Below are 207,957 nucleotides of genomic sequence, written 5' to 3'. Positions count from 1 at the left end.
GGACAGAATTAGAAGTGAGGTGCGCGGGGGGCGGGCGTCTGGCTTAGCGGCTCAGCTGGCGGCTGGGGCGGCCACGCCTGGGCTCCGCTCCCTGCTCCGGCTCCAGCCTCCTGCTGACGCCCACTCCGGGCGGCTGGGACGGCTCAGGCCCTTAGGTCCCTGCCGCCCACAGGGGAGACGCGGGGAGACTTCTCGGCTCCTGCCTCAGCGGCTCGGCGTCCTCCACCTGCCCCGCTGCTCGGAGCCGGCGGCTCCCGGCCCGGAAGCCGGCGCAGCAGATGCCGCGTGGGCCTGGGTGTGGGTGGGGCCGCGGTTTCCTGGCCCCGCCACATTTTCCACCCCACTTTGATCCTTGCTGCAGGCTCAAGCTCCCAGCCCTGGTGCTTTTGTGAATGGAATGTAACCTGAGAGGGGCAGCCCAGGCCTCCCAGATGGAGACGCTGCCCCCACCCCGGCCGGGACAGGCAAGCCAGGCGGCCCCGCGGCTCCCCGGCGGCCGGGCAAGACGGACGGGGCCAGGTGCGGAAGGTCAAGGCGGCGGCCGAGCCCCAGCAGGCGACACCCGGCCTCGGCCCGCACCCCGGCGCCTCTGTCCTGTCTCCTGGGCTCTGAGCTGACCACCCAGGAGCCGGGCATCCTGCAGTCTCCGCCCCCGGCACTGAGACCCCTCCGCGACGGTCATTCGGAAGCCGACGCTGTGCCCCCAGCGCGGAGCCCCCGCCCTCACGGCCTGGTGGGGAAAGCAGCGGCCCGCGTGTCCGACACTGGACCCCTGCAGCGGCTCGAGGACAAATCAGAGCTGCCCATCTCACAGACAGGAACAGCCAAGGGCCCGGGAGCTGAGGCAGCACACACGGGACACAGCGCCCAGGAGCCCCCACGGGGAAGTCTGCGCAGCCCGGCCGCGGGGGCGGGGCGCCTGCTTCCTGCCGCAGCACCCCCTCGCAGTCCTGAAAGTGACAGGAATCAGGGGACCCCGCCCCCTCCCCAGTGGAGGACACGCAGGCCCAGCGCACGTTGCAGGCTCCCCCTCCCCAGTGGAGGACACGCCGGCCCAGCGCACATCCCAGGCTCCGCAGGGCGTCTGCGCGGCACGGGCTGCCCTGTGGCACCTGGCAGTGCCCTCCCCGTTCCCGGCCTGTGAACAGCGCCCAGCGCAGCAGAGAGGGTCGGGACGGGGCCGCTGGAGGGCAGAGGGGCTGGCTCCGCAGGGAGACCCCCGGAATGGCAGCCCGGGGCTGCAGACTCAGCCCTCGGCAGGCAAGAGCTCCAGGAAGGGGCCCGGGAGGCGAGGAGGCCTGGGACCAGCGCAGGCGGCCCCCCGCACCCTCGGGGCTGGGCTCCGGGTCCCCAGCAGAGCCCGGATCTGGGCTGCTGAATCCTGGAGCCCCCCTACCCAGCGTGGATCCTGGCCCCCTGGTGACGCTGCCGGATCAGCGACAAGAGAAACGTCGTCAGCACGCGCTCGGCACAGGCGTGGTTTCTTTCTCAGACACTTCCATCCGTGGCGGAACCCACGGAGTGCGATTCTGCTCGCTGGCCCCAGGCTTCGGGGCAGAGGGGCGCTGACCAGCGGAAAGCCCCCTCTATCCTGCCCTCCTCCCTGCTGTTTCAATTAATTGACCACGTCACAAAACGTACAGCTAAAACCCTGTAGAACTTACCTGAGAGTCGGAGACACAGCGGGGAGACGGAGTTCCCACCAATGCCTGCAGCGGCCGCAGCTGGGGAACCGACACCCAGTGCTGTTCTCCCACGGGGACCCCAGGCTCTGGAGCCGGAGCCAGGAATCGAACCCAGGAGCGCAGCGCGGGCACGGCACCGCAGCCGGCGGCGTGAGCACAGGCAGAGCGCCCACCCCCGCCGCCGAGTGTGCAGCCCCGTGAATCCTCACACAGCCATGGGGCACAGCCTGCAGGAGTCCAGAGCATTCTCAGGACCCCAGCCCCACCTCCTTAGCAGTCACCACCAGCTCTCCTCCCACCACCATCTCTCCTCCCAGCCCCATCTCTCCTCCCACCACCATCTCTCCTCCCAGCCCCTCGCTACCAATAAACTCGTTTATGTCCGAATTTGCCTATTTTTTTTATTTTTTTACAGGCAGAGTGGACAGTGAGAGAGACAGAGAGAAAGGTCTTCCTTTTGCCGTTGGTTCACCCTCCAATGGCCGCCACGGCTGGCGCACTGCGGCCGGCACACCGCGCTGATCCGATGGCAGGAGCCAGGTGCTTCTCCTGGTCTCCCATGGGGTGCAGGGCCCAAGCACTTGGGCCATCCTCCACTGTACTCCCTGGCCACAGCAGAGAGCTGGCCTGGAAGAGGGGCAACCGGGACAGAATCCGGCGCCCCAACCGGGACTAGAACCAGGTGTGCCGGCGCCGCGAGGCAGAGGATTAGCCTAGTGAGCTGCGGCGCCGGCCATGAATTTACCTATTTTTTAAAGACTTACTTATTTGAGGGGGTCGGCGCTGTGGCGCAGTGGGTTAAAGCCCTGGCCTGCAGTGCGGGCATCCCATATGGGCACTGGTTCTAGTCCCGGCTCCTCCACTTCTGATCCAGCTCTCTGCTGTGGCCTGGGAGAGCAGTAGAAGATGGCCCAGGTCCTTGGGCCCCTGCACCCAACTGGGAGACCTGGAAGAAGCTCCTGGCTCTGGATCGGCGCAGCTCCGGCTGTTGAGGCCATCTGGGGAGTGAACCAGCAGATGGAAGTCCTCTCTGTCTCTACCTCTCTCTGTAACTCTGTATTTCAAATAAATAAAATAATTCTTTAAAAAAAAAAAAGACTTATTTGAAAGAGTTGCAGAGAGAGGTAGAGGTGGTGGAGGGGCTTACATCCACTGGTTCACTCCCCACATGACCACGACGGCTGGAGCAGAGCTGATCCGGAGCCAGGAGCCAGGAGCTTCCAGGTCTCCCAGTGGGTGCAGGGGCCCAAGGACCTGGGCCATCCTCCACTGCTTCCCCAGGTGTATTAGCAGGGAGCTGGACCGGGACTCAAACCGGCACCCATATGGGATACCACGCCACAGGCTGGGGCTTTAACCCACTGTGCACAGTGCAGCCCCAGAATTTGCCTATTCTTACAAAAAAAAAAAAAAAAAAAGATTTATTTGCTTACTTGAAAAGCAGTGACACGGTGAGAGGTCACTCCCCTGCTGCTCACGCCCTGGCCGCGGTCGGGCTGGAGGCTGGGCCAGGAAGTCCGTCCAGGCCTCCCCCGTGGGAGGAAGGGACCGGGCAGTGAGCATCCTCTGCTGGAGCAGGAGTGGAGGAGCCGGGACTCGAACCCGTGCTCCAGTATGGCTGCACCACAGCGCCCGCCCGGGCCTTGCCTGCAGTCGCCAGGCCACGTGGTTACCAGGCCACGTGACTGCACTCACAGGAGCCACGGGTCCTTGTGGACCGCTTCTTCCGCCAGCACGTCCTCCAGGATTGGGCACTCTGGGGCAGCACCTGCCTCCTGTTCACAGCTGAGTAGTACTCCACCACGTGGTGGATCTCACCATGCTGACAGCTGACAGCGTGAGGCACGCCCATCTCCCCCGCTGCCCACTCGGCCGCAGCACCTCACAGAGCCCCCGGCCCCCACGGGGCCCTGGTTTTCCATGGCCACACCAGCCTGGCGCCAGTGGCCGTGCCCACTCCGGATCTCCACAGAGCCTTGCCCGTTCAGGAATGGACGCAGCCTTGTTGAGCCTGGGGTCCCTGCTGGCCGGGCCTGACTCGGGGGAGGGGTGGGCACCAGTCCCTCCGGCCGTGCCCTGCCCTGGGCTGGCCCCGGTGCTCAGCACAGGCCCGGGCCCCCCAGGACAGAGCCTCTGCCTGACTCCGACCCCAGGGAAGCCGCAGAGGCCCAGCACGGCTATGAGCCCCTGGCCGTGGGGTCCGCCGCGGCCCACTGTGGCCCCTTCCTCCTGGCTCCACGTAGTGAGGCTGCTTAAAAAACAAATAAATAAGGCCGGTACCACAGCTCAATAGGCTAATCTTCCGCCTGCAGCGCTGGCACACCGGGTTCTAGTCCCGGTCGGGGCGCCGGATTCTGTCCCGGTTGCCCCTCTTCCAGGCCAGCTCTCTGCTGTGGCCCGGGAGTACAGTGGAGGATGGCCCAAGTGCTTGGGCCCTGCACCCCATGGGAGACCAGGAGAAGCACCTGGCTCCTGCCTTCGGATCAGCATGGTGCGCTGGCCAGAGCGAACCAGCCGTATCAGCCATTGGGGGGTGAACCAACAGAAAAAGGAAGACCTTTCCCTCTCTCTCTCTCTCTCTCTCTCTCTAAATAAGTCTGCCTGTCAAAAAAAAAAAAAAAAAGGCAAATAACTGGGGGCCGGCATTGTGGCGTGGCAGGTCTAACTGCGACCGGCAATGCTGGGCCGGCACGGGTTCGAGTCCCAGCTGCTCCATTTCTGAACCAGCTCCCTGCTGATGCCCCCGGGAAGGCCGCGGAAGCCGGTCCTAGTCCTTGGGCCCCTGTGCCCGCGTGAGAGACCCGAAAAGGCTCCTGGCTCCTGCCTGGCCCGGCCCGGCCACTGCGGCATCTGGGGAAAGAGAGCGCGGATAGAAGTCTGTCTCTGTGACGCTCTCAAATAAATAAAATAAATCTTTTTTTTAACTGAGATGTTTAATGCCTGAGGCTGTTCAGTTTAATATTTATAAAAAATAAATAAATAAAAGCAAAGGCGTGCTGACCACGCCAAATGAGCGGCCGGGGTCGGGGCCCAGCAGGGAGACGCCGCGTGGCAGCCCGGGCTCTGCGGGCACCGGCGCCTCTCCAGCCGCTGGGCCTTTACCCCCCGCCCCGCCTGCCCCCAGGAGGGTCCCTTCCCAGCCCCAGGGCACCCTCCCCTGCAGCCCCCCTTACAGAGACGGCACCGCCCGCTTGGCCTTTCTCGCTCGGGCCACCAGGGGTCTCCGTGTGGCCACCTGGCTTCCTCCCGGGTTTTTCTGCACGTGCTGCGTGCTGGGTGTGTTTCCCAGGGCAGCCTGAGGGTGGGTGGTCCCACGACCTCCCCCCTTCCTGGGCTTGCAGGCATGGGGTCTCCAGAGAAGCCGCCAGGCTTGGGTTACAGGTACAGCTGTGCCTAAGGGGATTCCTGGTGCATGGCCCGTCTGGCCATGAAGTTCCACCTCAGCCGCAGTGGGGCCCAGGGCACGTGGTCTGGGGGTGCCCCCCAGGCAGGGCCTCGTGGCCTCGCACCAGCACGGCTCTCGGGGCCCTGGGCTCTCTCTGGACCCCAGAGTCGTGTCCTGGGCCTGCCCTGGTGAGATCCCCCAAGCTGCAGGCGTCGGCTGGCACACTTCCCCTCCCCCAGCGGAGGCCGGCACGGGACGGGGCGTGGGCAGGGCCGATCCCTCCGGCAGCAGGGGGCGGGCCCCCGCCTGGCCAGATCCTCAGCTCCCTTGGCCGGTGGCCCTGTGGCCGCAGCTCTGCCCCCCTCCCTGGGTGTGTCTCCGCTTCCTCTTCTTATTAGGACAGCAGTCCCTGGAGCCGGCTCCCGTGTGACTCAGCTCGGCTAATCACAGCTGCCCGTGACCTTGTTTCCAAATACGGTCACAGTCCAAGGTCCTGCGTGGACACGCAGTGTTGGGGGCACCGCTCGACCCAGCAGGGAAGGGGACTGAGAAGGTGAGGGGCACGGACCGCCCCGTGACAGCTGGCGCCTGACCCCGTGCGGCACCACGGCGGCCTGTGGGTATGCAGGGAGCCACCTCCTGGGAGGGGGCACAGCGCCCACCCCAAAGACTGGGTTCTGTGTACGCACTGGGCAGGACATCAGGAAACACACAGTGTGTGCAAAGGGACAGGTGGCCAGAGGTCACCGGAGAACCTCGGTGCACAGCATGACGGCCGTGGGGTGAGGGCCAAGCCCACCCCACCCCACAGACCTAGTTTCCCAGCCCCGTTACTCTCAGGATCCTGCTTCACGGCGGGAGAAGACAGAGCCCAGAGAGGTCAGGCGACCCGGCAAAGGTTGCACAGTAGAGCTGGGGTCCGGGCTTGGAACCTGTGTTCAGCTGACCCCAGGCTCCTTGCTTTTATACACACTTACGAAAGCATCTCCTCTGTGAAAGCCCCCAACCCCGCCCAGAGGCAGCGGCGGAGGCCCGAGGCCAGTCACGGCTGACCTCTCGCACGTACGGTGCAGCCGCGGTCAGACGCACAGCCAATCAGTGAGCGCCCCTGCGTGTGCCTGCGTCGTCTGGTTTTGCTCTTTCTTTTCTTGCGTGCCCCCGACCACGTGCCAGGCTGCAGGACCCCTCCCCCACGCACACCCGGGCGTGCACCTGCCAAGGGCCAGGGTCTCCGCTGCTCGGGGCTGGCAGGGAGCAGTGGGTGAAGGGAGGAGCTGAGCGGCCCCAGCAGCCCTGGGACGCCCACAGCGGCCCCTCCCCCGCCCTGAGCCCACCCCCCCCTTCCACACACACACACGGCGGGCGACGGGCTCAGCACCCCTGTCTGGTAGGGAGACAGAAATCCGCCTGTGTGTGCCAAGGGGGCCCGGCCTGGAAGCCGCCCCGGGTTTCATGCTACAAAGTCCCGCCCTCTCCCAGAGCCTTCCCAGTGGTCTCTGCCTTCCCCCACCCAGGGAGGGCTCCCAGGAGAGCCCTCCTGCCCCGCGCCTGGGCTACCCTGGCGGATGGCACTGGGGAGTGGCCTCCCAGCAGGATTCTGACCTGCCGCCCACCAGGCAAGTCCTTTGTCCGGGAGAGGGTGGGGGAAGGAGACGCGGCGGGACCCCACTTGGACGCCCGGGCTGAAGGCAGACGGCTCCCGCCCCGCTGACCGCCCACCTGCCCGTCAGCTGTGCGCTCTTGGTCAAGCTTGGCTGACAGGCTCACTGCATTCTGTCTCACTCCTGAACTCTTTTTCTTTTTAATCTATTTATTTATTGAAAGGCTGAATTACACAAGAGAGGGGAAGACAGAGAGAGAGAGAATCTTCAACCGCTGATTCACTCCTCGGAGGCGGCAATGGTCAGGCGCTCCATCCGGGTCTCCCGCACAGTGCAGGGCCGGAGCGCCTGTGCCGTCCTCCGCGGCTTTCCCAGGCGCATGAGCTGGGAGCCGGACAGGAAGCAGAGCAGCCGTCTCTGCTACACACGGCCCTTCCCACAACGCACCTGAGCCTCACTCCATCACGCCCGAGCTGCCTGCGTGACCACGCGCACGCTGACTCCCTCCCAGGGACCGCCCCCCACAGACGCCCCCCGCTGCCCCGCCACACGCTCAATCAGGAGGCGGCCTGACCCTGGGTGGGCTCGCGGCCGGACGGCGCTGGGCATAAAACCTCGTCCCGGGGCGGGGGGGGGGCAGAATCCCGCGTGGAGGCGCTGTGCCTTCTCCCCACATTCCAGGGAGCCCCAGCCTGTGCCCCCACGAGAACGCGCACCTGCACAGGGTGAGGAGGGCTCTCCGGGACCCCTGCCTGGGCGGCCTGGAGCCCCTGAGCCGGCCGAGGCTGGGTGGCCTCCCTGTCCCGGGAGGCTGGCGCTGGGAGGCATTGCCTGGGCGACTTCCTGCAGCTCCGCCCACACCTGGCTGTCACCTGGCAACCAGGTGGCCGCGTCCCCTGAGCCCAGCCCTGCCAGGCTTCTCCTGGGCCCGGGACCCCTGGGGCCCTGTCCTCGCTCCCGTGACCAGGCCAGCCGCCGCCGCCCGTCACAATGAACCCCGTGCTCTCCAGGTGAGTGCCTGCGCCAGCGTGGCTGGGGCGGAGGGAGGTGGGAGTGGGGTTCCGGGGCCTGGTGCAGCCAAGACCGTGAAGGTTGCGGGGGCTGCTGGGGTGGGGCAGGGGGGAGCAGACTCTCTCCCAACTCCAGCCCCCCCCCCCCAAGGCCCAGGGAGAGCAGCTCAGGTCCAGAGGGGCGTTACCCGCTGCAGCCCGACACTTGGGTTGGAGCCTCTGGCCCCGTGGCCTCCACCTGGCTAACCCCCTTCCCACCTCAGCGGCCGGCCCCACGGCCCCGCCCCACCCGTGCCCGGTGGTCGCAGCCCCTGCTCACTGGGAGGCGAGCTCACTGCAGGGGCCCGGAGCCCCCAGTGTGCATCTTAAGCAGCCGCCAGCCTCGCTCCCGCGGGTTCAGGCTCACAAGCCGGGGGTGGGGGTGGGGCCTGGAGTTTGCACCTGGCTGGCCGTGGGGGTCATGGGGTCCGAGGACTCAGCTGAAGGGGCAGTGGCACATCCCTGCTGAGACGTGAGGCCGGCACTCAGGCCCAGGGCGTGGCTACCGCAAGTGCCACCCCAGTCAGGGTTCGGCAGGAGGAAGACAAAGCTGCGCCGCCGATTCCAGCCTCAGGGGATGAGGGGGGCTGCTCAGGGGACTTGGGTCAGACAGAGAGAGGCAGGGACAGCGACAAAGGCCACGGAGGCGGCGGAGCCCCAGCGTCAGCGGGACCCGGTCTGACCGGGAAGTAGACGGCGACGCGGGCCGTTTGCCCAAGCCCAGGCCACGAGCAGCCTCCGCGCACGGGGACCGTGGTCAGCAGCCGTGACTGGGGAGCGGAGGGAGCATCAGCTGTCCCCCCCCCGCCACACGAGACGGGAGGTCAGGGATGGTGTGGGGGAAACACCACCCTCCCCCGCCACGCATGTCAGAGAGCCCTGCAGGGCAGAGGGAGAGTGTGTGACCCGGTGGGCAGGCACACGGAGCGGCTCCACCGGCGACACAAAAGGCCCTTCAATGGATTCCAAGGACAAAGGCCAGGTGTGCAGCCAAGCCCACGTGTGGCTCCTGCCCGCCATTCCCCACGTACCTGGCGCTGTCCCCAGGGACCAGGCTCAAGCTGCAGTGGCCCCTGTGTGCCCACCCCCATTGGGGGTGTCACTGCCCAGCGCGGCCCCACCTCCCCAGGGACAGCCAGGTCCGCGTGATGGAAGCCACGGTGGCCAACGCCGACAAGTACCTGGGACAGCTCTGCTCGCTGCTGGCCGCCTACACGCGCAAGACAGCGCGGCTGCGCGACAAAGCCGACCAGCTGGTCAAGTGGCTCATTGGCTTCGCCAACACTGAGAGCCCCGAGCTGCGGGCCACCCTGAGGGACTTCGCCGAGGACCTGGCCAAAATACAGGATTACCGGCAGGCCCAGGTGAGCAGTGGCCATGCCAGCGGGACACCCTGAAGGGTCCCCTGTGGTCACGCCACCTACAGGACGACAGCTGTGGTTGGGCAGGGGGCGGGTGGGGCAAAGGGACTCAGGAGACCCCTGGCAGGAGGTGCGTCCCCGGGCCCACCCACCAGGGCCCAGAGAGGGCACAGAGATCCTGAGGACGGCTGGGTGTCGGGGGGAATCGTTAGAAGGCTCCTGGCACGCGCGCCACCCTCTGTGAACTCCAGAGAACGGACGGTCCGGGCACTGGGGAGGCATCAAGTCAGGTGGCCGCAGGGCGACACAGCTGCCGCTCCCCTGGCCACGCAGACCTGGGCAGCTCCCTGCCCACCCGGCATCCTCCTGTCCCAGAGCCAAGGCCGGGAGTCAGCCCGCAGACGGAACGCCAAGGCCCACCAGCAGAGGGCGCTGCCTCCCTGGACCTCTCCACCCCAGAGGTGGCTCCTGGTTTTTAAAAGGCTAGCTTCTCCTCCAGGGACAAAGGACCCCCGTGTGGTGGTCTGCAGGGAGGGAGGGGGCGGTCGCCAGGAGAGCACTCGGGTGGGGGGACCCCAGCCCCTGCAGCAGGGGCAGCCGGCAGGATTTTCAGGGGACCCTGTTCTCAAGGTCCTGGGACACACTGGCTACTCTTGGGTGCCCCACGGTGGCCACACCTGATGGCTCACCAGAAATGCAGATTCCTGGGCCACAGCGCCCCCTGCACCTTCCCAGCTTCACGCCTCGGTGGAGGCAGGGAACAGCCTTGGCGCTGTGGGGGGGTGGGGGGTGGAAGTCCAGTCTGCCCAGCGCTCGCTCCCAGCCCCAGCCTGTTCCCACCAGGAGGCTCAGTTTTCCCAGCATGCACGGCGGGCAGCAGAGGGCAGGGTGAGGGCTGGCCCGTGGAGGGGCTCGGCACGCACTCTGCCCTTCCTCCCTCCCTGGAGACGACCCTCACGGTGCTCGGTGCCAGGCGGGAGACCCCGAGGGGGTACAGGGGTGCTCTTGCTTCACAGGTGAGAGCAAGCCTCCGCCAGGTTCGGCGCTGCACCCCGGTGCTGGGAGGCGGGGCAGCCCCTGTGCCCCGGCTGCGGGCTTGCAACCCTGCAGGCGGAGGGAAGGCGCGCTCCGCTCCCCCGCCCCTCCTCGGGCCTGACTCGCGTGGCAGCTGTGGGGTGCAGGCGGGCACGCCCGGCTGACTCCGCCCGCCCCATGCATGCCCCCAGGTGGAGAGGCTGGAAGCCAAGGTTGTCAACCCCCTGAAGCTCTACGGGGCGCAGATCAAGCAGAGCCGGGTGAGCGCGGGGCGCCAGGGGCCGGGTCTCTCGGGGGGGGGGGATCCTCGGGAACCAGCTCTGTTCTCTTCTTTAGGCGGAGATCAAGAAATTCAAACGTGCCCGAAATCATGAGATCAAACAACTGGAAAAGCTGGAGAAACTGAGGCAGAAGTCACCCTCGGATCTGCAGAAGATCGTATCCACCCCTGAGCCGGGCCTGGGGCTGCGGGGCTGGGGGCTGGGGGCCGCTTGGCACAGGTGCCCCAGGTCTGCTGGGGCCGCCCCCGCGGGGCCACCCGGGAGTAACCCGGTTCCTTAACAGCGCCTCTCCCAGTCCCAGGTGAGTGCCACAGGTCCGGGGCCGGTAAGGAAGGCCCCCCCCCGAGCAGCCAGGTGACTCCCCCGGGCAGAAGCAGGTGTGCCCGGGCCCCCGGCTCGGCATGGGAGAGGCGGGAAGGCCATCGTCGGGGTCAGGAGACCTGGGCTCTGCCCCCTGGGCCACAGCACCCGGCAGCTCAGCCCTCACGGCTCACAGCCCACGTTCCCAGGTGGGCACCCTAGCCACAGCCCTGCTGTCGGGACACGGAGATACAGGGGTGCAGCACCCTCTCCTGCCTTGCCGAGTGGGGCGGTGTCGGCAAGCTGGGGGCAGGGCAGGGCTGGCGAGGACCTGCACGGCTGCCGTACCGGGGTGCAGGGCGCACCTGGGAAGGGCCTGCCTTGGCGCTTCTCCCCAGGGCAGTCCCGGGCGTTGGGGGCTGCCTGGAGGCTTCGCGAGTGCACCTTGGACCCCTGCTGCCATGCGGCCGCCACCCGAGCCTGCCCCCCCCAGCCCCGCCCAGGGCTCCACGAGGGCTCAGCAGGGTGGCGACCCCTCTGGGGAGGAGCCCACTTCCCTGCCCCTCCCAGGGGCTGCCCACTGGGCTCAGCTCGCGCCCCGGCCTCCACCCCAGAGCCAGCGGCGGTGCCCGTCTGCCGTCACGGCCCCACCCCCGACGCCCTGCTCCTGCTGGTGAAGCCCCTGGCCCATTTCCCGGGCACCAGGGGCCCCTCCCGGCTCCAGCTGCAGCAGGGCACACAGCTGAGGTCGGAGGTGGCCAGCACCCGGCCTCGACACGGCCCTCATGGGGGGACGACAGGGGAGCGCCAGACTCCCACAATTCACAGCGCAACAGTGCCGGGGTGGGGGTCGCCGCCCCGAGCCGTGTGGCGTGCAGCCTGACCTGAGCTCCTGCCTGGGACCCCCGGAGCGTCCACGCGGACTGGTGTGGAGCGCACGTCTAGGCCTCTGCCGGGGCGTCCTGGACGCCAGCTCGCTCGCCTGCCTCAGCCCAGCACTCACGCCCAGGTCCCCACTTTGAGGAGGGCCTGAGGCTGGCGCAGGTCACGCAGACAACGCCACAGCCGCCCGAGGGCAGGCTCTGCGCTCAGCTCCCGCACCGTCCGAGTCGCACTCCCGGAGTCCCCCTGCCCCACGTGTGGCACCGGACGTGGACCAGAGGAAGGGGCGACCCTGTGGGCACCAATGAGTCCCCGCAGCCACGCAGCAGAGCCGGTGTCCTGACCGCCCTGGTCTGCGGCCAGGGCCGAGCGAGCTGGCAAGCAGGTCTGTCCAGTCCAGTGCCTGCCCCCACAGCCACACGCAAGGGAGCCGCCCTGGGCGTCCGCCTTGTGAGGCAGGAGAGGTGTCCCGAGCGCGGGACACGGGGTCTCGGGCCTTCTAGAATGGCGGCAAAGGGCCGGAACCCTGGCCGTGACGTGGCCTCCCCGTGTCCCCGGGCCAGGCCGAGAGCAGCCTGCAGAGAGCCTCGGGGGACGCCAGCCGCACCACGCAGCAGCTGCAGGAGGCGGTGGACGGCTTCCAGGGGCAGAAGCTGCGGGACCTCCAGGTCAGGGCGCTGGGCCTGCGCCGGGAAGCCCTGGCTGGCCTGGGGGCTGGGTTTCTGTGTGCGCCTGCGTGTGTGTGTGTGAGCCGTGCCTCGTGGCTCCCGGGACAGTTAATCCTGGCCGCTCAGAGCAGCTGTCCCGACACAGCTGGCTCCCCTGGAAGCCAGCAGTCAGCAGCCCCGGGCACAGCTCCCGAGCGGGACGCCTCGGCAGGCTGCCCCCCGGCCCCCACCCCGCAGGGTGGCCGTCACTTCCCCCTTGCCCTCTCCTGAACAGCAGGCACGGAGCCAGGGACTCCCCCTCCCCCCGCATCACGGACCCCCGGGCCCAGAGCCCCAGCTCTCACGGGGACGCTTCAGGGAATTGGGGTCTCGCGAGACAAGCCCATCACAGGGACCCCCACCCCCACTCGCAATCCGGCCCTCGGCCACTTTCCATGTTGTCACGCATGGTCAGGAGGGCCGTTCCCAAGACAAAGGCCCAAGCCCTTCCCCGGGCTCCGGGAGCCCCAGCCCGGCCCTCCAGCCTTGTCCTGGCCTGCCACTCCAGGCTCAAGCGCACCAGGCCCGGCTCAGCTCAGAGCTCTCTGCCGGGAAGTGCTTCCGGCTGCCCCACCCCCGCTCTCTGCCCCCACCGATGCACTGTGCACTGCGTGTGCCCGTGCACCTTCGCACGCGACGGGTGGAGCGGCCGCACCTGGGGGAACCCGCAGGCCGTTACTAAGTGCCTGACGTGCGCAACCCGCGCAAAACACCCAGCTCTCGGCCTCCAGGTGCGGGGCTGGGGCCGTCAGGAGCGCCCGGTTTAATTAGGTACGGGAAACGCGGGGTTGGGCTAACGAGCGAAGCAGCCACAGCGCCCCAGGAAGCCCTCCGGCTCCTACAGGACGAAGCGCGATGAGGGAATGAGGGCCAGTGCACTGCCTACACAGGAGCACGTGACCGCGACGGTGCCCTGCGTCCCACGAACGTCCCGGGGCAGGGCCGCGGGCTCTTCCCTGCTCCAGCGCGGGCCTCGGAGTCTGGTGCCGCCGGGGCGCCCGGGAGTCTGACGGCGGAGGCCTGTGACCAGGGTTTCTCTTCGCCCCACTGTGCAGAGGAGGAAACTGGGGCTCAGAGGCAGGCATCTCCCCCACGGGCAGCAGGCGGCCCAGCGCTGCCTCCAGCACGGCCGGGGAGGTGGTGGGCCTGGGTCCCAGCACCACTCACCTTCCCTGCTGGGAAGCGGCCTCGGAGTCCAGACTGCAGGCTCCACCCAACAGGGGCTGACGCAAAGCCGGATGCTCCCGGCCCGGGACGCCCCCCCCCCCTGCCCACAGTAGGGCCTCCTCCTGGGGGGGGTGCCTGCCCGGCTTGGGCGCCCTCACGGGTGGACACCTGTGCTCGAGTGAGCAGGGCCCAGGGGACAGCGGCCGGGAGCTGCCACCTCTGGGCAGGCAGAGGGTTGGAGCGCGAGGGCACCTGAGCCCAGGCCCTGCGATTCCACCCCGGATTCCACCCCAGCAGCGAAGGCACAGCCAGCTCCCGGGATAGGCACACGCGCGGGGTCTCCGTGGGCGCGCTGCCCTGTCAGCAGAGGCCAGAGAACCATCGCGGGTCACAGGGCTGGGGAGAGGCCACGCACAGAGACACCGCCAGACGGAAACAGGCAGGCAGGCCCGGGGCCGACTCCTGACTGAAGAACCAAGCCCCAGAGCTGAGCGGGGAGGGCGGGCAGAGTCCACGGAAACGTGTGGCAGTCAGCTCCAGGGGCGGCAGGGCGCGGTCCTGGCTTCGGAGCCCGCCGATGCGTTGCCCGGTTCAGACAAGTCCAGGTGCAACCCCCAGCCGCGGCGCTGACGGCTCTGGGCTCCCCTCCCCGTAGAGGATGCTCCTGGACTTCGTGACGGTGGAGATGGTGTTCCACGCCAAGGCGGTGGAGGTGTACTCGGGCGCCGTGCACACCCTGCAGAGCTACGACGTGCAGCAAGACCTGGAGGTGGGTGGCGTCCGGCTCTGGGCGTGACCGCCGTTGGTGGCACCGCAGTTCCTCCAGCTCCGGGAATCCCTTCCCGCCTCTGCCTTGGCCGCGGGGACAATTTCCGCCCGCTCAGACACTGGAACCCAGCAGGTCCGGGGCTGTTAACCACCGCCCTGCCCCCTGTGTTTCCCCACCGCCAGTCCTGACCCCGGGGTAGACGGGGCTCAGCCGGGCGGTTCTCACGGCCACCTCAGGCCTTTCACGCGGCCGTCGCCGCTTGGCGGCTGGGCTTCCTTGCCCAGTGTGACAGGGACGGCCACGGTATGGCTACAGGACAGGGTCAGGACCTGCAGGTCCCAGTGCGTGGTGACAACGAGGGACCCTCGGGTCCACAGTCCAGGACTTGAGGGTGGGGACCACAGAGCATTCAATGGAGCAGAGAGCACTTCTGAGCGCAAGGCCCTGGGTGACCGCTCGCGCCACACTCACCCGAGCCCACCTCGCCGGGTGCTGGGGGGTCCTCGCGGCGTGCCTCGTGCTGGTTCCACCAGCGAGGGTCCCGAGACACGGGCCCTGCCGCCCAGGGTGAGCCGGTGCGCCTCCTGCCGCCTTCTGAGCGCTGGCCATGGTGGCTGAGACAGCCCGCAGCCGGGAAGGGGGCGCCCCTCCAGCTCCGCACCTCAGGAGGGGACGTGGGGACCGGCCAGGCTCCCGCCACACCCCCGAGGACGGCCGGGCGCTCCTCCGGCTCTGGGTGACTGCGGACAGGACTCTGGGGCTCAGTTTCCCCACCTGTAAAATGGAACGGGTGTGGAAGCGGACACGCAGTGCCTGAGAATCTTCCAGAAGGGGCCTGGGTTCTGCTGCTGCCGGCGCCCCACGTCTTCTGGTGCCACCACCCCGCCCCGTGTCTTCCAGCTGGACCCGCCCACTCTACTCTCCTCTGCAGGATTTCAGAGCCAAGATGTGGGCAGCACACGGGCACTCCGACGGCCGGCCACTCCCCGGCACTGCCCCCTCTCCGTCTCTGCCATGGTCCCGGGCCAGCCAGGTGAGCCGAGGGCCCCGTGAGACAGGCTGTGACCAGGTGCAGCGGCCAGGGCGAGGGCTGCTGGCGACCCCGAGCCTGCCCAGGAGCGCGCAGAGCCGGTGAGCGCAGACCACGGGTCCCGAGCGCCCCCTGGAGGCGACCGGAGGCGTCTCCACTTCCGAGACGGAGGCCCAGGCCCAGGCCCAGGCCCAGGTGCTGTCCGGTGTCCCAGCCCATGGCCCGGTGGGCTTCGGGGTCCGGAAGTTCTCAGGCACGGGCAGGGCCGCAGGGCCGCAGCCTGGCCCTTCCTCTGCAGGGAGCCCGGAGCCCAGCCCCGTGGGGCACAGCCTGGGGGCGCGGGGTGGGGGCTTTCAGGTCAGACCCACGGCTCCTCGCTGCGGGACCCTGGCAAAGGCCCCGGGCCTCCCTGTGCCCTGCCCGGACGCGCGTGACTCTCGTTCCACAGAGGCCTCAGGACAGCACTCGGAGCAAGAGGGAGGAGGCAGCGGCCGGCAAGGCGGACTCGGCGGAGGACAGCCCCGAGGAGGGCCGCGGCTAGAAGAGGGTCCCTCGGCTGTCCATCGGGAGACTGGGCCCAGGCCCCGAGGGCGCACCGACGCCCCTGCCCTCCCAGGGGGCTCTGGGGGGATTCAATAAACGCCACGACGCACCTCTGCTTCCTGCTGCTGGCCCAGGGCCCCCGGGGGCTGACCCCGGGGTGGGGGCGGGGGCCAGCGCTGCCCACCACCAGGTCCCGCGTGTGCCGGATCCCGGCGGCCGGAAGATACCAGGGTGGGGGCAGGCCAGGCCTCTCTGCGCTCTGGCTGTCCTTGGGGTGCCGAGCCGCTCATGGAAGGAGTCCCGTCCCGTGGGGTTAGGATCCGCCGGCGTGAGCGCCTCCCACCTTGTGTAAAGGCCCCATCACCAAGCACCCTTGGGGACCTGACAGGACCACCATGCTGGGGGAGACCTGGGGGCCAGGCCACGCCCTGGGAGTCCCCGATGGCAGCCGAGCGGCGGGCATGGGGGGCCGTGTGCAGCCTGGGCCGCCACCACCTAGGGCCCCGTGCCTGGGGGCGACTCTGTCCTCTCTGTGCCTGGTGCAGCGTCGTGGGCCAAGGCCCTGGGCCGGACCCCACACTGTGCAAGCGTGGGGCGTCTGTCCCGAATGCCACACGCGTGCCACGCGTTAGCAGGCTGGAGTGGGGACGGCGAGGGACCTGGTGCCCCACACAGGGGAAGGGGTGACTGCCCTGCCCCAGCTGCCAGGGCGGGGCTGTGGGCGCAGCAGGGGTCCCTGCCCGCCCCCCAAGTCCCCGCCGGGGACCCCGCAGGCCGGGGGACTCAGCCCCTACTTGGGGCCCTGGCTTTCCCCTCGGGACCGGGAAACGAGCCGCTGCCTCCGGCTCCTGTGGGGCCGGCATCTTCACCGTGACTCTCTTTACCCAAGATGCCTCCTTCCAGGCTGGACGGCCCTCCCAGAGCATCCTGGGTAACAGGTAAGATACAAAGTATCATGGGGCCAGTCTGAGGCCCGGCTGCTCCACTTCCCATCCAGCTCCCTGCTGTGGCCTGGGGAAGCAGTGGAGGATGGACCAAGTGCTTGGGCCCCTGCACCCGCGTGGGAGACCCGGAGGAAGCTCCTGGCTCCCGGCTTCGGATCAGCGCAGCTCCGACTGGGGAGTGAACCAGCAGATGGAAGATCTCTCTCTCCCTCTCTCTGTAACTCTGCCTTTCAAATAAATAAATAAATCTTTTAAAAATAGAGAGGAACGCCCGGTCAGTCCTATTCCATTCCACACATGGTAACGCCATGCACTTTGTCTGTTGTGTCTGTGTCACTGCACACACGTGTGCACACCTGCACACACAAGCCCACCATGAGGAACTGTGGAAAATGGAATTGAAACAAATCTATTTAAAAAAAATACTGGAACTCATGGGTGTGGAGGGTCTTTGTGACGTCTGTGAAATGTGCCTACTTTGAAAAAACTGAGCGGATTTCAAAAAGTTTTTGAACCAAACTAAACTTGGGTTTTAATCCCATTCTCTGCCAGTGTCTTGAAGCCCCTCCCTCCACTGACAAGCGGGGACTCTGACACCCGGCACACAGTAGGTGCTCACTAAACCAGAGCTGCCTGAGTCCAGCTGCCCTGAGCACGGGTGGGACAGTGGCCGAGAGCCGGCCGTGTCGCTGTTTTCTCGGGAAGTTGCAACAGAACCCGACAGTGCCTCCCCTGGGCCCGGGCTGGGGCGGGGGGCGGGGGTCAGTCCTGGAGTCTGCCCCAGACCCAGCCCAGGCTGGGGTCCATCCTGGAGCCGCTGTCCCTGTCCCCTGGAGGGCCCTGGAGCGCCGCTGGCCCTGCTGTGGGCAGACGGACTCAGCACCACCACCAGGGCAAAGCCGGGCCCAGCGCACAAGAACTCCTGAAGGCCCCCTCTGCCCCTCCCACACACAGCGGCCTCTCTTACTGGGCTGGCCACGTGCGTCCTTGGGCCAGGGCTCGGAGCCTCCCGGCCGCCCCGGCTGAGAGGCAGCCCAGGGTGGGGTGGGTCGCCCCCGCAGGCCCCCCAGCGGGCAAGCAGAACTTGAGAAGACCCCTCCCACGGCCTCATGCCTCCGAGAGACCCACAGGCCTGGCCTAGGCGGGCCAGCAGCTGTCGGAGCCCAGGGGACTGAGACGTTCTAGATTCTGCACAAGGTCCTCCTCATGGGTGCGCGCTCTTTTTCCTGAAAGGTGTTGGGTTTGTCTCCCCCTTGTGGCCAGCCGAGGTGTGACATACTTCTTCCCCTGAGTTCAGCACTGCTCTCAGGCCTTGGCCTTAGAACACTGAGCCGCGCCATTGTGACACTGACACGCGAACTGCTGGTGGCGCTGCACTCCACTGGGCGGCTACCACAGAGCACTCGTGACGGTGGCAGGTTGAGCTGCCAGTCGCCCCCGGCCCCCGGGCCAAGGAGAACACACTAAGGAGAGCAGGGTGGGGCCTCTGACAGTCCCAGCTTTGGGGGGGGGGGGGCACGCGTGCCAGCTCAGCCCACAGCATTTCCCAGCGGAAGTCGGCTTCGGTGACCTGGGGGGCCCTTCCCCACCCCTAACCTAAGCCTTGCAGTTCTGCACCAGGAAACAGACCTGGAGGCCACCTAGCTGGTGCCTCACCTCCCGCCAAGGGCGTGCCTGCGGTGCGCCCCGCGCCGGGAAGGGGCACAGCCCCCAGCTGCAGGGATTTGCGGAGAAAAATCCCTGCTCTGGTCAAGGGCAGCTCACAGGAGCTCCGAACCCAGCAGGCTCCGGGACTGACTTTGCTGTGAGTCCGGAGCCCGTGGGGTGAGCCTGGATCTGAGTTCTCCCCAAACTGCAGGGCACAGAAGGGGGTGAGGGGGGAACCCAGGCCCATCTCTCCCCGCCCCCGGCCGCTACTTCCCAAGACCCTGCCCCCGAGAGCATCGTCCCACCCCCTCCCGTGGACACGCCAGTCACCAGACGCAGCTAGGGTCAGGGCCCCCTGACTCGCCTGCCTCTCACTGGCAGACTGGCCAGCCGGGGAACACGGCGAGAGCGTCACCCCAGGCCGGCCCAGGACGCGGATCTGCTCAACCAGGAACGAATGGGGCTGGTCCCCGTGGGGGCGCCGTTCCTGTGGGTCTCTGTTGAGACTGTGACACCTGGGCCCAGGGCTGCACGGGGACCCAGGTGCAGAATGAAGGCTGGGCAGAGCCAGCTGTGGAGGAGGGGCCCGGCCGTGGGCACCCCGGCTGCACGCCCATGATGGGGACGCGACCCCAGCGGGGACAGGCTGGGTGGGCGACCTGTGAGGCTGGCCTCTGACGCCCCGCACTGCAGAGTGGACCAGGAGCACTTCGGGCAACGCCGTGCCCGGTTCCTGCAGAAATCGAGAGCTGTTCTGGGGAGTCGCGTCCGCGAGGCTCAGGACAAGGAACACGTGACGATGGGAACCTGGGTGAGGTGGCTGAGCTGGAGAGAACCGCGTCAGCGGAACAGAATGGCTCAGCGCGCGCGAGGCTGGGAGAGCGCCCGGAGCCACCAGCAGCAGCTTCACCGTGCGGTCCAAGAGGGTGAGGAGACACCACTCAGACCTCTGCCGGCTGGGCCCCCGGGGCGCACCTTCCCCTCGCCCCTCCCTGAGGGCAGGGCGGGGCCGCTGCCTCCCCCTGCACGAGTGCCCTCCCTTCTCCCCTCTGAGCCCAGGGACCCCTTCTTCAGGCTCTTTCCCAGGCTCCTCGTTGTTCCTGGCAAGCACCCTGCGCGCCCCGCCATCTTGAGTTTTAGGGAATTAGATAATAAAGCTGGTCCAGCCACACGGGCCCTCCCTAATCAAGCCAACGAGTTTGCACGGCCCAGGAAGCTCTGGGCTGCCGGTTACGGCCCTCGCCCCGGGTTAAGGTGACAGTTAGACGGAAACCTCTTACAAACTCCTGTGTGTGTGAACTCTGTGTCTGCCCACTAGGAGCTGGGTCAGCAGGTGCTGCCAGGTGGCCTGTGTTTGACAGCCACGGGAAGTGCTCTCCAAGGCGTGAATGGACTCTGGCCTGGCCGGCCTCGGGGAGGGGACTACCGCAGGGACCACTCGGTTCAACCACAGAAGGGGCAGAGGCGGGGTGGGGGTGGCTCCCAGCCCTGCACGGGGCCGCAGCTGGAATACGGAACCGGGTGAACAGAGCTCAGAGCCCGCACCCTCCTCTCGTTCACTTTTGCTAATTTCAAACCTCCACAGCCCACTTTTTTTTTCTTTTAGCAACAAGAAAATGAAAGCCGACTCCATTTCATCGTGGACGTAACTTACGGTGTCAGAGCTCGGCCCTCCCACCGTGGTCTCACACCGCGGCTGCCATCTGAGTACTGACACGGCCGCTCCTACACACCCATCAGCATTAGTGGGCCAGGCTAAGAGACACAGAAAGGCGGCGCATCTTAGCACCTAAGAAAATGCTGTGTCCTCGCCGGGACCCACGCGCCCCACTGGTCAGACACAGAGAGCCCGGAGCAGCTGCTGGCTTTGGGCACCCGCCTGCCGGGACTGCAGACGCCCTTGCTGGAACGCCCTGGCACTGGCTGCACCCGAGTTCCTGGAAGGATGGCCAGGGCTCTCCTACACCGAGCATCGCTGTACGTGCCCAGGTGTGGCAGTCCCCCAGGCCGGGCCCTGGAAGGAGGAGGCAGCACCCAGGAGAACCCTCAGTGGGCACCCCTGCCTCCCCCGGGACACACACGCCCAGTGAAATGTTCACCAGTACAGCAGGAGCTGGCGGGGCAGCCCCCCCCCGCCCCCTGCCCCCCGCCCCCGATCCCGGGGGGGGTGAGGCCTGCAGACACACCGTGTCCAAATTCCTCCTGAGACGGCTCTTTGAAGAGGCCTGTGGCGGCGGGGGTGGAGGGGTGTGTGTGTGTGTGTGTGTGTGTGCATTTCTGAAGTTAACGTGCTGGGAAAAGCCAGACACAAAGCCCGGAGCCTGGAGGGCACCTCAGAACCCAGTTCTTTGCCTCCGGAAATCAGAACTTCTGCCCAAGAATCCTGAGCGCCGTGTAGGAGGGCGCAGCCTGCGGGTCCTGGTCTCAGTGCGTCCATGTCACGCTGACAGCAAACGACACACTGGTCCCAGGTCCAGAAGGGCCAGGAGTGCTGCACGCTGAGGCCCGGGGGCACCGGAGCAGGGAGGGGCCTGCGCACCATTCATTTCTCTAAAATGGACCCCACAGAGACCTGTGCTACTTAGGGCCTGATGATGGGGGGGGTGCCCCAGCTTGCACAACCTGCCCTAACACACAGCAAGCAAACCGCCAACGTCATGCTGAGGGCTTCCCTGGCGGGCAGAATCCAAGGTGCCCACGCGTGAGTGGGGTGCACACACACACAGACACACGTGCATCACGCCATCGCCCGAGCCTGGCCCTGTCTCCCCGGCTGGCAGAGTGTGTCCAGAGGATGCTGTGTTTCATGCTGCCTCTGTCTTATCCCCGCCTCCCCCCCCACCCCACGCGTTCTATGGCTCAGCCAATCCGCATTCCCTGGGCCACGCGGGGAGGCGTCCCAGGACGACCTCGCGGGCACTGATGGGAAGTGACGACCAGGCGTGCATCTCTGCGCTCACAGATGAGACTAATTTAATCCGACGGAACGCTGGCGGAGGTAGTGAGGGAGGCGGGGTGACAGGGAGAGCCCAGGCCCCGCGTCAGGGTCAGGCCCAGACGGCTATGGCAGGAGGCAGAGGGAGCCCAGGCCAGCCAGCGACATGTGCAGGGGGCTCGGGGCTGGGCAGGCTCTGGGCCCGCACGCTGGGTGCGGAGGGTGAGACCTCGGTGCCCACAGCTGGCCTGCCGTGCCTGGCCCAGCGCCAGGAGGGGGGCTGTGGTCTCCGGCACCGACGATGATGAGGGGCACGCCTGCGGGGTCGGAGAGACACACGAAGGCCTGGGCCGCACAGGGCGTGGACACGCGGCCGGGTCCTCCGGGCTGGCGGGCCCCGGCAGCTGCTGCCCCAGCCGCCTGCCCTGAACGAACAGCAGGTGTCTGTCTCAGGAAAGACGGCTCTCCGGTGGCCGCCCCGTGGCTCCCGGCCTGGGACCCTGGCGACTCGGCTTCAGAGGAGGCTGTGGGCTGCAGACGGCCCGCACAGATTCCAGCAAGACCCGCAGCCCACGGCGCCTGCAGGACGCGGCCAGCCCTTGGGGTGGGGTGGGGGGCTTGCTACAGCAGGAGAGTGACGTCTACACAGCGTTCATTCCCTAAAGGAAGGAGGGGTTGCCTCCAGTCCCTGTTTCGGGGAGGGAGAAAGGAAGGGCAGCCGTGAGCCCAGCCCACACGGCTCGGCGGGGAGTGGTCCCTGCTGTCCGCAGACCCCCGGGCCTGCCCCCACGTCCGCACCTCACGCCTGCCTTATCCAGGGTCCTCAGAGGCCTAGGCAGACGCTGCCCTGTGCCCACCCCGCCATGGCCTCCCTCCGCCTCCCCCTCTCGGTCTCATCTCACGAGCCCGGCACGCGGGGTGCAGACGGCCACCTCGGACTTGACCGTACGATCCAAGGGACACCCTGGCACGTGGGTGGGGGCAGATGCAGGCGGACGGGGGCACGGGCGCCGGTTCTTCTAACTGCTAGTGGCAGGGCGGCGAGGAGTGGCTCTGGGCGCTGCTGGTGTCATGCAGGTCATCGAGGGAGACGGCCAGGCGCCGCCCGGGAAGGGGGCGCCGTCCTCTACTCGGCCGCCATCTGCTCAATGTGGTCGCTGAGCAGTTTGTATTGCTCTGGAAGAGAGAGCTGGGTCACTCCCGGGAGAGAGACGCGACAGGCCACGGCCCCTCTCCCCGGGAGCGCTCGGCCGCGCCACGGGCTCCGCGGGAGCCGGCCTCGCTGCGGGCACACGGCCCGTGGGCGTGCGCGAGCACCTGCCTGGAAGCTGTGCCGAGCAGGGCGGCCTCCTGGCCCCTCCAGTAGCCCATGAGGGGCGTGGGGAGCCCCGGGACCAGCCTGGGCCTGGGCTGCACGGGGGCTGTGGGATGGCGAGGTGACGGGACCCCTCACCCTTCCTGCTGAGACAGGGCTGTAGCCACACTGATTCAGTCCAGGGCAGGGAACTCTCGCCCCTCCGGAACCTACGCCTCTGCAGCCCCCTTCTGGAGCAGGACAGAACTCCCCCCCGCCCCCGCCCCCGCCCCCGCCCCCGCCCCCAGTACTGGTCCTTCCAAATAGGCGGGGTATTCAAAAAGTTCGTGGAAAATGTCTGCTATGAAAAAACTCTACGTGGATTTATAAAGTTTTGCAGCAAAATGAGTTCATCGTTTAACTGCTCTCCTCCGTAACCTTTCTGAGGTACCCTGCTTGTATCCGGGTGCCAGGGTCCTGAGACCATGGGGGAGGGAGACACAGTGCAGCAGGGGCCACACAGAAGGGCTGGCTCCAGGGCCGGGCAGGGTGCCGGCGTCAGCAGCAGGGCCGTGGGTTCCCCCAGCCCCACCAGGGCTGACAAGGCGTGGCCGTCACCCTCACCGTCAGTCGGCCTGGGCAGCCTCCCGCCCAGCAAGCCGCCTGGCAGACACAGACTCCAAACGCAGCCCACGCGCTCCCGTGGGGAAAGGGGAGGGGAGCCACCGCGACAGCCGAGCTCACCCTTCTGACTTAAACTGGGCCATCCTTCTGCAGCCGTGGGGTGGGGTGGGGTGGGGTGGAGGGAGGGGTTCCAGGGTGCCCGTACTGGCACCCCCACCGGTCCCCGCCGGCACGACCCCGGCGCCCGGTCTCACCTTCGTCCAGGTTGCCAATCACAGCCTGCTTCTTGAGAAAGTCATTACACAGCTTCTTGTTCAGCCCGAAGGCCAGCATGTTGTGAGTGAAGGTGCTGCAGAGAGACAGCCGACGGTCACCACTCCGGACCCTGGGGACAGGGACCAGGCAGCCGGCCGGGTCCCCCAGGAGGCGCACCTGGGGCCTGCCTCCGCCCGTCAGCCAAAAATGAAATGCCCAGGTCCCCGAGGAGCCAGCCCGCGGCTCTCGAGGGGCCGCGCTGCGCCCCGCTGTCGTGTTAGGAGGCGGGCTGATTAGGAAACAGAATCCAGGCGGAGTGTGGCCGCCTGCGCTTCTGCTCAGCTGTGCCAGGGCCAGGGCCCTCCCCCGCGGCGCCCGTGCTCACCCCAGCTGCCCAAAGGTGATGTTCTCGTTGAAGCGGAGGCTGTCGTCACGCTCCTCCTGGGTCATGTGGCACCACTTCTCCCTGCGGCACAGGAGGGACGGGCGCAGGCTTAGGCAGCACAGTCCCGCCCCTGCCACTCGCCCCTCCCTGCTCTGACCCGCAGGCTCGGCTGGCGCGGCCTGCCCGGCCCAGAGGGGAGCCGTCCGCACTGCAGGGCCACCCGCCACCCTGACGCTGCGCCCGAGGGGCCCCAGACGGAAGCTGTTGACGTCACTATTCCTGCCGTGAAGAGACCAGCGCCAATGCGCTTTACTGCCCTGGGGGCACGGGGCAGCGGCTGCCCCGAGCGTCTGCAGGAACAAGAAGGGCCCGTGCCCTTCCTGCAGTTAAAAACTGGGGTCCCAGGCGCGCCTCCCAGTGGGGAGACGCCCGAGGGGCAGGGGCCTCGCCAGTGTCCAGCACAGTGGGCCGGCGCAGTTTCCGCCGGAGGCTGTGTGCAGAGGGCTGGCCCCGTGCTCCACGGCTTCCTCCCCTCGGCTTCCCACGGCCCTCGGTGCTGCTTCTCCACCGCCTGCCTCCAGACACACAGTCTCCCCGCCGAGCCTCCCAGCCGTGGCCCTGTGGCTGTGGGACCCTCACGAAGCCCGCAAGCCCTGGAAGAAAGCGCTGGCAAGCCTGGGGCAGGCCTGGTCTGCCGTGGCCCGCGCGTGGAGGGGCGCACGGGCTCCTTTTCTGCACAGGGTGGGGAGTCTGTGCTTGGGCGTCTGCAGGCCCCACACCCAGAGGCCTGGGAGCAGCCACAGGAGGAGGCTGCAGGGTCGAAAGCCCTCCTCTCCTCCTCCTCTCCCTGCGGGCCGCGCCCCTTCCCCGCCCCAGCCCTGCACTCCTCCAGTCGCCGGGGCGGTGACAGGCCCCGGCCTGTGCGACTGCCTGGGAAGCTAGCTGCAGGAGCGCCCGTGGACGCGGACACAGAGGAGTTCACGCTAGCCCACGTCCCCTACGAGCAAGCCCTGCACGGACGACCCTGAGATACGGCTGCGAGAAAGATCAGGAGAAGGGAGACCAGAGAGTGTGCAGCAGTGACGTCGGGGTGACGCAGAAGCTGACGGAAGAGAAAGGAAACGGAAGGGCGGGAACTCGTAGCCCCTCTCCACCCTCCTGGCCCCAGCAGCTCAGGGGGCTCACGGGGCTCGCGGGGCCCATGAAGGCCGCTTCCAGCTTCCCCGTGCAGCCGGCTGGATCCCAGACGCCCAGAGCGCATCGTGCCGAGCCGCCCCCTTTCGTCCTGCCTGCTTTCCCCAACACCTTCCAGACTTCGCAGTCATCCATCAGTGCCCTCGCCACCCCGGGCCTGGTGTGCAGTCGTGCCCAACGCCGACCACGCAGGGACAGCGCCCTCGGAGCCTCGCAGCAGAGCAGCCCTGGCCCTGTGGCCCCGAGCGGACGTGGTGACGCCTCCCTCGCTGCGGCTGGCCTCAGAGTGGCCGCTAAAGACAGGTGGAAAGGCCTGTGGCACTCGGCAGGGTACTTCCTTCGGACTAGGCTCAATCCTCGGTCCCACCGGAGGGCGACCCTGCACAGGGGGGTCCTGGATGCGCCCAGGCCCTCGCCGCAAGGGAAACCTGGGATGGAGATGCCTGTTTGGTGAACACGGGTGTCGGCAGCGTCTCGCCGCCAGCAGAGCTCCCAGGAAAACAGAAGTCAGGCTGCGGGCACCAGGCTGCCTGGAGACGGGGCCACGCCCCCACCTACTCCCACCGGAAGCAACGCTAGCCCCTCTTCCTGGTAAGGTGCAGGGCGGGTTGAGGACGTGGCCTGTGCTGGTCAGGCCCCATCTGCCCGCGAGGCCCAGGAGGCCGCGGCCCTCTCAGCTCACTCCAGACAGGACTTCCTCCCCGCGGCACCGGGCCGCTGGGGAGGCTGTGAGCGACACTCCCAGCCCGCCGTGCGCCTGGCCTTCAGGACCCAGAGGCCTCGTCACCTGGGTTTTTCATTAACCAGGAGCCTGCCTTGCACGCGTGTTCCTGTTACGGCCGTCAGCCTGCCCAGGCCACAGGGCTCTCTCCAGCCGTGGGCAGCGCCGTCTAAGGAGCGCCCTGAGCTCGCCACAAAGGGCGTCACGTCAGGGATTCTGCATTGACCAGGCAGGTCTCTTGCTCTAAAAACAGGCAGCAGGTATTCTAACAAGGACACAGCTGAAGCCGGAAGAGCCAGACCCCGCCGTGGGCACAGGAAACAACCGTGCTCTAGGCTTGTCTCCACGGAACCCCCGCCACACGACACAGCTTCTGCCTCACCAGAGTGTGGGACAAGAGACGGCAGCTGCCCTTCCTGCGCGACTCCCCAAACCTGCCAGCCCCAGCACCTCCCAGAGGGCACCACGCGGCAAGTCTCTCCACGCCCACGCTCAACTCCCTTCCGAGCCAGGGCAAAATGCTCGCTGAGGGCGAGGTCCCAGGGTCGGCTCCGGAGGGACTGGAGCCACTGGTGGGGGGAGAGCGTCGCTCGGACCCGCAGCTCCCTCCACCCTGCCCGGGGCGGGGGCGCCTCGCGGTGTCACACTGGCTTTCTGACTGTCTCCAGGAGCTCCGGCCTTGGCACACTCCCACCTGCCCGTGTCCGGTCCTAGTGCTGGGCCTGCCTCCCCGGGACGCCCTCCCCCGGTGCTGTGGAAGGGAACGGAGCCCCGGGGACGCACACACCTCTTCTCCTCCTCCTCTCCAGCATCCCCTCTGCAGCGGCAGCAGAAACAGGTAAACAAAGGCACATGTCAGGTCATGCAAGATATGTGACGGGCAGAGAGAGCACGCAGAGGGGTTATCACAGGCAGGGACAAAGAGGACAGAGAGGATTCCAAGTCAGCGTCTCTCCTAGAGGCTCGAGAGCTCACCCAGAGCACAGCCCGTCCGCCCGGAAGCATCTAAGCACCTGCCGCACGCCTGTCCCCCGGCACGGTCAGATCTGCAGTCCCCCAGGAGACCGCCATCGGTCCCTGCTCCAGGAACCCCGTCTCCCAGGAAACACAGCCGCAGCAGGCTGTGTGGGCCTCAAGCAGGCCCCCTGGGGCCCCGCTAGGTTTCTGCTGCCCCCACAGGGAGGGAGTGCCTCTCGGCTGGCCCCCGGCACCAGCATGTGGCGTCCCCCTGGCAGCCAGCTGCCCTGCCTGCCAGGGGGCGAGGCTGGGGTCTGCCCGGCGTTGAGGACCAGGAAGGCTTTTATCACTGACGCTGAGACCAGAGCTCCAAGACCTTGGAGACTTCAGAGCCACGTGGCCGTGGGGCAAGAAGGGGACGCAGGCCTGGGAGGGGCGCGGGGCGGTGTTGCTGCCCCTTGGCTGCCCAGGCGCTGCACACGGCGGGCAGCCACCTTTCCCGGCTCTGGACAGACAGAGCTGCACGGGGTGTCACCGCCAACTCCCCGAGGCTGCCACGGAGAGGGTCTCGGGAGGGGGCCTTCCGCAGCGCCAGCACCACCCTCAGTGAGCTGAGGGGCACGTCCCACCGCCCAGCCCCCCGTCACGGGGCTCCCAGCGACAAGCAGGGTGGAGGGTGGTCCCGCGGTGGGGCCGGGGGTGGGCGGGCCTGGTGGTCTCACTCAGTGGGAGCTTGCATTTTTAGGAGGGTCAGGCCAACTCATGCCGGAGCCCTGGGACAGACAGCGCTCATGCAGGCTGAGCACCCCCACCCGCGAAGCTGTGCGCGTCCGGGCTTCAGGCAGCTTGCAGGGCGCCGGGGCCGGGAGGGTGGGAGGGAAACGTGTGCACGTAGCTCAGCCGTCTGTGCTCTCCTCTTCAGACACCGGGGGACAGCCTCTCCCCGGGCCTGCGTCCTGAGCAAAACGGGCCGCTCCTGGCTCCTACCTGGTGGTGGGGGACCGCTTTCTCCTCTCGCAGTGGACGGCGTCGAAAAAGGCTGCGTTCCAGAACCTCAGCGTGTGCCTGCGGGACAGACACACACGTGAGGGGAGGGCGGCAGAAACACAGGCCCCGCCCGGGCCCACGTGAGGCACGAAGACGAGGGCTTTCCCACATCCGCCCGAGCCTCCAAGAGCCTCGGAGAGGAAGCGCTGAGGAGAACGAACGCGCGGGTGACTCGGTCCTAAACAGGCTTCCCCGGGCTCTCAGGAGGCAGCGCAGGAAGGGGAGGAGAACTGGGCACGGAAGGCACCGCGGAGGCGGGACGGAGCCAGGATGTCCTGGGTGCGGTGGCCTGGGGGGGCTGGTTCCCCGTGGATGTCCTGGGTGCGGCGGCCCAGGGGGGCTGGTTCCCCGTGGATGTCCTGGGTGCGGCGGCCCGGGGGGCTGGTTCCCCGTGGATGTCCTGGGTGCGGCGGCCCGGGGGGCTGGTTCCCCGTGGATGTCCTGGGTGCGGCGGCCCGGGGGGCTGGTTCCCCGTGGATGTCCTGGGTGCGGCGGCCCAGGGGGGCTGGTTCCCCGTGGATGTCCTGGGTGCGGCGGCCCGGGGGGCTGGTTCCCCGTGGATGTCCTGGGTGCGGCGGCCCAGGGGAGCTGGTTCCCTGTGGATGTCCTGGGTGCAGTGGCCCAGGGGGCTGGTTCCCCGTGGATGTCCTGGGTGCGGCGGCCCGGGGGGCTGGTTCCCTGTGGATGTCCTGGGTGTGGTGGCCCGGGGGGCTGGTTCCCCGTGGATGTCCTGGGTGCGGCGGCCCGGGGGGCTGGTTCCCCGTGGATGTCCTGGGTGTGGCGGCCCGGGGGGCTGGTTCCCCGTGGATGTCCTGGGTGCGGCGGCCCGGGGGGGCTGGTTCCCCGTGGATGTCCTGGGTGCGGCGGCCCAGGGGGGCTGGTTCCCTGTGGATGTCCTGGGTGTGGTGGCCCGGGGGGCTGGTTCTCCGTGGATGTCCTGGGTGCGGCGGCCCGGGGGGCTGGTTCTCCGTGGATGTCCTGGGTGCGGCGGCCCGGGGGGGCTGGTTCCCCGTGGATGTCCTGGGTGCGGCGGCCCAGGGGGGCTGGTTCCCCGTGGATGTCCTGGGTGCGGCGGCCCGGGGGGCTGGTTCCCCGTGGATGTCCTGGGTGCGGCGGCCCAGGGGAGCTGGTTCCCCTTCTCCAAGAGGAAGCGGAGGGTGGGAGGGCCCGCTGTTCCGGGAGGGATGTGCCACGTGCAGAGAACACACACGTGCACAGGGAAATCCGAGTATGCAAAATGCTTCTTCAAGATCAGGGGTCAGAGCCAACGCTGTGCTGTAGCCGGTAAAGCTGCTGCCTGCAGTGCCGGCCTCCCGTATGGGCGTCAGTTCCAGACCCGGCTGCGCCACCTCCCGTCCAGCTCTCCGCCATGGCCTGGGGAAGCAGTGGAGGATGGCCCAAGTCCTTGGGTCCCTACACCCTCATGGGAGACCCAGAGGAAGCTCCTGGCTCCTGACTTTGGATTGATGCAGCTCTGGCCATTGTGCGCCCCAACTGGGGAATGAACCAGTGGATAGAAGACCTCTCTCTCTCTCTCTCTCTCTCCCCCTCCTTCTCTCTGTGTATAACTCTGAATTTCAAATAAATAAATAAATCTTAAAAAAAAAAAAAAAAGATCAGGGGTTGGGGCCGGCGCTGTGCTGTAGCGGGTAAAGCTGCTGCCCGCAGTGCCGGCATCCCCTATGGGCGTCGGTTCGAGACCCAGCTGCTCCACTTCTGATCCCGCTCTCTGCTGTGGCCTGGGAAAGTAGCAGAGGATGACTCAAGTTCTTGGGCTCCTGCACCTGCCTCAGAGACCCAGAGGAAGTTCCTGGTTCCTGGCTTCGGATCATCACAGCACCAGCTATTGCAGCCATTTGAGGAGTGAACCAGTGAAAGAAAGACCTCTCTCTGTGTGTCTCTGCCTCTCTGTAACTCTGCCTTTCAAATAAATAAATAAATCTTTAGGGGAAAAAAAAAAGATCAGGGGTCTGGTGTGGCCCAAACCCAGCTGCCATTTCTGTAAATAGTTTTATCGGAATGAAGTCATGCTCACGTACTGGGGAACTAGCTACAGTGGCTTTTGCTCTGCAGCAGCACAGCACCAGAGCCTGTGCGGCCCCGACGGCGGCCACGGTCGTCACGTGGCCCTTCCCAGAAACGCTTCCGCAGCCCACACCCAGGAGGTGAGATACGGCTAGGCCAGGGACCGGGAGCAGCTAACCCCTGCACACGAGCCACAGGGACTGGCTCCACCTCCCCTCTCTGCTGCCACAGGAACTGGCCACCCAGGCCACTTACATGTCTCCCAGAGCTCCATCCTGAGATGGCCATGCCTGTGACAAGGCCCGGGCTTTGCGATGGGCTATTCTGACCACTGCGAGGCTGTGACTGCGGGGGAGGGGCTGTGCCAGGGCAGCACCGCCCTTGTGATGGTGACGAGAGCCTTCAGAGGCATCAGAGTGACACAGACAGCCGTCCACGGCCGGTGGGGGACAAGGGCCCTCCTGACCTCTGACCGCCCACCACCACCATGGCCTTCATTCATGTATGTGTGTGTATACAACGTGTACATCCAAGAGCTCTATGAGAATTTAATTCACACCCATAAGCCCACCCTCGGAAGCGCACGGCCCAGGGGTCTCTAGCGCAGAGTCGTGCCAGGACCAGCACTGTCTGTTTCCAGCACAGTTCCATCACCCCGTGAAGCAGCCCTGAGACGCTACCCAGCAACTGTCCCCCTCGCTGTCCCGGGGCTCTGCCCGTGCTGGCCACGCCGCAGGACAGAATCACACGGCAGGTGGTCCTTTGCGTCTGACTTCCTCCCCCCGGCACCCTGCTTCTGAGGGCCACCCACCCAGCCTCAGCGTGGCCAGCACTCCATCCCCGCACGGCCGATAACAGCGTGTGGCACGGGCAGACCGCGTTCTGCTTCTCTGTTGCCAGCAGACACTCGAGCTGGCTCTGCCCTTTGGTCGCCATGACCCTGGTGCTCAGGGTGCGTGTGGACGCGTCCTCATCTCTCTGGGGTCTGCACCTAGGTGGACCTGCTGGGCCACCTGCTCCGTGTGGGGGTAACAGGCAGACAGTCCTCCACCGCCGGCCCCCGTCTACGCGCCTCCCAGCAGCGCAGGACAGCTCCAGTGTCCCCGCATCCTTGCCGACACCTGTCAGCACTCGTATTTAGGATCTGGGCCTTCTCACAGCCCCATCTCTGGGCAGCAGCTGCCCGCCAGGGCCGGCGGGGCCTTACCAGATGGGCTGCTGCTTGAGGTGCGTGTACAGGTAGATCTTCTCCCCCTTCATCTCGTCGTCTGGACTGCACACTGTCACTGCAGGGGAGAGCGAGAAGCCGGGGGGCGCGGGCTGTGCATTCGCGGTCAGCACCCCACACGCCCCACCTCCCAGCGGCCACTGCTCCTCACAGCTCAGTGAGACACACAGCTGACCCTACAGCAGCTGCTCTGCCGCCAGCGCCAGCGGCGGGACAGGACGCTCCCGGGGGACAGTTCCCGGCGGCTGCCCCTTCCCAGGAACGCCTGACTTTCCTGGGATTAGCACAGCAGCTCTCCCGTGGGAACTCAGCAGACAACACAGGCCAGCCTAGGAGTCCCCTAAGACGACACCGCCGTGCTCACAGAGGTGAGGAAGGCCCCGGAATGTCTGTGGATGCTGGTCAGCGGTGGGCCTGGCTACAGGACAGGCTACTCACCCGTCTTGGGCAGCTTCTGCTTGGCCTTGTTCTCATCCTCCCTGGAGAGAGAGACCACAGTAAGGACAAACGTGCCCACGCCGCAGTCTCCTTACGTTTCTGGGACGGGACTGTGTGCGCCTGACGCCGTTCTCCCCAGAGGATCTCATGAAAGCGGTGCTGTTTGTCGCCCGCCAGAGGAGACGTGCGGCAGAGGGCCCTGCCCGTCGTCCCCCGAGCACAGAACCGGACGCACTGGCGGAGAGTGAGCTGAGTCACGCCGACGAGACCGGGCTTGGCAGTGCCAGCGGGGACCACGGGGACTGAAGACTCCCTCTCGTGGACGTGGCCCCTCCTTCCGGAAGCCTCGGCTTCGCTGCCCCCGGGCCTAATGTTCCCAGCCCCCAACGGAACTGCTCTCCTCGGAGACGGTGGTGGTCTCCTGGGTCTTTCCTGTTTTTCATTAGCACGGACTCTCACCATGGCTGGAGGAGGAGGAGGAGGGAGGAGAAGGAAGAGGAGGGGGAAGAGGGGAGGAGGAGGGATGGGGAGGAGGGGGAGGGGGAGGAGGAAGAGGAGGAGAGGAGGAGGGGGAGGAGGGGGAGGAAGAGGGATGGGGGAGGGGAGAGGAGGAAGGGGGAGGAGGAGGGGGAAGAGGAGGGGGAGGAGGAAGAAGAGGGGAAGGAGCGGGAGGAAGAGGAAGAGAGAGAGGAAGAAGTGGGGGAGGAAGAGGAGGGGGAGGAGGAGGGGGAGGAGGGGGAAGGAAGGGGGAGGTGGGGGAAAAAGGAGGAAGAGAAGGAGAGGGGGGAGGAAGGGGAGGGGGAGGAGGAAGAAGGTGAGGAGGAGGAAGGGGGAAGAAGGGGAGGAGGGGGAGGAAAGGGAGGAGGAGGAGGAGGAAGTGGAGGGGAGGAGGAGGAAGGGGAGGGAGAGGAGGAAGGCGAGGAGGAGGAAGGGGGAAGAAGGGGAGGAGGGGGAGGAAAGGGAGGAGGAGGAGGAGGAAGTGGAGGGGAGGAGGAGGAAGGGGAGGGGGAGGAGGAGGAAGGGGAGGAGGGGGAAGGGGAGAAGGGGGAAGAGGCGGCCGTGGTGCAGCGTGGGTGTCGTTTCCTTCCTGTCAACTGAACAGTCTCATAGGTTCTTCATCAGTGGAGGGGAAGAGACCCCCCCAGCCTACGGCTGCAGGGCAGGGAACAGGCCAGTGCTCCCGGGGGAGGGGTCGAGCTGGCGGCAGCCGAGAAGGTGGACAGATGCGCCCTCCCTGACACTCCCTGCTCAGCCCAGCCCTTCTTTCCTCCCCCTGCCTGCCTGCCCGCCCCACAGCACAGGGAGACACCCCCGAGGCCGCACTCACTCATTTCTCTTGACCAGGGGTCCCCTCAGCTTGGTCTCCAGGCCCCCGAAAAAGCCCCTGGCGTTCTCGGTGGTGGCCGAGGTGTCCTTGAGCAGCCGCGCGGCGATGTCCTTCTTCTGGGCCAGCCAGCTGTTGGCCGACCTCAGGTACGCGTCAATGCTCCCCGCAGGCTTCTCCCTGGACTCGGCGGGGAGCAGGTGAGCTTTGCCTGGGAGGCGACAAAGAAAGCGAGCGGGAGTGAGAACCGCCGGCCCAGAACAAGCCCCGGGGCCGCAGGTCAGTGCCGGGAGGCAGGGACCCCATCCTCTGTCGCTCAGGACAGAGGGCCCCGTGGGTGCCGGGATGGGACAGAGGGCTTGGCCCTTGACTTGCTGTGTAGGGAAGACTGGGCCGGGAATTGGGAAGGCTGAAAGAGGACGCAGCAGGGAGCCAGGCCTGCAGAACCAGAGAGGCCACAGGAGGCAAGGGAAGCGCACGGGAAGGCGAGGGGAGCTTCCAACAGAAGGGCAGGGGACAGGACAAGCCGGCTCTCCCTGTGACGGGGCCGCCGTGCGGACAGTCCGCAGGCAGCCGGGCGTGGGACGGGGGGACGCGGAAGAGGACGACACCCTGAGGGAGGAGGGGCATGAGCCAAGGCCACACGGGAGCTCCGTGTCCTGGGGCCACCCAGCACCTACCCCAGGCCCTCTACAGGCCAAGGTCCAGTGTCCCTCCTCTATCTGCGGGAGCTGCTCTGTGCATGGCCTGTCTCGGGCAAGCAGGCCACACTGTTCCTTGAGAAGGGGAGCCCCCGGCTGCACGAGGGGCTCCCACCTCACTCGAAGGCAGTCAAGGCAGCCAAGCGACGGCCCGGCATTGAGGGCCTGGTGGACGGCGGCCCAGCCTTGAGTGAAAGCCATCAGAGCAGCTGCTGGCACAGAACAGGGCCCATGGAAGGGATGCGCTACTGGGAACAGGAGACGGTGAAGCGGAGTTGCAGGAGTGGAGCCCACGGGTGAGGGGAGAGGGTGTGAGGGCGGCCTGGCCCTCACCCACACAGAGGCTTCCACTTGCAGTGGCCCCAGTACATGTCTACCATCGCACCCTAGGACCTCCCAGGAGCCCTTGAGCTCCACACTGCCAGAAAGTTCCCGAAGAGACATCACAGCCTCTGCACCAAGAAAAACCCGGACTCGGCACAAGGTTCCTGAGCTCACACCCGGGAGCCGAGTCCAGCTCAGCCTAGACTGCCCACAACCGCCTCCTTCCTTCCTTCTTTCCTTCCTTCCTTCCTTCCTTCCTTCCTTCCTTCCTTCCTCCCTCCCTCCCTCCCTCCCTTCCTTCCTTCCTTCCTTTGACAGGCAGAGTTAGACAGTGAGAGAGACAGAGAGAAAGGTCTTCCTTCTGTTGGTTCACCCCCCAAATGGCCACCACGGCTGGCGCACTGCACCAATCCGAAGCCAGGAGCCAGGTGCTTCTCCTGGTCTCCCATGGGGTGCAGGGCCCAAGCACCTGGGCCATCCTCCACTGCACTCCCTGGCCACAGCAGAGAGCTGGCCTGGAAGAGCAACCAGGACAGAATCTGGTGCCCCAACCGGGACTAGAACCTGGGATGCCGACGCCGCAGGCGGAGGATTAGCCTAGTGAGCCGCGGCACCGGCTAACCACCTCCTTTCGAGGACAAGCCCCATCAGGTTTTGCTGGAACCTACGACTGCCACCTGTCTCCTCCCTGAAACAAGCTGCAAGTTCCTCTCCCTGTATGCCATGGACGCCGTGGACGCTGCGTGTCCCTGTCCCTACTCCCCACAAGCTGTGGGCACTGTGAGCTCCTCTCCCCGCACGCCGTGGACGCTGCGTGTCCCTGTCCCCGCACACCGTGGACGCTGCCTGTCCCTGTCCCCACACACCGTGGACGCTGCCTGTCCCTGTCCCCGCACACCGTGGACCCTGCCTGTCCCTGTCCCCGCACACCGTGGACGCTGCCTGTCCCTGTCCCCGCTCCCCGCACGCCAACCTCCTGACCCACGGCGCAGACCCTGCCTTCCCCTCCCGCGCTAGGAGCCTCACTCCTTGCACATCTCCCCGGCACACTGCCGCCCCGCCGTGCCCTCCAGTAGCCCCCAGTTGTCTCGCGGTCAGGAGCAGGCCCCCGAGGCCACGCCGCAGCCGCTGAGCGGCGCCCGCGCTCACCGAGGTGGTAGTAGGTGAAGCACATCGTCATGAGGTTCTTGGCCGGCCCGAAGTCGTCCATCTGATGGCACCTGAAACGAGAGGCCAGGCTGACCGGCGAGAGCCCCGAACCACCCGAGGCCTCACCGGCACCCAGTAACAAGACGAACCTACCGCACGGTCGTGCCTCCGCAACGCCTCCCTCCCGTGACGCTGCTGCAGCAGAAGCAACGAGACCATCCCCTCGATGCCCCCAGGAAGTCACCCACGGGCCCATGGCCTGGGGCCTGGCCTGATTCCGGCAGTAACGAGTGCAGGGCCGGCAGCCTGGCTGTTCCACTTTAAAGGCAAATGCCGCCACCCAAGAAGCTCAGCTCAGCTCAGCACACAGGAGCCAGGACAGAAGTCGGGCCTGGAGTCTCCGTTCACACCACGGGACCCAGGCCGCATGGCCCTCGCGCTCTCCGAGGCCACTTTAAAAGGCTGTGGAGGAAGGGGCGTTTGGTGCGGCTGTGCAGACTTGGGAGCTCACGTGACAGATGCAGGTGCCAGGGACGGAGCCCCAGCTCTGCCCTCACCCAGCTGCCCATTCAGGTGCACCCGGAGGCAGCAGTCGTGGCTCGGGCAGACGGGGCCCTGCCGCTCCTGTGGGAAACCAGGACTGACTTTGGCTCCTGCCTTCAGCCCCAGCTGTTGCAGGCATCTGGGGAATGGACCAGTGGATGGGACATCTCTGCCTACCTGTCTGGCTGTCTCTGTCTCTACTGTTTAAATACATTAAAATAACCAAAAGTTCTTTAAGTGTGAGGAAAAAGGAAATTAATAATTAAGCTTATTTTGGTGTAAAAACCGCTTGAAACCCACGAATAATTTTCTCATAATAGACATTTTCCACGAGCTTCGTGAGGACTCCTGGTACGGCTCACAAACTCGCAGTCAGTGTGTGGTGCCCACAGTCGGCACGCCCGACGCCCGCCGCCCGCCGCCCGACGCCCTGGGGCAGTTACTTCAGTGTAGGTGCTGCCGCCCGAGCACCGGGGGGCGGGGTAAGAGGGGAGCACGCGGCAGCCTCCCCCTGCACTTCCGCTTCGCGGCCTTCCCAGCCAGGTCCCCTGTCCGCTTCTCCTGGCCGTTTGGTCTTCCCCTTGGGCCACTATGTCCTACAGAGCCAGCAGAAAGGACCTGGCAGTGGATTGAGGAGCATTTTCTAATCTTTTGTTTTAATATACTTTGGAAAATCGAGTCAACATGAAGGACTATTCATAAAACTACACCAGATTAAATGAAAGTAAAAGTTAAAGACACTAATAAATTAAAATTATAAAAGCCACGAACATCAGAAACTAACGTACGAATGGGCATTTTCAGCCCTGGCTGACACCGGCATGGGGGAGTGGTCTGTGAACGGCAGATCTCTCTGTCCCTCATTATTTTCAAATAAAATGAAAATAAATAAATGGATAAAATTTAAAAATTTTCTTTTTTGCCTTGCTTCTACAACCAAATAAAAATATATGTGCTCAGGGCACAGGGTGGGAAGATTCGTACATATTTGGCAGGGCTGGAACCTGAATTTAATTTCCCCCCCTTTTATTTGTTTGAGGAAGAATTCAAATAAAAATTGAGACTGAGTTATGTTAGAGACAGACGAGTGCAAATACGCAGAGGAAGGTCCCAGGAGCCTCCTATGGCCTCCAGCGTCTGGAAACCGGTGCTGACGGCAGGAAAGGATACTGGTAAGACAACGTGAGGGGCAGCCGGGAGCTCCCCCGGCACAGGGCCCCAGAGGGCTCGGGCACACGGGCTGCGTGTCGCCTCTCTCCCTCACCCGCTCTGCAAGCCGGGCCCTGCGGGAAGCATATCCCAGACCTGCGGTGTCCTCACCAGGCGCAGGAGATACAGGGTTCCTCCTCTTTACAGCCTTTTCCCCCCAGACTACACCTCACGTCCAGGGCAAGGAGGCAGGCGGATCACGGGGAAGCAGGGGAATGTGGGCTCAGGAGAGAGCTCCGTTCTGCTGAGCAGGGGCAGGAGAAGCCAAGGAGGGAAATTTACAGGCCTGGAGGATAGAATGGGCACAAGGGTGGCCGTGGGATCAGCCAAGGGGCCAGAGGGCGCACAGGGCCCGGCAGAGCCGCAGAGCGGCGCCCACAGTGGTGGCCGTGGGATCAGCCAAGGGGCCAGAGGGCGCACAGGGCCCGGGCAGAGCCGCAGAGCGGCGCCCACAGTGGTGGCCGTGGGATCAGCCAAGGGGCCAGAGGGCACACAGGGCCTGGCAGAGGCGCAGAGCGGTGCCCCGCCCCCAGTACCCCTCCTCTCCACCCGGCCATGGATGTGGCTCTTGGTCACTCCCGCCAGGGCTTGATGCCTGGCTCCCCCTCCGTTCACCGTCTGCAGGGCCTGTCGCCTGCTCTGCCTGCAGCCCACAGGTGTGGTGCAGCTGACAGCTTAGTGAGTCAGGGGAAGGAGGGGCCTTCATCTGACAGCCCAGCCCGCAGCCTCCCCACCGCCCAGCGGGACGGGCTCCAGCAGGGCCTAATTAGCACTCCCAGGCAGGGTGCACTCCTCCAATCCCATCACGGCAGTGTGCTCGTGGGCCGGCGGCCGCTGGTTTGAAGTGCTCTGCAATAAGAAGCCAAGAGGCCCCGCAGAGGGAGGGAAGCTGCCGGGCGGGGTCCCAGGAGCCCTGACTCACACCCAGCTGCCGCTTCTCTCTAATTTCTCCTCCCGGCCAGCACCACTAACTCGCGGTTTCTCCCGGCTGATGCTGGGCGCGTCAGGGGAGCGGCTGCAAGCTGATGATGCGGTGTGTGTTACCCAGCACGGGGTTACCACAGGGCAGGAAGGGAGGGAAGGACCGGGGAGGACAGGCTGTGAGTGACCGCACCACTTACTCGAACAGCACCACGGCGAAAGACTGCACGAGGCGGTAGAAGGTGGGCTCCGAGACACACTTGGAGTTGCAGCGCTGTCCGGAAAGAGGCAGACACGGCGTTGGGGGGTGGCTTGGGGGCGCGAGGGGCTTCCTGCTCTGCCTGTTTCCAGACAGAGCTACGAGGGGCCCAGGGCGGCTCCCTCCCTCCTCCAGGGCCCCCCAGGGTGGGGTCTCTGTGGGGTCCTGTGCCTGGCAGAGCGCAGGCACCTGCTCCTCCATGCCCTCCCTCAGACACTGCCACCCACGCATGGAAACGCGCGTGGACACGGCCCCAAGGACAATGCCCGCTCTCTCTGGGTTGCGGATGGGTGGCTAAGCAGCTTAATCAGAACTTGCTAATTCTTCGATGAAGAATAAATTACTCGTGATAAAAATACCCAAAACCGAAGAGCGTAAGCCACTCTCTGGGGGCAGACAGAACCTGTGGGGTACGGACAGCATTTAGGTCTTTGCTGAGCCTGGTGAGTACATTTCGCTTGTCTGGCTTTCATCGTCTGGGATGTATCACCTTTTACAGACTGGATGCTGCAGGTTGTCATAAAAACACACACGCATGAAGCCCAGGCGTGTACTGGCCTCTGGAATAACACGAGGCACCACACCAGGTCCCCTCGTTGCCCCACGCTGGGGCATCTGGGGTGAGCCCACCTGGCCCGCTGCATGGCCCACTGCTGGGGTCAGGCCCTCACAACACCGTGGGGCGAACCGTGCCGCTGTTCTGCGCGCCATCTCCCTCGACTGCCTCCCCAGGGTGACTGCGGGGTGGATTCAGGATGTGGGAGTCTGGCCCTACCGCGGATGCTGCCTACGGGGGAGCAGGCCGCTGGCCCTCACCTGGGCGCTCACGTATCGAGCAAACCACTCCCGCCCTTGGCCACTGTCACCGCTGCAGTACTCTCCAAACTTGGCCTTCTCCTCCTGGTCCAAGTCCTCCCTGACAAAAGAGGAGAGGACAAAGATGAGCAAAAGAGCTTTTGACTGTCAGGGACACCAAAGGTGGCTGTGGGGGAAGAGCAAAGAGAAGGAAACAACGCACGTGGCACCCGGCCACGAACGGACGCACGAAGGCCAGCTCGGCCCTGGGCAGCCCCCGGGCGAAGCGGCGTCATCCTGCTTTCCAAGATGAGGGGCCTGGGGTGGGGACGGCGGCGCGGAGCTGAGCTGCTGCTCGGGGCGCTGGCCTCTCAGCCGAGCGCCTGGTACTGCGCCCCCAGCTCTGCTTCTGACCCGGCTTCCTGCTCACACGCATCCTGCTGATGGCCCAGGGGTTGTGTTCCTGCCACCCACAAGGGAACCCGCACGGAGCTCCTGGCGACTGGCTTCAGGCTGACCAGCCCCAGCTGTTACCCTCTCCCCTCCCCCCAAAAAAAAGAAAATGAAAAGAAAGATGAGGAGTCAAGTTCAGACGACCAGAGAGGGCACGAGGGTGATGATGCAAGTCCCCCCAGGCTTCCTGGACCAAAGCCTGTCCTGCCCCCCTTAGTGAGGTCGGAGCTGCGGCAGGGCAGGGACCCTACAAGGCCCTGGTTCTCCAGGTCCTCTGACCCCTACTCCTCTGGATGGTGATGTCCACGTGGAATCCCCTCTGCCACAGCAGGGCACAGGAAGCCAAGAAACGCCACAGGCCTGAGGCCAGCTCCAATCCAGCAGCGGGCCTGGCCATCAACTCGTGTGCCTATCAGAAAGTGAACTGGCTCACAACACTGACCATGTCCCCTTGTGTGGGTGAGGGACAGAGACCAGGGGACCCTCAGCCACAGGGTCACCACCTCCAGGGTGGACACGAAGCTTACATGATCTCAGATCACTTCTGATCTCTGTTGCGAGAGACCACTGTTCTTTCCTGAGTTCAAAGACAAAAGTGAAGCAGAAGGCTGCAGCTCAGTTGGCTTATGCAATTTTCATTTATTTGAGATTTTGTAGAAAACATCTTGGTCTCATTTATTCCAAAGTACCAACACCAGATGAAACAGGCTCCACTGCCAGCCATCTGCAGTGTTTCTGGAATGTTCTTCAAGACGCGTCGACTCAGCTGTCCACGCTCCACACTGCTGACGGCCTGTTGCAAATACAGACGGGCCCTCCCAGCTATCAGCAAACCTCTGGGCTTTTCCCCTTTTCATTAACCATGGAGTGACTGGAGAAAGCGACTGATCTTGGTGTTGGTCAAACAACCGAAGTAGGGCGCCATGCCCACTTCCTCCCAAAATGCATTCAAAGGCAGAGACGCATTATTGGGGAGTCACATATTTGGATGATTGCCCAACCATTCTGGAAACCTGAGGCTGGACTCACATCCAGTGACCTGTACAACCCTGCACGCAGTGAGGTGGGGAGACAGCCCGACGGCGGCCCTTCGCTGACCCACGAGGACACGGAGCCTGGGCCCCCCAGGTGGCCCCTGTGAGAAGCAGAGCCCGATGCGGGAGGGCCCGGCGCTGTGCCGTCTCCCGCCCGATGCGGGAGGGCCTGGCGCTGTGTTAGACTCCCGCCCGACTCAGGAGGGCCCGGCGCTGTGCTGTCTCCTGCCCGATGCGGGAGGGCTGGGCACTGTGCCGTCTCCCGCCCGACGCGGGAGGGCCCGGCGCTGTGTTAGACTCCCGCCCGACACAGGAGGGCCCGGCGCTGTGCCGTCTCCCGCCCGACGCAGGAGGGAGGGCCCGGCGCTGTGCCATCTCCGGCCCGACGCAGGAGGGCTGGGCGCTGTGCCGTCTCCCGCCCGATGCGGGAGGGCCCGGTGCTGTACCGTCTCCCACCTGATGCAGGAGGGCCTGGCGCTGTGTTAGACTCCCGCCCGACACAGGAGGGAGGGCCCGGCGCTGTGCCGTCTCCTGCCCGATGCGGGAGGGCCCGGCGCTGTGCAGTCTCCCGCCCGATGCGGGAGGGCCTGGTGCTGTGTGACTGACTCCCGCCCGACGCGGGAGGGCCCGGCGCTGTGCCGTCTCCCGCCCGCGGCCACTTACCCTCCAGAGAAGATCTTCTCCACGTAGCTGCGCATGAACTCCCTGAGCGCCAGGCTCTCCTCGTCCTGCGCCGACTCGGTGCTCTGGCCGGAGGAGAAGGACTCGTTGGAGGAGGAGCGGCGGTCGTGGTCCCAGGACGGGTGTGAGGGTGACTCGCCCACGTCGTTCTCGCTGTCTGCCGACTCGGTGGTCTCACTCTCGGACGCGCCGTCGCCCAGGGAGCCGTCCCCATCCCGGTCCTGATGCGCTGGAGCCGGCGCCTCCAGGGAACAGGAGGTGGGTGCTTCAGTCCCGAAGTCAATCAGGGCACCCACGGGGACCTCCGCAGCCTCCATGGCTCGGGGCTGGGCTGCGGCTGGCACGGGGGAGGCCTCCCCAGGCGTGGCAGTGGAGCCCACCAGCGCACACGAGTCACCTGGGAGCTGCTGGCTTCCGAGGTGAGTCTCTGGGGCAGCTCTCGGGGCTCTAAGGCATCTGGGACGGAAACACAGACAGCCAGGATCACCACGGGAGACTCAGCCGGTGGGGAAATTCAGCCACCAGAACTCAGGCCTCAGGGAGCCACTCAGGCGACACATCCCCCACAACGCCAGTTTGGGAAGCCTCTGCACCAACATTTTCCTGCGGCTCAGTTTGCTGTTAAACACCTGCTACATGGGAGACAGCTGCTGAGGGTCCCCCCAGAAGACCACGCATTGAAGGTTTGGGCCCCAGGGGCGCTCTACTGGGAGGTGGGCGACAGGGAGGTCCTTAGGTCACCTCGGAAGGCAGCTCAGCTGCGCTCGGGCCCAGCCTCTCTCTGCTTCCCGGCTCGCCAGGAGATCCCCTCTCCAACCCACGTTCCCACCCTCGCCGTCTGCCACTCACTGGGCTCATCCCATCATGGGCGTGAACCTCCAAACCATGTGCTAAACAGAGCAGCTCTCCCCACAAGGTGAGCTGCCTCAGGCATTCGGTCATAGTAAAGAAAGGCTGATGAACAGAGCACTCAATTTATTACATATACGAACAAATACATAAGCGGGATTTCTCCAAGCTCCACCAGCAGACTCTCAAGGCAACACATCTGCTGGCCGCCTCCCAGCTCAGCTCTCAGCCTGAGCCTTGCCCACAGATAAGCAGGTCCCTCGTCGTGGACGGGACACAGAAAACGGCCACAGAGGATCCACCTGTGCACTCACTATCTGTGGGCTCCTCGGCCACGGAAGCTCTGCCCGGCTAAGCGGTTGGCACCTTCGGTCCTTCCACTCGAGACCCAGGCCCTCCCGGCTGCTGGGCGACCCTCTCAGCACGCTTCTCAGTACTGTGGGGGCTCCTGAGCACGATGTTCACCACCTGGCCCTGCCCTCTCCCTGCCCCGCAGCCGCCCGAACAAGGACATCCGCCCTCTGGCGCCTGTGCCTTCCGCTTCCTGGGCTGGGCGCCCCCCTTCCTTCTTCTTCCTCCCCGTTCGCCCCTGGGACTCCATTCAGCCTGAGGTCAGCATTCACTCCTCTGTGCCCCCACCCCCAGGCAGATGCGCGTGGACGGATGTCAGTCTGTCTGTCCACGAGAGCACACGGCTCGTGAGGGGCCATGCGGCAGCACCTGGTGCCCAGCCGAAGCCCTGAACACTTGCTGACGGAGGCACAGACGCGGCTGTGCCCGTGTTTAAAGGTTCACGGGGAAGGTGGAGCTGAGATTAGAACTTGCTGGGTTCCCAGCGCTCGTTCAGGAGCCGCGTCTGTTCTGGAAGCTTCCTTGCCAGCACCAGGCGGCAGAGAGCCAAGCAGGGGGTGAAAGCCACCTTCTGCCCAGCCCCCGAGAGGAGGGCACACGCTCAGCTCAGCTGTTCTCTATCAGACCCAAAGCCCAGGGCGACCCTGCCAGGGTGGGGTGGCGTCAGCTGTTCTCTATCAGACCCAAAGCCCAGGGCGACCCTGCCAGGGTGGGGTGGCGTCAGCTGTTCTCTATCAGACCCAAAGCCCAGGGCGACCCTGCCAGGGTGGGGTGGCGTGATGCGCTGAGCTGGGTGCACCTTCCGCGGACATTTAACTAACGGAGCAGCACCTGCTGCCTCCCACGAGCCTGTTATTCACAAACCAGTGACGGGCCCTCCAGAGTCCCCAGCCTGCGTTCATTCTAAGTACCCTGAGCTGGGAAAAGGGGTTTGCTGCCTCCTGGTCATCGGGGTGGCCATGCACAGGGCCAGTAAGCCCCACAGACCCTGCTTCAGTCCAGAAGAGAAAAGAGAAGCCACGGCTCCCAGGAGCTTCTGTGAGATTGCAACTAAGACCCCTAGGTCCTGGGGCCACCTCGTGCCACGTCAGACTCTCCTCCAAAGAGAAACCACACATGCAGTGACACGTCTGACAACGAAAGTGCAAAACCACTTACACCAGAAGCATGTCTACATGCTGAACTCTTCATGTGACAGAGTTAATCATATGTGTTTTAAGTCAATTGGGAAAAGATCCCAGTTAAAGTAAGAGGGGGAATAAGGGAGGGAGGGGGTTGTCTAAACCGTAAAGCTGTGCGGTTCTGCACGCAGCCCTACAGACCTCTCAGGGCACAGCCTAACAACGTGCACTGGGACTCCACACCCATGAAAACTGGTGGCATAAAGGCCGTCTTCACTGTGAGAATGATCATACTAAATGTCAAAGTCAACATATAGATGGGCTTAAGTGTAAAAGTGATCATATAAACAGCATCAAGTGCCTGGTAATAATAATAGAATTAAAAAGGAAGGAAAGTCCAATATGGGAATCAGTGCACAGAGCAGCTCCTAGAATGACATTCACTGTAAGTAACACTCTGACCTCAGAATCAGCCCTTAAGGCTTCCTGGTCTGGCTGAAAGGCCTGTGAGAGCATTCCAGGCATGGAAAGCCGAGACTCTGTGGCAAAAAAATATCCTACACGGAAGATCTCTGTGAGACCTCAGTGGAAAGAAAGGGTCATCAAAGAGAGATGTACTCTTCCCCGAAGGGAGGAGAGAACATCCACTTTGCTCATGGCCGTGTCCAAATCCCGACGGAGTCTGTGGTCACAAAAGGCTTCCACAGGGCAGCCCATGGCAGGAGCCTCGGGTGATCACTGACATCTTGAATGAGAGCGTCAAGTTAAAGGAACAGAAGTCACCGCACCACTCCCCGTGTAGCACCTCCGTCCTCACTGAGTTGTGCTATGAGAATCGACTGCTCTGGCCTTTGCAACCGTTTGGGGATGGATCAGTGGATGGAAGATTCTCATTCTCTCTCTCTCTCTCGCTCGCTCTCTCTGCCTCTTCCTCTCTATAACTCTGCCTTTCAAATAAATGAATCTTTTAAAAAACAGCAATTTCTTTAATTCTTATTTTCCTCTTCTCTGACTTAGGCATTCAAACATGTAGGATTTATCCTAAAAACAAATCTATCCTAAAAACAAGTTCAAAACATTAAAAAACACTTACATGGAGAAAAATGCTCACAAAGACAGTGTTTAAAATCCCGGTAACCTAAGGGGAGAGATCCAGAATGCAGTGTCACAACCTGAGGCACTGGTAACCAGGGTAGGATGCAGGCAGGCGAGGGCTCAGCACGCAGAGCACCCTGAGGCCACGGCGCTCCCTGCCCGCCGCTGCCCCTCCCCTCCCCTCCCAGGACCGGAAGCCAAGGCACGCAGCTCACTTGGGTAAGTGCTGCCCAAGCGGGCACTGCTCCGTTGACTCTGAGGACGATCAAGGGGAGGCGTGACAAAGGACGGGAAACAGGGAGGACGGCAATGAGGGGTCACCCTCCCCTCTTGCTCATTCTCACAGCAGCACAGCTGGCAGACAGTGGGATTCAGGGGAGACTGCGTGCGAGACCGCTCTCGGAGCCCGGGGCCGTGTCTCTCCCCAGGCGTGGGCACGCAGGGTTAAGCCGAACGCTCACGGCTGTTTCTGACCCGGGCTGACGTGCTCTGAGGCTGGTGCCACGCTCTCATGGCCCATCCAGCTTGGAGAGTCTACTTGAGCCTGAGTCACGCTTTTAGTCCCGAGCGTGTCCTCTGTGGACTTGGCAAGGGGGCGGCACAAAGTGAGAGGAGACAGAGTGGCAGGAGGGGCCGTGCTCTGGGCCACCTGCCTGCCCCTGCCTGGGACCCCTCAGCGGGATCTCTCCTCTCTCTCGGGACAGGGAGACGGCTCACTTGCTCGTGGAGCTAGGACATCGTGGCGCAGTGCCCTGTGTGGAAAGGCCCTGAGAAGGAACCCTCCAGGCAGAACAGGGTGACAGTGACTCCCCCACTCCCGGATCAAAGCTCAGGGGACTTCCTGGCCCAGCTGGAGAACACGGAGGAGGTGGCCCCTGGGAGGTGGCCCGCACTGTCCTCGCTCAGAGCCAGGCCCAGGGGTTCCAGAGAGTCTAGAGTTTTCCAAGGAATGCTGAAATCTGCTGTACGAAATCTTTCGGTTTTTCTAGACTAGCAACTAACTTAAATTTATTTTAAAACATTTTGGGCATCAGAAAACCACATCTGAGGATTGTACCCCAATCCATTCGAACATTCTACATACAAGGCGGCTCCAGGACCGTCCGCAGGTCCCCAGACTCAAAAATCCCAGGAATTTCCAGTAGGAGGCTTGTCAGCCACGGGAGTGCGGATCCTAAACCCACCACCTACAGACGGGAAGCAGCACAAGCCCCCTTGTGGCTCTGAGTGGCAGTTCACGTCCTACATCAATGCAGAATCCCTGCCAAGTTAACCTGTAACTGTCACTGCGCGCCTGCTATGAACCAGCCACTCTGCAGGAGCCCAGATACTGCAGCATGAGCATCTGGTCGTGTGTGTGTGTGTGTGTGTGTGTGTGTGTGACAGAGAGAGAGAGAGACGGGGCGGGGTGAACTAGGGGGCAAGGAGAGAGGAAGGTCAGCTAATAAGATCTGAAAAACAAAACAAAAACACCAGAAGAGGAACTCCGGTGGCACCAAGTGCTGGCTCCAGGGTGACATCCTGGCAGAGCTGAGAGGGGCTTCCGTGCACTGGGAGGTCAAGTCTCAGCTGGGGCCAGGGCAGAGAGAACCGGCCTGAGAGAGCAGGGTCACGAAGGTGCGCATAGCTGTGGGAAGTTCAAGGCTGGAGAGCAGTGCGGAGCCAAGAGGTCGGAGGCAGGAGCCTTGCTGGCCGCAGGGAGCCTGGACTGCAATTCCAAAGCGATGGGGGCCCTAGGAGGACTTCAAGGCCAAGCAGCTTCATGGGGAACGAGGGTGCAGGCCACGGGGGCCCGGGGAGGCGGACCAGCAGCCTACATCTGGAGGGAGATTTCCCAACCTCCTGCCCCAGCCCCCGTCCCAGCCCACGTCCCCCAGCGTTCTTCCACCGCGCGGCCTGCGGCTGCAAGGGGAACTCACGAGATTGCCAGGCCTTGCTGCCGACCACTTCCCCACCGGCCTTTGCTCAAACTCTGATTTCCCCAGCGCCCAGAGCAACCGGGGCTGTGACTTCCCTAGGAGGTCGGCCTTGAGCAATCAGACCAGGGCTCCCTGGCGCAGACTCCGGAATGTCCTGTGACCCTGCCGCTTCCCATAGGCCTCAGGCAAGTCCCTCTTTCGCAGTGTCCGAAAGAACCACCAAAAGTGCTGCCCCTCTGCCAGGAGCAAAGAGCCTGCAGCACCTCACTGCCCGGCACACGTGGGACACAGGCGTCACATGCAGACGCGGCTCACTGGTCTCTCCCCAGCCCAGACGGTGAGGCAGGGCCCACACCCACGCAGAAGTACGAGCACGGACCCACACGCAGGCCTTCCCCTCGTCTTGTCCTCGCCCTGCGTGGCACGGGTGCCTTTCCAGAGAGAGACTGCTGGCCAGAGGGGTGCATGTTACGGAAGCTGGGCAGGACCTGGAAAACTGGCCTTCTGCAAGTCTGTCCTGGGGCGGTGCACACTTGTGGGGTTTGCATCTGACCTTTTATTACGACTCTGAACTCAGAGGCAGCACCAGTTCCCCTCTCTCCTGATGGCAGCCTAGGAAGGGCAGGTGTCTTGTGCAGGGGGAGGAACTGGGACCCCAACGGAGCACCTGTGTCCCTGGGGGGCCTGCACTTTTGTGCCCTCCCTAGCCCCTCTGCCTGACGTCCCAAACAAGGAACACTGGCCTCTTCTTCTTTTTATCTATTTGGAAGGCAGAGTGACCAGAGAGAGGGAGAGGACGAAACAGACAGTGAGAGACAGATTCTCCACCCACTGATCCGCCTTCCAAACAGCGGCAACAGCAGGACTGGGCCAGGCCGAGGCCAGCTCTCCCACATGGATGGCAGGGCCCTCCTGCCGCGCTGCCGGGCACATCAGCAGGAAGCTGGACGGGAAGCGCAGCCGGGACAGGCGAGGAGTGCCGGCATCGTGTGTGGTGGTCGACCTGCTGCATCGCAACGCCGGCCTCCCCTTCCCCACCAGGGACCCAGGCCGGGAAGTCGCTTACATGCGTGTGCCTCCGTTTCCTGTTTCTGAGAACTGTGAGTGTGCAATTTGATGTCCCTGGTCACACAAGATCAGGGAGGTACAGCAGTGTGAGAAACGGGCTGCTACCCCCCCCCCGGGCTCACGGGGGAGCTCGAGGTCCACCCCCTCCCCCCCGGGCTCACGGGGGAGCTCGAGGTCCACTCCACCCACCCCTCCCCCACTGCGCAGCTGCAAGGAGAAACTGACCTGACACTCCCGGGTCCTCCATGGTGTTTTTTGTTTTGTTTTGTTTTGTTTTGTTTTGTTTTGTTTTGTTTTGTTTTGTTTTTTTGACAGGCAGAGTGGACAGTGAGAGAGACAGAGAGAAAGGTCTTCCTTTGCCGTTGGTTCACCCTCCAATGGCCGCCGCGGCCAGCGTGCTGCGGCCAGCGCACCGCGCTGATCCGATGGCAGGAGCCAGGTGCTTCTCCTGGTCTCCCATGGGGTGCAGGGCCCAAGCACCTGGGCCATCCTCCACTGCACTCCCAGGCCACAGCAGAGAGCTGGCCTGGAAGAGGGGCAACCAGGACAGAATCCGGCGCCCCGACCGGGACTAGAACCCGGTGTGCCAGCGCTGCAAGGTGGAGGATTAGCCTAGTGAGCCGCAGCACCGGCACCTCCATGGTTTTCAAGCAGCAAAACACAGAGACAGGGCTGAGCATGGGACACAGCTACTGACGGTGCTGCCTGGCACAACCGCATCCCACGTCGGACCGCCTGGCCCAAGCCCTGGCTGTCCTGCTTCTGACCCAGCTTCCTGCTGATGCACACCCTGGGAGGCAGCAGGTGGCGGCTCAAGTTCTAGTTCCTGTCACCCCCTGGGAGACGGGATGGTGGGCTGGGCTGCTGGCTTCAGGTTCCTGTCACCCCCTGGGAGACGGGATGGTGCGCTGGGCTGCTGGCTTCAGGTTCCTGTCACCCCCTGGGAGACGGGATGGTGTGCTGGGCTGCTGGCTTCAGTGTGGCCCGGCCCTGGCTGTCGAGGGCATTAGGGGAATGAAGCGGCAGACTGACGATTTCTCTGTCTTTTTAGCAGAAATGAGGGGCCGGTGCTGTGGCGTAGTGGGTAGATCCGCCACCTGCAGTGCTGGCATCCCATGTGGGCACACGTTTGAGTCTCAGCTGCTCTACTTTTGATCCAGCTCTCTGCTGTGGCCTGGGAAAGCAGTAGAAGATGGCCCAAGTCCTTAGGCCCCTGCACCCACGTGGGAGACCTGGAAGAAGCTCCTGGCTCCTGGCTTAGGATCGGCTCAGCTCCGGCCATTGCGGCCATCTGGGGAGTGAACCAGCGGATGGAAGACCTCTCTCTGTCTGCCTCTGCCTCTCTGTAGTTCTGCTTTTCAAATTAGTAAATAAAAATAAAAATGAAAGTCAATAAAAATTATATATAAACAGTTAATTCTGAACCACTGTGTCAAGTTGCTTAGGCAGTATTACCACTTTTACTCCTAGTTCAGAGATGAGAAAAGTGGGGCTGGGGGAGGTGGGGTGGGAGCCCCATTCAGCTGACTTTGGGTCTGATGGCATCTTTAGCATCCGAGTCAGACTCGGGCTCCACCCCCTTCTGGAGTCACCTTGGCCAGATGCTGCCTGCAACTGCTGGAGGAGACAGCAAGTCCTCAGGACACGCTGCTCAGCCCGAGGAGCCGCGGTTCCCGAGCTGGTGCCAGGCACCCAGAACACCCGAGCAAACGCTCAGGAACGCACGGGGCAGAGCAGCCGCTGGACAGAGCCGCGGGGAGCGCGGTGCTGCTCGGACTCACTGTTGGGCTGGGCTGGCTTCCTCCCGATGACACGGTGTCACTGGAGTTTCAGCAGGTCAAAAGCGAGGACTGCACGTGTACGTGCGGAGCAGGAAAGGAGGGTGGTCGTGCTGGATCTGCTTCCAAGAATCAAGGAGCTGTGCTGACCCCGGTAGGCACACCTGCCCCATTAAAAATAACTGACCCCAGTAGGCACACCTGCCCCATTAAAAATGACTGACCCCGGTAGGCACACCTGCCCCATTGAAAATGACTGACCCCGGTAGGCACACCTGCCCCACTGAAAATGACTGACCCCGGTAGGCACACCTGCCCCACTGAAAATAACTGACCCCGGTAGGCACACCTGCCCCATTGAAAATAACTGACCCCGGTAGGCACACCTGCCCCATTGAAAATAACTGACCCCGGTAGGCACACCTGCCCCATTAAAAATGACTGGGGGCCGCCTGCAGTGCCATCATCCCCTGTGGGTGCTGGTTCAAGTCCTGGCTGCTCCTCTTCCAATTCAGCTCTCTGCTGTGGCCTAGGAAAGCAGTAGAAGAGGAGACCCAGAAGAAGCTCCTGGCTCCTGGCTTTAGATTGGCCCAGCTCCAGCCATTGTGGCCATTTGGGGAGTGAACCAGTGGATGGAAGACCTCTCTCTGTTTCTGCCTCTCCTTCTCTCTCTATGTAACTCTGACTTTCAAATAAATCTTAAAAAAAAAAAAAAGTAAGTGTGGCCATTTAAAAATAATATATACATTTTTTCTTTTCTTTTGAATTATCTTTTCAGATGGAGTGGTATGGTGAACACTGGTACCCAAGGATGTCCACATCTGAATCCGCAGAGCCTAGGAATACGCTACTGCCCGTGGCACACCCTGGGGGTGACTTATCCTGGATTATCCCAGGCGGGGGTGGTAGGGAGAGGAGGGACAATGTCATTCTAAAATCTTCGTGGGAGGAGGAAAGGGGGCCAGAGGAGATGTGATGACAGAAACGGACATAGGAGTAATGTGGTTTCCAGCTTTGAAGACAGAGGAAGGGGCCATGAGCCAAGGAACGGGGGTGGGTGGCCCCCAGAAGCAGAAAAGCAAAGAGACAGCGTCCTCCGGAGGCACAGCTCCACCAGCTACGCAGGGGGACTCACTGCTGCCACGTGACCTCCAGAACTGTGCGACAGTGAGCACCTGCTGTGTACCACGAGGGAGTCCTCCACCAGCTGGGTGCTGCCCGGCAGACTTAGCGACACACGCAGTCAGCCTGAAGAGCCAGGAAGACACGGCTGAGCCTGAAGGTCTGTGGAGTGTGGGAATCTCTGGCCAGGACGACGGTCCTGAGGCCGACACCCGACAGGGGAGGCAGAAGAGGGCAAGGTGGACCCTTCTCCACCCACACTGACCCTCGCTGAGACTGCACAGCCTGGCACGCAGGCAGCAGCCGGCTCGTGCAGGCTGGTTGGTTTTCATCCCCTTTATTGGGGTGGACGGTGACAAGGCTGGGGAGCAGAGGGGGAAGCCTCCACGGCCACAAGATCACCGCCTCGTGCTGCGTAGCCCCTTCTCATCTTGGTGTGTGCTTTGCCAATGGGCAAATGATGCATAGTTTACAATTTCACTGCTAAAAGAAGCCTGCGTCTAGCTGGGGCCCCTCTGCCGCGGCGCTCACGACCATGCAGGTGGCCCCAGCCGATCAGAGTTCTCTGGGACCCTGAACAGCTCTGCGAGACTCCGGCCTCCGTGTGCGCCTGGTCTGGAGGCCGCAGGCATGCAAAGAGACGCTTGGCTTAGATTTCTGGTGCCCCCGGCTTTCGTGAGATGAATGAGGCAGGTCCATCACAAGGTTGTCACCTGCTCCTGTGCAGCTGTTAAACAGTCACAACAGATGCTGTTCCAGGAGACCACGCCTCCCTGACACAGCGACTGAGAGGGGAGGAAAAGACCAGGAGCCCAAGGCGGACGAGCGACTGCCTCCCTGACACAGCGACTGGGCGGGGGGGGAAGACCAGGAGCCCAAGGCGGACGAGCGACTGCCTCCCTGACACAGCGACTGAGGGGGGGGAGACCAGGAGCCCAAGGCGGACGAGCGACTGCCTCCCTGACACAGCGACTGAGAGGGGAGGAAAAGACCAGAAGCCCAAGGCGGACGAGCGACTGCTTGCCTGCACGTGGAGATAAGGGAACAGAGCACTGTGGGCACAACGGGTGACAAACTGAGTCACCCAGGCTCCACAGGACGCTGGGCACTGTCCCCCAGCACCCAGGTCAGCACCTCAGGCTCTCGGGGTGCTGTTGGGGGGCAGGAGTCAATGCCACCTGCTCCCCACCACGTCTGCCAGGAGTGGGCCTCAGCAGAGCGGTGGCTCTTCCCACAGTCCCTCAGCCTTTGTCAAACACACTCAACCACCCCTCGCGTCCTTCCGGCCTCAGATAAGAAGCCCCGCGGGCAGCCTGGGCTCTGCTGTGTGCAGATGTGCCGGGCCCAGCCAGACCGCAGCCCCTGGCGCAGGCGCTCAGAACCTCTCCCGACCGCTAGTGCACAGTGAGGCCTTTCCCCTGCTTCTCCAGGAGCCAAACAGCTCGGGTCTGAAGCCCCCGGCGAGCTGACCACCACTTGGGCAGGCTGATGAGTGACTTTGCTGGGAACCAGGAAGGGACTTTTGGCTGTTTGGGCTAAGGCCCCTGGCGAGCTGACCACCACTTGGGCGGGCTGATGAGTGACTTCACTGGGAACCAGGAAGGGACTCTTGGCTGTTTGGGCTACGAGGCCATAGAACATGCCAAGTCACAGGACCGTCACTGGTGTCCTTTTAGTCATCAAGTGTTCAGGCAGCTGATGTACCTAAGGCAGGTCAGTGGAGTCAGTAAGAGCACCATCAGTGGGGCGGTGGATGGAGCCTCCCGCAGCCAGGCAGTCGGGGCGACCACAGGCGACGTGGTGCAGTCGGCTAAGCTGCTGCCTGTGAGGCCAGCATCCCACCTGGGGGTGACGGAGCCCCTGAGTGCCGGCCGCCCTGCTGCTGATCCAGGTCCCTGCCAGTGCACCTGGGAAAGCAGCGGAGGAGGACGGCCCACGTGCCTGGCCCCTGCACCCACATGGAGACCCAGACGGAGTTCCAGGACCCTGGCTTGGGCCTGTCCCAGTCCTTTCCAATGTGGCCACTTGGAGGGTGAAACAGGATAAAAGCTCACTCGCTCTCTCTCCTTTAGCCTTTAAAATAAATACACAATAAATCACCTTGAAAAATTAAGGAAAAACATGCTAGATCATAGAATTCTTTTGATTTTGACAAATTCTGCACATAAATCCTTCCAGACACTGAATTAAGAAAAGCATCTGTCCAGAAGGTCCTCACACAATCATGCTGATTACCAGAATGACAAAGTCTCTGTCCGGTTCTGTAACAGACGCAGAGATGTCCTTGAAATGACATCATCACCCGAGGGATACGTCAGGTCAACGAGGCAGGGATTCGGCTGGACGGCACTTACTGCTAGGCAGAGACAGGTCTCTCCAGTCCCGACACACGGCAGGTAGCGCTCCCTAAAAGGGGCCTTGTCTTCAAAGGCCAGACGCCTCAAAGGGTTTGACGAGCACGGACCACAGCCTGTTGAGCCCTGACTTCTCCGAAGGGGGCCCGAGGGGCCAGCAATCGGTGACAACGGCAACAGCGCCCACGCCACAGCCCCTAAGCACGAGGTCTGTACTTCTGCAGTGAGCATTAGGAGCCGGCTCATCTCCCTGGACACAGGGCAGCAGTGCCTCTGGCCTTTGAGGGCCTACTCCCAAGGAGTGCTGCCCAGGGAGACAAAGACCTCCAGGCCTCCGGTGAGGAGGGCGGTGGGGACAGTGTGTGCGCTCACCAGTCACACGTCGCTGTTTCCTGCAGCTGGCTGGAAGAGGCCGCTTCCACCAGGGAGGCCTCCAGCCAGGCTTTGGCAGCGGAGCCCTGACTCCTGCAAGCAAGTCGGCCCGCCCTCCCCTCCCACTGACCGCCCCTCACATGACCCCTCACCCATGTCAGTTCCCTGGGGGTCACGAGCCCTCTCTGCCTCACGGGGGATTCCCAGGGCCTCACATGACGCGGCTCCGGCAGTGCTGATGCTGAGAGCACAGTGCAGGGTTGAAGGCGAGCTCCGCCCAGGCGTTGCTTCTTCACCTGAGTCAGTCTGCAGGGTCAGCTCTGCGCCAGCCCACGCACTCCTACTCACTCCCACGCTTCCTCCGGCTGCCCTGCACGCCGTGCTGGACAAGGGACAAAAGCAGTCTAAGGAAGACTGTCGGGACACGTCGCCGGCCACTTTGCTTTGTAACTGAAAGGAGCAAAGCCACAGATCACTCACTGTCTTGTCGGCCGATGAAATGTACAGGCCTCGCCGCTAAGCCACTCAGCGAGGCCGCAGGAGAGCAGACAGCGCACTCCCCGCCTCGGGGAGGTCACGGTAAAATCCACACGTCAGGGGAAGCCACGCAATAGCCCGAGCAACTCACAAACCAACGAGCTTCCCGCCCGGTGCAGCCAGCCCGCACAGGGCACCACGCGGCAGTGGTTACAGACCCCGTCTCCACGGCCGTGTGCCTCACAGGGGGAGTAAGACAAGTAGCTAAAGACTGTGCCACCGGGCACGGGCCAGCGACAACGGGCTGCAGGAGAGGGTGGCTCAGGGGAGGCCGGGACGATGGGAGAGCCCCAGGGCAGACTTGGTGGAGTGACCCTCAGGTTTGGTGAGCTGCTGGTGAGTAGAGATGAGAGGGAGGCACCTTCGGAGAGGGGTGGGCACCAGAGGACTCACACCCGTCCACTGTGGGCTGTGACCGGCCTTGACGCCCTCTGGCTGCGAACTCGTGCGGCACGACAAGCCACCTCTGCAGTGTGGCTTTGGCAAGTAACTTATTATTTTTTAAAAGACATTATTTATTTACTTGAGAGGTAGAGTTACAGATGGTGAGAGGGAGAGACAGAGAAAGAGGTCTTCCATTCACTGGTTCACCCCTCAAATGGCCGCAACGGCCAGAGCTGGGCAGATCCGAAGCCAGGAGCCAGGAGCTTCCTCTGGGTCTCCCACGTGGGTGGAGGGGCCCAAGGACTTGGGCATCTTCCACTGCTTTCCCAGGCCACAGCAGAGAGCTGGATGGGAGGAGGAGCAGCCAGGACTTGAACCAGCACTTGTATGGATGCCAGCGTCACAGGCGGAGGATTAACCGCTGCGCCACAGCGCTGGCCCCGGCGAGTAACTGAAACGCTCTCTCGTCCAGAACCTGAAACGAAGGCTTCTGAGGCGTCTGAGACTCCGGCGGGCAAGAGGATGAGGGGCAGATGGGCAGACAGGAGCTTTCCTGACACCACTGACCGAGGGCAACGGTGGGAGGCTGGGGAACGGCAGGGGTGCCTGTGGCAATGTGGGGCCCACAGTCAAAAGACCCACCTGTCCAGCACAGTGCAACTCCCAGTTCCCCTGAGTTCATGCTGCGATGACCTGTCAGGTGGACAGGTGAGGTGACAGATGCACGGGAGCAGGCGCCATGGAACAGGCTGACCCTCCACCTGCAGTGCCGCTCCATCTCGGCCCAGCTCCCTACTGAGGCTGGGAGAGCAGCAGAAGATGGACCTAGCGCTTGGGTCCCTGCACCCGCGTGGGGGACCCTGAGGAAGCTCTTGGCTTCTGCTTGCCCCAACCCTGGCTATTGCGGCCATTTGGGGAGTGATCCAGTGGATCGAAGATCTCTCTTTCTCTGTTACTCTGTCTCTTAAATAAATAAATAGTATTTTTAAAAAGATGAAGGCTGCAGCTCTTAGATGGGTCTGGGCTATAAATGAGCTTGGGGTCCATCAATCAGAAACGCAAAGCACAGACCCACACAGCACAGAGAGCGGGCAAAGCAATGAGTCTGACCACCGAGCTAGAGCCCTGTGGGGAAAGGGACTGCAGGCCAGGCAGAGCCGTACGCGCTGCTCCCGCAGAAAGCACACAGGATCACCCCGTAGCCCTGCACAGAGAACCAGCTTCCAGGCAGGCAGGGACGGAACTGGGCGCTTGGCTGTGGCCGAACTAAACCTTAGAGCTGTCGCAGGGGAAGGCTCTGAATCTCAACTTCGCATCTTGGAGAAAACAAGATAACAGCTGGGAGGACCTGAGAACGCAGACCGAAGCCTCGGGTTTAAAGGGGCAGGTTCTGTGCAACAAATCACGGGCGATGTCTCCGCGTCAGGTAAACACCTAGACAGAGGTTCCTAAAGCAAAGGCTCTGTGAGTGCTCGGAACAGGAAGCGGTGAGGGCTGAGGTCAGCAACCGAGGAAGCCAAATTAAGCCGGAGCTGTGTGTGTGTGTGTCTGTGTGTGTGTGTGTGTGTGCGCGCGCCGCAGCCTAGCAGACAAAGGGAACACCACAAACAGTGCAAGGTGCTTGATAAACTCACCAATTTGAGGACAAGGTAGAAAAACACGGCCTGAACACTGTGTGCTTACGTGGATTTATAAATACTGTACTTCATTACCTAAAATGCACTGTTGCTTATTTTATTTCAAGATCCCTGACTGCAGTCAGCTATGTGCTCACCCTCGTTGCTCCTAACCAGGCCCGTGCTCACTTAGCTGCCACGCCAGACAACAACCGCCCTCCTTCTTGTTAAGCAATTAGGGGTGAGCTAAGACGCCTGCACTTCTTCCTGGCTCCTGGCTCCACCCTTGTGCAGGCCCCGTTGCGGGCCTTTGGGGAACGAACCAGAGCGACAGAAGATATCTCTGTCTCTATTTCCCTCTCCGTTGTCTGTCTTTCAAATAAATAAAAATGAACTTCAGTGGGTTCAGCGCTGTGGTGAGTGGGTGAAGCTGCAGCTTGGGATGCTGGCGTCCCACAGTGGAGTGCCAGGCCAAGTCCCGGCCGCTCTGCCTCTGATCTAGCCACTGCTAATGAGCCTGGGAAAGCGCTTGGGCCCCTGCTCCCCGCATGGAGACCCAGATGAAGCTCTCGGCCCCTGGCTTTGGCCTGGCCCTGCCCTGGCCATTGCAGCCATTTGGGGAGTGAACCAGCAGATGGACGATCTCATTCTCTGTCTCTCCCTCTCTGTCAATCTTCCTTTCAAATAAATCAATAAATCTTTTCCTGCGTGTTGTATCAGGGAGCCTGGGTTCAAGGCCTGGCTCTAGCTCCTGACTCCAGCTTCCTGTTAGTGTAGACCCTGCGCGGCAGCAGCGAGAGCTCGGGGGGTTGGTTCTGTCACCCACACGGGCAACCTGAATTGAGTTCCTGGCTCCCGGCTTCAACCCAGCCCAGTCACTGCTGGTCACCGCCGTTATCTGGGGAGCAAACCAGAACATAGGAGCTTGCACTCTCTCTCTCCGTCTCAAATAAATTTTAAAAATAAATAATAAATACAAAAAGTACACAAGTCATAATCAAACTGCTCAGTGAACCTGACAAAATGAGTGCACACACATAACCACCACCCGTCACCAGTCCCCTGTGGCCCTCCCTCCCCTGTGGCAGGTGCAGCTCCCTAGACAGGGCAGTGGGCGGCACGGGGCGCGGCCCTGCAGAGCGGTCCACAGACCCCAACGGCCCTGAGACAAAGTGAAGAAGCTCTGGATGCATTCTATTTTGGATGCGATTTATTTTGCTGGTATTCACCTCTTTCTACAGACAAGAGTGATATACCATATTAATCTAAGTAATTCTAAAGGACAGTCTTTCGATAAGGACAGAAACAGTCCAAGTGATGAGAAAACTGTGTGATCATTTAAATGGCAATGTCCCATCTTGCCCAATGTGCACAGAATAGCAGCAAATCTTTCAACTGATTTTTTTTTTTTTTTTTGACAGGCAGAGTGGACAGTGAGAGAGACAGACAGAGAGAAAGGTCTTCCTTTGCCATTGGTTCACCCTCCAATGGCCCCCGCGGCCGGCGCGCTGCAGCCAGCGCACCACACTGATCCGAAGCCCGGAGCCAGGTGCTTCTCCTGGTCTCCCATGGGGTGCAGGGCCCAAGCACTTGGGCCATCCTCCACTGCACTCCTGGGCCACAGCAGAGAGCTGGCCTGGAAGAGGGGCAACTGGGACAGAATCCAGTGCCCCGACCGGGACTAGAACCTGGTGTGCCGGCGCTGCAGGTGGAGGATTAGCCTAGTGAGCCGCGGCGCCGGCCTCAACTGATTTTATATCTTCTGAGAAGTGGAAGCTGAGCACGTCACGCCGAGTCCGCGTCAGAGACCTCTCCGCCCCGAGGGGAGGGCCCTGCCCCACACCTGGAGCAACTACTTGGGCTTGAACGCAAACAAGGGGCACAGAAGGCAGAGAGGGGTGGGGGAACTGGGAATACAGGGCAGACTGCAGCAACTCAAAGCTGCCACTTGACAGGAAGTTCGCTCACTGGTGTTTACGAGGGCCTTCTGTGTGCCAGGCACGATGAGAAACAATGGTTTCTACCCTCAAATAACTTGGTCAGGGAGTCTGACGTTTCAGTCCAGAGTTATCCACGGGGGCCAGCACTGTGGCGCGGTGTGCTAATCCTCCGCCTGCGGCGCCGGCATCCCATATGGCCACTGAGTCCTGGCTACTCCTCTTCTATCCAGCTCTCTGCTGTGGCCTCAGAAGGCAGTGGAAGATGCCCAAGTGCTTGGGCCCTGCATCCATGTGGGAGACCTGCAAGAAGCTCCTGGCTCCTGGATTCGGATCAGCCCAGCTCCAGCCATTGCGGCCATTTGAGGGGGTGAACCAGGGAAGGAAGACCTTTCTCTCTCTCTCTCTCGCTCTCTCTCACTGTCTGTAACTCTACTTCTCAAATAAATAAATAAAATCTTTTTTTTTTTTTTTTACAGGCAGAGTGGACAGTGAGAGAGAGAGACAGAAAGAAAGGTCTTCCTTTGCCATTGGTTCACCCTCCAATGGCCGCTGCGGCTGGCGCGCTGTGGCCGGCGCACCGCACTGATCCAATGGCAGGCGCCAGGTACTTATCCTGGTCTCCCATGGGGTGCAGGGCCCAAGCACTTGGGCCATCCTCCACTGCACTCCTGGGCCACAGCAGAGAGCTGGCCTGGAAGAGGGGCAACCGGGACAGAATCCGGCTCCCCGACCGGGACTAGAACCCGGTGTGCCGGCGCCAGAAGGCGGAGGATTAACCTAGTGAGCCATGGTGCTGGCCAATAAATAAAATCTTTAAAAGCAAAAGTTATCCAACTAAACACTAATGGGCAGCTCATGAGCTGATGGGACCCTTGATGTAAGTTAATGTACTTCATAACAACAGCAGATCCTAACCTGACCTTCATACTCACTGATGTTATCTGAGCCAATACAAGAGTAATGACTTCATTCAACTCCTCCGGGGGTCAGAACACTTCTAGAACATTCTGTTCAATGTCACCCATTAAAATGAATGTCCAGCTACCCTTACCATAGCAATACTGCAGGTGACCACATCCAAGAACCTACACTCCCCGTCAAGCTCAGTCCGCAAGTTCAAAGCGCCCCACTGGGATTCACTGCTTTGGAAAATACAGTCCACTTGCAAAGGCGTTTCACCTCAGCAGACGCTTGCAAATGCTTTTTAAAAGACGGAAGGAGAAAACAGAGCTACTGAGAACCTGGAGAGCGTCCAGACGGACCAAAAGCAACCCTGCACCAGGACTGCTAGGAATCCAATAACCACGGAACACAAGGTACGGCCAGAGAGTCCAGCAAACTTACGTGGGCAAGACAGACGGAGGTCTCCAACCCGGGAGGCTCCCGTCACGCGCCGAGGACCTGGGTTGCCCTGTGTGGCTCCAGAGGGGACTGGGCCTCCAGGGTTTCTTGCATTTCCCTGCTAACATTTTATACAGCCTGATGCTTTTTTTTTTTTTTTTCAACCACAACTGTTGGAGCATCCAGGAAGAAGGAAACATCTAAAATGTTCATAGTTCACAGAACAGAGAGATAAGGTACCCTCTGCTGGTCCCCAGCCCGGGGTTAAGTTCTCCACAAAGACTACCTCACAGAACTGTGGCTTCGCTGCATGAATTTTTAAGGCACTCTCACGGGCCAGGCTCTGTGCTAAGTGCCGGGAATACAGCATTAGGAGAGACAAGGTCCCTTTCTCCCAGAGCACACAGTCTAGTTTCCTGCCTCCTCCGACTCAGCTACCGCGCCAAAGGTTCCAGGACAAACCCCGCTGCACCCCGCTGCACAAGAACAGAAAGACCAGGAGTCCTGACCGCCCTGGGTGGGCCGGAGGGGAAAGGCGCCGTGTGGTCATAGACCTGCTGCTCCTCCAGAGTCTAGGGGGTTAACTTTCTCGTTTTTTCAAACGTTGTCCCAAGTCTCCACCCAAAAGTCACCCCACACAAGCAGCTTTACCGATGTTTGACTTATCACACTTTACTAATGTTTAACCACCACAGGTAATTCCTGTACCAACTGCCAAGCCCTCCAGTGCAAGACGATGAGGTGGACTGTGGAGACAGGTGTTTCCATGGATTTTCACTTGGAACTGGCTGAGTTGGTTCCATTCTAACCAAACGTCAGAGTTCGCTGTGAGGAGGCCTCCCCGGGGAGCAGCTGTGCTTCCCTAACAGGGCTCCGGCTGACAGTCCAGGGACAGCCGGGCTCAACCTGGATGGAGACTGACTTGGTCCTCTACCTTTTAGGTAACGTGGCAAAACAAGCGCATATTGTCCCAACCGCTGACATGGAGACAGCGCTCTAGCTGGAACAGGACAGGTTCCCTAAAGAGTTGGACCTTGGACCTTCTCCCAAAACCCAAGGGAGACCAAGGATGGAAAAGAACGAAAGTCCATTCTCGCTGGGCTTGGGCTCTGCTGGCCAGAGAAGGCCCCCAGGAAGGCCACAGCACAGTCCTCTGCAGAGACATCTGTGTATCTGTGAGAGAACAGACCGGGCAGATCCTCCTGGATGCGGGGGTCCCTGGCAGGCCTCAGGGAGCCCTCCGTGTAAAAGGCACTAGCGTCTGTCACCGCCCACCCCGCACACCTGCCGTCTCTGGCTGGTGCTCCAGGCGTCTGCAATCTGGAGCTGCCCAAAGCTGCCCACACGGATCAACAGTGGCCAGACACGGGGGGACCCTGCCGCTGTTCAAGAGCAGCTTCACAGAAACGTTTGGTTGTTGGTTTCTTCCAGAGAGAACTCTGCTCTAGCCAGGCTGGTCCCTCTCCTCGCACACTGTGCCTTGGCTAATGTTTTCTGCATTTCCCTGCACCCGCTGCCTGCCGCCCTCTAGCCAAATCCCTTGGCCAATTCAAAGCCTGCTCCTCAATATGGAGAAATCTGCAAATTGTCATTAAGCTGGTGTTTTCTACAGGACATCTGTGATCTTTTGAAATCCTTCCTAATCTTGTTGAAATATGTTTAACAATATTTTAGAAGTCTATTTAATCTATGCTACAGCAGTAACCCAAATATGCCCGATTTTGGGGGGAGCCTCTATGTAACAGTAGTTACAAGAACAAAAGAAAAATGAAAACAACCTAAAAGAGCAAAAAAAAATTATGTAAATGTTGGTATACTAATTCCGGCACTTTATTGACATATTAGGCATTAACAATGACAATGGCATCGTGGAAAACTGTTTATGTGAAATGAAATATGAAAAACCAAGATGGAAATATTTATTCTCTATGTGGAATGGCACAAAGCAACGCATGTGGCCCCATCTAGCCCCTTATACTGCTGGTTTGAGAACCAAATGAACTACAGTGCCAAGGAGATAACTATTGTATGGATTCTGAATGTTAGCAATGGCAGGCATCTGAAGAATGCTCAATATATTAACCAATAAGCAATGGAGGGGCCGGCGTTGTGGCCCGTGCGGTTAAGCTGCCATCTGCAATGCCAGCATCCCACAAGGGCACCACTTCCAGCCCCGGCTGTTCTGCTTTCAGTCCAGCTCTCTGCAAAGTGGCTGGGAAGGCAGAGGAAGATGGCCCAAGCACTTGGGCCTCTGCCACCCACATGGGAGACCCGGATGGAGTGCCTGGCTTCTGGCTTCAGCTTGGCCCAGCTCTAGCTGTTGCAGCCATCTGAGGAGTGAAACAGAGAGCGGAATGTCATTCTGTCTCTGTATCTTCTCTCTCTCTGTAACTCTTCAAATAAATAAATAAAATCTTTTTAAAAAACAAAAGCAGTGGAAACTCTGATGACCACATCAGCAGCAGATGCCCAGGAGAAACTGTCCACTATTCTTGGATTGTCTCTGCCATCATCCACGCCACCATGCACACAGGGGAATTCAGTACAGAGAGTTAGTGGTACCAAGAATGCACCTGCAATTAAAACTGTGCTTTGAGAGGGAGGGAGGGAGGGAGGGAGAGGGAGACAGAGAGACAGAGAGAGAGAGAGCGAGGGAGGGAGGGAGGGAGGGAGGGGGAGACAGAGAGAGACAGAGAGAGAGCGAGGGAGGGAGGTAGGGAGAGGGAGACAGAGAGAGACAGAGACAGAGAGAGAGAGGGAGGGAGGGAGGGAGGGAGAGGGAGACAGAGAGAGAGAGAGAGAGAGAGAGAGAGGGAGGGAGAGGTAGAGAGAGAGAGACAGAGAGCGAGGGAGGGAGGGAGGGAGGGAGAGGGAGACAGAGAGAGAGAGAGAGAGAGAGAGGGAGGGAGGGAGAGGGAGACAGAGAGAGAGAGAGAGAAATCTAACTACTTCATGGAGCCTAGACAGGACTCTGCGGCATGACGTTACGCGCGCCAGTAGTGACCTGGACAGCAACACATGATATCCTAGATAAAGACACTTTACTCCCAAAAATACTTTACTTCTCCATCTACACCTTTTCTAATACAGATTCACTATCCATTATCTGAAATGCTTGTGACAAATTCTAGATTTTTTCAGATTTTGGAATATTTGCATATACACAATGAGGTACCCTGGGGACAGGGTCCAAGTCTAAACAAGAAACTTGCTTTGGGCTCATATACATACACACCTTATACACGCAGCCTGAAGGTGATTTTACATAATGTTTTCAGTGTAACTGCGTTTTGTTTTTTTTGACAGGCAGAGTGGACAGAGAGAGAGACAGAGAGAAAGGTCTTCCTTTGCCGTTGGTTCCCCCTCCAATGGCCGCCACGGCCGGCGCGCTGTGGGCTGCGCACAGCGCTGATCCGATGGCAGGAGCCAGGTGCTTCTCCTGGTCTCCCATGGGGTGCAGGGCCCAAGCACTTGGGCCATCCTCCACTGCACTCCCTGGCCACAGCAGAGAGCTGGCCTGGAAGAGGGGCAACCGGGACAGAATCCAGCGCCCCGACCGGGACTAGAACCTGGTGTGCAGCGCCGCAGGCGGAGGATTAGCCTAGTGAGCCGCGGCGCCGGCCTGTAACTGCGTTTTGGTGTTGTCACATGAGGTCAGGAGTAGAATCCGAGGTTTCAGAATTTCAGATTAGGAATGCTATGTAAACACAGGGCGGCCGTGCTGGGGAGCATACTTAAACCATACGGGAGCACCAGTTTGAGTTCTGGATGCTCTTCCAACCCAGCTTCCTGACAATGCACCTGAGGAAGCAGCAGGTGACAATGCAAGCACCCGCCACCCACATGGGAGACCCAGGTCGAGGTCTAGGCTCCTGGCTTTGGCCTGGCCCAGCCCCAGCTGCTGGCGCCACTGGGGGAATGAACTCAAGCTCTATGTCACTCTGTCTTTCAAATAAATAAATTTGAAAGAAAAAAAAAAAAGCAAAACAAAACAGACAAGGGCATCCCCAGGAAGCATTGCCCAGCCCTGACGTGCCCTGAGTATCAGGTGCTCATGCCAACGCTTGCCTTATCACTCACCCTCTGTTCTCTGTGCCCATACAGACCGTGACTTCCCTGGACCAGATACACCCCGAGCTTCTCATGACTCTGCCTAAGGCCTCTACAGCACACTTCTTCTGGAATCTCTGTGGCTCTGTGTGCGACGGAGCAAGCAGGCCTGCACCAGCCCCGACCCCACCTGAGGTGAAAACACCTGGACAGGGCGCACAGAGGCCTCTGGAAATCAAATCACAGCCTGTGAGAGAGGGCAGAGGACTAGGACTTGAAGTGCACCAGAGTGGAGGGCGTCCGCCATCTCTCCCCCACTCCGTGCCCCTAGGCTGGACTGAGCGCAGCCCACCACCTGGCACAGCACCAGTGCAGCCGGGGGCTCGGGGGGCAGCTCTCTCGTCCCGGCTTGAGAAGCAGGATGAGATGCCCAGGTCTCAGACAGCGGACCAAACAGCCGGGGGCGGGGACGGGGCTTCCTTTTTTTCTCGTCTCTGCTCTCTGAGGTTCGAACCCAAGCAATTCCAAAGCAGCAAAGGAAGTGATGGTGCCAGGAGCAAGCGCCCCTCTCTCCGCGGGAGGGAACAGGTGCCCCTCTCTCCGCGGGAGGGAACAGGTGCCCATCTCTCTGCCGGAGGGAACAGGTGCCCATCTCTCCGCGGGAGGGAACAGGCGCCCATCTCTCCATAGGAGGGAACAGGCGCCCATCTCTCCGCGGGAGGGAACAGGCGCCCCTCTCTCCATAGGAGGGAACAGGCGCCCATCTCTCCGCGGGAGGGAACAGGCGCCCCTCTCTCCATAGGAGGGAACAGGCGCCCATCTCTCCATAGGAGGGAACAGGCGCCCATCTCTCCATAGGAGGGAACAGGCGCCCATCTCTCCGCGGGAGGGAACAGGCGCCCATCTCTCCACGGGAGGGAACAGGCGCCCATCTCTCCACAGGAGGGAACAGGCACCCATCTCTCTGCAGGAGGGAACAGGCGCCCATCTCCCTGCAGGAGGGAACAGGCACCCATCTCTCTGCAGGAGGGAGCAGGCGCCCATCTCTCCATGGGAGGGAACAGGCGCCCATCTCTCTGCCGGAGGGAACAGGTGCCCATCTCTCCGCGGGAGGGAACAGGCGCCCATCTCTCTGCCGGAGGGAACAGGCACCCATCTCTCCATGGGAGGGAGCAGGCGCCCCTCTCTCCGCGGGAGAGAACTGTCTTCCAACTCTGGGCTGTGCTCTACAGAGGGGAACCTGGCCGGTCTCTGCTCTCCGACCTCTCGCTGGCCACAGGAGCTCAGCCACAGCTCGGTCCTGGGCACAGCGGGGCAGGTGTGGGAAGTAAAACGCCTGCCTTCTGACTGCAGGGTCAGCGAGGGGAGGCCCAGGGAACTAGAACGTACAGGGAGGACGGCAGAGACCACGGAGCGCAGGAAGACAGCCCTCTGAAGTGGCTGCGAGCCCTGGGCTCAGCCCTGGGCTGAATGAGAGTGGACAGAAACCTCAGAGCATGGATTCTGAGTACTGGCGGTCAGGACAGAGCCCCGCCCAGGCCCCAGACCAGCACAGACCTGAACAGCCAGGCAAAACCTTGAAACACAGTGACACTGAAACCCAGAGAAGGCTGGGAGGAACCCGGAACCTGAGCCACATTGGTCAAGCGCCCGGTAAATCAAAGATGCCAACGTTCTTCATGCGATTTAGGCAAGACCCAGAGTCTCGCGAAGTAATACCGAAAATGCTCAGGATCAACCCAAAAGGACACACCTACAAAGCACCAGGAACTCCTCAAGCCACACGAAGATAACAGACTACCTGAGATGCACAGCTGTTGGAATTAGCTGGCCAAACTTCAAGGCAGCATTTACTTAAAAAAAAAAAAATGAAGAAGAAGAAGAAGAAGAGGAAGAAGAGAAAGAGGAAGAGGAAGAAGAAGCAGTCCCAGAAGTAAGGGAGCACTCCTGCCACGAGGGTAAGGCACGAAGCCTCGGGGAGGCGCACGGTTAGCCTAGCAGCTAGGATGGCCGTTTCCATGCTGGAGCCCCTGGGCCTGACGCCTGTTCGCGCTCCTGACTGTAGCTTCCTGCTAACGCGCCCCCTCGGAGGCAACGGTGATGGCTCAAGTTATCGGGGTCCTGCCTGCCACACGGAGACCTGGCTTTGCCCCAACCCAGTTCTTGTCATTACGAATGTTGGGTCGGTGAAAGAGAGGATGGGTGGCAGCTGTCTTTGGCCATCTGTCTGTCTGCTGTCTCTTTCTCTAAATCTTAAATAAGTAAATTTTTTAAAAACTTTAAAATAAATAAAAAGCCTTCAGAAGCAAACAGAAGATGCAAAGGAGAATCAAATGGAAATTTCAGAACTCACAGTAACTGAATTTAAAATCACACTGGATAGGCCCCCAGGAGAATGCAGATTACGGAGACTCAGTGAACATGAAGAGAGACCAGCGAAATGATCTGATCTGAAAAACAAAGGAAAAAAGATGCAAAGAAACGAACAGAGCCCCCGGGGCCTGTGGACCGACTCTAAAGCACCGAACACACGTATCGCAGAATCCCAAACATAGAGAGAGGGCAGTAAGAAAACAAATATATTCACTTAAAGTGCTCGTGGCTGGAATCTGGCAGAGACAGAAGCCCGCAGATTCATGAAGTTCAATGACCCCCGAACAGGATAACCCCAGAGGAATCCAGACCTACACACATCACAATGGAACTACTGAAAACTAAAGACAAAGAACAATCGTGAGAACAGCTGGGCAAAGCGATGCCTGACTTATCAGGGAAGAAGGATTCTGACGCCTAGGGTGTTCCCAGCAAAACCCACAGGAGCTGGAAGGAAGGGAGACTTTTTTAAAGCACTGAAAGAGAAGAACTGTCAGCCCGGAATTCAGCGTCCGGCAAAAACAAAGCACAACACAAAAACAACCTCTAGGAGTGAAGACAAAATTAAGGTATTTTCAAGAGAATTTTTTAAAAAGATTTATTTATTTATTTGAAAGTCAGAGTTGGACACACACACAAAGAGAATGAGAGAGAGAGAGAGAGAGAGAGAGAGAGAGGAGAGAGATCTTACGTCCACTGGTTTACTCCCCCCATGGAGGCAACAGGCGGGACTGGGCCAGCTGAAGTCAGGATCCTGGAATCCCACCAGGTCTCCCACACGGCTGCAGGGGCCCAAGCACGTGGGCCATCTGCTGCTGCTTTCCGCTGGCGCATTATCAGGGAGCTGGGGCAGCAGCAGCGTGTCAAGAACTCGAGCTGGTGCTCACGTGGGATGCCGGCACTGGGAGACCCAGACGAGGCTCTTGGCTCCTGACTTCGGCCTGGCTCACCCTTGGCCATTGTGGCCATCTAAAACCAGTGGATGAAAGATCTTTCTCTCTCTGTCTTTCCCTCTCTCTCTGTAACTCTTTCAAATAAAGAAATGTCTTTTTTAAAGGATGATAACATTCTATTGCTTTCTGTCAAAGATGTATTTTATTTACTTGAAAGGCAGAGTTACAGAGAGAGGGAGATCCCGAAAGATAGCGAGATCCCCGCCCTCGGCTCTACTCCCCACATGACCACAATAAAGGGGCTGGGTCAGGCTGAAGCCAGGAGCCAGAAGCTCCAGCCAGGTCCTCCACATGGATACAGGGCTCCAAAGACTGTCCATCTTCCACTGATTTCCCATGTGCATCAGCAGGGAGCTGGACTGGAAGGGGGGCAGCTGGGACTAGAACGGTTGTCCATATGGGATGTTGGCATTGCAGGCGGTGGCTTAACTCACTATGACACAATGCTGCCAACATAAATAAGTCTTTTTAAAAAGTGGGTAACATTACATAATGATCAAAGTGTCAATTCATTAAGAAGATACAACAATCCTAAATATGCATGGACCTAAAAAAAAAGTTTCAAAACACACAGAGCAAAAACTGACAAAACTCACAGGAAAAGAGACAAGTCCAAAAATAGTTGGAGAGTTTAAAACTCATTTCCTAGTAATCGAGAGAACCAGGAAGCAGAACATCATCAAGAATAGCAGAGGATTTGACAGACACCATCGATCAGTCTGTCTAACTGAGCTTACAGGACACACCATCCACCCTCCACACAGCAAACACCTCTTCAGGTACACACGGAACTGACCAAGGGACACCATAGCCCAGGCTGTAAACGAACCTTAGCAAACGTAAAGCAACAGAAATCATACAAAGTATGTTCTCTGATCATGATGAATCGGACGAGAAATCAGTAGCAGAAACATAACAGGGAAATCTCTAAGTGCCCAGAAACTAAACAAAACACTTCTCCATAATCCACTGGTCAAATACGTCTCGAGGAAAATTGGAAGACATACGTAACCGAATGAAAACGAAAACACAACAAAGCTGTGGGGGCGGGGAAGCGGCGCGTGGCGAGGGGCAGTCACCCCCATCAGACACACCCAGGGCGCACGTCCGCACGTCACCTTCACGGGGTATGTCGACTGAGAGCCTGCCCGGGCGCGTCTGTCGGGCTTCTCCCCTTGACCTCCCCCCCTCCACACTGGGCCTCTGGAAGGAGCTCTCTACGGGCAACCCACATTTGAGGGGCACAAGTGTGGGATTCTGGGATATGTCAGCAGATTTTAACAATGATGCTCACCACACAACTCAGTATGTCTGCATCCAAGAGAAACGAAAACTCAAGTCCACACAGCATCTCTACACAAGATTTACAGCAAATCTTTCACAATCACCAGAAACTGCGAACAAGCCACATGTCCTCCGGCAGCTGAGCCGGGATCCGGACTACCAGCGACCGCTCAGCGACGCCTCTGAGAGCGCAGCCTGGACGAACCTCGGAACACCAGCCTGTGGCGCAATTCCACCCGACAGCGGGCCAGGGAGGGGCTGCAAACGATGTCCACGGCTGCTTTGGGGTAAGGGAAATAGTGTCTTACGGAACCTATCCACAGTTTAACATGTACCCCCGCAAACGTCAATCTGGTTGTAGGCAGCTGAGCGCCCAGCGCACAGTAGGGTCTGCGAACACGGTGGGCCCTTTCTTAGGAGGAGCAGCCCTGGAAGCCCCCGACTCCACCCAGCACCTGGCCCTGCGTGCAGCCGGGACTGAACACTGGGTCCACCTGTCTCTGAAGCACTCTGGGCTCCACCCCTCCCTGACAAGCAGCCCTGAGCCTGTCCGAGCGGAGAGGTGACAGAGCAGTCACTCGGTCTCCGCCATCACCTGCTGACGGGCAGGCTGCTCTCACGGACTCAGCAGCGGCGGCTCCGGGGAAAGGGCACAGGGTGGACGGGATACAACCAAGGACCCCATGGGTGAACAGAGCAGGACCCTCCAGGCTGACCTCCCATCCCGCGGGAAAGGAGGGAACGAGGATCCCAGAGCCTTCGTCTTCACGGAGGGAGCGCTCACAGCCAGAGCAGCCTGAATCAAGTGTTTTTTTAAAGCCAGCAGGACAGGAAACTGCCGAGGAAATGAGCGGGTGTAAATGGTGCAGCTGCACAGCACAGAAAGACGTGTGGAGAGAGAGACTCGTGAGAGACCAGCTCACAGAACGACGCGTGCCAGGTTCCCGGAGGGCCACGGGGGGGGGGGGGGGCAGCAAAGCAGAGGGCACTGGTGTCACGGCAACACCTCGGCTCGTTTCCGGGGGGCTGAGACCCGACAACCCACTGCCTGCCGGCGTGCCCTTCCTGACCCCCTTCTGAGCGGCTGGCACTTCAGGATGTGTGAGATCCATGGCCACCACCTGCCTCGCCCACTGGGAGCGTGGCCGTGGACTAAGGCAGCGCAGAGAGCCCCAGCCAGATTTGTGGATGCAGTCAGGTGCGTCAGAGGAGCCCCACAGCCTCCCGGAGGGCCTGCTGACCGAGGAGGCAGAGGCCACCACACAGCCTGCACGGCCAGGAGTACAGGGCACGACTCGGTCACCTGAGTGGAGGCCGATGATGAGCTGGGTGGACCCTAATTCCAGGAACTCCGTTCTTAAAGTCATCACACCTCTGCTTAGGTGACAGATATGACTGTTTCCCCAAGAACAGCAAGCACACTGCCACGGTGACACACCCTGAGCGGCTTGGAGGCTGGCCAGATGTGGCAGCCCCAGCGGCCGTCACCTCGTCTTTCTTGCCGTGGAATGCCCCAGTTGCTGCAACCATGATGAGGACGCGATGCCTTCTTGTTGGATGAGGAGCACGCGTGCCTGGCGGCAAAACAAGCTCTGTGCCCAGAGCTGCTGGGACGGCAGGGGTCTCGCTCAACACCGTGACAGAGGGCGCACGAGGAGGGGCCCGGTTTCTGAGTCACCTGCTGAACGCTGAGACCAGCCCTGGATGGCCCAAGAGACAGACACCCAGCCTTTCCACACACGCACAGGCTTATCCTCCCTCCCTGGGGAACCAACGCTTCCGACCCAACGGCCACGCCGGAGAGTGTTCAGGGCCCGCACCGCAGGGAACTCCCTGAGGTGACAAGCAGGGGGACGGGAAGGGCACCCTTCTTTCCCACCATCGAGGCTCCCAGGAAACAGGGATGCGCAGAGCTCCCTCCCGTCAAAGCGTTTGGGTCAATGACATGTCACCCCCACTGCACAGGGCAGGGCCAAGCCACCAGAGAGAGTGGCCCAGCCAGCCCGGCACAGCCAGGCCGGGCCTTTGCAGGCCAGTTGCCTGTGGAGAACAAAGGGGTCACACGCCACCTGCTTCCCCACAGCCTGACAGAAACCGCTGTAGATCACCCAGCCAAGAGCCAGCGTCCCAGCACCGTGGCCCAGTGGCATGCCCCGGCTCAGGAAAGCCAAGGGGTGAGCGGTCCTGCTCCTGGGTGGGCCTCCTGACCACCAGGCCTCCACGCCTCTGGGCCTTGCTTGCTGTGTTCTTCCTGGAGTGGTTTTACCCCGGTTCCCCCCGCCACCTCCTCTGCTGAGTAACGTGTGTCTTCCTATCCCCACACTGCAGCCTTCACGTGAGAGAGGAAACACAACATATGGGCTCAGAATCCTCCGGAACTCGACGTGGGGAAAGGCATCGCCTCGCGTGTGCTTCCGACCAGACTCTGCCTCCTGGTCATTCCAGTGACTGGTGAGACAGAGAGAGGGAGAGCAACAGGAAAGAGTAGGGGAGAGAATACGAGAGAAAGACCAAGAGGGAGCCAGAAAGAGAGAGGGAGAGAGAGAGCAAGAGAGGGAGAGACAGAGACACACAGAGACAGTGTCAGAGAAACAGAGAGGAAGGGACAGAGCTGAAGAGCAAGGGGAAGAGACAGAGGAGGGGGACAGACGGGCGGAGACAGACGGGGAGACAGCAGATACAGACAGACAGACGGAGACAGACGGGGAGACAGCAGGTACAGACAGACACACGGACGGAGACAGACGGGGAGACAGCAGATACAGACAGACAGACGGACAGAGAGATAGGGAGACAGCAGATACAGCCAGACAGACAGAGACAGATGAGGAGACAGCAGATACAGACAGACGGACAGAGACAGACGGGGAGACAGCAGATACAGACAGACGGATGGAGACAGACGGGGAAACAAAGAGATACCGGGAAGGATCCTCAGGAATTTCATGGAAAGTGTGTATTATGAAAAATAAGCATGGATTTCAAAAATTTTGTTACAGAAATAATTTCTAACCCCATTTCCCAGGAGCTTTAAGAAGCGACCTTGTGTGTGTACAGAGAGCACACGCCTCGCTGCCAGACCTAGTGACAGCATCCGGGACACTGCACCTGGTCTGAGATGTGAAATAAGAGGTCTTCATCACACGTTCTAAAGATTTTTATGCCACCCAGTACAGAAGTTTGAAACAAGCACACTTCTCTAAAATTTTTCTCTTTGCAAACTCGCATTTGACAAAAGGATGGCACTCCCAGAAATCTCCGAAAGTCACTGCTCCCACCTCTGAGCTGCTCGGACCCTGGTCCCTCACGCCCCGTGAAAGCCGCAGCCCACTGCATCCTGCCACTGCCTGACTTATGGCAATGGTGTGAGAAAGCCAGGCTGAGAGTGGCTGTAACGCTAAGTATTACAAGCATTTAGCACTTCTCAGTAATTAAATAATAATTACAACTAAAGCTCATTGTGTGCTCACTACACACCTGGCACTAAGCTAACACTTTACACTAATAACCTGATTTAATTCTCCAGTAACATCTAAGTCTATTATCATCTCCATCCTGCGGATGAAGAAATTTCAGGCTTGGAAAAGTCGTCCCAGGCCATACAGCTGGACAGCAGTCCAGACAAACCAAGCAGTCTACTGCCGCCTTGCTGAACTGGGGTTTGGACGAGGAGCCCCACCCTGCTTGCTAATGAAGGAGTGTGGATCAGAACCCTCAAACAGCTGCAGGCGACGGGTGTGAACCAACACTCCCTATGCCAGTGTCTCTGGGAAAAGACGTGGGCATTACTTGGCTCCGAAACTTGATATTTCACCCCAAGCACTCAAAGTTTCCCAGCTCCCACCTCGGCAGAGACTGGCAGACGAGGTGGGCTTCGCGCTCCTCCCCCGCAACTGCTGGGTTACTAGAAGTTGCTAGAAATTACCCTGCGCCCACAGACAGAAATAAAAAGATTTCACAATAATGAGAGGAGAATAAATAAACGACGCTTGCACAGCAGTGGGACCAAAACAGTTACCCACTGACTCTAGACTTTGACCAAAAAATCCAAGATGGAAGGGTTAGCTGAGACTTCCGAAAACGGGCAGAGGGTCGGCAGCCGGAATAAGAAAGGGATGCAGAGGGGGAAGCACGGTGGGGGCGGGGGCGGGGGGAGGCACAGACTCGTGAGTGCAGGTACCACGTGGGACACAGACCCCCCGGCGGGAGACAGCGGGGTCACGGCACAAAGTCACACAGCAGTTCACACAGAGCTGCGTCTGGAAACCCCAGTGCCCACCCACCATGTCCCCGACTGGCAAAACCCAGAACCAGGGGCATGCGGGCCGCGCTCGCCCTGTGCGCTCAGCACAGCCCTGGGACTCCACCAGCCGGGCGACCCTTCCCCACAGGGACAGATAAGGGTGCTATCTGCTGCGTTCAGGTGACTCACCTGACAACCACCGACCGAGCCCCACAGCACACCAGCACTGTGCTGTGTCCTGGGCTGCAGAGGATACGGCCCTCCCTCCGTTCCCAAGCACGATTTCAACGGAGACACAGACATGACCGCAGCGAGGTGGCAAGCACTGGAATTCCACAGACAGACGCGAGCGGTGATGCACACGCAGAGGACCTCAGTTCTGCCTGGGGAGATTTTAAAACATCGCATTTTTGGGGCCAAATCTGGCGGGAGCCTGAGCCTGCCCGTCAGACAAAGGAAGGTATTTTGGACCGAGGACAGCTGACACAGAGCGGCAGGTCTCAGGCGCTGGACATCCCCACACAGCTAATTCAGACGTGCTCAGCCCTAGCTGGAGGGGCACAAAATGTCCCCTTGGGACTGGCATGTGGCCTAGCAGTTAAGAGGCTGTTCAAGATGCCCACAGAGTGAGAGGTGGTGGTGTCAGAGCAGTAACTGTGTTCCTGCCACTCACGTGGCAGACCTGGACTGAGCTCCCGGCTCCCAGCCTCAGCCTGGTCCAGCCCCAGAAGTGGTGGGGATTTGGGAAACACAGTCGGGAGCTCACTCTCACTCCCTGCATCTGCCTACATAAAAAATAAAAATAAAAACACTGTTTAGCTTAAAATGGAAATCTATCGTCTTTCCTCTGCATAGTAAAATGGGACCCAAACTCTTACCTGGGGGCCTCCACGCACACCAAGAACTAGAGCACTCGCGCTCCTGCCCGCTGGCCCTGCCCTGGCCCGCGGGGGAGTTCTCAGCTACCAAGAGGTGGGCAGATGCTTCCTGCGACGTGAGGGCAGAGAGGCTTCCGCGGCTGCTGGCTGCGGAGGGACCGCGAAGCTTTCAGGGCTGCCTGGAGCGTATCGACCGCGCTCCTCAAGGCCTGGGCTTCTCTGCAGGATTCTAATTTGCGGTCTAAACGTGGGGCCCACTCCTGTCATCTCAAACGCGTCAGCTGCAGGCAGCTCCCATCAGGACTGTCCTTTAAGGAGAGGACATGCTAGGTTGGGGCAGGCGTACCCTGAAGGGGGGAAGGCAATGCGAGGAGGCCTGCAGGGACGCCAAGTGTCCACACACGGATGACCTCCCCGATGCTACCAGCGCAGCTCTGAGGTGGCGGCAATGCAGGCGCACGGCCTGGCCGCGGGGTTCCTGCACAGCATCACCGCTGAGATCGGGGCCATCACTCTCTGCACCGGGTGCTGCGGGACACGCAGGGGCATCCCTGGCCTCAGCCCGCTAGATGCCGGGAGCACCCCCTGGGTGTGCCGACCACAGACGTCCCCAGCTGAAGATTCCTGCTACAGAGAAGAGCACTTGGCACAGGGGTGAAGCTGCCACGTAGGACGCCCACATCCCGTACCGGAGGGCCTGGCTGTAGTCCCAGCTACTCCACTTCAGATCCGCTTCCTGCTAATGGCACGGGAAGCAGCAGGTGACGGCCTAAGTACTTGGGTCCCTGCCACCCACGAGTAAGACCCAGAGGGAGTTCCCAGCTCCTGGCTTTGACCTGCCAGCTTTGGCTACTGTGTGCAGTGGGGAGTGAACCAGTGGGTGGAAGACCTCTGCCAGTCTCGGTCTCTCCACCCGTCAAATGAAACCAAAAGAAATAATGTTTTAACAAAGGATTCCTGGGGCCCGCACTGTGACATAGGTTAAGCCATTGCCTACAATGCTGGCATCCCAAATAGGCATCGGTTCAAGTCCCGGCTGCTCTACTTCTAATCCAGCTCCTGCTAATGCGCCTGGGAAAGCTGCAGAAGATGGCCCAAGTACTTGGGTCCCTGCACCCACAAGAAGACCCAGAAGAAGCTCCTGGATCCTGGCTTCAGCCTGGCCTAGCCCTGGCCATTGTGACCATTTGGGGAATGAACCAGCGGATGGAAGATACCTCTCTCTCTCTCTCTCTCCCCCCTCCCTCCCCCTCCCTCTCCCTGTCTCTCTCTCTTTCCTTCTCCCTGTCTCTCTCTCTCTCTTTCCTTCTCCCTGTCTCTCTCTCTCTTTCCCTCTCTCTCTCTCTCTGCCTCTGGCTCTCCTTTTCTGTAACTCTGACTAATAAATAAATATTTTTAAAATAAAAATAAATAAAATAAGAACGGAGTCCTGATCTACACTAACTCCAAGCAACAACATCTCCAAAGACTCTCAAGCTTTGGAATTGTCTCCCGGTGGACACTCCTCTCTTGCGTGTCACTGCCACTCAGAGAACCAAACCCAGTAGACAGCAATCGCAAAGGGGCGTTTGGTGAGACAGGAATGAGAACAAACAGGAACCCGTGCCTTCAACTGCTCTGGTTAAAGCAGGTTCCAACGGCACCGGCTCCTCTGGCACTCCGGGAGCAGCTTGGCCAAACGCTCCTTCAGTCATTCAGTAAATGTCATCAAGCACCCACAGTGTGCCACGGAGTGCCAGGCGTGGTTCCAGGGGACCGTGCCAGACAGAAGCCCGGCCCTCGGGGAGCTTACATTCTAGTTAGGGAGCAAGGGAGTGAAGGCAGAGACCATTACAGCCCATCACAAATGCTACGAACAAAGTTAAAGCAGACAACGGATTAGCCCTGTGCTGTCCAGTAAGGTAGCTGCTGGCCACATGTGGCTTTTGAGCCCACGGAAAATGGACTGTTCAACCTGAGATGTGCTGATCACACCGGAATTCACACTTCCTACAAAAAGAGGACGCAAAATGACAACAATTTTTATAATGATTACGTGGGTTAAGGATACAGTGGGTTAAATAAAACCCATCAGCAAAATTAACTCTGCCTATTTCCTTCACTTGTTAGAAACTTTAAAGTGCACACAGGCTTGCCTTATTTCTCAACACAGTGCTGGCCAGAGAAGCGGCTGGAGGCAGAGCGGCCCTGCAGCCCGAGGAGGCAGGAAAGCAAACTCAGCCTACAATCTGGAGGCCAACGGCTCCCAGGACCCAGCCTATGGGTGTGGCGAATTCAGTGCTCTGCTGGGCACGAATCCGACCCACTCACTGTGTGATAGGGCCCAGCGGCTGAAGCTCAGGGCAGGAAGGAGCGGGGGCTGGAAGGCTGTGAGGCCTGGGGCCCAGGGAGTGCAGTGGGAACCCTGGGGGTTGAATTCAGGCAATCTCACAGTATGGCTTTGATCCTGGAGAGATGCTACACTCTGGTCACAGCACGGTCTACTGACCGGCACACCAGCAGGGACAGAAGCAGGCCACTGGGTGGGGGCACCAGCAGCGTGGGCCCCTCCTGTGGCTGCGAGCTCACCTGGCAGGCAGGGGTCCCTGGGACAGCAAGGGTGAAGCCAGAGGTGCAGCTTTGGCCCACAGCATAGAACTTCGATTTGTTTGCTCATTTGTTTTTGGCCCACAATCAAAACTTTATTGGAAAACTGACATTAAAATAGGGGATAGCTGTTGTATGCCTTATCAAATCAAACAAAATTACATTATCTTAGAGATTCACTAGAATCACTGAACTTACGATAAGGCTGTCTGTGAGACGACACTGATTCGGGAAGCGTGCGCGTCACTAGCGTTGCTGTCCCCTAAAGGCTCGGCCCCGGAGTCGGCTTTCCCCTGCTGACCTGCACAGAGAAGCGCGTGTGAGCACGGCTGAAAACCGCACTGGCCCTGCAGCGGCCTGGACGCTTCGCAGCCATACAATGAGAAGCCGGACTCCGAACGAGCCGTTTCTTTTCATGTTCCTTCTCTCCCCCCACCTCCCCCAGGACGGATGTAGTAAATCTCTAGCCAAAGGCACGCCGGCAGTCGGTAAGCAAATGTTTGATTAGGGAGAAGATCTCCCTTCTGCGTAAGAACCACAGACCAGGTCCTCTCGCTGTCTCAGTGGGGCCCTGGGATTCTAGGAGGGGTCTCGCTCCACAGCAAAGTCCAGCAGAGTGCCAGGTTCTAGGGTTCTGGGTGGTTCTGGACTAGTTTTACTTTGCTAACTCGTTTTCTGTCGCTTCCTGTCCTCCTCTTCCCCCACCAACCACATTTGTAAACACTTGGGAGGCAGTTAGACTCAATAATGCTTTGATCTCATTTAATTTTCATTTCATTCTTTTTTCTAAGAAAAAAGATTGATTATTTGAAAGGCGGAACATCACAGAGAGAGGGAGAGACCGTGGGAGGGAAGGGCAGAGAGGGAAAGACTGGCTGTAGCAACTGGCTCTGGGCCAGACTGAAGCCAGGAGCCAGGAGCTCACTCCGGGTCTCCCACGTGGGTGACAGCAGTCCAAGCACTGGGCCATCTTCTGCTGCCTTCCCAGTCACATTAGCAGGGAGCTGCATCAGAAGCGGAGCAGCCGGGACTCGGCCAGCGCTCTGATATGGGATGTGGTGGCACTGACAGTGACAGCTTAACCACCGTGCCCCCACGCCAGCCCCCTCTCACGTCACCCTTGACACCTGGTGTTAACCCTTTCCTGGGTCCAGGTCTGAAACCCCGCTCCCTAGATTCACTCCACACTCAAGGGCGTCAGCCTGACAGCGGCCCTGTAAGCTCCTTCCGTCTGGCATTTTCCATTTGGCACTTTTGTTCTCACTGTTTCTACATTCTCATTTTCCCCTGGCTCCTCGGTCATCCTTGCCACGGTGAGTCATCGCTGTGAGTCACGCTTGGCTGGGACTCGGAGGCCAGGACGCTGCCTCGGAGAGCACCTGCTCAGGAAAGCTGTCACCACGATGCGGCCTGCACCACCCGCGCTGCAGGGAGTCGGGAGGGCCAGCCAACGGCCCCTCTCTCGCCCCTTCTCCAGTTCACCACCTCGCTCAGCCTTTGCCGCCAGCTGAGTGCCTGAGCCCTGCCCGTTCCTCTCCGACTCTGCAGGCAGGAGAATGCCCGGAAAGCCCCGGCCAACGGAAGCAGGCTTTGCTCACGTGCAGCGTGGACCTCCGCGCAGGCCGCCTTGCCTCACTTTCCGCGTGCAGAGGCCGTTGTCCACGGGAGCCGCCAAGTGTGTGTGTGTGACGCGTGAGCGCTGCTGCCCTGGGCCGGGTGCCGGCACAGACGGAGGACGTCCATGGAAACGCTTGCGTAACTGACACAAGGTCTGTAGCTGGGCGCACCGGGATACTCAGCAGCGCTGTCCCTCACGCGCCCCCACAGCCAAAGGCAAGGGGCAGGTGCAGCGAGAGAGACAGACATGCCGGAGGCCCCGCACTCTCAGGCATCACTGAAAACCCCCGCTATAAAAAGGAACGAAGTCCTGCCACGTGCGACAAGAGGGCTGAACTAAAAACGAAGTCACAAAGGACCACATGTTGATGATGCCATTTATATCACATGTTGCATGACGCCATTTATATCACACGTCCAGAAGCGGCAGCTCCACAGACAGAAGGCGGATGAGTGGCTGTCAGAGGCTGTGGGTGAAGGGGAACAAAGCGGCCGCTAATGGGGACAGAATCTGTTTTCGGGGTGAGACAAACACTCTAAAATTAGATCCTGCTGATGGTCACAGCAGCTCAGCATAGTTACTAAAGATCACTAAATTAAACATTTGAAACAGGTGCGTTTTATATGTAAAATTATATATAAACATTACTTTGTGTCTAATACCTTTACAAGCTGTTAAAAGAACTTTTTAAGAAACACAGAACAAAGAGTGACGAAGGCTGTTCAAGTAGCAGAAGGAGGGCGATTGGGTCAGGGCACAGCTCAGGAGACGGAAGCCTCGGGAGGGGTTCTCCGTGGAACCGGCAACCAGCTGGCAGAAGGCCAGGACGCAGGCCAGCACCTTCCAGGTCCCCGGTGCCTCCGTCCGGGGAACGGAGAACGCGTGAGAAGAGACAGAGGACGCCAGGAAGACCACAGCAGCACAAGGTGCCGAGCACAGGCCGCCCTCCGCCGGGACACGGGCTGGGGGCTCGGGGGGTGTCTCGGTGTATAGATCAGGTCGGGGATCACCTGGCCTTGGAGAGTGGAACACAAACTATAGACGGAGGCCGGGAGGAAGCAGAAGGTGAGAGGCGGAGCTGCCCGGACACCAGCACCCTCCTGAGTACCTGTCCCGGTGTGCAGAGCCGAGAGGACCAGGCCCTGATCCGCAGGCCAGCTCTGCCCTCCCCAGGCTGTGTGAGGGGAGCAATCGCTCTGCCGCCCCACGCCTCGGTTTTCTCCCCTGCGGCACAGGGAAGGTACAGACGTCTCCCCACGCTGCTTCCATGGGGGTGAAAGGGCAACCCCACCAAGCACGGCTGGGCCTGGCGCAGAGCAAAGCCATCAACAAGTGGTAACAGTAAGAACCGTACACCTCTGGGAGCTGGAACTGTGGCCCTGCCTTTCCCTGTGCGTCCCCCGCACCTCCCTGGTCAGACCGACCGCGCCAGCACGGCTCTGGAAACCACGCCATCAATAAACGCACTCTGCCTCCCCTCACTCTCCTTCCCGACATAAAACCCGTCTGCAGGGGCACCGCCATCGGCTCTTAGCACGCAGGAACGTGCAGCCTGCCAGAAGGGGGTCTGCAGGGCAGGAGGAAGGCAGGACTGCAAGCAGGGCTGGACGGGCGCACCGGCAGCACCGCCGGCACCGCCGGCAGCCGGGGAGGCGCAGGGTCTCTCTGGCATCCTCAGAAGCAAACAACCCTGTCGCACCTTGAGCTTGGACTTGGGCTCTGCAGATCTGAGGGAGGAAACCTCCCTGGCGCTTCACGACACCCCGGTACAGCAGCCCTAGTAACGGAAGCTGGAGGTGACCCATTTTCCTATCTAAGGCTTGGATTCTCTGGCCCAGAGGGCAGCAAGTCAGCTTCTGTTTGGCTAAGACAAAACAAAACCACAGCTGAGCGTCTACCGAGACCTGGCTGCCTTAAGATCCTGCACTCAGAGACTGATGACTGAGCATCGCTGTACGCCAGGCTCTTCTCTGGCCACTGCTGACGGAGTGGCAAAGGGGAAGAGACGGCAAGAAGCCCTCTCGGGGCCAGCGCTGTGGCGCAGTGGGTTACGCCGCCACTTTCAGCGCCCATGTACCGTGTCAGAGTGCTGGCTTGTGTGCCAGGTCCTCCACTTCCAATCCAGCTTCCTGCTAGTGTGCCTGGGGAGGCAGCAGGGGATGTGCTAAGCACCCGGGCCCTTGCCAGCCACATGGGAGACCCAGACGGAGTTCCTGGCTCCTGGTGTTGGCCTAGCTCTGCCCTAGACATCTGGGGAGTGAACCAGCAGATGGAAGATCTCTTTCTCTCTCTCTCCTTCCCTCTCTGTCACTCTGCCTTTCAAATAAAGATTTTTTAAAAACTATTCTCAAATAAACAAGATCATTTCTGATATTGCTGTAAAGCAAATAAAACAATAATATCACAGAGCAAGTAGGCTGGGGATCAGAGGAAAAGCAAAGTTAAGGACGGTCTCACGCGGGGTGTGATGGGGAGCTGGCCATGGGAAAATCTAGCAAGAGGAGTGGGCAGGGCAAAGGCACTGAGGCAGGGCGACCCAGGCAGCACAAGGCACAGAGACTGACGGAGCGAGAGGAACAGGGGAGGTCGGTCAGCTCCCGCATGGCCAGCGCAGCAGGCCCAGAGGCCAAGGTAAGAAGTCTGAACTGACCCCAAGACTGACGAGAGGCTGCTGGGGAAAGACACAGCCTGACCCACGGTTCTGAAAACATCGCCGTATTCAGCCACGTTCTTAACACTAAAGGCTTTCTAACTGTCATCGTTGTCCTTTGGATCCTGGGACCTTGGGCCTCTTCGGGACACGTTTCATCAACGACGGCCCTGAGTCTCCTAGAATCCTGGCTCTGAGAGTCTACAGTCACTCACACTGGCGCAGCTTCCAATGCACACGCTGGATTTTTTCTACCCCCTCCTTGAATGTGACATCTGGAAAAGAACACAACATGCTATGCAGGGAGCAGACTGGAACGATCACCTTTTTTATTTTTAAGTGAATTCTTTTAAAAAAAAGAAGATTTATTTATTTATTTATTTGAAAGACAGAGTAACAGAGAGGTAGAGGCGGAGAGAGATCTTCCATCTGCTGGTTCACTCCCCAGATGGCTGCAATGGCCAGAACCGTGCAGATCCAAAGCCAGGAGCCAGGAGCTTCCTCCAGGTCTCCCAGGTGGGTGCAGGGGCCCAAGGACTTGGGCCACCTTCCACTGCTTTCCCAGGCCACAGCAGAGAGCTGGATCGGAAGTGGAGCAGCCGGGACTTGAACCGGCGCCCATACGGGATGCCAGCACTGCAGGCAGCAGCTTTGGCTGCTACATCACAGCGCCGCCCCCCATCACCTTTTTGATTCCAGATCCACACTTCTCTCATTATGTGCCAAGACTGCCTTTGTACCATGGACCTGCCAAAACGTACATGTATCAGGCAACCTCGTCCTAAATCCTTTCGGTGATGCCCAGATCTAGAAAACAGGACTAAAGCTTGTTCTTCCCTAACGAGAACAGCTGTGCCCTGTTGCAAAAAAAAAAGTGTCATCATAACCCAAACAATGTCACCATGAAATACTGATTAAAATAAACAGCCTTCCTGGGTCACCTCTCAGGTTTCACAACACTTCTCTCCGGGGTGGAGGACACGGAAAACTAAGAGAGCAGGTTCCGCAGCACGGCCTCGCACTGTTGCACCACACGGCTGAGCAAGCGAGGCTGTGTGCAAACACCAAGCGCCCGGACCAGAGGCACCGCGCAACCACACTTCCTCCCGGGTTCCGCAGACAAATCTGAGTCGACACAGGCTACCTGGAGCTTGGGCTGCAGTCCGTGGGGAGGAGGACACTGCCGGCGGAGCCTCAGGACCCTCCGCAGGACACACGGCCCACCCCGGCCCCTCGCACATGGCGCTCCGCGAGCAGGGATGGGCTCGCCCCCACCGCCAGGCAGCTGAGTGGAATCCTTCGCCCTCACAGCTGGGCGGTCCCGGGCAAAGCACTCGGCCTCAACCGCCCCCTCTGTGACGTGGGAGTGGCACCCTATACCGCGCCCACGTTCGTGGTGAAGGTGAATTAAGAGAGTGTGTGTGGAGGAACTCTGTCACACGAATCGGAGGGGTCCTTACTGGGAAGAGGACTCTTACTCCCCTGTGTGTGGCTCCTGTGCCTGGTTGGCTTTTCATGCCTTTGCTTTTTCGATGATACATGATTTGTTTGTTTGGAAGGCAGAGTGAAAGACGGGGGGGTGGGATGTCTTTCATCCACTGGTTCACTCCCCAAATGGCTGACAGAGCCAGGACTGGGCCAGGCTGGAGCCAGGAGCCAGGAGCCAGGAGCCAGGAGCTCCCCCGGGCTTCCCCGAGGGTGGTGGGAGCCGCAGCCCTGGAGCCTCTGCCGCCCGCCGAGCTGACACGAGCCGACATGAGCTTCTCCACCGCAACACCAGCCCCCCCCCCTGTTATTTTTAGTATCTCCAGGCTGCTTTTGATGTTGCTTTTAACCTGATTATTTTTGTTTTGAGAGATGAGGCAGGAGAGAGAGAAAGGAAGAAAGGGGGAGAGGGAAAGAGAGAGCGGCGTCCCCCACATGAGCCTTCCGTAGAGATTTTCCAAAAACCAGCCCCTCACCGCCCCCGGGGGTCGCCACGCCGTGATGTCCCTGACAAGCGAAGCTGCTGGCATAGCGAGCCACACGGAGCAGCTGCGGCTTTCCCCGCTTTCTGGAATTCTGCAGCCAACGACGGACGGCCTGTGACTTACTCACATCACTGGAGCGCCTCACACGCCCGTCCTGACGTCCTCGAAGAAACCAGTCCTCACACTGCCTGCCGCACACCATCCACGCGAAACACCGAGCTGGGGGAAGCTGCCCCTCGCCCGGGGGTCCCTGTGCGAGTCCTGAGCCGGTTCACCCCCCCGTGGAAAACCTCGAGTGTGCTTTTCCACTGTGAACAGACCTCAGCAGCCTACCGCCTGTGCTTCAAAGGCACAGCAGCCCTATTTCTGAGCAAAGTGGAAACTGCACAGGCAACAGCCAGAGGGAGACCCCGCGATGCGGGCGGACGCTCCCCAAGAGAGACACGCAGACGGGAAGCCACGCGCCCCTCCTCAGACAACTCACCCGCGCTTTGCCCTCCGCTCTCCACACAACCAACGTTGAGCGTCTTGGCTGCCCTGCTTTGGTGTTTAGGGAAGGGGTCGCCTCCAGTCAGGTGAGAAATTAGCTATGCTCCGGCCCCGGCAGCGGCCCTGGCGGCTGTCAGGCTGCCTCCCCGCGGGGACAGCCGCCGTGTCAGGCTGCTCCCCTGTGCCAGCTCCGAGCCGAGGTCCTGCTCATCCCGCGAGCTGGCACCTACCGAGGCAGGAAGGGGAGTGGGCCAGCGCCCCTGCCAGGTCTTCCTCCTGGGCCCCTCTCCCCAAATCCGCAACCTGCCTCCCCCGGGAGGAGTGCGGTCCCAGTACGAGCGGGGACGAGCACGGGCTCCAGGCAGACTTTCAAAGATCCTGGAAACTGGCTCAATCCAGCCGGAACTAGCTGTCCTGACCTGAGCTTCCCAAACCGCATGTCCCTTGCCGTCCCCTCTGCGGACTTCCTCTGTGCCCATCGCGAGCAGCAGGGAGCCCGCGGAGGACAGGCGGGGCTGACGGCCGAGTCCCCGCCCTCACCTCCACCGCGCCAGCCCCGCAGCAGCCAGGCAGCCAACTCCACGGCAACACAGCCAGGACCCGACACCCCTCCCAGCACGCCCTGCCAGGAGACGGGAAAGCCACCCATGGCCACATCGGCCCGCGGACACCTCCGCCGGACGCCAGCCCCTGTGCTGGGGACCCCCGTGCCCCTTCCCTATGCCCTCACCCCTTGACAAGCTGTCACCCCATGGAGAACCTGTCACCCCACAGAGAACACTGTCACCCCATGGAACCCCGTCTGTCACCCCATGGAGAACCCTGTCACCCCACAGAGACCAGTCACCCCCATGGAGAACCTTGTCACCCCACAGAGAACACTGTCACCCCATGGAACCCCATCTGTCACCCACAGAGAACCCTGTCACCCCCATGGAGAACCCTGTCACCATACAGAGACCAGTCACCCCACAGAGACCAGTCACCCCCACGGAGAACCTGTCACCCCACAGAGAACACTGTCACCCCATGGAACCCCATCTGTCACTCCATGGAGAACCCTGTCACCCTACAGAGACCAGTCACCCCCACGGAGAACCTGTCACCCCACAGAGAACACTGTCACCCCATGGAACCCCATCTGTCACTCCATGGAGAACCCTGTCACCCTACAGAGACCAGTCACCCCCATGGAGAACCTGTCACCCCACAGAGAACACTGTCACCCCACAGAGAACACTGTCACCCCATGGAACCCCATCTGTCACTCCATGGAGAACCCTGTCACCCTACAGAGACCAGTCACCCCCATGGAGAACCTGTCACCCCACAGAGAACACTGTCACCCCACAGAGAACACTGTCACCCCATGGAACCCCGTCTGTCACCCCATGGAGAACCCTGTCACCCCACAGAGACCAGTCACCCCCATGGAGAACCTTGTCACCCCACAGAGAACACTGTCACCCCATGGAACCCCGTCTGTCACCCACAGAGAACCCTGTCACCCCCATGGAGAACCCTGTCACCCTACAGAGACCAGTCACCCCCACGGAGAACCTGTCACCCCACAGAGAACACTGTCACCCCATGGAACCCCATCTGTCACCCCATGGAGAACCCTGTCACCCTACAGAGACCAGTCACCCCCATGGAGAACCTGTCACCCCACAGAGAACACTGTCACCCCATGGAACCCCATCTGTCACTCCATGGAGAATCCTGTCACCCCCATGGAACCCCAATTGTCACCCACAGAGAACCCATATCCATCACCCCACAGAGAACCCTGTCACCCCATGGAACCCCATCTGCCACCCCACGGAGAACCCACAGCTGTCACCCCACGGAGACCACTGTCACCCCCAGGGAGAACCTTGTCTATCACTGCACAGAGAACCCACAGCTGTCACCCCCAGGGAACCTCATCTGTCACCCCACAGAGAACCCTGTCACCCCATATGCCACCCCACGGAGAATCCACAGCTGTCACTTAACACAGAACCCTGTCACCCCATGGAGAACCCTGTCACTCCCAGGGAACCCCATCTGTCACTCCACGGAGAATCCTGTCACCCTCAGGGAGCCCCATCTGTCACCCACAGAGAATCCACAGCTGTCACCCCCAGGAAACCCCCTCTGTCACCCCATGGAGAACCTGTCACCCCACAGAGACCACTGTCACCCCATGGAACCCCATCTGTCACCCCCATGGAGAACCCACAGCTGTCACTTAACATAGAACACTGTCACCCCCATGGAACCCACATCTGTCACCCGACAGAGAATCCCATCTGTCACCCCACAGAGAACTCTGTCACTCCCAGGAACCCCATTTGTCACCACCATGGAGAACCCTGTCACCCCACGGAGAACCCACAGCTGTCACCCCACGGAGAATGCTGTCACCCCCATGGAGAACCCAGTCTGTCACCCCCAGGGAACCCTGTCTGTCACCCCCATGGAACTCCATCTTCTACTCCACAGAGAACCCTGTCCCCCCATGGAGAACCTGTCACCCCCAGGGAGAACCTGTCAGCCCACAGAGACCACTGTCACCCGACAGAGAATCCCATCTGTCACCCCACAGAGAACTCTGTCACTCCCAGGAACCCCGTCTGTCACCCCCAGAGAACGCTGTCACCCCATGGAAAACCTGTCATGCCAGAGACCACTGTCACCCCATGGAACACCATCTGTCACCCCCAGAGAACGCTGTCACCCCCAGGGAGAACCTGTCACCCCACAGAGACCACTGTCACCCCATGGAGAACCCGTCACCCCACAGAGACCACTGTCACCCCATGGAACACCATCTGTCACCCCACAGAGACCGCTGTCACCCCCAGGGAGAACCTGTCACCCCACAGAGACCGCTGTCACCCCACAGAGACCACTGTCACCCCAGGGAGAACCTGTCACCCCACAGAGACCGCTGTCACCCCGTGGAACCCCGTCTGCCACCCCCAGAGAACCCACAGCCGGCACCCCACGGAGAACCCCGTCTGTCACCTCGCGGCGCTCCCATCTGTCACCCCTGCAGCCCCCCGCGCCGCCCGAGGACCTTGCCCCGCGTCCCCGCCGTGCGTCCCGAGTCTACCTCCCCTGGGCCGCCCGGGACCCCTCTCACCGCGGCGGGCTGCCGGCCGGCGGGCGGACGGGCAGGGAGCGGGCGCCCCGGGGCTCGGCGGCTGCGGGGACTGCGCCGCTCGCGAGCAGACGGGTCCTTCCGCGGCGCCGCGGCGCGAGCCGTCAGTCAGCGGGACGCCCCGCCCCCGCCCCCGCCTGCGCAGGCGTCGGCCGGCCCCGGCCTCCCGCGGAGAGGGCGGCCCGGCGGCGTCACGTGACAGGGCGGCGCCTGCGCGGCGAGAGGCCGGCCGGGTGGGAAGGCGCAGGGGTCGCCCCCGCCCGGGGAGAGCGCGGCGAAGCCGGCCTTTCTGCGCGGATGGCTGGGTTCCTTGCTGGCTCTGCGGGCGGGGAAGAGGCAGCGGACCCCGGAGGCTTGGTCGGATCCGGGTTGCTTCCTGGTCCTGGGCGGTGTCCCGCCGTCAGCGTGAGGCCGCGGCGCCGAGCGGGCGGCTGGCCAGGCTGCAGCCCGGAGCTGCGTCTGCGCTCCCGCACGGTGCCAGGCCCCGAGCCCTTGGGCCGTCTTCCGCTGCTTTCCCGGGCGCGTCGGCGGGGCGCTGGATCGGAAGTGGAGCCTCCGGGACCCGAACCCGCACCTGCGCCAGGGATGAGGGTGTCCGCGCTGGCGCCTCACCCGCGGCGCCACAACCCCGCCCCGCTGCCGAATTCATTAAACGGCCAAAGTTCTAGGGTTTTCTTTCAGCACGATAAATACATTCAAGCCGTGCAGTTCCTTCCACAAACCTTCAGTTAAGAAAAACCAGAAATGGCTGTGACGGAAGCTTTCTTCGTTCTAGAAGAAGAAAGTGTAGAACCAGAAACCGACAGCCCTCCCCAACCATTCTGGGTTGTGTCAAGCTTGCTCCAGCGCCCGGCGAACGTCTGGTTCCCCAGCGCGGGCACCGCCGCCTCGGATTGCAGCGCCGGCTGCAGGCTCCGCTGAGCGCTGCGCTGTGGGCTTGCAGACCCTGTAGCTAAAGATGGGGCCGGGTGGCGTGGCGCTCAGCAGCGGAGCCGCCGTTAAGGTGCCTGCACCCGTGCAGTGCCGGGGTTTATGGCGACGGCGGCTCCCTGCCCAGGGCAGACCCTGGGTTCCTGCCTCCCCCGTGGGAGCCCTGGACGGAGCCCGCAGCTCCGGGCTTCAGCCCTGGCCCCCGCCATTGTGGGCAACTGGGGAATGGACCAAGGAAAAAGACAGCTGTGTGTGTCTACCTCTGCCTCTCAGCCAAGTTGTAAAAAGGTAGAAATGAGCCGTTTGTTAAATAAAAGGGAACTGCAGGGGTTCCTGGAACAGGGCAGAAGTCCCGGCGTTAGGCAGGACTGGGAGTTCTGACGTAGGACTGATGAGCGAGCCCAGTGCTCTGCCCCAAGCACGATGACCCACCGAACCCTGGGCTGACCGGGAAAAATTTAAGAGCGCAGTGAGGGGCTGGCGCTGTGGCACAGCAGGTTAAAGCCCTGGCCTGCAGCGCTGGCATCCCATATGGGCACCGGTTCAAGTCCCAGCTGTGCCACTTCTGATCCAGCTCTCTGCTGTGGCCTGGGAAAGCAGCAGAGGATGGCCCAAGTGCTTGGGCCCCTGCACTCATGTGGGAGGCCTGGAAGAAGCTCCTGGCTCCTGGCTTTGGCCTCGCCTAGCCCTGGTCGTTGTAGCCATTTGGGGAGTCAACCAGCGGATAGAAAACCTCTCTCTCTGTCTCTACTTCTCTCTAACACTGCCTTGCAAATAAATAAATAATACATAAATATTAAAAAAAAAAGGGGGGGGGGAGCCCAATGAAGAAAACTTGGTTAGCCGGCACCACGGCTCACTAGGCTAATTCTCTACCTGCAGCGTCGGCACCCCAGGTTCTAGTCCCGGTTGGGGCGCTGGATTCTGTCCCAGTTGCTCCTCTTCCAGTCCAGCTCTCTGCTATGGCCCGGGAGGGCAGTGGAGGATGGCCCAGGTCCTTGGGCCCTGCACCCGCATGGGAGACCAGGAGAAGCACCTGGCTCCTGGCTTCGGATCGACACAGTGCGCTGGCCATAGTGGCCATTTGGGGGAGTGAACCAACAGAAGGAAACCCTTCTCTCTGTCTCTTCTGTCTCTCTCTCACTGTCTATAACTCTCTCTCTCTCTCTCTCACTGTCTAACTCTGCCTGTCCAAAAAAAAAAAAAAAAAAAAAAAAGAAGTCCTGGGTAGGGCTGGGGGAACCTGGGCACAAATGTCCTCAGAGTCTGGTCTCGCCTCCTCAGGGTCGGCTCCTCCTCCCTGGTGTCGGCTTCACTGCGGATCTGCGCGGCGTGGCCTCCAGCCGCTCCAGGCTTGTGCTGTCTCTCTCTGCAGTGCCAGGGAGAAGGGATCGTCTCTCAGTAGCCAAACTTCCAGGGCCTGGTTTGAACAGACCAACGTTTGAGGCCAAACACTGCTGTTGCAGTCACCGGGCTGGACGGGAGTGGGGGTCAGACTGGCCTGTACTGTCTGAATGGAGGACAAGGAAGGGTGCCCCACCCCGGGAAAGTGGGGTGCTTTTGCCAGGAGAAGGCAGATAGATTCTGGGCAGAGAGAGGAAAGTAACAGACGTCGGCACAAAACACGCGCCAGGACATCTCAAGATACTATAGAAGAGAAGGTGACAGAAGCAGTGCGTTGGTAGGACAGCTGAGTCAGCACTTGGAACCCCGGAGGAGCCCCGAAGGCCGCGACCCAAGATAAAGCGGGCTGGGCAGGCACTGCGGAGCAGCGGGTTGACGCCCTGGCCTGAAGCACCAGCATCCCATGTGGGCGCCGGTTCAGGACCCGGCTGCTCCTCTTCCAGCCCAGCTCTCTGCTGTGGCCTTGAGCCAAGGAATGCAGAGCTCCTGAGGCTGGAGAGGGACAAGCCCCAGGGGCCACCGCCCTGCCGTCTTCCTGTGCCAAAGACCACTTTCGCCTGTCTTCATTTTTACTTAAACTTTAAAAACTGATTGTTGAGAGGCAGAGCGACAGAGAACTCTCATCTCCTGGTTCCGAATGCCCAGCACAGCTTGGGCTGGGCCAGGCTGAAGCTGGGAGCTGGAGACCCGATCCAGGTCCTCCATGCGAGTGGCAGGGACCCCTCTTCGGGCCACCACTGCTGCCTGCCAGGGTGTGCGTGAGCAGGAAGCTGGAGTCAAGAACCGGGTGCTAGGCCGGCGCCGCGGCTCACTAGGCTAATCCTCCACCTTGCGGCGCTGGCACACCGGGTTCTAGTCCCGGTCGGGGTGCCGGATTCTGTCCCAGTTGCCCTCTTCCAGACCAGCTCTCTGCTGTGGCCAGGGAGTGCAGTGGAGGATGGCCCAAGTGCTTGGGCCCTGCACCCCATGGGAGACCAGGAGAAGCACCTGGCTCCTGCCTTCGGATCAGCACAGTGCATCAGCCGCAGTGCGCCGGCTGCGGCGGCCATTGGAGGGTGAACCAACGGCAAAGGAAGACCTTTCTCTCTGTCTCTCTCACTGTCCACTCTGCCTGTCAAAAAAAAAAAAAAAAAAAAAAAAAAAAGAACCGGGTGCTGACCCAGGGAGTCCACTCTGGGATGACGGCACCTTACCCACTAGGCTACACGCCTGTCCCAGCGCTTTAATTGAGTCATGCTGTTCGTGCTCAGCAGGCTGATCCCTGTAGAGCGCCATCAAGACTCTCATTCCCATGGCTGCACGGTGCTTCACTGTACACATGCACCACAGTTTGTGAATCCATTTGTCCCCCTGATGGACGCTGCAGGTCAGTCCAAGTTTGGGCTACTGTGGATAGTACTACATGGACACGTAGCGCAAGACTTCCGGTGAACCTAAGTTCAGTCTTTGGTTTTTTTTTTTTTTTTAAGATTTATTTATTTGAAAGTCAGAGTTAGAAAGAGAGAGAGAGAGGGAGAGGTCTTCCATCTGATGGTTCACTCCCCAATTGGCCGCAACGGCCGGAGCTGCGCCCATCCGAAGCCAGGAGCTTCTTCCTGGTCTCCCACACGGGTGCAGGGGCCCAAGGACCTGGGCCATCCAGTCTTTGTTTTAAAGCTTTGTTTACTTACCTGAAGGGAGAGTGAGAGAGATCTCCCACCCATCGCTCACTTCCCAAAGCCCACAGCCAGGGCTGCGGCAGGCTGAAGCCAGCAACGAGGAATCCCATCTGGGTCTCACGTGGGTGGTCAGGCCCAGGTCCTTGGGCCATCATCCTCTGCCGTCGCACATACATTGGCAGGAGCTGGACTGGAAGCAGAGTAGCCAGAACTCAGATGAACCCTCCAACGTGAGACGTGGACGCGGCGAGCAGCAGCTTAACCCACTGACCCTCACACGCGCCCCGTACGTTCAGTTGTAGCAGGTCGCTGGTCAGTCGTGCGTGGCAGATGAACAGGCACACCCACCGCCATGCAAGGGAGTTCTGGAGGCTTCCCACGCCTGCCAACACCTGGTGTTTTTCATACCCCTTCTGTCGGTGTGGGTTTAAGTTTGTTTCCCTGATGACTAATGAAAATGAGCGCTTTCTCATATTTGGATATTCTCTCCTTTGAAATACCTGTTTTAGTGTTTCGCCAAGTGTTCTGTTGACTTATTTTAAGTCACAATTTTTGTTTTTAAAATGAACACATCCGGCGCCCGCATCGTGGTGCAGCAGGTTAAGCCACAGCCTGTGATGCCAGCATCCCGTATGGGTGCCAGTTCAAGTCCCAGCTACTCCACTTCTAATCCAGCTCCCGTTAAAGAGCCTGGGAAAGCAGTGGAGGAAAGCCCACGTGCTTGGGCCACTGCACCACATGGGGGACCCAGATGAAGCTCCTGGTTCTTGGTTCAGCCTGGCCCAGCCCTGGCCATGGTGGCCATTTGGGGAGTGAACCAGCAGGTGGAAGATCTGTTTTTCCCTCTCTCTGCAACTCTGCCTTTCAAATAAATAAAATAAATGTTTTTATTAAAAAAATTAACACATCCCTATGGTGAAAAAAATCAATATAGACCCAATTCTGTGTTTTTCCAGGGATAGTCCATGTACCCATAAATGTATTTAATCCCTCAACTCATCCCTTCTCCACAAAGGCAGTTTTATAATGGACTTACACCCAGGACCAATCCGACTGACTCATAAAAGTCTGCCTCCTCCCTTTTCCGAGTGCAGAGCACCGTGCCGCGTGCTTAGGCATAACTCTCTCTCCAGGGCGCTGACTGGGCCGACGCCCGGCTCTGGCCCCGGCAAACCCGCTGCCGGTCACTGCCAGGTGCAAACAGCTCGGTGCTCACGGTGAGTCTGCCTGCGGGACCGATTCCCCAGGGCAGAGCTGCTGGCCGAAGATGGCGCTTACGTTTACTGTACTGCCATCACGCTTTGCAACGAGCTGGCTGAATTCTAACTGCACCAATTTGGTCTTCCTTGCCAGCACGGGGAACCACCAGCCCGCCGTCGTTGCCGGTAGCGGTATCGCCTCGTACTTCGACTGTGCACCCAGCCCTCTCTGGACGAAGCAAAGCACCCTTCCGTGAATGTGAAGGCAGCGTCCACTCACGCTCACAGGGAGTCTCCTGGGATGCTGCTCAGCTGGGAACCAGCTCCTGGGACCCAGCGCCCCCTGAGGGACACACAAGACTCACCCTGGAGACGGGCGTTCTCCATCTCTGACAAGGCACCCACGCTTGGACTTTCTGCTCCCAGCCTTCCCTGAAGTCAGGGAGAAGCAAAGCCCTGCGTGCTAGACCACAGGCTTGGCACAGAGAAGCCTCAGAGAGCAAGTCTATGGGGCCAGCAGTGTGGTGCAGCGGGTTAAGCCTCTGTCTGCAGTGCGGCATCCCATATGGGCGCTGGTTCGAGTCCCGGCTGCTGCACTTCTGATCCAGCTCCCTGCTAATGCACCTGGGAAACCAGTGGAGGACGGTCCAAGTGCTTGGGCCCTGCCACCCATGTGGGAGGCCTGCACAGAGTTCCTGTTCCTGGCTTTGGCCTGGCCCAGACCTTGCTGTTGCGGCCACTTGGGGAAGGAACCAGTGGGTTGACAATCTTTCTCTTTATCACTCTACCTTCCAGATAAATACACAAATACATTTTTTTAAAAAGATAAAAGGTAGAGGCTGAAGGGCCAATGTTGTAGCACAGCAGGTTAAGCGACCTCCTGTGGCGCTGGGATCCTGTAGGAGGGCTGGTTCAAGCCCCGGCTGCTCCACTTCCGATCCGGCTCCCTGCTAATGTGCAGGGGAGGGCAGCAGGTCACAGCCAGAGCGCTTGGGCCCCTGCACCCACGTGGGAGACCCGGATGGAGTTCCGGGCTCGCGGCGTCAGCCACTGTGGCCACCTGGGGAGTGCACCAGCAGACGAAGACTCTCTCTCTGCGACTCCGCCTTTCAGATCCATCAAACTGTAACAACAGACCTTGCTTATTTCTGTCAATAATATGAACCCAAAGAAATAAAATATCTTCAAAAACCTTAAGGGATCCTCCTACGGCTCCAGGGGCCCCAGGGGGTCCAGGGAGTCCTGCATGGGGCAGGGGGTGGTGCAGCCGGCCCCGCAGGGTCCCCAGACACAAGCTGCAACCCCAGGCCCCAGCAAGAAGTAGCCACCAGGGCCCGGGGCACTGGCGTGGTAGCTTAAGCCGCTGCCTGCAGTGCCTGCATCCCATATAGGGCGCCAGTTTGAGTCCCGGCCGCCCCACTTCTGATCCAGCTCCCTGCTTATGTGCCTGGGAAAGCAGCCCACGTGCTCAGGTCCCTGCACCTACGTGGTAAATCCGCCTCCCCCATGAAGCTCCTGGCTTTGCCCTCCCCCAGTCCCGGGCTTCTACGGCCGTTTGGGGGAGTGAGCCAGTGAATAGATCTCTTTCTATAATAGCTTTTCAAATAAATTAAGAAAAATAATAGTAAAAAGATAGCAAGTTAACCTGCCCGGCACACAGCCCCAGGGTGCCAGCAGCAGTCCTCCACGCATCAGCCGGGGCCTGGCGCGCACCTGCTGCCCGCTCCCCCAACCCGCGGAGCCCGGGACCCAGCGAGGCCGCCCGCTCCCGGCTCCGCGCTTTGCGGTGAACACCTGCTTCCTCCACCTTGCCCGCGTCCCTGGCTCGCTGAGTCGGGCGAGTGGACCCAGCTTTGGGGTCCCAGAGCCGCCCCTCCGACTAGTTTCGGGGGTGTCCCGCGAGGCGCCCGGGAGCACGCGCGGCGGCGCTGGCGGACGGCGCCGCTTGGCCCTCGCGGCAGCCCGTAGCCCCCAACCCTTCTCGTCAGACCACGACTTGGAAAGACCCCCTGGCCCCCGAGGCGGGTTCCTGGCTAAGACCGGCCTTTCCTCCGCGAACTGCCAGTCCTCAGACCCTCCGTCCCAGCCGGCGCCTGCTCGGCCCCGCACTCCGCCTCCGGGGCCCCGCGCCCCGACCGCGGCCGCCACTGCGCAGGCGCGGCGCCGCTGACCCCGCAGGGTTCACTTCCGGCGGCCGCTCGGCCCGGCGCTCCAGCCAGGGCTGAGGGCTCGCGCGTCCGCCCGGCTTCGCCCTCTCCCGCCCGGCCCCGAGCCGAGCCGCGCCGCGCCGCGCCGCGCCGCGGGGCCCGCTCCGGCCCGGCCATGAGCGCGGCCGCATGATGCGGCGCTGCCTCGGCTGCAGCCGCCGCCGCCGCCGCCGCCGCCCGGGAGGAGCCGCAGCGCCGGGCGACCCCGCCCGGGCCTCGGGTGAGTGCGGGGGCCGCGCCGAGCCGGCGCTCACGCCCGCGGCGCAGCCGCTCCCCGGAGCCCCGCGGGCTCTGCGCCGGCGCCCGGCCTCTCCTTGCGGCTCCCGGCCGCCGTCGCGGTCGGGCCCGAGGCGCAGCCCCGCTGCTTGCCTGGCTTCGGGCGGCGCGCTCCGCTCCCGCGCGGCTAATGAGGGGGTGGTTTTATGGTTGTTTATGGGCACGGATTACAATGGGCTTTCTCGCACGTGGCCCTGGGGCTTCTGCAACGCCCGTGTCCCTCCCCGCCTTGTGCGGCGTTTACTCGGTGCCCGCCTTCCGGGCCGTGGATAGGGCGGCGCTCGGGGGGCTGTAGGCGGTGGAGACAGCCATGCGCTGGTGAACAACCGCTGTCTGAGGACGGCCGGACTGCTGCCTGCTCGGCTGCGCTGTCCGGGCTGCGGCCGCCCTGGTCCGAGTGCAGACGGCGCCGTGCGCGGCAGCGCTCCGTGCCTGCGGCGATCGGCTCGGCTCCGGCTGCCCCCGTGCGCTGGACGTGGAAGTCCGGCTCCATCGCTTCCGGCTCTGGGTGGTGACCGCGAGCTGCCCTCACCTGAAGTCCCCGGAGTCACCTTGGTCCGCGTGCCCGCGGGGCGGCTGGCCGGCTGCCGACCGGGAAGTGGGCGCTCGCCCCGGGGCGGCCCGAGGCTGGTGCTGTCCGGGAAACGCGTTTGTGCCCGCGCTGGGAAGCAGAAGGGGTGGAGACAGGGGTCTGGATTTGGCCTGCTGGAGGGAGGTAGACTGGTTGACGCACACCCGGGAGTGGCGGGGTGGGACACAAGGGGCCAGCGTGGCTGGGCGCCCCGAGCTGCCTCTGACCTGCCCAGAGCAGGCCGATGAAGTGGAGCCTGGCGCCCCGCTCCTACTGCGCTGTGACACGGAGCCTCCTGCAGGGAGCGGGGTGTGGGAGAGCAGCGCTCGCTGCCCTGACCTTTCCAAAGATTTGTTTGTTTAATTGAAAGAGTTACACAGAAGGGAGGCAGAGAGAGAGGCCTTCCACCCTCTGGTTCACTCCCCAATTGGCCGCAAAGCCAGGAGGCAGGAGCTTCTTCCGGGTCCCCCGCGTGGGTGCAGGGGCCCAAGGACTTGGGCCATCTTCTGCTGCTTTCCCAGGCCACAGCAGGAAGCTGGATGGGAAGTGGAGTAGCTGGGCCTCGCACCAGCGTCTGTATGGGATGCCGGCAGTGCAGGCGGTGGCTTCACCCGCTGCGCCACAGCGCCGGCCCCATGCCGCGACCTTTGGTGCAGACCTACTTTCAACTTCTCGCAGGAACTGCTGCCTGCCGGCCTGGACTCGCGATGATGTAAGTCGTTCAGTCGTGGTTCATGTGAGCAAAGAGCACTGGGCAGACTTCCCGTGCGCAGCCGGCGTTGGGCTGAGCTCGCAGTGTCCTGCGTGGAGAACTGCACACACAGATCTGCAGCAGCAGGAAAGAGGAGGGCGGTGCTGTGGCAGGGTAAAACCCATAGGGACGCCGGTTCGAGTCCGGCTGCTCCACTTCTGATCCAGCTCTCTGCTGTGGCCTGGGAAAGCAGTAGAAGATGGCCCTGCACCTGTGCGGGAGACCTGGAGGAAGCTCCTGGCTCCTGGCTTCAGATCGGTGCGGCTCCGGCCATTGCAGCATCTGGGCAGTGGGTCTTCCATCTGCTGGTTCACGCCCGGGATGGCCACAACAGCCAGGGCCTGGCTAGGCTGTAGCCAGGAGCTTCATCCGCGTCTCCCAGTGGATGGTAGGGGCCCAGCCATCTTCCGCTGCCTTTCTCATTCGCAAGGAGTTGGATTGGAAATGGAGCAGCCGGGACACAGGCAGCGCCTACGTGGGATGTCCGCGTTGCAGGCCGCGACTTTACCCGCTACACAAAGATGCCGGTCCTGGGCTATGTTTCTTTAGAAAAAGCCACTTTGGAGCTGGCATTTGGCAAAGTGAGTGAGACATTGCTCAGGATGGCCCCTCCCATGGTGGGGTACCTGGGTTCATAGCCCGGTTCCACTCCTGATTCCAGCTTCCGGGCGGTGGGTTAGGGTACCAGGGTCTCTGCATCCTCGTGGGAGACCTGGATTGGGCGCCCAGCTCCTGAACCGGCAAATGGGAGCTGTCTGTCTGCCTCTCAGATAGATAAAAATAAATACACTCATTAATTAAACAGTTTTAATTGGGGTCCAAGTACTGGAGCAGAGTGTGAAGTGTAAGGTCAAGGTGCGTTCTCACTGGGCATGCTTGTTCCCAAAGCAGTCTTCAGAGTGGGCGTTCCCAGCTGGCCTGGCCCTTCAGCTGGGAGCTGTGAGAAGCGTTCAGCTAGCTGCAGAGTTTGGGGGCACAGCCCACAGGAAGGCCTCACGGAACTCGAGGTGTGTATGTCACCGTTAGGGTGTATTAAGGGAAAGGCTGCAAATAAAACCAGTCCTGAGCAGAAGCCTGCGGGGCGGAGTCAGGGAAGTGGCATGTGACCAGAGCCCTGGTCGCTCCCCTGTGCCATCAGGGCGGCCCTGGTGCATGCCCGGGGCCCTGGTCACCCTCTCTGTGCCGTCAGGGCTGCCCTGGTGCGTGCTCGGGGCCTGGTCGCCCTCCCTGTGCCGTCAGGGTGGCCCTGGTGCGTGCCCGGGGCCCTGGTCGCCCTCCCTGTGCCGTCAGGGCGGCCCTGGTGCGTGCCCGGGGCCCTGGTCACCCTCTCTGTGCCGTCAGGGCTGCCCTGGTGCGTGCTCGGGGCCTGGTCGCCCTCCCTGTGCCGTCAGGGTGGCCCTGGTGCGTGCCCGGGGCCCTGGTCACCCTCTCTGTGCCGTCAGGGCGGCCCTGGTGCGTGCTCGGGGCCTGGTCGCCCTCTCTGTGCCGTCAGGGCTGCCCTGGTGCGTGCTCGGGGCCTGGTCGCCCTCCCTGTGCCGTCAGGGCGGCCCTGGTGCGTGCCCGGGGCCCTGGTCGCCCTCCCTGTGCCGTCAGGGCGGCCCTGGTGCGTGCCCGGGGCCCTGGTCGCCCTCCCTGTGCCGTCAGGGCGGCCCTGGTGTGTGCCCGGGGCCCTGGTCACCCTCTCTGTGCCGTCAGGGTGGCCCTGGTGCATGCCTGGGGCCTGGTCGCCCTCTCTGTGCCATCAGGGTGGCCCTGGTGTGTGCCCGGGGCCCTAGCTGGCCCCCCGTGCTGTCAGGGCAGCCCTGGTGCGTGCCCAGGGCCCTGGCCGCTGCCCCTGTGCCATCACGGCAGCCGAGATGCGTGCCCGGGGCCCTGGCTGCTCCCCTGTGCCGTCAGGGCGGCCGTGGTGAATGTTCGCGTCCCAGGGACGCTCACCTGAGCACCGCTGTCCCGTTTCGCGAGGCCTCCGTTACGTGAGCCTGGCTGATGGATGGACTGCTCTTGCGGCTGATCTGTTTCTGTGTAGACACTGTGTGACCCCAGCTCCCCCTCAGATCACATTTTTTTTGTCTTTTGGATGTGGCCAGACCCCACCCTAAATCACGTTGCTGGCCAAGGACAGAAGCCAGTCCTTTTTCTGATATGGTTGATTGAAAAAAAATTATTTTTTTAAAAAGATTTTTTTATCTGTGAGGCAGAATTAGAGAGAGAGAGAAGTTCATCTGCTGGGTCACCCTGCAAATGGCCGCAGTGGCTGGAGTTGGGCCAATTCGAAGCCAGGAACTTCTTCTGGATCTCCCACGCGGGTACCGGGGCCCAAGCGCTTGGGCCATCCTCCACTGCTTTCCCAGGCCACAGCAGGGAGCTGGATCGGAAGAGGAGCAGCCGGGACTTAAACTGGAGCCTGTGGGGGTGCCAGTGCTATAAGCGGATGCTTCACCTACTACGCCATAGCACCACCCTTAGATGATTATTATTTTTGATTGATTGATTTGAAAGGCAGAGTCAGAGAGAGAAAGGTCTTCTGTCTGGTGGTTCACTCTCCAAATGGCCACAGCTGCCAGAGTTGGACCTTTGTGAAGCCAGGAGCTTCCTCCAGGTCTCCCACGTGGGTGCAGGGGCCCCAGCACTCGGGCCGTCTTGTGCTGCTTTCCCAGGCACATTATCAAGGAGCTGGATTGGAAGTGGAGCAGCCAGAACTCCAACCGGTGCCCATCTAGGCTGCCAGTGCCACAGGCAGCAGCCTCACCCTCTGGGCCACAGCACCGCCCCAGGGTTAAATTCTTTACCACATGGCACCCTCCTGCTTTCCTCGGCCTTGACAGATGGCGTAGATGCTGCAGGAGGAAGGAGCTGGGAGAGTCCTGACCTTGGTTTCCTCTGACGCGCGTGTGCCTCAGCGCCTGTCAGTCTCCCACCCCAGCTGCCGAGGAAGGGAGAGCCCTGCGTCGTCGTGTCCGTGCCTTGGGCCCTGTCATGGGGCTGAGTAGCGTTCACTGTTACTCGCCGCGTGGTCTTCCCTTTCCCTTGCTTCCTTACCTCCATCTACAGACCTGTGCTAACCTTGCTACTCTTAGTTCTGGGCGCCACCAGCTTCTGATCCATTCCTGAAAAACATTTGCTAGAATCCTTTTAATCCTTTCATAAGATCCGAGTTCCTATGGGGCCAGTATCAGGCCTTCTGTTGTTTCAGTATCATATAGTTCTTTTTTAAGGATTTGTTTGAAAGAGATACAGAGAGAGAGGAAGAGACAGAGATCTCCTGTCCGTTGGTTCACTCTCCAGGTGGCCACAAGAGCCAGGACTGGGCAGGCCGAAGCCCGGCGCCCAGAACTCCATCCAGATCTCCTGTGTGGTGGCGTGGGCCCATGCACTTGAGCCGTCCTCAGGATGCATTAGCAAGAAACCGGATCAGAAGTGCAGCTGGGGCTTCACCTGCTGCACCACACTCCTGCCTCTTCCAGTGTCTCTCTCTCTCTTTTTTTTTTTTTTTAAGATTTTTTAAATTTATTTAAAAGGTAGAGTTATAGACAGACAGAGAGAAAGGTCTTCTGTCCACTGATTCACTCCCCAAATGGCTGCAAAGGCCAGAGCTGGGCTGATCTGAAGCCAGGAGCAGGAGCTTCCTCTGGGTCTCCCAGATGGATGCCGGAGCCCAAGCACTTGGGCCATCCTCCACTGCTTTCCCAGGCCAAGCAGAAAGCTGGATCGGAAGAGGAGCAGCCGGGACTCAAACTGGTGCCCATATGGGATGGCGGCACTGCAGGCAGGGGATTAACCTACCGCGCCACAGCACAGGCCCCCAGTGTCTCTTGAGACGAGCAGCAGTGTCATGGACGTACTTTGAGCCCTGAGAATTCTGTGTGTCCCACACCCATTTACTCCTCCCGGAATGCAGTGTAAAGCCCTTGCTCTGGGAGGCGGTGCTTTGGTGGAGGCGCCAGTGGGTCCTGGCTGCACCTTCACAGCCTGTGTGTGTGACAAGCTGCCCACTGGCTGTCCAGGACTCGGTTTCCTTGTCCTGAAGATGAATCCGGCGCCCCAACCGGGATTAGAACCCGGTGTGCTGGCGCCGCAGGCAGAGGATTAGCCTAGTGAGCCGCGGCGCTGCCCCCCCCCCCCCCATAGTGTTTGTATAATCCACACTGCCCAGGAACTTTGTGAAGTATTCTGATTCGCTGGTGTGTCAGTTTCCTATTTTGGATTTCGATGAACCTGGCGTCGACGTTGTAGGAGTCCGTTTCCTGTTAAACAGCGTTGTGCTGAGGAAGGTGTGGGAGAGGTGGGGCCACCGGTCTGACGCGTGCTCAGCCGTCCCCTGGGAATGCCGGGGTTCATTCTGGATGTCGAGTTCTCGAGGTGTCGTTACCTTGCTGGGATTTTTGCAAGTAGCTGCCTTTGCCTCTCAGAGTTAGGCTGTGGCCCTGGCGACAGGCCTCACATACGTCTCCTGCGTGTCTGGCTTCTCCCCACTCTGCCTCGTCTCCCTCCAGCGTAGCCCCTGCTCTCTGGAGCACGCTCAGCGAACGCTGTGGAGGCTGGAACGTACGGAGGACCTGCTGCTGGGCCCGGGAGAGGTCTGCAGACGGGAGTGGTTTCAGGGATTGGCGTGATCTGATTGGTTCCTGTGAAGGGCCACGCTGGGTGCTGAGAGGGGCCTGGCTGCTGGGAGAGGAGAGGCACTGAGTGTAGAAAGGGGCTGGCTGGGAGAGGGCATGAGTCGTGCCACACATGAGTTCACGGTACCTTGTTGGGGGGAGACGGAAGAGGTAGTCAGATCGGGCAGAGCCCACAGCACGTGCTGACGTGGGGCGGTAGGACGAAGCCATGCATGAGGGGTGGGTCTGTTTCTGGTGTCGGCAGCTCGATGGTCTGGGCCCGGTGTTGCTCCGGGAAGAGTGGGCTCTGAGGATGGGCGTGGTGCTTCCCTGCTGACCCCCGGCCCCCGGCCCCCGGCCGCAGTCGCTTTCCAGGTGCAGTGTTCTTTTTCCACTGCCTGGGGCTGAGGCCCCCTGGGATTATTTCTGGACCGCATGTAGATTTGGTAGTTAAGGGGGAATCCGGGATCAAGCCTGGCATCTCCCCGTGTACAGAGATCCGTGGAGAAATGTCTGGTAAGAGAGTGGGTGTGGCTAGCAGGAAACCGTGCAGGCTGCGCTCCCCGCCCACCACGGGGTTGGCTCCATCTCTCCAGGCCCACACTTCCTCGGCTGCCTCATGTGTTCTCTCCGTTTGCCATAGTTTTGATTTGGGCTGTCCGAGTGCTTTTCTGTATTTAGAGTGATTGAGCATTTTAATAGAAAAGGCCTTTATAAGAGGGTTCAACACAGTTCCTGTGCGGTGTGCCTGAGATGCCAGAAGGGGTTGAGAGTCGGCTTTAGTTGGGTTGGTACTCTCCTTCGGATGCGGGAACGTGACAAGGAATACCACGTTGCTGTGGCGGACAGTGCTGGTTTGAAAGCATAAACCGCGTGTTTGCTGCTGGGCTGGGGACGCGGTGACGGGGGCGCTCTGGGTAGCTCATCTGAGTGCTGTGACGAGGGCCTGGCGCTCTAGTCCCTCACCCGACTCGGGTTCGCTGTATCACAGGGCCGCTGACCTGAGTGCTCGGCCGTCTTTCTCCCATCAGCTCGGCCTCTCTGCACCAGCCTGTTGGCGTGGCCACCTACAAGGGTTTACCGTTCCCTGTGACACTCGGCTTTCTCCCGGCCTCTGCCCTGCCCGTCCACCTCCTCTGGGTCCTCCTCAGTCCCTGCAGGCCACCTGTGTCGCAGTGGTCATCATAGGCGCCTGCTGCCGCACGCGGGGCTTGGGTCAGCCACCCCGACTCGGGTGCTTGCTCCCGTGGCATCCCGGGAGTGCTTCATCGGCTCAGCCTGTCCCTGCCTTGTCTTTCCAGTTTCCTCACAGCTTCTTTCTCTCCCACCCTTTCCTTCTCTAGGGCTCCTTGTCCTGGGTGTGCAAACCTGGACCCTCATTTTTTTTTTCCGAGAGATTTATTCATGTATCTGAAAGGCAGTGTCACACAGAGGAGGGAGAGACAGAGGGAGGCATCCTCCGTTTGTGGATTCATTCCCGAGATGGCTGCAACATCTGCACTGGGCTGGGCCAGGCTGAAGCCAGGAGGGAGGAGCTCCTTCCGGGTCTCCCACAGGGGTGCAGGGGCCCAAGCACTTGGGCATCCTCCACTGCTTTCCCAGGCACGTTAGCAGGGAGCTGGATCAGAAGTGGAGCAGACAGCGGCTCAACCTGCCCTACCACAATGCTGGCCCCTACCTTATCCTTTAAAAATAGAAGCTTGCCTTGAACCTACATTGCTTTTGTAGTTGCAAGAAAAGTTCAAAGTACAAAATTAGGAAGAACGAACGGGGGCCACGTAGCTTCGTGCTTTCAGTCCGAGGTTTCAGTCGGCCAGCGGGGCGCACGCGCTGTTCAGCTTCCGCGCAGCTGCTTCGTGGGCGTGGTCACCCCAGAGAGCAGCACCGGAGGGGTGGGGTGCAGGGACCTGGGGTTGACTCTGATACTTCACTCGCTGTCGCTGGGTGGGTCCTTAAATCCTGTGGAACTAAGGGGGCTTCCCTGAAAAGTGGGGGGACCAGGAACTGCTTAAGGATCGTCGCGAACACTGGATGACACACGAGGGGTGTTTTTTGTTTTTTTTGTTTGTTTTTTGGTTTGTTTTTTTTTTTTTTTTTTTTTTTTTTTTTTTTTTTTTGACAGGCAGAGTGGACAGTGAGAGAGAGAGACAGAGAGAAAGGTCTTCCTTTGCCGTTGGTTCACCCTCCAATGGCCGCCGCAGCCGGTGCACCGCGCTGATCCGATGGCAGGAGCCAGGTGCTTCTCCTGGTCTCCCATGGGGTGCAGGGCCCAAGTACTTAGGCCATCCTCCACTGCCCTCCCTGGCCACAGCAGAGAGCTAGACTGGAAGAGGGGCAACCTGGACAGAATCCGGCGCCCTGACCAGAATCCGGTGCCCCGACTGGGACTAGAACCCCAGGGTGCCGTCGCCGCAGGCAGAGGATTAGCCTAGTGAGTCACGGCGCCGGCCCACACCCTTTTCCTTCTAGCTGTAGATGACCATCACATGCTTGCAGTTTGAAACATTTGCTTCTTTGTGTTTCTCACCACTCAGTCTCCTGTCTTAGCACTTAGTTACTGAAACAGGAGGAAGAGGCCTGCGGCGACCCAGCTGGCCCTGGGTGCTCCATCGGGGTGCTCCATCGGGTGGTCGGCTGCTGCGGACTTTGGGGCCCGCCAGCCCTCCCCCTCCAGGACGCCCTGGCCTGCCCACTTCCTCCCTTTCCTGCCTGTGTTGCCCAGGCTCCCAGCCTTGCGCCTCAGCTCCCATGAACCCCAAGTTCCAGAAGCTGGAGGCCCTGGGGCAGAAACGCTGGCGGCACTGCCCCCTGGCGTTCCCCCATTGGCCGCCGCGCCAGGCCCTGTCCCCGCCTTTGCCTCCGTGGTCTCTGCTGGCTGCTAGTCTTCCTCCTGCCAGCGTGCTCTCTCCTCAATGTCATCCATGTTCCCAAGTTCTGGTGCCACCTGCTGCAGCCACGCGGCGCTCAGAGGGCTTGCTTAGCGAGCCGCAGCCCAGGCCTTCCGTCACGCCCTCCTTTGCGCCGTGTGCCCTGTTCCTCTGTGCACCTCCCGTGCTGTCCTCTTGTCCGTGCCTGGCTCCTCTGCAGGGCCCACCCAGGCTGTCGTCACTGTCGATACGTTCTCTGTTCTCTAGACAGAATTAGCTTCGTGGTCCCCTCCTGGTGTGGGGAACAGCACCTGGCGCAGTGTTCTACGAGGCCGCTCCTGTGCCTTGGGTTCCAGGCCCCGCCCACGGCTGTTGGAATCAGGCAGATCCCTGGCGGCATCGCCGTGTGCTGCCTGTCCGTGCCTGCGGCAGCTCGCTTACTTCTGTGTTGTATCGGTCACCAGTGGGCGTGTGAGTAGTGACGCGCTGATGAGTCCGCACAGCTTGAGTTCTCACATAAACACGGCTCCAGACCCGAGGGGAGACCTCGTCAGCAGGGCAGGAACGCTAAAGTGATTACACCCTGGCTTTTTAGTAGTGGCTGGTCACCACAGAACGCCGCTGTCTTTGTTTACTTGCTTGTTTTCAGTGCCTTAATGAGAAACACGTTTCTGCTCACAGTCAAGGAAGATGGTGAGGGAGGAGTTTCAGACTGCTTGAAGTGAGATAAAAATAGACACGAGGCGGTTCCGGACGCTGAGGAGCGGTGCGTGCGGCTGCCTGTTCCCTCTCCCCTTCGTCGTGCCACAGTGCCTGTGCTGGTTACCCCCCTCCCAGTAGCGTGGCGGTCAGGGCGCGAGCACTGTGTGATGAGACATGCAGTGCGCAAGGTAAGTGTGTACTTCACTGGTGTGCGTGTTTTTTAAAGATGTATTTATTTTATTTTGAAGTCAGAGTTACACAGAGAGAAGAGAAGCAGAGAAAGAGAGAAAGAGAAAGAGAGATCTTCCATCCGCTGGTTCATTCCCCAATTGGCTGCAACAGCCAGAGCTGTGCTGATCCAAAGCCAGGATCCAGGAGCTTCTTCCCCGTCTCCCACGCCGGTGCAGGGGCCCAAGGACCTGGACCATCTTCTACTGCTTTCCCAGGCCATAGCAGAGAGCTGGATCGGAAGTGGAGCAGCCAGGATTTGAACCGGCACCCATATGGGATGCTGGCAGTGCAGGCAACAGCTTTACCCACTACAGCACAGTGCCAGCCCCTCATTGGTGTTTTTTAACAGCTCGTTGAATTTCGTCTTACAAACACATATTGTGTGGTGGGTGCTGTGGCACAGCGGGTAAAGCGGCCACCTGCAGTGCCGGCATCCCATGTGGGCACCAGTTATAGTCCCAGCTGCTCCTCTTCTGACGCAGCTCTCCGCTGTGGCCTGGGAGAGCAGTGGAAGATGGCCCAAGTGCTTGGGCCCCCGCACCCCCATGGGAGACCCAGAGTAAGCTCATAGCTCCTGGCTTCGAATCAGCCCAGCTCTGACAGTTGCAGCAATTTGGGGAGTGAACCAGCAAATGGAAGACCTCTCTCTGCTTCTGCCTCTCTGTAACTCTGCCTTTCAAATAAATAAATCTTTAAAAAAGACACACACATTGCTGTGTCACCTGCCTCCCTGTCTAGGTGTAGCCATCAGCTGAGCGTGACCTTGGGCTTGTGCTCAGACCCTGCTCTGTTCTTCGCAGGTGGAGTGGTCTTCCTGGCTGCGGGTGGAGACACTGCGCGCTCCTCTGGCCTCTTGTGCCCAGCACAGCATCTTAGAGATCTGTGCTGCGGCTTCTATCGGGGATCCTTCCCTTCTTTGCAGAAGCGCGTCGGTTTATGAGGATACACAGTGGTTAAAAGTCACCTCCTGTTGATGAACACTCGGGGGTTTCTAGTTTCGGGATATAAAGCTGCTGTGAGCGGTTTTTCTTTTTTAAGATTTACTTATTTGCGAGGCAGAGTTACAAAGAGGGAGGGAGAGACAGAGAGATCTCCCCATTTGGCTGCAAGAGCCGGAGCTGGGCCGATCTGAAGCTAGGAGCTTCTTCCAGTCTCCCACGTGGGTACAGGGGCCCATAGACTTGGGCCATCTTCCACTGCTTCCCAGGCCACAGCAGAGAGCTGGATTGGAAGTGAAGCAGCCGGGACTCGAACCGGTGCCCACATGGGATGCTTGTGCCACAGCGCCAGTCCCCTATGAAGGGATCTAGTACAAGTTTTGCGTTCGTTTTTCTTGGGTAAACACCTAGCAGTAGAACTGCTGAGTCATGGGGTCAGCGTTTACCGTTACTTTTTAACGTCGGATTGGGTATTTTGTCTCATTGCAGAAATCCTGCTGCATACCTAACGCTTACAAGTGGCAGTCCTATAGCTTGCAAGCCAGTTTCAGATTTTAAGATTTATTTAATTGAAAGAGAGAGGGGGAACCAGAGATCTTCCATCGGCTGGTTCACGCCCCAAATGGCTGCAACCTAGGCCTGGGCGGGGCCAAAGCCAGGAGCTCCACTTGGTCTCCCTCATGGGTGGCAGGCGCCCAAGGACGTGGGCCAGCTTCTGCTTTCCCAGGAAGCTGATGGGAAGCAGAGCAGACGGGCACTCTGGTACGAGAGCAGGGAGTCTTGGGGTGGCTTAACCCGCTATGCCAGAACGCCAGCCCCTGGTTTCAGATTCTAAATGTCGTTCACACGAGCTCACTGGAAAACAATTCAAAATGCTATTGGCCGGTGCCGCGGCTCACTTGGCTAATCCTCCGCCTGCGGCGCCGGCACCTCGGGTTCTAGTCCAGGTTGGGGCGCTGGGTTCTAGTCCCGGCTGCTCCTCTTCCAGGCCAGCTCTCTGCTGTGGCCTGGGAGTGCAGTGGAGGATGGCCCAAGTGCTTGGGGCCTGCATCCCATGGGAGACCAGGAGAAGCACCTGGCTCCTGGCTTCGGATCAGTGCAGCGCCGAGTGAACCAACGGAAGGAAGACCTTTCTCTCTCTCTCTCACTGTCTATATAACTCTACCTGTCAAATAAAAAAAATGCTATTAAGCATTTCAAGTTGTTGCCCATTGCACAGGTACTTAAATAAACGTACTGGGTGGTACCTCATTCTAAAGCTGCCTCGGTTCTTTAAGCAGCTCGGGATCCACCCTGAGCTGGCGTGGAGGGGCCTGCGTGCACGCCCTGCCGAGGGACGCCTCCTGAGGAATCTGGCAGTGGCTGGAGTGGGCAGAGGCCGCTGTAGCAGAGCCTGGCCCTGGTGGGGGCGGGGCACACAGGAAGCCGAGCGAGCTCTGGGGTCTTGGGAGACGCACCAGAGCGTGTGCGATGATGGCAGGAGCCCGCCTCTTGTGCACCCCCAGCCCGTTCACCGTCTCCCCCTCGCGCCTCCTGGTGAGCTGGTCTGGGGCTTCCCACTTCTCTCGCCCCTTCAGTGCAGCGGTGGATGGTTGAAATAAAGGCTAGCCAGGTTGGGTCTGGGTGGCCCCTGGGGTCCTCCCTGAGGGTGCTGGCTCACAGACTCGTAGTAAAAGCAGGAGGCCAACCTGGACAGATTCAGCTAAGTCGCTCGCGTCCGGCACAACTTAGATGAGCAGCGACTCCTCACTTAAGCGAGTTCCCAGTGACAGAGCTTCGTGGCAGGGAATGCGTGTCACTTCTGTACACTCTGAAAGGACTTGGTAACGAGGGAGCTGTCCTTCCTTGTCTTCCAGATCCTGTCACTCGGCAGCATGCGCCTCCAGACCCTGACCAGCAGGCGCCGAGCGTCCCCGTGATGCTCAGCGGCCGGCTCTGAGGTGAGTGTGCCGGCACAGGGCCGCCTTCCCGCCGTCGGGGTTGGTCCTTGGAGAAGGAGTCTGCATTGAGTGGGAGGAAGCGGGATGTGCGGGTGTCCCGGGACGCGAGGGGTCTGCCGCTGGCCTCAGCGTCTGGGAGACGGCGCTTCGTGGCGCGTGGGGATGCAGAGACAGGCTTGGGGGCGCAGGCAGGATGCCATCAGGTCACCAGCGAAGGAGAAAGACGGTGTGGCGGGCCCGTGCCTGCCTCTTGGAGACGGGCTTCCGCAGGGGCCGAGGGGGCGTGAGCGGGGCTGGCTCCCAGAAGCCTGTGCGTTGCGGTGTTGTGTCGCTGTTGCAGGGAGCTCCCAGGGTTCGGAGCGGGCTCAGTGTGGAGGAGAGCTTTCTCCGTTTCCTCCCCTCCCTTCCCGTTGCACTAATGAAGGGTGCTGCAGTGACTCAGCGGACGCGGCGCCCTTGGCACCGGGACGCGTCCAGCCTGACCTTGCTGCGGTCCGCGGTCGCTTTCCGGAGACGCAGTGACACGGGGCTCACAGGTTGTCCTGCGGCTGACTTGCAGTGGGAGTGTGGACCTCCACAGAGCACGGGCTCTCAGGGTCTGGGTGCCACCGGCCTAGCACAGCCGGTGTTGGGGTTCCTGTGCGGATGCCCTGCCGTCGGCACCCCCGCAGGGGCTGCGTCCTGTTCTCTCAGGCCCTGCACGGAGGCTGTGCTGCACTGGCTCAGATGTGGGCCTGTGCGCCTGGCAGGGACTCCAGGCCCTGCTTTCTGCGTGGAACTTGACGCCATCAGCCTCGTGCCCTGTGGAACCGTGGCTTGTCCTGCTGCCCAGCCAAGCACCCCTCCCTGTGGGGCGTGGCCCTGAGACGGAACCGTGAAGCAGGGTGGCCCTGGCTCAGTCCTTGGTGCTCTGAGCCCTGGATGGCGAGTCCCTGAGAAACTGACAGTGAAATCACCAGGCCAGTGGGGTCTGAGGCCGCGTCTGGTATTGAGCTGCCCTCAGCAAGCGTGCCCTTGGCTGTGCCAGACAGCGCAGGTGCACAGGGGGACCACTGGTGGGCGGCAGGGAGACCTCGGGCGGGCGGAGAGGTGTGCAGGACTGCCCTGGGTACAGAGGTGAGTGAGAGGAGGCCTGAAGAGGGCGCAGGCGTTTCCTCTCCCCTGTGAGCAGACGACGCCAGCAACTCTGGCCACGAGTGCCGCTCCTCCATGGAACCCCGATGGGAGAAGGCCGCACGTGGAGGAGGGTCACTAGGAAAAGTACGTTTTAGTTCCTGAAGCCAGATGCTGGATATAAAAATACAGGGAAGGTCTCACAGGAATGACTTTGGCGGAGGAGTCGATACCTGAAGGAAACTTGAACAAGATTCAAACAGCGTGAGGGGCCTTCTAGAAACAGGGCTCAAGGGCTGAAGACAGTGGAGAGAAATTGGGAACCTGCCACAGAAACATGGCCACGTGGTGCCAGAGCGAGCGAGGCGCCGGCGTCCGGGCAACGCTGGCCTCCCCTGTGAGTGCTGGCGCAGGTCCTGGCTGCCACACTGGGGAAGCAGCAGAACGTGGCCCCTCCACCCCGGGGTTCCAGGCTCCTGGCTGTGGCCTAGCTCGGCCCTGGCCGTTACAGCCATTTGGGGAGTGAGCCAGTGGATGGAAGGTCCTTCTGGCTCTCCCTCCCTCTCTCCAACTCTTTCAAATTAATAAGTCTTTAAAAAAAAATCTTAAAAAGGAAAAGAAGAGGGAGAAATGGGAGTGAACGGGGAACAGAGAGGGGCCAGGTGCGAACCGTGAGCTCCGCGAGCAGGCACCCGTGTGAAACAGTGGGCGGCCGGGCATGGCTGGTCGGCGTCGGGGAGTGCTCTTCGGGGGTGCTGTGTGCATCCCGTGCGGGACTCTGGGGCGCAGGCTGCTGTTCTATGTTGCGCAGACTGGACCTCTGACCCTGCGTGGCTGTGTCGCCGTGGAGGTGACAGTTTTGTGTTGTAGGCAGAACCTGTACTGTGCGGTTTAGTGTGTCTAGACAGTAAAACAAGAATGTGAAAGGTTGGGAAACTCACATCTTAACTGGTTCTGTTCTTTTCTGCTGTGTGCATTTAGACAAACACATCACATTGAGTGTTCAAGTGGGTGTGTGCAGGAGTGGGTGTGTGTATTTGTGTGAGTGGTGTGTTTGAGAGAGGTGTGTGTGTGTGTGTATGAGCTGTGTGCAGGGGTGTGTGTGAGCTTGTGTGTGTATATGAGTGTGTGCAGGGGTGTGCTTGAGTTTTGTGTATGTGCGAGCTTTGTGTGTTCAGGGGTGTGAGCTTATGTGTATATGAGCTGTGTGCAGGGGTGTGCTCGTGTGTGTATCAGCTGTGCAGGGGTGTGTGCGAGCTGATGTATGTACATGTGAGCTGTGTGCAGGGATGTGTGTGAGCTGGTGTGTATGTGTGTGCGAGCTGATGTGTGTACATGTGAGCTGTGTGCAGGAGTGTGTGTGCAGGGATGTGTGTGAGCTGGTGTGTTTATGTGCAGGGGGTGTGTGAGCTGGTGTGTTTACGTGCAGGGGGTGTGTGAGCTGGTGTGTTCATGCGCAGGGGTGTGTGCAAGCTTCTGCGTGCGTGTGCGTGTCCTGTGAGCCTCACCGGCTGTCGCCCCTGCAGGGTGCGCCGGGAAACCATGCAGCCATCAGGACACCGACTCCGGGACGTCGAGCACCACCCGCTGCTGACTGAGAATGACAACTACGACTCCTCGTCCTCCTCGTCCTCCGAGGCCGACCTGGCGGACCGGGTGTGGTTCATCCGCGACGGCTGCGGCATGGTCTGCGCCGTCATGACGTGGCTTCTGGTCGTCTACGCGGACTTCGTGGTGACCTTCGTCATGCTGCTGCCCTCCAAGGACTTCTGGTACTCCGTGGTCAACGGGGTCGTCTTCAACTGCCTGGCGGTGCTCGCCCTGTCCTCGCACCTGCGGACCATGCTCACCGACCCCGTGAGTGCGCACTGGGGCAGGGCCCTGCCCCGGAGGCCGCGGGCTGTTGCTTCACCTCTTTCTCTGCTAGCTGGGGAGGAAGCTTGCTGAGCCAGGAGTGAGGTCGTGGCCCACGGGCGCTGTGGCCTACGGCTGTTTGCTCATGGGGAGAGACTGCCAGACAAGGGTGCTTGGCAGCTCTCTGGTTTAATCCTCTCTAACAGAGGAACATTTTTTTTTTTTTTTTTTTTGCCAAGGGCCATAAAGATGTTTATAGCATTATTCATAAACCATACAGAATTACCAACCCAGCAATTAGCCTGCTGTAGCTTTATTGAATTTCAGGTCCCATTGAGGCTGCCTCCGCAGGGCCTTCCCCACCCGTGCTCTCAGAGATGGGCTGAGGCCTGGGCTCGTCCGGTTCCGCCGCTTTGCTCCTCTTTGCTGACGTCTTCTGACAGGACGCGGCCGGTTTCCGTTCTTCAGGCTGAGGGTCAGAGGTATCCAGGACGCTTCCGGCCTGTGCTAAGACCGGGAGCAAACGGTGCCCTTGGTTATCCGGTCCCAGGCAGGGCTCAGCCTGCGCAGCCGAGAGGGGGGCTCCGGTGAGGAGGGGCGGCTGCTACTTGGAGGAAACCAGAGTGGAGGTCCCCAGGGCAGAGACCCTGTCGGCTGAGAACCGGCGGTGGTCGTGGCTTTGGCAGCTGGGAGCTGAGCTGCCGTGGGTGGGAGCCTCATCTGGCTGGGGTCTGACGGCGTCCTGCTCATTTCCGCGTTCCCGGCAGAACGCCCGCGGGCGCCACACCCGCCGCTGCCTGGAGCTGCCCTCGGTTGCTCCACTGTGGAGTGCGGCAGATCAGGGGTTTCTCTGGGAGGTTTCCCTGGAGGAGCTCTGTCCAGGTGACCGTCTCCCTGGCTGTGGCCCCAGGCAGGTCCCTGCCCGTGGGCGTCGTGCAAGGCTTCCTGCTGTGTGTGCGGGAGGCCCCGTGCAGTGGAGACGTCGCTCAGTGCCTCCTTAGCTCTGCTAACAGGGGCGTTTCTCCCTGGTTCCTCTAAACCTGCCGACACCCAGCAGCCAACCCCGTCCCACCTCTCCCCTCCCTTCTGGGAGGGCCTTTTTTTTTTTTTTTTTTTTTTTGACAGGCAGAGTGGACAGTGAGAGAGAGAGACAGAGAGAAAGGTCTTCCTTTGCCATTGGTTCACCCTCCAATGGCTGCTGTGGCCGGCGCACCGCGCTGATCCGATGGCAGGAGCCAGGTACCTATCCTGGTCTCCCATGGGGTGCAGGGCCCAAGCACTTGGGCCATCCTCCACTGCACTCCCTGGCCACAGCGGAGAGCTGGCCTGGAAGAGGGGCAACCAGAATCCGGCGCCCCGACCGGGACTAAACCCGGTGTGCCAGCAGCAGATGAGTTCGGGGTGCTGCGTGTGTGCCGCTGCCGAGAACACAGAGCGCAGCCCGGCGCTAGGCTGGGGAGGAGCCGGGGGTCTGTGTTGGAGACGGAGCTGAGACGGGGTGCGTGAGGCGCAGCTGGCTGTGCCGAGACAGGGTGCACGCGTGTCAGGTTGCAGGCGTGAGGCGCGGCTGGCGGAGCTGAAAGCATCGCACGCCCCGGCGGCCTCAGGCCCTCACCACTAGCACGTGTGGACGCTTTTGTCACCCGTAGAGCAACCCCTCCCCGGCCCTGTCTGCTTTCGTCTCGGGCCTTGGCCGTCCTGGACGTGGCGCAGCAGTGGTCACACTGCGGGCGGCCGTGTCTGCTTCCCTCCGTAGTCCCTGTGTGCAGGTGTCGGCCTTCACTCCACGCATGCCTGTCCGTCGTCACCACCAGGTGATGGGCATCCGGGGTTTTCCGCTCTTCGGCCGTTCTGGATGGTGCTGCCGTGACGTCTGTGTGGCTGTTCACTTCTCGTGGGGACTTGAGGCGTGGACTCGCGGGTCATTGGCAGCAGCGCTCGGCCGAGCCAGGCCATGCTCAGCGGCTGCACTGCTGGCTCCACCAGCCCTGTCTGCGCCCTCACCAACCCTTGCTGCGCGCTGTGGTTTTGATTTGCATTTCCCTAACCACTAGCGATACTACGCATCTCTTCACAGGCCTGCAGGCTAGGTGTACGTCAGCTTCCAAGAAATGCTTAGCTGAGGCCTTTGTCCATTTGGGTGGCTCGCCTTCTGCCATGCTGCCTGTACCCCAGGGACATGCTGCAAAAGCCCCTGGGAGTCCGTGTACAGCCAGCCGGGGTCACGGTGTCTGAGGAGCCCCCGGGCGAGAGTGCCTCAGCCCTGCCTGTGGAGTGGGATGCCAGGAAGCGGAGGGACAGGCTGGAGGACGCCCTGTGCACGGTCTCTGGGGTCCCTGCACTTGGCACGCCGGCTCTCCTGGTACAGAGGGCAGAAGGGCCGCTGCACAGACCAGGCCCAGCTGACCCTGCGTCCACACTGTCCTGTGTGTTCTTCTCTCACCTGAGAGTGGGTGGGATCCGGGGGCGGGGGTCGCTGTCGCTATGGAGGAAATGGGCACTCTCCCTTGGGCCATTGCGGCAGGTGCTGTCGGCCTCCGCAGTGGCACTTGGGACCCCCTGGTGCACAGCATCGGCTCTGCCAGCCAGCCCCAAGGGCCTGGGTGACCGTGTTGGCCATGGGCTGGGGTCTGCAGCTGTGAGGGGCTGCTCCTGCTCTGGCCCAGCGTCCCCTCCAAACAGGCCCCCAGGAGCCCCTGGCTGCGCCTTGAGAGCCATCTCCGCTCAGCTCCTGTTGCACCAACTCCTCTCCCGTCTCCTGTCCTGGACGACACCTGCGTGTCTGAGATGGAGGTGCACACGGGCTCGGGGCTGTCAGGCCTCTGTAAAACCCGAGTGGCCTGCAGCAGAGTTGACACGCTTAACTGTCTAACAGAGAGAGACAGAGAAAGGTCTTCCTTTTTCCATTGGTTCACCCCCCAAGTGGCCGCTACGGCTGGCGCGTTGCGGGACAGAATCCGGCGCCCCGACGGGACTAGAACCCAGGGTGCCGGTGCTGCAGGCGGAGGATTAGCCTAGTGAGCCGCGGCGCCGGCCGACACCCTTAACTTCTGAGCTTCTCTGAACAGTTTGAGTGTTAGAAGCCGTGGGGTCTTGACCAGAACCGCTCCCACGATGGGGAAACAGGACTGCTCAGCCCTCGTGGGGAGGCCGGCTGCGGTCAGGCCAGGTGGCGACGCCACCCTCCCCCCGCGTCTCCTTCCTGTGATGTGTCTGCTACTGTGGGGTCCCTGCCCAGCTCTGCTCGGGGTCTCCCACGGCCCCTGCTGCCTCTTGCCACTCGTCCAGGCGTCCTCCCTTCATTCCTGCTGCCTGCATGGACTGCCGTCCCTGACCCCTCCCGGGGCCTGCTCTCCAGCGCTGTCGTTTCCCTGTGAGCCCAGGCCCTGGCTCGAGGCCTCTTCCCTACCTTGAAGCGCCAAGAACTGCCACGTGATTCTGCCTGCCGCCTCCAGTGCCACGGCTTCCAGAAGCGTCTCTCCCAGCGCGAGGCCATCGCAGGCATCCACTGCCCTGGGACGCAGCCTTCCTGCGTTTGGTTTTTGTTCTATAAGATTTAGTCCCTGGCACCCGCCCACCCCCAGTTCGCAGTGGAGGACTAAGGCGATGCAGAGCAGGATCCCCAGGGACAAGAAACACCTTCCAAAGGTTTTGCTCTCTCCTTCCCTCCGTCTTGCCAACTCCCAAGGCCCGAAGCTACACTCACTCATGCAAACACACAAAACCCCACTGCCCATTTTTTTGGACACCAGCACTCACCTGTAAGACATGCGGGCCCTGGGAGGAGCGAAGGTGTCCAAAGCCTGTGTGAGGACCCCAGAGTGGGGAGATGGCACGCCCCTTAATCTTCACACAAAGATAAGTGACGGAAGCAGGCACCCGGCTCTTCCCTTCTCACTGTTAACTACTTGCACGCCCTGGGCTCTGTACCTCATCCACCAGCCAAGGGCAGACGTTTGCACACGCCCACCCGCGGCACGTGGAGATGAGCTCTGTCCAGCATCCCTCACTCGGGGGTAGGGGTCCCTGAGGATCAGCGAAGGGTTGAGAGGGAACGCGGACAGAAGGGTTTGGCTTGAGCTCTGACCGAGGAGGCAGAGGCTGTAGGCGGGCACAGGTTTAGAACCGACACGGTTTCTGGGCTTTTGTTTCACGTGATTTCGCTAGGGGCTGCGGAACGGATGCCCCTCAGAGGGTCTCTGCTGATGACAGACTCGCTAACGGCCATCCTTAAAGGAGGCCCTGCCCAGCGGGGAAGCAGCAGCAGGAGCACGAACAGCTGGTGCAGGAGAGCTGGAGGCTCCCACAAGAACCCACGCGCTGTCCCCCCCCCCCCCCCGGCGTTGCTGCGTCTCCAGAGGAGGAGCGGGGGCGGAGCAGGACCCTAGACGTGGGTCTGGTATCGCTTTGTTCACGGCTCAGCTCTGCCGCCGACCGGATGTCCCCTCCCTGGGTCGCCAGCTGTGGTCCTGCTCCAGAGGGACGCCTGGCCCGCCTGCGGCTGGCTCCTCTGGCACTAGGGCCGCAGTGGGCAGGTTTGCGCGTGGAGGCACGCGGTGAGCCCGGCCGAGCGCCCGGTGTGGGGTGACGCTACAGCACGAGATAGGTCCACTTGGAGATCTGGTTTGCTGCTCCCTCGCGGCTGACAGGACAGCCCCGTGGCAGCATGGCCAGACCCCTCCCATGGGGCTGGGCACCGGGAGGGGCGGCACCAGCACCTTGTCCTGGCCTGTCCGCGGTAAGTTGGAGAGCCCACGGACGGTTTCTCAGTTTGCGGGGGAGGTAGTGGGGACTCGTTTTTGTGTGTATTTTCATGCTGGTTTTTGGTGGAACATAGAGCTCCCAGCCCGGTCAGGGTCACCGTCCTTCCTCGTGTTGTCGTCTGTAAGCGGCAGCTACAGCACCGCCTGTGGTTTGCTGACGGGAGCCTCAGGCCCTGCACACTCGCGGCTTGGGGCTCAGCTGCTTCTCGCCACGTCAGAGCGTCCTCCTTGCCCGCAGGGGGCGGTGCCCAAGGGAAACGCCACCAAGGAGCACATGGACAGCTTGCAGCTCAAGCCCGGGGAGGTGATCTACAAGTGCCCCAAGTGCTGCTGCATCAAGCCCGAGCGCGCCCACCACTGCAGGTACCGGCGGGAGCCCCAGCACCGGGAGGGCCGGAGCAGGCGGGCGGCGTCCCGCGGAGGCTGAGCAGCATCTGCCTTCACCCGGCTCCCGCTGACGCGGTCGCCCTCTGGTTTCTCCCTCACCCTGGCAGCCTGTGTGCTCCTGCAGGGGAGGCTGACGGGCGGTGCCTGCACTCCCCAAGTCATGGTCACAGGGCCCAACCACGGGGCGGGGCTGCACCTGCAGGGTGTCTTCCCTTCCTGGGTCGGATATGCCGAGATGAACGTCCGAGCATGAGCTGGGGACCATCTGATGGATGCCGGCAGGAGAGAACCAGAGTCCAGGGGGCTCTGTCTCCCTTACGGCTGCCGGGGGAAGTTCTAGAAGATTCACACCCACACAAGTGCCAGAAAAAGCAGAGGAAGGGGTGTAGTCAGAGTGGAGCAGTAACCCCGGGGGGAAGGAGGGTGGGGGGGACAACACGGCATGGGGCTGGACTGCCGTGGAGCCAGGGGCACGCGCCATGGGGCTGCTTCAGGGGACGACAGCCGTGTCCCAGAGCTTGGGGGGAGGCATAGAGCACAGAGCTGCTTCAGGGGACGATAGCCGTGTCCTAGCGCTGGGGGGGGGTGGCACAGAGCATGGGGCTGCTTGAGGGACAACAGCTGTGTCCTAGCGCTGGGGGGGGGGCACAGAGCATGGGGCTGCTTCAGGGGACGACAGCCGTGTCCTAGCGCTGGGGGGGACAGAGCATGGGGCTGCTTGGGGGACGACAGCTGTGTCCCAGAGCTGGGGAGGGGGACAGAGCACGGGGCTGCTTCAGGGGACAACAGCTGTGTCCTAGCGTTGTGGGGGGGTGGCACAGAGCACGGGGCTGCTTGAGGGACAACAGCTGTGTCCTAGCGCTGGGGGGGGGGGGGCAGAGCATGGGGCTGCTTCAGGGGACCACAGCCGTGTCCTAGCGTTGTGGGGGGGGGGGGGGACAGAGCACGGGGCTGCTTCAGGGGACGACATCCATGTCCTAGCGCTGGGGGGGGGGACAGAGCACAGGGCTGCTTCAGGGGACCACAGCGTGTCCCAGAGCTGGGGAGGGGGCACAGAGCACGGGGCTGCTTCAGGGGACCACAGCCGTGTCCTAGCGCTGGGGAGGGGGCACAGAGCACGGGGCTGCTTGGGGGACGACAGCCGTGTCCCGACACTGGGGGGCGGGGTCACTGGCTCGTGTGTGCCGCGGGTGAACTTTGATGGCTTGCAGAGCACAATAAATCTGTGTAAAAAGGTGAAATGGGAACTTTGGGCAGGTCACGGGTGATGGGCAGGTTACGGGTGATGGGCAGGTTACGGGTGATGGGCACACAGACATCAGGCTGAGAAGCTGAGGTGGGGAGAGGTGACGCCGTGCAGCCGTCCCTGGCGTGAGGAGGTGTGCTGCCCTGGGTGTTGGGCTCAGTGTGGTGACACGCGCGAGCTCCCTGAAACACAGCTGACAGCGAATCAGCTTCAAGTCAGTCAGGTGGCCTTGGGCGTGGCAGGAACACGCTCAGTGAGCGGTCAGCTTTTGTGTTTCATTGAAGGGGACTTTTAACTTGCAGGCTTGCAGCTCTGGGCCCTTGACTGGTCGGGTTGTGTCGGGAGGGCTTGGGAACCTGGGGCGCGTGGCTCTGGGGAGCAGACCTTGCGTTCCCCGGCTCTGAGCCTTCCAGCAGCGGCGAGGCTGCACTGTGGCGGCCGCCCCGTCCACCTCCCCGGCTTTCCCGCAGTTACGGTGCCCTGGCGTGTCTCGGGCGTGGGTGCTGAATACACACTCTGCTTTTCAGTATTTGCAAAAGGTGTATTCGGAAGATGGATCACCACTGCCCGTGGGTGAACAACTGTGTGGGGGAGAAGAACCAGAGGTTCTTTGTGCTCTTCACCGTGAGTACCGCCGCCGCCGAGTGTGAAGCCCTTTAGCCAGAAGCTCCCCTGGTGGGGGGTTATTCAGACCCCAGACGTGGGAGGGCGGCCCCACGGGCAGACTGGGCCGCCTGACTGCCGGTGCTCGCCGGGCCTTGTTCCCCGTCGGGCCGCATGCCGCTGTTGCTGACCGCGTGGTGACTTCACTTGGTCCACTGTGGTCCTGGGCAGGCGGCAGGCAGCCTCTGGTCCTCCGCTCGCGCTGCGGAGGCGCCAGCGTGGCGTGCGTCTCCGCCGCTGCTCCTGGGAGATCGCGTGGCTGCATTGCTAACCGGCTCCCCTTCCTTGTAGATGTACATAGCGCTGTCGTCCATCCACGCTCTGATCCTCTGTGGGCTGCAGTTCATCTCCTGCGTCCGTGGGCAGTGGACTGGTGAGCCGACTCCGTGGGTCACGTTACGGGGGCCGAGGGGCAGCTATACGGGAGGCAGGCACTGTGGCTGTCATCACTATTTATTTCCTTAGGCTTCAGCGTGGCCATTTTGCCGAGGTACTGAGGTCACATAATTGTGGTCACCTCCAACGGCGCGTGTATTCGTGTCTGCAGACGCTTGAGGCTGGGGGAGCACAGGTTTCTCTCACCAGACCTTGTGCGTGTTTTCTGGGTGGCCGGCTGGCCACTGCCAAGGGCGGCCTCAGTGTTGACTGGGTGACCTCGGCAGGGGTGCCGGAGCCGGTTCTTGGCTGTCCAGCCGAAGTGCAGCTCCTTCCCACCCCAGGGAACACGTGCTGCCCGGCGTTGGCCGCGCTGTAAAAGCAGTTCCGTACCCAGATACTCACAGTGGGCGTGGCAGCCTCAGGAGGTGGGGTGTGCGCCTTCCCCTGCCCCTCGGGCACGGCGGCCGTGCCTGCTGGCAGCGTGAGACTTCCCCGGGAGCTGGCCCGGCGGCCCCGGGGCTCCTCTCTGAGCTGAGACCACGCCCCGCCCCGTGACATGCTCCTGTGCACGCGGTCCCAGCCACGCTCTCGTCCACAGAGTGCAGCGACTTCTCTCCCCCGATAACTGTAATCCTGTTGATCTTCCTGTGCCTTGAGGGGCTTCTGTTCTTCACGTTCACGGCCGTCATGTTCGGCACCCAGATCCACTCGATATGCAACGACGAGACGGTAGGCTGTGCCCCGCCCCGTGCACGGGGGGGGGGGGGGGGACGCCGCGTCAGCGGAGGTCTGGAGGGGCGTGGGTCCCCGTGTCTGCTGCTCTGTCGTCACACACGCGTGCGCGAGCTTCCAGTCTCGGGAGGGCCAGGCCGGGCCCCAGCAGCGCCAGCATTCACCGTGTGCCGCGGGTGGAGTTGGCGCTCGGTGTTGGTGTGGAGTCAGACAGCAGTGAGGCTGGCCGTGCTCCTGCAGCCTGTGGGGCCGGGGCTGGGGTCGGGGCCGGGCTGCAAGGGGAGCCCACGCTTGCTGGAGCCGCCCTCTCTCCATGGTGTGGGAGGCGGAAGCTTGGCGGCGGCCCCCGTTACGGCCGTGTGGTCTGACCCGGCCTGCCAGGGCGTCCCAGAGCTGCCGCCCACCCGCCTGCCTCTGCTTGCAGGAGATCGAGAGGTTGAAAAGCGAGAAGCCCACGTGGGAGCGGAGGCTGCGGTGGGAAGGGATGAAGTCCGTCTTTGGGGGGCCCCCCTCGCTGCTCTGGATGAACCCCTTTGTTGGCTTCCGACTGCGACGGCTACAGACGAGACCCAGGAAGGGAGGCGCCGAGTTCTCCGTGTGAGGCCGCCCGCCGGGCTGGAGCTCAGCCACGTTCCGTCACTCACTCGGGGTCTGCAGGGTCCGCGGCTCCCTGGCCTCCGTGACCCCTGGGCAAGCTGAGGCCTTGTCCGTGCCGCTGACCGGAGGGCAGCTGGATCCGTTAGGAATTCTTGCGATCACAGGGGTTGCTGAGTCCTGTGTACTGAGCTCTCTTCAGTCTCACTGCAGGGAACAAGAATTCTGCACGCGGGCGTGTCAGGGCGTCCCCCGGCGCTTCACCACGGCTGGGTGCCTCGCACGGACGGGCAGCTTCCGGCACATGGCCCGCTGCCCGGCGCAGGCCCCCAGGCCTCTTCCAGAAGTCCGTGTGCGTGTGTGTGCACTGTGCGTGTGTGCATGTGTGTCCCACAGCAGTGTTCAGGCGCCGTGACCTCCAGCGGCCGTGTCCGGCGGACAAGCTGTTCTGCGGACGCCGAGGCCTCAGGGAAGGGGCGGGCGCGGCGCTACGGCGCACTCCCTGTGGACGTACTGCGGGCAGAGCGCGTCTCGATCCAAAGAACAGGCGTGCGCGCTTCCCTGGGCCCCTGCTCCCCTTTAGTTAAACATCTAGACAGCGGCTGAGGGCCGTGGAACTGGGTTGGTTTTTTTTTCATGTTCCAACCAAATTAGCAGTGTAGACAGGCACCTCAGCGAGACAGGCGGCGGCCTCGTGCCGTGCAGTGCCGTGCTGACACAGGTGTGGGGAGAAGCAGGGGCCGCTGAGGGGACCCCCGGCCAGGTGGTGACAGACTTGGCCAGAACGCAAACAGCTCCCCTCGGGGACTTGCCTTAACTCGCCGGCCGCGTCCAGCAGTGGCTTGTGACAGTCCAGGGCTTCCGCTGGGTCTCCCCGCCGGGGGCTGTTCTGTTTGTCTTAATTACCCCACACCCTGTCCTGGCCAGGGCTTCTGCCACTGCCAAGGCAGCCCAGGCAACCCGCTGGGGGCACGGGCCAGCTGAGCGAGCAGACCGGGAGTTGGCAGGGCACCGGCCGTGTCACAGCAGGGGGACAGACGCAGCTGGGGGGCCAGGAGCCAGATCTGCTTCCGGAGATGGCTTGCATCTTCATTTGCACACCTGGGTGGTTCGCGTGTCCTGGGCTCTGGCGTGAGGCTGTCCTCTGTCAGTGGAGTCCCGCAGCGGCTGAGCCCTGTGCGGCTCGGCAAGTCTGTGCACACCCAGGATTCTTGAGTTGTCAACCTCTTCTTGCAATGTAACTTTTTTATGAAATAAAGTAACCAATGACAGTTCTCGCGCCGCGTAGTTCTTTGTGGACATCTGTCCAGGCCGTGCGGTCCATCTGTGTGTGGGCGCCGCCTGCTGCGGTCACGGCCACTTTCCAAAACCTCCTGCTGGTCCGGCCTCAAGGGCTCACAGATGGGGCCGCCCACACACCCTGTGCTAGCCTTTCAGCTGACGCACGGCCTCCCGCTTCACTCACCCCAGCACTCGGGCCACGGTCCTGTGGTGCGCATTTAAATAACAGGTCGCCTTCCAGGGCCCAGAACGTCAGGTACCGAGATCTAAGTTCAGCCAGCACCGTGCAGGAGTGTGCATGCGTGAGCCGGCCGAGCAGGTGCCGTCCGAGGCGTTTGAATCGGGTGCCGGGCGGGCAGCGGCTCCCCGCTCCGAGCCGGCCGTGCTGTCCCTGTCCCCCTCAGGACAGCGCTGTGCTGCCTCGTGACAGGGATCCGACACGAGTACCGAGCCAGTGCGCACCCCTGTGGACCACCCCGCCCTGCGTGTGCAGGAGCCATCTGTACCCCTTTCCTAACTCCTGCAGATTGGATGAGGGGCCTAGGACACCCATGACACCCGTGATGCCTCCTAGCTCGCGCCGGCTGCCGCCTCCCAGCTGGGGTAATGTCCAGTTCCTTCATCCTCCCGAGGAACCAGCACACGGTCTGCCCTTCCGCACAGCTCGCTCAGGGTGCTGGGCCTCATTTTCAGTCCTCTGAGGCCCGCCTTAACTTCTCTCCCAGCAGCCCCACCCAGCTCACTCCACCTCCCTGGCTCCCCGGTGGAGGCGTTCCTGGGGCCCAGAGCGAGTGAGACACGGAGGAGCCATGTGTCAGGACCCTGTGGGGAGCCAGCCCTTCCTGAGGGAGCCCCTGGGTGCCCGCAGGAGGCTCCCCCACCAGCAGCCCAGCCGGCGCAGAAGGGCCCGAAGGCCTGCCTGGCTCCAGCCAGCACATCCCTGCTGCCCCGAGCCGCGCCAGTATCCTCACATCCAGAGGGTGTAACTGGACCCCTCGTGGCCAGAGGCTGGCCGCCACCGACAGAGGCCTCTTCCCAGCCTGCCCACCTCACACCCGGGACCACTCGGGTTCCCCACATCCCTGGGAGGCAGCGCGGCTGTTGTGGCCACTTCATGGTGGGGAGAGGGAGGCACCGGCCGCTGACCATAGTCCTCAGTGCAGCAGCCCACGCTCGCCCAAACGGCACACCTGCTGACCGAAACCCTCTTCCTCTCTGCCCTTTGCTAACCCTCGCTGCCGTCGCCGTCTCCCGGGGAAGCGGGCTGGAGGGGTTGCTGTGGGACCCCTCGGTGGCAGGCAGTGCGGGTGTTGTGTTTATTAACATTAGGGGCTTGGCAGCAGTGGCAATACCAATCATAGTGCAAGGAACCTGCTGTGTGGGCGGGGGGGCTGCCTCCAGCTCACCTGGTGACCCGCAGGACTCCATGAGGACCCAGGTCTTCATGGGCTTGCGCGGGTGGCACGGAGCTGGGGAGGCACCTGCAGGAACACGGGGTTGGAGCCTCAGTGCGCATACTGACCACCAGAGGGCGCCAGGGGACAGCAGATGCTGCCCAGACCCGCACACAACCAGATCCACTCACTGCTGGGTCAACCATCCATTTGGGCCACATATGTTTAGAATTGTTTGTTAAATTTTATTTTGAAAGGCAGAGAGAGAAGCAGATATATAAACAGATCTCCCATCACTGGCTCACTCCCCAAATAGCCAGGTGCTAAAGCCGCAGCCGCGTCTCCTACGTGGGCAGCAGCGACCCAAGGACCCGAGCCGCCCGTTGCTGCCCCCGGGCCTGTGTTAGGAGGAGGCTGGCATCCAGTGCAGAGCCAACTCGAGAACCCGGGCGCTTGGACGTGGGGTGCAGGAGACCGGCGCCCCAAACGCTCCCAGGACTCCCCGAAGCCCAGACAAAGCAGGCTGCCGGTGAGTGGCTCCAAGGCGGCTCCCCCGGGTGGGTCCTAAGTGGCTGTCAGGCGGGAACACGGCATAGGTGGAGCAGGGGTGGGGTCTGCGTGGCTTCTCTGGTCCCTGCCTGCACAAGGCCAGCTGACTGCAGCCACGGTGGCCTCGAAGGCTGGCCCTGGCCCAGCCTGCAGCGCTCCCAGCTCCTCGGACAAACCACTCGTCCACAGCCCTGGGTGGCCGTGAGCTGCACTGGGCCCCCAGGGGACGGAGCACATGGATGGGGCTTCTGCTGCGGCCAGGCAGAGCCGCCCGCAGGGCCACACACGCGCCGGACAGCAGCCGGCTGGGCCTCCTGCACCTGCTCTGCTCCTCCAGGAGCCCAGGGCTGAGGTGGGGGAGTGTGGGGGCCTCCCTCCAGGTGCCCGGGGCTGAGGTGGGGGAGTGTGGGGGCCTCCCTTCAGGTGCCCGGGCTCGGGGGGGCATGGGGCCCTCCCTCCAGGTGCCCGGGGCTCAGGGGGGGGCATGGGGGCCTCCCTCCAGGTGCCCTGGGCTCGGGGGGGGCATGGGGGCCTCCCTCCAGGTGCCCGGGGCTCGGGGGGGCACGGGGGCCTCCCTCCAGGTGCCCGGGGCTCGGGGGGGGCATGGGGGCCTCCCTCCAGGTGCCCAGGGCTGGAGAAGGGGAGCGTGGGGGCCTCCCTCCAGGTGCCCGGGGCTAGGGGGACATGGGGGCCTCCCTCCAGGTGCCGGGGGCTTTTGGGGGGGCACGGGGGCCTCCCTCCAGGTGCCCAGGGCTCGGGGGGGGGCATGGGGGCCTCCCTCCAGGTGCCTGGGGCTTGGGGGGCATGGGGGCTCCCCCCCACAGGCAGCGGGGGCAGGGGGCACTGAGACCCCAGATGCTGCCGTCACGCACACCTTGGTGAGAGCCGCTGGCGCCCCTCCAGGCGCGTTCCCCGTGGGGGCCGCACTGCAGCCGCTGCCGAAGATGCCGGGCCTCACCCAGACCCGAGTCAGAGACTGGGGGGGGGGGGGGGGGCTGGGCACCGCCAAGGCTGTCATCCGTCTGCGTCCCCCAGGTGACTCAGGCCGGCGCCTGCTACGGCAAGACTGGCACTGGCACGGCCAAGGTTGTAACTGACACCAGTGCCCCGCCCCTTCACGAACGCTGCTGCCTGGGCTCCAGGGCGGAGTTCTTTAGGCAGGCGCCCGCCCTCCACGGGCAGTAACGGACCCCGGCATTACCTGCGCGGTCCGCGGCCCAGCACCGGCCCAGGCATGGCCATGTCCCCAGGGCTCCTGGGGGCCTCCCTGGGCACGGGCCGGGTACCACGGGCCCTGCATTGTATTTTCAATCACAAAGATGTTGATTATTTGAGCGCTTCTGTCTCCTGGTTTGCTCCACAAACGACTCCAACGGCTGAAGCTGGGGACCAGGAACTTGGTCCCGGAGCTGGGAATAGAACCCGGGTACTCCCATGGGGATGGGGGCGCCTCACCTGGCCCCTTAACCACGAGGGTGAGCACGCACCGAGCCCACGCCTGCCCGGGAGCAGCTCCAGGGGCCGGGACGCAAGGCAGGGCCGCCCTGGTGAGCGGCCGGCAGCTGGGGGCAGCGCCGTGGGTGGGACTGTGGCCGTCACTTCCTGTGCAGTGTGTGTGATATGGTGGCGGGAGGCTCTGTGCCTGCGTGCTGTGTCTGCACAGACGCGCTGCACACGTGTGTGCGTGCTGCACACACGCACACCTCCCTCTGCGCTGCACTGGGCCGCTTCTCACCGGCTGCACCGTGGGGAGCCCGGCCCTTGCACCACGTAGCCACGCTTAGGCTGATGGGACAAGACCCCCCAGACCCCCTGGCTGTGTGGCCCTCAGGGCCCTGCCCACGCCCACACCTGGCCTGGCCACACCCTGGGCCCAGTACTGGCCCGGAGGAGGGGTCAGATCTGCGTCCCCGTTCTGGCCGCAGCCCTCGCAGGCCAGCCCTGTGGGCACCTTCGTGTTTCCAGCACCGAACGCCGCATCCGGACTTTGTACCTTGGAGCAGCTGACCCAGCAAGCGAACAAATGAATGGCTACTTCTCACTCACTGAAGACAAAACAGCTCAGACCACACCTCCTCCAGGAAGCCCCCCTTGCTTATCCCCTGGTCACAGCTCAGACGCCCCTGTGCACGACTGGTCTCTGTCACCACACTGGCTCCTGGTACAGCCGGAGCCCACACCCACACCCACACCGGCACACAGTGAGTGGACAGCGGATGAATGCCAGGCACAAAGTGACAGGGGGAACAATCGAGGTTGCCATTAACAACACACCCAACACTCTCAGGGAGGAGGGGCCCTGGCGCTAATTGTACCCATTCCACAGACGAGGAAACTGAGGTGCAGGGAGATCAAGCGTCTCAGCTGAGGTCACACAGCTTCCGTGTGGGGAGATGGCTGACAGCACCCCGACCGTGCTCAGAGCAGGGCATCCCCCAGTGCTGGGGAGAAGACAGCACAGGGGGAGATGGTAGGGAGGTGACCCTCTGGGGGGTGCCCAGCTCAGGGACCTGAGGGCGTTGAACACAGGAATAGGGGACTGGAGAGACGGGCGGCCACGCAGACAGTGGTGAGAACAGGGCGCGGCGCCCAGCGCGGGGCTCCGGGGACAGGCAGGATGGGCGTGGGCGGGGTGACAGGGCCCCCCGCTCCCTCAGCCTCCTCCCCCCCCAGCTCTCCCGGGGCCCACACGCAGCAGGGTTTTGAGAAGCTTCATCGCGGGCTAAGCAGCCGGTTCCTGCCGCCCCCACGGAGGTCAGGGCCGAGCCCAGAGCCTGCTCCAACCCCGGGCTGCGTCTTCGGCTCCCACTGGCCCGGGCCAGGCTCCAGCCTCGACGTGGGAACCCCTCGGGCGTCCTCCTCGGAGACGCCGGAGCTCCCGAGGTCCCAGAGGACCGGGGGCCGCGTCAGGACTGAACCCGCCTCCTCACCTCCTTGCTGGAGAGGGAACTGGACCACGGAACGGTCTCTCTGGGACCGAGTTCTTGGGCCCGGCCTTCTGCTGACCCCGGGCACGGCCGCCTGGCCACGGGCAGACACCACGCTTGGCGCCGTGGCTGGGGAGACACTGCCTGGGCACGGCAGGGCAGAAACGCAGGCAGCACCGTCACGCCCACATTTACACTGTGGCAGTGAACACCCGTGGAGTGGGGGGGGGCACTCAGGCCCGGAGCACTTGGGTGGGGGTGCGGCTCTGGGCTGGGTCCAGCAGGGAGGAGACAGAGTCCAAGACTGATACGAAAAACCAATCAGGGGCCGGCACTGTGGCGTGGTGGGTAAAGCCGCCGCCTGCAGTGCTGGCATCCCATCCATATGGGCACCAGTTCGAGTCCCGGCTGCTCCTCTTCCGATCCTGCTCTCTGCCGTGGCCTGGGAAAGCAGTGGAGGATGCCCAAGTCCTTGGGCCCCTGCACCTGCATGGGAGACCTGGAAGAAGCTTCTGGCTCCTGGCTTCAGTCGGCACAGCTCTGGCCGTTGCAGCCAACTAGGGAGTAAACAGGCAGATGGAAGCCCCCCCACCCCACCTCTCTAACTCTGCTTTTCAAATAAATAAATCCTCTAAAAAAAAAAAAAAAAAAAAAAAAAACCAGCAAATCGGCTCCGTTGGTGCTGGATGGGTGGGGAGAACAAGCCCCAAGGGGACTGAGAAGCGGGCACTGGCAGCTTCGCGGGTCCCCAGTGAGGGCGCCAGAGTGAGGCGGGGGGGGGAGGCGGAGCTGGGAGCACACCCCAGGCAGGAACGGGGCACAGTGAGGAGCCAGAGGGGCCAAGCCCGGGAGGGGCAGGCGCAGGCGGGAGCCAGGCAGAGGCAGAGGGAACCGCAGGGGCAGTCGGCAGCCGGACGCTCAAAATCAAGGTGTGGAAGGCCCCGCCCCCTCCCGCTCAAGGGGCGGGGTCTTCCTGCCTGTCGGGCTGCAGGTGGGGGGGGGCCTCTCCCCGGGTCTGCCTGCATCTCTGCCCTCCTCCCTCACTGGGGAATCTCGGCCTCACAGCCCCTAGATCACACCGGGAGGACCTATCCCGCCAAGGTCCCGCCCACGGCGCCTGGTGGACGTGACTTCTGGGGGAGTCCGTTCAGCCCAGGGCTGACGGGCACCGGCGGCACCTGGGCAGGACAGGCACGGGAGGCAGCCCACGCCCCCAGGGTTCCAGGCCCCCTGCTCCGGGCGCTGGGACAGGTGTGACGGAGGCGCCTGCAGCCGCCCAGGTGACTTGGATTTGGACGGGGCGGGGAACCACAGGCAGCCCCAGCCTCTGGGCAGGTGGGACAAGAGGCCTCGTAGGTAGCCATGAAGCTCGCATTCCGAGAAACGGGATGGTGGCGGCACCGCGGGCGGCCAGAGCGCACCGGCAGCCAGACGGGACCCAAACACAGCCATACCAGCCACCGTGTTCCCTGGGGGCAGCCCCAGTCCCCACACCGACCGACCACAAACCCTTCTGACACTCCTCAGCCCCTCCCCACCCGGTCACCGCCCCGCCCCCTGGCCAGTATGGACGGTAGCTTCGGGGAACCTCCTGGTCACGGTGGCAGGTGCCTCCCAGCCCCCAGCAGCTCTGCAGACGCTGCCCCTACACACACGCGCGCGCACACTCACAGTCCCACTGGCCTTCCCAGCAGCTGCTGTGTGCCTGGGGTGCTCCAGGGAGAAACGGGGTGGCCGTGCCTGGGCTGACCCCTTCCCAGTGTGCAGGGCAGGAGGCGTGGCTGGGCACACCCAGGGCCGGGCTGCCCCATGGGCACAGCCTCAGCCCGGAGCCGTGTTGCCTGGGCCCAAGTCACTCGCCAGCCCCCGGGACGGCCTCGCCGCCTGGCCCAGGGTGAGCTGCCCTAAGCTGAGCTCTGACTGCCTCGTGGGCCTCTCCCCTCTGCCGGAATTCAGAGGACTTGGTCCATGGGTGAAACGGAGGCCGGCCTGCTCCCACGGAGCCAGGGCTGGGAACGGGCTGGTTCCCTCCCTGGTGGGGGCCTGGGCTCTCGAAACCTCCATTTTCCCATCTGTGCAGTGGACAGTCACTCCCACGTGCCTCTGGGACTGCGCCCTGGCAAGTCTGGATGAGCTTCCTGCTTCTGCTGGACCAACACGGTCATTGCCCCAAACCCACGGACTCGGGCCCATCCCGCGATCTGAGCACAGAGCGCACCAGGAGGGGACAGGCTCCGCCCCCTCCCCATCCAGCCTCATTCACTCATGTGATGCTGTCAGACTTGACCTGCCAATCACAGAAGTGTCCCACCCCAGAGTGAACATGTGACACAGGCCTAGCCAATCATAGGACTCCCACCTGCCCCGGCCACTGTGATAGGGCCAAGGGGTAAGCACATGACCAAGCCTAGCCAATCAAAGTCCTTCCCTGAACCAGCTGCCCCGCCACAGTCACGCACCGCAGCACCTGACCCAGAATTCTGAAGAACCCACCAGACTCCTCGGAGAACTAAGAAGGGACCAGAGCTCCAGGCCCGCAGCCCCTCTGAACCTCTGCCCTGGGGAAGGGCAGCTCGGCGGCCCCCGCGGAGGGCAGGAGCCCTCCGTGACCGAAGGCCAGGCCGGGGGCGCCAGCTCTCGTCAGGGCACGTGGGGACGTGCCAGGGTCCTGTGGCCGCCACAGCAACGTCTCACACTGTGGAGGTTCGTGTCTCGCAAGCTGGGCTCCCGGTGCGGGCAGTGCTGGGTCCTCCACCTGCTGTGGCCACTCACTGCAGCCTCTGCCCCCGTCAGCACGAGACCACCCCCACGTCTGTCTCGTCTGGGACCCCAGTAACTGGCCCAGACCCGCACCAGTCCACGCCCTCACCCTGCCTCTGCTTCATCGGCAGACTGTGGCCACAGATCTGGGGCTGTGGAGATGAGTGGAATTTCTTAAGGGACAAGTTCCACCTGGTAGAGCCAGCCAGCACCACGGGGCACCCGTCCGTCCCCCCACTGCCAGCACAGCACGAGAAAGGAGGAGCCAGCGGACGGGGCCACCTCTCCTCCCCTGGCCGCGGGGAGCACTTCCAAGGGGCAGGGGACAGGTCACGTGAGGGCCAGGCAGAGCTTCTCCCCAGGGAGCGCCAGCCGCGGCAGCAGCAGCAGCGAGAGCCCAGGACGGAGAGACATCCACTCCTTCACCTGGAAGGAGAGGGCGGCCCTCGGTCACTTCCCAGGCCCGGGTGTGGACACAGCAGCGGCCTGGCCTGGGCTCCGACCTCTGACGCTGCACCGGGCCTTGGGGGCGGAGCCCTGCAGACCAAGGCGCACACTTTCCAGCTGAGTCCACACGGCCACCCCTGGGCTGACCCCGGCACCAGCATCTACACTCGGCAGCCCAGCCTCTGACCACTAAGGCGGGGCCGGTGGGGACCCCGACGGCGTGGTGGTTTCCGGCGGTGTCAGGAAGCCATCACCCAGCCTGGGGGTGGGGCTCGTGGCTGCGACGCCCCCACCCCACCATGGAGCACCTGGGCTTGAGTTCCAGCTGCCCCAGGTCTGCTCAGACAGACCCCGGAGGGGTGGTGATGGCTCTAGAGGTCGGGTCCCTGCCTCTCAGGTGGACGACCTGGACTGAGTCCCGGCTCCTGCCCCAGCCTGGGAGCCGTTACAGACACCTGGGGCGGCGGAGGGGTGTGAGCCAGTGGATGGGAGTAACACATATATACCCGTCTACACCTCGGTACGGGGTCCCCGCGGATGTAGACCTGTGTGCACCTTGGAGCGGAGTCCCCGCGGATGTAGACCCGCGTGCACCTCGGTACGGGGTCCCCGCGGATGTAGACCCGCGTGCACCTCGGTACGGGGGTCCCCCGCGGATGTAGACCCGCGTGCACCTCGGTACGGGGGTCCCCCGCGGATGTAGACCCGCGTGCACCTCAGTACGGGGTCCCCCGCGGAACCAGAGCACAGCCAGAGCCCTGGAGGCGAGAGGACGCTGGCCCGCGCGGCAGGCACACACCTATGCACCCGGCCTCCCCGGGCGGCCACCTTAAGCTGTCTCACCTGTGAGCGAGCAGAGGCCCCTGCGGCTTGCAGAGCCCCCGCGGGCTCTGAGTTCGGTCTCGGGGCTGCGGTGTCTTCAGCCGGACGGCGAGGCTCCCAGGCCCAGCCTCCCCGCGGGCGGTAGGACGCGCTCTGAAAGGGCGGGGTGAGTGCCCAGGCGGAAGTAACAGGTGCACTCGTCCTGCTACGAAACCACCTTTCTCCGAGGCCCGCGCGCTCGCCCCTCCTCCACCTGCCCCTGCTCACGCAGCGGGGCAGGGAGCTGGGATTCACGGGCGCACTCGCGAGGCTGGAGTGGGCCCACCTGGGCCGTGCGGGCCCTCAGCTGAGTCCTCCCACCTGCTGGGGCCACAGGGCCCTGCTGGATAACCCAGGAGCGCGCCCAGGCTCCGGGATCAGGGAGGGCGTGCGGGGGAGGGGCGGGCCGTGGATGCCACGGGATTCCCCCCACCCAAGCCTGCAGCTCTCCTGAGTGGGGCCCTGGCTCCCCTCCGCCCCCAACCTGCTCGCGAGGACCTCCCCGCCCCCGTCACGCTCACCCCCTACCCCAGAACAGGTGTGTGTGGGGGGGTCTCATCTTTGCTTGTTTTCCCTGTCAGCACAACAGGCTGGGGCACCCTGAGGCTGGCTCGGGACTCCCGAGGCTCCCAGCAAAGCCCCCCGTCCGGCAGCCCTGGGACCAGGGGCATCACTCGCCATCCATCTCCAGCAGAACTGGGCCAGGCAGGTGGTGCAGCTGCGGGTCCTGCGGGGGCTGGCGGGCTGTCCGGCCTCTGCGATGAGGGGGTGATGGCGTGGTCGCTGCATCGCTGCTCGTTGTCTGGCCGTCAGCACAGCAAGCCACACCCCTGTCTGCAGGCCAGAGATTCAGGCCCCCCGGATGGCTCAGGGAGGGTCATGAGGACCCTGTCCTCTCCCCTGGCCCCACTCCCGATGTCGGGCCCCGCCCAGTTCACACTGGAAAAGGCCCAGGCTAGCCAGGGCTTCTGCCGTCTGCATCGGCTCTGCGCCATGTGGGCGGGCTGTCTCCCGCGCCCTGCACACCTTGCTGCCTCTGCTGGGAGCCTGGCCCCTGAGAGCTGTGTCCACCTGGCCTTGGCAGGACAGGCCTTCTCAGGACCAGAGCAAGGAGGGCTTAGGGCAAGCCCAGGAGCTGTCCAGGCGCTGTCCGTGGGCAAGGGAGGGTGCCATTCCCCACCAAGCCACCAGGTGGTGCTGTGCCAACCGCCCATGGCTTAGCATGAAGGCCGGATGCGCAAGCCTGGCTCACAAGGCCGGGGGTCGACCCGGCCCCTAACCTTTCCAGCTCCCTCACTCTCCTCCAGGCTCTGTTCCAACAACAGGGGCTTTCCCCCAGCTTCTAGAAAAGGGGACGTTGCCTGCGTCCACGGGGCTTTGGCACGTGCGCTGCCCCTCCTGGAGGGCTGCTCCACTCCGATTGCAGATGTTGGCCCAAAGGGGCCCTGATGAAGGCACGTCGGCTCCACGGACGTCCAGGGACCTCGTTCCTCTGCAACGCTGGCCAGAGATGCCACAGAGCCATCGAGTCCATGGTCTCCGCCCACCGGCTGTGTCCTCGCCACCCTGTGGGTCCCCGGGTGCGCCTGGCTGTGGCGGGTGTACTGGGCCCTCCGTCCCAAGCACCAGGGCTGGCTTCGAGTACTTCTGGCTCTCTCTTCGGGGCCCCTGGTGGTGGGGATGTGGCCCTCGTTCCCCTGGGTGCAGCCAGCGAACAACTCGAGTGCCCCAGCCACTGGCTCTTGGCTTCACTTGTCCCTGGCACAAGCGGCAGGCCCTGTCTGATGTACGCGCGGCCGCGTGCCCAGAGGCCAGAGAAGCACAAGCCAGCGGGGGCGGAGCTGGCCTGGCGCCAAGGTGCCGGAACAGTGCTGGGCAGCCCGCGGGCTGCAGAGGCCTGGGGCGGCAGGGGGCGGTCGGTGCGGCCACAGCAGCAGGGGCTGCGTTCAGCCCAGTCGGATCAGAGCAGCACAGCCTGTGGGGCCTCGGGGCTTCGACAGGGCCTGCGTGTTCCCGGCACAGGGCCCGCACCGCCGTGCTTCCTCCGTGGGAGGAAGAAGTTGTGCGGGGGGCACTGTGCAGCGGGCTGAGCCGGCTCCTGGGTCTCCCACATCCCACAGCAGAGCGCCTGACGAGCCCGAGCTACAGGGCGCCTCCAACCCAGCTTCCTGCGCGTGACGTCCCAGGGGGGCAGCAGGTGATGGCTCCAGGACGAGGGTCCCTGCCACCCGTGCGGAGACCTGGACGGAGCTCCTGGCTCCTGGCTCCCGCCTGGCCCAGCCCCACGCATTTGGGGAATGAACCAGCAGATGGAAGATTCTCTCCCTTTCTCCCCCTGCCTCCCTCTCCATCTGTGTCTCTCTGCCTTTCAAACAAATTCGGAAAAAATAAATGAAAAGGGCAGTCCAGGCTGCTCTTTCTCACCAAATCTAGGAAACCCGCCCGGCCCCCTCGCAGCGTCTCTGGAACCGGGGTGCCGCTTGGCCGTGCGGGGCTGAGACAGCCCCTCAGGAGGCCCTGCCGTGGCCCCGACTCCCAGGCTGCACCTCGGCGAGGCCACGCGGCTGGGAAAAGCCGGGTTCTGAAAGCAAGGTCGCGTCGTGTTTCACGTAGGTTCGCTCTGTGCGCGCGTCCGAGACTGGGCCGCTGCGGGTTTCCAGTGCCGAGGAGGCCAGAGCTGGGGCCCGGGCCGTGGCCTCTGGGAGATGGAGCCGCGGGCACGCTTCTCGCCAGAGGCAGCATGTGGCTCCCCTGTGTGTGGGGGGTGACTCACCTGTGCGGGGGTGGCTCCCCTGTGTGGGGTGGCTCCCCTGTGTGTGGGGGGTGGCTCACCTGTGCGGGGGTGGCTCACCTGTATGGGGCCCAGGAGCCTCAGTTTCCCCCCTTGTAGGTGTGTGGACGCAGGGGCCTGGCCCACGAGGGCCGCTCAGCCCCCGAAGGGCCACACGGCGCCGCTGTCACCAGCTGGGGTTCCGGGTACAGTCCCGGCCCCCGCGGCTCCCACACCGGGCAGCTGCTCGCCGGCCGGCTCTGGGCCCGTCCACAGTGAGCCACGCTTCTCTCCACCCCGGGGGAGGCGGCGGAATGAGAGTCTGTTCAAGACAAAGGTGCAGCCACGGCCAAGCCCCGCCCCGGGCCCCTCCCGCAGCCCCGGAAAACAGGCGGCGTAGGATGGCCAGAGAGGGGCCAGGGTGAGAAGCCCGAGCTGGAGCCACGCCGCTGGAGAGAGCCAGGGCGCTCCCGGGCCGTCAGCCTTGGGCCGCGCCCGGCCTGGCCCCCGCGGCAGGCAGGCCAGCTCTGTGCCTCAGGAAGTCGAGGGCTGCGGGGGCCCCGCGTGGGCAGGAGAAGCTGGGGGCCCTGGGCCAGGCCTCGGAGGGGGCAGCAAGATTCCTGGTTCTTTCTCTTCCCATTTTTCCCTTCCTCCAAATATCTGCTCGGACAAGTGCGTCCTAGGGGAGTCGGCCTCGCAGGGAAACAGGAAACCCAGCCTGGGCCGGGGGTGGGGGGGGGGCCGCCTGGCAGCGAGGAAGAGGGAGACGACCCTGCAGACAGGAGAGAAGCTCCTTCTGAAACCGGCTACCGGGACGAGGAAAGCAGGCAGGGGCGCGGTGCTGCGGAGGGCGGAGCCAGTGCAAAGGCCCTGGGGCAGGAGTGGCCTGTGCTGGGTTCAAGCCCAGCTTCCCTGGACACTCGCCCTGGCCGCCCCTGTGTCCGCGAGGAGGAGGGGGCGCAGGCGGCCAGCTCCGGGCGCCTGTGTGGGTGGTGGGGCTCCGGGGGGGCAGCAGCACAGAGGCCCCCAGGAGCTCCTGGAAGGAGCTGAGCTGTTCCTGAGTGGGGTTTGTGGTGCCCGTGGGCCTCCCGGGGGCTGCTCGGGGGGCGGCTCCCCCAGGTGAGTCAGGAAAGTCGGCTCAAGGCCCACCAGGAAATCCCGCCCCGCACCCCCAGCCTCGGCTGCGCGTCCCGGTCCTGCTGACATCACGGCTCAGCCTGCAGGACGAGTGGGTGGCACGGCTGCCGGTGGGGGTGGGGCGCTCACATCAGGGACAGATGAGCCGGGACTGCGCTGCCCAGGTCACCCGCAGCCACCGCCCAGCTCTGGGATCCGTCTCCGTCCACTGGGGTCCACTCCTCGCCACCTGACTGGAGACAGAGCCACCCCTGCAGAGAGGCCCCCGGGTGGCCACGAGCCCCTGGCTGCCACGGCCACGTGTGTCACTCACCTTGCGCCCTGTGGTGGTTTCAGGCAAATGCTGAACTTGGCCCGAGGTCGCACGGGTCTGGGGTCCAGGCTGCCGTGCCACTCGCCCGCAGTCTCTCAAGTCCCCCGAGCCTGCTGTGCCTCAGTTTCCCCTTCTGCAAAAGCTGGTAACCGCACCTGCCCAACAGCAGAGCTCAGGGCAGTGCTGCCCCGCAGCCACCAGGCCAGGCTGGGGGAGGGGCCCCGGGGGTCGGCCCTGGTTCACCCCGTGTGGTCCTGACCATCACCTGGGGCCTGCCCGCCCTGCACCTGCCCAGTCCCAAGCCTGCCCGTCCTACACCTGCCACCTTTTTCTGGAGCAGGTGCAGGACCAGGTGGGCACAGTGCAGGGCGGGGGCCGGGCTGGGGAGAGCACAGGGCAGGGCGGGGCCGGGCTGGGGGGGCACAGGGCAGGGCAGGGCAGGGCTGGGGGGGCACAGGGCAGGGCGGGGACCGGGCTGGGGGGGCACGGGCAGGGCGGGGCTGGGTGGGCACAGGGCGGGGCACAGGGTGGGGCGGGGCTGGGTGGGCACAGGCAGGGCAAGGCGGGGCTGGGTGGGCACAGGGCAGGGAGGGACTGGGCTGGGGGGGACACAGGGCAGGGAGGGGCTGGGCTGGGGGGGCACAGGGCAGGGTGGGGGCCAGGCTGGGTGGGCACAGGCAGGGCAGGGTGGGGGCTGGGGGGGCACAGGACGGGGCAGGGGCAGGGCTGGGTGGACACAGGGCAGGGCAGGGCAGGGCTGGGTGGGCACAGGGCGGGGCGGGGGCGGGGCTGGGGGCACAGGGCGGGGCGGGGCTGGGGGGGCACAGGCAGGGCAGGGCAGGGCTGGGTGGGTGGGCGCAGGGCAGGGCAGGGCGGGGCAGGGGGGGCCCGGAGCTGGGGGGGCACAGGGCAGGGCGGGGCAGGGCTGGGTAGATGGAGGAAGCCACGGGCAGTACAGGACCCCAGGGCTGGCCACAGCAGAGGGCAGTCAGCACTGAGACATGAGGATGGGGCAGGGGTTGCCAGTGAGCAGAGGAGGTGTGGGGGAGGGGCCACCTGTCAGAAGGCAGACACAGACCCGCAGGGAGGGACCTGGGGGACTGAAACCCACCCACCCACCCCCCACACCTAGCTCCCTCCAGCTCCTCCCGGCCCCTCCCACAGAAGGAGCCTGAGCAGACCTGGGGGGGAGGCAGCAGGGCCCTGGAAGGGACGGGGAGGGGGCTGGGAGGACAGCAGCCGCCCCACGCCCTCCACGTGACCTCCTGTCACGACAGCGCCCTCGTCCCAGGGGAAGCCGGCGCTGGGCGCCTCGGATCCGGACACGGGGAGAGGGGTGGCCCCCCATCCATGGGTGATGGGCGGGGCCTGTGAGGACTCAGCTGTCACTCAGGCCCAGTCTGACAGGCGGGATCCCGATGGGATGGCAGAGGCTTCGCTTGGACAGGCTGTTCTGGAAGCTTCCATCTCAGGACATCAGGCCAGACCCCAGCGCGCTCCTTCCATCGTCTGGAATTCTCGCCCCGGCCCTCTGGCCTCCCACACGCATCCCGGTCTGCCTGAGCTGGTCGGAGCTCGCCGCGCCACCCCCAGCCCCAAGCCCCCACTTAAATGGCATGCACGGCGGAGCCGCTGTCCTCCACCAACCCGCAGGCAGCCCCGGGCCCTGCTTCCCCGCCTGCCTCCACCTTCGGCCTCTGCGACCTCCCTGCCTCGTCCAGGTGCAGTCCGGTGGGCCCGGCGGGAACCCCCAGCCCTGACCGAGGCCATGTCGGCTCCCCGTCCCTGGCCTGCCTCTGGGCCAGACCCGCCTGGTGCTTGCCACAGTCGGGAGGGAGCCCCGGCGCCACCCAGGTCTCGGTTCCCTGTACAGCGGGGCTGAGCAACAGCCGGTCTTGCACCTGCACCCCTGTCCAGCAGTGGTCCCCGGCCCGTGCACCCTGCGGGGACAGGGCGTGCCTGTCCCTACGCTGGGAGTGGTGGAACCTGGGCACAGCTCTGCACTCTGCCTCTGGATCGCTGGCTAAGCCTGAGCTGGGCTTTTGTCTACACCTGCGGTTTCTGCTGCAGGAACTGTGGCCGGAGAGGCCGGGACCGCTGGGCTCCGGGCCTGTGTCACTGTCACCGTACTTCTGCAGTTTGGGGGACGGGGAGCAGACGTAAGCGAGGGCCAGCCAACAGTGGAAGCTGTAGCCCTTCCTACCACCCCGAGGTCCACACCTGGGCTAGGCACTTGGTGGGCCTGGGGGAGGGGCTGCTAGGGTCCCGAAGCCCCTCCCTCATGCCATCCCGGAGCTGTGCTGTGTGATCCCATCCGCAGATCCTACAGCACGCAGATCCCTGAGCCTGGCTGGGAAGGGGGCCTTGGCAGGGGGTCTCGGGGGGCGGTCCCCACACGCAGACCCCAGGAGCGACGGGACATCTGGTCAAGTGCGTGCCCGGTGGCCCTCGCGCTGCTGTGTTTGCAGGATTTCTGAGTCATTCGCGCCCTTTCCAAAAGCCAGGCTGGAAAATGTGAGCGAGGGAAAAAAAAAAAAAAGACCCCGAAACAAACAAACACAAAAAAGAGGGCTGGAGCCGGCCCCGGGGCCGACCCGGCGGCCCACGCGTCTCCCAGCCCGCCAGCACCTGCGGCAGCCAGGGCACAACTGGTCCCCATCCATCCCGACGGGCTCTGGGCAGGTCCTCACGGAGTCGCAAGCAGTAACTGGTTCTGATTTGGAAAAACAAACCCCAGCCGGTGACGCGGAGGCAAAGAGGTGCTGACCCCCACAGGGATCACCAGGCACCCGCGGCGGGGTGGACGACCTCATCCACGGAGCGAAGTGGGCCAGGGTCGGCTCGCCTCACGGGGGCGTCTTGAGCCTGCACCCGGTGGGCGGGGAGTTCCCGGCCAGGCTCCCCGCGGTGGACCAAGGAGGAAGCAGAGGCCGCTGCCCCCCAGCCCCGGGCCCCACAGGCAGCTGGAGGCCACATCTTGTTTGGAGTCTCCATCTGAATGGCCCCGGGGAACACGGTTTGCAAACCTCAGGATCCATCGAGTCATCCTTTTACGGCTGGCTCCGGGAGGCAGGCTGCGGAACCAGCGACTTCCCGGGCAGAGATCCAGGCGCGAGGGGGTTCAGGTGCTGGCACACGCCCCGCCCCACCTCCCCACCGCTCCTGGAGGGCCCAGCCGGGCGTGGGAGGTGAGCGGTGCCCCGGGAGCAGCCCGAGAAGTCCATCCTGGCCCCGGTCCAGCAGAGCTCAGCACAGGCACCGCGCCGCCCTGCTAAGTCCATCAGCTCAGCCGGGAGCCCTGTGTCAGCAGTGAGACGGAGGGCAGGGGCTGGCGGCCAAGCCAGCAACCCGGGGTCAGCACCGGCCCCGCCAGGCTGAGGCCGTGGAGCCAGCGCAGGCCCGACCCGGGGCCAGGCGGGCGGGCCAGAGGCAGCACTGGGTGCTGACCGGGCCTCGGAAGGGCTTGGCGCTGGGCCGGCACTGCTCCAAGGCCACCCGAGGGCACACTCTGCGCGCCCTGGCCTGTCACCTGACCCCTCCCACTGGGGGGCCGTGGCAGAGCGGCCTGCCCGCGCCTCGGCTCTGACTCAGAGTCAGGACTTAGCACAGGCCTGGAGGGGCTTCAGGAAAGGACCCCCCCCCCGAAAATTCCCACACCTGTTGACAAGCCAGGGAAAGCTCGGAGAGGCGGCCTGGTCCCACGTTCTCCTGGGCCCTTCTGTCCTGTGTTTTAGGTCGGGTCCCCGGGGGCAGAGCCTGTGGCCAGGATCTGGGGGCAGATAGTCAAGGGCGAGTGAGGGGGCGCCCCGCAGGGGTCCCCGGGGCCGCCGGCGCCTCCGGGTGACCAAGGTTTGCCGAGGGCTGAGATTCTCAACGCACAGAGCACAGCTAGTGGGTCCCCCTGAGAGCGGCCCCGACCCCGGCCGGCGCCAAGTGCCCACGACAGCCCCCAGCCGCCGGGCAGGGCGAGCGAGCACACACACACAGCAGCCTGTCCACAGGCTGCCCCTGTCCTGTGCTCTCTCCAGTGCGCCCTGCCCTCGTGTTGGTGCGGCCATGCCAGAAGCCCTGTCTGCGGAAGTCAGAGCCCGCGTGGCCCCGGCAGGCTGCGTGTCTGATATGTCTGCCGGCAGCCGAGCTCATCCAGGCGTGAATCCAGGCCGTGGACGCCCCTCCCCACGGGCAGCCTCTCCCTGGCGTCCAGAAACCTCCGAGAAGCAACGGGGAAGCTCACAGCAGCGACCTGGAGCCCCAAGGCTGTTTTCCTGGGAGGTGACGGCCGACTCATCTCCCCACCACGACCCCGCGGCTGCCTGGCTCAGCTCGTGGCCTGCACAGGACACGCCCCTCCACGCCACGCCTCCTTCCCGAAAGGACCTCGACCCTGTGTGTGGCCTGACCACGGGCTCCCGAGGGTGTCCCATCCAGGGGGCAGCCAGGCCCCTGGCAGGAAGAGGAGGGGCTGCCCTCGGGTGGGAGGCGGCCTTTGTTCTGACCCCTTGTTGCTCTCCACGCCTCGGTCCCCAGTGCTCTGCCGCCCCCTAGTGGCGGGCAATTCTGCGCCTCCCGTGGCACAGGCCGGAGCCCCTGGACAAGTGCTCCCCACGCCCAGTGCTCACCGCCCTGCATCTCCTCTCCTGGGGGAGATTTACAAAGAAACAGCGCAGCTCACGGCCTTGCCTTTCAGCTGCACGGACCAAGAAAGAAAGGGGAGGGTCCTCGTAAGAGCCTGAGACCCCCAGCCTGGGCCAGCTGGCCTCGGCCCTGCCTCCCAGTCCTGGGCGCCCCTGCCCAGAGGGGAGCGTAGCACAGCCGGCATCCTGCCTCCCAGGCTGCTCTCCACCTCCGAGTGCCCACCTCGTGCTGAGGGCTGCGGCCTCCCAAGGTCACAGCCACCCCACCTTCACTGCAGGGCCACAGCAAAGACAGCTCGGGCAGGCGAGAGGCGGGCTTCCTGCAGCCCAGGTGGCTGAGGCCTAGAGACGGCCAGCGGCCAGTCGGCTCCATAGACTGGAGCTCAGGAGGTGCGAGGGTTGAAGACTGGGGTGGGGGAGGGGTGGGGCTGGGTGTTTCCGACAGGTCAGTGACACTGACGACCAGGGACCAGACGGCCATCCTGGGGAGAGCGGCTCCAGTGGGAAGGAGTCGGGGAGAGGCAGGGGCGGGTGGGTAGCCGTGTGAGGACGGCCCGGTGCCTACAGACACAAAACAGTTTGGGGCCGTTGGAAACTCCCCACGGCTCCGGCGCTGTGCCTGGCTGCAGAGCAGAGCCCGCCCCCGGCCCAGTGCCTGGAACGGCCTGCAGCCCCTGTGGGGGTGGCCGTGAACCCCAGCGCCCGCCTGCCCTGTTCGCTTTGCTTGCGAGCTGATTCCGCAGGCCGGTACCCGCACGTGCCCTGCTGGGGCTGCTGGGTAGCTGTGAGGGGTGGGCCGCGGGAGCCAGGCGGCGGTCCCACTGGAGAAGGCTCTCCGCGGCTGTGGTTAAGGACAGACGCCGACGCCAGCAGCCTGGGCCTGAAATCCTACGGCAGGCGACCTCCAGGCAGAGGAGGGGGAGTCGTGAGAGGGGGCAGGGCCGCCAGGGCCCAGGCAGCTGGGGGAGGGGGAGGGGAGAGACCCCCCCAGGGCCCCTGACCTGTGAGAGGGCGCCACGCTGGGGCTGCAGCCCCCACCTGGCCCTCCGTGTGGAGGGCACCAAGATGACGGCTGTGCAAAGGCCGTCCCTGGGTTTCAAAGATTTTTTTTTTGGCACCAAAACAAACTGGCTTTTTAGTTCCATTTTCAAACTAAGCTTTGTGGAGGCTGGCGTCGCGGTACAGCGGGCTCAGCCGCTGCGTGTGACGCCGGCACCCGATACCGCAGCCCCGGGATGCGTAAAGCGGCTGCTCCATGTGCCTGGGAAGGCCCCTGAGGGCGGCCCGAGGCCCTGGGTCCCTGCACCCACGGAGACCCCTGGCTCCTGGCTCCTGGCTCCCGGCTTCTGCGTGGCCCAGCCTGGCTGTTGCAAGCCCACAGATGGAAGATCTCTCTCTCTCTCTCTCTCTCTCTCTCTCCCTTTCAAATAAAAGTAAACAAATAAAGAAATAAGCAAATCCTTTTTTAAAAAGTAAAGCACCTCTGCTTATCAAGACCCCGCCTGCAGCCCCGGGCACTGGCGGCCTCGCAGGAGGGTGGGTGAGCAAGGGATTCGGGGTTCGGGGCCCCAGCACCTGCTGTGAGGCCGGCCTGGGCCGGGGAGGGGGCTGTGTCACAGGGACCAGGTGGTGGAAGGGCACAGGTTCAGCCTGAGGGAGCAGCCGCCCCCTCACTGCCCCCTGAGGCCGCTGGACAGCTGCTGCGGCCCAGATGTGCAGGGTCACGGCTCCGCCCCCTGGGCCAGCCGCTGGGGAGGAGGGGTGTTGCTGGGCTGGGGCTCGCCCTGGGCACGAGGGGCCTGCCTGAGGCTTCGGCAGCTGCTCCGGGAATTCCGGGGCCAGGGAAGCGGCCAGCGCTGACATCCTGGGAGCAGCCGGCGGGGGTTCTGGGGGGGCAGCACCGCTAGCTTCTTCTGGGCCTCAGACAACGCTTATGTAACTGGGGGCAAGTTTGGACGCTGGATTAGCTCAGGGGCCAGACCAGAACAGAGCGTTCCGCACACGGGCTGGGGGCGGGGTCCCGAGAACGCGGATCCCGCAGGGCCAGGGACAGAAGAGGAGGGACCCTGGCTCGCAGAGTGGGGCCCCCGGGCCCGCGGCGGCAGCACCACGGAACCTGCTAGAAGCTTAGGAGCACTCAGGTGGGAGAACCAGCCTGACCTGGGGGAGGGGTCAAAGAGCAAAACAAACCCGGCCCCACCCTCCAGCCCCAGACCCCCGATGGGCGGGGCTGAGACCCACCGGCTTGGATGAGGGGCTCACAGGGCGCCTGGCTGACGAGATTCGGATGTGAACCCGGGCCCTACCTCTTCACAGCTGGGAGAAGGCCTGGGCCTCAGCAAACCAAGCCCCTCCCCCCGGCCGGTGGCGGTCAGAGATCAGGTGCCCTGGAGCAGAGGGGAGGCCGGGGCCACTGTGATCACGGCCACTGTCACCAGTGTCACTGCTCTCACGACCAGCGCTGGCTGCTGCCCCCTCTCACGGCAGCGCATGGCTGGCCCCACTGCCTCCTGCCGCCGCCATGGCCTTGCCCTCACTGTCACCGCCGTCACCAGGACTGCCACGTCTCCCCATCGCTGCCAGGCAGCAGAGCCTGGTCCTCCTGTCATGTCACCCCCGGGGCCGCAGACCCAGGCCCGGCCTGCACCCAGTGCTGCCCCACCTGTGGGAGGGGAGCCCCCTCGCCTCCCCAGGACAGCGTAGGCACGGGGGCAATGCACACGCTGCGCTGGAAAAGCCCCCGGGGTGGCAGGTACAGTCTGAGGCCACCCCACGCAGGGACCCATCTCTGCTGGCTCCCGGGCTCTCCCACAGCAGCCGGGTCCCGGGTCTGCTCCCCTCGCCCTCGGCAAAGCAGCGAGAGGACAGCACACACACACACACACACACACACACACACACGGTCTGGAAGGGGAGGAGCCAGCCAAACGGGGGACCCCGCCCTCAGTCCCCAGCACGTGGGCCGCGGCCTCATGGCCAACACTGCTACCACCAGTGACTGGTGCTCCTGGGAGGGTCTGTGCCCAAGACACCAGAGGGTAGGAGCTGAGAGCAAGACCCGGGGCTCGACTCACACCCGATCCCTATCCACACGCCCCAGGTAAGGGTGGGGTGCCACACCCCCTCGTGCAGCAGTGTTCAGCGGCACGGCCAGCACCCCACCTCCTGGCCAGAAGACCACGGGCAAATTAATCACACACTGGGATCCCCGGTTTGCCCACCTGCGAAATGGGCCAACAAACAGTCCCTAAACCACGGATTTGCGGAACACCATTGTGCCTGCTCTCCTCTTCCCTGGGCTGGGCCCCGTCTCCTCTGAGCCTTGGCGTAAACACCCGGCCCAGACAGGAGGGCGCCCCGAGCACCTGCATCCCGGCGGCAGCTGCGTGTTCTCTGCCTGGCGGTCCCGAGGGCAGCGCCGGGGCCTGTTTCACTGGCTCCTGGACCGCGAGGGTCAGCAGGTGCTTTTGTCCCCGTGGAGCCAGCAGGAGGGGCCTCCCAGGCGATCTGAGTGGTGCGCAGCCCGGCAGAGCGTCCGAGAGGCGCCCTCAGCCCTGGGACCTCGGTCCCACCGGGGCTTGGACAGGGAGCTTAATGGCTGGGCTGCACCAGCAAGGCAGGGGCGGGGCCGGGCCCTGGGCTCCAGCACGATCGTCCCCCACCGAAGGGCAGCTGGGCCTGTGGGAAGCTGGGCAGGGGTCCTGCCTCTGCCTCGAGCTGCCTGACCTCGGCCAAAGGACTCGACGCCAGCCTCAGTTTTCTCATCCGACAAGTGGGCACACAACAGCTCTCCCGTCGCGGGCTGTTGTGCAGACGCACTAAGTTGTCGAGGCACTCAGCTGGGCCACGCCTCGCCCCCCTTGGCCTTGCCCCTTGCTCCTTAACTCCCCTCCCCCAAGGGCCCCCCACCCCGGGCCTGGCCTGCCCAGTGCCGGGAGGACGCTGGCTGGTCCCCGCTGGACATTCGAGCTGCACTTGTGTCCACACCCCACGCCGAGGGCCATCTTGCCCCAGTGGAAGGTCAAGTGAGCTCGCGTGGGGCCGGCACTGTGGCGTGGCGGGTGAGGCCGCAGCCTGCGACGCCGGCCTCCCATATGGCCACCAGCTGGTGGCCCAGCTGCTCCACGTCCGACCCAGCTCCCTGCTAATGGCCTGGGAAGTGCTTGGGCCCCTGCCACCCACATGGGAGACCCGGATGAAGCTCTTGGCTTTGCCTGGCCAAACACTGGCCATGTTGGCCATCTGGGAAGTGAATCAGCAGATGGAAGACCTCTCCCTGTGTAACTCTGACTTTAAATAAATAAATCTTAAAAAAAAAAAAGTTCACTCATGTCCATGGCCCAAAGCCAATGCCTCCATCTCGGTGGCCCATTTGGCCAGAGCAGGAGCCTCCGGGCCGGCGTGAACGGAAAGGGTGGGGGCGTGGGCGGACAGAGCGCAGCCAGGGCCGTGGGGCTTCTCTTGGGTTTTCCACGCGCTCTGGACTGCGATGGCGCAACCATGGGTGACTCAGCTGGAAGGAAGCTGGAAAGCAACCTCCCCTCCCCCGGGAAGTCCGGGCTGAGGGCTCAGGGCGGGAGGCTTAGCCGTGCCAAGCCTCAGTTCTCTCATCTGCAAAACGGGGTGAAGGCACGGGCTCCGGGGGCTCCGTGACTCTGCAGGCCCCAACCTGGGTGCGCAAGCAACGGTGCTGCTACGGGCCTGGGAGCTCCGACTCCGTCTTGAGTCCCCGCCTCCTCGGAGGGAGAATTCGAGGCGGGGGTGTCCATCCGCGTTGCCCGAGAGAGAGAATGAGCAGGGACTGCTGCCCGAGTGGAGCCAGCTGTCATGCGTGGGCTGGGGCTGCCCCGAGAGCGAGGGGAGACCCTGCAGGAGAGGTGTGGCCGGCAGGGGTGGTACCTGAATCGGAGAAACACACAGCGTGGGTGTTAACGTGGGTCCTGGCCCCGGGCGAGACACGGGGGTGGCCATGTTGCGACTTCCAGCTCCCCTACCCCAAACTGTCTCCTTACACCGCATTGGTGCGACCTGAGCTATGTGAAACTCTGATCAAGTTGTTTCAGAAACACAGAGAAAGCGCCCAGTCACTGGTTCACTCCCTAAACGCCCACGCCGGTCGGGGCTGGCTAGGGCCAAAGCAGAAAGCTGGGCGCTCCATCCAGGCCTCCTCCTCCGGGGGCAGGGGCCCAACTCCTTCAGCCTGCGTCGGCAGGACGGGAGCCATATGGGGTGCCAGTGTCCGAACCACGTGGCCAAAGGCCCACCCCGGCAGCTCCATTTTCCACAGCACAACTTGACCTTTAGACACGGAGCCCCTTGCCCCTCCCCACCTCCAACAAACCTGCAGATCGAACTTCCTCTAGGCCGCTTTTCCCCGTTATTCCAAGTTCAAGTCCGTTCCTCCTGATGCTCCCCTGCGTCCCTTCTCCGTGGGGAGGTCTCGAGCAGGAGCCTGGATGCTCCCCACTTCCCTGCCGTCAAAGCCCACAGCTTGACGGCGGTCCTGGCCCCGGCCCTCCCCACCACTGCCCGTGAGGTTGCACGGACGGGTCCCGACTCAGTACCCCGAAGCTGTCCTCGTCCCCTGCCTCCTCCTTCCCTTCCACTCACCCCTCCTCAAACACCCGCTTCTCAGAGGCTTCCCCGGCTGTCCTAGCCAACACCCACACCCGGCGCCTTGCCTGAGCCATGATGCACTCAGAGGCTTCCCCGGCTGTCCTAGCCAACACCCACACCCGGCGCCTTGCCTGAGCCATGATGCACGTCACCTGTGCTCTTGTTCATTGCCTGCCTCTACACACATACGCTCCACCCGTGAGCAAACACACACGTGTGTGTGTGTGTGTGCACGTGCATGTGGTATCTCTAGAACTTAGAACAGTGCCCAGAACACAGCAAGGGATCAATAAATATCAAGTGGAGGCATGGTGGGTGGATGGGTGGATGTGTGAGTGCACAGAGGGTGGGTGAGTGGGGAGCTGGGTGGATGCATGAGAACACGGTGGAGGGGTGTGGACGGGTGGGTGGGTGGATGGATGGTGGGTGGATGGTGGGTGAGTGGGTGGACAGGTGGGTGAGTGGGTGGACGGGTGGGTGGTGGGTGGGTGGGTCACGGTGTACGTGTCATTCTGATTTTCAGGCAGACATCAGGCAGTGGGGACCATGCGTTCGGGACGGCACCACCCAGCCTCAGCTGAGACACCAGGGCTCCCCCAGGCCCTATCCCTGTGGGGAGGAGGAGCCCCTCGTCATGGTCTCAGGGACACGGGAGCCGCCGCCAGCCCTTCGAAGGCACAGCCATCGAGGACTTGCTGGCTCCCAGGCATCTCCCACCCCCAGTGCCCGCGCACGTCTGGGATGGAAGTGGGGAACAGTCCCCTCCGCTCTCAGATTTTCCAGAACCGACCTGGGCCTCACCCCCTGCCCCGCCCCCGCCAGGGTTCAGCTCTGTGGGAGGCGGCCACAGGTGGCCCTTCCTCATCAAGGCAGAAACTGAGACAGCCTAAGGACCCCAGGACCCCGCCACCCGGTGACGGGGGAGGGTGGACCAGGCAGGCGGCTCTGCTGCCAGAAACGATGCCCAAGGCCGCTCCACCGGGTGGCTCTGGGGTCTCCCCTGCCGGGCGGCTGAGCCCAGACAGCGTGCTTTGCTCCACGCGGCTCCCGGGGCAGAAGTTAGTCCTGGAGCCGCCCGATAACCCACAGGAGGCCGCAGAGGAGCCAGGAGCAGATGGTCAGGGTGAGCTTGGGCCACGTGACGTTCTGTTATTGTCATTACCTGCTCTCGCCTACGTCCCTGCCCGCTGGCCCTGAAGTGCCCAGTGCTGGACCCCCCCTCGTTGCATCGGGGGCTCCCAATGCAGAGTCGCAGGTGCCGGCCAGCTGCAAGGGAGTCTGGGAGAGCGAGCGTCGCACGCTTGGCTTCTGTGCAGGGAGGGGCTGTGCCTGGGGGACCCTCGGATGCCACGGGCGGCTGGCGTCAGGCCCGCTGACTCTGCCATGGAGCGGCGCCTCGTGAGGCCCGCGTGTGCGGCCAGAGTCTCCGCTGTCTGCCGACACCCCGTCCCGCTCTGGGAGGAGCTGGGCCTGTTTGGCGGGACGGCCGAGTCCAGGGCTGGGCGAGGAGACAATGCGCCGAGCCGGGACGTCCTGCTGAGCCAGAGAGGCAGGAAGCGCTCCGAGGCGATGGCCACACAGCCGGGGCCAGCGCCAGCCGGACGCAGTCTCTCTGCCAAAGCCAGGACAGCGCGGTCAGCAGAGGCCTGGTGAGCAGGCCCCGTGACCCCAGGGCGCCCACGCCCGCGTGAGTGCGTGCGCATCTGTGTGCCCTGCGTCTGTCCGTCTCCACCATCCACCTGCGAACCACCCATGTCAATCAGGCAATCCACCCGGCCCAGCCCAGGAGCCACCCTCCCGCAGCAGGAGACACACACACCTACGGACGCGTGCACAAACAAACAAGAAGAGGGAAGCGTTTCCCGAGCGGCCGACGCCAGCCAGGCAGTCTGGAAGGAATTGTGGAACCAGAAAAATCGCCTGTGACCAGCATCGTAAAACACTTGTTTTAGGAAAAAGCAGCAGTGGAGGCTGGGAGCCGTGGGAGGAGGCTTTATGGGGACCAGGATGTGTGCGTGGTTTCACTGTGTCCTTCCACGAGCTAATGGCTTGTTTAAAAATAGGAACTCCATGGCACAGATGCCTGGAGACGGATCTTCTGCGTGGTCAGAACTGGCGCCCGCAGCAGCGGCGCCTGGAGGGGACACCCCGCCTCCTCTGTGGTCCCGGACCCAAAACGCAAGCCCGAGTCTAAGAACGAAGGCGCAACGGCCACCTGACCTGCGAGGCGGTCGCCAGTGCTCACGCCGTCATCTTGAGACAGAGCCAACGGCGTGGGCCAGGAGCCCCTGGGGCACCAGACGCCAGGAGAGCGGGATGGGAGCAGGGCGGAGCAGGCAGCTCCTGGCACCAACGGTGCTTTCCTGCTTTAGGGCGGCTCACGTGTGCAGGGAAGAGAACGCTCTCCTTCCGTCCGCAGAGTGGCGATCTTGGGAAGGGTCAGCGACGGATGCGGGGAGGGGAGGGGGAGGTGCCTCGGTCTGCCCCCGCCGGGGCTCCCCCAGAACGCACATCCTCCCCACACCTCAGCGTGCCGCCCTGCGCCTTTGGAAAGAGGGTCTTTGCAGAGGGGATTCGTGACGGATCTCAAAAGGAAGCCCTCCTGGACTAGGAGTGGCCCCAAATGCAGTGCCCGATGTCCTTGTAAGGGGAGGAGAGAGCACAGCCAGCCATGCGCGGCCAGTGGGCCCTGGGAGGACAGATCGGGGACGTGCGGGACGCAGCCAGAGCCCAGGAGGCCGGGGGCCCGGGCAGCGGGCAGGGCGCCTTCAGAGGGAGCGCCACCGTGCTGTGGGACTGGCGGCCTCGAACTCACGGGGCGCATGTGTGTCATTGTTACATAGGCTCACAGGTCAACTGCCCACTTCTTTCTAAAGACTTATTCATTTGAAAGGTAGAGTTGCAGAGGCAGAGACAGGAACAGACAGAGAAGGAGAGAGAGAGAGAGAGAGAGAGAGAGAGAGAGAGAGAGAGAGAGAATCATCCATCCACTGGTTCACTCCCCAAATGACCACAACCAGCAGGGCTGACCAGATTAAAGCCAGGAGCCAGGAACGTCTTCAGGGTCTCCCACACTGGTGCAGAGGCCCAAGCACTTGGGCCATCCTCTGCTGCTTTCCCAGGCCACAGCAGGGAGCAGCTGGGACTCGAACCAGCGCCCATGTGGGATGCCGGCACTGCAGGCAGCGGCTTTACCCGCTACGCCACCGCGCTGGCCCCAGGTGAGCACGAATGCCCGGCCTGTGTGCCCGTTTCCCCTTCTTGCCCCCTCGGGGTGGGACGTGCTTGTGCACCCTTCACGGCCCTGTGCAGCGGCAGCGGCTGCGGGACCCAGAGCCGGCGAACAGGAAGAAGTGGAAACTAAGTTTCATGAAAATCGGTGTTTCCTTGGCTCCCTGATAAACATCAGAGACCCGGAGCTCCTGCCTCCAGGACCGGCAGAGCCGTGATCTCAGACCAGCACGGCCTCCCAGGTGACCAGGAGCACCCAAGGGCGCAGGCACCGGCTGCAGCAGTTAACACGCCGCTGGGGCGCCCGCACCCCACACCGCAGTGCCTGGGGTCACCCACCTGGGCCGAGCTCCGCTCAGGAGCAGAGGACGGAGCCGCTGGGAGCGAAGGGGACTCAGAGGGGACACTCAGTCCCGCGCTGAGCTCTGCCCACGACGTGCGCAGGGCGGCCACCAGGCTGCCAGCAGGGCTCGGGGCCCTGGACACCAGGGCAGCCCCGGTCCTCCGCGGTGGACTGGACCTCTGGTTGGGCTGGGCCAGTTGCTGCCTGCTGAGACCAGCAGCTACCCGGTCCCTGCGGCGCGCTCCCTGCGGTGTCTGGATCACAGCCGGAAATGACCAGACGCCCGAGGGAGGCAGGACACGCGGCCACCGCTTGACAGAAGGGGTCAGGACACTGTGGCCCCCGGATGGCCGTGTGCTTTCGAAAAGCATCGAGGGGTGTAGCGGGTAAGCTGGCATCCCACAGGGGCGCCAGTTCATCTCCCGGCTGCTCCACTTCCAGTCCAGCTCCCTGCTACGGCCTGGGAGAGCAGTGGAAGATGGCCCAAGTCCTTGGGCCCCTGCACCCGCGTGGGAGACCTGGAAGAAGCTCCTGGCTCCTGGCTTTGGATTGATGCAGCTCGGGCCATTGTGGTCATCGGGGAGTGAACCAGTGGATGGAAGACACCTCTCTCTCTCTCTCTCTCTCTCTCTCTCTCTCTCTCTCTCTCTGTGTGTGTGTCTCTACCTCTCTCTGCAACTCTTTCAAATAAATACATCTTAAAAAAAAAAAAAAGAAAAAGTGGGTCAGCTGGGTGCCCGTCCCTGGCCAGCCTGCTGCCTGCTGCCCACCTCCGGGCCAGACCAGGGGCCAAAGGAGGGGCTGGCTTTGGGGCCTGTGTCTTGGTTCTTGGACAGAGGCCGGTGCCAGCTCACTTGGCTGAGACGAAGGAGGAAAAGGAATTTGCCAGGCTTTCAAAACCGTGCCGTCGGCACCGGACTTGTTAAAGGGCCTGGAGACTTCTTAAGCCCCGGTGGCGTCTAGGGCAGGTCTGGGTTCGCAGCAGAACCTGTGGAGGAAGGTGGATTTGCAGACACTTCCATCCCGGGGACCCCCTGCTGCCCGGCCACCCACAGGGCCGCCCAGGCTGCATGTGCCGGCTTCTGCAGGGGCCAGGGGTGGAGGGCTCAGGACGCCATCCTCCACTGCACCCAGGGGCCAGGAGAGGGGTGCAGCAGGAAGAGGAGGGTCTACTCTGGGAGTCCGATACAGCAAGGGACACGCCCTCTTCCGGGGGGGGGGACTCGCTCCCTCTCGATGGGGGGGGGTCCTCTCTGGGCATCGCTGACCATTAGAATGTCCTTTGTTCCACTTGGTAGGAATCTGTCGCCCTGTGACTCGCACTCATCGGAATTCATTTTTTTTTTTTAAAGATTCATTTACTTATTTGAAAAGCAGAGAGAGAGAAAGAGGGAGGGAGGGAGAGAGAGAATGCATCTGCTGGTTCACTCCCCAGTGGCCACACAGCCAGGGCTGGACCAGGCCAAATCCAGGAGCCAGGAGCTCCATCCTGGTCTCCCACGTGGGTGGCGGGGGCCTGAGCACTCGGGCCATCATCAGCTGCCACCCCAGGCACCTCAGGAAGGAGCTGGACTTGGAGTGGAGAAGCCAGGAATCGAACAGGCGCTCCGAGACGCCGGCACGGCGAGCAGGGGCTTCAGCCCTGGGAGACAGACAGCAACCTTGTGGCACGTGCTCTGTGCACGCACGAGTTGCCTGCATTTAGTCTGCAAGCAGCCTTAGAACACAGACACCCTTCGCTGTGCCCTCTACAAGACGGGTGACAGTGCTCAGAGAGGCAGCCACGTGCCCAGTGTGGCACAGCTCAGGAAGTCCCAGTCCTGGCTCTGAACACCCTCGGCGCCACGCTGGCTCCTGCCAGGGTAATCTTCAGTGACAGCTGTCACCACCCTGTCCCGCCTTCCTTTCTCCCATGTCAACGTTCTGGTTCTGTCTGTGTGGGATTGAGGAACAGGCACGTGGTCCATTTGGGTGCCAGGGACACAGGGCAGGCTGCTGGGTGACACTGGCAAAGCTTTTCTCGCGCGAGAAAGAAAGTGTGAGGAGGTCCGCCCTGCTCCCACCCCTCTTCCTGCCTCCAGCCAGGGACAGCGAGCAGCATGGCGCTGTCCTGTGACCAGGAAGACAGGACCAGAGCTGGCGGAGACTTGGGCCAGGCAGCCTGGACTCGCCGAGCTCCTGCCCTGGAGTCACGCCTGCCCGCTGTCCTCAGGGTGGACAGCATCCGACAGAGCGCACCAGGAACCCTGGGGGCCTGGGCTCAGCGGCACGAGGGTGGGGCCAGGGGGTCCATTCCTAACAAGGGCCCCGCGGGATCGGGATGCTGCAGGTCTGGGGGCCTGAGAACCCCCGCTTTAGAGCTGCCCACAGCCAGCACGGCCCAGCCCCCCTCCCCTCCTGGTCAGGCGCCAGCTGGGGTGGGGGGGCTGTGATGTAGCTCCACGCGGCGCTGTCCCAGGTACCAGGGCTGGGAGGAGGGAAGGCCGCGCTCCCTGTCCGTGGTCCCTTGGGGGCGCCCTGTGCTCAGCGGGTCCTTGGGGGAGCCACAGTATCCGGCCCAAAATTAACACAGGGCTGGCAGGTCCCCGCCCAATCATACCCCATCTCCACCTCCTTGGCTGCCGTGGCAACTTCAAGGCCGGCAGCCCCAGGGCAGGCGGGGGCGCGGGATGGTGGGGTCCTGGGGGGTGAGAAGCAGGCAGGGATGGCGCAGATGCTGAGGGCGGGAGGCAGGAGGGGAGCCCCCCCAAGCCCCGTCCCGCGGACGCGACTCACAAAGCATCGGCCATTGTCACCCAACCCTGCAACCTTAGCACTTCTGTGTTATGTTTACTGCAGAGGAAAACCGTCCCACCACAGTGGGAAAGGCAAGGCAGCAGCCTCGTGGTGAGGCCGCGACAGTGGGCTGTGTGCCTCTGATCACCGGCTGAAGTTGCCGGCGTGGTGGGCCTTTCCCCACCAGCTAAGACCCCTGCGTCCTGCAGCTCAGGCTCTGGCTCCCGGCTGCAGCTTCTCAGTGTGGCCGCTGGGGGGCAGCAGTGAGGGCTCAGCATCTGGGTCCCTGCCCCTCACAAGGGAGACCCAGACTCCCAGCTCCAGAGCCGGCCTGGCCCGGCCCGGCCCGGCCCGGCCCAGCCCAGCCCGGCCCAGCCCAGCCCAGCCCAGCCCAGCCCGGCCCAGCCCAGCTCCGGCCTCTGGGCCAGTGAACCAGTGGATGAAAAAATTAAGAAAAAATTAAGTAAACTTAAAAAGCATTTTATCTTATTTGAAAGGGAGAGTGAGGGAGGGAGGGAGGGAGGGAGGTCTTCCATCCACTGGCTCACTCCCCAAAAGGCTGCATCAGCCGGGGCTGGGCCAGGCCAAAGCCAGGAGCCAGGAGCTCCATCCAGTTCTCCCACAAGGGTGCAGGGGCCCAAGCACTAGGACCAACATCCCCTCCCCCTCCCTGCTGCCTTCCCAGGCCACAGCAGGGAGCTGGATCAGAAGTGGAGCAGCCCGGACTTGAACTGGAGCCCACACGGGATGGTGGCACCGCAGGCAGTGGCCTAGCCACTGTGCCACAGCACTGGCCCCGGAGTAAGCCTTTTTAAGCTGATGGTACTGAGAGTGTAGAACAATAATCCAAGTACGGCGCTCACAGGCAGAGCCGTGTGGGAGGCCGACAGCCCCGGGGAGTGCGTGAGCCGCTAACTGGCGAGCTGAGCGGTTCTAACAGCCGGGTTGGGCCCCGTGTGCACTCGCTCCTGCCCGGCTCACCGCGAGCTCCCTGCCCTGAGGCCCACCACCCTCCTCAGAAGCCCAGCCGTGCGGCTGCCGCAACTGAAGCTCTAGAACCATGAGCCAGGCAAGTCTCCCTCCGTGGGCGGCTCATCTGGGCTATTTCACTGTAGTGGCAAAAAGCCGACCAACATGGTGGGCCTGGGAGGAGGGAGCCCCGTGCCCTGGAACAGGAGACCACGTGGCCATGGAGGAGGCGGGGCAGCCTGGGGCCAGGGCCTGGAGGAGGGAGCCTGTCACGGCCTGACTCCCGGCTCCGGGCTCCGACGTGGATGCATTTGGACGTCACTGTGGAGGCGGCGATTACAGCTAAATGGGCTCTAAGGGTGGGCCTGAAGCCGCCACCACCTGTGCCCTTAAAAGGAGACCGACCCCAGAGCTGCCCACGCCCAGAGAGCAGCCCGGGTGAGGACACGCAACGGCCGCCTGCAGACCGGGGAGAGGCCTCCGAGGACGCCAACGCTGCTGGAGCCCAGACCTGGGATGTAGATCGCTGGGGTTTGTTATAGGAACCCGAGCAGGTTAGAACAGGGGGAGCAGGAACTTGACCCATCCGCGCGCAGTGTGACCTGGGGGCCAGCGGCACCCGCAGCGCCAGGGGCTCCTGAGACGCGCGGGGGCAGGCCCTGCCCCAGCCCCCGGGAGCCGGACTCTGCCTGCACTGGTGCACCCCCCATGGCCGCTGTCCCGCCCCCGGCCCCTGCCGGACACAGAGAGCAGAGTCTGCAGTAGGTTTCAGAGGTTTTATTTCACAAATGGTTGGGACTTGTTCCTCATAGACATGTTACAGACACGGCAGAAACGCGCCCGGCTGCACCGCGCCGACAGCGACAGCGGGACCCCTGCTCACGCCAAGCGCACGCACACACGTACAACCAGCTCCGGCACACAGCAAGCAGGAAGACGGCATTTTTCATAGAGAAAAGGCAGGCGGACGGCGGGCTGAGCGAGCCCGGCCCAAGGGCCCGGCAGGTGCTCTCCGCCCACCCCCTGCGAGCTGCCCTTCGGCCTCGCGACCCCGCCTTGCTGTAAATGCAGGGCAGGTTGGGGGGGGGGGGCTGAGGCCGCCGGGACCGCAGATGGAGGGGCAGCCCGCTGACAGGGGCTTCTCCTTTGTAGTCTTGTTTCTGTCTTCCGAAGAAAAATGGCTCCGACTGCGAAACGTTCGTGCCGACGGAAATGGCCAGGCCGGCTGTGGGCGAGGCCGCCCCTCCTGCCCCCGGGCCTGGGTGACAGCTCTAGGAGCTTGAGGGCTGTAACTTATTTTTCAATTATTTGAAAGGCGGAGTGACAGGGAGGGAGGGAGAGACGGGGTGGGAACGAGGGCTTCCTTCCAGGAGCTCACTCTCCCCAATGGCTGCAACGGCCAGGGCCGTGCCGGGCCAAAGCCAGGAGCCCGCAACTCCCTCTGGGTCTCCCACAGGGGTGGCAGGGACCCGAGCACTCGGGCCACCTCCTGCTGCTGCCCGGGCACCTTAGCAGGGAGCCGGCTGGGAAGCGGGCAGCTGGGACTCGAACTGGCGCCCCGACTCGGGGTGCAGGTGTCATAGGCAGGAGCTTAGCTCACTGCACCATGCCAGCCCCGGGCAAACCCTGGGAGTTCCAGAAAGGAGCCCCCTGGGAGCCAGTCCCGGCGGCTCAGGACTCCTGAAGACCCCGTGGCGGCCTCGACGCGGCTTGTCACAGGCTGCGCCACTCCAGCCCGGAGACGTCGCGGGGAGGGTGGGGGTGCACACGCTTTTCCCCTCCGACCTTCGGCACTCGACATCAGGGCCTAGAGAGCGCCACCTGCCCATCACCCAGAGTCGGGGACGCAATGAAGCGGAGAGGCCTCCAGGCAGAGCTGCTCCAGGCGCGTCTTTGACCTTGAAAGTGCTTCGTCAGGGAGCTCGCACGCACGGGGAGCCGGCGTGGAGAGGGGGACAGGCGGGCCAGCCCGGCGGGGGACACCGGCTGAGTCATAGCTCCTGCAGAGCCATCTACAGCCGGGGCGTTCACGTCACCAGGCAAACTCCTGGCTTCGGCAGAGCTTTCGCGAAGTGATGGAAGCCAGAGACACGGCGCTCCCGGAGCCGTGGGGAGGGGAGCCGCGGGCAGGAGCCAGCCACACAAACAGGAAGTGTGGTCCTGCCAGGGTCCCCCTCTCGCGCTGCCCAGGCGCCGCCGTGGGTTTCACAACCAGACAGAGCCGCGAACCTCAGTGAGGAATGCGCCCAGGAATCCGGTCCTCCCACCCCTGAAAAATAGGTCACCCAACGCCTGCCCACCCGGGGAGGCTGCGCGCTCGGTCGGCTTCCCAAAGACCAGCCACAGAGCAGCCTTCTCCGCCGTTCTCAGCCGGCTCAGGGGACCCGGGGGAGACCGGGAGCCCCGAGAACGTGGGCGGCAAAGCACAGCACTTGCAGGGCAGCCGCAGAGGGAGCAGAGAGGATCCCGATCCTCGGTCCTCGATGGGACCAAACGTCGTGGCCACACAGCGCGCGGGGTCCCGGGGCTCCGCTGAGCCAGCACTGCTGGGCGCAGGACCGGCCTGCTTGGGGCACCGCGCCAGCGCCTGCCAGGGCGCTTGGGCCTCTCCCGCCCCGGCCGTTTGACCAGCAAACATCGAGCCCAGTTTTCCCCGGGGCAGGGAAGGACCGCGGCTTTTGTTTTTAAATAAGTCCGTTCGCTCCATTCCCGAAGCTCACTCTGTGTCTCCTCCCGCTGCCCCTGCGGCCCTGGACGCCTCGCTGCGGGGGCTGTGCGGGCCTCCCCCTCCGTCCACCACCAAGAGAGCACTCGGCAGCGAGCTCAGAGACGGGTCGGGGCCCCCGAGGGAGACCCCCAGCGGGACGGGGCACCAGTCCTGCAGCCCAGACCCGAGGCCCAAGACGACACCTCGCCAGGGACCACAGAGGGAGAGACGTCAGACGCCACTCACAGGGCTCCTGACCGTCCAGATTCCCACCCACACCCACCCAGCGCTGTAAAGTAACAAGCAGAACCCCGAAGTCCTGTGCAGGACGTGCCCCAGCGCCTGGTGCTGGACTTCACTGCCTGACCGCAAAGATCCGGAAGGCCTTGCCGTCCCCAGGCGCGCTCAGGCTGAAAGAGAAGGGAGAGTGTGTTACCGAGGGACCGGGGCCGCGGTAGGGATGGGGGCGGGGGGTCAGGAGCACAGCCAAGGCCCAGGGTCCTCCCACGGCAGGGGGCCGTTGGCTGGCGAGCCTCAGCGGGGCAGGTCAGGGTGCCGAGGCTACGTCTCACCGCGGCACCAGCCCTGGCCCGTGAGAGTCGGGCTCACCGCCCAAGGCTTCCACCAGCCCGCTCTGTGCCACCTGGCTTGTCCCGCACCAACGCGGCTCACTCAACAGGCTGAGCGTCAGGGCTCGGCACCGGCCGGCCGGGCGGGCGCTCTGCCGCTCACTTCCTCGGTGTACAGGTGAGCAGTGAGAGGCAGCAGGCAGCGGTGACCCACTGCTGGGGGCAGGAAGCGCTCGGCACCAAGGAAGCAGGTGCTGCAGCCGGCCAAGGGCGGTGCCCCAGGGCCGCCCCCTCTCACGTGCACGACCCCTGGTTCTAAAGCCCGCGTGGGACTGGACAACCGCCTCTGCTATCCAGGCCGAGAGGATTTCGGTCACCCGCAGGGTGTCCCCCAGCCCCCTGCTCTCTGTGCTGGAAACTTCACGGAGAGCCACGCAGGAGGCGGCCCCGTGTGCGGCAGTCGGGGCTGGAACGTGTGCCAGTGCCACCTCCTTTGTGCGGCTCGGGGAGGTCGTGGCACAGGGACGGCCCACGTGGGACCCGCCCACCCCTCGGGAGCCTGCCGTGGCCGCAGTCGCCGTGGCTGGGATCTCCCTTCTCCGGCGACTCACGGCGCCCGGCGCCCTTAGGCCCCCGCTGGCTTCGAGCTGGGCTCTCCGCCTTAACGCTGGGCTGCAGGGGGCTGGGCGCACACCCCAGAGACCCCTTCCTGGACACAGCCCACAGAGGCGCTCTCCCAGGCGGGACCCATCTCTGTTTTCCTAATGCTCACTGCTACGGCATAAACGCTCCAAGTTGTGATTGAACCCAGTTTCTCTTTTTTTTTCCACTTGAATTACACTCTGGCATCGCATCTGAAAACCATTGCCTGACTCAAGGCTGTGAGTATTTAAGTTTGCTGTCCTGTGAGGTTTTTCTACTTGTTGTTGGTCAGGACAGACCAACAGGGCTTCCATCCGCTCAGTCACTCCCCCAAAGCCCGCACTGGCCCCCGGCTGGGAGCTCACCCCAGGCCCCCCACGTGGGTGGCGGGGACCCGGGACTGCAGCCACTCCCGCTGCCTCCCAGGGCCTGCGCGGACCGCGGCTGGACTCAGACAGGGCACATGCGTGTCTTCGCTGCTGGGCTGGCGTGTCCGGCTCTCACACACAGGCCTACAGTTCACGCGGAGTCCATGCTTGCAGCCGCCGTGAGGCAGAGGCCCCGGCTCCAAGTTCTGCTTGCCCACGTCTGGCTGTCCCGGCGCCACTGTGGGGACCCTACTCCGCCCGCTGACCGTGGACTCCGGCTGAAACCCCCGGCTGTCAGCGTGATGGGTGCTTTCCTGACCCACGTGTCTACGCCCAAGCCAGCACCATCGGTCCTGGCTGCGGCGGTGAGCGTGTGGAGCTGGGAAGCACACGCACGCCGCCTGCCGAATGCCAGTGACGCTCTGCATTTGTGCCAGGTGCGTGGTACAAAGGGGCTCTGGGGGCCGGCGCTGTGGTGTAGCAGGTAAAGCTGCCGCCTGCAGTACCGGCATCCCACATGGGCGCTGGTTCAAGTCCCGGCTGCTCCACTTCCCATCCAGCTCTCTGCTGTGGTCTGGGAAAGCAGTAGAAGATGGCCCAAGTGCTTGGGCCCCTGCACACACATGGGAGACCTGGAGGAGGCTCCTGGCTTCAGATCAGCCCAGCTCCAGCCATTGCAGCCATCTGGGGAGTGAACCAGTAGATGGAAGACCTCCACCCTCTCTCTCTCTGCCTCCCCTCCTCTAACTATCAAAACTTCCCGTCTGAGCACAGGCAGCCCGGGGAAAGCTGAGCAGTGGCAGTGCTGGCCCAACGGACAGACGGCGGCTGCCAGACCGCACGTCGCAGAGCCGACGCCCAGGGAGCACTCCCGGGGACTCGGGGTCCAGGCTCCATGCTGGCCCCGGGGAAGGGCATCCAGAGACTCAGGCTGACCGTTTCTGGGCAGTGTGTTGGCTGCACAGCGCGGCGGACGAGCACAGCTCCGGCGGGACTTGTCACCACGACCCCCTCAGGGCTGGGGTCTGAGACCCCGAATTGGAGGCTCCCGCACTAGGCAGGCAGCCTGGGCACACGCACAAGCCTCAGCCGTGTGGAATCCCTGGTTGTTTGTCGGCCTCCCCCACGGCAGCTTTGTGCACTTGGCTACCCCGGGGTTGAACTTTCGAAGCGTGTATCAGATGGGAGCACTCCCAGAGAGCGGCTGTGAAGAGAAGCCAAGAGCCAGCAGGCGGCCGGACGCAGGCCAGCGGCTCCTGGCGGGCCAGGAGGCGGCGGACAGCGGCTGCCTGGGGCTGAGACGACCTGGCTGGCCTACTGCTCACTGGACAGCTCACACCCCAGGGCCCTGCCCCGTCCTCAGGGCGGCAGGAGCCCCAGGCTTCTGCAGCCCCCAGCTCTCTGCACAGTGGCCAGGCCCCGTGTCTGCAAGGTCTCGGGGCTTCACAGCCCACTGGACTCACCCTGGGCTGGAGACCCTGCAGGTGGGCAGTGGGTCCTCACACTCACAGCCCCCCGCAGCCAGGGGACAAGGGAGCCACTGGGGCTGTCGGCCAGACCAGACGTGTCTAGTATCTGTGTGTCTGTGTGTGTGCATCTGTGTGTGCACGTGTGTGCCTATACCTGTGTATCTGTGTACACCTGTGTCTGTGTACACGTGTGTATTATCTGTCTCTGTGTGTTTCTGTGTGCACGTGTATCTGTGTGTATCTGCGTGTGTGCACGTGTGTCTGTATGTATCTGCATGTGTGCACATGTGTCTGTGTGTATCTGCGTGTGTGCACGTGTATCTGTGTGTATCTGCGTGTGTGCATGTGTGTCTGTGTGTATCTGCGTGTGTGCACGTGTCTGTGTGTATCTGTGTGTGTCCATGTGTGTCTGTGTGTATCTGCGTGTGTCTGTGTGACTGTATCTATGTGCGTGTATGTGTGTGTGCATGAGGCTGTTTTGTTTAAAGGATTCAACCCCGCCCCAGCATCTCCCACTCTACCAGTCTTCCAGGAAACTCAAGGCCCAGTGGACACAGGTCAGTCTCAGCAGCAGGAGCCCGGCTGGGAAGTCCATGCCTCTGGGCCCAGTCCACGCATCTGCCTGCCGTGTTCCTACAGGAGCCCTCCCCGGGACACCGCGGAGAGGCGGCGAGCCCGCCAGGGGCCGGGGGCAGCGACTGGCAGGGGCTCCTCAGCTAAGGCAGCCGCGGGTCCCGCCTGGGTCCCAGGGTGGCCCACGCGGGCTGCACGAGGGTCGTCCTGCCTGGGTCCCAGGGTGGCCCACGCGGGCTGCGCGGGCGGCACGAGGGTCGTCCTGCCCGGAGCCCAGCCCGGGGCTGCTGGGCCTCCTCAGCTGACTGTGAAGCCCACGGCACCTCTGACGGTAGCGCAGTTTCAGAGGACGGTGCCACACGCCTGCGCAGACGCCTGTGCGTGCTGCGAGCCCCTGGGGGCGGCGAGCGGCTGCGAGAGCAGGCACTGTGCGGGGCTCTGGTTCTCCACTCTGGAAACGTCTAAAGCCAGGAACCAGCGCTAAGCCTGCAGGCCCGCCCCGGCCCCTCCTCGGGAGGTCTGTGCCCCACGGCAGTGGCTTGTCCGGGTAGAAGGAGTCAGGGTGCTGCTTCCAGGAGCCGATCTCGGGGCAGGTGGCCTGGGTTCATGTCCCAGCTGTTCCCCCGTCACCTGGGTGACCGCACAAGGGACCCAACCTCTGTGTGCGGCCCCCTCCTAATGGACAAAGTGGGGCCACTGGGCTGGGGGCGGGGCTAGCTGGGCGAGCGTGCAGAGAGGCTGAGAAACGCTGGTTATGGGCAGGACCCCGGAGCCCAGGAGCAGCCTGGCGTGGCAGCCGGTGCGGAGCCCACGAGCTCTGAGGATCACTGCCCCACACTTGCCGCCTCCCAGGATCTCTGCACACGCACGGAGACGTCCAGTCACCCACGCCTTCAGACTCCCGGAGTGGCCCCTGCCACGGGCAGCCACCAAGCACCCGGGAGGGGCTTGTCCGAGGAAAACAGACCAAGTCAGAGTTCGTCCCGAACAAACTAGGAAAGAGCGTGGAAGTCTCACTAACCGCTTCTCTGTTTCAAATGATGACATCATGGATGTGTCGGGTTAAAGAACACGAATTCTAAGTCTCTCTGCTGTCTCTCTCCACCTCGGCCACCAGGAACTGGCGAAGCCTGCGTGTGGCACACAGGATACACCTGCTGGCTTCCCAGCCACGGCCACAGCCCCGCGGTGGTGCCTCTCGAAGGAGCCGCCCGTAAGCGACGCGTGAGCTCACCCTGGGACAGCCGTGCGCCCCCACACAGCTCTGCACACGGCCACGTGTGGACACCAGGAGGTCCAGGAGCTGTCACCGCGGCTTCCAGCTGCCTGGAAGCCTCTCTAAAACCAGTCCCGGCACCGGTGTTGCGGTGCAGCAGGTAACGCCGCCGCCTGTGACACCAGCGTCCCATGCGGGCTCCGGTTCATGTCCCGGCTGCTCCACTTCCGATCCAGCTCCCGCCAACGCACCAGGGACAGCAGCAGGGGATGGCGCAAGTGCCTGGGCCCTGCACCACGTGGGAGGCCCACATGGAGCTCCTGGCTCTGGGGTTTGCCTGACCCCGCCCTGGCCGCGCAGCCACCTGACGAGTGAACCAGCAGATGAAAGATCTCTCCCTCTAACTCTGCCCTTCAAATGGATAAATCTTAGCGCACACACACAAAACAAACACAAAACCCCGTCCCCGCGTCGGACAACACCCGAGCTGGCACTCATCCACTTCCCAGCTCACCCGAGAGCGCGCAGACACCTTCAGCTTCCTCTGCTGTCCATCAGGTGCGGGTGGGGGAGTGCACCAGCGCGCCCCCCCCCCCCCACAGGGCTGTCGGGAGGCTGCGTGGTGCGTGTCTGACCGAGGGGCTGGAGCCGTCCGCGGGCAGTCAGCTCTCACATCTCCCACGGGGCCGTCGCTGACACTGCAGGGTCCCGGCCTCCGCGGGGGACAGGGCCGGCCTCTGCGTGCAACGCCTGGTTCCCAGCGGGGGAAACTTCCCAGCGCCCTGCTTTGCACAGTGAGCGCGGAGGTCCCGTGGAACAGGGGAGCAGGGGCTGTGACCACGCCGGCCCCGTCGCTCCCAGCTCCCGCACTGCCCTCCTTGACGCCGCCCCCCGCCCCACCCTGGTGCCGTGTCATCCACCCCCGCTCAGGGACGCTGTGGAGAGGCAACAAGCCCCCCGGGGAGGAGGGCCAGCAACTGGCAGGTGCTCCTTAGCCGGGGCCTTGCACGCCCAGCCCTGCTGGTCCCAGCTCGCAGCCCCAACACGGCCAGGAGGGCCTGGCACGCCCGGGAAGCAGCAGCGACGCTCGGGTCGCCTCCCCGGAGCCCAGCCCCAGGGACCCCAACTCTCCTCACTTCATTTTGTGAAATACGCAGGATTTTCTAGGGGACAAAGCCTCAGAACTTGCTAGAGGGCGAGTCCCACCAGGCAGAGACCCCGGGGAACTGATCACCGCTGGGTCCTGGCACCTAGCCCATCACGAGTGCACCTGGAAGGAACCACGTGGCTGGAGGGTTGGGACAGAGCTCAGGAGCCACGCCACGGCCACAAAGGCCACCCACTGCCCCTACTCCCGCCCTGTCACACATGGATCCATCGGAGCCTCGCACGGGCCCCTGTGTCAGAGGAGGGGCCCAGGCCTGTCCCTGGCGACCCAGCCAGCAACAGGGAAGCAGGGTCCTGATGCCGCCCAGCCCTGCCTGCGTGTGGGGCTCGAGGGCTCACGGCCCCCTGGGTGGTCTCAGAAGGCCCGCAATGCATGCACAGTGCTCGGGCCCTGCCAGCCGCATCAGTCACCCGGGGTGTGGGCCCCGTGCCCGCCACTCAGCACCTGCACCCTGGGCTCACAACAGCGGCCGTCACTCCTGAGCCACTCCTAGCACTTCCAACCCTGCAGGCCGGGCGTGGTGCCTGGGAAAGGGCTACCCCAGTGAGCTGCCCAGGCCATGGGGCCTGTGGCCCTACTGCCCCCCAGGTAATGGTTGCTGTGAGCACCCCCTACAGGCGACCGAGGGGCGGCACCGCCATGGGGTGTTTTGAGATCACTGCGACCTCTCGGCACAGGGCAGGGCCAGGCCACCTGCACCGGGGAGACGCGTCCTGCGAGGGGGCCCTCGTGCAGCCTGCGGGGGTCCGGACCCGAGGAGGACGTGAGGGACACAGTCCACAGAGGGACGACACACGAGAGGGGAGGGGTCGCGGGAGCGGCCGCCTGCCCACCCCCGGGAGGACACTGGTTCTGCTGAGCCGCCGGCTGTGGCAGCTGTCGGGGTTGCCGAGCAGACCCGGATGTGCCCCCGACGGACAGACGGGCCGTGCCTCAGGAAGGGCCAGCGCCTGCTCAGAGCCTGTGACACTCCTGAGAGGCAACGCAGCACTGCAACGCGGGCCCCTGGACTCCGGGGCCTGTGACGCCCGTGAGCGTGAGCGTGCAGACCAGAAAGCAGGCTAGGCCCCGACTAGGCTGGGCCCTCTCTGAGGAACATTCTAGAAAGGCATACCCAGGCCGGCGCCGCGGCTCAATAGGCCAATCCTCCGCCTGCGGGGCCGGAAGATCTGCCCCCACCCCCAGTGGGAGAAGCCTGCGCACCCCTGTGCTGCGCCCCACGCGGCCAGCAGGGGCGGCCTCCACGCACTCTGCAGTGACGCCACTCAGTACTGGCCGCCGGCCCACAGCAGCCCGAGGGCAGGCGCGACAACTGTCCCCAGTCCCCAGACGAGCACGCGACGCTCAGAGCCCCCACGTGAGCAGCCCGGGAAGCCGCCCTACCTCTCCGACTGCACCCCGTTCCTGAGCGAGCCCGCGTAGCTCTTCTTCTTGTCGACCGGCATCACGTCCACGTAACCCCCGAGCTCATCGACGACGGCCCCCGCGTGCACGGCCGCCCTGCAGATGCCCGAACTCTGCAAACAGAGGGGCCGCGGTCAGTGTGGGTGCCCGGGCCCCGAGTGCGCCGCGGCCGCCGGGGAGGGCCCTCCTGTCACGCTGCGTGGCGGGGAGCCGAGGACACGGCCGCCCGCAGCACGGCCTTGTGAGAGCCCAGCGGAAAGAAGGGGCCGTCAGAGGAGGAGGTACTTTTCTCTGGAGGGAGGAGAGAATTCCACTTTGCTCCTGGCCCTGTTGTAAATGCTGCTGGAGTTTGTGGTCACAAAAGGCTTGCATAGCCTCGGGTGGCCGCTGCCATCATACGTGAGAGTGTCAATTGCTAAATCAACAACAGGAGTCACTGTGCACGGACGCCCCACGCAGCACCTCTGTCCTCAGGGAGCTGCACTGTGAGAATTAACTGTGAAACTTCAGTTCTGTGTGAGTGAATGTGGGCAAACTGTTCACATCTCTACTTAGCAGAGCGCTGGTCTTCTGTGTACAAAGTCAACTGAAAATGAATCTTTTTTGTTGTTGTTGTTGTTTTTTTTTTTTTTTTTTTTTTTTGACAGGCAGAGTGGACAGTGAGAGAGACAGACAGAGAGAAAGGTCTTCCTTTGCCGTTGGTTCACCCTCCAATGGCCGCCGCGGCCGGCGCGCTGCGGCCGGCGCACCGCGCTGATCCGATGGCAGGAGCCAGGAGCCAGGTGCTTCTCCTGGTCTCCCATGGGGTGCAGGGCCCAAGCACCTGGGCCATCCTCCACTGCACTCCCTGGCCACAGCAGAGGGTTGGCCTGGAAGAGGGGCAACCGGGACAGAATCCGGCGCCCCGACCGGGACTAGAACCCGGTGTGCCGGCGCCGCAAGGCGGAGGATTAGCCTAGTGAGCGCGGCGCCGGCCCGAAAATGAATCTTAACAGAGAATGGGACTGGGGAGGGCAGAGGGAGGAGGAGGAGGGGCAGGAGTGGGGGAGGAGGGGCGGGAGTGGGGGTGGGGGGCGGGAATGGTGGGAAAAAAAAATCACTGTATTCCTAACGTTGTACTTAGAAATTTCTATTCTTGGCCGGCGCCGCGGCTCACTAGGCTAATCCTCCACCTTGCGGCACCGGCACACCAGGTTCTAGTCCCGGTTGGGGCACCGGATTCTGTCCCGGTTGCCCCTCTTCCAGGCCAGCTCTCTGCTGTGGCCCGGGAGTGCAGTGGAGGATGGCCCAAGTGCTTGGGCCCTGCACCCCATGGGAGACCAGGATAAGTACCTGGCTCCTGCCATCGGATCAGCGCGGTGCGCCGTCCACGGCGGCCATTGGAGGGTGAACCAACAGCAAAGGAAGACCTTTCTCTCTGTCTCTCTCTCTCACTGTCCACTCTGCCTGTCAAAAAAAAAAAAAAAACATAAATAAAAGGTTTCTTTGGGGGAAAAAAAAAAACCGTAAACCTCACTGAGGTGGGGGTCCTGGGCTGGGGCGGGGCTGGCGGGGGGGAGCTGCAGCATTGATCTACCTGCAGCCACGGGGACCACCTCTCAGCCACGCCAGGGCCCCTTCCTGGAGCAAGCAAGACGGAGCCACAGAGAATCCTGGGAGGTTCCCGGGGCTGGGAAGAGAAGTGACGCCCTGGACATGGGCTGGGGGATGGGGCTGTGGGGCTGCCGGAACTGGGGGGGGGGGGGGCAACCAGGCCGCGGTTCAGAGGGGACAGGGGCGCAGATTTGCGTGACAAGAACCTGATGGAGACCCAGCTCCCCACTAGGTGAATGTACCCAACACATCGACCGTACTTTACCCCCGACACAGAGGGGCTGCCCCAAGGCCCAGGACCGACTGCTCGGCAGCGCCCCCTAGTGCCGCCCTCAGCCGTGTGGGGGCCCTGAGCGTTTCCAAGGCTGCAGACAGCGAGGGTCTCAGGACCCACAGCAAAAAAAAAAAAAAAGCTTTGTGTGCAACACGTTCACAGAGGTGGAATTAAAAGATGATTCCGGTGGGAAACATCCCGAAATTCTCGCACAGATTTTACATAACACACGTTTTCCACGCGCTTTCCCCCTCCTATGCTATGCGTGAATCTCAAAATTTTGTGCATCAAGATTAGCTTTTTATAAAAAGATAAGTTTTTTACCTGAGAGAGAGAGAGAGAGAGAGAGAGAGAGTCCCATCCCCGGCTCACTCCCCAAATGCCCACCACAGCTGGGGCCGGTCCAGGCCGAAACCGAGAGCTGGGACTCGATCCGGGTCTCCCGTGTGGGCGGCAGGGACCCAACTACCAGCGTCATCGGTGCTGCCTCCCGGAGTTGGCAGCCGCCGGAAGCTGCAGTCGGGAGCGGGCGCTAACGCCGAAGCCTGGGATTTGGTGAGGGACACGGGCATCCTAGCCAGCACCTGACTTCTAGGCCAAATGGAGTCCCACAAACCTGCTCTTTAATTCCCTTTTCCATGAACTTTTTGAAGCCCCTGCGCTCTGAACCAGCCTTCGGATGGGACAGGCGACACCCACGTGGGAGCCGGGCTGCGTGGGCTCCGGGACCTGCCCGCGGGGTGTCTGTGTCTAGGCCTGCGCAGGAACAGCCCCACAAGCCACTGCCTCCTCACCGCCTGGCCTGGCCTGCCCTTCAAAACCCACGTTTTTCCGAGCAGGGGCTGCTGCCGGGCACGGGAAATCCACCTCTCCCTGAGAAGGGAACGTGGCCGCTGTTCCCTGGAACGTGGCCGCTGTTCCCTGGAACGTGCTGGAATCCACACACGCCCCGACCCCAGGCCGGAGCAAGGACTGCCAACTCACGGCGGGGCTGCGAGCCGGCGTTTCTGCCCTGCACCGACACACGTGTGCTCTTCAGCGGAGCAGCGCCGAGGACACGGCTCCCCGGGCCCCAGGCCCCGCTGTCTGGGAGCGCAACGGGCAGGGGTCCTTCCAGAGGAAGAGCCGCAAGTTTCCAATTCAAAGGTTAAAAAGCAATACTGGGGCTGGTGCTGTGGTATAGCTGGTAAAGCCGCTGCCTGCGGTGCTGGCATCCCATATGGCTGCCGGTTCGGGTCCCAGCTGCTCCACTTCCCATCCAGCTCTCTGCTGTGGCCTGGGAAAGCAGCGGAAAATGGCCCAAGTCCTTGGGTCCCTGCACCCACATGGGAGACCTGGAAGAAGCTCCTGGCTTGGGATCGGCGCAGCTCTGGCCATTGCGGCCAACTGGGGAGTGAAACAGTGGATGGGGGACCTCTCTCCCTCTCTCCCTGCCTCTCCTCTCTCTGTGTAACTCTGACTTTCAAATCAATAAATAAATCTTTAAAAAAAAAAAAAAGCACTACGGGGAGCCGCTGTTGTGGTGCAGTGGGTAAAGCCACAGTCGCATCACCAGCGTCCCAGCTGAGTCCCGGCTGCTCCACTTCCGAGCCCGCTCCCTGCTAACACGCCTAGGAACGCAGCGAGAGGAGGGCCGAGTGGGAGACCCCGATGGAGTCCGGTGCTCCTGGCTTCAGCCTGCCCAGCCCTGACTGCTGCAGCCATCTGGGGAGTGAGCCAGCGGACGGAAGCTCTCTCTCCCGCTCCCTCCCTCCCGCCCTAACTCTGCCTCCCACCTTGGAGAGAAGCAGGGAGCCCTGCGGTTGGGAGGTCGGTTCAGAGGCGACCTGGCCGTGAGCGGTGCGGCGCTGGCTGTCCCAGCTGGCAGGCAGGGCTGGCGTCACTGCTGCCTCCCCAAGCACTGTGACTGCCTGACCACAAGGGAGGCCCCGGACTGCCAGGGGGACCTGTCCCTGCGGTGTCGCCAACTCGCCACGGCCGACACCGATGACATCCGTGGCCTCCCATCTGTGTAGGACCCCTGGGGACCAGCGACACAGACATCAAGCCGCTGGTGGGGGTGTGCACAGCTCCCACCCTGGGTGACTGCCAGGCCACACCCACCTCTCTGACCACTGATGCCCAGTGAGTGTTCCCCGGCTCTGCCTGCCTTCCTCCCACACCCCGCCTGCCCCACACACGCGGGAAAGCCTCCAAGTGTCCACTTTCTTTCACGGGATGCGAACACCTCAACATTTACTGATGACTGGTACCCACGCTCGCTGCCTGTGGGACCAGTGCCAGCCCTCGGAGTCTGGCTTCTGAGAAGCAGGGCTCTGCACAGGTCACGATTCCACCTGGGCGGGTGCTACTCCAGCCTCCAGGGTGGGTGTTATCAGTGGACAGGCCACCAAGGTCAGGGAGGCCAGATGCCCTGTCCCAAGTCCCTCCGCGGGGAAATAAACAGCAGAGCCAGGCCTCTGGCCACACTCAGCACGGGGCAGTGGCAGGGAGGACCAAGGGCACGGCAGGTGCCCGCTTACAGCTAAGGAGTCAAGTGTCACTGCCCCCATCGCGGGCAAGGACAAGACCCCCAGAGGACCCCCAGCCCAGGGTCCTCAACAGCAAGTCCCAGACCAGCAGCGCCCCCCGCACCTGGGACCTGGTGAGCCGTGCCGGTTCCCTGGCTCCACCCCAGCCAGAAATGCCGGCAGCAGCCAGCAGAGGCACAGGTGTGAGAGCTGTGCCCAGCACCGCCGGGGGCAGGCAGCCCGGGGCTCAGAGAGGGAAGCCTCGTCAACCATCGGGCCAGGCCTGAGGCTGGGGGCTCCTGCCCCAGGCGCTGCCCTGTGGGCCCCGCCCTGTGGCTCCAGCCCAGCTCCCCACAAAGGGAGGGGGGCCTGCCAAGAATCGCAGCAATGGGCCCTCGGAGGTCTGGAGACAGCGCTCCCAAAATAAATCTCTCGGCTGCACAGACATTTTCCAAAAGCCAGCAGCATTTCCCAGAACACGGAGTGACCTAGAAACCAGCGCAGGGTGGAGGCGGCTCCTCCTTGCCTCCTCCCCATCCTCTCCTGCCCCTCTCCTGCCCCTGCCCCCGCACAGCCAGCGGTGGGCCCAGCTGAGCCGGGCTTCCTTCCTCCAGGGAAACGGATCCCTCGAGGGGGTGAATTGTAAAGGCCGCTCTGTGTCCTCACCAAGCGTCCGTCTTGCTCTCCTTGCGCCCCGAGCCACCTTCTCTGTCTGCTTCACGTCTGTTGTGGGGCACGGACGCCAGGACTTCCCTACCTTCTTCAGACACCGCACCTCCGGGGCTGTTCCGCCCTGTTGGCCACGGTCAACCTTCAATCCCCATTTCTCAGCCGGTAACGCCGTCTGCAGCGTCTGCATAGTTTTGCCCACCCTTTTGTTTCGCTCGCAATCAGTCTCTGCACACAGGAAGGAGCTCGGGTCCAGCACGCAGCCTAACAAGGGACAACTCCTGCGTGAAGACCCTGGCCTTCAGAACCCGGTCTCAGCCCAACAGCTTGCAAGAAGGGAAAGCACTCGTTCAAAGAGAAGAGACACGGGGGTGGGGAGAGCTGTCACCAAGGTTGCTTCGACCTCAAAGGACAGGGGACCTCTGCCACGTCGGTGGGGGGAGGGAGTAAGACATCACCTGCAGAGGAGCGAGGGGCCAAGACTCGCTGAGAGGCTGAGAGGTAGGGTGGTCCCTGTAGCACAGAACCCCAGCCCTGAGCCTCGGCACAGAGGCCAGCAGGTTGGCCAGACCGCACAGCCTGCTGGCCAGACGGCTGGGCCCTCGTGCACCTGTGTGGGTCACTGCCTCCCCAGGTAGGTCCTGGACAGGTGGGCGCAGGGAGGGGCTTCACAAAGTCAGGCTCTGGCTTCCCTGCCAGAGTCACGGGGGTGGGGGGGGCGGGGGGCGGGGACTGCGGCAGCAGCCAGCGCTGTGGCCAAGCTGCCAGCGCGGGGCCACGCGCGCCTCTCCTGCCAGCTCTGTGCGTGCGCGGTCAGAAGCACAGCTGGTCCCCGGCTGGGCCCTGGCTTTCCGCAGTGTGTCCGACTGCGGAGCACCTGGCCAAGCTGAGCAGGTGCGGCCCCAAGGCCTCGCCCCCCCCCCCCACAACGCCTGGGGAACAGCAGCACCCGGCTGGGCAGCGGTGCCAACACCCCTGCGGACGGGGCCAGGAGTCCCGGCGGTGGACCTGCGCAGCCTTAGTTCAGGGCGCAGACCGGGGCCCTCGGGGTCTGGGGTCTGCACGTGATATGGCGGTGGGCACCAGAGACCACATACTCACGTCTGCATAGATGTTGGTCCCGATGACGCGTGCCGAGGAGGACGGCTCGTCTCTACAGCGCGCTGGGCACCGCACTCTGCAAGACAGAACGGCTGTGACGCGGCCGCCCCAGCCGGCGACACCAGACCTCGCTCCCTACAGTGGCGGTCACGCCTCCCCCGCCGCTGGGCAGCCTCACACCACGCACAGAGGGGCACGAGGGGGCGAGGGGCGGAGCCTAGAGGAGGCGGGGCGGAGAGGGGGCGGGGCTGAGGGGGCGGAGCCTAGAGGGGGCAGGACTGAGAGGGGCGGGGCCTAGAGGCGGACCAGAAAACCAACATGGTGGCCGGGAACCATGGGCCGGGCAAGCAGAGCCTGGAGGGTGGTGCCGGGGCCTGCGAGGACACCCTCTGCCCCTCTCTTTGGGTGCAGCTTCACACCACGAACGCCGCCAGTTTCTCTTGCTGGGTTTGCTGCAATTGTTTTCTGCTCCTCTTCAACGTTTGAGAAAAGCCGCGGCCGCTTGTGCAGGGCGCAGCGGCACCGGGGAGGGGCCCACAGGGAAGGAGCTGGCCCTTCTAGCCCCCTCTCCCTACCCAGGCTCCCTCGGGGGCGTCTCCTCGCCCGGATCTTGGGGGTCTCCGCCGATCGTCTCCCGAGAACCTGTGCGTCCCGAGGCCCAGGAGAGGGACCACGTGTGCTACAGCACCAGCCTGCACGGAGCTGTGCTGCCCTCCACACGCGGCACACACACACCCCCCCCCCACCGCATTTATAAATCTGCAACAGGGCCGAGCCTCAGCCACCGCGGGCCGGGGAAGCTTCGCTTTAGGATGGACCTTGGGTCCAGGGTGCTGCGGGGACACCGTTTATCCTCGGTAGTGATGCATCATTCCCACCGAGACCTGGGACACCAACCGCCACGCCCTGCTCGAAGACGAGTCCCGGACGCCCTGCACACCTGGGTGGGTCTTGAGGGCAGGAGCCCACCCTGCCTGGAGACAAGGAGACCCCGTGGTGGGCAGGGTGAGGGTGGGAGGTGCATCTCGACTGCGGCGGTGGTGTTGGTCGCAACACACAGAACTGTGGCCTCGCGCTGGGCCGTCCCATCGCATGCCTGGATAAAGCCGATCTTTCAAAACAGCTGCCTCTAACGCGATCAGACAAGATCGCAGCGAGGACAGACGACAACGGCTCACTGGAGGGGGCCGAGGACAGGAGACAACGGCTCACTGGGAGGGGCTGAGGACAGCTGCTTCCTGGGTTTTCGACGCTGACCTCAGACAGGCACGCGCTCAAGGTCATTCGTCTCGGCAGAGTCAGCCCAGCCTCCGGCCACTTTCCCCGTCACGTGGGCCAGGGCACACAGGGCTCACGCACTGGGGCTTTTGGTGGTGCGGGTGCTGGGGGCTGTCTTGATGCTGTCCCCGCTCGGTAACCCCAGCCGGTAACCCCAGCCGGCAGCCACGACCGGGACCAAGCACCAGCCGCCTGGGGAAGCGGCCTGGGCGCCCGGGCCTAGCACCCAAAACCTTTGACTTCCGGATGCCACCTAGCACGCGGCAGCTGCTTCTCCCAGCCCCAGGCACGAACACCAGACGTCGGCTCTAGAGGGGCAGGACCCCCGCCCCGGCCGGCTGCTTCTCCCCACGCACCTCGGGCAGTGGGACATGGGCTTTTCAAATGGGCAGAGCTGAGCGACCGTGGTGTGGCAGTCCAGGTCCTGCACTGTGAAGAGAACACAGCGGTGGGCAAGGGTCAGGTCCCCGGCAAGCCTAGGCCTCAGGCTACCAGTCAGTGAAATGGGTTGCTGACTCTGGGCTGGGGGGGGGGGCTTGAACAGAGTTGGGGCCAGAACCCACCAGATACCCCATAGCTAGCTGAGGGCCACCCTGGAGTGAGACCACCCCCAAGGCCTGTGTGTGTCTGGATCGAGGGTGACTCTTGCGCAAGGTTGTTTGTTGGGTATAAACACAACACGTAAGGACAGGCCACAGGTTCGAGTCCCGGCTGCTCCACTGCCTACCCAGCTCCCTGCCAACGGCCTGGGAAAAGCAGCGGAGGCGGCCCCTGCCCCAACGTGGGAGACGGGGAAGAAGCTCCTGGCTCCAGCCCGGCCCAACCCTGGCTGGGGAGTGAACCAGTGGGTGGAAGACCTCTCTGTCTCTCTCTCTGTAAACTCTGCCTTTCAAATAAATAAATAAATCCTTAAAAAAAAAAAAAAACGACCAGGCTTAGAAGAACACTGGAGGGCAGAGAAGCACACGATGCTTCAAGGACCGACTCGGCCCCCAAATGCCACGCGGTTCCCCACCGAGAGTGTCACCGGCTGGCGCGTGCCGTGAATCGCACAGGAGAAAGCAACCGGGGTGTCCGCCCACAGGTACCCGGCGGTTCCCCCGGCTGGCAGAACTCCCGCGAAGTCGTTCTTTAAAACGTGTGTCTGTTTTTAAAGCCGGCTGGAACACACAGGCATTATTTTGTGGTGTGCAAAGACAAGGCCACTAGTCACTCCAGTGACCTAACCCGAGCCCGCGCCGCAGCGGGGTGACCAGGGTCCCACAGTGGGGGTCGGCGGAGGGAGGATGCGGGGGCAGGGCCTCTCCCTGCAGCTTGCCCGTGGTCATGGCAGATAGTGGCTCAGCTTGGGCAACCGTCAGCCACCCGCTCCCGCTCCCGCTCCCCCTGCCCCGCATGTGCACCTGCTGGGCACACTTCCCCCCACCCTTCTCTTGTCCCTGGCTCTAACCACTCAGCCACCCAGCTCCGCTTTCTGCCGAGCCCAGACTTGGGCCTCAGAATCCTTCTCCACACTACCAGGGAGGCCTCCCAGCCACCCAGCCCCGGGCGGCAGTATTTCTGAGACATCAGGTGGCAGCCCCAGGCCCGTGTCTTTGGTCCACCTACTGGGGCCAATTTCAGGCGTCTTCAGAGAGGAGATAAAGAAACGACACCCTCAGGAATCACAATTCTGAGAACAACGATGCTATGGGGCGTGAGAGTGCGCGCACACCCGAGGGTTAGGGTCCTGGGGAGGTGGCCACTGACCTTTCACCTTGGACACCAGGAAGGAGCCGGAAGGCTTGTACTTGCTGGAAGAGAAAACGCCAGGTGATGCCAACCAACCGGGTGCAGGGCGCGTCCGCTCGGGGCCGCCCACGCGACACTTCCTGTTTTCTCCCATCTCACCCCAAATCTCTTAGAATGTTCTAGAGCAGAGCTTAACCTTGTTGGTACCAAGGACTCCTCCAGCAGGCCCAGTGGAGCCCTACTCAGAATAAAGATTTTTAAAACAATATAATCAGGGCCGGAGCTGTGGCACAGTGGGTAGCCGCACCTGCAGCGCCGGCATCCCATATGGGCGCTGGTTCAGGTCCTGGCTGCTCCACTTCTGATCGCATTCCCTGCTATGACCTGGGAAAGCAGCAGAAGATGGCTCGGTGCTTGGGTCCCTGCACCCACATGGAAGATCCAGAAGCAGCTCCTGGCTTCGGGTGGGCACAGCTCAGGGTGCTGAGGCCAACTGGGGACTGAACCAGCAATGCAAGACCCCACCCCCACCCCGTGTGTGTGTGTGTAACTCTGACTTTCAAATAAATAAATCTTTTTTAAAAAATTGCAAAAGAAAAGGTTGCAAATGGAAATGTCTAAATAGAAAATTCTCAAAAGCTATGCCAATCAATTGTAATACAAAAAACAACGTAAGTTCATTTTAAAATGTCACAAAGGAAACCAGCCACTATAAAACAGTCAAACAAATTCATGTCAGAGTTGCGGCTAGGAATCACCTAGCTTCCCCAGCGGGATCCAGACGGGATCTCTCACCCCTCACCCCCCACCCCGAAACCACAGCAGGGGCCGCAGGGTTCCAGTGAGGGCACCAGCCCCACCAGCCCGCTCTGAGGCCAGCATTCGTCATGGAAGGAGAGGTTAAAGGCCAATCAGTAGTTGGCAAGAATGAAACCGATCAGCTTTGCATCTCTGTTCACGGGCCCCAGAATCCTACCGCGTGAGGAAGCCCTGCTTTAGAGGCAAAGCCAGCTGTGGGAGGGACCGAGGCCACGCAAGAGGCCAGCGCTGGCCACACCCCAGCGTGACTGCCTGCGCAGACATCCCATAGCCCGTTTGTGCTCTGCAGACCTCCTGCTGTTCTGTTTACCTGGCCCCGAGCAGAGCCCCAGCTGAGAGAGGACACGGCAGCACCCCATCACCTGCACCTGAGACCCTCCCAGGGCCCCGCCCCACCCTTACAGAATTCCCGCGTGGCCTCACAACTCCTTGTAACAGCCGCAGGAGCGGTGGCACGGGCCGCCTCGGGACCCACCTCCTAACAGCCACAGGACACTTGTTCTCGGCCCCAGCCGGGAGTAGTTTCTGGGGGGAGTAGTGCAATCCCCCTTAGCCACAGAACAGCAAGCGGCCGGCACCTGGAGGTGCCGCCACGAGCAGGAACCGGAGGGCGTGGAGGGAGGAGTCTTCTGCACTTTCTTAGCCCTGTGGGAATGCTGCCCCTTTCAACCACTAATGGCTCCCTGCACGTGGACCAGCCGGGGGACAGCCCTGAGCCTGGGCGTGGCCGCCCGGGGAGGCAGACAGGGCTGGAGGACACGGAAGCAGGTGTGTTGGATGTCCGCGGGCAGATCAGACAGGAGCCCCCAGACCAGGCCCCTGCCCCCAGCCCGCCTCCAATGCCCAGGAAGCCCCGCCCACCCTGGCTGACAAATGCCATCTTGGGGATCAGCAAACACGGGTTGGGACCAGCATCTGGGGATTTGGCACAGACCCGGCAGGCTGAGCACCTCCACTCCCAGGACCCAGACCCCAAACGCTTGGAGGGGCCGATGGGGCAGCACCGCACTCCGTCCCGGCGACAGCGGCTCCGCGGCCCAGGGCGGCCTCCCCTGCCCTCGGCTCCCGCGTCTCCGCCTGGCTCCTCACTCCCCAGCAACCTCAGCGCCGGCTCAAGCCGGGACCCCGTTACCTCAGAGACTCCACGCCGTGCTTCTGCGACTTCACAAAGAACGGCTTCCTCCCGTTCCTGGTCACGTCCACCAGCCCGCCCGTGTCGTTGAGGACCCCGTGGTGGAGGGCGGCCCGGCATATGCTGGACGACTGCGGGGGAGGGGAGGCCCCACGTCCTCTGAGTCCTTCCTTATCAGGAAAGCCCCAGGCGTCTGTGCTCAGCCCACGCGCGCCAGGCCCCGGTGGGTGGGTGGGTGGGTGCACATACACACACACACACACACACACACACACACACACACACACACACGCCGGCCCATAACCGCCTCTTTGTTCCCTGGGTTGTTTGTCTTGAAAACCCCATCAGAGGCGCTTTAGGAAGTAGGTGGGGGACAAACAGCCCTTTCTGCCCACGCAGCCAGCCGTGCCGGCCAGGGGCCCAGCCCAGGCCCGGCGGCACCAGCTGGCGAGCCGGCACGTGTGTGCAGGGAGCAGCACCGGCCACGCTGGGTGAGACGGGTAAACCTTGTCCCCCAAAACCACCTGCCTCCCTTCAACACACAGCAGCCCCCACTCACACTTTCATAGAACAGAGACCCGAAGATCTTGGTCTTGTCGTGCAGGCAGCCGGCTGGGCAGTGGTACCTGCAGGGAGCAAACAGCGCAGCGGTCAGGGGACCCGGCGCTGGCGCCTCCCGGCGGCTTCCAGGTCACCGCAAATGGGCAAGGTCAATGGCGGCGCTTCCTCGGCTCGGTTCCCGAGCAAGCCACGGCCGAGCCAGGCCCACACCGAAGCTCATGGCCGCAGCACAGTGCCCACCCACTATCTTCACCTGCCTAACTGGAGGGCACATGAGGACACAGGCGACTCGGAGCAAGGACGGGGGGCCTCAGACGCACCCCAAGCCCATCACGCCACAAGGCTGAGTACAGAGGAACAGCCACCTCCTAGGGATCAAATCGCATGGATTTTTTTTTTTTTTTAACAGAATAAAACCCAGGCAAGATGTGCCGGTCATGAAAGAAGTAATACCCTAACCCCACAGGACACCTCAGAAACCCACAGCCACTGCCCCCTGTTTCCAGGGTAGAGCACACAGCACGGCCTGGGCACAGCTCTCCCCACACCGACCACTGTGCCCGTCTCCCGTCACCAACGTGGTCGTCGGCTGCCCCCCGCCGGCTGTGCAGGGCGCTGGGTGTGGCTACGGCAGGTGCAGAGCCTGGGCCGCCCCAGTCTCCTTCCTGACGCTCCTGCCCGGGTGTGTGCCAAGCACAAATCCCAGTATACAAAACGGGAGCTGTCATATAACGAGTGCTCTGCGGAGCCCAAGTCAGCCTGGGAAGAGCCAAGGCCAGGATCAGGACGACAAGGTGACACGCTTTTCCCATCGCAAACCCTGCTCGTGCCCCGCGGCAGACGCTCTCCCGAGCACACGGGCGCCGTTAGTGACTCCACCCAGAGTCGGCTCAACCGCAGCCCAGCTGCAGGCTGCCCCGTCCTGCAGCAGACCTGGGACCTGCCAAGGCCAAGGTTCTGCCGGGCAACCCGGGCTGAACTGCGCTCCCAGCTGGGGTGCCCAGGACCGAGGGGTCTCCCAGGACTCGCGGGAACGTCCCGTGCAAGCCGGGACCAGGCACGGCTTCTGTGAGCCGGTCAGGACGCGACCTCTGACCCACAGCACGAGGGGGACCCAGCCAGACCTCACCTGTTGCACGTGGACCCTTGACACCTGTCCTTCATCTTGGTGTCGCACTGGATGACTTGCGCTAGGAGAGAAACGCGGGCACGCACGTCACCACAGAGCCAGTTCAGGTTAAAAGACCCCTGCCCACTCCAAGGGACCTTCCGGAAGATTCTAGAACCCACACCACGCCACGGCAAGGGCAAGGCGGTGTCTCACAGCTGCCGCTTCCCCGGGGACACGGCACCACAGGCACTCGTGTTCTAGTGGCAACAGGGCCCTGGACCAGAGCTGCCGTATGCGGGTCCATTCCTGCCTGCAGGTAATGGGGACGGCGTCCATGGCCATGGCCAGAGTCTGTGTGTGTGTTCCAGGGCCCGCACACAGCCCCACGGGGTTCTTCACCGGAGCCCCTGGGCCGGGGACACAGCCATTCCCGCAGGGTCACCTCCCCCAGCCACGGTGACCTCTGCTAAGCTGTCCTGTTTCATTGCATGCCGGGGATGGGGCGGGGTCTCAGAGCAGCGCTTCCATGGGAACATGGCAGCCGGCACGGCTACTGGACACTATCAGAAGGCACAGCGGTGCCGCCTCGGACCTGAGGACACGACAGGGCCCCAGAGACCTGCAGACACAGGTGCACGGCGAGTGCCAGCCAAGGGCACCGCAAGACCAGAGGGGTTGGTAACAGACCGGGAGGGTGTCTGAGGAGCCGAGCACGGGCCGCTCCCCCAGGCCAGTCCTCACCGTGCCGCGAGGCTCAGCTGGGGAGACTGCACTGGGGCGTGCAGCTTCCAGCCACGTCTGTGAGCGGACGCAGCCCTGGGGGCCACGGACGGGGCTGGGCCCACGCGTGCCGGTGAGGCGCTGGGGGCCACGGACGGGGCTGGGCCCATGCGTGCCGGTGAGGCGCCGGGGGACATGGACGGGGCTGGGCCCACGCGTGCCAGTGAGGCGCCGGGGGACATGGACGGGGCTGGGCTCACGCATGCTGGTGAGGCGCCTGGGGGCCACGGACGGGGCTGGGCCCATGCGTGCCGGTGAGGCGCCTGGGGGCCACGGACGGGGCTGGGCCCACGCGTGCCGGTGAGGTGCCGGGGGACATGGACGGGGCTGGGCTCACGCATGCTGGTGAGGCGCCTGGGGGCCACGGACGGGGCTGGGCCCACGCGTGCCAGTGAGGCGCCGGGCACACAGAGGCTTTGGGGACACCGAGCTCCGGGCAGCTCCTGGGCAAAGTGCTCGACTTCCCGTCCCACAGGGCTGCTGCACCCACCCCAGATAACCTCAGGGGGGGAGACCTCAGCTGCCGCTGGGGACCGCTGAGTACAAAGCACCCCCACGGCACCCCGGCACAGGCTGGTCACCCCAGCGTCACAGACGGGCAAAGGGCAGAGTCAGCTGGCGCCGGTGTTGGCGCTGTCCCCCAGAGGCCGGTGCTCCAGCGAGGACCCCAGACAGCACAGGGAAGTCTCAGCTCTCACCCCGCCCGCGGAGCAACGCCGCCCACTCCACTCCTCCAAGGCTTGCTGTGGACATGGCTTAAAAACACCATTTCAGGGGCCGGGGCTGGGGCACAGTGGGTAAGCTGCTGCCCACAACCACGGCCGCCCATATCGGAGTGCCAGGCGGATTCCCGGCTGCTCCGCTTCCAATCGCTCTCTGCTAATGCCCCCCCCCCGGGGGGGGGCGGCGGGGCCCTGCTACCCACGTGGGAGACCCAGATGGAGCTCAGAGCTCCCGGCTTGTGCCTCTACCAGACCCGGCCACTGTGGCCATTTGGGGAGTGAACCAGCAATCGGAAGACCTCTCCCCTGTCCCGCCCTGTTTCTGTCACTCTGGCTTTCTAGTAAGTAAATAAATCCTAAAAAACAAACAACAAAACCAACACTTTTATAATAAACGTTTCGGGGCTGTGCTTCGGCAAGGCCCTCCCCGCCCACTCCCCGCCCCGCCCAGCCTGACTCACTCATGTAGCTGCCCGCGGCCGTGCGCTCCGGCTTCATGGGCCTGGTCACGCGTGGCTGCTCCCACACGTATCTTTCTCCGGGAATGGACGCCGTCTCCACCTCATTCGTCTCGTCCGTCTCAGGCTGTCGGTCCTGGGTCTCTTCTTAGTGGTGGCGAGAGAGAAACAACACGCGGGACTCAGCGGGGTGGCTTCCCGGGGAGGAGAGCCACTGGGCGCTGAGCTTGCAGGTTTGGGTTCACGGAGACCAGCGGCGAGCGGCGCGGCAGGCAGAGCCGGCCAGGCGGAACTTCCAGCCGGGAGCGCACCTGGTCCCGCGCCCTCGGCACATGGCCCTCTGCCCCAGGGCTGCAGGCGGCCCCTGCGGGTCCCCCCAGTCCTGCCGCCCTGAGGCTTTCCCAGGGCCAGGGCTCACAAGGACCTCACCGCGGCTCTCAGAACCCAATCACGCCGGGCAGAGTCCACGTGGTTCACGGCCCCCACGTCTGCCCCTCCCGGACACTGCGTCTCCCGACCCCTCCCTCTGGGCCATGACTGCACGTTCGCAAAATCCTCCTGCCGTCGGCCAGATCTTCACTGGGGAAGACGGTGGCGACCTCTCACCCGAGCCGGTGAACAGACCCCGGGGACGCCCAGCCGTAAATCCCGGCAGGCCGACCACTCTTCCCACTCGCCCGAGTGGCCTCGCCAGGGACGACCCCGGGCGGCTGTCCACCGGGGACCGCTTCGCACACAGCGGCACCCCACCTCACAGAGGTCCTTGCACCAGAGCTGCAGAACCCTCGCCTTCCACGCCCCCCAAGTGAGAAAGACAGCACACACGTGCGGGAGCCCACCTCACGGTGGACCACCACCAGTGACCGGTGCTGCAGGGAGCAGGCTAAGCCGCCACTGGAGACCCCGGCGTCCCAGGCACGTGCCTGCCACTTCCGGCGCGGCTCCCTGCTAATGCACCTGGGAGGGCAGCGGACAACGACCCACGTCCTGGGGTCCCTGGCACCCGTGTGGGAAACCCGGGTGGATTTCCTGGTCCCAGGCTTTGGTCTGACCCAGCCCTGACCGTTACAGCCGCCTGGACAGTGACCCAGCAGGAGGAAGATCTCTCTCTGTCCCCGCCTCCCAAACAAGAAACTATATTTATCTTTTTGAAAACCGCACTTGGCGCACCCCAGCACCGCAGTGTAGCCACTTCTGCCTCCACCGTGCCCGGCACCCTCCCGCCATGCGACACACACACACACAGCTGCTGCGATCCAGAGACCCCAAAAAGACCCAAACCCCACATCCAAGGCACAGCTCGTGCTGAACGTGCCGGCCTCTCGCACCGCCTTCCGCCACGACGTGGGAAGCGGAGCCGACGCGGGCCGGGGGCCGTCTGCGGGGTGCTGGGCGAGAACACTCTCAGGGAGGCGGCGGCCCGCTAGGGCGCCAAGTGGCTCTCAGGAGAGCCCTGGTGTCGTCCGGGGGTCACCATCTCCAAGGCCCACCTCTATGCACCCAACAGCTGTGCGCTGCCTCCGCCCACAGCCAGCAACTCCGCCCACGTGAAGGGCGTGTGACCCCTCACCCCGTGCCTGTCTCCTGGCTGGTTCACTCCCCACCGCCGGCCAGGGCCGATGCTGTCCCGAGAGAAGGGAGCGGGGGAGAACCGGACATAGCAGCCACTCCGAGCCCCAACCCACTCCTGGTCGGGCTCACGGCTCCACGACGGTGCCCTGGCAGCCATGAACTCCCGAGACCGGGTGCTGCCAGCTTCCCTCCCCTCCCCCACCATGCACCGCACCCAGCTCCCGACGCAACACGGATGACCAGACCGCCACCGAACCCTGCCACGGAAGACAAAGCGCGCGCCCAGCAGCTGGGGCTCCGCCAGCGCCCACGCAGCCGCGCCCCCGGCAGGAGCTGCTGGAAGACCCGGGTGCGAGGCAGCGCGCCCTGCGCATGCGCGCGGCCACGCACGCCGCCCGGGCCTGAAGCCCCCACTGTGTGCAAGCAGCCGGCTTCCTGCCACTGGCCTCATAATCGCACCTTTACACCGCCAAACACAGTCCAGGAACGTGGGCGAAGGCCTCCGAGGGCGCCCTGCCCGAGAAGACGGGCGGACGGCCCTCGCCCCAGACGCACACAGGGAAACCACACTTGCTCGCCCAGGGCAGCTGGGCTGAGCCCGGCCTGCTGACCAATGACTGTCCCTGTGTACACCACGCAGGCCGGGAAAAGCCCGGACGAGGTCACTGCATGTTCGCTCTATGACCGGCCGGCTGCAGGCCTGGGGTCTCCACTGCCAGCCAGGCCAGCACCTCCACCTCAGGAAGCAGCAGAGGGCCCATTTCACAGATGGCAAAACCGAGCCTCGAAGAGCCCAAATGAGCACCCACGCTCCCACAGCTGGGATGGGGCCGGGCCAGGGCTCCACCCCCATCCCCAGGCCGGGAGTGGCTGGAGAGAAGGAAGTCGCGATTATCCCCGCGTCTCCGCTACAGGTCGCGGCCTCGCCAGCCACCCTCAATTTGCGCTTATTAAGGAGCTTACGCTGATAAGACGCTTAACCGGAGACCCGGCACGGCCAGCCGGGGGAGCCGGGCACGTTCCTCCCCGAACAGAGGCGAGAGTACCTGGGGTTTCGTCGGGGGCTAAGGACTCGGCGGGCGTTTGCGCTCAGAAAACGGCACTCCGTGGACTTGGAGGCCCCGCGGGACACACCTGCCACCTGGCCCTGGAGCGGCCCGCAGTCGTGACCGTGGGATGGGAAAAGTCGACGCGGGACATAGGGTCGATGGGCGTACTTGGGCAGCTGCAGCGTCTGTCGGCCAAATCCAGGGAAGCTTCCTGGAGGAGGGGCAGCATCGGAGCTGGACGAGGCACGCCCAGGTTCGTTGGCAGGGTGTGCAGGCGCCCGCCTTGCTGCTGTGCCTCTCGCCCGGGAAGCCCCGCGGCGGGCAGAGTGATCCTCACAGGGCGTGCGACCCAGCTCTACGCAGGGCCTGACCTCGCGACCCCCTGCCGGCCCCTCCACCTCTCGCCCGGTCTCCCAGGTGCTGCAGGGCCCGCCGAGGGAGCCACGCAAGTCCCCAGGCTCCGCCCCACCAGCCGGCAGCCCTGGGCCACGCTGGGACCCTTCAGGAAAACTCCGGGCACGGGAACCCCCGCCGGCCGTCACCACGTGGGCGAGGCAGGGAGAGGGAGCTCCTGGCCTGGGAGAGCCCACGAGGGGCGCACCCTGGGGGCGCAGGAGAAGCCCCCGCCCGCCTTCCACACCCCCTTCCCTTGTCCGCTTTGTGCCAGACCCCAGGCACCCAGGAGGATGAGAGGGGTCTGTGTTCAAGGCCACCTCCAGCGTCCGGCACAGCAGGTGCCCGTCAGGGGGCAGCCAGGGGTCTCCAGGAGGCAGGGTGGGGCGGAGCCAGGCTGGGGGGCTCCGGCCACTCCCAGGGGGTCTGCAGCAGGATGGGGTGGGGTGACGCCGCTCAGTCTGGAGACCTGGCATTGTTCCCCGCGGCAACACGCCGAGGGCACCCCGCCCACTGGCTCCACCAGGCGGCGCTCCCCGCGGCGTTCCCCGAGGGCACCCCGTCCCGCTGGCTCCACCAGGCGGCGCTCCCCGCGGCGTTCCCCGAGGGCACCCCGTCCCGCTGGCTCCACCAGGCGGCGCTCCCCGCGGCGTTCCCCGAGGGCACCCGCCCGCTGGTTCCGAGGTGCTGCCCTACCTTTGTAACACAGGTTGTTCCAGCAGCCGCCTCCGTAGCTGGGTGGGCACGCGGAGCAGGGCGGGCCGGCTTTGTAGGGGGCTTCTCCGATCCAGTTTCCCCTGCAAACAGACCAGGGACACCCTCAGCAGGGGCGGCCACTCCTCTGCCCGGCTCACCCAGGGACCCCAAGCCAAGTCACCGGCTGGTTGGAAGGACGGCGCGTGCCGGGGGGTGCTATGGGGAGGGGGCTCTCCTGGAGCCGCGGCGCACGGCATCCAGAAGACTCTGGAATCGCAGGGCACCGCGGGCACTGCGGTAAGACGTCCTGCCGCCTGGCACCTTGCCCGGCTCGGTGTGTGTGCTGTCAGCCCCTGGACCCCAGGCAACCCCGCTGCCCTCACAGCACGCCAGACACCACCCAGGACGCGGCCCCTGTGCAGGAAAAGCCGGTGCATCTGTGGTGAGCGTGTCCAGGACGAGGAGGAAGCCAAGGCACAGAGAGGTTAAGCGACTTGCCCAAGGTCACACAGCAGTGAGGGGGCAGCTCAGCACCCTGGGCACACACTCTCCCCTCTGTGTCTCACAGGCACCATGCACCTGCGGCTGGGGTCCCTCCCCCTGGCCCCGCCACCCCATCAGATGCCTCCAGGCCAGGCCGCAGGTGCTGAGTGCAACCCCAGCCCCTTTGCGGCTCACACTCAGGCCGCCATAACCAGCGACAGGCTGCTGTCTAGAAACTTCTATCTCGGGGGCCCAGTCGCCCATGCAGCCCACGCCTGTGTGGGCCCGCCAACCCCCCCTGCCCTGAGCCTGTCTCCTCTGGAAACAGACCCCGAGCCGTGCGAGGCCCCACCCACAGGAGGCCCTCCAGCCAGCACCGGCTCGGTGAAGGCTCCTGTGAGCATGACTACACCAGCAAGCCCACCGGGACCATCCCCTTAGTGCCCACGGGCCAGGGCAGAGGGAGGGGCCCTGCTGTGGTGTCCATGGTGACATCCAGAGGGGTCCTCAGCCCCCAGCCACGTCCCCGTGGTGCCCAGGGCCCCAGATGTCCCCAACGATGAAGCCCAGCTCCTGCCTCCCAGGCCCCGGAGCTAGCCGGTCTCCTGCATCCCTGGGTGGCCCTCAGCTGCCCCACCCCAAGGGCCTGAGCCGTGCAGCAGTCCCCAGGCCCCCAGCTCTGCCAGGGCCCCTGCACCTGGGTGCCTGCCACACAGCCCCGGGCTCCGACTCGCTCCTTCAGCATGCGGTCGGGGTGTGCGCACCACCAGGAGAAAGCCACAGTCCTCACCCAACACCACAAGGGGCCCACGGAAGCCACGGAGCACAAAAGACAGACTGGGCACCGAGAGCCTCCCGTCTGGCCCCGTTCCCGTGGGCAGTCCACAGACCACACAGAGACCACAGGGAGAGAGGAGAGCAGAGACAGGACCCGGCGTGGACGCGGGTCCCATCCGGGCTCTGCTTCCTAACTCCGGCTTCCTGCTAACGCTCCCTGGGGGCACAGGTGACGGCTCAAGCGCTTGGGTTCTTGCCACCCCCAGGGAAGGCACGGATCCAGTCTCCGGCTCCTGGCTTCGGCCTGGCCCAGACGTGGCAGGGATTTGGGGAGTGAACTCTGGGGTGGGAGAGCTGTCTGTCTCCCTTTGAAACAAATAAATAAAAATGTAAATGAAATCAATGGGGGGCAGCGCCCGTCCTGCCCTGGGCTAGGCTGTGCCCCACCGGCGCCTGCACAGAGCCCCAGCTCCCAGGCGCCTGCAGCCGGAGACGCGGCCTCCCGGGACGGAAGCCAGAGAGAGGACGGCGCGAGGCTGGACCCCAGCAGAGAGCCTCTGCTCGCACGGCACGGGGGGCCCGGCCAGGCAGAGCCCTCGGCAGGACCCGCCTGCCAGCCCGGCGCAGGAACCTGCAGCCGCCAGCACCAGCCCGGCCAGCGGCACGGCTGGGGGAAGCCCCGGGGCAGGCCTGGGGCACTCACACACGCGTGTCCAGCTGCACGCCACAGACTCGCGGGCTTCGCTCTACGGAGGGGCCTTTTGTCCAGAGTGACAGGGGCTAAGGGCAGAAAGACGGCTAATTCTGACCCCGCCTTCCAGCCGGGCTTCTGACCTAAGCACACACAGCCGATTCCTTACCGCCCACGTGTCCCGGGGGCTCCACCGAGGCAGCTCTGCGGCAGGAGCCCCGCGGGCCCGGCCGGCACCCCCAGCCCCAGGCCCGCGGCCCGCGCTTACTTGGGAGAGTAGTTGCAGACGAGGTACACGGCGTTCTCCCAGATGCTCCCCCACACGTCCATGCGGCGGCAGGTGTTCACGGCACAGCCCATCTTGTTGGTGGTGGCCCAGACTACCTGCAAAGACAGCAGGGGTGCGGAGTGGGGCGGGGCTGAGGCCACGGGGCGACCGCTTCCCCCCAGCCCTCCCGAGAGCCAAACAGTTCCTTCAGGAAGCAAAATAATAAACAACTGGACTCCCCCTAAGAAAAACACACACACACACAGACACACACACACAGACACACACACACAGAGACACAGACACAGTCACAGACACACACAGTCACACAGAGACACACACACACACAGACGCACACACACAGTCACAGAGACACACATACACATACATATACACAGATGCACATACACAGTCACACACAGACACACACACACACAGACACATACACACACACAGACGCGCACACAGTCACACACAGAGACACAGACACACACACGCACATGCACACGCACACACGCACGCATTGAGGACGCCCCTGGCGGTGCCACCTGGCCGCGAAGTCCCGGGTCTCACTCGGTCTCTACCTTGCTGTGCGCAGTGACAGCACTGGAGACGGAGACAGCGAGAGTGTGGAGGCCGCCCCCTCCAGCGAGGGGCAGGGCAGGGGGCAGGGGGGCAGAGCTGGGGTCGCAGCCGCTCCGGTTACCTGCGTGTAGTGGGCGCACGTGGGCCCCAGGCACCTCTCCGGACACCACGGGCTGCACTCGTGGGGCTGGGGGAAGATGAAGTCCTTCACCTCGTCATACCAGGCCTGCACGTGCATCGCCGGGGAGCGGTACCTGCGGGGCACAGCGCCTGTCACTCCCGGCCGCGGCAGAGCCCCCGCGGGCACCGAGCGCCCAGCACTGCCACCACCTCCACCGGCCCCTGTGAAAGGCGCCGAAAGCCAGGACGGGAGAGCAGCTCGCCCGGGGCTCGTCCCTGGGGTCCCCTTGGGACGCCCTCCCACCCCCGTGGGCACAGGGCGCTCCGCTCGAGTCCTCCGATGCTTTTGTTGTCACGCCCACGGGGACGTCTATGAGCCCCCGACCCCACATCTCCAAGATGTTGCTAAACCAGACTGAAGACGAGTCCGCGCCAAGCCCAGAGGGAGGAGCGTTAAGGAGGCGACAGACGCCGCCCTGCGGCAGTCACGTGGGGGGGTTGGTCCTGCAAGCTGGGAAACACCAAGCTACGGGGGCAGAGCAGCAGGGTCCCCGCCACATCCCCCTCCTGGATCCTAGGCACCCCAAGACTGAGGCCCAAACCAGGAAACTCATCCGAGGGAAGCTCCCCGGGCCCCCCGGGGCCACGCAGCCAGGGGGCGCAGTCTCAGGACGTCAGCACCCAGAGCCCCCGCATTGAGAGGTCCCAGGGGGCCACCAGCCTGACCTCCGCGAGGGCACTGCTCCCTAGAGCCCCCCCCCCCCCCGCCAGGTCGGCACCAGCTCTGTTAAGCAGGAAAGAGCAACTGGCGGTGACCCCTGCTCACAGCCGTCACCAGCAAGGGGAGACCCAGCGTCACGCGGGAGCGGCTGCCTGTGAGGGCCACGTGCCCAGGGAGGCAGGCAGGGAGCCGCAGTGGTCAGGGTCAGGCCCGGAAAACGGCCAGCCCGCACGAGGGAGCTGTGGCCCCGCCCCCCACCCCCGACACTGCCTCCCACGTCCGTGTGTAAAAAGCAAAGTTTCCCCTGTGGATTTCCTTCCACCGAGTCACTCCCTGCCTGGTGTGCCGCCAACCTAAAGGTGAGTGTGGCTGCTCCGGGCCAGGGCCCTCAGTGCCCCCGGGGGTCCCAAGTCTTCTTGGGCAGCGGGCGTGGTGTGGGCTGTGGTCGCTCCCCCAGTGTAGCACTCTGTCCCCAGGGGGCGGCTTCCAGCTTCCTTGGGTGCAGGGGTGCATGGCTATGGGGGGCAGCTGGCTTCACAGAGCCGGCAGCCACCAGCTCCTCCCAGGGGACACAGGTGTCACCAGGCCAAGGGGCCGCGGAGGCTCGGAGGGGTCAGTGGAAGGAGGGGTGAGGGGCACTTTCCCCTCGAGGTGGAGCCCGGCTCGGTCTCACAGGGTGCGCAGGAGCCAGGCTCGTGGGGGCTGAGAGGAGGCAGTGAGCCCCTGGGCCCCTGCCCCCCCAGCAGCAATGGGGACCGGAGCCCTTTAAGGGAGATGAGTGCAGAGAACCCATGCCCTGGTCTGACCACCCAGGCTCCAGCCTGCTTTGCCAGGTACTCAGACAGGTGTCCGGTGCCGAGCCTCAGTTTCCCCACGTGCCTGGGGGCAGGTGCTCGGCCTGTCTGTCTGCCTCTCTCAGGCTGAATTCCCCTGAGGCACGAGGAGGCTGAGCACTGCAGGTGCCCAGCAGTGGCAGCCGGCTCTCGAGGGGCCCCGGTGGCCGCTCGTGGGGAGCCCTCTCCTCTTACCTGCCCCAGTGCACAGCCAGGTTCTGCCCGACGAACACCAGCAGGCTGGAGGGCCCGTGTTCCCAGAGGCACTGCTGGGCCCAGGACGCCGCCGACCTCTCCAGCTCTTCGTCCCAGGTCTGCGGGGGGAGGAGAGACGGGTGTCAGAGGCAGAGCCGTGGCCAGCGTGCAGCAAGGAGCGAGGGCCAAGCTCTGAAGGCTCCCAGGCCGGCCCCCATGCCACTGCTGACCCCAGCCAGTCCCACCTCTGCCGGCCTCGGAGACTGAGCCGAAGGACCCACAGATCAAACACCACATGCCGTGCAGAATGGCAGGCGAGCGACAACCGGTCCTCGGCGGGCCCGGGAGCCGCTGCTGATGGCCGCGGCCCCCGGGTGTCACCTGTGCCCCGGGTGTGCCCGGCCTCAGACCTCACCCGAATCCCTCCATCGCGCTCAGCCGCGAGCATCTGCAGCCGGGCACCCCCGTTCCCGCTTTACATAGCGGGAAGCCGGGCTCTGAGACGCAACACCATCGGCGGCTGCTTCCACAACCAGGCGCCGAACCCGGTCTCCAGGGACCTGGTGGGCTGTCCCTGCCGGTGAGCGCTGTTCTGTGCTGGCCACGGCAGGCATGACAATGGCAGAACAACTCCGTCTCCCACATGGCACAGGCGTGATCCCGGCTGCCAGCCCCAGAACAGCCCAGTGCACCCTTTACCCTCTCCGCACCCCAGAACCCTCATCTCAAACATGGGTGTGGGTGGCAACAGGCGAGGCGCAGCTCCAGTGCCAAAACTCGCCACACGCGAGTCTCCTGGCCATTTTCTTTCCGTGTCTCCTGCGGCATCTCCCAGCAGGGAAACTCCGAGTTGTGCCCTGCCGGGATCTAGAGCGGCCTGGCACAGAGAGGGCGCCCCGAGGACAGAGCCTCACTCCTCTCCACACCTCCCTCCAGCAAGAACCTCGAGGTGCGCCAGGCACGCGGGAGGCGCAGAGTCAGCGCAGAATTAATCCTTTAACTGAACCGCAGGTGTGCGGACGGCAGGGACACAGGGAAGGGAGGCCAGCCCACCCGCCACCCAGCCGCTCCGTAAGCACCACGCCGCCCACGTGCAGGCAGCGGGGACAGAGTGGCTGAGCCTTGGCCTCACCGCTCGCAGCCGTGCAAGTCCTGGGCAGCATCCGACTCTGAGCCCCAGTGCGCCGACGCGCAGGACGGCCCTAACGCTCCCCGCCGCAGGGTGCGGTTCACCCCGTACGTGTCAGCATGGCTCGCCTCGGTTCCACGCCTGTGCACGTGGCCTGTGGGCTCCCAGAGCGTGGCAAATACTCCATCTTGGATGGACACTAGACTTTCTCAAAGTCTCTGGGAGCCGGCGGGTGGACTGGAGGTGGGCAGCCCATCATCAGAGCTGAGGACGGACCCTGGCAGACTGGGACCCTTCCCCTGGGGGTCCCCAAAAGCCAGCTGGGAACGGAGTTCCACATGGGAGCCTGGGGCAGCCACCCTTGGAAAACCCAGGCCAGGGCCCCAGGGTTGACCTTGGCCAACCCCCTCCCCTTATACCGTCCCTCCTTCCCCAGCTGGACAGTCCGGGGATCCCAGGAGACCGCGAGAAGAGGAAGGGTCTTCAGAGACCCCAGGGCGCCTGCCTGCAGCAGGAGGAGCAGAGCTGGGGTGGACCCAGGCAGGCCGGCTCCCACGCTGCCCCCAGCCGCGGTCCCGGGGGAATGGGGCCGTGGAGGGGGAGGAGTCCGCACCTGAACCCCACAAACTCGGCTCCATTTCCTGCACTCTAACCCTAAGAACAGCCGCCCAAGCTGCCGGGGCACTGGGTTTTTTTGAAAGGAGCCTGTATTTCCCCCCAGAATCAGCACGTTCCCTTGGGAAAAGGGCCGGGGCAATGTTCCCGAGGGGCAGAAGGACTCGGCTTCGTAACACATTCCCAAAGGGGCAGCCTCACGCAGGGACGCCGCCCAGCGACCCGGCCACGGTGACGCGTGAGCCGAGCACGGTGACGCGAGGGGCTCGCGGGCACACAGGGCGCCCTGGACCACGGCGAGTCCACTGCCAAGTGCAGAGGGAGAAGCAGGCAGTGGCCTGGGCTGGCGACGCCCCAGAGTCTCCCGAAGCCAGCGAGGAGGGGAGGGGCTCCAGGGCAGGGGCGGGGCGTCCCAGGGGACACCGGGACCTCTCTGCCCCAAGCTAAGTGAGCGAGACAGGTGGCTTCCTTCCAGAAGCTCTGGCTGCCTCCCTGCACATGGGTGACAGAAGCCCCAGGCAGAAGGGCTACAAGGAAGGGGGGAGCCCCTCCCGACGCGGCCGAGGCCCCCACCATCGAGGCGTGACGGGAACAAGGAGGGCAAGGTGGTGGAAAGCCAGGAGGGAGGCCGGGCCACGCGGGACAGCACGGGGGCGTCTCGGTGCCAGCTCCGCCGCCGGCCAGCTGTGAGCACCGGCTCTGGTGTGCTAGTTCCTGGGTGGGAGACACAGCATGCGTGCTTCAGGGGGCGAGGAGAACAGGACACGGGACAGAGGGGAGACCAGTCTGGGGCAAGCGCTGCCTCTCCGGCCCTCCGACTGTCCCACACGGCAGCCAGGGGCCAGCGTGGCTGTCTGCACTGAGCTGAGCCAAATCAAGTCAAATTAGAAGTCAAGTTCCTCAGGCATCCTGCACCTTTCTCCTTCGTCTTCTTTAAAAAAGATCTGGTTACTTGGAAGGCAGGGGGAGGGGGAGGGGGAGAGGAGGAGGGGGAGGGGAGGGGGAGGGGGAGTAGAAGGCGGGGAGAGAGATCTCCCACTGCTAGGTCACTTCTCAGATACCCTCAATGTCCAGGGCTGGACCAGACCCAGCACTACCTCGCGGTGCCAAGAACAAAGAGCTGGCGCCAGCGCCATGGTGCAGCGGGCTAAGCCTCCACCAGCATCCTATATGGGCACCAGTTCGAGTCCCGGCTGTTCCACTTCTGTTCTAGCTCCCTGCTGTGGCCTGGGAGGGCAGTGGAAAATGGCCCAAGTGCTTGGGCCCCTGCACCCTCTTGGGGGACACAGAAGAAGCTCCCAGCTCCTGGCTTCGGCTCAGCTTCGGCCATGTGGCCATTTGGGGAACGAACCAGCGGATGGAGCACCTTTCTCTCTGCCTCTCTCTCTCTCTCTCTCTCTGCCTCTGCCTCTGTAACTCTGCCTTTCAAATAAATAAATGAAAAAAAAAAAGGACAGAAAGCCAAGAGGCGCGGTGGGTTCAGCCGCAGCCTGGGACGCCGGCACCCCGGCACCCCCGTCAGGCACGGGTTCCGGTCCCAGCCGCTTTGCTTCCCGACCAGCGGACTCTGGCCAACTGGGCCCTGCCAGTCACCCGGGAGACCCGGCTGCAGCTCCAGGCTCCTGGCTTGCACCTGGCCCAGCCCTGGGGGAGTGAGCCAGAGAGTGGAAGATCTGCCTCTCTTTCAAACGTATCTTCCAAGAGAGCGAGCAAGCGAACCAAGGGGATGTCTCTCAGCCCAGAGCCCCGAGCCCGCCCCCAGCCCGGCTCCGCCCCCCGCCCCCGCCCGGCTCCACCCCCCGCCCGGCTCCACCCCCGCCCGGCTCCGCCCTCACCATGTACTCCATGTTGGAGGCCGCCGGCTGCACCTGGCCACGGAGCTTGTTGTGCAGCATCAGGATCTCCTCGCGGTCGGCCCTGGAGATGGCCCTGCGCGCGCGGGCATGGGGCGCATCCTGCCGGTACTTGGCGAGCAGCTGCTCCCAGTGGGTGGCGTTGGGCAGGAAAAGGCCTTGGGCCCCCCAGGCCAGCAACACCAGCCCCAAGGGCAGGACGCCGGGCGGGACGCGGCGCATGGCTCCCTGCAGCAACACCGGGCTTCCGGGCTCCTGAAGCAGAGGCGGGTGCGAGAGCCCTGGAAGGAGGAGAGGCGGCGGGAGGAGGGAGAGTGGGTGTGCGGCCACCATGGCCTGGCCAGAGCAGGGAAGAGGCAGGCAAAACCCCCCCTTTCGGAGACGTGGACACCGACACTGTGGCGCACAGACGCCCAACGTCAGGACAGAGGTGGGAAGCGGAGCTGGGGGTCAGAGCCCACGACAGGAAGTGGATCAGGGGTCAGGGCCCACGACAGAAGTGGATCAGGGGTCAGGGCCCACGACAGGAAGTGGATCAGGGGTCAGGGCCCACGACAGAAGTGGATCAGGGGTCAGGGCCCACGGACACGAAGCCCACGGACACGAAGCGGATCAGGGGTCAGGACTCACAGACAGGAAGTGGATCGGGGTCAGGGCCCATGGACACAAAGCGGATCAGGGGTCAGGACCCACGGACAGGAAGTGGATCAGGGGTCAGGGCCCATGGACACAAAGCGGATCAGGGGTCAGGACCCACGGACAGGAAGTGGATCAGGGGTCAGGGCCCATGGACAGAAAGCGGATCGGGGGTCAGGGCCCATGGACACGAAGCGGAGCAGGAGTTGGGCCAGGGGCTTCCAACGGGCTCTCCTGGAGTGGTCTCCCCTCGCCTCGCGCCCTCAGCACCCAACTTCTCACTGGGTGGGCCTTTCCCCCACTCGGGGCTCAGCTGGGTCTGTGGCCTGATTGACTTCTACGCCCCCCTCCCCCCAAAGGCACTGCTGAAGTCACTCACATCCCCGAGGGGCACGCCACGGACCAAGGTTAAGAGCAAACCTCCCAGGTCCTGCGAAGTGAGACTCAGTTTACCCAACGTGCTTGGCACGGAGTATCCGTTTTGCTCTGGATCCAAGACAGAGAGGACGCTGTCCCCCGCCACCTCGGGGAGCTGGCACTGGGTGGGTGGGCAGCGGAGGAAACCTACAGTCCCACACAGCGGGGTGGGGCTGACACAGTGCAGGAGGCCCAGGGGCCACAGTGAGGGCCCTCGGGCTGCACGGGAGGGCTGCGGCCCTGCCACCAAGCTGCCCCTCCTGGAGCCTCGAGGGGCTGGGTCCTCGGGGAGACGTCCCTGGGTCTTTGCCCACACGGCTTCGCTTGCCAAGCTGGCTCTGGCTGCAGGAGGCCGTCCTCGGGGACCAGACGCGGACAGACGTCAAGACAGGCATCCCGGGCAGCGGGCCAGCCCCAGCCAGGCTATGGGAACGCCATGGTTCCCACCCGCACCCTGGCAACACTCCAGGCCCCTCTGCGCCCGAGAATAATGGCCCCCCTCGGCCCCTCCGCGGCGAGCTGGACACGGCTCCCCCCTCAGAAGGCGGCCTCCGGGGCACAGCCCGGCTCGGGGGGGGGGGGGGGACCTGTGGGCCCTCTCCGCCAGGGCCTCAAAGCAGGAACACAGACATTCCCAAGCCCCCCCGCTGCAGGCCAGGCTCACGGCCATATATGCACATTCCCAGTGCGCAGGGCCAGCCCGAGCAGCAGGACGTCAGGCTGAGATCGGAGGACAGGCGCTGACATCACCGGGTGTCCCTCCTGACGTCAGGCGAAGGCTCAATCTGCCCCAAGCCCACGAAGCAGAAGCGGCTCCGTGACTCCACTGCGGCCCGAAAGATGCAAACCTCGGTGCGCCAGGAGGCAGGCGTGGATGTCATGCCAATGACGACGGAGACCCAGGACCCTACTTCTCTCATTCGTGGAGACTTTTGTCTACGCCACACAGACACGGGTGTGTGTTCTGTGTGTCTGTGTACACGCGTGTAGACTGGGGCTGTGATTAAACCAGGACTAAATTCAGACCAAGTTCACGGGGGGAGGAACAGAAGTGGGGAGGGGAGTCCGGGAGTCTTCGCCTCTCAGAGCTTATTTTCAGCTTCAAATCTCAAGCGAATAGGAGGGCAGGCGGACGCGTGCTCACTGAGGGGCCAGGCCCGGGAGCAGGAACTGCGCACCGTGACCCGGGGGCCATCCGCAGGGGCAGCCCCTGGCCGTTTCTATTGTCTTCAAAACTCTGGGTGAAATCGAACAAAAGGCCGGCACATGCACACACAGTGCAGGGCTGGTGTTGTGGTGCGGCGGGGAAAGCCCGCCACGTGGGCGCCGGTTCAAGCCCCGGCGGCTCCACTTCTGATCCAGCTCCCTGCTAATGCACCTGGGAAAGCAGCAGAGGACGGCCCAAGTGCTGGGCCCTGCACCCACGTGGGAGACCCGGATGGAGCTGACTCCGCCCCAGCTGTCACAGTGAACCAGGAGATGGGAGATTTCTCTCTGCATCTCTCCTTCTCTGTCACTCTGCCTTTTAAATTAAGAAAAATAAACCTTTAAAAACATTAAAGATAAATGATGGCTGGCTCGGCTGCATCCTCCCGAACACGTACTCATCCCCGGGTGCTCCCAGGCCCCTGCTCCCCGTGCAGCATCAAGGCATTACAGGGACACCCGCGGCCAGAGCCGGGCCTTCCCAGCAGCCTGCAGGGACAATGCACGGTCTCTCGAGTGGGCCGTGGAGCCAGGAGGGGCAGGGACTCAGAGGGAGCTCCCCGCGGGCGTGGGCACAAGCAGGAGATGAGTGGCCTCTCCAGGTGCCTTTCTGCACCCGCCACAGTCGCTGGCCAGGCCGACGCACACCTGCCCGTGGCCAACCCCGCACAGCACGGAGCCGGGCAGCGCGCCAGGGACTGGGTCTCAAAGTGGTCTGGCCCGGCGGGAGCCCAGGGGCCCTGGCAGTGGGAGTGGGGGGCGAAGCGACAAGGCCACAGCGGCACAGCCCCTGCGGAGGACACCGACGACTTTAAGCCGAAAAGCGGCACCACACTCAGAGCCAGCACAGGCCCCGGCACCTCACACGGTGACCTTTAAGAGGTCACGGGGTTCAGGTGTCCTGGGGCTGGGCCCTAACCCAGCAGGATGGGGTTGAGATGGAGAGCAGGTGAGGACGCAGGCCCCCAGGGGAGAAGTCGGCGTCCACAAGCCGGGGCAGAGGCCCCGAGAAACCAGCCCGCCCTCACCTTGATCGACCACCTCACCTCCCCGCCTGTGAGACCATCAGCTGACCTCTGACCCCGGCACGAGGGATGCTCCCGTGCCCCACCCCCACCCCCGCACAGCACTTCTCCCCGATTCGCCCAGGGGTCGCCAGCCACGAGACCCCTTAGGGAGGCCCCCTGCTCGCTCTCCTGGCCTCCCAGCTCACCCGAGGCGGCCTCCGCGGGCTGCACGACAGACAGACACAGGCTTCCTGGAAGCCTCTGCTCTCTTTGGCCAGAGTTGCAAAACCAAGCCCTAAGCCCACACGCAAGATAAGGCTGCAGGGCCTCTTGCAAACACACCAGACGCCGGGGCGTGACCGAGGCTGGCAGGCGACCAAAGAAAGCTCTCGAGTCCAGGACGCACGGCCAAGGCCCACGCCTGGCACGGCACAGCCGCGGGGACACAGTTCCACGGCGTGGTGTGGCGCTCACACACGTCTGCACCTGCCGGGAGGGAGCTGTCTGCATGCCCATTTTACAGCCCCCGAGACTGAGTCCAGAAGGCACTAACTGGCAGATGAGAGGTGGCGTGGCTGATGAGGGAGGGCACCCGGAACCCAAGCTTGCCCTCGTGTGCACAGTCTCACTCTGGGAGACTGTATTAGCCCTCCGACCGCCCCCGGCACCCCGGCCAAGGGACCGGCAGACCCCTGCCCCGTTCCCAGCAGGGTCTCCACGCCCGGGCTCGTGGTTGGGTCGGTTGCATCACCTCGTCCAGCCGCTCTCAAGGGTGTTTAGCTAAGTCTGCCAGAAACACGGATCTCAGGCTGAGCCTGGCGGGCGTCAGCTCCGTGTCTGGGCCGAGCCCTCGGCTTCCGCACATGCTGTTCCCAGCGCCCGTCCCGTGACCCTGGCCTGCCCCAGCCCTGCCCACGCTGCACAGTCATCCCCACTCCGGAGAGCAGCGCAGGGGTTGCCGCTTCCTGGAAGCCTCTTCCAGCCGCAGACCTGGAGCCTGATTCACGACTGACAAGCCAGCGGTCAGCAAGTATCCATGGAATGAGTGTGCGCCCCCTGCCCCCAGGCCAGGACAGGCCAGGGAGCCGTATAAGGGCTGAGTGAGCGCAGCCCAGAGAGCCGGGTGGGTCCGGTCCTGCCCCTGCCCCCTGCCTGCCGTGGCCTCGGCACTTAGCTCCTCTGGGCCCCGGTCTTTACATCTCTAAGGTAAGAAGGGGTGAAAGGCAGGCCCGGAGGCTGGAAGGAGTGACCAGGGTCACGGACATGTGTGCTTGGCCAGCACTGGCTGCCATGGTAACGATGCCAACACCAGCCGGGCCACAGATGCGCCGGCTGCAGTTCTAGAGCTGGAGAGAAGACGCAGGGGGAAGCGGCTTTCCCTGCGAAGTATCTGAAAGCCCTGGGGTCGGGTCGGTGCTGTGGTGTAGCGGGTAAAGCCACAGCCTGTGGCACCTGCATCTCACATGGCCACTGGTTCAAGTCCCGGCTGTTCCACTTACAATCCAGCTCCCTGCTGTGGCCTGGGAAAGCAGTGGAGGATGGCCCAAGTCCTTGGGCCCCTGCACCCGCGGGGGAGACCTAGAGGAAGCTCCTGGCTCCTGGCTTTGGTTTGGCTGTTGTGGCCATTTGGGGAGTGAACCAGCAGATGGAGCATCGTGCTCGCTGTGTATCTTCCTGTAATTCTGCCTTTCAGATTAAAAAAAATAAAAAATCCTGGTGTAGCAGTTAGGACGCCAGCTTCCTGTATCACAGGCCCTGGGCTCAGGTCCTGGCTCTGCTTCTGCTCCAGCTCCCTGCCGGTGCACACCCCGGGGGCAGCAGGTGACAGCTCAAGTGCTCGGCTCCCCGGGTGGAGTTCCCGGCTCTGGTTTCAGCCTGGCCCAGTCCTGGCTATTGGAGTGAAACACTGAAAGGGAGCGCTCTCTGCCTCTTTCAAATAAATAAAATTAATAAACTTTTAAAAACTTTTAAAAAAATAACTATTTTTTAAAAACTATAGTAACAAAAAACCCTGACACAACAGGGTTTATTTTGTTTTTTAAAAATATATTGCAATATAGAGAAGAGGTGTTCTGTCCACTTCTGGAGGCTCAAGTCCGAGACCAAGCACGTGGCGAGGGCACTGGATGGCAACGGCAGGTCAGGCGGAGCGAAGACCGTGCGGCCAGGGAGGGAGAGCGGCTGGGCCGACTCAGGCTTCTACACAGCCCTCTCCCAGCACCGGTCCCGAGGGCGCGGCCCCAGCGACCCAACCAGCTGCCACTGGACCACCCCTCCCACACTGCCGTCGACGGACCCGACGTCCACGCTCCTGGCCCCACAGTCTGGGGCTCTGGGGGTTAGAGCCCTGCCCGAGCACAGGCCCTGCCACCCCGGGAGACCTGGTGGGGCTCCTGGCTTCCGCTGCCTGCCGGCGTGCACCCTGGAAGCAGCAGGTGACAGCTCTAGTACTTGGGTCCCTGCCACCCACGTGGGAGACCTGGTGGGGCTCCTGGCTTCTGCCTGGCCCAGCCCTGGCTGTTGTGGCCTTTTGGGGAGTGCGCCAGTGGCTGGAAGACCTCTCGCTGTGTTTGTCACTTTGCCTTTCAAATAAAGGAATAAATAGTAAACGAAAAACAAGAAACCAGCCAATGCAGGCGACTCCTCCCATTTTCTCCTCTTCCTAAGCTGATGGGGTCATTGTCATTATTAGACCCATTTTACAGATGAGAAGATTGAGGCTTGAGAAAGACTAGCAACTTGCTCACGGTCACACTGACGCCCGAGGACAACGCCGGCTCACTCACTGCGCTCCAGCCGCTGAGCAGTCCCGGCTGGGCTGGCAGCCACTGTCCGCAACGCCAGGCCGTCTCCGACCTACTGCCCCATGTCACAGCCACTCCCACGGACAGCAGCTGACCCCCAGGCCAGGGTTCCCCAGGCTCTGCTGTTCCCCAGAACTCACAAAAACGAACTGGAACTCTGAGCAAGAGGCCAACCACAAATGAGCCATCCCCACAAACCACGCAGCAATTCCAGGAATGAGGCCACGGCCGGCGGGAGGGACACCCCCAGCCCATCCCGGAGCTGGGCAGGACGCCGTGTGGACAGGCACCGGAGCACCAGCAGGCCCGGGCGCCCCTCCCGCACCGGCTCTCCCCTCCAACCCCTCCCAGGAGCAGGGCCAGGCCTGGGGGCGGGGGCACAGCTGTCCTCCACTTGCAGCTCCGCATTGCGTGGGGTTCCCTGAGCGGGGGCGGCCACAGTGCCCTCGACCTGACAGCGACAGCAGCAGATCCAGACACCTGGAACCTTCCGTCCCCTCAGCAGACACCAAGCGCACAGGATGCAAGGCACGGTGCACCTGCCCAACGAGCCCAGGCTGCCGCAGCAGCTGTGGCCACCATACCCAGCGTCCTGGATGGGAAGAGAACAATCCCTCAGCAAACGCGTCCTCGTCCACTTTGCACAAACTGCAAGCCAGACGCTCTCTCTGCAAGCCAGGGCAGGCCAGAAGCGACCGGAGATCCCACACTCTGGGTCTGCTCTCCTTTCCCATACATGTGTGGGGACTTCCCTGCGGACAGCGGGCCCAGCAGGGACTCTGCCCCCAAAGGAGCAGAGTGATCGCCCCCAGTGGCACTGCGGGGCGGCTGAGGGGGCAGAACGTGGGTTCTGATCCCACCTCCACTGGAGGAGCTGTGGAGAGGCCCCTGGCCCCTCTGCGCCCGTTTCCTGACCTCCGTGTGAGCCCTGGGTTTCCTCCATGGCGCGGAGCCAGAACCTTCTTCCGCTTCTCCTCCTGGGTGAATTCGTGTTCTGCTCACCCCTGCTCCGGGCTGCCGGGCTGGCAGCGTGGACCAGTCTCCCTGCCCCAAATGCCCGATTCCCCAGGACAGCGTGGCACCGGCAGGGAGGAGGCAGGAGCCAGGCCATGGAGTCCCCATGCTGCTTTGCAGGAAACCGCCCCAGGGCAGACCCTGGGGGTGTGCAGGTGAGCACCCGCACCGAGACAGCAGCAGGCAGACGCAGGGGCTGGGGTAAGCCCGAAAGGCATCGGGTGCTGGGAAGTTCTGGGCAGCAGTGGGGAGGAACGCACCGCTCAGTGGGACAGCAAGGCCACTGTGCCCTCCAGGAAGGGGAATCGCAGGGGGCAGGAAGCCCTAAGACAGAACCTCAGTGGCTCGCATGATCCAGGCATGACTGGGGGTGGGGGAGGGGAGCCGAGCGGGGCCACAGAGGTGGCCAAAGCCCAGTGGCAGGGCCTTGAAGGACACTGCCAAGGAGTCCCGAGGTCACCCACAGAGCAGAGGCAAACCAAGTGCGCTGCGCTGAGTCTCATTCACGTTTTGCAACCCCTTCCGGCTGCACTGGCACCGACCTCACGGAGTCAGCACCGAAATGCAGCCAGATGCCAGAGACGAAACGTGCGCCGTCCCATTTATGGGAAGTTCAAAGCCACGCAAAGCCCGTCCATGCCACGAGCCGTCTGGAAACGGCAGCCCAGAGCAGGGTGCAGGCAGCCGAGGGGCCGAAGGGGCCCAGGAGCTGGTCTGGCTGTGAAAGTCCACGTGGGACACGAATGACCATGCACTGCTCTCCTGGAGTCTGAAGTCCCCTTGAGACCTCCGTGTGAAGAAGGGGTTAAACACGAGCAGGAGCAGCAAGATCATCACCGTGGGGCGAGGGAGACCCCCAGGACGCTCCCTGCAGAGTCCCAGAGCCGGAGGTCAGAGAGCCCTCCAGCTGAACTTGAACGTGTCCTGTCGGAGCCCAGCTAAGGCTCCGTGGCCGGCGGGGGCCTGCCACTGGGACCAGCAGAGCCTGCGACATCCCAGATAGCGCCCGGTTCATCCGACGTCCCAGAGGGCACTTTGAGCAGCCAAGCCAAAGCCCCATGGGAAATATCCGCTCCGTCCCCGGCCAGCCAGGCCTCGCAGGTCCTGGGAGCGAGCCGTGGTTTCAGCGGTGCTGCCTCCCTGGGCTGAGCACAGAGGGGCTGTGTTGGGGCGGCCGGGACGGAGCGTGCGCCCAGGTGCGCCTCCCAGACCGGGAGGCACCGGCTCACTGTCGCAGGGGCGGTGGTCCCGAGGAGCTATCAATACCGGGGCACCCAGGGCACCAGTGTGTGCCGGAGGCAGGTGCTGCACTCCCTGGGACCCTTGCTCAGCCCCACAGCCCCAGGACTCGCAGCTGCCATCGGGTGGCTCTGGAGGGGCTTCAAGGCCTCCGAGGGGGGTGGTCTCACGGCGTCCAAGCCGCCAGGGCCCCAGGACACGCCTCCATCAGCTCGAGCCTCCCCAGGGTCACAGCGCTGGAAGCTTGGTCCAGCCCCGCCCCCACAGCCTCTGATTCAGGAGGGCCGGGTGGCCTGGAAACGCCTTTCTGTCCAGTTCCCAGGGGCGGCTGCTGCTGCCGGCCGAGGGAAGCCACTTTGAGAGCCGCTGCTCTCGCTCGCCCCAGCCTCTGACAGCTCCCCTCCCCCCCAAGCTTGCCCAACTTCCTACCAACGACCTGTACGAGAACACATTGGTGTTTTTACTGCCCCCAGGGTTCCAAGCACTTGTTTTCAGCAGGTCATGGCCATCACTGCCGCCAGGGACGGAAGGCATCGCCGACAGGTGCCAGCCGACGCCGGCCAGGGGCGTGGCTGCAGGGGGCTCTTGCCCTTAGCTGCAAAGTGTGGTCGGGGCAAGAGGTGTAAGGGACAGTGACGCTGTGGCAGCAGGACAGACCAAGAGGTGAAAAGTCAGCTCTCAGAGTCGGAACCCTTCTTGCTGCGTCTCTGCGTGTTCTCCGTCACCGGGGAACACAGCTCACGCCAGAGGAGCCGCTACACAAAGGCTGCTGTTATTCCCATGTGGTGCACTGAGGGGCACAGCCCACACACCTGCTGGCAGGTCCTTACTCCCCAAGCCTGACCCTCCGGATCCAGGTGCTCGCGATGTCCGGCCGGCTCTCCAAAGGTCCCTGGCCCTCGGCCACCTCCGGGCCTTGGCATGCAGGCGGTGCCTCTGCCCCGTGCGCCCCGGCCAGCTCCCCACCTGCCACCACCATCTCGCTCTACCCACAAGACGCTGGCTCGGCGCTCTGCAAGTTCTCAGGCTCTTATCCAGCCTGCAGCTCTAAGATGCCAGCCCTGTTCTCGCGCTCAGGCCTGGACACAGCCCAGTGGGGTTTTTCCTTTGTGCGAGGGCTGGGGCAGGGTTCGTTCCAGGATCGCCGGTCTGCAGGCAGAGCGGAGGCGTGGTTCTTCCCGCTGGAGCGCAGCCACTCTGCACTGGGAGCGGGCTAAGCCCCAGAGACGGGGACTGAAAATGTGGGATTTCATCATTTAAAATGTTCTTTCTAAATGGAAGTCCGGAGGTTGCATAATCCTCATTAGGACTTTTTATTTTCCCTCTGACCCTGTGGTTTTGCTCTAAGCTGATACAGCCCTCGAGACAACAGAAGATAAATCTCCCCGGGCTGGACCACGCTGTCCTCGGAGCCTGGAAAGGGGCCTCTGTCCAGCAGAACTCCAGCTGCACGGCCAGGGCAACGTGACCCCAGGCGGGGCGCTCCACAGTGCGCCCAGGAGCAAGGGTTCCTGCAGCCATGGCAAAGAACCCCAACCATCTCAGGAGGAGATGCCCCTGAGGAGGGGACAGGTGCCTCAGCAGCTCTGCTCTAGCCATATACCCGAGCGGAACGAACCCACGCACCTGCAGCAAACCCTGCGCACAAACGCTCAGAGCAGAACTGCTCCCCCAGCCAAGTGCAGAGACGGCCCAACGCCCAGCGAGGGAAGAGCAGGCAGGCCAAACGCGGCCCCTCCACACAGGGGAGTACTCGTCGGCCACGTGAAGGAACCGATCCTCACCACCGTGTGGCTGAACCTCAGACCTGGTGCTGAGCGGCCAGAAGGCCTCGTGTCGGACGGTAGTGACCAGCACGAGCCAGTCCCCGGGGTGGGGAGATCAGTGATGCTGGGGGCAGAGGGGAGGGAGTCGCCGCTTGTGCATATGGACGGTCAGACGACACCGCACATGCACCCAACGCCCTGGCGCGTGCACGTGGAAAACCACACCAGGGCATACCCCCCACAGGTCCCCAGGTCCCCAGGTCCCAGCCCATCTCCCCAGCTCATGGGGTGACATCCAAGTGCGCCTGCGTAGCATTTTCCCTTCTCAACAAGCCTCCAGCTCCTGCGTGATGCTGGCTGTAACATCTGGGACTGATCAAAAATGAGTGAGTTTGCAAAAAAAAAAAAAAAAAAAAAATCGTCCAGAGTGGAGCGGCAGATGCAGAGGCCCCTCCCCCCCACAGCAAACCGCACTGGTGACAGGAGGGAGACAGTTCAGCTCCCACAGGCCGAGGGTCAGTGCTTGGGGTCCCACTCGCAGACACTGTCAAACGTGCCCTACAGGGGCCTCAGATCCACGGGAATTTTCAGGGGATGAAGGCTGGGGGCTTTGAGGGACCTGATGCTCCTCTTACCTCGCCCCCACCCCTGCCCATTGTCCTGTCTCCATCCCAGAGGCAGGGTCCCGGGACCTGTCAGCAGAGCCGCACCCTGGGGCACCTGCGTCCTGGCAAAGTGCCCATGCTGGGCACGTGTCTGCTTGAGTGGGTGATGCCAGCATCCCAGAGTGTGTGGGTTCAAGCCCCAGCTCCGGCTCCTGACTGCAGCCTCCTGTTAAGGCAGACCCCAGGAGGCAGTGGCGATGGCACAGTCACAGGGGACACCTGGACTGGGTCCCTGCTTTGGCCATTTTGGGCATTTGGGGAATGAATCAGCAGAGGGGAGATTTCCCTGTCTCTGTCTCAAAGAAAAAAAAAAAAGGACAGGACAGGAATATAGTTGAATCACCCACCTGGCTGGACAAACTCGGTGAAGCTGTCACTCACCAACAGGGCCCTCCCTCCAGGACTGGAGTGGGGCCCAGCCGGGAGGGCCACTCTGCCTGCCCCTGGCTGCATCAGGGTGGGGTGCACGACTTTCTTGTCCCCAAGCCTGTTTCCCCCTTGTAAAAAGTGCCCACCTCACCAAGCCAGCCGGCCAGGTCAGCCGCGAACGCCCGGGAAAGATCCCGCCCGTGGCAATCGTCAGATGAACGCCAGCTGCCGGCGCTGCTCGCGCACTCCACTGCATCTACTCTCGGCTCCTAAAGGGCTCAAGAACCGGCACTCACCACCGGCGCGTCCGCTCCTTGGCGCCTCGTCCAGCCCTGGGTGAGGGTCAGGTGCAGCCGGGCAGGGCAGAGAAGGCTGGGGAAGGAGGCCCGGAGTGCGGGGCCGGAGCCAGAGCAAGCTGGGGGAGGGGGAGACAGCAGCACACGCCAGCGGGGGGCTCTCGGGCAATCCCCTCGCCTCGTTAAGCCCCAGCTTCCTCAGCTGTGAAACAGGACCTGCGCGCCTGGTGCCCAGGTGCGTTGCGGGACTTTGCTGCAGGAAAAGCCACAGCCCCGCCCCACAGGGGCTCACCAGCCAGACAGCTCCTTCTCCCGCGTGGAAACAGCCAGACCAGGGGCGAAAACCGATACCAGGGGCCCAGCACCCTCAGCCTGTTTGCTGGAGGCCCCCCAGTCTCCCGCTGCCTCACCCAGCAGGCTGCACACCCCAGTTGGGGAAGGTGAGCTCAGCTGCGGAAGGCACCCTCAGCACACGGACCCGCTCTTGTCTGCAAGGGGCACTGGGCACTTGAACACGTTCTGGCCGCTTCCCTCAGCCGCAGCCACCCTTCCTCAAGCAGTACGGCCGTGAGCAGGCATCGGTGGACTCCCTCCAGGCCTGTCCACCAGCCCAACCTTGGCAAAAGGCGGCTCTGGACGGTACCACCTGGGCAGCTGGCCCTGGCTCTCTCCGGCTGGGGCGGCAGCCGATCGCCCAAGACCCTCAGCTGCCAGCACAATCCTCCCCAGGCACGGGTTACACTGACGCCCACTCTGGCTACAGAGACTCCGGAAGAGCAGGAACTCCGGTGCCCCAGCTTGCACACAGCCATCCGAGGCGCTGGAGCAGGCGGAGCTCGGCCCGGCCCTCGCACCCCAGCTCTCTGACCTTGCAGGTGTGCACGAAAGGAACCCCCAAAGGGGCGTGGCCCCCACGGAGCAGCATGCGCGCCCGCCCTGTTCACCAGCCGGGCACACGTGGGTAGAACCCACTGGAACGCTGTCCAATACCAAAAGTTAACATTTAGAGGGGAAGGTTTTGTCACCCGTGCCACTGGCGTCCACCTACAGACACCCACCGCCAAGCGGGGGGCGCCGCCGACGCCAGCAAGTCCCGCAGCGCACGCCCACGCCGAGGAGCGCACAGCCTCCCGGGCGCGCACAGCCTCCGGGGCGCGCGTCTGCGCTCACGCTGGCTCCCCATCCCGGCTGCTCCACCTCCCGGGCCTGGACGAACGACCGAGCCTCCCCGGGCCTCAGTGTGTTCATCTGTAATAAGGCGCGCCCCGAGGCAGGGCTCCGAGGTGCGGGGCGAGCCCTGGGCGCAGCGGTGGCACACGGAGCTCTCGGAGGCAGGAGGGTTCGAGTAACGCTTACCTCCGCGGGGTTCCAGTCGCCGCCTCACCGGCAGCTAGCGGGCAAGTTCGGCGGGAAGAGCCGACGACACGCGGGAGACCGGGGGCGCCGACGGACGCCGAGTGGAGTCCCGAGCCCCGCTCGCCGCCTCTTGTAATCCGCCCGGGACCCGGAGGCCACGCCCTGCAGGGGCCGGGGGCGCTGATTGGCCTGGCCCTCTCTCCCCGCCCACCGCAGGGCCCCCCGGCGGGCGGAGGCTCCGGCGGCCCGCCGGGCTCCGGTGGCCTGGCCGCTGGCGCCCAGGGCTCGGCTCCAAGGCGGGCGCGTTCCTCGCCCCTCGGCTGTATTGAGTGCTTGCTATGGGCCCAGGGCGGTGCCAAGCGCTTTCCACCAGGGGTTAGCAAACTGACCAAATCCCTGCTCTCTTAGGCTGACCTGGAAAACCGGAGTAGGAAGGCGACCTCCCGAGCTTGGCAACTGGGGCGAAGCCTAGCGCTTGCAGGGTTCACACGCGCGCCCGCGCGCCATTCCCCGCCGGGCTATGGGAGGAGCAGGGGATTGCGCCATAGGCTTGGGGCAAAGCTGCCCCCCGCTCCTGTAGTCAAGGAGCCACAGACCATGTCCAAACCTGAGCTTCCTGCCAGTGGCATCTAGCACCCTCACCCTGGGCAGGTACAGTCGGGAATCAGTGCGGAGCCAGAGGGCATGATGCAGATCATCTTCCCCAGAAGAGCCCAGGGCCCCGGTGTCCTGACGTGGGCCACCGTGTGCAGCCCTGGGGTCCACGCCGCTGATGGTGCAGAAGCCCCTGCAGCGGCTGACCGTCACAAGCCCCTCCTACACACTGGCCGGCGGCGGTGTCCCTGGGAGCCAGGCCCCGGGCTGCACCCTACTGGTGAGCAGGCGTAGGCTCTCTCTGGAATCTCAGTGTCTGGGACACCCAGGTGGGTCAGAGGACACGGCGTGGCGGGAGGATGTAAGGACAAAGACCACCTGTGTGACACACCAGTTCCAGCCAGGCGCTCTTGCCCAAGACTGCAGTGCAGTCAAAACACAGCGCTGGCGCCGCGGCTCACTAGGCTAATCCTCCGCCTGAGTTCTAGTCCCTGTTGCTCCTCTTCCAGTCCAGCTCTCTGCTGTGGTCCAGGAGGGCAGTGGAGGATGGCCCAAGTGCTTGGGCCCTGCACCCGCATGGGAGACCGGGAGGAAGCACCTGGCTCCTGGCTTCGGATTGGCACAGCGCCAGCCATAGTGGCCATCTGGGGGGTGAACCAACAGAAAAGGAAGACCTTTCTCTCTAACTCTGCCTGTCAAAAATAAATAAACAAACAAACACAATGACCTGGCCCACGCTGTGGGTAGCGGGTGGGGCCACTGCCTGCATGGGTGCCAGTTCGAGTCCCGGCTGCTCCACTTCAGATCCAGCTCCCCGCTTATAGCCTGGGAAAGCAGTGGAAGATGGCCCAAGTCCTTGGGTCCCTGCACCCGCGTCGGAGACCTGGAAGAAGCTCCTGGTTCCTGGCTTTTGATCGGCCCAGCTCCAGCCACTGTGACCATTTGGGGAATGAACCAGTGGATGGAAGACCTTTCTCTGTCTCTCCCTCTCCTTGTCTGTAACTCTACCTCTGAAATAAATAAATAAAAATCCTCAAAAATAAAGAAAGAAAACCAGACAGTGAGCACCCCGGAAGCCAGTACCTTCCTCATACGCGCGTCAGAACAGCTCACTCAAAAACTCCTCAGTGGACGCTGTGTGAGCCCTGGTGACTAACACGCTATCCCTCACCCAGCTCTCCCTCTGCTCGTCGTCAGGGACCCAGGCCACGCTCTCCCTCATGGGGCCCCTCAGGGGGCTGCGGTCAGTACTGCCCGGGGCTGGACGCCCACGCGGGGCACCCCAGGGTGGGCAGGCGGTGTGGGCTGTCTGTGGGGTCGCAGCGGCGCGGTGGAGCGCATGCCTGCGCTGGCCTTCCCTGCAGGGCAGTCTCGGGGTAGTCAGAGTTTTTATGTGTGGCTGACTCCCTGGCACAAGCCTCCAGAGAAGCAGGTGGCAGATGCGTGACCCGTGACAGCCCCGCGGGTGGGCTGAGTCACCACGCCTGCCCAGCGCCCAGGAGGGGAGACACAGGCACACCTCGGTGCAGGCAGCGAGCCTGCTGTGAGAACACCTCCCACCGCATCCCCTCCTCACGGGGCTGGGCTAGGCGCCCGTCTTTGCAGCCTTGAGTTTGCATCCTGACCCCCACCCAGGCCCCAGCCGCGTGTCCCCACTCACGTCACCTGAACTCTGAGCTACAGCTGCTGGCCGGGCTGGATCACCCACAGGCCAGGCGGAGTCCTTGGCCTGCTCGCGGCGCCAGTTAGGCTGGGTTCAAATGCCAGCGCCCCCTCTTCCCCGCTGTCCGTCTTGAGCGGTCAGTTGCTCTGTGTTCAGTGTCCCTTCCGTAGAAGGAGGGCCACAGAACCGCCCCCCTGCCCGCCCAGCTTTAAACGCTAACCATGGAGGCTAATAAGAACAAGGCCAGCGCGCACCAGCGCCAGTTAATCTTAGCTATTAGGGCCAGAATGCAAAAAGAGAGAAAGGTTAGTTTGACAGCTTTTCCATCATTTTGCAATCTCAGAATGTAATTTCCCCAAAAAAATCCTGTGAATTTGGACGAGACGGTGTGTCATGGGCCATGCAGAGCTCCGGGCAGTCCTGGCTGGGAAAGGACCAGGAGGCTCCTCGGTGTCCCCCGGGGAAGGGGGCAGTCCCCAGCAGCCCGGGAAGTCCCAGCCCAGGGCCCTGTCACCACGCAGGGGGGACTGCAGTCATGGGGACTTTGGGACAAAAAGAAAAACCCCTCTGGTCACAGTGAGGAGCCCGGGCCCGGCCACTCTCCCTGGCTGATGGAGGGACCACCCGCCTCTGCTCCAGGTCCCAGGTGCGTCACCATTCGACACCTCCAGCCTCCCCCTCCTCCCTCCGGGTGTCTCTGCGGGGCTGACGGCCCTCGTCCTCACACCCCTCCCTCGCTCACCAGGTATTTCCGCCAAAAGCCCTTGAACTGGACCTGAGGAGCCGTGGCGGAGGGCGCCAGGTTCCCGCTCATTCCCACCATGCCCACCCGGCAGCTGCTGTCACCAGGCCTCGGCCCGGCATCAAAGACCATGAACAGCTGGGTCACAGAGACTGGGCGTACCAGGCTGCTGGGCACGCGTTTTAGAAGGAAGACGGGGCCGGCGCCGCGGCTCACTAGGCTAATCCTCCGCCTTGTTGCGCTGGCACACCGGGTTCTAGTCCCAGTTGGGGTGCCGGATTCTGTCCCGGTTGCTCCTCTTCCAGGCCAGCTCTCTGCTGTGGCCCGGGAGTGCAGTGGAGGATGGCCCAAGTCCTTGGGCCCTGCACCCCATGGGAGACCAGGAGAAGCACCTGGCTCCTGGCTCCTGCCATTGGATCAGCGCGGTGCGCCAGCCAAAGCACCGGCCGCGGTGGCCATTGGAGAGTGAACCAACGGCAAAGGAAGACCTTTCTCTCTGTCTCTCTCTCTCACTGTCTACTCTGCCTGTCAAAAAAATAAAAAATAAAAAAATAAAATAAATAAAAATAGAAGGAAGACGGAGGAGCAGGGACGGTGGCAACAGCCATGGATTGGCAAGTGCCAATCGTGTGCCGCCTGCTGGGGGCAGGGGAACTGGGCCGGGCGGCACACCTTACACTGCCACGCAGCTCTTGGGGTCCCGGTCAGTGAGTGGACCTGCGTCAAGATCCCAATGCGCTGAAGCTGCAACCGACAGAAACCCACCCACCTGAGCCCCCGCAGAAAAGGGGACCCCGGGTTATGGGGCAAAGCAAGAGCAGCCCGACAGCGACAGCAGCACATTCGGCCGGGCGGAGCCGGCACCCTGCAGAGCGCTTCCTGTCCCGCCCCTGCCTGTGGGTGTCCCACATCCCCTGGGTCCTAGGGGCCAGTGCAGGCTGTGCCTCACCACCTCCCAGTCCCAACCTGCGGGAGACAGAATCCGCGTGGCCCTGCTGGGAGCACAGCCCTGGGAGAACAAGGAGACGTTGACGGGTGGCACCCACGCTGGCCCAGGCCAGATCCCGGGCAACACCCACAGCCCAGAGCCCACGCTAGGGTCTAAACACGCTCCCCACAACTCGGACATGGACGAGGGAGGCTTTCGGGAGGCGATGGAGCCAGGGTGAGGACCCCGTGCTGGTCCCTCTGCAGGTGGCAGCCCCTCCCGGGAGCCCAAGCCCGCCGGCACCGTGAACTTGCCAGCCCCAGGACGGGAGTAAGGAAGTCTGTCATCCTCAAATTCCCCACCGTCAGGCATTTTTTGTTACAGCAGCACACATGACTAAGCCCGCGAGCCTGGTGGCCAGGAGGGCCTAGGATTTAGCACCCCCTCGGGACACGGGCAGGAGGTGTGAGTGCCCCAGACCCGTCATCTTCGGCTGGGATGACGCAGTTCGTTCCCTCTGCTTCCCAGAGGGACTCCGGCCGGCCAGGCGCGTGCTGGCTCCAGTAACGCGAAACATACCCGCCCGCTTCCCTTCCCGGCTCACAAACCGTCTCTGCTGTTGGCCACCCCTCCGAAACACGCGCTGCCCCGCGAGCCCAGCCCCCGGCCTGCTGCCGCGGAAGCAGATCCAGACAGGCCCCTGAGACCCCCGAGGGGAGACGCAGGCAGGCGCCGGGGAAGGCACCGCGGCCGCACAGAAACTGGCTGTTCGCAGGAACACCCGCGCCAGCGGCTGAGCCACCGAGACACCATGACTCACGGAGGAAACCCGCACCGGCTTCGCGCGGGGCCAAGCGGAGGAGCTCCGTTAGCCCACCGCGAAGGGGGCATGTACCCAGCAAGGCACAGAGGCGGGACACCAAAGCCGATGTTTTCCAGCAAATGAACAACAGGGTCTGGGAACCGGAGCGCATTTCTAACTGGTGCCACTCACGGAGGCCTAGGCTCCAGCTTTGCTGGAGCGGTGCTGAGCGAAAGGCAACGACAGAAGGTTCCAGAAGGCGGCCAGGCCTCACTCCCGGCTCGGTCCGGCACGTCCAGCACGGCGGCCTCGCCGGCGGCCCTCCCCTGCCGCCCGGGGCTCTGCCCAGCCCCCCGCTGGCCACCTGCAGCCTCCGCGCGAGCCCTCCAGCGCGGTGCCCTGCCTGGCGCTGCCCCCTGCCTGGCGCTGCCCCCTTGCTTTCCACGGAAAATCAAAATCCCAGGGAGGCGCTGGCACCGTGGCGCAGTGCCTTAAGCTGCGGCCTGCAACGCCAGCGTCCCGTACGGGCGTCGGTTCGAGTCCCGGCTGCTCCACTTCCCAACCAGCTCCCTGCTGTGGCCTCGAAAGCAGTGGAGGCTGGCCCAAGTGCTTGGTCCCTGCACCCACGTGGGAGACCCGGACGAAGCTCCTGGCTCGAGCCTGGCCCAGCCCGGGTGGTTGTGGCCATTTGAGGGGTGAACCAGCTGATGGAAGATCTCTGTGCTCTCCCTCTCTGTGTAATTCCTCCAAATAAAATAAATGTTAAAAAAAAAAAAAAAATCCCAGCGAGAGGCCCCGAAGGCCAGGCTCAGGTCACGCACCCTCTCCAGCAGATGACGCGAGCGCTTGTCCCCCAGTGACGTCACATCGCCAGCACCCGTGTCCCTGGGCCCCAGCGCTTCCGCCATTTCCCCACGCATCGTGCCACCGCGCCAGCCAGCAACAACTCAAGGCACACGGGGGATCCACACCTTGGGGCTCCCCTTCCCTGGCTCCCCCCTCACGCGCCTTCGGCGAGGAACCCAAAGGCCGACAGCCAGCCAGGCCAGGGGGATGGGACTGCCTGATTGGCCGGCAAGGGCCACGTGCTCCTTGCAAGAGAGTCTGTGATTGGCTGTGCCGGTCACATGATCAGAGGGCGGACACCCCACACACACAAAGGCCACCGACGAGCCAGGCCAGGGGGTGGAACCACCTGATTGGCTGGCACAAGCCACGTGCTCCCAGTGAGCGTCTGTGATTGGCTGTGCTGGTCACATGACAGAAGGGAGGAGCAGCTGGGAAGGGCCTGGCCAGGAGACTGGCGGGGCAGGGGAGGAGCCGCGGCTGTGAGGGTAGAGGGCGACGCACGTTACTGCGCTGAGCTGCAGGCCCTCGGGCAGCTGGGGCTCAGGGCCCCGGGGCCCCACAACGCCGGACCTGCCGTCTGGGAGGCGGCTCCTGGCCCTAAGGGGGTGGTCCCCGCTTCCTCCCGGGCGCTGCGCGGAGAGTCGCCTCGCAGGAGGCGCGGGTGCAGCCGGCGTGGCCGCCCCCAGCACGCTGCCAGCCGGGTCCTGAGCGGGAGGCCTTGCGCGTGTCCGCATCCCGGCGCGGACACGGAGCGAGCGCGCGCGCCGCGGGGTCTGGCCTCAGATGCCGCAGCAGCCCACGGGGACACCGGCGCACTCGGGAGTCTCCCCGCCGGGGGAAGGCAGGGAAAAGCCAGGAGGCGCCCAGGGACCCTGCTGCTTCCCTGCCTGCCTTCCCCACCCAGCCCTGGCCGTGGCAGACCGCTGGGATGGCCCTGCACGAAGGCTCCTGATCTCCGGTGACAGCGCTGTCACTCACGCCAGAGGCCGAGCTCCCGCCTCTCAGCTTCTGTCCGCAGAACTTGTAGGCAAAGAGAATGGGAACTGGCACATGGCCTCCCGGATGTCTCCCTAGAGGGAGGAGGACATGGGCCCCTTGTTCTGACTCCTTTCCTGGGATGTGCATATGACGGCTGGAGTAGGGCAGCCATCTGGGACCATGAGCTGCCTTGGGAGCAGAAGCCAGAAGGGCGGATCCGTGAATCCCTGGCACCGGGTCTCTAACTGTGTGGCTCTCCTGGAGAAGTACTTGTTGACGCCTGTTTAGGCAGGGAAGGCGTGGTCTTTGGACTCAGCGGATCCGGATCCGCCTCCGGTTAAAAGTGGAGACAGAGCCTGTGTTTGTTGTTGTTTCTTCCTCTGCCCCGAGGTCCGCATCTGTTCCTCTTCCCCACGGGGACCCGCGGAGCGGAAGCTCGGTCACATCTGCACGGGGAGGGGGGGGCGGCATTGCACAAGCCCCTCGGAACCTCCCGCTCACGCTGTGTTGTCATCACCGCCCGGGACAGCGCACGGCACCCAGGCCTCGCCACACGCTGCGACTCGGGGAGCCAGGCAGAAGGCCCCGCCGGGCGCCTGCAGCACCGCGGCCACGCCCGTGGCTTTCTCCCGTAGGGGTCGAGCCAGAGGCGTGCACGAAGGCGGGCCGTGAGTTTCACGCCCAGCGTGTGGTGTTTCTAGAAGGTTCTTTTCTGTTTTTTAATGAAGCTGGATGTAAGTCCAAGATGCCAATTTTTCTTTTCTTTTTTTTTTTTAAGATTTATTTATTTATTTGAAAGAGCTACACAGAGAGAGGAGAGGCAGAGAGAGAGAGAGAGAGAGTCTTCCATCTGCTGGTTCACTCCCCAATTGGCCGCAACGGCCGGAGCCACGCTGTCTGAAACCAGGAGCCAGGAGCTTCTTCCAGGTCTCCCAGGTGGCTGCAGGGGCCCAGGGACTTGGACCATCTTCTACTGCTCTCCCAGGCCATAGCAGAGCTGGATCAGAAGTGGAGCAGCCGGGACTCGAGCCGGTGCCCATATGGGATGCCGGCACTGCAGGGCGTTAACCCGCTGCGCCACAGCGCCAGCCCCTCTGGAAGGTTCTAGGTCTCCAGGCACAGCCCACTTCCCTTGAATGCCCCCCCCCGGCCTCCAGCAGTGCCCCCCACGCAGTTCCCAGGTCCCTGCTGGGCCTCAAATCCCAGCTGCACCCCTTCCGGCTGCAGACCCTGACTGGCCCCTCGGTCTGTTCACATGTGGGCGTGAAGGGAGGGGGCCCCTGGGAGCCCTCGGCTGCCAGCGTTTCCCCTCCCACCTTGTCCTCCGTGCAGGGGACGCCCTGACCCCGCCGCACACCGGGGGAGCCTGGCTCGTGGGCAGGTGCAGGTGCGTGGGGCCGTCCCACAAACACAGGCTCTGCACCCCGCACCCTCGGGACGGGACCTGCGCGCCCCCAGGCCCTGGGTTCTCTCCTCTCCCCAGGCCCCCAGCCCGGCCTCCTCTCACAGCTCCCATCTACAAAGACCGGGCTTCCGAGTGCGCACACTCTGAGGCTCCAGCCCCCAGCCGGGACCTGAGCCGGCGGTGCGCCCCAGCCAGGGGACGTGGGGGACACAGCTGAGGTGCTCAGGCAGAGCGCCGCGTGGTAAGCGAACACAAGTGGCAGCAGCGTGACCATTACCACAGAGCCAGAGCAAGGGGGAGGGGGAGGGGGAGCAGGAGCCCCTCCCCCCACCCACAGAAGAGCCGGGCCAGCGCTGGGCGGGGAGCGCGGCCGACCCATCAAAGAGTCCCAGAGTGGGGCCCTGGGGTGCCCCGTGGGGGAGGGGGAGGCAGGCACCCAGGGCCCGCCCTCCGCTGCCTGCACTGCCTTGAGGAGCAGCCCCAGGAGTCTGACCTTGGTCTCCGGGGAGGTGCACTGGTGCCCCGCCCCCACCTCTGTGCCACGGGGCTCCTGCTCTCCCCCGGGTGGCCCCGAGGCAGGGTGCTCTCCAGAGGATGCTGGGCCCTCCCAGTCGGGGCTGCCTGCACCCCAGACACCTGCACGGGACCCAGAGCGGCCTCGTTCTGGGGGCCAGGACTAGGAAGGAGCCATCAGCTCCCTGCTGCCCCAACACGGACCTGGGCATCCAGTAGGCGCTCCCTAAATGTTTGCTGCCTGGGACTGAGTCCTGGGAAGGCATGAACATGCCTGGGGCGGAGCCTGCACCAGGACAAGCTGAGGTCTCTTTCTGGTGACGGAGCGGCTCCTGTGTCCCCACTGGCCGGGCGGTACTGGCCATGATGGGAGACAGACCCCTGGGGCCCAGGCAGGCTCTTGGGGGGAACAAGGCGGCGTGAGGCCTCCACACACGCACGTGCCCACGGGTGCTGTGACCTGGGCACAGCTGCGAGAGTGACCTCGCTCTGCTCCCTCGTGCTCCAGTCCCGGGCATCATGCGAGTCACCGCCATCTGTCACTCACTTGGTCTTGCTTTGGCCAAAGCCAGAGACGTGTCTCCAACCGCAGAGACCGCGTGGTGACCAGGGACCAGGGACCCCCCCCCCACCAGCTGCCTCCGTGTCCTGGCCTCCGCGGTGTGGCTGAGCCCCTCGGCCCCGTCTCCAGCCCCTCACACCGGGGTTGGCCCTGGGGGTGGAGCCCTGAGACAGTGGCAGCGCCACCTAGAGGAGGGGCGAGCAGGCGCGAGGGCACTGCAGACAGTGGCAGAGTGGCAGCCCTCAGAAGGCGACCATGGAGCGTCACTCACGTCTGGGCTCTTTGTTGCCCGGCAGGGACTGACATCACGTCGTGTGATGACAAACCTTAT

At 63.2% G+C, this 207,957-nt stretch overlaps 4 protein-coding genes and 1 long non-coding RNA gene across 14 annotated transcripts; 2 read left to right on the top strand and 3 right to left on the bottom strand.

Annotated features, from left to right (window-relative positions):
• The first annotated feature begins 6,892 nt into the window (after nt 1–6,892).
• On the top strand, nt 6,893–15,904 carry CIBAR2 (CBY1 interacting BAR domain containing 2). Of its 2 annotated transcripts, XM_051847361.3 has the most exons (9): nt 6,893–7,681; nt 8,850–9,084; nt 10,308–10,376; nt 10,453–10,554; nt 10,693–10,698; nt 12,143–12,247; nt 14,109–14,222; nt 15,154–15,255; nt 15,701–15,904. In XM_051847361.3, the coding sequence occupies exons 1-9, from the start codon at nt 7,662–7,664 to the stop codon at nt 15,791–15,793; spliced, it is 846 nt and encodes a 281-aa protein (XP_051703321.3). In that variant the 5' UTR covers nt 6,893–7,661; the 3' UTR covers nt 15,794–15,904. The 2 variants fall into 2 exon arrangements, with proteins under 2 accessions (XP_051703321.3, XP_089175323.1); XM_089319197.1 differs by lacking the exons at nt 6,893–7,681; nt 8,850–9,084 and adding an exon at nt 9,138–10,097 and having other exon boundaries at nt 10,693–10,906.
• Nucleotides 15,905–21,335: 5,431 nt separating this feature from the next.
• KIAA0513 (KIAA0513 ortholog) lies at nt 21,336–85,116 on the bottom strand. Of its 9 annotated transcripts, none has more exons than XM_089319196.1 (14): nt 84,954–85,099; nt 75,295–75,397; nt 44,297–44,341; nt 40,865–41,338; nt 38,736–38,835; nt 37,861–37,934; nt 34,988–35,058; nt 32,817–33,024; nt 31,490–31,530; nt 31,031–31,109; nt 27,739–27,816; nt 23,880–23,960; nt 23,494–23,588; nt 21,336–22,497 (listed from the first exon to the last, which is right to left on the bottom strand). In XM_089319196.1, the coding sequence occupies exons 4-14, from the start codon at nt 41,197–41,199 to the stop codon at nt 22,448–22,450; spliced, it is 1,212 nt and encodes a 403-aa protein (XP_089175322.1). In that variant the 5' UTR covers nt 41,200–41,338; nt 44,297–44,341; nt 75,295–75,397; nt 84,954–85,099; the 3' UTR covers nt 21,336–22,447. The 9 variants fall into 9 exon arrangements, with proteins under 9 accessions (XP_089175322.1, XP_051703300.3, XP_051703302.3 ...); XM_051847340.3 differs by lacking the exon at nt 44,297–44,341 and adding an exon at nt 26,582–26,611; XM_051847342.3 differs by lacking the exon at nt 75,295–75,397 and adding an exon at nt 26,582–26,611 and having other exon boundaries at nt 84,954–85,085.
• A 7,229-nt stretch (nt 85,117–92,345) lies between these two features.
• On the top strand, nt 92,346–118,247 carry ZDHHC7 (zDHHC palmitoyltransferase 7). The gene is made up of 8 exons (XM_051847355.3): nt 92,346–92,589; nt 105,160–105,243; nt 107,883–108,213; nt 113,212–113,336; nt 115,134–115,230; nt 115,561–115,642; nt 116,246–116,376; nt 116,804–118,247. Exons 3-8 carry the CDS (start codon nt 107,899–107,901, stop codon nt 116,978–116,980), a joined length of 927 nt encoding a protein of 308 aa, XP_051703315.1. The 5' UTR covers nt 92,346–92,589; nt 105,160–105,243; nt 107,883–107,898; the 3' UTR covers nt 116,981–118,247.
• Nucleotides 118,248–118,332: 85 nt separating this feature from the next.
• Nucleotides 118,333–127,309, bottom strand: LOC138846369 (uncharacterized). The gene is made up of 3 exons (XR_016224749.1): nt 127,175–127,309; nt 119,661–119,735; nt 118,333–118,459 (listed from the first exon to the last, which is right to left on the bottom strand). It is a non-coding gene; the product is annotated as an uncharacterized LOC138846369 (long non-coding RNA).
• A 22,433-nt stretch (nt 127,310–149,742) lies between these two features.
• On the bottom strand, nt 149,743–198,726 carry CRISPLD2 (cysteine rich secretory protein LCCL domain containing 2). The gene is made up of 15 exons (XM_070061856.2): nt 198,591–198,726; nt 185,798–186,096; nt 182,219–182,337; nt 180,471–180,603; nt 179,765–179,880; nt 177,546–177,646; nt 173,839–173,982; nt 171,894–171,954; nt 170,763–170,829; nt 170,204–170,334; nt 168,271–168,314; nt 166,878–166,950; nt 165,244–165,319; nt 159,076–159,209; nt 149,743–152,097 (listed from the first exon to the last, which is right to left on the bottom strand). The coding sequence occupies exons 2-15, from the start codon at nt 186,035–186,037 to the stop codon at nt 152,043–152,045; spliced, it is 1,494 nt and encodes a 497-aa protein (XP_069917957.1). The 5' UTR covers nt 186,038–186,096; nt 198,591–198,726; the 3' UTR covers nt 149,743–152,042.
• Nucleotides 198,727–207,957: the final 9,231 nt, after the last annotated feature.

The sequence above is a fragment of the Oryctolagus cuniculus genome, chromosome 18 (genome assembly GCF_051225735.1).
Source record: "Oryctolagus cuniculus isolate XC-2025 breed Fujian yellow rabbit chromosome 18, ASM5122573v1, whole genome shotgun sequence".
NCBI classification, from domain to species: domain Eukaryota; kingdom Metazoa; phylum Chordata; class Mammalia; order Lagomorpha; family Leporidae; genus Oryctolagus; species Oryctolagus cuniculus.
This window is presented reverse-complemented; position numbering and strand designations above follow the sequence as displayed.

Coding starts and splice junctions, on each gene's coding strand:
- KIAA0513 (XM_070061857.2), bottom strand. CDS start 58,857: ATGTTAGCAGGGAAATGCAAGAAACCCTGGAGGCCCAGTCCCCTCTGG. Junction 31,110..31,489: donor GCAGAAGCTGCCCAAGACGG/GTGAGTAGCCTG, acceptor TCTCCCCTGCAG/TGACAGTGTGCAGTCCAGAC. Junction 23,589..23,879: donor ATCACCTTTGGGCAGCTGGG/GTGAGCACGGGC, acceptor GTCTCTCTGCAG/CACCTTCACTCACAACATGC.
- CRISPLD2 (XM_070061856.2), bottom strand. CDS start 186,037: ATGCGCCGCGTCCCGCCCGGCGTCCTGCCCTTGGGGCTGGTGTTGCTG. Junction 182,338..185,797: donor CCTCCAACATGGAGTACATG/GTGAGGGCGGAG, acceptor CTCCCCCCGCAG/ACCTGGGACGAAGAGCTGGA. Junction 159,210..165,243: donor GGACCAACATCTATGCAGAC/GTGAGTATGTGG, acceptor CTCTGTTTGCAG/AGTTCGGGCATCTGCAGGGC.
- ZDHHC7 (XM_051847355.3), top strand. CDS start 107,899: ATGCAGCCATCAGGACACCGACTCCGGGACGTCGAGCACCACCCGCTG. Junction 115,231..115,560: donor GGTTCTTTGTGCTCTTCACC/GTGAGTACCGCC, acceptor CCTTCCTTGTAG/ATGTACATAGCGCTGTCGTC. Junction 116,377..116,803: donor CGATATGCAACGACGAGACG/GTAGGCTGTGCC, acceptor CTCTGCTTGCAG/GAGATCGAGAGGTTGAAAAG.
- CIBAR2 (XM_051847361.3), top strand. CDS start 7,662: ATGAACCCCGTGCTCTCCAG. Junction 12,248..14,108: donor AGAAGCTGCGGGACCTCCAG/GTCAGGGCGCTG, acceptor CCCTCCCCGTAG/AGGATGCTCCTGGACTTCGT. Junction 14,223..15,153: donor ACGTGCAGCAAGACCTGGAG/GTGGGTGGCGTC, acceptor TCTCCTCTGCAG/GATTTCAGAGCCAAGATGTG.